Below are 219,812 nucleotides of genomic sequence, written 5' to 3'. Positions count from 1 at the left end.
GCGTTATTGTAATCTGATTACTTTTCCCCGAAAATAGTAATCTAACGCGTTAATCTTTAAAAGCCAGTAATCTGATTGCAGTTACTTGTCCAAGTGGCTGTGCGTTACTATTTCGTTACTATCTCATCATAAATTCATAATGCAGGCGGAATGCAGTATTTTATTTCGTTTTCGACAGTCAAAAATACATTTCAAGTTTCAAGTTTCAAGTTTCTTTAATAGTTGTCATACAGAAGTACAGAATACTTTCATACAAAATGCTTCTTACTGTTACGCTCCAGAGACTGTGCTAGACAAGATAGTATTAAATAACATTTGAGCTGTTTTTCTTATTTGGGAGTGACGTGGTGTGGCAGTGAAAGGGTTAAATACAAGAATGTGTCCCGCGGCGTGACTGGACCCTCTGTCTGTGAGTGACTCTGCTTTGGTCCAATCACATTCCCCATCCACAGTCTGCGAATCAGAGGCAGAGTAGGGCGGGTCTTCACAGCACGTCATGTGACATATGCGCCAATCGTGTGACAGCAGGGCTCTGTCGTCGGAGAATTCCACCCCAAAACGCTTGGCAAAATTAAAAGTGAAACCGCAAGATGACTTTTGCGGTTTCTGTTCAGACTTCCATCCCAAAACGCTCGTCTAAACGTAGCCTCAGTCACTACTTCACGTTTGTGTCAGCTAAGCCGGGTGAAAAAAACATTCATATGCGGAGGAAACAAAATACTGTCTACCGCTAAAAACAGCACATCCAATTGCATTGAAAGCATCTGGAATCACAACACTAGCCGACGCTTCGACTAGGTACAGGAGGGTTGATGGTGGCAGAGCAAAAGCTCTTATTTGCCAGATTTACAGTTAATTTACATGTTAAAGAGAGACTGATTGTATGTTTATAGAGAGACATTTATAAAAACAATTTAATAGTTACAGTTGATATAATTGAATAGTTCAGCCTGCATTTGTTAGATGTGATACACTGGTTTTGTAAAACCACTGGCTGGCTGCTCTAATGCTGTGAGCATCATAGACTGTTGCTTTACCATACTTGATGGTACAGTTAAGCTGAAGCACTAGTTTAACAATTTACGTTATGTGCAGAGAAACAAGTTAAAAACAATTTATGCAGTTTCAATAAAGCGTTTAAAAAAAAACTGTTGGGGGAACGACGACGACTTCGTAACCTAGTTACTTTCAAAGTAACTAAGTTACTCTGATAATCAAGTAATCAGTAAAGTAACTTAGATTACTTTTTAAAGGAGTAATCAGTAATGTGGCATCACTGTCCCTGACTAAGAATTTGGATGGTCGACTATGATTGGCCAAAATTTGCCGTTAGTCGACTATTGGTCGAATTATTATTATTATTTCTTTATATATATATATATTTTTGAACAAATGTTTTTTATTTTCCATTTTTTTACATAAAACTAGACAAACAATACAGTAAGTAACAGTAAAAAATCTATGATAAATCACAGGACAATGACAGATAATAATAACCATAATGACAGTCCAGTAATTAAATCAAAATAAATGTAGATTAAAAGACATAAAAATAATAAATACAATACTATACATATGCTCTTGCTCGCTCTTCTTCACTCTTTCCTTCCCCTTCCCTCCCCCTCCACGCCCCCCCCCCCCCCTCAGGACCCCCTCTTGGACTATACATCCATTATTCCATTTAACATCAGAAATTACAAGTTCATATGCTTCCCTTTATCTTCTCCACCACAGCTAACCATATTGCTTCATTAACACCTAAAATTCGTGCAGTAGATATCTCTAGATAAATCACATCGAGATAGGTAAGAACCCATACCTTCCGGCACATTTTATCCGGTTGAATCCATCGTGACGCTATCAACTTTTTGGCTGCCGTAAGACAACATTTGTCTTTTTACATGTACAGAGGTTGATAACTGAGAAACATCATTCAACAACAATACAGAAGGCAGTATAGGTATGGTCAGAGATAAAAATTCTGATAATTGAGTGGTTACTTTTTCCCAGAATATCTTAACAGGAGGGCATTCCCAAACATACATATTTTTTTAATATTCTTAATATTTTTTTTTTTTACTATTTTATTTTGTATCATTCCATTTGGGCTGTGGGGGGTGCTTAATGTCTGAAGGAGTCGACTGAAGGCTTCTTGTCCTCTGCAAAAGCATGCAATTGGTCCACTGATGGATACATCTTGATATTTGTCTAGTCTAGTGTGTTCATTAGATGGGTGAAATCCTCTTTCTGTGCCTGTTTTCGTAGGCAGTTAGCCTCTGGTATGCGTGCCATTAGCGTTAGCCACGTTTCTAGGCCTCTTTTCTTTTTGAAAGAATGATGATAAAAAAAAAAAAAAAAAAAATCTTTTTATATACATTCGACTATGGCTCCTGACTAATCGACTAATGGGGGTCAGCCCTAGTGGGGGTATATGTGAGCTGTTGCTGAATCTGATAATATGTCCATCTTTGCTCCTCCTCAGTGGCCTGTGGCTGGAGGCCGATATAGCCATGCATGCACATTAGGTCACACAGGTCATCAGGTCAATGTATTTCTGGGCTTGGCGTGGTCACTCGACCTACTACTGGCCACATTCCAGAGACCTATGCACTCATGAGAGGAGCTGGATATAAAATATTAGATCAAATCAAATCAAATTTATTTATAAGGCCCGACAACACACGTTAATGTCCCCATGGGCCGTACAAGTCTTCTTTAAACAAGTCAAGAAGTAAACATAACAATAAGTCAAGAACAGAACAAGAACACCATAAGGACCAACAAATTTAAAATAAATGCAAATAAATGAAAGAATGCAAGCACTCCCAGACATACCCCACGCGAAGGTAAGGAAAAACTCACTAAAACCTAACAATAGGGGAAAATGCTCCACAGGCAGTGTGGAGGAGAGAAACCTTAGAAGGGCCATTCAAGGGGGGATCTCCCTTCTTAGATGTCGGTGATAGTAGTGTTGCAGACTAACAGTTGGTAAGCATGCACTCAAGTGTGTAGTGAAACACAGATGAGTGCATGCAATAGCAACTGAACATTTTGAAAGATTAAAGATGGAGCTGATAGCGATAGCAACTGAACATTTTGAAAGATTAAAGATAGAGCTGATAGCGATAGCAACTGAACATTTTGAAAGATTGAAGATAGAGCTGATAGCGAATCTATTTGAGGCACATTAGACTTTAATGAACTGAATATACCTATCAGACAGGAGCACTTGGATTGGTTCGCGGGGCGCAGCCCCACGCCGACGCCCCTATCTGCACCCAGCTGCCCTTCGGGGTGAAGGACGACGGGATGGGTCAAGCGCAGAGACTCGATTTCATTGCCGACCCAAAGAAAAATGGCATGTGTGTGTTCCTGTGTGTGTGCCACCCATCGCATGTGTGTGTCACTGCATGATGATTAAAGACTTCTTCAAAAGTCCAGTTATTATATTACTACTATGCACTCAAGACTGTAGCACCTAAGTTCAACACGTTTTGATGAACAATGTTACTGACCCTCAGCTAAAAGATTTGTACCCTTCCTGCTGACTTGTTGTACAGAACCTTCCTGCTGACTTGTTGTAATAATAATAATAATAATAATAATTCATTTTATTTATATAGCGCTTCTCAATGACCCGAAGTTGCTGACGGTAGTTATAGGAACATAGTAAAAGCAAAGAAACTAAAAGAAACAAAAAAGGAACATGAGACCATGGGGGAAACAGGGGAAAGCAGCATGAGATAACACAAAAAGACAGAGCGACAGGAACAGACATCAATCGGGTTGGGGGGGGGGTTATGGGTGGGGGGGGGTTGAAGGCTAGGGAGAACAGGTGGAGGTGCACAACAACAAGATCGCTAACGCTGTGGCGTCCTTGACGAAGACGGACAGGAGCACTTGGATTGGTCCCCTGGCGCGGCTCAGGTTGCCCCTGTCTGCTCCCGGCTGCCCTTGGGGGGGAAGGACGACGGGATGGGTTAATCGCAGAGACGAATCGCATACATGCATCGCATGCATGCCGATTAATGACCTCTCTCTCTCTCTGAGGTAAGATTTGAAGGCGGAGAGTGTGGGGGAGTCTCTGATGGACTGAGGGAGGGAGTTCCAGAGTCGGGGTGCAGTGCGTGGCCCGATCACCAAAGTTTTTGAGTTTGGATGTCGGGACAGTGAGGGAGGCAGTGGAGGAGGACCGGAGGGAACGGTGGGGCGGTAAGGAAGAAGGAGATCAGTCAGGTAGGGGGGGGCCAGGCTGTGGAGGGCTTTGAAGGTGAGGAGTAGTGTTTTGAAGTTTATGAGTTGTTTGATCGGGAGCCAGTGGAGAGAGTGGAGGACAGGAGTGATGTGTTCGCGGGACCGGGTGTTAGTGAGGAGGCGGGCGGCTGAGGTTCTGTAAGGTTGTACAGAACCTTCCTGCTGACTTGTTGTCTGACAGAACTTGTAAGTCGCTCTGGATAAAAGCGTTCAGCTACATGACTAAACGTAAATAACGTTGTGGTGACTGACAATATGTTTGTTGTTGTCTTTCTATCTCCAGGTCTGTCTTCCTCCCTCAGCAACCCCTCCCTCCAGGCCTCTCTCAGCAACCCCTCCATCCACTCAGCCCTGCGCCTCTCCTCCCTGTCCAGCGCCCCTCAGGGAGGGCTGAGCTCCTCCCCGCGTCGACGCCCACCTCCCATCAGCCCCCTGACGCTGTCGCCTGGAGCAGAGCCCCGCAGGAGCCCCCTATCGCCCAACCTGTCCCCTATCGCACAGGTACACACTAACCAATACACACCTCCCCTATCACTAGGGCTATCGTAAATACTTCGAAGCTTCGTTTGATGGGCATGGGATTTGAATATGAAAATAAAATTCGATTATTAAAAAAAATATATATATATATATATATGTGATATTTTTTGTGTGTGTGCAAAATCAACTCTGCCTCTCTTTGTTAACTACAACAAGCAATGCTGTTTGTTATTTAAGATGAGGTCGGACTCGGCACTGACAGATTTGTGTTCATTGTGCTGCTTTTATAAAGCCTCAAATGACTGCTTACAATATTTCATGAAAGCAGTGTTTTGTTTGTCTAAGATTTAAAAAGGTTTAAACTTTACAGCACTGACAAAGTTGAACAAAGTGCTGTACAAGTCCCACAACATAAAAAAATTTAATTATCTCGAAGCTTCGAATTAAAATCGAATCTCGGCCCCGAAGCTTCGAATTCCAAAAAAGAATTCGAAGGTCAGCCCTACCTATCACCCAACCTGTCCCCTATCGCACAGGTACACACTAGTGCACTGCAACCTTGCCCAGGCCCGACGGGGCCCGGCCCGGCGGGTTCGGGCTGGGTAGGGCTTTTTTTTTAATAAATAATTCGGGCTCGGCTGGGCCCGGGCACCGCAGTTTTTTTTTTTTTTTTTTTTTTTTTTTTTTTTTTTCATATAACTAGGGTTATATGATAACCTTCGTTTTAAGATTCGCTTTCTCTTTTGCGCCAGAGAAACATTTGGATGTAATTACTGCAGCGCGCAGGGAGAACTCAGGGGACAAGTTCAACTCGATTGGTTGTGTTGGAATATAGCCAGTTGGCGAACGTTTTAATTTGTTCTTGGGATGTATGTAGCCGGTTTTGTTAACGGTGTTCAACGCGTTGCTGACGTCTGGTGAGTGATGTTTACTATTTGCTGGGTCGCGACTCGCTACTTGTTTTGTTGTGATTTTCATTACGTTGCTCTGCTCGAAATCTGATTTCTGTTTTCTGTTTGTTTGTTTGACTGAGTAGGCTATTGTGTGTCGTGCGTGTGTGTGTGTGTGTGTGTGTGTGTGTGTCAAAGAAGATTCTATAGCCTTCAATACGTTTTACGAGGCTGATGTGTGACAGTGTGAGTCAGTCTATATAAGCGAGCACTGGGAGAGACGGCATTGCGAAACAGGCTATGTAAATGCTTCTTAGTTTTGTTTATTTATTACGTTCATATAAAACCGTGTTTCGAATATTTAAAACAAATACAAAAAAAATTATATTTGAATAATAATAATAATAATAATTTTTTTCGGGTTTTCACGCGGGCTAGGGCTTAAAATATTATTTACAGTCGGGCTTATTTTCGGGCAGGGCCTGAAGTTCACGGGCTCGGGCAGAGCTCAGGCTTTATTTCAAGGCCCTTGCAGACCACTAGTACACACTAACCAATACACACCTCCCCTATCACCCAACCTGTCTCATATTACACAAGTGTACACACACACACACACACACACACACACACACACACACACACACACACACACACACACACACACACACACACACACACACACACACTGTGTTCTCCACAGTGAAATGTGTCACTGCTGTGGTCTAAAATCCCAGGACTTTAACACTATGGGTGCCGGCCAGAAATCCGGAAAATGACTGTGGATTGCCAGCGCTATTTGTCTATGGAGAAATTCCCCTTCTTTGCAGGGCTATAACTTTTTAAATTCTATTGCTACATTGCCATTATTAGGGCCCATTCAAAGTCCTATATGTATTGTTCATTGTGTAGCAACGTTAAACTTTTTCATTCACATATTCATAGTAAAGTATGGTCTAATGTATAAGTATGTTTTCATCTCTTTCTGCAGCTTTCTCCAGAACGTGATATATAGCCCCAAATGCATTATATTGATGATGAAATACAGTTTGATGGCAATCGGGGCGATATAAAAAATTTCAATTGGACGTACTTCTAGAATGATCTACGTATGATCTGATGATGACCGGATGGGCGGGGGATCGTTTATAATTCCGTGGGCAGCGTTATATCATTCATCTAGTGTGGGTGATATGTTCATCATAACAGTTTATATGGAATACGATCAAAAATAACGCTGAATCTTACCGTATCCTCCTCGCGCCGTTGGGCGATGAGCGTGGAACAGTCATTTACCTATTATGGTATGTAGAAATATCGGGTCCATTTCCAGCTTGTATAATAGTATATATGTCCAAATCATGTTGTTTATAGAGTTATTGGCAATCGATCGCTATGTATTGTGTCGAGATCGAGTCCCGGTAGCCAAACAGAGTGCCAGGAAGTAATATGGCCGACCAGCACAACCTCCATAGCACTTCCTGTTTGGCGATTGCGCCGATCGGCCACCAGATGGCGCTCCTGAACCGCCAGAGAGCTCAGTGGGTCCTCCTGGTGGATCTCAGGCCAGCGGAGGGGAAATATGAATCCGATCGCAGATTTTTGAAATATTGATATAAGGACGCTGTAAAGCGTCCTCCGGCAACTTGAGCATGGCCGGGAATGACGTGTTAAAGCGTTTTCCGGCAGTCAAAGTGTTAAAGGGATAGTTCAGGTATTTTGACATGTGTTGTGAAATACTTGCCAGTAGTGTGATTGATGCATAGCCATTAGCTGACTTACTGAGACCTGCGGTTTAAGTTCTGGCCATGTTCTGAGCAAGCAAGGCAGCTTTAGACAGACAGCACTGTGGTCTGAATGAACCAGGAAGCTTTAGACAGACAGCACTGTGTTCTGAATGAACCAGGAAGCTTTAGACAGACAGCACTGTGTTCTGAATGAACCAGCTTTAGACAGACAGCACTGTGTTCTGAGTGAACCAGCTTTAGACAGACAGCACTGTGTTCTGAGTGAACCAGCTTTAGACAGACAGCACTGTGTTCTGAATGAACCAGGAAGCTTTAGACAGACAGCACTGTGTTCTGAATGAACCAGGCAGCTTTAGACAGACAGCACTGTGTTCTGAGTGAACCAGCTTTAGACAGACAGCACTGTGTTCTGAGTGAACCAGCTTTAGACAGACAGCACTGTGTTCTGAATGAACCAGCTTTAGACAGACAGCACTGTGTTCTGAATGAACCAGGAAGCTTTAGACAGACAGCACTGTGTTCTAAGTGAACCAGCTTTAGACAGACAGCACTGTGTTCTTAATGAACCAGGAAGCTTTAGACAGACAGCACTGTGTTCTGAGTGAACCAGGCAGCTTTAGACAGACAGCACTGTGTTCTGAGTGAACCAGGCAGCTTTAGACAGACAGCACTGTGTTCTTAATGAACCAGCTTTAGACAGACAGCACTGTGTTCTTAATGAACCAGCTTTAGACAGACAGCACTGTGTTCTAAGTGAACCAGGCAGCTTTAGACAGACAGCACTGTGTTCTTAATGAACCAGGAAGCTTTAGACAGACAGCACTGTGTTCTAAGTGAACCAGCTTTAGACAGACGGCACTGTGTTCTGAGTGAACCAGGCAGCTTTAGACAGACAGCACTGTGTTCTGAATGAACCAGCTTTAGACAGACAGCACTGTGTTCTGAATGAACCAGCTTTAGACAGACAGCACTGTGTTCTTAATGAACCAGGCAGCTTTAGACAGACAGCACTGTGTTCTGAATGAACCAGCTTTAGACAGACAGCACTGTGTTCTGAATGAACCAGGAAGCTTTAGACAGACAGCACTGTGTTCTTAATGAACCAGGAAGCTTTAGACAGACAGCACTGTGGTCTGAATGAACCAGCTTTAGACAGACAGCACTGTGTTCTGAATGAACCAGGCAGCTTTAGACAGACAGCACTGTGTTCTGAATGAACCAGGCAGCTTTAGACAGACAGCACTGTGTTCTGAATGAACCAGGAAGCTTTAGACAGACAGCACTGTGTTCTGAATGAACCAGGAAGCTTTAGACGGACAGCACTGTGTTCTGAATGAACCAGCTTTAGACAGACAGCACTGTGGTCTGAATGAACCAGCTTTAGACAGACAGCACTGTGTTCTGAATGAACCAGGCAGCTTTAGACAGACAGCACTGTGTTCTGAGTGAACCAGCTTTAGACAGACAGCACTGTGTTCTGAATGAACCAGCTTTAGACAGACAGCACTGTGTTCTGAATGAACCAGGAAGCTTTAGACAGACAGCACTGTGTTCTGAGTGAACCAGCTTTAGACAGACAGCACTGTGTTCTGAATGAACCAGCTTTAGACAGACATCACTGTGTTCTGAATGAACCAGGAAGCTTTAAACAGACAGCACTGTGTTCTGAATGAACCAGCTTTAGACAGACAGCACTGTGTTCTGAATGAACCAGCTTTAGACAGACAGCACTGTGTTCTGAATGAACCAGCTTTAGACAGACAGCACTGTGTTCTGAATGAACCAGCTTTAGACAGACAGCACTGTGTTCTGAATGAACCAGCTTTAGACAGACAGCACTGTGTTCTGAGTGAACCAGGCAGCTTTAGACAGACAGCACTGTGTTCTTAATGAACCAGCTTTAGACAGACAGCACTGTGTTCTTAATGAACCAGGCAGCTTTAGACAGACAGCACTGTGTTCTGAATGAACCAGCTTTAGACAGACAGCACTGTGTTCTGAGTGAACCAGCTTTAGACAGACAGCACTGTGTTCTGAGTGAACCTGCTTTAGACAGACAGCACTGTGTTCTGAATGAACCAGCTTTAGACAGACAGCACTGTGTTCTGAGTGAACCAGCTTTAGACAGACAGCACTGTGTTCTTAATGAACCAGGCAGCTTTAGACAGACAGCACTGTGTTCTGAGTGAACCAGCTTTAGACAGACATCACTGTGTTCTTAATGAACCAGGAAGCTTTAGACAGACATCACTGTGTTCTGAATGAACCTGCTTTAGACAGACAGCACTGTGTTCTGAGTGAACCAGCTTTAGACAGACAGCACTGTGTTCTGAATGAACCAGCTTTTGTGTTCTGAATGAACCAGGAAGCTTTAGACAGACAGCACTGTGTTCTGAATTAACCAGGAAGCTTTAGACAGACAGCACTGTGTTCTGAATGAACCAGGCAGCTTTAGACAGACAGCACTGTGTTCTGAATGAACCAGCTTTAGACAGACAGCACTGTGTTCTGAGTGAACCAGCTTTAGACAGACAGCACTGTGTTCTGAATGAACCAGCTTTAGACAGACAGCACTGTGTTCTGAGTGAACCAGCTTTAGACAGACAGCACTGTGTTCTGAATGAACCAGGAAGCTTTAGACAGACAGCACTGTGTTCTGAGTGAACCAGCTTTAGACAGACAGCACTGTGTTCTGAATGAACCAGCTTTAGACAGACAGCACTGTGTTCTGAATGAACCAGGAAGCTTTAAACAGACAGCACTGTGTTCTGAATGAACCAGCTTTAGACAGACAGCACTGTGTTCTGAATGAACCAGCTTTAGACAGACAGCACTGTGTTCTGAATGAACCAGCTTTAGACAGACAGCACTGTGTTCTGAATGAACCAGCTTTAGACAGACAGCACTGTGTTCTGAGTGAACCAGGCAGCTTTAGACAGACAGCACTGTGTTCTTAATGAACCAGCTTTAGACAGACAGCACTGTGTTCTTAATGAACCAGGCAGCTTTAGACAGACAGCACTGTGTTCTGAATGAACCAGCTTTAGACAGACAGCACTGTGTTCTGAGTGAACCAGCTTTAGACAGACAGCACTGTGTTCTGAGTGAACCTGCTTTAGACAGACAGCACTGTGTTCTGAATGAACCAGCTTTAGACAGACAGCACTGTGTTCTGAGTGAACCAGCTTTAGACAGACAGCACTGTGTTCTTAATGAACCAGGCAGCTTTAGACAGACAGCACTGTGTTCTGAGTGAACCAGCTTTAGACAGACATCACTGTGTTCTTAATGAACCAGGAAGCTTTAGACAGACGGCACTGTGTTCTGAATGAACCTGCTTTAGACAGACAGCACTGTGTTCTGAGTGAACCAGCTTTAGACAGACAGCACTGTGTTCTGAATGAACCAGCTTTTGTGTTCTGAATGAACCAGGAAGCTTTAGACAGACAGCACTGTGTTCTGAATGAACCAGGAAGCTTTAGACAGACAGCACTGTGTTCTGAATGAACCAGGCAGCTTTAGACAGACAGCACTGTGTTCTGAATGAACCAGCTTTAGACAGACAGCACTGTGTTCTGAGTGAACCAGCTTTAGACAGACAGCACTGTGTTCTGAATGAACCAGCTTTAGACAGACAGCACTGTGTTCTGAGTGAACCAGCTTTAGACAGACAGCACTGTGTTCTGAATGAACCAGCTTTAGACAGACAGCACTGTGTTCTGAGTGAACCAGCTTTAGACAGACAGCACTGTGGTCTGAATGAACCAGCTTTAGACAGACAGCACTGTGTTCTGAATGAACCAGCTTTAGACAGACAGCACTGTGTTCTGAGTGAACCAGCTTTAGACAGACAGCACTGTGTTCTGAATGAACCAGCTTTAGACAGACAGCACTGTGTTCTGAGTGAACCAGCTTTAGACAGACAGCAATGTGTTCTTAATGAACCAGCTTTAGACAGACAGCACTGTGTTCTGAGTGAACCAGGAAGCTTTAGACAGACAGCACTGTGTTCTGAGTGAACCAGGAAGCTTTAGACAGACAGCACTGTGTTCTGAATGAACCAGCTTTAGACAGACAGCACTGTGGTCTGAATGAACCAGCTTTAGACAGACAGCACTGTGTTCTGAATGAACCAGGCAGCTTTAGACGGACAGCACTGTGTTCTGAGTGAACCAGCTTTAGACAGACAGCACTGTGTTCTAAGTGAACCAGCTTTAGACAGACAGCACTGTGTTCTGAGTGAACCAGCTTTAGACAGACAGCACTGTGTTCTGAATGAACCAGCTTTAGACAGACAGCACTGTGTTCTGAGTGAACCAGCTTTAGACAGACGGCACTGTGTTCTGAATGAACCAGGAAGCTTTAGACAGAAACATGATTCTTCTCTCAGACCGACGCAATGTTTTGGAGTGCATAGTAATACACTGTCTTTTTCAATAAACTAAATAGTTCCAAGACATTGCGTCAGTCTGAAAGAAGAATCAAGCATCTGAAATACATGAGGACAGCAGTATTCTGTTGTGGTGTGGATTGAAACTATTTTGCTTCCGGACCCTGTGTGCTGTCCGCTCGGAACACCTGCTCACCCTAACCTGTAGCTCCTCCTCCTTCAGGGAACACCTGCTCACCCTAACCTGTAGCTCCTCCTCCTTCAGGGAACACCTGCTCACCCTAACCTGTAGCTCCTCCTCCTTCAGGGAACACCTGCTCACCCTAACCTGTAGCTCCTCCTCTTTCAGGGAACACCTGCTCACCCTAACCTGTAGCTCCTCCTCCTTCAGGGAACACCTGCTCACCCTAACCTGTAGCTCCTCCTCCTTCAGGGAACACCTGCTCACCCTAACCTGTAGCTCCTCCTCCTTCAGGGAACACCTGCTCACCCTAACCTGTAGCTCCTCCTCCTTCAGGGAACACCTGCTCACCCTGACCTGTAGCTCCTCCTCCTTCAGGGAACACCTGCTCACCCTAACCTGTAGCTCCTCCTCCTTCAGGGAACACCTGCTCACCCTAACCTGTAGCTCCTCCTCCTTCAGGGAACACCTGCTCACCCTAACCTGTAGCTCCTCCTCCTTCAGGGAACACCTGCTCACCCTAACCTGTAGCTCCTCCTCCTTCAGGGAACACCTGCTCACCCTAACCTGTAGCTCCTCCTCCTTCAGGGAACACCTGCTCACCCTAACCTGTAGCTCCTCCTCCTTCAGGGAACACCTGCTCACCCTAACCTGTAGCTCCTCCTCCTTCAGGGAACACCGGCTCACCCTAACCTGTAGCTCCTCCTCCTTCAGGGAACACCTGCTCACCCTAACCTGTAGCTCCTCCTCCTTCAGGGAACACCTGCTCACCCTAACCTGTAGCTCCTCCTCCTTCAGGGAACACCTGCTCACCCTAACCTGTAGCTCCTCCTCCTTCAGGGAACACCTGCTCACCCTAACCTGTAGCTCCTCCTCCTTCAGGGAACACCTGCTCACCCTAACCTGTAGCTCCTCCTCCTTCAGGGAACACCTGCTCACCCTAACCTGTAGCTCCTCCTCCTTCAGGGAACACCTGCTCACCCTAACCTGTAGCTCCTCCTCCTGCTTCGTGCCGTTGTCGGACTCTACTCAAACCAACTCGATATGGATCTAATCAGCTGGTCACTTTCAGTAGTGGATCGCATATTTTTGTCAAGACCTACGCAGTCGACCCGGGTTCGTCTCCCACGCTCCCGGACGGATTTGCCACATCTTCTCCCGTTCCCCCTCTCCTCTGTCGTCATGTCTGACCAATAAAGCTGTGGAAATGCTCAAAAGAAATCTTTAAAAAGAGAAATTAAAGACGTGGAAGACATCTGGATTATCATCGCATTCATGCTAGTCGGCTTTGGAGCACTTGCGTGTAATGTGGCTGGATATGCTATAAGACGTTTTTTGGATGGCGGCTGGGTGGCGCAGCGGACATTGCGCTCGTCACCAACGCAAGAGACACCGGGTTCGAATCCGGCTGTCGGCGTTGCCTCCGGCTTGGGCCGGCCGTCATACTAACTCAATTAGCAGAGTTAGCGGGTGGGAAGACGATGGGTGGTAGTCTGGTCGTTGTGAACAGCGACTCCTACAGGTCGGTTGGGGATGCCTGCACAGCAGAGACAGGAAAAATGGCGGGGGCAGTGTGAGCCTCCTACACGTTACTGACAGGCTGCCTCCACATGTATCGGAGGGGACATGTGATGCAAGGCTTCTATCCTCCCTACAACCGGCCAGTGGGGGGCATATGCGAGCAACGATCAGGACAGGGGAGGGAGAATTGGCACGAGAGGTCAAATTGGGATGGGGAGAAAAAAATCACAGAAAAAAGGAGGAGAAAAAAGTAGATAAAAAAAATAAGAAGACGTTTTTGGATGGCAATCGGATTTTGGCTCAAAGATTGGCCAAGAATGAGACCTGCCTCAATTAACTGAATAAGACACTTGCTGCGTTCCACGCAGACGACCAACGACTGCACTCAAGTCATTCTGGATGGAGTTGTTCAAATTCACTCTACTCAAAACCGAATTGAAATCGATGGGGCATTTTACTCAGAAGGCACTCTTCTCTTTCTGAGAGTGCCTTCCAGCAAGAGGCGACACAAGGACATAACCCACAGAGCTGATAAGACTTTCCCAGCTGTCGGGAAAGCAGAATGAGGCCCTCCCAATCCCACCCCCTACCCCCCCCCCCCCCCCCCCCCCCCCAGGTGTTCCGTAACGGTAACATGGCAGCGCCGATACACATACTTCGGTCTCAAGACTTAGTCCTGCATGTATCAACAAATGCGCATGTTGGTGTGAATTTATGTGTGCCATTATTACCACCAACTGTAATAATTGTGGATTATTACTATAATGAGCTGTATGTGTATGAACCAAGCATCACACTGTAATGTACCTGTACTTATATACGTGACAATAAACTACTACTACCTGCTCACCCTAACCTGTAGCTCCTCCTCTTAACCTGTAGCTCCTCCTCCTAACCTGTAGCTCCTCCTCCTTCAGGGGATCACCTTGGACACCAGCAACCTGCCGATGGAGCCGCCCCCCCCTTACCCACTCTACCAGCAGTCCCAGCATGCCGTGGGGCGGGGCCAGCAGCAGCCCACCTCTCCTCTCCAGAACCTGGACTTCAACTCCAGCCCTGTAAGACTAAACTAGTTCACTAACCCTTAACTAGTCCTGTAAAGCTAACTTTAACTCACTCTTAACTAGTCCCATAAAACTAAACCCAACCAGTTTAAAAAAAAAAGAACTAGTCCCATAAGATGAACTCTAACCAGTTAGTATTGACTAGTCCCTGAAACCTAACTAGTTAAACTAACCCTTAACACTAACCCTTAACTAGTTAAACTAACCCTAATCATGTCATAGGTTACACTCACTCCACAATAATCTCCTGACCTACAGCTGGCATCTAGTAAATGTGTTTATACACTAAACCAACATGGCTTCTAGCCAGGGCTCGAAATTGCGACCGAATTGGTCACATATGCGACCGAAATTGTATCTGTGCGAGACCTCAAAATATAATTGGGAGCATTCGTGCGAGTGCAAATAATTGTTCTGGTGCGTTAGCTACCTAGCAACTGTAGCAATACGGTCTGTGCTGGCTGGCTACCTTTTAATTCCCAATGGAGTGGAGCTAACTAACTGTACAAATCGATGTGATTGGCTGAGACTGTATTTTGTACGGTTGGCTGCCTGGCTGTTGTGGATTCGGGTAGCCAGCTAGAAAGATCGAGTTCTCTCATAGCCGTGAGTGATCGATCAATCGATTACTCAAGCCCACCCCTATAAGCTATACAAAAAGAAAGTTTAATGTGACTGATCTAGTGAGCTAGAATCGGAATATTCCACCCATAAATAGCTAATGTCAAATGGAAGTATTTTATATTCTGTACTTAGTTTGAAAGTGGTCAGACAGTTCCCTCTGTGTGTAAAACAGACAGTCGTCACACATTCATAAATAGCACTTACAGAAAAGCTTATTGTGCACTGTAATAAAAGACGCTTTGTTCAATGGGGGATTTTGAAACCGTGGTATTTTTGCCCAAGGTTATCGTACCCTCAAAATGTCATACCGGCACAAGCCTAGTCTATAGGCTACACTACTAGGTCTACACACTATACTATAGTTTAGATTAGATTCGATTCTTCAATGACCACCCAGCCAGGCTGGTGGAATTTAAGTTGTTTAAGGCTACTTTTACTGTTTTACTGCATTACAGTACTGTTATATTGTCTTTTTTTATTTTATTTATTTATTTATTTTTATTGGTCATTTCCCCCCTCCTTTTTCCTCAGATTTTTTTTCTCCCATCCCAATGTTAGTCGTATGCCAATTCCCAATCCCTTCCTGGTCGCTGCGCACTTACCCCCCACAGTCAGATCATCTGGGAGAGTGGAGGCTATCATGTGCTTCCTCCGACACACGTCCAGCCAATCAACCGCTTCTTTTCACCTGGCAGCGCGGATCCTCCCCGAGAGGGCGTAGCGTGTGGAAGGATCACACTATCCCACTCAGGTCCTATCCGCGCTTAGCAGGCGCCCCGACCGAACTGTAGGAGTCGCTGTAGTGTTTACAACGACCCGGACCCACCCGCCAGCTTCTCCCACCCTCTAATACAGCCAATTGTATTAGTGTGAACGGTTTTTTTTATCAATAAAAAAAAAATACATATATATTGTTGGTGCTCCTTACATTTTGGTGGGTGCTCCTAAATTTTTGAAGTTGGGAGCACCAGTGCTACCAAGTAACTTTTTTTTTATTTCGAGCCCTGCTTCTAGTAAATGTGTTTATACACTAAACCAACATGGCTTCTAGTAAATTACTTGTATGCCTTTTACGGTGGAAATGGCAGACGTTCAAAGTCATAACATGCGCAGCGTATAATTTAACTAGTGCGCAATGAATCACGTTTGAAATATGAATAACTTATCTTAAACCACTATTGGTGATTCTGCCTAGAGCCAGGACTCGACAGTGCACGTTGACAGTGCACGTTTGATAACTTCTGTGTTTCACTCCAGCTGGAAGGGAGGGGCTGAGCCCGATACCCCCAACTTATTTTATTTATTTATTTATTTTCAGTCCTGCGTTCTACAGCTTGTGATAACTCCTCTTGCGAGTCACTGCTGTTTCTATGTAAACTCTGCGAGCAACAGGTCCAATAAATGCGTCTAACGTTATTTTTCATCCTCACCATTCCTGTATGCCCAAAAAAATAAACGTAACTAGCGTTAGCTGTTAACGCTAACTAAGCTACGCTAACCCTGGAAGCACTCAACACTAGAGCTGCCGCGGTATTGATGTTTTCCTTACCGCACAAATTTGTGAAATATTTCCTACCGCTGCGGTTATTACCGCACACACACAAAAAAAAAAGTTTGAATGCATTTTTTATTTTATTTTTAGTCTACTCTTTATAGCATATAGCCTGCCTCTAGTCTAAATGTGTATCTTTAGAGGATGACTTTGCAGCATGAATATTGTTTGGGATTCGGCAAGCACACATTCGTTATTGAAAGTGAAACACGGATTCGAAGTCTCCCCTCTGGTCGTGCGCCGTTCACTCTGTCGCGGGCAGGGGTGGTAGCGGCGCGCGCCCCTGACCCTTTCTTCTTCTTCTTATTATTATTATAATGTTACTACTAGGGCTGTCAGTTTATCGCGTTAATTAGATTAATTAATTACACAGCAAATTATCGCGTTATGAAAATTAACTCAAAATTAATTACAATTTTTTTTTTTTTTTTTTATAAATATATTTTTTTTTATCTCATTAATTCCATAAGAACGTAGAATACACATTACAGACTTTTTTTTATATGGTCCATTTGCATGTTCTTGGTATCTGATTCTAGGGACATCTATGGATCTCAGGGAATGTATTCCCAGTGTCCGAAATACTGTGTCTGTTACTAGGCTTGAGTAAATTGTAATGAACCAAATGAGAATATCAATAAAAAAATTTTTTATCTTTGACTGTGAATAACACTATGCTCAAATTGACCAGACCTGAAAAATCTAAGCAAATTAATAGATGGAAGATGATTAAACAGAAGGTTTTGTAGATACAGTACTGAATTCTGCCATCCGGACACATGCAATTTGAAATATGATTATAGAATATAGAATATAGAATATCAGACTCCTATAAGGCTGTGCAAAATGGGGCTTATACAAAACTCCAAATGCTCCCAATGTACAAATGGGGACGAAGGAACATTTATGCACATGTATTGGGACTGCCCACCAGTTAAGACATTCTGGGAAGATGTGTCCCAACAATTATCAATACTCGTATTTTGGAATATACCTGTACACCCCGCGGTATTGCTATTGAATGATGTTTTTGAGTTTGCAGTGAACCCACAACTAAAAAGATTGGTTTTATCGGGTATCACAGTAGCTAAAAAACTGATTGCATCACGTTGGTTTCAACCGGAAAAAATTTGCCGGAAAGTGTGGTTTCTTACATATCTTGATGTGATATATCAAGAAATATCAACAGCAAGAATTCTAGGGCTCAATGAATCCAAAATGTTAATGTGGTTAGAAGTGGTGGAGAGAATAAAAGCTAGCCTATAATGGTGATGTCTGGTTAGGAGTGAGGGATAATGGAGGTACTATCCAAGAGGGGGTCCGGGAGGGGGGGATTTGAGCTGGAGCATATGTGTGTAGGGTTTTAGAAAATAGGTATTCGGGGTATATTATATACTAACATTTATATAATTGTAACTTCGCTGGATATACACGGTATACGGTTAAAATGTTATTATTGACTATTTTTGTTTTATCCTGTTTCTGTACTTGCATATATTTTAACCACCTTTACTGAAAGTTTCATTATACATTGTGTGTTGAGTACTGACTTTTAATAAGTTTTGTTTTGCAATAATAAAAAAAATTAAAAAAAAAAAGAATATCAGGCATAAAATGGTTATGCGATTAAAATGCGATTAATTAGATTAATTAATTACAAATCCTGTAATTAATTAGATTAATTTTTTTAATCGCCTGACAGCACTAGTTACTACTTATGATTACAAAGGCATTCGTTTTGTGGCATTAACGTTATATAGTTACACGTTCAATAACATCAGCGTATTTACCGGACCATAGCAAGGCAAGCATTACTCAATTCATATCTCAGTTCCTTTCTTTGCTCAGAGCGTGCCGAGTTGTGCCCATTCTGCGGTCTGTTAATAAAGTTTTCAATCAGACAAGTGTATAGAACGAAGGGCTTTTATTATAACATTTGTTGCAGTAAAATCATTATGCCTCGTTTAGTACTCCTGAGGAGCGACGGTAATCCACTCCGGCGGGAGCTAACGTATTAGCCGTGTTGTGAGCTCTAATCAATGGCTGACATTCAGGAAGTAAAAACCTAATACGCGCTTGCCGATTGGTGGTAACACACTGCAGGAGGCTCCAACGTGTGACGCGTCTCTCTTCTGACCAATCAGTGGTCTGCAGTGTTTCACGTGACTTTTCTGGTACCCAATAGGGTCGCTTGGAACCTCGACAGAGGAGTAGGGTATATCTGCAGAGCCGCAAGCCCAACGAGAGCAGGGTATTTATTATTATTATAAAAAACAGCGGTGATGCGGTATTCAGCCTAACTCTGCGGTGGGCGTGATGTAACAGCGATACCGCTGTAATGCGGTAATCGCGGCAGCTCTACTCAACACTTTGATGAACATTGTTACTCAGCTGATTGATAGAGTTGTGCCCTTCCTGATGACTTGTCGTACAGAACTTGTAAGTCGCTTTGGATAAAAGTGTTCAGCTAAATGACTAAATGTAATGTAAGGAGTTCCAATAATGAGGAGGTAATGATGTAGTTATGTGTTTGGTTTCTTTGGCAGCACAACAGCATGGCGTCGTTCTTCAGTGACCCTTTCATAGAGACACATTACTCCAACCACCAGGCCAAGGATCTGCCCTACCAGGTACATTATAATATACACCTGCCCTACCAGGTACATTATAATATACACCTAACTACAAGGTACATTATAATATACACCTAACTACCAGGTACAGTATAATATACACCTAACTACCAGGTACATTATAATATACACCTAACTACCAGGTACATTATAATATACACCTAACTACCAGGTACATTATAATATACACCTAACTACCAGGTACATTATAATATACACCTAACTACCAGGTACATTATAATATACACCTAACTACCAGGTACAGTATAATATACACCTAACTACCAGGTACATTATAATATACACCTAACTACCAGGTACATTATAATATACACCTAACTACCAGGTACAGTATAATATACACCTAACTACCAGGTACATTACAATATACACCTAACTACCAGGTACATTATAATATACACCTAACTACCAGGTACATTATAATACAATACACCTAACTACAGTATAATACAATACACCTAACTACCAGGTACATTATAATACAATATAATACAATACACCTAACTACCAGGTACAGTATAATACAATACAGCTAACTCTACCAGGTACAATATAATACAGTATAATACAATACACCTAACTACATTATAATACAGTATAATACAATACACCTAACTACCAGGTACAGTATAATACATCTATAATGCAATACACCTAACTACATTACAATACAGTATAATACACCTAACTACCAGGTACAGTATAATACAGTATAATACAATACACCTATACCAGCTACATTATAATACAGTATAATACAATACACCTAACTACCAGCTACATTATAATACAGTATAATACAATACACCTAACTACCAGGTACAGTATAATACAATACACCTAACTACCAGGTACATTATAATACAGTATAATACAATACACCTAACTACCAGGTACATTATAATACATTATTACATGGCGTTTTCACATTCGCCGAAATGCTTGCTTGTGATTGGTCAATAGCGCTCGTCAGAGGTCCGATATTACTCGATAACGGACCTCTGCCGAGCAATAATGACCGCTGTGCGCAGCTGTTCGCAATCAAGGCCACTGACACACTGCATCAGTGCAGCCAATCGGACACACCTGCCGGCTGCACTGACAGCGGAGTGTGTGTGACGATGACAGCGGAGCCAGAACAGAACTGTGTCTGCATTTGATCTCGTCTTGTCGATGTAAAATGAATTAGGTATATTGTTAGTAAGTTAGCCATGTAATAAGCGGGATAATGTATAGCTACAAGGTCATTGTCGCAAAATAATTGACCTTCACTAACGTTTAAAACACCTCGGCGCTGCGCCTCGGTATTTTAAACTCTGTCGGTCAATTATTTTGCGACAATGACCTTGTAGCTATACATTATCCCTTACGTTTAATACAATACACCTAACTACCAGGTACAGTATAATACAGTATAATACAATACACTTAACTACCAGGTACATTATAATACAATATATACAGTATAATACAATATAATACAGTATAATACAATACACCTAACTCTACCAGCTACATTATAATACAATACACCTAACTACCAGGTACAATATAATACAGTATAATACAATACACCTAACTACCAGGTACAATATAATACAGTATAATACAATACACCTAACTACCAGGTACAATATAATACAGTATAATACAATACACCTAACTACCAGGTACAATATAATACAGTATAATACAATACACCTAACTCTACCAGGTACATATTCTCTCTCTCTCTCTCTAGTTGGACCAGTTCAGTCTGTTGGAGAACGCCCTGTACTCCGCGGCAGGGGGCCCATGTTTCGACCCCTCCTCCTCCTCCTCTCTCTACTACCCCTCCCAGCAGGGTATGATGGGCGTGGCCGGTCACCACGGCAACATGCAGGACCCCCACCACACGAGGTCCAACATGTTATTCTCCAGCTGCAGTGGAGTCCCCAACATCATCCTTACAGGTCAGCCTCTTTCCCTTACCTTAACCCTTACCTCAACCATTACCTTAACCCTTACCTCAACCATTACCTTAACCCTTACCTCAACCATTACCTTAACCCTTACCTCAACCATTACCTCACCATAACGACCGACCCTTTGACCCATATCGAACGCTTCTCTCTTCCCCCAGAACAGGCCTGTAACCTCAGATAGTAGATAATGCCTGAGCTGTAACCATGAATCAAATCAAATGTATTTGTAAGGCCCGACAACACGCGTTAATGTCCCCATGGGCCGGACACGTCTTCTTTAAACAAGTCAAGAAGAAACATCACAATAAATCAAGAACAAAACAAAACACCATAAAGTCCAGAAAATGTTAAATAAATGCATGTAAAATAAATAAATGCAACACTCCCAGACATACTCCACGTGAAGGTAAGGAAAAACTCACTAAAACCTAGCAATAGGAAAAAATGCAGGAGAGAAACCTTAGAAGGGACGTTCAAGGGGGGATCTCCATTCTTAGATGTCGGTGATAGTAGTGTTGCAATAAAACAGGCGAACAGTTGGTAAGCATGCACTCATATGTGTGATGAAACACAGATAAGTGCATGCGATAGCAATTGAACATTTTGAAAGATAAAAAATAGAGCTGATGGCAGATCTATTTGAGGCAAGGGGGTGCCGTAGAGAGGGTCGCATCCTCCCGGTCATCATCACGGGACGTCCAACACTCCGATCATCGCTCCGAGACAGGGAGAGACAGGGAGACGGGACAGGCGTTAGACAGTTTGCGTGATTGTGATGGGCGGACATAGCAATAGATACAAGTGGTAAGCATATATGTGAATAGAATAGATATATGTAGTAAGCATATTATGTGAATAGAAGTACTTAACCCAGCAATGAACTCCACGTCTAAACCACGTTGACAGACCACGGACAGAAGACGGTAAGAAGCTGATCCATGGCCTTGGTGGTGCACGTAGAACAGTCACTGCAATCTTGGCCAAGACCCCGAGACATCCACCACCTTGGTCAGCACTACGAGACAACCACTCAGAGAAATGGGGGGGGGGGGGTTAGAGAGTTCCCATGTTTGTAGTGGGCGGAGATGGAGCAATAAATACATGTAATGAGCATATGCATACATGGTGACAGTAGAATCATAGTATATAAGAAAATTGTGAAATTGAGTAATAGATAGAACTACTGCAGGCGTATGGATACAGGATGAGATACAAGACAATAGATCAGGGCCGTATGCCCCAGGGGGCAGGAGAAACCACTCAGAATTGGTCAGGGCGGCGCAGGTAAGGTTCAGCACTGCAGGCCAGACAGAAGGCGGTATGAAGCTGTTCCATGGGACCGGTTGAGACAGAGACAGAGGTTAAAAAGGTTCTCAAATAGACATCCTAACTAAACTAGACAGATTAATCTAAGGGTCAGTCCCTGACCAGGTGAGATCGGGGTAGGTTGAAGGAGAGAGAGAAAAGATGGCTCTTAAGCAGGGATTTAAAAGCTTCGACAGAGCAGGCGCCCCTGACGACGGCAGGTAATTTGTTCCACAGGGTTAGGGAGCGCGGTAGACAAAGGCTCTGTGGCCGACGAATTTCTTTTTTTACCCTAGGAATGGATAGAAGCCCCGCATTTTGTGAGCGCAGAGGGCGGGTATCGAGAGATGATATTTTGAAAATGTTGTAGGTGAGGAGCAGCACTTTAAAGTGTGATCTGGCTTGAATAGGAAGCCAGTGTAAGGCGGACAAAACTGGTGTGATGTGATCAGCTGTTATTTTTTTTACGTTCCAAACAAGATGTTTTATTCTCTCTCTCTCGCTTTCTCTTTCTAGATGACAACAGCGCTATGTCTGCTGCCCAGGAATGCTTTGGCTCAGAAGGCGGCTTCCCATTGGAGGACGAGCTCCGCATCGAGCCACTGACCCTGGACGGTCTGAGCATGCTCAGTGACCCGGACATGGTGCTGCCCGACCCGTCTGTTGAGGACAGCTTTCGTAGCGACAGACTCTAACCCACTGTGCCGTGCGCACGCACGCACGCACACACACACACACACACACACACACACACACACACACACACACACACACACACACACACACATACACACACACACACACAGAGAAAACAGAATGTATAGATGTAAAACATGCTGCCACTGAGAAACCACAAATGTGAAATGAGGGATCAACATGCAAACCGTCTGTATGGAAACACACAGTCAGAGGGATCAACATGCAAACCGTCTGTATGGAAACACACAGTCAGAGTGGAGGTGGGGCTCGGAGGGTTGAGGTGGAGCTTGGAGGGTTGAGATAATAATAATAATAATAATAATAATGGATTGGATTTATATAGCGCTCTTCGTGACACCCCAGTGACCCCAGAGCGCTTACAGAGTCCATTAGTCGTTCATACACAGTCATACCGGTGGTGGTAAGCTACAATTGCAGCCAGAGCTGCCCTGAGGCAGACTCACAGGGTGGATGACGGGCCTCTGGGGTGTATTTGAGGCAGGGGGGGGGACATCCAGAATCCCCTTCAACCCAAATCCCAGGAACCTTCTAACAGATGGATGGACAGAAAGAACACCAGGCCCCTCCGTCAGCCTCAGTGTGAGGGTTAGGGCTCCCCTCCGTCAGCCTCAGTGTGAGGGTTAGGGCTCCCCTCCGTCAGCCTCAGTGTGAGGGTTAGGGCTCCCCTCCGTCAGCCTCAGTGTGAGGGTTAGGGCTCCCCTCCGTCAGCCTCAGTGTGAGGGTTAGGGCTCCCCTCCGTCAGCCTCAGTGTGAGGGTTAGGGCTCCCCTCCGTCAGCCTCAGTGTGAGGGTTAGGGCTCCCCTCCGTCAGCCTCAGTGTGAGGGTTAGGGCTCCCCTCCGTCAGCCTCAGTGTGAGGGTTAGGGCTCCCCTCCGTCAGCCTCAGTGTGAGGGTTAGGGCTCCCCTCCGTCAGCCTCAGTGTGAGGGTTAGGGCTCCCCTCCGTCAGCCTCAGTGTGAGGGTTAGGGCTCCCCTCCGTCAGCCTCAGTGTGAGGGTTAGGGCTCCCCTCCGTCAGCCTCAGTGTGAGGGTTAGGGTTATGAGGACGGGACACTAACCCTAACCTGTATCTTTACATATAAACAGCAGCAGGAGATTCTTATGTAAAAAGTTATATCTTTACATATAAACAGCAGCAGGAGATTCTTATGTAAAAAGTTATATCTTTACATATAAACAGCAGCAGGAGATTCTTAGGTAAAAAGTTATATCTTTACATATAAACAGCAGCAGGAGATTCTTAGGTAAAAAGTTATATCTTTAAATATAAACAGCAGCAGGAGATTCTTAGGTAAAAAGTTATATCTTTACATATAAACAGCAGCAGGAGATTCTTATGTAAAAAGTAGTTTGCCACAGATCTATTTCTATGGAACCTGGTCAGACCAGAGTGTATTTTTTAAAACACCAAACAAAAAGGGCAAAGTGTTTACAAAGAGAAGAGATGTTAATAAGTTATTAACTTAATGATTAACCTTAATGACATTATGATACTTGCTATCATTCTAAGACTGATTCAATATTTGGGATGTTTTTGCTCACAATTTGGATGCAACCCAGAGACCAGTGACCTGTCAGACTAATGTAGACCCACAGCTAACAAGGCTCAGACAACAGTAACCATGATTTAACTAATCTTTAGTTTGAAACCATCGTATGTACGTATATCCATTACATTACAACTACTTTTATTTAACATTTAGCTTGTTCTGACTGAAGAGACTGTACTGCTACTAAACCATCATAAAGTTAAGATACTGAACCTCTGTACTGAAAAGACTGGGGGGCATTTCAGACATGGCACTAGTATATCTGCCTCACACAAGCACATCCTCTGCAGTTAGATGACCATATTTGGTATGGTCCTCTTTCAGTCTTTTGGCCAATCACAGCAGACCTCGTCAATTCTCCTTCAAATCATTCAATTCTAAATGGCACCACCAGGGGGCCACAGCCAACTTCTCCAGCAGCAGGAAGTCCCTGCTCTCCTCTGGCCTTAACATACAACCTCACTTTTATTCCTGTTCCACTCACATATATATTATATACTATTATTTATTTTTTTGGTATTGCAAAATTTTACATTTTCCTAGTATTATTAAAGGCAAAAGATAAAACCAGATTAAAGAAAAGACGACACCAGAATAAAGACGACACCAGATTAAAGACAACACCGTCCTGACACACACTTTCAATATTTTGGGAAATACACTTATTTGCCTTCTTCCCCAGAGTCAGACAAGAAGATTGATATCAGTTTCAGCGACTTCGGGTTATTGAGAAGCGCTATATAAATTAAATTAATTATTATTATTATTATTATTATTATTATTATTATTATTATTATTATTATTATTATTATTATTATTATTATTATTATTAGTTTCAGTGTGTGGCCAGTAGAATTGAAATGTATAATCTTCTCATCTGACTCCCAACGATCGATGGCAAATAAATGTATTTCCCAAAATGTTGAAGTGTTTCTTTACACATCTAGAATCATGACAACATTTTATGGGTTTAATATAAAGCTAGTTACAGGATAATAATGGATCATAATCTGTTGATCAAATGAACAAGTTGTGTCTTTTTTTTCTTTTCTTTTCTCTCACTTTTTCTGTATTTTTGCTCCCATCCCAATTTAGTCGTTATGCCAATTCCCTTCCTGGTCGTTGCGCGCATTGCCCCACTGTCGGCCTAGGGAGGGTGTGGAACTACCACATGCCTCCTCCGATACATGTGGAGTCGCCAGCCGCTTCTTTTCACCTGACAGCGAGGACTCTCACTGGGGGATTGTAACGCGTGCGGAGGATCACACTACCTCCCTCAGATCCCCTCCCTGCTGAACAGGCGCCCCGACCGACCAGTAGGAACGGCAGTTTACAACGACCAGGACACATACCCCGCCGGCTTCCCACCCGCTAACACTGCGGCAGGGTCTTAAGTGACTGCCAATTGTGTTAGTAGGGACGACTGACCAAGCCGGAGGTACCGCTGACAGCTGGATTTGATCCCAGAGTCTCTGCGGTGGTACAGTAGCTACCCAGCCGCCCAGCAAGTCGTGTCTTTGAACATTTTAGGAAGATATAGAGTTTTCTTCAAGCAGTTTCACTGATTCTCCTTTAAAATAATATGAACTGACTTCCTCTCCACTTCATCTGTACTGTCTTTCTTTCATTATCTCTTTTCTTGCTGGCATTACTTGTCCTTTGTTGTTCTGTCATGTTATTCAAGTTGTTTTTGTAATTTGATCAGTTTTAATACAAATGTTGGAGCTCGAATTGTTCATTTTTGTTGAAGGATTTCAGAGTCTTTCCTCCTTTGTTTGGCGTCTTTTCATTGAAACTGTACAGTTATTTTCCTATTTAAATGTTGTCACTTATCCACTAGTTTTACTACTATTGTTTTGTAATTTGTCTTAAAAATCTTTTTTCAGATATTAAATATTACTCATGAGGCTTCTAGTCTGTTTTTTTCTTTTTCATTTAGGGGACATGCATTGCTATTCCTTTCCCTATATGGGAAACGTTACACAATTCCTGAGTCTATGGAACACATCTGTAAACAAAAAAATCTAAAAATGCATTGTTTTATATTTTTAATCAAGTACTCAAAAGCTAAAAATTTCTATTTCAAGCTGTTTGTGCTGGGCTCCGCCTATAAGCGCTTTGAGTGACAGTCACCCACACAGTGCAACTGGCAGACGGAGAGATTGAGGGGGATACTAATTAATTTAGCTGCGGGGGGGCATAATCCCACGGGACAATGCATTGGTAACTTGTTTCAAATGACAATATACCTCTGTGAATATTATTGCACGGATCGGAATACAGGCGTGCGTGTGGGAGTGCGCAAAGATATTTTGACAGTGATATGGAGTGCTCCCGACTGCGGGGAGAAGACCCATCCCCGTGGCGCACACACATTTACACACACTCCTGCGCCGCGGTCCCTCTCTCTCTATCTCTCTCCCTCTATCTCTCGCTCACTCGTTCTCTGCTGTCTGTCGGCACCCTCTGTTTGAGGAAGTAATAGGGAGGTGTAGTCTGACGTCACTGGTTGTTCCACCCGTATAGGGATTTATCATTGGGAAAATGGATTATCGGCTATTGTAACAATTTTGCCGCATGAACATTTGCACAAAATGAGTTCCCTTTTACCTCTAACATTATTGTTTAAGCATTTTTGATTGAAATAAAGGTAGTTATAAGGTTTTTAATTTGTCGTAAAAAAAGAACTACATTTACCAGTAGGCAGCCTGTTTTTCAGTATACGTAGCTGTCGCCTAATCCCCATCACGGCCAGCTGATACCAAGCTAGCTAGCTAACGTTAATGTTACCCCGCTAAACGTACTAGACGTTAGCATTATGTCTACTGTTGTGAACCATTTTAAATCGGGGCATGTAGAGGAGTTTCGGGAACGAGTAAAATGTGCAGGTCCTCTTCTCAGACCTGTGGGGCAAGCACTGCACATGCATCATGCCGGCTAGCAAGCTAGCTAGCTACACGTCACGGCCCGTTGATACCACGATAGCTAACTAACGTTACAAGCTCAAAAACCTTATAACTACTACTACTGTCGTGTCCATAAGTTCTCTGGTAGAATACTTTGTTTGTGAGGACAAAGATATACAAAGAGGAGAGAACCATTTAAATTTTTAATTTTAATATGCAGCGAAATAACGTTATACGATTTAAATTATAAATACAAATATGGTAACATGGTTGTGGCTTTTACAAATGGTTAGCTTTAGAGATGAATGGTTATGATCACCGAGCACTAGTGTTGGGTGAAACAGATACTAGCCACAGATTCAGGGTCAGTTATTTTCCCATTGTACGAATTGTTAAGCTTATGGAATGTAAGGGAAATCTGATCCTAGGTCTGTGACTACAGGCAGGAGGCTACGCTGTGGTGACGTCAGTCAGCAGCGCCAAATAGCAGTGTAGTTTCTAGGGCTGACCCCTATTAATCGATTAGTCGACTATCGGTCGAAAGGGGCCGTAGTCGACTGGCCAACCTCTTAGTCGAATATAATAAAAAAAAAATCAAAAGAAAAGAGGCATAGAAGCGTGGCTAACGCTAATGGCACGCATACCAGAGGCTAACTGCCTAAGAAAACAGGCACAGAGACTGAAAGAGGATTTCACCAATCTAATGAACACACTATACTAGACTAATATCAAGATGTATCCATCAGTGGACCAATTGCATGATTTTGCAGAGGACAAGAAGCCTTCAGTCGACTCCTTCAGACATTAAGCACCCCCCACAGCCCAAATGGAATGATAAAATAAATAAAAAATAAATAAAAATATAATTTTTTTTTTTTTTTTTTTTAGTCGACCAATAGTCGACTAACGGCAAATTTTGGCCAATCCTAGTCGACCATCCAAGTCCTTAGTCGGGGACAGCCCTAGTAGTTTCCCAGCGAACGAAAACATAAACGTTGTTATTTTGATACTTTACGATTAATTGCGAATATTTTCATGTTGAGCTATATATTGTGGATAAATACGCACAGAAAGGTATGCCAACGTTAATGCTTTATTTATCTAAAACGAGCCGATTTAGAAATGGTCAATGGGGAAATACATTAAGTGGAACAGAGGGTGGAACAGGAAAAAACTAAAATGACATAACCACTACACCTCCCTATTCCACTGCTCTGTTGTTGAGCGAATTGTGGGCGGTGACTACAACCAGTGCCTTATTCACGTCAGCAAAACTATGTTAACACTTTGAGTGCCAGCGACGTGTATTGTCGTCTTATCATGCCCCCCGTTGAGTGCAGACAACGCTAATTGTTGTTTGATTTTTTTATTAGCGATCTGAATTCATATTTCATCAACCGAGGGGCGGCTACGTGGTGCAGTGGGCACGGTGCTCACCACGAATACTGGAGACGCTGGGTTCGCCTGTTCGAGCCCAGCGATCCACATTGCTTTCAGTTTAGCTGGTCGTCCGTACTAATACACATTGGCAGTATTAGGGGGTGGGAAACTGATGGGATGGGGATCGGGTCTTGTGGACAGCGACTCCTACAGGTCGGTAGGTGCGCCTGCGCAGTAGAATCAGGAAGCGATGGGGGCGGTGCCCCTCCAAAGCGCAGACCCCTGACGCTGAAAGATCGCGCTGCGCAGGTGAAAAGATGCGACTGCTGTTACCTCGAGTATCGGAGGGGACTCGTGCTATGTATGACTTGGTCCACATTGCAGCAGGCTTGTGGGAGGCAAGAAACAGCGTTCGAGACAGGGGAGGGTTGAATTGGTTATAATAAAAGCTTTTCTATACATTTGTCTAATTGATTGATTGAAAACTTTATTAAAAACGCTTATCAAGCGGGCAGAAAAGTGGCAATTTTTTTACTTGAACTTGAGGACTGCATACTTTTTTTGCAAACCAAAACAACATACTTTATACTTATAGCACATGCATGAGCCTGGTCTCTTTTGAAAGATGACATTCTGAAGTTTCTTATTCCAGAAAAAAATTCACTTTTAGTGATAACATAATGGAGTAACATAGGTCTGAACTTGAGTTGTAGAAAAACTTGTTACTCAAGTATTTCTGTAGTAGTTAGTAGTATTTCCCCAGAAGGTGGTATGGCTTACAAATCCAGACGGAGCCATAGCCTGAAGCCTTATGTAGTACATATCCAAATTTCATAAAGATCCATACAGAAATGAGTGATTAGGAGTGATTTTGGTAAACTGTGTACAAAGAAAAACTCAGTTTTCTCATAGACTTCAATTCATTTGGCTGTTTTTCTCTTCCTGTTAAAGAATTTAGTTTGTCACCTAGATCCCTGATTCATACATCCCCACGTGGTGTTTCATTGGTAAGCCACACTCATTGGCTACAACGATCCACAATCATTTTCGAGATCAGATCTAGATTGACAGAACTACTGCAGCCTGAGTCGGGAGTCGTATTTTGCGCAATACCGTGTACTTTGCACAAGCCTCAAATACCGGCATGTAACTCGAGAACCGCTGAACGGATTTTGTCGGATTTTGTCGCTATCGACAGGCAACAAATAAGCCTTCAATTCGATCTATATATATTGTATTACAAAATATGCACACCCAAGCCACTAGGGGTCGCCAAAGTGCCGGTTGCAAAAAGTCAGAGCCTGTTCCAGGCTAAGAGGTTTTAACAGATTGCAGAATGGGTACAATACAGTACAGCTCAATACAACAACTGCTAAGACTGGAGGATGAAGACCAGAAGAATACTTTCAGCTTGTTTACATAAGGGTCCTCCATTAGCAATTCATCAAAACATTTAGAGACATACAAATATACAGTAAAATAAAAAAAATATAAAAAGATTGTGTTAGTTGAACTATCGGTATCGGCCACACATTTTCATACCGGTGCATCCCTAGTTTCCACCAGACTATGATGTTGGACTAAGCACTACTGGTAAACAACTATAATCAAATCGACCGATGAAGAAACCTATTCGGCTCTGTGATATAGTCTGGCCCGAGCAGATGAAATAGACGGATGAAGGCTATATGTATTGATCCTGTTCTGATTCAAGACACGTTTGGACTCTACATGAGACATGGAGTACATCTAAAACAGTGGTCACCAACCCGTCGATCTTGATCGACTGGTCGATCTTTGAGACCTTCCCTGTAGATCTTTACCTTAAAATTTTTTTTAAAAAAAAATATATTTTTTTTTATCTTTCCCTGAGAGTCCACATTACAGTTCTACTTTTGTTTTGATGTGAAAAGTGATGCTGCATAAGATTACTGCACTTAGCACTGACTGAGAAAGTACATATTACAGTTCTACTTTGACGTTTTAATGTTGGACCAAAGCATTGCATGTAATTAGAATACAGGCAGATAAAAGTAATTTAGTTTAAAGTACAATCTTGGCTGTCTTTTTCTCTCAACGCTTCAATAGGTAGATCTTGCCTTCACCAAAAAAAAAAAAAGTGATCAGTTGGTGACCACTGATCTAAAACAAACTGCTAAGACTGGAGGATGAAGACCAGAAAAATACTTTCAGCTTGTTTACATAAGGGTCCTCCATTTTCAATTCATCAAAACATTTAGAGACATACAGTAATAAAAAAAAGAAATGTACATTATTTAAAAAAAAAAAAATCCCCGGGGGGGGGCAGGTGGCGCACGGAGATTACGTTCGTCACCAACACCGGGAGACACTAGGATTCGCCTGTTCGAATCCAGCTCCCGGCGTTGCTATCAGCTTGGCTGGCCTCTCACACTGATACAATTGGCTGTATCAGGGGGTGGGAAAGCTGAAGGGTGGGTCCTGGGCGTTGTGGACAGCGACCCCTACAGTTCGGTCGGGGCGCCTGCTCAGCGAGGGTTGGAACTGAGGAGAGATAGTGTGGCCTCCCACACGCTACACTCTCCCCGGTGAGAACCTGCGCGGCCAGGTTGGCCTGCCCCAGGCTGCACATGCGTCGGAGGAAAGCATGTGACAGTCTCCGGTCTCCCGGACCAACAGTAGGGGAAAGTACGCAACAACCAGGAAGGGTGGGATGGGAGAAAAATCGGGAAAAGGGAGGGGAAGAAAGATACAAAAAAATAGAAAAATAAAAAATCCCCAGGGCACAAATATTGGTATCGGTATCGGCCGATTGTGTTAGTTGAACTATCCGTATCGGCCGCAAATTTTCATATCGGTGCATCCTTAGTTTCCACCAGACTATGATGTTGGACCAAGCACTACTGGTAAAACAACTATAATCAAATAGACCGATGAAGAAACCTATTCGGCTCTGTGATATAGTCTGGCCCGAGCAGATGAAGTAGACGGATGAAGGCTATATGTATTGATCCTGTTCTGATTCAAGACACGTTTGGACTCGACGTGAGAAATGGAGTACATCTAAAACAAACGCCTTTTTTTTACATGTACTTTACCGAAACTCCATCATACTATCAACTCCATCATGCTATGATCGCTGCTTTGGATAAACGACCCCCCCCCCCCATGTTTACCTTTGACCTGGTAATAATGTGTCTCAGGCAAGCAAAAAACATGATTTTTACGCATACGCGCAGAAAACGTAGAAACAAACCCTTTTTTACATGTTGTACTACAAATAGTTTCTGTCAAATGAGCCATACTATTGTCTCCATAGCTATAATATAGAATATACAATAGCTCCGCAAAGATCATGAAATATCGCGAAAAAAAATTGTCACGAAAAGCTGGCCCATAGACAGCACAGATGGGGGTACTGGTACATGCTGGCGCTGAATCAGTTAAGATAGAAGCTGCTATGGTCGAGAGACCACAATAAATAGAATTTCACTGTTCCAGCTGTAAAGTACTGAAATAAGTGACAATAAAGGAATCTGAATGGCTGCCCTCAGACTGCAGTGTGTGTGTGTGTGTGTGTGGGGGGGGGGGGGTTACAGACTACAGTATCACTGATTTCTGGGTAAAGTAGTCTATTGTGCATAGTTAAGAGAATGGCTCCAGTTCTTTTGAGGCTCTCTGGCTCTGAAATAGGAATTGTGTTAGTGTCATGGTTCATAAGACATAGATTGGAAAGTATCCGCCAGATTTGTGGGGTTTGTAATTTATGGCTTATTTTGAAGGTAATAACCTGTACTTTCATATAATTATTTTGAAGATTGCTCAACAAGACCCTAATCTCTGTGCCTAGTCACATAGGCCTACTGTCCCATCTCTTGAATCTTCGGATTTATTTCTTTGAACACGTTTTTTTTATTGGTGAAACAGCTGTATAAATACAAAATCAGTACCATTCACCATTTTTTCCTTTTTTTTTTATTTCTATTGGTGTGTTGGAATCTATGTTCAGAGCAAGTAGCCATAGCTTCAACTGGTCCGGATCTTTAGTCGCTAGCTACTACACATTGGTTTTATTGTACGGAACTTACCACAGGGCTTTTGAGGTGATGAAATCACCGTGCCCAGGCAGCAGTGGTTCAGCAAAACATAGTTCAGAGTATATCTGTTTAGAAAATGAAAATGTCAAAAAAGAAAAAATCACATGGTAAATACACAGGTCACAACATGTTTACAGGAAAGTTTTGGTGTTGTATTTGGAGTGTATTTTGTGACTGTTGGGAACTAGGCTACACTGGCACACCTACTTCCAGTGAATGACACTAAGCTAGGCAAACGGGGGTCCTACTAATCACCCCAAAGTACCAGAAAATGCCCTAAAGTACCCCAAAATACCCCAACGTACCCCAAAATACCCCAAAGTACCCCAAAATACCCCAAAGTACCCCAAAGTATACCCCAAAATACCCCAAAGTATACCCCAAAATACCCCAAAAGTACCCTAAAATACCCCAAAATACCCCAAAGCACTGGCGGGGCCCCCCCTGGTGCCCCCACGGTCGAAAAACGCGCGCTTAAGTGCCCTTTTGAGTGAAAGAAATTAGAGGATATGCCCTATTGGTGCCCCCACGGTCGAAAAACGCGCGCTTAAGTGCCCTTTTGAGTGAAAGAAATTAGAGGATGTGCCCTATTGGTGCCCCCATGGTTGAAAAACGCACGCTAAAGTGCCCTTTTGAGTGAAAGAAATTAGAGGATGTGCCCTATTGGTGCCCCCACGGTCGAAAAACGCGCATTTAAGTGCCCTTTTGAGTGAAAGAAATTAGAGGATGTGCCCTATTGGTGCCCCCACGGTTGAAAAACGCACGCTAAAGTGCCCTTTTGAGTGAAAGAAATTAGAGGATGTGCCCTATTGGTGCCCCCACGGTTGAAAAACGCACGCTTAAGTGCCCTTTTGAGTGAAAGAAATTAGAGGATGTGCCCTATTGGTGCCCCCACGGTTGAAAAACGCACGCTTAAGTGCCCTTTTGAGTGAAAGAAATTAGAGGATGTGCCCTATTGGTGCCCCCACGGTCGAAAAACGCGCGCTTAAGTGCCCTTTTGAGTGAAAGAAATTAGACGATGTGCCCTATTGGTGCCCCCACGGTTGAAAAATGCGCGCTAAAGTGCCCTTTTGAGTGAAAGAAATTAGACGATGTGCCCTATTGGTGCCCCCACGGTTGAAAAACGCGCACTTAAGTGCCCTTTTGAGTGAAAGAAATTAGAGGATGTGCCCTATTGGTGCCCCCACGGTTGAAAAATGCGCGCTAAAGTGCCCTTTTGAGTGGCGAAAAATTAGAAGGTGTGCCCTATAGGTGCTCTTCTAATGGTCTAAACTTGACCATGTGCCCCACGGTTAAATAATATCACGCAAAAGTGCCCTTTTGAGTGAAAGAAATTAGAGGACGTGCCCTATTGGTGCCCCTCTAATGGTTAAACGTGACCATGTGCCCCCACAGTTGAAAACATCGCGCTAAAATGCCCTTTTTGAGTGTTGAAAATGAGAGGACGTGCCCATTGGTGCCCTTCCAATGGTCTAAACTTGACCATGTGCCCCGACGGTTAAATAATGTCACGCAAAAGTGCCCTTTTGAGTGGAGAAAATTAGAGGACATGCCCTATCGGTGCCCCTCTAATGGTTAAACGTGAACATTTATGCTAAATATGGGGTTTGCTTGGGGATAACTATATATAAAACGTTATACACTGTTATCTTCATTTTAAGGGTAAATTGGTTTTGCGGCTCCAGATGAATTTTAGTTTGTGGGAGGGGGAATGGCTCTTTTGATAGTAAAGGTTGCTGACCCCTGCCCTAGAGCATGGCCCAGGGAGTGCTTAGTGTGGGGGGTTTTGTTTCACTTCAGGTGCATAAACAAATAAACAAACTTGAAACTTGCATCTGCACCTGCATCTGGGTCTCTGGGCAGAATAGTCAGCCAGGCTGGGGTCAAAGCCAGACACACACACGCACGCACGCATGCATTAACCTGTTCATTTCTGCAACTAGGGTGGATGGTACTGTAGGGCTGGGCGATTCTTGCTCAAATGTGAATCACGATTTTTCTCTCTAAGAATTGAGATCACGATTCTCTCACACGATTCTTATTTTTTCAATAAAATAATTGAGTGCACTCTTTCTTAAACAGACAACATAACATATCAAAGTGCTTGACTTAAACTTAAACATAACATATATGAAAGTGCTTGACTTAAACTTAAAAGTCTATTGTAACATACAAAATAACTCAAGTCAGAATCGTCAGAATTTTAAAAAGTTAACTTAACTTTTTTTTAATCTTTTTTAATAAAAAATGTCTTCATAATTTAGAAATTAGATTGCATAGGTCTATGAAACGAGATAGTGGTTTTATTTCGATTAATTGCCCAGCCCTAGTGGATGGCGTGACACTTTTATGCCACACGCTTAATAGTGATTTTTGGAAAAAAAAAAAAAAATTGATTATTGTAACGTGAGTCAAAGATGTGATACTGAGATACTTTCCTGGCATATACATAAAATATAGCCAACGCTATCCACAAACACACATGAAAAAAAGGCTATTTGCAGAGAATTGCGACAAGGGTGACTGGAGGGTTAAGTTTTAGACACACCCCCTCTTGAATGTTCAGATGCCAGATGGCTGTAACCCTGCATCCTACTGCTGTGTGAGGTGGTAGGTAATACAGCAAGCTTTCTTTGAAGTTGCAAAGATTGAGTTTGTTTTACCAATTATGCATTACTAAATACTAATGTATGTAGGCCTACACTGCAAGTGTTTTTATTGATGGCAGTATGTTTTAGCCTAGGCTAGTGTAGGCTAGCTTTATTACTACTGTAGCTAGCTAACTAAACAGGTACCTTGCTTAGCTGATTATATGCTATAATGCTAACCTGTGTTCTCAATTTAGAAATAAAGTGTACACATTACTTTAGGATAGTTTGCACAAAATATACCCATAGCACTTTAAAGTTCAGTGTGGATTGCTTTTTAAAGTTAATTTAAGAGTGGTAGTAAACTTAAAAGTGGGTTTAGCATTGGCCTATATTCTATGATTACAGAATGCCAAGGAGAGAGAGAAATCAGAAGAATGTTAAAAAGCATCTGAGAAATGCTGCGAGAAGAATTGGGTCCAAAGCAATAATAGTATATAATAATAATAATAATAATAATAATAATAATAATAATAATAATAATAATAATAATAATAATAATAATAATAATAATAATAATAAAATAATAATAATAATAATAATAATAATGGAGGAGATAAGGATACAGGTAGCCTATGTATTTGTAAGTCCTCACTACTAGCTACATGTACAAGCTGCTTGTCTCACAGAGGCATAGTTTGGATTATAACTGAGAATCTGGTGCTAACATGGTCAATAATGCTTATTTTGGACAGAAACATTTGTCTTAAACATTTAAATTGACCAACCATAGACCGTTTTTATTCCAATCAAGGCAAGAAGGCTAGTAGTGGTAGTGCTATATGAGATGAGAGAAAGAGAGTAAAGGACAGGAGGAGAGAAGGAGGGGACAGGAGGAGAGAAGGAGTGGACAGGAGGAGAGAAGGAGTGGACAGGAGGAGAGAAGGGGAGTACAGTAGGAGAGAAGGGGAGTATAGGAGGAGAGAAGGGGAGTACAGGAGGAGAGTAGGGGAGTATAGGAGGAGAGAAGGGGAGTACAGGAGGAGAGTAGGGGAGTATAGGAGGAGAGTAGGGGAGTATAGGAGGATATAAGGGGAGGAGAGGACAAGAGGAGAGAAGGAGTGGACAGGAGGAGAGAAGGGGAGTACAGTAGGAGAGAAGGGGAGTATAGGAGGAGAGAAGGGGAGTACAGGAGGAGAGTAGGGGAGTATAGGAGGAGAGAAGGGGAGTACAGTAGGAGAGAAGGGGAGTACAGGAGGAGAGTAGGGGAGTATAGGAGGAGAGTAGGGGAGTATAGGAGGAGAGAAGGGGAGTATAGGAGGAGAGAAGGGGAGTACAGGAGGAGAGTAGGGGAGTATAGGAGGAGAGTAGGGGAGTATAGGAGGATAGAAGGGAAGGAGAGGACAGGAGGAGAGAATGAGAGGAGAGGGGGAGTACAGGAGGAGAGAAAGGGAGGAGAGAGAAAGCAAAAAGCTCAACGGCACTCGAATTAACTTTAACTGTTAAACTGTTTTATGAAATAATTTTTTTAAAGGTGTATTGTTCCCTGTGTGTTTTTATCATAGAGGTGTGGTTATACTATTAATCTGGATTGTCTATGTTACATGACGCATCATAGCTTTTTGCTTACTGATGGGGTCCCATGTTGTGCAGTAGGTGCCCTTTTTTGAATTTTCGCCCCCGCCCTTCAAACAGCCTGAGTCCGCCACTGTACCCCAAATACCCCAAAGTACCAGAAAATACCCCAAAGTACCCCAAAGTATACCCTAAAATATCAAAAGTATCACGAAATACCCCAAAGAACCTTAAAGTCCCCCAAAGTATACCGGCTCAATGTACCACAAAATATTGGCTCAGAGGTAGAGCAGGTCAACTAATGATCATATGGTCAATGGTTTGGTCATTGGTTTGAATCCCAGCTCCTTCTGTTCACAAAGTGTCCTTGGGCAAGACACTGAACCCCAAATTGCTCCCAATGAGTCTGGCTGCCATTGCTCTGTGAGTGCATGTGTGAATTCGTGAAGCACAGGCCATTATAAAGCTCTTTGTGCAGGTAGGAAAGCGCTATATATGTGCAGTCCATTTCCCATTCCCAAAGTACCACATATTTTCAAAACAAATGTTTATTTTAATATATTATAATCTCCAAATGTAATAACATCTGTATTGAACACTGAACAAACAGTATAAAAGAAATGTTGATCAAATCTTTTTATTTTCAATTTTCAACAATAACAACACAACATCAACAACAATAATAACAGAACAGTATAAAAAATTTGAACAAATTCCAGTAATGACGGAAGAAAAGAGACAACATGTTGTACATGACAACATAACAGGACATTCTAACTGTCATTACATTACATTCTGTGTCATCTTAAAAAAAAAAACATATAGAAAAAAATTGAAGAAGACTTTCCAAGGCTTCCAACCAGAAAACGTGCAAACACTGAAGACAACCATGACACAACTAAGACAACAATTAAAGAAAGTCAATGACAAAAGGAAGTGTGACCCTGACCTCCAAGACAACATGGTTAACGTAAACAATTTCAGACAAGATGATGACAACAACTATGATTCACTATTCTCTGGCGACTTTCCCAGGCTTCCAAACAGAAATGATTGTTGAACATTTTAAATAAAAAAGATTTGATCAACATTTCTTTTATACTGTTTGTTCAAGTCAAGTCAAGTCAAGAGTTTTATTTGTCACGGCATACAAGTATACAATGAAATGCGGGTGGTCTTGCCCGCAACGATGTGCAATACAGTAGTAACAACATATAATAAAATCCAATAAAACAACATTGTGCAATAAACAAGTAACATAGTAGGGCATATCGGTATTTGTACATAGTTATTTACATATTTTATACAATCTCAGGTTATGCTATACTATTTTTAAAGTGACCTTTCCTTAGTGGCCATAAGTGTGGGCGTGTGCAGCATGAGTGTGCTTGCTCATGTTAAAGTGGCTGCTAGTGTGTGAGCGTGTACAGTGTGTGTGCTCAGTGTTCAATACAATTCTACTATGAATTGAAAATGGGGGACCCTGATGTAAACAAGACGAAAGTCTTTCTCTGGTCTGCATCCCCTTAACAATTGTATGTATTGAGCTGTACTGTACTGTACCCATTCTGCAATCTGTTAATAAAGTTTTCAATCAATCAATCAAACAGATGTTATTACATTTGGAGATTATATTAAAATAAACATTTGTTTTGAAAATATGTGGTACTTTGGGAATGGGAAATGGACTGCACATATATAGCGCTTTCCTACCTGCACAAAGAGCTTTATAATGGCCTGTGCTTCACGAATTCACACATGCACTCACAGAGCAATGGCAGCCAGACTCATTGGGAGCAATTTGGGGTTCAGTGTCTTGCCCAAGGACACTTGAACAGAGAGAGAGAGATATGCATATGAACAGAAGGAGCTGGGATTCAAACCAATGACCAAAACATTGACCATATGATCATTAGTTGACCTGCTCTACCTCTGAGCCAATATTTTGTGGTACATTGAGGTATACTTTGGGGAACTTTGAGGTTCTTTGGGGTATTTCGTGATACTTTTGGTATTTTAGGGTATACTTTGGGGTATTTTGGGGTACTTTGGGGTATTTTCTGGTACTTTGGGGTATTTTGGAGTCTTTTCTGGTACTTTGGGGTATTTTGGGGTATTTTGGGGTACTTTGGGGTATACTTTGGGGTATTTTGGGGTACTTTGGGGTATTTGGGGGTATTTTTGGGTACTTTGGGGTATTTTCTGGTACTTTGGGGTACTTTGGGGGTATTTTAGGGTATTTTCTGGTACTTTGGGGGGTATACTTTGGGGTATACTTTGGGGTATTTTGTGGTATTTTGGGGTATTTTAGGGTATTTTGGGGTACTTTGGGGTATTTTGGGGTACCTTGGGGTATTTTCTGGTACTTTGGGGTATTTTGGGGTATTTTGGGGCATTTTCTGGTACTTTGGGGTATACTTTGGGGTACTTTGGGTATTTTGGGGTATTTTATGGTACTTTGGGGTATTTTGGGGTACTTTGGGGTATTTTGGGGTATACTTTAGGGTATTTTGGGGTATACTTTGGGGTATTTTGGGGTATACTTTGGGGTATTTTGGGGTATACTTTGGGGTATTTTGGGGTACTTTGGGGTATTTTGGGGTACTTTAAGGTATTTTCTGGTACTTTGGGGTGATTAGTAGGACCCGCAAATTCTACTTTTGAACAGTGTGTAGCACCCTGAATATTCGACTATTATTCAGAAGTGCTGACTTGCCTTTTATCTCCCCTTTGTGCACAAAGACATGTTGACTAGTTTCCATTGATATTCTCCTGAACAATGACGCGAGTTTCTCCTTCTCTCACCGGCTGGAATATGGATTATAAATACTAAACTGAATCATATTCAATTCACCCAGTTCTTCCTGTGGGGCTAGTTGGTGGTACCAGCAGGGGGCGGCGGTGTAGGCGGAGCGCACGAGAGAGGCATAGAGGAGAAGCAAGTCAACTGAAACGGAAGTGGAGAGAACCAGCCTCTTCGACGTTGGACTTGGACCTGAATGGTCGTGTCGTTGGAAGAGCCCGTAGTGGACCACGCGGGTGAACGTATTGAACTTGAGTATATTACGGGTTATACTAGAAATATAAGCGTAGTAGCGTGTTGAATATCCCCACAGAATAACCCTAGTGATACAGCGAGTTATCCTAGAAGAAAGCGGTATAGCCAAGTGGCTTATGTTAACGTTATCCCCTCCAGCAAGGTGCCCGGCAAGTGTTGCCTGAAGAGAACTGGTGGTTAGAGGCACCGTGCGTTGTTGCATGTTTCGTCTAGCAGAGGGCTGTCTAGGACCCACAGAGTAGCTTCAGTTAAGGTAGCCTCCAGCTTATTAAAGCGCGTCAACCCAGCACCGGCAGCCAGCAGCCTGTCAGCGCCGGCAGTCTACATCTTCTCAGCACCGGCGGTCGGCAGCCTAGCACGGGAGTTCGTCCCGTCCAGCAGAGGTCGCCATCACCCAGCACGTGCCTCCAGCCCGCTACTGCCCCTCTGCCTAACACAGCTTGCTAGCTCCTGGGACGAGAACGTTCGATGCCATCTTACCACCTGGACTAGTGGTGGTGCGGCGAGGCCTCCATCTTGGTTGAGTACATTGGCACTTTGGTGACCAAGATCCTATCGCACAGTACACAGTGTGTCGCGGCCTACGGGCGAAGCTAATGGTTGCTAACTACAGTTCATAGGGGTACCCCATAAACATTACATGCCGGCATTAGTGTAGGACTTTTGTTTGGTAAAGTGGGCCCACCTTTTCATTTCCTTTGAGTGTGATAACGTGTATGGTCATGCTTATTGATTTCCCGTCTAGTTAACCCTGTTTCTTCCTGGGGTACATTAATGCTGCCGTAATATGTAAAGCCTTAGAGAAAGGTATTATTGTATACGTGTTATATATATTATTATTATAATTATTAGTAATTAGGAATAATGATATTATATGCCATTTGACTCACTGCCAGTAATACTTGTCACTGCCCAGTATAAGTAACATTAAACGAACTAAGACGGGAATTGTGTGTGTGCGTGTCCATTATTGAGTCTAACCCTAACCCTTTTTGATGCAGGTAATATTATTATTATTTAACCCTTTCCCCTTACAGTCATTAAGGTCTCTAGTGGTCATCAAGGGAGGGTACTGCTTGCGGGAGGAACAAATCTATTTATTCATCTATCAGTCACTAGGTGTGGGAGGGTTAACGGAGGTATTGGGGAAGTGAGAGCGAGTTGGGGAGTACTGCTGACCGCCCGGAAGGGCGAGGAAGACCAGAGTACCAGACCAGGTTGGTAAATCCCGGGCCCCATCCACCCCACTGCCGGCCTCCCAGTTTGACGCTCCAGGCCCAAAGACGAGGGTGCAGTCAGACGGAGCTCTACTGTGTCCCGCTACCCAGTGACTGTGCACACCCGTTCCCACGAAGCAGGGATAATCCACCCTGCTACAAGTGTATTGGATGATCGGCGAAAAATGCTGCCCCGAGCCGGCAGACGAGTGCAAAGTGCTGCGAGTGGCCGTCCGAGAATACAAGACTGGTAACAATAGGTCGTAATAGTAACATCAAATGAGAGAGAGAGAGAGAGAGAGAGAGAGAGAGAGAGAGAGAGAGAGAGAGAGAGAGAGAGAGAGAGAGAGAGAGAGAGAGAGAGAGAGAGAGAGAGAGAGAGAGAGAGTGAGTGTGAGAGAGAGAGTGTGAGAGAATGAAAGAAGAGTGAGAGAGAATGAAAGAAGAGTGAGAGAATGAAAGGAGAGTGGAGAGAGAATGAAAGAGGAGAGAGTGAGGAGAGATAGAGAATGAAAGAGGAGAGAGAGAATAAAAGAGAGAGTGAGAGAATGAAAGGAGAGAGAGAATGAAAGAGTGAGGAGAACTAGAGAATGAATGGTGAGAAAGAGAATGGAAGAGGAGAGAGAGAATAAAAGAGGAGAGTAGGGAGAGAGAGAAAGAGGGGAGAGTGAGAGAGAATGGAAGAGGAGAGATAGAGAATGAACGGTGAGAGAGAGAAAGAGAGAATGGAAGAGGAGAGAGAGAATGAAAGAGGAGAGTGAGGAGAGAGAATAAAAGAGGAGAGTGAGGAGAGAGAATGAAAGAGGAGAGAGAATGAAAGAGGATAGTTTGATTGATTGATTGATTGATTGATTGAACTTTATTAACAGATTGCAGAATGGGTACAATACAGTACAGCTCAATACACACAATTGTTAAGGGGATGCAGACCAGAGAAAGACTTTCATCTTGTTTACATCAGGGTCCCCCATTTTCAATTTTTGAAAGAGAGTGAGAGAGAATGACAGAGAGCAAGAGAGAGAATGACAGAGAGTGAGAGAGAGAATGACAGAGAGTGAGAGAGAGAGAGAATATGACAGAGAGTGAGAGAGAGAGAATGACAGATAGTGAGAGAGAGAGAGAATGTCAGATAGTGTCTATCTGAGTGTTAATCCTAGCTGTCACAGTGCGGTCAGCTGCTCTGGAATAAGCAGCCAAATCTAATTCCTGCTGCACATCAACACAACAAGCTCCATGGCAACAGTTCTGCAGCTCAGCTCAGACCAGAACAGTCACAGCTATGTTTAAAGGGATAATTCACTTTAGTAGAACTAGTCAGAACTCTTATCCCCATATAAAGTCATCTACTAGTGAGCTAGTGACGGCTGTCAACACCACCGCTCCTAGGAGTCAGCCTTCTCATTCACTTCCATTCACTTTGAGGACCATGTCTAAATATCATACTTCTGTAGTTTATGAACAAACTATGAAACATTATCACATGATCACACCTGTTCTTTATTTATCAGGGAAGGTTGTTCTGAATCTATATTCTCCCTGTTCCTTCCTACCTGGAGGTTGTTTACCCAAGGTGTTTCTTCACCCCACCCAGTCTCTCAGTCTCTCTCTCTGTCTCTCTCTCTCTGTCTCTCTCTCTCTCTCTCTCTCTCTCTCTCTCTCTCTCTCTCTCTCTCTCTCTCTCTCTCTCTCTCTCTCTCTCTCTCTCTCTCTCTCTCTCTCTCTCTCTCTCTCTCTCTCTCTCTCTCTCTCCCTATCTCTCTCTCTCTGCTGGCCCTCTGCTCTCCAATATCTTCCTCATTTGACCTTTAACCTTTAAGAAGCCAATCTGATCTGTCTGTCTGGGAGGCTTGGCACCAGTGTTCTGTGTGTGTGTGTCTGTTGTTCTGCGTTCTGCGTTTGTGTCTGTTGTTCTGTGTTCTGTGTGTGTGTCTGTTGTTCTGTGTTCTGTGTTTACACTGTAGGCACCAAGACTAACTATTTTACGAAGTTTAAGAAGTGAAAGTGAAGCAAGTGATTATAAAAATAATTCTCAGCAAACCTTCCCTCAGTAAGACTGACCTGCGGGATCAACACGTCCCGAGACAGATAAGACCCGGTGCAGAGACAGATAAGACTCCTCGGTGCAGAGATAATCTCCTGCTGGCTGTGTTATGGCTGCATGCGCTCAGACGCAGTTCAAGGTCACATACTGAATGTACAGCTGAGTTAAATCTCTGCTTTTGGCCGAATGAAGGCACTGATGTCTCTAACCAGTCTGTCTCTAGGTAGTCTGTCTCTAACCAGTCTGTCTCTAGATAGTCTGTCTCTAGATAGTCTGTTAACCAATCTGTCTCTAGATAGTCTGTCTCTAACCAGTCTGTCTCTTAGTCTGTCTCTAACCAATCTGTCTCTAGATAGTCTGTCTCTAACCAGTCTGTCTCTAGATAGTCTCTCTCTAACCAGTCTGTTAACCAGTCTCTCTCTAGATAGTCTGTCTCTAACCAGTCTCTCTCTCTAGATAGTCTGTCTCTAACCAGTCTGTCTCTAGATAGTCTGTCTCTAACCAGTCTCTCTCTAGATAGTCTGTATCTAACCAGTCTGTCTCTAGATAGTCTGTCTCTAACCAGTCTGTCTCTAGATAGTCTCTCTCTAACCAGTCTGTTAACCAGTCTCTCTCTAGATAGTCTGTCTCTAACCAGTCTCTCTCTCTAGATAGTCTGTCTCTAACCAGTCTCTCTCTAGATAGTCTGTCTCTAACCAGTCTCTCTCTAGATAGTCTGTCTCTAACCAGTCTGTCTCTAGATAGTCTGTCTCTAACCAGTCTCTCTCTAGATAGTCTGTCTCTGACTGAGATAGAGGCGGCTATTAAACCTGTGAAGGAGAAAATGGAAATACTTCGCACGAAATCCTCAAACAACTCCAAGGAGATTATCCTGCTCACGAAGGAAGCTAACCAACAGAGCGAACGTCTGCTGTGTGTGGAGAAGAACTTGGCCGACAGGCAAACAGAGCTAACCAAGATTCAAGCTAGGCTCAGCGAAGTCCAGTCTTGTGAAAGACGTTACAATATAAGAATTGTCGGTATCCCGGAGGACATTGAAGGAACCCGTCCTTCAAGCTTCGTTCCGGAGATGCTACAAGAGATCCTGGGTAAGGATTTGTTGGCTGAATCCCCGGAATGTGACATGGCGCATAGACCTAGTGTAGCTAAGCCTGGGAAGGAGCAGAAACCAAGGGTCATCATTGTTCGGATCCACAGACTGCAGGTAAAGGAGCTGATCATTTGTGAGGCCTGAACCAGAAAATTACTTTAAAAAAATCATCGAATCGCCATATATGAGGACTACTACGCCAGAGGTCTTAGCCCAAAGAGGAGAATTCAGAGAAGCCATGGCTGAACTTTGGAAGATGGGATGCCGACCAATACTGCTTTTCCCAGCCAAACTTTCTATCAAACTGAAAGATGGAGCAAGGAGAAGAATTTGGTCGGTTATTGAGGCAGAGAAATACTTGAAGGAGACACGGTCTGACCTAGAGGCTGTTGAGAATGCTTGCTAACAACGTGGGCATCGAGCGTAGCTACAATCGGACTGAGCTAAGTTAACCAAACTTTGGGACTTTCATTGTGGCGAGCTAAGCTAAGTAATAAGTTCATGATAATGACAACTATATGGCATTGGGCTAGCCCGCATGCTAGGGCCATCATCTGTTCAAACAAGCCAACGGAGCATGTTACATTTATATTACATTTAGTCATTTAGCTGACGCTTTTATCCAAAGCGACTTACAAGTTCTGTACGACAAGTCATCAGGAAGGGCACAACTCTATCAGCTGAGTAACAATGTTCATCAAAGTGTTGAGTGCTACAGTGTAGGTTAGTTTATTAGGACAAGTGTATGACAGTAAGGTTAGTTAGGGTTAGATATTTTTTTTAAATAAAAAAAAAAGATTATTCAGATAATGGTTGAAGAAGTGCGTCTTTAGTCGACGGCGAAAGATTGGACGGGATTTGGCTGTCCTAACTGGGGTGGGTAGTTTATTCCACCATTGTGGGGCAAGGACTGAGAATAGGCGACTTCTCTTTGATGACCCTCCCGGAGCTTGGATAGGAGTAGGTCTGAGGCAGCCAGAAGATGCAGTCAAGTCAAGTCAAGTCAAGAGTTTTATTTGTCACGGCATACAAGTATACAATGAAATGCGGGTGGTCTTGCCCGCGACGATGTGCAATACAGTGGTACAACATATAATAGAATCCAATAAAAAAACAACATTGTGCAATAAACAGGTAACAGGTAACATGGTGTGACATATCGGTATCTGTACATAGTTATTTACAGAGTATATAGGACATGCTAGGTAGCTTTAGTAGTGCAATACACTGTTCCTGTTGTTATACTAGTTTAAAGTGGCCTTTCCTCTTGGCCATAAGTGTGCGTGTGTGCGGCATGAGTGTGTGCCCGCTCTTGTTAAAGTGTTAAAGTGGCTGCTAGTGTGTGAGCGTGCACAGCGTGCGTGTCGTGTGTGTGCTCATGTGTGCTTGTGTGTGGATAGTTCAGTGTTCTGTGTTCAGTAGTTCAGTGTTCTGTGGCACTCAATGTTCATTGTTCAAGGCTCTGATGGCCTGGGGGAAGAAGCTGAGCCTAAGCCTCTCCGTCCTAGTGGCTGGGGTTCGCAGGCGTCTGCCTGACCTCAGCAGCTGGAACAGGCTGTTATTGGGGTGGTGGGGGTCTTTCATTATCCTGCAGGCTCTGGATTTGCACCTCTTGTTGTATAGAGCCTGCAGGGGAGGTAGCGCAATACCCGTGGTACGCTCGGCTGAGCGCACCACTCTCTGTAGGGCCTTCTTGTCCTGTGCCGTGCTGTTTCCATACCAGGCAGTGATGTTTCCGGTCAAGATGCTCTCTACAGCTCCTGAGTAGAAGGACTGGAGTATCTTCCCCGATACTCTGAACTTCCTTAACTGTCTCAGGTGGTAGAGGCGCTGCTTCGCTTTCTTTACTACTGTGTCTATGTGTGTTGACCATGTCAGATCCTCTGAGATGTGGACCCCCAGGTACTTAAAGCTGCTCACCCTGTCCACGGTAGCCCCGTTAATCATCAGCGGTGTGTGTGTCTCCTGCTGTCCTCTCCTATAATCCACGATCAGCTCCTTGGTTTTACCAATGGTCAGGAGCAGGCTGTTGTCCTGGCACCAGCGTTCCAGACACAGAGCGTAGGGGTCTTGAGGGTGTGTAGTTAGTTAGAGACCATTGACCGGAGGTAGGCGGGAGCGGTTCCCTTTGCTGCACGGTATGCTAGGTCGAGGGCCTTGAAGCGGATTCGTGCAGCAATGGGGAGCCAGTGCAGGTCCCTAAGAAGTGGGGTGACATGGGCCGACTTCGGTAGGTTTGAGATCAGGCGGGCCGCTGCGTTCTGAATGAGTTGAAGAGGCTTGGTGGCAGTGGCCGGGAGGCCAGCGAGCAGTGCGTTGCAGTAGTCGAGGCGGGAGATGACTGTTGATTGGACGAGGAGTTGGGTAGCTTCTTTTGTCAGGAAGGAGCGGGTCCTTCTGACGTTGCTCAGGAGGAATCTGCAGGTTCTGGTTGTCGCTGTGATGTGAGCAGAGAAGTTCAACTGGTCGTCGAGGACAACACCAAGGTTCTTGGCGGTCGGGGACGCGGTCACAGCTGCATTCTCGACTGTGATGGAAAGGTCGGTCAGGGGGGAGGATTTGGCCGGCAGGTGGAGCAATTCTGTTTGGCTTAGGTTCAGTTTGAGGTGGTTGGTCGTCATCCAGGCGGAGACGTGGATATCTGAGGGAGGGAAGGAGAGGAAGAGTTGAGTATCGTCGGCATAACAATGATACGAGAAGCCATGAGACGTGATAATGTTACCCAGTGATTTAGTGTAGAGGGAGAAGAGAAGGGGTCCTAGAACCGAGCCCTGGGGGACACCCATCCGCAGGGGGCGGGTGGCCGACAGGGTCCCTCTCCATGACACTTGGTAGGAGCGGTCATTGAGGTATGATGTCAGCCATGTCAGCGCAGAGCCAGCCACTCCCATTCCTGCGAGGGCCACAAGGAGGATCTGATGGTTGACTGTGTCGAAGGCTGCAGATAGATCTAGGAGAATCAGGACAGAGGAGAGGCCTTTCGCTTTTGCTAAGCTTAATATTGCAGGGGATTTTGGCAAATTATTTTGGGCCGCTACCCACACGGTTATTTTGAAGAGTTTACATAGACAGCAGTGGCGGCTGCTGACCAAATACTTTTTTTTAAACATCCCCCACTGTGTGTGTCAGTGGTGGCTGGTGAGTTAAAAAATTGGGGAGGACGGGAGAGATAAAAAAATAAAAATAAAATAAAATAAAACATAATAAATAAGTCAGAAATTCAAGCTTTCTTTAACTAAGACACACATTTTTACAGCTCAGGATATGATTTAAAAGCTTTAGCAAGCAGGCGGCTGGGGAGGCGTAGCAGAGATTGCGCTTGTCACCAATGCAAGAGACTCCGGTATCGAATCCCAGTCTCAGCATTGCCTTCGACTTGGGCGATTTGGCAGAGTCAGCGGGTGGAAAGTCAATGGGTGGGGATTGGACGTTGTGGACAGCGACTCCTACAGGTCGGTTGGGTGACGCCTGCACAGACAGGAAGTATCGGGGGCAGCGTGAGCCTCCCACGCGTTACTCCTCGCCACTGAGAGTCTGCGCTGTCTGGTGAAAAGATGCGACAGGCTGCCTCCTCGTGTACCGGAGGGGACACGTGATGCAAGGCTTCTATCCTCACTACAACCGACCAGTGGGGGGCATAGTCTAGCAACGTTCAAGACAGGGGAGGGGAGAATTGGCAATACGAAATTGGGATGGGAGAAAAATTGAAAATTAGGAGAAAAAGTGGATAAAAAAAAAAAAAGCTTTAGCAAGCATTATCATGCAGGAAATGTACAAATTCAAGAAATTCAAAATACAAGAAAATAAACTATCATTAAATGTGAAAAAACTAAGTTTATGATCTTTCGCAAGAGAAAAAAAGAGGAAAATGTTGTATTGTCAATAGATGGAGTTAATATTGAAAGGGTTACAGAACTGCATTTTTTGGGAGTATTGCTGGACGAAGGTTTGACCTGGAAACCTCATATTGCACACGTAAGGGAAAAAAGATTCTAAGAGTATTTTTATTGTGAATAAAGTTAAATATGTATTAGATAACAAAGCAATGCGAACATTGTACTGTGCACTCATATTGCCTTATCTTAATTACTGTGTGGAAGTATGGGGTAACACCTATAAGAGTAATATAAAACCACTGTAGCTCCTACAAAAGAGAGCTATTAGGATTATTTGTAAAGCAGACTATCGAGAACACACCAACATATTATTTATTAATTCTGGATTATTGAAATTGCAAGAGCTAGTTAAGCTACATTGTTTGCACAAGGCCAAAAGTAAAGCATTACCAGCCAATCTACAAAACAGGTTTGTCCTCATATCACAGAATGGAGAGCATAGAAAAACTGGGACATATGTATAAAATGTTAAATGGATCTGCCCCCAGATATTTATGCTCTCGCATTGTCCTGCGTGGCCAGGTCAATGCGACAGTTACGGTCTGGACAGCTCTCAGTTTATGAGCCTAGAAAGGGTTCCTATTCACAGAATGGCTTTCTGTCTACAGCCTGCCGGCTGTGGAACTCTCTGCCCAGGGCCATCCAAAACTCCCCCACTATTGCTGTCTTCAAGAGGGATGTGAAGCGACATCTGCAACAATAGGTTGCAGAGGGTGCTTGGCCACCACTCTTGAAGAACAGGAACATGACATGCTGTAATGAGGCTCTTTCAGAAAATTGTGTTGTCTATTTTACCTACTTGTTGTATCTATCTTATCTTCTTAACTCTTTCTTTGTGATTTATTGTATTCTTCTTGGGACCATGTTGGAAACAAGTCGACAGACTTTCACATGTTATCCTTGTACCCCTTGTTTTTATACTTTTGTATAAATTGTATGTACTAAATAAAAATCAAATCAATCAATCAATCAAGGTCATTTTAAACATCAGTGTGCACGGACAACCCTGAAACAGATGTGTATATCAGTGGTGGGAGTCAAACTCTGGAATTCTCTTTATAATGAGTTGAAGCACTGTACAAATATTTTCCAACGAAAAAATACCTTTAAAGACAGAACAATGAGAACATATGAACAGCAGGTATACATTTCTCTGTATCTGATTTTTTTTTTTTTTTTTTTTTTTCATGCATCTGATGCTCGTGACTCAGGTTGTTTTTTTGTTTGTTTATTGGTATCTAGCAATATTATTATTACCGTTATTATTGTTATTATTATTCATGGTCATATTATCATTATTATTGTTATCATAGTTATGGTAATGATTATTATAATATTATTATTATATGGTATGAAGCTGTAAGGTGCACTTGAGCTGACCATTATGTTAAAATAAATATGAAGTTTGGAAGGGGGCAGGAAACATACGTTTTCTTCATCCTGCTCCTTTTCGGCCATGGGTATCATGTTAAAAAATAAAAATATGTTGGTGATATTGTGCAAAGATGAACTGTACCCCCATGTACGAAACAAAATAAAATGAATGAATTTATTCATCATATATATATATTTTTTTTTTATAATATCAAACAGAAGACTGAGTCTGTGCTAACCGAATACAGAAGCCATGTTCGCTGTATTTTGGGGGGAAACGATATCTTTGACTTGTATTGGTCCCCTTGATACCACATTGTTGGGTATGGCCTATGACACTTGGCCATAGTGCAGGGTCTTGTGAGGTCAAACCTGTGGTGATACTGCTGCTTGTAGAGGTGGGTGACACGTCATCTTCATGATGGGCAGGGCAGGTGTTATCATGGTCTCACTGAAGGTGGATGTTGACGGACAGGGTTCCTGCAAGTATCCTCTTGCACATTATAGGCAGGAAGTGGGGTGCCAAAATACTTCAATAATGACCTTGGGAGAGATAAGAAGAATTTATAATTATAGTAAAAAGCATTGCATTCATCATACCTTAAAATGACAAGAACAGCTACAGTAGCTAAGTTAACAATATGCTCAAGTCACCAACAGTGTTTATGAGCTTTTGAAAAGCAAATATATTACAAAGTGCATTTTTCACAAAATGAAACAATGAGACACTAGACGATTGCATGTTAGTGTGAAAAACTTGATAATTAAGTGTTCCTGTCCTTTACAGTTAGCTAGCTAGGATAACTAACAAAATAATGTGAGACCTAGCTACAGCAGCGGTGGCCTAATGGTTAGAGAAGCGGGTGTGTGACCGGAAGGTCGATCCCCGGGACCGGCAGGAAAAATCTGGGCTGGGGAAGTGAATTCATAACTCTCTCCCATCCCCCTAACACCAACCGCTAAAGTGCCCTTGAGCAAGGCACTTAACCCCCAACTGCTCCAGTGGAGTTGCTCAGTGGCCAATGGTGTCAGACTGTGGTTGTACTGGGCAGCTCCCAGGTATGAATGGAACTGTGTGAATGTGAAGCAGGGCGTTCAGGTCAGTGAACCTACCCTGGGTAAATAAACAAACAAACAAATTACTAACGTTAGCTGGAGAGTTTTAAAGTAATTACTAAACACTGTACAGTTAGCTTGGCGTATTGAATCCACTATCTCTCATTTAGCTCTCACTAGCTCTACTTACCAGTGTCACTGTAACACCACTGACCCACTTCCGGATTCAAGATGAGCAGTCGCATTTCTCTCGGCTCCCAGCAGCGGCAACGCAAAAGAACCATAACATTATAAAAAACAATAACAAAATGTCAACTAATGTAATCAAAAAAGTCAACCAACTAAATAGATTCTTGTACCGGATCTCCTCTCTGGTAAACAAGAATACCCTGAAGACTCTGGCAGGAGCACTCATTCAAGGGTACTACGACTATGCGTGCACCTCATGGTACCAAAGCACCTCAAAGACACTATAAACAAGATTACAAACATCACAAAACAAACTGGTCAGACTACTACTTGACCTTACTCCTAGAACCCACCTCACCCCTGCCCACTTTGACAACCTAGGATGGCTTAGAGTAGACAACAGAGTACAGCAACTTGCAATGGGCCTGGTCTACAAGATACGCTACACCACTAAGGTACCCATGTACATGTCGAAATACTTCCCAAAGGTCAGTGAATACCACGGCCACAACACCAGAGGGAGCTCCACAAATCATGTTCAACCCAGATTTGGCTCAAACAAGGGACTACACACGTTTCGCAATTATGCCACATCAATGTGGAACGCCCTACCCACAGCCGTAAAATAATGTGAATCCCTACCCACCTTCGAAAGCGCTCTCAAAGAGCACCTACAGGAGGCCGCAATTCGAAACTGGCCCCGGTAAATGTCCAAACCCCACCCAACCCCCCCAATGTACAGTTTCCTCCCCCTCAAATGTATATATTCTCTTTTAGAAACTCTGTCTTTAAATAAACAGTACTGTATTTGTATATCTTGTATGTCATAAATGTCTGGATGTAACAATACTGTATATCTGTATGTCGTGTATGTCATAAATGTTATGATGAATTGAAAATGGGGGACCCTGATGTAAACAAGACGAAAGCCTTTCTCTGGTCTGCATCCCCTTAACAATTGTGTGTATTGAGCCGTACTGTATATTGTACCCATTCTGCAATCTGTTAATAACATTATCAATCAATCAACAAGGTTTTCTGCACATTTTCTACTCTCCCTCCTGTGGATTACGGATTCGTACCTTAATTCACCACTGAAGCTACACCGGACAGAAGTGGAGATATGGGCATGAACCCATTAACAACCCTCGGTGGGAAAGGAAAGGAGTACACACTCTGGGGGATGTTTATGATAAGGCCGGTCTTTGTGCGTTTCAAGATCTAAGAGATTTTTACGACCTTCCCGGCGTATCTTTTTACTTCTACTTACAGTTAAGGGCGGCCCTCAGGGCACATGGGGTTCCGTGGGCTCAAACATCTACACCCCTTTTTTTTTTTTTAAGCTGGGTGTGTTATACCAGGGCAGTTATCACACCAGGGGACCGCGGCACCACTTTGAAAGCCCTGCTCAAGGGCACGTTGCCTGGCGGATGTCTGTGTTCTACGGAGTGCACTTCCTAATTGATTCTTAAACAGAGCAACATGGATCCCTTCCTCCTTTAAAGCAACATTGTTTTAAAGTGTGTAGCACAAGATTTTAATATAGAATCAATTTGATTTCTAGTTGGATTCTAGCTGAAATGCCTCTTTAAAGAGATGAACATTATCTCTCCTTGTACGTGTCTGGACCTGCCTTCATTCCTACTGCCCTCTCTCACAAAACATCTGCTATCTCATCTGACACATCTCTTCTGTGACTGATCCTGTGCTCTAGTAGTCTGATGTGACTGCTATGTCTCTGGCCTTAGTACTTATTCATTGTAGGATCCTTTTATTCTCTGTCATTAGTACCTTTAGGATACTTGTATTCTGTTCTTAGTACCTTTAGGATACTTGTATTCTGTTCTTAGTACCTTTAGGATACTTGTATTCTGTTCTTAGTACTTATAGGATACTTGTATTCTGTTCTTAGTACTTATAGGATATTTGTATTCTGGCTTGTTTTTTTTTTACCTTTATTTAGCCAGATAAAACATCATACAAAAAAATCATACACATAAACAATAAACACATGCACAGCCTACAGGTATGTACAAAGATATAAACAGGGGAGGAGTGGGGGGGTGTGTGAAAGTATGCGTGTGTGTGTGTGTGTGTGTGTGTGTGTGTGCGTGTGCGCATGAGTATGCAAACAGATGCGTGTGTCTAGGTGCGAGTATGAATGAGTGCTTGTATGTCGAGAACCTCATCCTTCACTCTGTCATCTTTCTCTCCCATTACAGAAGCCGAGACCCTGACACTGGTAACGTCGAACCGTCCGACTACATGCCAGCTGGACCAGCTACCCTCCCCACTCCTTCAGACCATAGCACCGGACATCCTCCCATTCCTAACTGCAACCATCAACTCCTCACTCAACTCGGGGGTGGTCCCCACCTCCCTAAAACAAGCCAGAGTCACGCCCCTCATAAAAAAACCAACCCTGAACCCCACCGTCATAGGCAACTATTGTCCTGTCTTTCTTCTCTCCTTCCTTTCTAAAACACTTGAACGTGCTGTATCCAACCAACTTACTGCTTATCTCTTACAGAATGACCTCCTAGACCCCAATCAGTCTGGCTTCCGGACTGGCCACTCCCCAGAAACGGCCCTCATTGCGGTCACAGAGGCACTTCACTTAGCAAAAGCGAAAGGCCTCTCCTCTGTCCTGATTCTCCTAGATCTATCTGCAGCCTTCGACACAGTCAACCATCAGATCCTCCTCGCGGCCCTCGCAGGAATGGGAGTGGCTGGATCTGCGCTGACATGGCTGACATCATACCTCAACGACCGCTCCTACCAAGTGTCATGGAGAGGGACTCTGTCGGCCACCCGCCCCCTGCGGACGGGTGTCCCCCAGGGCTCAGTCCTAGGACCCCTTCTCTTCTCCATCTACACTAAATCACTGGGTAATATTATCACGTCTCATGGCTTCTCATATCATTGTTATGCCGATGATACTCAACTCTTCCTCTCCTTCCCTCCCTCAGATATCCACGTCTCTGAGCGGATCTCGGCCTGTCTGTCTGACATCTCCGCCTGGATGACGACCAACCACCTCAAACTGAACCTAAGCAAAACAGAATTGCTCCACCTGCCGGCCAAATCCTCCCCCCTGACCGACCTCTCCATCACAGTCGAGAATGCAGCTGTGACCGCGTCCCCGACCGCCAATAACCTTGGTGTTGTCCTCGACGACCAGTTGAACTTCTCTGCTCACATCGCAGCGACAACCAGAACCTGCAGATTCCTCCTGAGCAATGTCAGAAGGATCCGCCTGACAAAAGAAGCCACCCAACTCCTCGTCCAATCAACAGTCATCTCCAGCCTCGACTACTGCAACGCACTGCTAGCTGGCCTCCCGGCCACTGCCACCAAGCCTCTTCAACTCATTCAAAACGCAGCGGCCCGCCTGATCTCAAACCTACCGAAGTCGGCCCATGTCACCCCACTTCTTAGGGACCTGCACTGGCTCCCCATTGCTGCACGTATCCGTTTCAAGGCCCTCGACCTAGCATACCGTGCGGCAAAGGGAACCGCTCCCGCCTACCTCCGGTCAATGGTCTCTAACTACACACCCTCAAGACCCCTACGCTCTACATCTTCTGGCCGCCTCAGACCCACTCCTATCCAAGCTCCGGGAGGGTCATCAAAGAGAAGCCGCCTATTCTCAGTCCTTGCCCCACAATGGTGGAATGAACTACCCACCCCAGTTAGGACAGCCGAATCCTGTCCAATCTTTCGCCATCGACTAAAGACGCACTTCTTCAACCATTATCTCAAATAATAATTTAAATTTTTATTTTATTTTTTATCTAACCCTAACTAACCTTACTGTCATGCACTTGTCCTAATAAACTAACCTACACTGTAGCACGCAACACTTTGATGAATATTGTTACTCAGCTGATAGAGTTGTGCCCTTCCTGATGACCTGTCGTACAGAACTTGTAAGTCGCTTTGGATAAAAGCGTCAGCTAAATGACTAAATGTAAATGTAAATGTAAATGTGTGTGTGACGGTGTGTGCAAGTGTGAAACTGTGGTATCAGCAAGAGCAGGAGAGATCTACTAAGAGCGTGTTGAGTATTTTCTTGAAGGCAGTCGGTGAAGTAAGAGCTGCTAGTTTAAGGGTGTCTTGAAAGGCGTTCCAGTCATAAGCTGCTGCAAAGTGAAAGGAGTTTCGGCCAAAGGTGGTCTTGGATCTTGATATGTTTAATTTGATGAGCTCGCTTGATCTTGTGCCAATGTTGGAGTCGGCGGGTGTGGAGGGAGGGCCAGTCCACCAGTTTATAAAGGTCACAGTGATGTGTATTAAAAGGGTGCATTGGTGGCAAAGCGGATGGCAGAATGTTGAAGAGTGTCCAGCTTGTGTAGAGCCGTCATTAAAGCCATTTTATAGATGACATCACCCTAGTCCAGGATGGGCAAGACAGTCATCTTTACAAGGGTGAGTTTTGCGGAGCGTGTGAAGGATGCTTTGTTACGGAAGAGAAATGCCAGTCTGGCCTTCACTTTAGACTGAAGACTGTTAATGTGAACGGAGAAAGAAAGGATGTTTTAGTATAGACCTATAATCACACAACCTAGTTCTGGTAGAAGTCAAAGTCAACTTTATTGTCAGTTTTCCATTTGTACAAGACACACAGAAATTTTTTATTTCGTTCCCCCCTTCCCACGGTGTGTATAAAAAGATCTAGACAATACAAAACACAAAGTAACATATAGGACACAATATACAATACACAATATACAGGACTGTGTACAATATAGACAGTAGCTCAAATGAAATGAATGAATGAATGAAATAAAAAGAGCTAAAAGGAACTTAGTGCAAATATTTCCCAGCAGCAGTAGTACATAAAAGAAAAAGTGACAGTGAGTTAAGTAGAGTAAAGTGTGTGTGTGTGTGTGTGTGTGTGTGTGTGTGTGTGTGTGTGTGTGTGTGTGTGTGTGTGTGTGTGTGTGTGTGTGTGTGTGTGTGTGTGTGTGTGTGTGTGTGTGTGTGTGTGTGTGTGTGTGTGTGTGTGTGTGTGTGTGTGTCAGTGTCAGTCTGTGGGGGCAGAGCAAGAGGGGGGGGGGGTGGAGCTGGGAGAGAGTTCAGCTTCCTGACAGCCTGATGGAATAAGTTGTCTCTCGGTCTCTCAGCCTCTATCTCTCCTGTCTCTCAGTCTCTCAGCCTCTATCTCTCCTGTCTCTCAGTCTCTCAGCCTCTATCTCTCCTGTCTCTCAGTCTCTCAGCCTCTATCTCTCCTGTCTCTCGGTCTGCCAGCCTCTATCTCTCCTGTCTCTCAGTCTCTCAGCCTCTATCTCTCCTGTCTCTCAGCCTCTATCTCTCCTGTCTCTCAGTCTCTCAGCCTCTATCTCTCCTGTCTCTCAGCCTCTATCTCTCCTGTCTCTCGGCCTCTCAGCCTCTATCTCTCCTGTCTCTCAGCCTCTATCTCTCCTGTCTGTCTCTCAGTCTCTCAGCCTCTATCTCTCCTGTCTCTCAGCCTCTATCTCTCCTGTCTCTCAGCCTCTCAGCCTCTATCTCTCCTGTCTCTCGGCCTCTCAGCCTCTATCTCTCCTGTCTCTCTGTCTCTCAGCCTCTATCTCTCCTGTCTCTCAGTCTCTCAGCCTCTATCTCTCCTGTCTGTCTCTCAGTCTCTCAGCCTCTATCTCTCCTGTCTCTCAGTCTCTCAGCCTCTATCTCTCCTGTCTCTCAGCCTCTCAGCCTCTATCTCTCCTGTCTCTCGGCCTCTCAGCCTCTATCTCTCCTGTCTCTCAGTCTCTCAGCCTCTATCTCTCCTGTCTCTCAGTCTCTCAGCCTCTATCTCTCCTGTCTCTCAGTCTCTCAGCCTCTATCTCTCCTGTCTCTCAGTCTCTCAGCCTCTATCTCTCCTGTCTCTCGGTCTCTCAGCCTCTATCTCTCCTGTCTCTCGGTCTCTCAGCCTCTATCTCTCCTGTCTCTCGGTCTCTCAGCCTCTATCTCTCCTGTCTCTCAGCCTCTATCTCTCCTGTCTCTCGGTCTCTCAGCCTCTATCTCTCCTGTCTCTCAGTCTCTCAGCCTCTATCTCTCCTGTCTCTCAGCCTCTATCTCTCCTGTCTCTCGGTCTCTCAGCCTCTATCTCTCCTGTCTCTCAGTCTCTCAGCCTCTATCTCTCCTGTCTCTCAGTCTTTATCTCTCCTGTCTCTCAGTCTCTCAGCCTCTATCTCTCCTGTCTCTCAGCCTCTCAGCCTCTATCTCTCCTGTCTCTCTGCCTCTCAGCCTCTATCTCTCCTGTCTCTCAGTCTCTCAGCCTCTATCTCTCCTGTCTCTCAGTCTCTCAGCCTCTATCTCTCCTGTCTCTCAGTCTCTCAGCCTCTATCTCTCCTGTCTCTCGGTCTCTCAGCCTCTATCTCTCCTGTCTCTCAGTCTGCTAGCCTCTATCTCTCCTGTCTCTCGGTCTGCTAGCCTCTATCTCTCCTGTCTCTCGGTCTGCTAGCCTCTATCTCTCCTGTCTCTCAGTCTCTCAGCCTCTATCTCTCCTGTCTCTCAGTCTCTCAGCCTCCATCTCTCCTGTCACTCTGGTGCCGGGATAACAGCCTACTCCTGAACATTGGTAAAACCAAGGAGCTGATCGTGGATTTTAGGAGAATACAGCAGGGGACACACATGCCACTGTGGATAAATGGGGCTATCGTGGACAGGGTGAGCAGTTTCAAGTACCTGGGAGTCCACATCACAGAGGACCTGACATGGACAACACACACAGACACTACAGGCAGAGCAGCGCCTCTACCACCTGAGACAATTAAGGAAGCACAGAGTATCGGGGAAGATACTACAGTCCTTCTATTCCGGGGCTGTGGAGAGCATCCTGACTGGGAACATCACTGCCTGGTTTGGCAACTGCACGGCCCAGGACAGGAAGGCCCTACAGAGAGTGGTGCGCTCAGCCGAGCGTACTACAGGTATTGCACTACCACCCCTGCAGGAGTTATATAACAGGAGGTGCAAATCCAGAGCCTGCGGAATAATGAAGGACCCTCACCACCCCAACAACAGCCTGTTCAAACTGCTGCGGTCAGGCAAGCGCCTCCGTATACACGCAGCAAGAACAGAGAGACTCAGACTCAGCTTCTTCCCCCAGGCCATCAGAACACTGAACACTGATCCCTCCACACACAGGCACACATGAACACACACACACACACACACACACCACACATCCTGCACTCTCTCACACACAAACACACTACAGGTCACTTTAAACACAAAAGAAAAGGTCACTTTAAAGGGGAAACAACATAACTGTATGTTTTTGTATAGTATAGTTTGTATAGCTAGGATAGTTTACTATACATAGTATAACTGTATATTTTATAGGATATTGTATAGTAGTGTATATAGGACCTGTAACTGAGGGGTACAATTCCCTGACTGTATTGTTAGATATGATATTTAATACCACTACCTCATGTACTTCTGGCCATCCAGTACAAGATATAAGTATTATGAACACTTTCCCACCTGATGAAACGAATCCACACAAATGTACCAAATCGAAGGTTTAATACAGCAAAAGGTGTATACAACGATCACTTAATTACATTTATGATTTGAAATATGAAATATGCACTTTTATGGCAAATGAGTATTCGTAGGTAAATCAACATTGAATGTCCAATCTCTGGTTACGCAGGGAGTAAGTATACAACCTGGAATATTTAGGAAACGATAGCGATGGTACTTAGATGATTATAGCTGGATACACTAAGGGGGGGGGGGTCCCGCTGGTTGTAAGACAGTAGGAGGGGGGGGTTAGAGAAGCCGCTGGCGGTATCCCATCTGGCCGACGGTGTCTTGGGAGAATCCAAAGTCTTGGACACGGTGCCCACAGAACCTCGGGCCGCAGACGAATACAGCTGGACCCTCTGTGGACGGTAGCTGCCGGTCCACAACGGAGAGACGTGAGGCGACCTCACTGGTGTAGAGCGCCGTCTCACCTGGAGTCCTCTCCGGGGGGTAGTTCCAACACTCCGCAGTGTTGGCCTTTATCCATGGAATAATCAAAGCACCCAAAGCATAATCCAAGCCGTGGAAGGCTCGCCGTCGTCCGGGTAGAGTAATCCAATATACAGGTCCAGTCGCTCTTGGCCCGGAGCTCCTCGGATGCAAGCACCACTAGGGGTCTGCCCAGCCTGGTTAAGCGTCCAGATAACGTCAGGAACGATGGGGGTACTGATAACTTTAGAACTCTAACCGAACGATGCACCATACATAAATAGACTATTATTAGCTTAATAGAATACGTCCAACTCGACGGTATAGTGCCAAACTATGACTATTCAACTATTAATCTACACGATATCTCAATGCCTATTCTGGGCCAAGTAGGCCTTACTACACCACACGTGCGTCGTGGGGAGGCTTTGCGTCTGTCACTCTGTTGGAGGGTAAAGAACTGGACTAAAAGGAAGTTCTACTTTACTTGCGCCATATATATATGCGCTATGAACAAATAGTACCATTCGTATTTCGCCCGACATATTCCTGCGCGGAACCGGGGCTTGCCACGACATGTTAGGCGGCACGATTGAACTTGGACCTAGGGGTATGGCAACCTGGCGCCAGGTTCTCGTCCAATGGTAGAATGAAACTATTATGGGCTGTTTAGTAGACTAAAGGGATATTCAATGCATATTGTACAAGGAATATACAGGGGATATCAAACGATATACAAATACAATTAAATATATATATATAAATAAATATACATATTCGGTTTAATCTGATCCTTTACAACAGCCGCCCCCTAATTAGTCCCACCTAATTAGCTAAGCAGAGACAGATTAACCGCACTGTCTACCACTCAAGGTCCGCTGTAAGGGTCAGTCAACTCACAAAGTCATGGGGTCATGGTCATCATCGATAGTATCTGGGAGTCGGGGCAGTTCTATGAGCCTCGCCACGGGACGTGTGTAGGTGCGCCCTTGGACGAGTACTTCAGCTGCTCGGACCTTGCCATCGGCACCGGTGATCACTTTGCTTACGTGGCCAGCCGGCCACATAGCTCTGGGTAGTGACTGGTCAATAATCATGACGACTGTTCCTTCTGTCAAATTGTCTCTCTCTTTTACCCACTTCTGGCGGGTCTGTAGAGACGGTAGGTAGTGAAGTAGGAAGCTGCTCCAAAACTTGTCAGCTAGTACTTGGCTGTACCTCCACATTCTTCGGCCGTTCGCTTCTTCGGGCCTGTACATTGTCTGGGGTAGCGCGGGGTCCAGCCGCCCCATTAGGAGTGTGTTGGGGGTGACTGGGTCGACATCTGCTACATCACTGGAGACGTAACCGAGGGGCTTTGAGTTCAATACTCCCTCGATCTCCGTGAGGACTGTCATTAGGACTTCCTCCGCCACAGTCTGGGCTCCGAGTACGGCGTACAGGGCTGTCTTTATAGAACGTACTTCTCGTTCCCAGGTTCCACCGAAGTGGGGTGCGTTCGGGGGATTAAACTGGAAGTCAATCTGGGCTGGAGCGAGGTGGGTCTTAAGTTCTGGGCCCATAGCTTGGAAGCTCTCTCTCAGCTCTCTTTCTCCGCCTTTGAAGTTGGTCCCGTGATCAGACAACAATGTAGACGGTTTTCCTTTCCGTGATGTGAATCTCCGGAAGGCCATAAGGAATGAGTCTGTGCTCATGGTCGGAAGGAGCTCGATATGTATCGCTCTGGTGGTTATGCATTTGAATACAATACCCCACCGCTTCTCGGTGCCTCTTCCTCTCTTTATATACAACGGGCCAAAGCAGTCCATGCCTGTGGAGTGGAATGGCTTGTCGCCGATTCGGAGGCGACAGGGGGGTAAGTCAGCCATCCGTGGTATGCTGGGCTGCGCGCGCCACTTACGGCAGTCTAGACAGGTTCGCTGGAAGCGCCGTACTGCTTCTCTCCCTTGCAATATCCAATAACGACGTCTGATCTCCGCGAAGACTCTCTCTGCTCCTGCGTGGTGTACATCCTCGTCGTATTTCTTTATGATCAGCTCTGTGACCTTGTGTCGGCTGTTCAAGACGATCGGGTACTTAATGTCATCTGGTAGATCGGGGGCTCTCCGCAGGCGACCACCCACTCTGATGAGATTATGGGCGTCACTCTCTGGTGCCAGGTGAATCAGTCTGCTGTCTGATGGGACGGGGTTTCCTCCCTGTAGACAGTCTAGCTCATCGGGGAACGAGTCTCTCTGGGCTCGTTGTAGTAGAAGAAGTTCTGCTTCTTCGTAGTCAGCTGCTGACATGTCAGTGGTGGACTGAATCTCTGGGTGGTGCCGCAGGAATGTTCTTTGCTGCGCACTCTCTAGGGTAATGCAGTCATCTATGTTGGGGTCTGTGGAGGCGACAGTGCTCAGTCCACAGAACATAGGTTTCTTGTTCTCAGCCTCCTCGTTACTTGCTTCCCTCGGGGTGGGCGTAGGCCAATCTCCTTCCGGGAGCTTGAGGAATGCTGGTCCGTCACTGTAGATGTTGCGACGGGTTAGGTCATCCAGAGACATTCCCCGGGTGATGACGTCAGCTGGGTTGTGTTTGGTGTCCACATACCGCCAGCTTGCTTCTTCTGTTAACTCTTGAATCTCGGTGACTCTGACTCCCACGAAGACTTTGTATCTGCATGAATCAGACTTGATCCATGTGAGTACTGTCGTGGAATCTGACCACAAGATTGTTCTATGCACCGGAATGGTGAGTTCACGTTGGATTAACGTGGCTAGATGCGCTCCTGCGAGGGCTGCGCAGAGCTCTAGACGTGGGATAGATTGTTGCTTACGTGGGGCTATTCTTGAGCGGGCCAGGATGAAAGCAGTGTGTATCTTTCCTCCCCTCTCTTGGGCACGCAGGTAGGCCACCGATCCGTAGGCTACTTCGGAGGCGTCGCTGAAGACGTGTAGATCAATCTCGCATGTCTCTGGCCTCACTGTGGATGGGAAGTAGCTGCGGCGTATATTGACACCTGGGAGTGAGCGGAGTTCCGTCTCCCACTCTCTCCATGTTGAGGCAAGGTGTGCGGGTATTGGGTCGTCCCAGCCCTGGTCCTTGTCCCATAGTGCTCGTACAATCATCTTTGCCCTGGTGGTGTAAGGTAGAATACATCCCAACGGGTCATATTGTCTGGCGAGTGTTCTGTACACACTCCGTCTGGTGGTCGGTATCGCCGCCGACCTTCCCTGCTCTGGAGCCAAGGGTTTGTGTCTATAGTGGAGCGAGTCTGTTTTGAAGCGCCAGACTAGTCCTAGTGTCATTTCTTGGGCTTCTCCTGGGATTGTCGCCATCCAGGTCTCGCTGCTGGCAGCCTTGTCCGCGGAGGAGAGGCTGCGCAATACGTGCGGGTCACTGCTGGCCCACTGCCTGAGATCAAAGCCGCCTTTGATCAGGGAGGCGCGTAACTTGATTAGGAGAGCCTCGGCTTCTTCTTGAGTCGAAACGCTTTGTAAACAGTTGTCCACGTAGAAACTGTTCTTCACACTGTGTTGGACCTCTTCATCTGCTGCTGGGTCCTCTGTGACGTGTTTCTGTAGTGCAAATGTAGCACAGCACGGGCTGCATGTGGTTCCGAAGGGGAGTACTTCCCACTGGTGGATGGATGGGTTCTCATCTCCGATCTTCTCTCTCCATAGGAACCGTAGCAGAGGCTTGTCCTCCTCTACTAGTCTCACCTGCAAGAACATCCCTTTGATATCCCCGCTGATAGCCACCTTGTCCTGGCAGAAGCGCAGTAACACGCCTAGTAGGGAGGGGCCGAGTGTGGGGCCGGGCAAGAGCTCTTTATTCAGATTTTGGGATCCGATCTGGTAGCTGCAGTTAAACACAATGCGATCCTTGCCGTTGTGATGGACCTTGTGATGCGGCACGTACCATGATTCGGTCGTCTGATTGGCCTCTTTAATGTCAATCTTTGTTACGTGTCCCGCTGTGATTAGCTTCTCAATCTCAGCTCGGTACACACTCTCTTGAGCGGGGTCTTTGGCTAGGCGCCGCTCTGTGTTCAGTAGATAGCGCTCCGTGGCGTCTTTCTTTGCGTGAAAGGTGGGCATTCCCTCTCGCCTCAGGAGTGGAGTTGCGTATCTCATCACTCCGCCGACTGTGACTCTCTTTGTCCCCTGCTCGAGTAGGTTGATGGCGTAAATGTCTTCTTTAGAGCGAATGTCTTTCTTTTCGTTCTTAAAGGGCACTGTCTCTAGGGTCCATAGCCTCTCGACATGCTGCAGGAGAGTGGTGTCTTCTTCTGTCGTTCTGGAGTGGAAGCAGCTAGTGGCTGCTGTTCGGTTGAGAGATTTAGCGAGGGGGCCTTGTAGGGTCCACCCTAGGCGGGTCTCGACTGCTGCAGGACAGCCTCGGGGGCCTGTATGGACCCGGTCAATCGGGACTATGAGTTCTGCATGGTCGGAGCCTATCAGCAGGGTCGGGGTAGCGCCGTCTATGAGCGGGATAGGTAATTGGCGCAGGTGCACATATTTATCCATCAACTTGGTGACAGGGTAGGTGTACTGCGATAGTCCTATTTCTTGGCTGGTGAAAGCATTTGTGATCTTGTACCGTCGCTCTGGCTGCCCGTTGGCTGCGATGGTGAAGGAGACATTCTCGCCCTTTATCGTCTTTAAATCTCTTCTTATTGTCCGAATCGTCATTTCGTTCTTGCTCCCTCGCAGTCCCAACTGGGTCGCAGCGGAGGCGAGCAGAAGGGTCTTCTCTGACCCGTCATCAAGGACGGCGTAAGTGTCCATGACTTTATCTTGGTAGCTCAATGTCACACGGACTACCTTTAAGAGCACTTGGGCTCCGCTGCTGCTGGCGGGGTCAATGTACATGACACTTGCCTTCGTGCCGCTCCGTGGTGCAGGTATAGGCCGTCTTCCGTTACTTTCGTGTAGTATATCTAGATGGGCTCCATCGCACCGGCTGCACCTTTTCTTTAGGCGGCATTCGGCTGCCATGTGGGGCCGCGCACATCGATAACAGCGCCGGTTGGACTTTATCCATTGACTCACTTCTTCTGCATTCATCTTTGTGAATAGGTCACATTGTGACAGCCAGTGTTCTTTCTCACAGTAGGGACACGCTATCTTCCACTTCTCTTTTCTCGAGGGGGTGCTGTGACTCTTACTGCTCGGTACTGACTCTGATTGGTGCATGACCGTCACCGATCTTCTTCCATCATTTATTCTCCTGGGTCCCTCTCTGGAGCTTGGCGTGCTCCGCCCGAAGGTATCCAGTCGTAAGCTGCTGACTTCTCTCGCCAGGAAGTCGGCTAGATCAAGGAGGGATGGCTCGGGGCCGTTGGGATCCCGGTAATCCCTCTGCCGCCTACAGCGCTCCTGTCTTGCGGGTGGCAGCTTCTCCAAAATCCTCTCGACGTTAGAGTTGGCGTATAGCTCATGCATGCCCTTCTCCCGTTGCGCTCCCAGCATCCCTACCAGGGACTGCACTTTGATTGACAGGTCGTCTAGTGAGCGATTGTCTGTGGCTGGGGGTAGGCGATCAATATGCCTTATCTCTTGGATTACGTAATCCCATATACGTCCATATCTCTGATCCAGCGCTGCAAGGGCCGCTGTGTATGGAGTCGAAGAGGTAGCATAGGCTAGCGCTATATTGTGCGCTCGCGGTACTTTCAGGTGCTTCAGTAATATTGCATACTTGTGGCGTTCATCAGCGACATCCACCATCATTGTCTCTAAGCACATCCGGAGCTCCGTGTACTGTGCTCGACTCTCATAGGCGAAGTCTGGGAATGACGGCGTGGCATTGTATGACGCCGTGGATGGCTGATACATCGGCGAGCGTTGGGGGAGAGACCTCCTGGGCGAGTCCCCTCTTGCGCCTCGCTGTGGGCTGGTACTGACAGGGTACCATGGCCCGCTGGTCCAGGTGCTGTTCCTCGGGGCTGGTCGTGCGTCGTGCTCACCCGTGAATAGAGTCGGGGGTCTGTAGCGCAGCGCCGCGGGGGTATAGCCTGGACTGTATGGGACCTCCTGGTCCGGTGGAGTACTGTGCTGTCGTTGGGCTTGGTTCTCCTCCTCTCCCTCTTCTTCCTCTATCAGATCCTCCAGATCCTGTAATCGTTTATTTAGCTTCTCCGCAGTGTATGCCGCTCCTTCCTTGTAGCTGGGTCTCGCTTGGACCGGTCTGTGAAGGGGGTCTGCGGGGGGTATAGGCTCGGTCTGTTGGTCAAGTTCAGGGTCGCTTGCTCGTTGAGGAGACGCTGCCCTTGACTGTTGTCTCGACGAGTTCCTTGAACCCCTGGCGGAGGGAGAGGGTGTTGTCCTTTTGATCAGCTGCTCTATTAGTTGCGCTTGTAGTCTGTCGCGCTCTGCGTCTCTTTGGGCACCGGCAGCGGCGCGCTGGGCGTCGGCCCGGTCTCTTGCCATATTCTCTTCTGTCTGGAGGCGTCTCATCTCCAGGCGTGTGCGCTCTTCTTCGCTCCGTTGCTGCGCTTGGAGGCGTTCTCTTTCAATAGTAAAATGTTTGCGCTCGCTAAGCGCCTGCGCTTGGAGTCGATCGCGTTCGGTAGAGGCTGTCAGGCTGACGAGGAACGCCTGTTGTAGTATCCTCTCCGCTTCGCTGGGGGAAGGCGGTTGTGGAGGTGAGCCGCTCCTGCGTGAGCCGCTCCTGGGGCTACTCGTTGGGGAGTCCTGGAGCTCTAGTTCCTCTGCGCTCTCCTCCTCTTCTTCCGTGCAGAGTTCTCTCTCTGTAGGGTTGTCTTCCTCCCGGGGCTGGTCGGGGACTACTTCTTGGGTAGTGGCGGGGGGTAAAGGCATGTCAATTCCCTCCTGGTCCCCACCGTGAGCTTGGTCAGTTACATTAGGACCTACTAGGGCCTCTGTGGTCGGGGAAACCTGGTCGTTAAGGTCAGACATAATTTTACTTTCTACTTCTACCGCGTTTACCGTTTGTCGAAGGCTAGGTAGTTGACTGACAGTGTAAGCCTCTAAGTACTGAGGTGTCTGTCGTCTGCGCCGCGGGCGTTCTAGGTTAGGAGGATCGTTTCGTGGAGTGTTCATCATAGGCCATTTCGATATTAATAACACTATATTAATATTACACTAGTTACCCTCCGGCTCGAAGGACCAATTGTAACTGAGGGGTACAATTCCCTGACTGTATTGTTAGATATGATATTTAATACCACTATCTCATGTACTTTAACTTCTGGCCATCCAGTACAAGATATAAGTATGATGAACACTTTCCCACCTGATGAAACGAATCCACACAAATGTACCAAATCGAAGGTTTAATACAGCAAAAGGTGTATACAACGATCACTTAATTACATTTATGATTTGAAATATGAAATATGCACTTTTATGGCAAATGAGTATTCGTAGGTAAATCAACATTGAATGTCCAATCTCTGGTTACGCAGGGAGTAAGTATACAACCTGGAATATTTAGGAAACGATAGCGATGGTACTTAGATGATTATAGCTGGATACACTAAGGGGGGGGGGGGGTCCCGCTGGTTGTAAGACAGTAGGAGGGGGGGGGTTAGAGAAGCCGCTGGCGGTATCCCATCTGGCCGACGGTGTCTTGGGAGAATCCAAAGTCTTGGACACGGTGCCCACAGAACCTCGGGCCGCAGACGAATACAGCTGGACCCTCTGTGGACGGTAGCTGCCGGTCCACAACGGAGAGACGTGAGGCGACCTCACTGGTGTAGAGCGCCGTCTCACCTGGAGTCCTCTCCGGGGGGTAGTTCCAACACTCCGCAGTGTTGGCCTTTATCCATGGAATAATCAAAGCACCCAAAGCATAATCCAAGCCGTGGAAGGCTCGCCGTCGTCCGGGTAGAGTAATCCAATATACAGGTCCAGTCGCTCTTGGCCCGGAGCTCCTCGGATGCAAGCACCACTAGGGGTCTGCCCAGCCTGGTTAAGCGTCCAGATAACGTCAGGAACGATGGGGGTACTGATAACTTTAGAACTCTAACCGAACGATGCACCATACATAAATAGACTATTATTAGCTTAATAGAATATGTCCAACTCGACGGTATAGTGCCAAACTATGACTATTCAACTATTAATCTACACGATATCTCAATGCCTATTCTGGGCCAAGTAGGCCTTACTACACCACACGTGCGTCGTGGGGAGGCTTTGCGTCTGTCACTCTGTTGGAGGGTAAAGAACTGGACTAAAAGGAAGTTCTACTTTACTTGCGCCATATATATATGCGCTATGAACAAATAGTACCATTCGTATTTCGCCCGACATATTCCTGCGCGGAACCGGGGCTTGCCACGACATGTTAGGCGGCACGATTGAACTTGGACCTAGGGGTATGGCAACCTGGCGCCAGGTTCTCGTCCAATGGTAGAATGAAACTATTATGGGCTGTTTAGTAGACTAAAGGGATATTCAATGCATATTGTACAAGGAATATACAGGGGATATCAAACGATATACAAATACAATTAAATATATATATATAAATAAATATACATATTCGGTTTAATCTGATCCTTCACAACAGGACCCATTACCTTTTAATTCGTAAGCTTGAGCATTGTATTGTATTTTATCTTAGTACTTTTTTATCATGTCTATTTTATTATCTATTCTATTTTATTCTGTTATTTGTTTTGTTTTTTGCACAATCAAGGCGGGCATGGCCACCTTCATTTCACTATATGTCTTGTGTATGTATGTGTGACGAATAAACCTCTTGAAATATTTTATAAATAAAAACCAAAAATGAATTAGAGTTAAATGATACAATTTCACAGTGTCTATGCAGCCTTGTTTATTCACTGTGTCCATGGAAACGACGATGAACGCAGCCACAAAGGTCTGGTTTCCTCACGCAGAGAAGACATAGAACTACAGTCTGTTTTTCTGATAACTACATCACTGCATAACTCATAAATGTCCAGACAGGCTTAATTCTTGGTCATTAGTGATACTCAATCCAACCCAATTCAAAGTTATAGCCACATTTTCTTTCAAACTAATTTGGTCATGGATGTCCCGATTTGGTACAAATCTTTGCCCTCTTGGGAAGAGGTGTTTAGCAGTCTGTGACGTACAGGCGTAGAGACAGAGGTGTTTAGCAGGCTGTGACGTACAGGTGTAGAGACAGAGGTGTTTAGCAGGCTGTGACGTACAGGTGTAGAGACAGAGGTGTTTAGCAGGCTGTGACGTACAGGTATAGAGACAGAGGTGTTTAACAGCCTATGACATACAGGTGTAGAGACAGAGGTGTTTAGCAGGCTGTGACGTACAGGCGTAGAGACAGGTGTTTAGCGGGCTGTGACGTACTGTACAGGTGTAGAGACAGAGGTGTTTAGCAGGCTGTGACGTACAGGCGTAGAGACAGAGGTGTTTAACAGCCTATGACATACAGGCGTAGAGACAGGTGTTTAGCGGGCTGTGACGTACAGGTGTAGAGACAGAGGTGTTTAGCAGTCTGTGACATACAGGTGTAGAGACAGATGTGTTTATAGCAGGCTGTGATGTACAGGCGTAGAGACAGAGGTGTTTAGCAGGCTGTGACGTACAGGCGTAGAGACAGAGGTGTTTAGCAGGCTGTGACGTACAGGCGTAGAGACAGAGGTGTTTATAGCAGGCTGTGACGTACAGGCGTAGAGACAGAGGTGTTTATAGCAGGCTGTGACGTACAGGCGTAGAGACAGAGGTGTTTAGCAGGCTGTGACGTACAGGCGTAGAGACAGAGGTGTTTAGCAGGCTGTTTTTATTTAGCCTTTATTTAACCAGGTTTGTCCTGCATGGGTTAGGGTTAGTAAGGGAGACCTGGTCAAGAATAGCAGCAACACAGAGTTACAGAATAAACACATAGACATTACAGATAAAAGTAAGATCACAAAATGATCAAATATAGCCTGATTACAATAGGCTTCACCCTCAGCTTAAATACATTCAGGGTTTTAACCCTTTCACTGCCGCACTACCAAAACGGTTAACCCTTTCACTGCGACAATTCACAGAAGGTTAACCCTTTCACTGCCACACAACAGCCGGTTAACCCTTTCACTGCCACGCGACAGAAGGTTAACCCTTTACTATCACACAACCGACGGCGACTGACGATTGTTCCAAACAGTAGCTGAAGATTTTCTCATTCATGTTTGGAAACAACAAAGAGCAGATAGATAGTGGAACAGAGATTATAATTTACATTGACTCGTGCAAGCGTGTGGTTCCACTGGGAACCTGTCGGCAAACCCAACATTTTCCCATCTCATAATAGAATATAATACAAATTCCACTTAACACAGAAGGTTCATAAATCGTTTATTTACATTCTGTATGTCAATATGGCTGTCTCGGTGCATACAATATAGGAATAGCCTAACAATAAAATGTTACTTCACTGGTTTAGTGTCAAGACTATTTGATAAAACATATTTGAAAGCGACCCAGCAGCCTTGGTCTCATTATGGCTTAATTAATCATTTAAAGCAGACATTTAGCAAAGTTGTACTTTCTGGGTTTGTAGGTGCTGTTTGGGGTCAGCAGGAACGCTTTGGTCCCAAGTTGTTTAGCATTCCATAGAACATGTTAGATAACGGCATCCTACTTATACACCCACATATTACCCATAACTCTGTATGATAGCATTGTACAATAATGCTACCGTATTATATATATATATTGTATACCCAGTTTAATCACCTGTACATTGCATATCACTGTTGCACTTTACTGTTACATTTGCACTCTGGTTGGATGCCAAACTTCTTTTCGTTGTACTACTTGTGCTGTATGACAATACATTTGAATCTAATCTAATCCAATCCACAAATGTAACAGTACTATATACCTGTTGTACGAACGTGTATGTCCCTATGCCATAAATGTCACTATGAATTGAAAATGGGGGACCCTGATGTGAACAAGACAAACGTCTTTCTCTGGTCTGCATGCATCCCCTAACAATTGTGTGTATTGAGCCGTACTGTATTGTACCCATTCTGCAATCTGTTAAATAAAGTTTTCATCCATCCATCCATCCATCCATCCATCCATCCATCCATCCATCCATCCATCCATCCATTAATTCATTCATTCATTCATTCATTCATCCATTCATTCATTCATTCATTCATTCATTCATTCATTCATTCATTCATTCATTCATTCATTCATTCATTCATTCATTCATTCATTCATCCAATACACAATACAATACAATACAATACAACACAACATAACATAACATAATATAGTCTAACGTTATACATAATCTACTACAAAACAACTATAAAACGACTTAATCTACAACTCGATTATGTTCCCAGCGTGTCCCTGCTCCATGACAGAGAGTAGAGTGTTATGAATTATAATAACCTCCGCCCCCCCCCCCCCCCCGCTCCTCCGCCCACTCGAACACTAGAGACACTTCAGAAGAAGCAGAATAATATCTCGGGACACCGAGGACGGACGGAGGAGGCTTGAAGAAGAGAAGAGAGGGAGTCAGGGAGGGAGAGAGAGAGAGTTCAGGAAGAAGCAGAGAGACCTGGCTTGTTGTCAAATGAGGAAGTTCACCGACACAGAGTCCAACAGAAACAGCCTGGACTTAATAATCTGGACTCGAGTCACTCGACCCAGAAGACAAGACGAGGAGCGACCCGGAGGAGACGTCCTGTTTACTATATAGGAGCTCCAAACATCTCCTCGCGGACCTGCACCCCGGTGGAAGCTCCTGTATATAGACCTGCGCCCCGATGGAAGCGCTCCGGTATATAGACCTGCGCCCCGGTGGAAGCTCCTGTATATAGACCTGCGCCCCGGTGGAAGCGCTCCGGTATATAGACCTGCGCCCCGGTGGAAGCTCGAGTCCTGTATATAGACCTGCGCCCCGGTGGAAGCGCTCCGGTATATAGACCTGCGCCCCGGTGGAAGCGCTCCGGTATAGAGACCTGCGCCCCGGTGGAAGAGCTCCGGTATAGAGACCTGCGCCCCGGTGGAAGAGCTCCGGTATAGAGACCTGCGCCCCGGTGGAAGCGCTCCGGTATATAGACCTGCGCCCCGGTGGAAGCGCTCCGGTATAGAGACCTGCGCCCCGGTGGAAGAGCTCCGGTATATAGACCTGCGCCCCGGTGGAAGCTCCGGTATAGAGACCTGCGCCCCGGTGGAAGCTCCGGTATAGAGACCTGCGCCCCGGTGGAAGCGCTCCGGTATATAGATCTGCGCCTCGGTGGAAGAGCTCCGGTATAGAGACCTGCGCCCCGGTGGAAGAGCTCCGGTATATAGACCTGCGCCCCGGTGGAAGAGCTCCGGTATATAGACCTGCGCACCGGTGGAAGCTCCGGTATAGAGACCTGCGCCCCGGTGGAAGAGCTCCGGTATATAGACCTGCGCACCGGTGGAAGCTCCGGTATAGAGACCTGCGCCCCGGTGGAAGCGCTCCGGTATATAGATCTGCGCCCCGGTGGAAGCGCTCCGGTATAGAGTCAGAGACCTGCGCCCCGTGGAAGCTCCGGTATAGATCTGTATAATAATCAATAACGCTTCACCGTTCACCTTGTTGTCTCCGGAACCACACCAGTCCACTAGCTGGGACGTGTTTGAGATGAAGATGTTTTTTTGTACATGACAGAGCCGCACCTCCAGGAATACACAGAGAATACACAGAGGATACATGGATTCAATTAATACATAGTAGTAGAGAATACATAACGACTACTACTACACAGAGGAATACAGTCAGAGACGTGTCGTTTGCAGCTGTTCTTGGGAAAAGGATGCGTTTTCCATTTGAGGGTGAACTTGTAAAAAGTGAGAAGAGAAGAAGATCTGCATCCAGACGATGGGAGCTGTTCGTGGTCTCCTCCTCTCCGAGCGGCCGCTCCTTGGAGTCCAGCTGGAACATCCCGCGTCGTGACGCATGAGGGAATTAAAACGCACCTGGCTGACTATATAATATAATACGACATATTATATTTCCAATCCCGATTCAACCGACATCTACTATGATGACATCATTATTTATTATCAGGTAAGTAGAAGACCCGTGTGTTTGTTATTTTTCCATTGCAGGTCCAGGTCACATTATACTAGATTGATTGATTGATTGAAAACTTTATTAACAGATTGCAGAATGGGTACAGTACAGTACAGCTCAATACATACAATTGTTAAGGGGATGCAGACCAGAGAAAGACTTTCGTCTTGTTTACATCAGGGTCCCCCATTTTCAATTCATCGTAACATATATGACATACATGACATACAGATAGACAGTACTGCTACATCTATACATTTATGCAGGGGTGTAAAGTACTTGAGTAATTGTACTTCGTTACAATACTTAAGTACTGTTTTGGGGGATTTGTACTTTACTCGAGTATTATTAGGTTTGTATACTTTGTACTTTTACTCCATTACATTTCAGAGAAGAAAAACATACTTTTTACTCCTTTAAAATGCAGACCTACAAAGTACAAAGTACAAATCTCACAGGTCCAACCATTTTAATTAGTATATTTTAATTGTTATCTGGCCGAACTAACGTTAATGTTATTAATCCTGCGACCGCAGGTAAACAGCCAATCAAATCCCCATCAATGGAAAATGAACCCGCCCATACCCATGCTGATTGGTCCTTGTGCAACACTAGAAAGCGGGGATCTTTGATTAAATACCTGCTATCAGAAGAATAGACAGTCAGATCTGCATTATTAATATTGTGATATTATTCAGGGTACTCCAGTATTCTGTCTTTAATATTGTGATATTATTCAGGGTACTCCAGTATTCTGCTTTTACTATTGTGATATTATTCAGGATAATCCAGTATGCTGTGGTTAATATTGTGATATTATTCAGGATACACCATTCTGTTTTTAATATTGTCATATTATTCAGGATACTACAGTATATCAAGTCTTTAATATTGTGATATTATTCATGCTGTGATGTGAATGCCGTCCATGTTAGTTTACCTTCAATGGAGAAGTGCATTAAATAATTGTAATGCAAAAAGGGTGTCCTCCGTTCTTTAATTTTAGCATTGTCTATCGCAGAACACATTCCATTGTGGGCAGAGTGTATGCTAGGTTTCATTCCAGCCTTGCCTAAACACCAGCTGATGATTTCACTAATTGGCTCACCTCTTCAACTAACTCACCTGGTGCAATGTATAGTTAAAATGAAAACTTGGCCCAGGATGGAATGAGTTTGAGACCCCTGGTCTATCCCTTTCAAAAAAATATTTACTCTTACTTTTTAGTACTTAAGTACATTTAAAAGTAGGACTTTTTGACTTTTACTCAAGTGTGTTTTTAGCCAGATACTTTGACTTTTACTTGAGTCAGATTTTGAGACAGTACCCATACTTTCACTTAAGTATAATTTCTGGGTACTTTTTACACCCCTGCATTTATGACATACCAGATTTGCAAATACAGTACTGTTTGTGATACAAAAAGAGTCCAGAAAAAAGAGTATATACATTTGACGTAGAAACTGTACATTGGATTGGGTAGGTGGGGGGGGGGTGGGGGGGACTGTACATTGGAGGTGGTTGGGTGGGTGGGGGGGGGTTGGGTAGGAGTGGGGGGGGGAGGTTGGGTAGGAGGGGTGGGGGGGGGACACTGTACAACTGTACAAACAAAACTGTACATTGGAATATTGACAAGACCATACTTGGTAATTTACTGTACATTGGAGGGGGTTGTGTTAGGACATTTACAGGGGCCAGTTTCGAGTTGCAGTCTCCCTTAGGTGTTTTTTGAGAGTGTTTTTGAAAGTGGGTAGTGATTCACATTCCTTTACAGCTTTGGGTAGGGCGTTCCACATTGATGTGGCATAATTGCGAAACGTGTTTAGTCCCTTGTTTGAGCCGAATCTGGGTTTAACATGATTTGTGGAGCTCCCTCTGGTGTTGTGATCGTGGTATTCACTGACCTTTGGGAAGTATTTTGACATGTACATGGGTACCTTGGTCGTGTAGTGTATCTTGTAGACCAGGCCCATTGCAAGTTGCTGTACTCTGTCGTCTACTCTAAGCCATCCTTCGGTTGTCAAAGTGGGCAGGGGTGAGGTGGGTTCTAGGAGTAAGGTCAAGCAGTAGTCTGACCAGTTTGTTTTGAGATGTTTGTAATTTTGTTTTTAGCGCCTTTTTTGAGGTGCTTTGGTAGGTGCAAGCATAGTCGTAGTACCCTTGAATGAGTGCTCCTGCCAGAGTCTTCAGGGTATTCTTGTTTACCAGAGAGGAGATCCGGTACAAGAATCGAGTTCGTTGGTTGACTTTTTTTATTACATTGGATGCCATTTTGTCACAGGAAAGATTTGCCTCTAGGATGGAACCCAGGTAGGTAATTTCGTCTTTCCTTGTGACAATATTGTCACCCACTGTAACCGAGAAGCCGTCGGTCTTGCTGAGTTTGTTATTTGAACCGAAGAGAATGGACTCTGTTTTGCCCATGTGTAATGATAGTTTGTTATCAGCGAGCCATATGCAGATTTTGCCTAGTTCTGAGCTGAGGGTTTTTTCAACCTGTAACTTGTTCTTGTCAGAGACCAGCAGGGCTGAGTCGTCCGCAAACAGGAACAAGAAGAAGACTTCACTATTTTAAACAATAACTTGTATTGCCAACCCATTTCCTTTCACCAAAGTACAAACAGAGAATCAAAAGCACTCCTGTAGTCTCGCGAGAGGTGCAGAAATGGGATTTGACGTCAGAGGAGACGCTCCAGGCTGCGTTTGACTGCACAGACTGGAACGTGTTCCGCGACACAGATAACATTAATGTCTACACGGAGACAGTGCTGGACTATGTTTGTACTTTGGTGGAAGAAACAATCCCCACTACCAAAATGAGAGTTTACCCAAATCAAAAACCCTGGGTAGACAAATCCGTCCGTGAAGCCCTGAGAGAGCGCACCAAAGCATACAACGACGGCCTAGTGGCAGGCAACATGAATGACCACAAGGTGGCGCGATACAACGTAAGGAGGACAGTGACAGAGGCCAAATGGCGCTACAGGGATAAAATTGAACTCCAGTTTGAACAAGCTGACTCTGAGCTATGTGGCAGGGGCTCAAAACGATGACAGACTACAAAGGCGCCTCCCTCAAACTGAACAGTGACATCTCCTTAGCAAATGACCTCAATACCTTCTATGCGAGGTTTGATTCTGGTAATAACAACACCAGCCCACAAGCCACGGCAATGGGGGGGGGGGGGTCTGCTGCTGATGGAGACTCAGTGTTCAGGGTAACAGAGCATGAGGTGAGGCGGACCTTTAAAAAAGTGAATATCAGGAAGGCAGCAGGTCCGGACGGCATCCCCGGCCGCGTCCTAAAAGTCTGTGCCGACCAACTAGCCCCGGTATTCACTGACATATTTAACCTGTCCTTAGAACAGGCTGTCATCCCCACCTGCCTGAAGAAGTCCACTATTATCCCTGTACCCAAAAAATCCAAGCCTGCTTGCCTCAACGACTACCGCCCTGTAGCTCTCACCTCCATAGCCATGAAGTGCTTTGAGAAGCTAGTAAAGGGCTACATCTGCTCCTCCCTCCCCATCAACATGGACCCCCTGCAATTTGCATACCGCCCCAACAGGTCCACGGAGGACGCCATAGCCCATGTGCTGCACACAGCAGCATCACACCTGGACAAGAGGCAGGGGAACTATGTGAGAATGCTATTCATCGACTACAGCTCGGCATTCAATACCATAGTCCCCTCCATACTCATAGCCAAGCTCAGGGACCTGGGCTTGAACTATGACCTCTGCCAGTGGGTCTTGGACTTCCTGACTGGCAGACCCCAGGTGGTGAGAGCAGGCAACTGCACCTCCTCATCCATCACCCTCAACATAGGGGCCCCCCAGGGCTGTGTTCTGAGTCCCCTCCTCTACTCCCTGTACACACACGACTGTGTGGCTCAGCGGAGTAGCAATACAATCATCAAATTTGCTGACGACACAGTGGTGGTGGGCCTGATCTCTGCCAACGACGAGAGGGCCTACCTGGAAGAGGTCAAGGTCCTGGCGGGATGGTGCCAGGAAAACAGCCTCTCCCTGAACGTCAGCAAAACAAAGGAGATGATTGTGGACTTCAGGAGGTCGGGGGTCAAGGACTACAGCCCCCTCAGCATCGACGGGGCACCGGTTGAGAGAGTCAACAGCTTTAAGTACCTTGGAGCCTACATATCCGAGGACTTGACATAGGGCTGGGCGATAAAACGATAACGATAACTATCGCAATAAATTATTTCCTCGAAATAAACATGAAACGTGGTCGCAAAGTTTCGATATATCGATTTTCCAAGCTTGGATATGAGCACGCACTAACAACCAATCGGTGAAGGAGATGGCCGAGAGCGAAGGAGACCAGGAAGGAGACCCAGCGCTGCACCTCTGGGTAGAGACGTAGGACTCACTCAACAACAAGGCTTGCTAGGCTAACTAGCTTGCACGGCGACGTTTTATATATTTACGTGCAGAGTATGTGTGCGCTGTGAATTCTGAGGCCACGTTCATAGTAGTGTGGGGTATACAGTGGACGTGGTTTCAATATATTGTGGCGGAAGAGAGTATTTTAGTGTCATATTTATTACATTGCCATGAGATATTCCGCTTGTCGGCTAACTTCTAACGTGCGCGGACTGATGACGACATCAACTCGACTCGAGACATTCGCAGCAGCATAATAAGACAACAGGCTGGCTAGGCTAACTAGCTTGCACGGCGACGTTTTATATATTTACGTGCAGAGTATGTGTGCGCTGTGAATTCTGAGGCCACGTTCATAGTAGTGTGGGGTATACAGTGGACGTCGTTTCAATATATTGTGGCGGAAGAGAGTATTTTAGTGTCATATTTATTACATTGCCATGAGATATTCCGCTTGTCGGCTAACTTCTAACGTGCGCGGACTGATGACGACATCAACTCGACTCGAGACATTCGCAGCAGCATAATAAGTTAATTAAACTTGACATACATTATATCGACGATAATTATCGATATTGAATTATATGAAAATAATTTTATAATTTTATCGCGATAACGTTTTTGGTCATATCGCCCAGCCCTAACTTGACATGGACCACACACATTGACAGTGTTGTGAAGAAGGCACGATAACGCCTCTACTTCCTCAGGCGCCTAAGGAAGTTCCAAGTCAGTCAGAAGATCCTTAAGAACTTCTACTCATGTACAATAGAGAGCATCTTGACTGGCAACATCACCTCCTGGTTTGGGAATAGCACTGCACAAGACCGAAGCAGACTACAAAGAGTGACACGTTCAGCCGAACGCACAATTGGAGGGGGGCTCCCCACCCTCCAGAACATTTACAACACGCGTTGCAAGGGCAAGGCTAAGAGAATCATTAAAGACTCCAGTCACCCGAACAACTGCCTCTTTGAACTGCTGCGGTCAGGCAAGCGATACCGGAGTCTCAAGGCGAGCACAGAAAGACTCAGAAGAAGCTTCTATCCCCAGGCCATCAGGCTGCTAAACGAACAATGAACACTACACAACAACAACCACCAAACGCACATAGCACACACATCCACACGCACACACTCACTTTAAACAAACACACTGTAGCACCCACTCCACACACTTTATAGCACACACCCACTTTAAACAAACACACTGTAGCACCCACTCCCCACACTTTATATTTATTGATGAAGGATTGCACTACAACTCGTACACCTTACTGTAAATTGTACCTAAATTGTACCTCATCCCATTTCTGCTTTGCACTATATAGTACTGTACATTAGTACACTGCATAGTATTGTATATTATATGGTAACTCAGAACATTGTACATATGTCTATACCGAACACTGTGACCTCATTTTCTTCTTCTAAATTACATGCTATACTATGTTATTTGATACTATCTTGTCTAGCACAGTCTCTGGAGCGTAACAGTAAGAAGCATTTTGTATGAAAGTATTCTGTACTTCTGTATGACAACTATTAAAGAAACTTGAAACTTGAAACTTGAAACTTGAAACCATGCAGTGTGCGAGTCACCATCCATCAGTATATAGTCGACGTCGTGCAGCTGTAAGGAAGGTGTTTATATACAACATGGTGTGTGTATTATTCTATAGCACTTCTCCACCATGTTAAAACGTATACCGGCTATATTGACTTGTAGTGCCTTGTAATGCGGCATGAATTACACGTCCATCGACTCGCTGCAGTCTTTGATTCAGGAGATAGTTATTTGGTTGAGATGCTTTGTTTTGGTTTAACCCCCCCCTACACACACACACACACACACACACACACACACACACACACACACACATACACACACACACACACACACACACACACACACACACACACACATACACACACACACTCACACACACACACACACACAAAACACCATAACAAAACAAACTATTCGCTCTGATAACGATTTAATAAAAAGTTGGAAAGTACATGTTTGCTATAGTTGTCCTCGCTGCCGCTGCATGCTCTGACTGGGCTGTTCGATGTGGGGCATATCTGAGATTATGTCCACGATAAATTAGTTTTGACTTCCAGTTGACTGTCCCTTTAAGGTGATTTAGTAGCAGGTTGAGTCGTTGTTATTCAGCCTTCAACCCACTGCTGAGCCAAAGCCGTGGAGATAGCAGTGGCCATAAATACCGGAGGCAGGTGGAGTTATGTCTGGAGCTATATATCACACTCTCGCTGTTTATATTAACTACCGCACGGCTTCCTGTACAGCAAGCTGCTCAACATGGGGTCCTCCAGGGCCTTCCAGGGGCCCTTAGAGAGTTCAAGTTAAAGTTTCTTTATTAGTTAGGGCGGCTGGGTGGCACAGCGGATATTGCGCTCGTCACCAATGCAAGAGACTCCGGTCTCGAATCCGAGTGTCAGCGTTGCCTCCGGCTTGGGCCGGCCGTCATATACTGGCTCAATTGGCAGAGTCAGTGGGTGGAAGTCGATGGGTGGTAATCTGGACGTTGTGGACAGCGACTCCTACAGGTCGGTCAGGGCGCCTGCACAGCAGAGACAGGAAATGGCGGGGGTAGTGTGAGCCTCCCACACGTTACACCTCGCCAATGAGAGTCCGCGCTGGCAGGTGAAAAGATGTGACAGGCTGCCTCCTCGTGTACCGGAGGGGACACGTGATGCAAGGCTTCTATCCTCCCTACAACCGACCAGTGGGGGGCATATCAATGCGAGCAACGTTCAAGACAGGGGGAGGGGAGAATTGGAAACACGAAATTGGGACGGGAGAAAAATAGAAAACAAGGAGAAAAAGTGGATAAAAAAAAAGTTTCTTTATTAGTTGTCATACAAAAATACAGAATACTTTTATATGAAATGCTTTTTTCTGTTTTGCTCCTGAGAGTGTGCTAGATAAAAATAGATAAGTATAAAATAGAAAGTCAAAAGTACGTAAACAAGTGTAAACAAAAGTGTTCAATATACATATATACAATATATAATACAGAGTAAACATTTTTTTTTAACTGAGTTACAATACAATATAGGCTACAGTACAATGCAGAAATGGGATGAGGTACAACTTAGGGTAAGGTGCAAATCTCTTTACCAATAAATATAAAGTGTGTTAAAGTGTCTAAAGTGGGTGCTACAGTGAGTTGTTTATTTAAAGTGAGTGTGTACGACGTGTGGATGTGTGTGCTGTGAGTGTAGATGATGGGTTGTTACATAGTGTCATTGTCGTTGAGCATCCTGATGGCCTCGGGATAGAATCTCCTTCTGAGTCTCTGTGCTTGCCATGAGACTCCGGTATCGCTTGCCTGACCGCAGCAGTTCAAAGAGGCAGTTGTTTGGGTGACTAGAGTCTTTGATTATTCTCTTAGCCTTACCCCTGCAACGCTTGTTGTAAATGTCCTGGAGAGTGGCAAGCCCACCTCCAATTGTGCGTTCGGCTGAACGGGCCACTCTCTGTAGTCTGCAGGGATCCACAGAACAATGTATAATAATGTATTCTGATTATAGGTTTCACTCTCTCCTCCCATCTACAGTATAATAATGTATTCTGATTATAGGTTTCACTCTCTCCTCCCATCTACAGTATAATAATGTTTTCTGATTATAGGTTTCACTCTCTCCTCCCATCTACAGTATAATAATGTATTCTGATTATAGGTTTCACTCTCTCCTCCCATCTACAGTATAATAATGTATTATTCTGATTATAGGTTTCACTCTCTCCTCCCCATCTACAGTTTGGACAGTTTGTGAATTCTGGACTGAATCGTATCTACATTACATTTACATGCTTTTATCCAAAGCAACTTTCAAATTGTGTTCAACAAGTCATCAGTTTGAGGTGGTTGGTCGTCATCAGTTTGAGGTGGTTGGTCATCAGTTTGAGGTGGTTGGTCGTCGTCAGTTTGAGGTGGTTGGTCGTCGTCAGTTTGAGGTGGTTGGTCGTCATCAGTTTGAGGTGGTTGGTCATCAGTTTGAGGTGGTTGGTCGTCGTCAGTTTGAGGTGGTTGGTCGTCATCAGTTTGAGGTGGTTGGTCGTCGTCAGTTTGAGGTGGTTGGTCATCAGTTTGAGGTGGTTGGTCGTCATCAGTTTGAGGTGGTTGGTCGTCGTCAGTTTGAGGTGGTTGGTCATCAGTTTGAGGTGGTTGGTCGTCGTCAGTTTGAGGTGGTTGTTCATCAGTTTGAGGTGGTTGGTCATCAGTTTGAGGTGGTTGGTCATCAGTTTGAGGTGGTTGGTCATCAGTTTGAGGTGGTTGGTCATCAGTTTGAGGTGGTTGGTCATCATCCAGGCAGACATGCAGGTTGAGATCCCTTCAGAAATGTGGGTAACTGAGGGATGGAAGGAGAGGAAGAGTTGAGTGTCATCGGTATAAGAAGGCATGATAAGTGATAATGTTACCCAGAGATTTATATCTGGTATAAAACACCTTCTCAGACTAAATCTCATCAAACGAGAGTCCATGGCTCGTTACATATCAGGGCTCCTTGACACGAAGGAGGTCCACAGCAGAGAGAACATGTGATGATAAAATAACATCATACGTACACAGAACAGCACCTTACAGAAACCCCCAACCCTGGCAGTTTTGGTGCCTTGCTCTACCCACTGAGCTACACAGGAAATGGAACCCCTAACCCTGGCAGTGTTGGAGCCTTGCTCTACCCACTGAGCTACACAGGGAATGGAACCCCCTAACCCTGGCAGTGCTACACACTGAGTCATAATCATAGTGTGTGTTGTAGTATATCATATTATATAATAATTTGTCATAGTATCAGTTTGTCATAGTATATCATAGTGTGTTATAGTATATCATATTATATAATAATTAAGGCAGTCAAAGTTAGCGCGTCATTACATATTTTTTTTTACTAGACTTCACTCAGGTGTATTATTGATACTCTCATTGATACTATGTTTGTTTCTGACACAAAGTGTGTGTGTGTGTGTGTGTGTGTGTGTGTGTGTGTGTGTGTGTGTGTGTGTGTGTGTGTGTGTGTGTGTGTGTGTGTGTGTGTGTGTGTGTGTGTGTGTGTGTGTGTGTGTGTGTGTGTGTGTGTGTGTGTGAGAGAGATAGAGAGAGAGGGGGGGGGGGGTGAGAGAGATAAAGAGAGCTGGGAGAGTGTGTGTGAGAGAGAGGGTGGGGTGGGCGGGGGTGAGTCCTCAGCCCTTGTGTGGGTGAATGTAACAACTTCCTAACGTTTTCTTTCCCCTATTATTTCATGCACACTTTATTCATTGTTTAACATTATTATTTTCTTTTAAGTTATAACTTATTTTGTACATCACTCTGTTTTGAATTTGATACAAATTTGCAATGGATGAGGGTCATCTTTTTGTGTTAAATGGCTGCATAAAGCAAGCATGTGTTGACTCTCATGTTGATAAGAGTATTAAACCTTGAAAAAGATCTGTTTAAGGTAGATTTAGAAAAGAGAAAAAAAGCGATTAATTTGCGATTAACGAGTTAACTATGGACAATCATGAGATTAATCAGATTAAATATTTTAATCGATTGAGAGCACTAATAATAATTTGTCATAGTATATCAGTTTGTCATTTACATTTAGTCATTTAGCTGATGCTTTTATCCAAAGCGACTTACAAGTTCTGTACGACAAGCCATCAGGAAGTTGTTCAAGTTCAAGTTCTTTAATAGTTGTCATACAGAAGTACAGAATACTTTCATACAAAATGCTTCTTACTGTTACGCTCCAGAGACTGTGCTAGACAAGATAGTATCAAATAACATAATAACATAATATAGCATGAATTTAGAAGAAGAGAATGAGGTCACAGTGTTCGGTATAGACATATGTACAATGTTCTGAGTTACCATATAATATACAATACACAATACTATGCAGTGTACTAATGTACAGTACTATCTAGTGCAAAGCAGAAATGGGATGAGGTACAATTTTAGGTACAATTTACAGTAAGGTGTACGAGTTGTAGTGCAATCCTTCATCCATAAATATAAAGTGTGGGGAGTGGGTGCTACAGTGTGTTTGTTTAAAGTGGGTGTGTGCTATAAAGTGTGTGGAGTGGGTGCTACAGTGTGTTTGTTTAAAGTGAGTGTGTGCGTGTGGATGTGTGTGCTATGTGCGTTTGGTGGTTGTTGTTGTGTAGTGTTCATTCATTGTTCGTTTAGCAGCCTGATGGCCTGGGGATAGAAGCTACTTCTGAGTCTTTCTGTGCTCGCCTTGAGACTCCGGTATCGCTTGCCTGACCGCAGCAGTTCAAAGAGGCAGTTGTTCGGGTGACTGGAGTCTTTAATGATTCTCTTAGCCTTGCCCTTGCAACGCTTGTAGTAAATGTTCTGGAGGGTGGGGAGCCCCCCTCCAATTGTGCGTTCGGCTGCACGTGTCACTCTTTGTAGTCTGCTTCGGTCTTTTGCAGTGCTATTCCCAAACCAGGAGGTGATGTTGCCGGTCAAGATGCTCTCTATTGTACATGAGTAGAAGTTCTTAAGGATCTTCTGGCTGACTTGGAACTTCCTTAGGCGCCTGAGGAAGTAGAGGCGTTGTCGTGCCTTCTTCACCACACTGTTAATGTGTGTGGTCCATGTCAAGTCCTCGGATATGTAGGCTCCGAGGTACTTGAAGCTGTTGACTCTCTCAACCGGTGCCCCGTCGATGCTGAGGGGGCTGTAGTCCTTGACCCCCGACCTCCTGAAGTCCACAATCATCTCCTTTGTTTTGCTGACGTTCAGGGAGAGGCTGTTTTCCTGGCACCATCCCGCCAGGACCTTGACCTCTTCCAGGTAGGCCCTCTCGTCGTTGGCAGAGATCAGGCCCACCACCACTGTGTCGTCAGCAAATTTGACGATTGTATTGCTACTCCGCTGAGCCACACGGTCGTGTGTGTACAGGGAGTAGAGGAGGGGACTCAGAACACAGCCCTGGGGGGCCCCTATGTTGAGGGTGATGGATGAGGAGGTGCAGTTGCCTGCTCTCACCACCTGGGGTCTGCCAGTCAGGAAGTCCAAGACCCACTGGCAGAGGTCATAGCCCAAGCCCAGGTCCCTGAGCTTGGCTATGAGTATGGAGGGGACTATGGTATTGAATGCCGAGCTGTAGTCGATGAATAGCATTCTCACATAGTTCCCCTGCCTCTTGTCCAGGTGTGATGCTGCTGTGTGCAGCACATGGGATATGGCGTCCTCCGTGGACCTGTTGGGGCGGTATGCAAATTGCAGGGGGTCCATGTTGATGGGGAGGGAGGAGCAGATGTAGCCCTTTACTAGCTTCTCGAAGCACTTCATGGCTATGGAGGTGAGAGCTACAGGGCGGTAGTCGTTGAGGCAAGCAGGCTTGGATTTTTTGGGTACAGGGATAATAGTGGACTTCTTCAGGCAGGTGGGGATGACAGCCTGTTCTAAGGACAGGTTAAATATGTCAGTGAATACTGGGGCCAGTTGGTCGGCACAGACTTTTAGGACGCGGCCGGGGATGCCGTCTGGACCTGCTGCCTTCCTGATATTCACTTTTTTAAAGGTCCGCCTCACCTCATGCTCTGTTACCCTGAACACTGCGCCTCCATCAGCAGCCGACCCCCCCCCCCCCCATTGCCGAGGCTTGTGAGCTGGTGTTGTTATTACCAGCATCAAACCTCGCATAGAAGGTATTGAGGTCATTTGCTAAGGAGATGTCACTGTTCAGTTTGAGGGAGGCGCCTTTGTAGTCTGTCATCGTTTTGAGCCCCTGCCACATAGCTCTAGAGTCAGCTTGTTCAAACTGGAGTTCAATTTTATCCCTGTAGCGTCGTTTGGCCTCTGACACAGTCCTCCTTACGTTGTATCGCGCCACCAAGGGTACAACTCTATCAGCTGAGTAACAATGTTCATCAAAGTGTTGAGTGCTACAGTGTAGGTTAGTTTATTAGGACAAGTGCATGACAGTAAGGTTAGTTAGGGTTAGATTACATTTTTATTTTATATATATTTCTTCAGATAATGGTTGAAGAAGTGCGTCTTTAGTCGACGGCGAAAGATATATATATACACACACACACACATGCCTCCTGGTCCCAGTGTATTAGAAACAGGGCTGCTCTGTTGGCAGGAGGAGGTCATTCCTGCTCTTCTACCTTTTATCTGTGAAGGTCACAGCTAGAAATAGCCCCAGTCTGCAGCATGCTGGTCTCACTGCTGATGGTCTCACTGCTGCTTGTCTCACTGCTGCTGGTCTCACTGCTGATGGTCTCACTGCTGCTGGTCTCACTGCTGATGGTCTCACTGCTGCTGGTCTCACTGCTGATGGTCTCACTGCTGATGGTCTCACTGCTGCTGGTCTCACTGCTGCTGGTCTCACTGCTGCTTGTCTCACTGCTGGTCTCACTGCTGGTCTCACTGCTGCTTGTCTCACTGCTGATGGTCTCACTGCTGCTGGTCTCACTGCTGGTCTCAATGTGTGAAAACATAGTACTGTGCAAACGTCTGTATGACTGTGTGACTGGTAGTATTTACCACCAGTTAAATACTAGTAAATGACCACTAGCTAAATACAAACCTATATTCAACCAGTGTATAAAAAAAATACTAAGATACAAGGTATACCACAAGGTATAATACAAAGAGCCAGGGGCATCGTTTTGGTATGGACTGTCATTGGAGGTGGTTGGGTGGGTGGGGTGGGGGGGGGGGGGGGGTTGGGTAGGAGGGGTGGGTGGGGGACACTGTACAACTGTACAAGCAAAACTATACATTGGAATATTGACAAAACCATACTTGGTCATTTAGGGGGGTTGGGTTAGGACATTTACAGGGGCCAGTTTCGTATTGCAGTCTCCCGTAGGTGTTTTTTGAGAGTGGTTTTGAAAGTGGGTAGTGATTCACATTCCTTTACAGCTTTGGGTAGGGCGTTCCACATTGATGTGGCATAATTGCGAAACGTGTTTAGTCCCTTGTTTGAGCCGAATCTGGGTTTAACATGATTTGTGGAGCTCCCTCTGGTGTTGTGATCGTGTGACGAGTTTATCGTGTACTTTTATTTTGATATTCCTTATTTCCACGTTGAAATTACGTGAAACATTAAGTGTGGGGTCGCCAAAGAAAATCCTAAATCAAATGGGGTCGTGGTATAAAACAGTTTGAGAACCCCTGGCTTAGTGATTATAACAGTGCAGTTCAGCATTCAGTAACCCATACTTTTTGTGAACGTGTTTTTGATACTACATTCTGTTGAACACACCTCAAAACTGTACCTAAGGAAAATTGTGAAAAGACAGTTATGATATTACATTCTGCTCAGCATAATTTGTATGCAAAATATTGTGGTTCCCTGCTTTAGTCTGTTGACACATGCTTTTGTAGTCCTGTGTCATACCTAAATGTCATATAAGTGAATTGTATAGAAACAACTCACCAAAAGTGACTATTGCACAACTGATTTGACCAAAAAAATCCACCAAGGGGGGGAAACACCCCCTTCACCCCCCCACCCTCCCTCCTTGCCATACCTTGGCTTTTACTGAAACGACGCCACTGTAAAGCACCAAATACTAAGAAATGAAACTGGCTGGTGAAACTCTGAATGTACAAGCCACTGTCCATGTTTGATGATGTCATTAGATTCATGTACGAGCCACTGTCCATGGTTGATGATGTCATTAGATTCATGTCATGTTGACGATATGTATATTTAGTTATATAACACATCACTGTGCCTCACTGCATCAGTGCATCACTGAGCACAGAGTGACAGTAGAACTCTGGCAAATCTTCCTGGGCCCTCATTCATCAACGTGTTCTACGCACAGATCTGTGCTTACCCTGTGCGTACGATCATTTCTAAGCAAAGAGTGGGATTCATCAATTTCGATTTGAACTTGACTCCGTGCTTACATCTACGCACAGGTCAGACCACACTTACCTGACGCCCAGTGGTAGAATATATTATTACAACAAGGAAATGAGCTTCTGTGCATAATAACACTGGCATGTTCTGTACGAACCGTAGTTCATTATAGTTCATTGTAAAATAGCAACAGTAGTGTAATTATGGTCAAAACCCTATAAATAGCATTTGGAATAATAGATCTTTCTCTCAGAATGAATGCAGCATGGTTTATATAGCGTTATCGGAATATACGGGGTGTAGGCTACTGACTGACTGCGCTCCGCGTAGCTTGATTGATTGATTGATTGAAAAGTTTATTAACAGATTGCAGAATGGGTACAGTACAGTACAGCTGACTAACCTTACTGTCATGCACTTGTCCTAATAAACTAACCTACACTGTAACACGCAACACTTGATGAACATTGTTACTCAGCTGATAGAGTTGTACCCTTCTTGCTGTCTTGTCGTACAGAACTTGTAAGTCGCTTTGGATAAAAGCGTCAGCTAAATGACTAAATGTAAATGTAAATGTACATACAATTGTTAATTGGGGATGCAGACCAACTTTCGTCTTGTTTACATCAGGGTCCCCCATTTTCAATTCATCATAAATCATAAAGCTCAACTCGTTATTATTTTGCGCACAGACCGCCGAAACACGGGAACGTTTTGATTATATTTAAAAGGCTTTACGTTAAACGAAACAAGTGGAATTTCGAAGCTGTAAGCAGAATAAGTCATATGAATATAGTGTTCTTCCCCCTTTTTACTGTATAAGAAAGAATAGAAAACGCATTGCAATGACACCATGCAGATAGTGGACAGACTATGTATATGATGGGATTCAAGTTTGCGTTTTTGTTGCTCATAGGCATGCTGTCAGAGTATGATATCTTAATCAAACATTCTAGAACATTTGTCGTCACAGATCATGTCCTAATAGAACATAGGCTATGGCATGGATCGTGATATTGTGTGGACTGTAATTATTACTGTACCGGTACCACCCATTGTGACAACAGCCTTGTGAGTCCCGCACACAAACATGATGGAATTCAAGTTCATGTATTGAAAGGCATGCCTACATCATACATGCAGTGAGATTCATTGTTCTTGTATATGCTCTCTATTATTGTTTATATAGGCTACCCAATACTGACATCAAAATAGATTGTAGTATGCCTCTAGAAATCATATGCAGCAGGTAGAAAATTGACGGGAGATCCATCGCGATTTGGAATAGAATTGAGGAGAACTTTAATCCCTGGGTATCAATCAAACAACACGGGAAAAGGCAGTCATATTCCAGCACGGTCTTTATTAGCCGACAACAAAATAGATGCCTCTAAAAATCATATAGCCAATCGAACACAACTAATAAAGGCATTCATATTACAGCACGGTTATAATGACACACAACCAACGCCAAACAGTGGTCAACGAACGGTCTTTATTAGTATTCTGAGCTGTCCAGGCAGAATTGCAGCAATGGTCTTAGGGAGCCGTTGATATCTGACATCACCGTTTACAAGTCCGCCTTTTATTATTTATCCCATAATACGCGATAGTGTCTTCTTGGTTCGACAGCAGTGAACAATCTTCGTGGAGTTTCTCAGGGTTCCGCTCGGGTCAGTCCATTATTTCACATCCCATGGGGGGTGTTTCCTCATTTTCATGACCATATATGGATAATCATGCACGAGCATTGACGGTAGAACAAAGTGGTATTCATCAACACGGAGGGGCATAGAGCCTGCGTACGCACCGTGTGATGAATCCCGACTTCCCTGTGCGTACACTAGTTCTACATTCCGTGCTTACGTGTGGAAATAGAAATGTTCTACGCACACTATTGATGAATGAGGGCCCTGGACTTTTACTTTTTAAATCGACATTTTACAATTCTTTCACTTATTACTGTACATTTACTGTATATTACTGTATATCTTTGGCTGTATATTTTAGAATGTATATACATATCTCAGAATGTATATCCCTGATTGTATTTTATTCTTATTCGTGATTTTAGGTTTTTGACTACCTAAATGTTTACTGTGAGCGATCTGTAGTGCTGAATTTCCCTCAGGATCAAAAAAGTACTTCTATTCTATTCTATTCTATTCTATTCTATTCTATTCTATTCTATTCTATTCTATGATGTCAAGTTGTCCATGTTTTATGATGTCATGTTGTCCATGGTTGATGATGTCATGTTGTCCATGGTTGATGATAACAGGTTTTGGTCCTCAGGCCACTTAACATCAGGCTCTACCCAGTACCCATCCATCAACCCCTAACCAGGCCTTCCCCAAATACTGGCTGGGTCATTGCTAAATGTCTCAGGGTCAAAGGTTAACACTAGTTCCTGGCTAGAAGGCATATTCTTTTCCATCCTCACTGGGTGGCGACACAGCTGACAGAAACAGGACAGGAGTGATGCTGCATACTTTCACTGTTAAGACCAACAACTGTTAAGACCAAGTTAACAACAGTTAAGACCATGTTCAAAATTTTTTTTGTAGAACTTTTATTTATAGCATTTTCAGCTTTTTAATTTTTTGTATTTTTGGTCACGCATGACCGATAGAGGGAGAGAGGGAGAACGGGAGGAGAGGTAGGGAAGACATGTGGCAAATGGTCGCCGGGACTGGGAAACGAACCCGGGACGACCGCTTCGCGACCACTGGAGCGCCAGTTAAGACCATGTTAACAACTGTTAAGACCAACAACTGTTAAATGTCTGGAAGAGCTCAAAAATGTAAATGTCAAATGATATTTCCGTTGCCTTTTTTTAGTTGATCTAAATGTTACTGATTGTGTTAAATGGGCATATAATATCGTCTCATATCGATCGCAGGCACCTGAATCAAATCGTATCGTATCGTGGCAGACTTTGCGATATGGGCAAATATCGTATCGCTGTCCAAAGAATCAATATCGTGTACTGCAATAGTGTGTGTACTGGATATATCTAACAGGTGTGGCAGGTTAAATTAGATTAGATTCACTTTATTGTCTTTATTATATACTGTGAGCTAGGCACTCACTCAGTACCACATGGGGAGGGGGGCGGGGGATTTTGGAATCTATTCTATCCATCAAAATAGCACACCTCTATAATGCAATTCATAAAATGAAATCAGTCAATTCTAAATGCTACCAAATAAAGAATTGCAATTGTCTAATAAATGTATTTGTTTGATACAGGATTTGTCCAATGTAGTGTTAATTATGCGATAGTTTAAGGGTGAAACTTGTTGGTGGGAGGTGGGAGGGGGGGGGGGGGGGCGTAGGGGGGGGGGGGGGGGGGGGTTCACCCAGGGTAGCGTATAAGCTAGGAACGCCCCTGTTGTGGGGGGGGTTCACCCAGGTCAGCGTATAAGCTAGGAACGCCCCTGTAGGGGGGGGGGGGGGGGGGGGGGGGGGGGGGGGTTCACCCAGGGCAGCGTATAAGCTAGGAACGCCCCTGTTGTCAGCATGAAGGGCAGCATGTTGTCAGTGATCATGATATTTATGAGGAGCGACTTTAACAGACGTCAGACAGAAGATGTGACCTGAAGCTTCCATAGTCTGCCGCAGCTCAGAGGACCAGCGGTTAGAGGGTTAACCCTAACCCTAACCCTAACCGTCAGACTGCAATATACAGCTCAGAGGACCAGCGGTTAGAGGGTTAACCCTAACCCTAACCGTCAGACTGCAATATCGCCAGTTCAACAATGTCAGACTGTGGTTGTACTGGGCAGCTCCTAGTGGTCAACAGTGTCAGACTGTGGTTGTACTGGGCAGCTCCTAGTGGTCAACAGTGACAGACTGTGATTGTACTGGGCAGCTCCTAGTGGTCAACAGTGTCAGACTGTGGTTGTACTGGGCAGCTCCTAGTGGTCAACAGTGACAGACTGTGATTGTACTGGGCAGCTCCTAGTGGTCAACAGTGTCAGACTGTGGTTGTACTGGGAAGCTCCTAGTGGTCAACAGTGTCAGACTGTGGTTGTACTGGGCAGCTCCTAGTGGTCAACAGTGTCAGACTGTGGTTGTACTGGGCAGCTCTTACTGGTCAACAGTGTCAGACTGGTTGTACTGGGCAGCTCTTACTGGTCAACAGTGTCAGACTGGTTGTACTGGGCAGCTCCCAGGTCTTTCCTGGAGAGATAAAGATAATAAAAAAAAGCTCCACATAGTCAGGTGACTTCTCCCCGAGGTCAAAGGTCACATTCTCACCTGCAAAGCACTTGAACCTGCACTCCACTAGCAGCGTTGTAGCCAGATAACAGCCTGAACGGCAGTGTGTTTGAGCAGGGAGGGGAAGAGAGAGAGAGAGAGAGAGAGAGAGAGAGAGAGAGAGAGAGAGAGCTAGCTGGCTGTTTGCTGTGAAGAGGTGTGTGTCATATTACACCTGGAGAGAGTCTTGTCTTTGTCCCCTTTAGGTCCAATCTCAATGTCCACACGGTCCCACGTCTGTCCTGCTGTCTCAATGTCCACACGGTGTCTGTCCTGCTGTCTCAATGTCCACAGCGGAGCTAATGATGCTAATGATGGAGCATCGCCGTCGGTTGTGTGATAGTAAAGGGCTAACCTTCTGTATTGTCACAGTGAAAGGGTTAAATAGAGCCTTTTGTTGATTTTTTTCTAGTTTTAGCTCCACACATTTTTATGTATGCAAAAAACGAACGAAAAAAAACGAACGCAAAAAAATTAACGAACTAAAAAAAAAAACGCAAAAAATAAAATAAAAAAAAAAACGCAAAAAAATTAATGAACTAAAACGAAAACGCTAAAAAAGAACGCAAAAAAACTAACTCAATGTCCACAAAGTGTATGTCCTGCTGTCTCAATGTCCACACAGTGTCTGTCCTGCTGTCTCAATGTCCACACGGTCCAGTCTGTCCTGCTGTCTCAATGTCCACACAGTGTCTGTCCTGCTGTCTCAATGTCCACACAGTGTCTGTCCTGCTGTCTCAATGTCCACACAGTCCAGTCTGTCCTGCTGTCTCAATGTCCACACAGTGTCTGTCCTGCTGTCTCAATGTCCACACAGTGTTTGTCCTGCTGTCTCAATGTCCACACGGTCCAGTCTGTCCTGCTGTCTCAATGTCCACACGGTCCAGTCTGTCCTGCTGTCTCAATGTCCACACAGTGTCTGTCCTGCTGTCTCAATGTCCACACAGTCCAGTCTGTCCTGCTGTCTCAATGTCCACACAGTCCAGTCTGTCCTGCTGTCTCAATGTCCACACAGTGTCTGTCCTGCTGTCTCAATGTCCACACAGTGTCTGTCCTGCTGTCTCAATGTCCACACAGTCCAGTCTGTCCTGCTGTCTCAATGTCCACACAGTGTCTGTCCTGCTGTCTCAATGTCCACACAGTGTCTGTCCTGCTGTCTCAATGTCCACACAGTGTCTGTCCTGCTGTCTCAATGTCCACACGGTCCAGTCTGTCCTACTGTCTCAATGTCCACACAGTGTCTGTCCTGCTGTCTCAATGTCCACACAGCGTCTGTCCTGCTGTCTCAATGTCCACACGGTCCAGTCTGTCCTGCTGTCTCAATGTCCACACGGTCCAGTCTGTCCTGCTGTCTCAATGTCCACACAGTGTCTGTCCTGCTGTCTCAATGTCCACACGGTCCAGTCTGTCCTGCTGTCTCAATGTCCACACAGTGTCTGTCCTGCTGTCTCAATGTCCACACGGTCCAGTCTGTCCTGCTGTCTCAATGTCCACACGGTCCAGTCTGTCCTGCTGTCTCAATGTCCACACGGTCCCACGTCTGTCCTGCTGTCTCAATGTCCACACGGTCCCACGTCTGTCCTGCTGTCTTCACAGGCTTTTTGACTTCATGCACACTTTCCATAAAGTCCTCAATTCTGCAGACTTACACACACTTCTCTTTCGATATATGGGGAGTATATAATTAGGGCTGGGCAATTAATTTAAATCTCAACCTCTCTTGAAACTACTCTTTGGGGCTTGGTTGGAGGGGCGGAGCGCACCCACTGTGAAGGAAGGGGGCGCTGCATTCACAACACAAGATAAAGTGAGAACAACACGGCATGTAGCACAATAATTGTATTATCTTGATTATCTTGTTTTCATGATCGTGGGAATCATAATTCGAAATGTTCCCAGCCCTAACATATATACGCCACATATTGACATGTTATACTGTATGCCAGGGCTTGACATTAACTTTTTACTTTACTTTACAGATATTTTACTTGTCTGAAAGCTAAACTTACTTGTCCGAAACGTACTTGTGAAAATAAAGGCCTATTAAAAAATAAATAAAACCGACGAGAGATTTGGACAATTATTATGATTTAATAACTTAAACACAGTGTGTGTGTGGGGTATATACTGTATGATCAGTCCTCCAGCTCATCTTCACTCCCCATCAGCACCAGCTCATCTTCCTCACCTCCCCTCTCTCTTGACGACCAAAGGGTTAAACCCTGGTCTACGCCTGTAGTTGTATAGTTGTTATTACGGTATAGTTGTTATTGCCATAAAAAAACACCATTAAAATAAATAATTGTATTTTATTTGAAATAATTTATTTTAACAATAGGCACATTAACTCATTGGGCGCCAGCCATTAGCCTTATCCTTATAGCTAAAGCGCCAGGTTTCCATAGCCTACTTTCACTGTGCGTCACTATGTTTGGAGAGCTATATCTATATTCTATATTATAGCTATGGAGACAATACTATGGTCATTTGACAGTGACTTTCTTCCATCGAACATGCAAAAAAAAAAAAAAAGTGTAATATTGATATTAAAATTGGAAAAAAAAGGAAAAACAATCCAAAAACGTATTATTACGTGTTTGGCGCCAAACGGTTGTCGAGCAAACACGTAATAATACGTGGTTGGTGCAGAATGAGTTAAATCAACAGGTAACAACAAAACAACCAAAACAACCTGGGTGTTGTTTTCGACCAGGCCATGAACCTAGACAAACATGTCAAAACACTCACACGCACCTGCCTTTTTCACGTTAGAAATATTGCAAAACTCCGCTCCATCATATCTCATTCTGAATTAGAACTGTCCGTGCATGCTTTTATTTCCTCTAGGCTTGACTACTGCAACTCACTTTTCACCTGTCTCACCAAATCATCCACAGACAAACTGCAAATGGTCCAAAATGCTGCAGCCAGGCTACTCACAAGGTCAGAAAAATCATGTCACATCACTCCCATTCTGGCATCCCTGCACTGGCTCCCGGTACACTATAGAATTCACTTCAAAGTCCTCACTTTTACTTTCAGAGCACTTCACGGTCAGGCCCCTATCTACATCACTGAACTCATCCATCCCTACACCAACACCCGCTCACTCAGATCTGCCGATCAGAACCTCCTGGTGGTCCCCAGGTCCAGGCTCAAAACAAGGGGTGATCGAGCCTTCGAGGTGACGGCACCAAGGCTCTGGAATGCCCTTCCCCTGGACCTGCGAACTGCCCCCTCAGAAAACTCTTTTAAAAAACAGCTAAAAACACATATGTTCAGACAGGCTTTTGGTCATAATATAGGCACTCTTTTTGTCCTCACTGTTCCTATAGGTTTTAATTATTGACTGATGATTTTATTTAAATGATTTGTATTCTATTATTTTATCTGGTTTCACAGTTTTTTAACTGCTGTCTGTTGTTGTTGTTGTTGTTGTTGTTGTTGTTGTTGTTGTTGTTGTTGTTGTTGTTGTTGTTGTTGTCATTTATTTCTGATTTTTGTTTTTATATGCTAGCTGTAGTGTAAAGCACCCTGTGCATTCGTGCTGTGAAGGGTGCTATATAAATAAAGGTCATTCATTCATTCATTCATTCATTCATTCATTCATTCAATAACAATTGAAACACCTTTCTTATATTATTGACAGAGTAATACTGTGTGTGTGTGTGTGTGTGTGTGAGAGAGAGAGAGTGATGAATGAGAGAGAGAGAGAGAGAGAGAGAGAGAGAGAGAGAGAGAGAGAGAGAGAGAGCATCAAATCTCAGTCTCAGTTGCCTCAGTCTTTGTTTCTGTAGAGAAAGAGAAGACAAATTGATTTAGTCAAAAGGCTCCCAGGTGGAAAGATTTTACAATCATTATGATATACAAACAAAGAAATATATATATTGTTAGTGTTAATGATGTCTTGTAGATTATTATGGATATTTGCAACTCTATTATTTTAACGACTGATGGGATAGTTTATGAAGTAATAAAACATATTATGTAGTGAAAAGTACAGAAATCCAAACTGGCATTTTCGGTGGCAGCGTAGTCGTTATTAACAGACACTGAGATGCATTGGGTTCACGTTTGAGCCTTTTGGATGCTGTAGTTGAGTGATCATCACAAACGCCCCCCCCCTTTGATGCCTTCATGATGAAACATAATACCTATTATATACCTTTTTTATTTGGAAATAGTATCGTGTCCAGGCGAGCAACTCGAACAACTTTCGCAAAATGCACACAGCGCTCCATAACTCAGCTTCCAGGAATTAGCCCGGATCACTCTGAAACTATACAATATTCACCACGGGATAACACGCAAACGTATACATGAAACAATTTACTCTTTACATGTTGGACGAGATATAGTGATTGTCAAATGAGCCATAGTATTGTCTCCATAGCTATAATAATATAGAATATAGATATGGCTCTGCAAACATCGTGACGCACCGGCACCGTGAAAATGACCATCTTTTAAAGCGGGGCGCTTCAACAGCAAGGATGGGGATACACTGCTGGCGCTGAATGAGTTAATGTCAAGCCCTGTGCAATGCAATTGACTATTTTGCACTTTGCACTTTGCAATGACAATATATTTAATGTAATTCTAGAGAGAAGCTTTGTCGAGAGGTTCTGTAGAGAGGTTCTGTAGAGGTTCTGTAGAGAGAGAGAGAGGTTCTGTAGAGAGAGAGAGGTTCTGTAGAGAGAGAGAGAGGTTCTGTAGAGAGAGAGAGGTTCTGTAGAGAGAGATGTTCTGTAGAGAGAGAGAGGTTCTGTAGAGAGAGAGAGGTTCTGTAGAGAGAGAGAGGTTCTGTAGAGAGAGAGAGGTTCTGTAGAGAGAGAGAGGTTCTGTAGAGCGCTGAATGAGTTAATGTCAAGCCCTGTGCAATGCAATTGACTATTTTGCACTTTGCACTTTGCAATGACAATATATTTAATGTAATTCTAGAGAGAAGCTTTGTCGAGAGGTTCTGTAGAGAGGTTCTGTAGAGGTTCTGTAGAGAGAGAGAGGTTCTGTAGAGAGAGAGAGGTTCTGTAGAGAGAGAGAGAGGTTCTGTAGAGAGAGAGAGGTTCTGTAGAGAGAGATGTTCTGTAGAGAGAGAGAGAGGTTCTGTAGAGAGAGAGAGAGAGGTTCTGTAGAGAGAGAGAGGTTCTGTAGAGAGAGAGGTTCTGTAGAGAGAGAGAGGTTCTGTAGAGAGGGAGAGATTCTGTAGAGAGAGAGGGAGGTTCTGTAGAGAGAGAGAGAGGTTCTGTAGAGAGAGAGAGAGGTTCTGTAGAGAGAGAGAGAGAGGTTCTGTAGAGAGAGAGAGGTTCTGTAGAGAGAGAGGGGTTCTGTAGAGAGAGATAGGTTCTGTAGAGAGAGAGAGGTTCTGTAGAGAGAGAGAGGTTCTGTAGAGAGAGATGTTCTGTAGAGAGAGAGATAGGTTCTGTAGAGAGAGAGAGGTTCTGTAGAGAGAGAGAGAGAGGTTCTGTAGAGAGAGAGAGAGAGGTTCTGTAGAGAGGGAGAGAGAGGTTCTGTAGAGAGAGAGAGAGAGGTTCTGTAGAGAGAGAGAGATAGGTTCTGTAGAGAGAGAGAGGTTCTGTAGAGAGAGAGAGAGAGGTTCTGTGGAGAGAGAGGTTCTGTAGAGAGAGAGAGAGAGGTTCTGTAGAGAGAGAGAGGTTCTGTAGAGAGAGAGAGGTTCTGTAGAGAGAGAGAGGTTCTGTAGAGAGAGAGGTTCTGTAGAGAGAGAGAGGTTCTGTAGAGAGAGAGAGAGGTTCTGTAGAGAGAGAGATGTTCTGTAGAGAGAGAGAGGTTCTGTAGAGAGAGAGAGGTTCTGTAGAGAGAGAGAGAGGTTCTGTAGAGAGAGAGGTTCTGTAGAGAGAGAGAGAGGTTCTGTAGAGAGAGAGATGTTCTGTAGAGAGGGAGAGGTTCTGTAGAGAGAGAGATGTTCTGTAGAGAGAGAGAGAGGTTCTGTAGAGAGAGAGGTTATGTAGAGAGAGAGAGAGAGGTTCTGTAGAGAGAGAGAGGTTCTGTAGAGAGAGAGAGGTTCTGTAGAGAGATAGAGAGGTTCTGTAGAGAGAGAGAGGTTCTGTAGAGAGAGAGAGGTTCTGTAGAGAGAGAGGGAGGTTCTGTAGAGAGAGAGAGGTTCTGTAGAGAGAGAGAGAGGTTCTGTAGAGAGAGAGGTTCTGTAGAGAGAGATAGGTTCTGTAGAGAGAGAGAGGTTCTGTAGAGAGAGAGAGAGGTTCTGTAGAGAGAGAGAGGTTCTGTAGAGAGAGAGAGAGGTTCTGTAGAGAGAGAGAGGTTCTGTAGAGAGAGAGAGGGGTTCTGTAGAGAGAGAGGTTCTGTAGAGAGAGAGAGGTTCTGTAGAGAGAGAGAGGTTCTGTAGAGAGAGAGAGGTTCTGTAGAGAGAGAAAGGTTCTGTAGAGAGAGAGAGGTTCTGTAGAGAGAGAGGTTCTGTAGAGAGAGAGAGAGAGAGAGGTTCTGTAGAGAGAGAGAGGTTCTGTAGAGAGAGAGAGAGGTTCTGTAGAGAGAGAGAGAGAGAGGTTCTGTAGAGAGAGAGCGGTTCTGTAGAGAGAGAGAGGTTCTGTAGAGAGAGAGAGGTTCTGTAGAGAGAGAGGTTCTGTAGAGAGAGAGAGGTTCTGTAGAAAGAGTGAGGTTTTGTAGAGAGAGAGAGGTTCTGTAGAGAGAGAGAGGTTCTGTAGAGAGAGAGAGAGAGGTTCTGTAGAGAGAGAGAGGTTCTGTAAAGAGAGAGAGAGGTTCTGTAGAGAGAGAGAGGTTCTGTAGAGAGAGAGAGGTTCTGTAGAGAGAGAGAGAGGTTCTGTAGAGAGAGAGAGGTTCTGTAGAGAGAGAGAGAGGTTCTGTAGAGAGAGAGAGAGGTTCTGTAGAGAGAGAGGTTCTGTAGAGAGAGAGGTTCTGTAGAGAGAGAGAGAGGTTCTGTAGAGAGAGAGAGAGCGGTTCTGTAGAGAGAGAGAGAGGTTCTGTAGAGAGAGAGAGGTTCTGTAGAGAGAGAGAGGTTCTGTAGAGAGAGAGAGGGGTTCTGTAGAGAGAGAGAGAGAGGTTCTGTAGAGAGGTTCTGTAGAGAGAGAGGTTCTGTAGAGAGAGAGAGGGGTTCTGTAGAGAGAGAGGTTCTGTAGAGAGAGAGAGGTTCTGTAGAGAGAGAGAGGTTCTGTAGAGAGAGAGAGGTTCTGTAGAGAGAGAAAGGTTCTGTAGAGAGAGAGAGGTTCTGTAGAGAGAGAGGTTCTGTAGAGAGAGAGAGAGAGAGAGGTTCTGTAGAGAGAGAGAGGTTCTGTAGAGAGAGAGAGAGGTTCTGTAGAGAGAGAGAGAGAGAGGTTCTGTAGAGAGAGAGCGGTTCTGTAGAGAGAGAGAGGTTCTGTAGAGAGAGAGAGGTTCTGTAGAGAGAGAGGTTCTGTAGAGAGAGAGAGGTTCTGTAGAAAGAGAGAGGTTTTGTAGAGAGAGAGAGGTTCTGTAGAGAGAGAGAGGTTCTGTAGAGAGAGAGAGAGGTTCTGTAGAGAGAGAGAGGTTCTGTAAAGAGAGAGAGAGGTTCTGTAGAGAGAGAGAGGTTCTGTAGAGAGAGAGAGAGGTTCTGTAGAGAGAGAGAGAGGTTCTGTAGAGAGAGAGAGAGGTTCTGTAGAGAGAGAGAGAGGTTCTGTAGAGAGAGAGGTTCTGTAGAGAGAGAGGTTCTGTAGAGAGAGAGAGAGGTTCTGTAGAGAGAGAGAGAGCGGTTCTGTAGAGAGAGAGAGAGGTTCTGTAGAGAGAGAGAGAGGTTCTGTAGAGAGAGAGAGGTTCTGTAGAGAGAGAGAGGGGTTCTGTAGAGAGAGAGAGAGAGGTTCTGTAGAGAGGTTCTGTAGAGAGAGAGAGGTTCTGTAGAGAGAGAGAGAGGTTCTGTAGAGAGAGAGAGGTTCTGTAGAGAGAGAGAGGTTCTGTAGAGAGAGAGAGAGGTTCTGTAGAGAGAGAGAGATATTCTGTAGAGAGAGAGAGAGGTTCTGTAGAGAGAGAGAGGTTCTGTAGAGAGAGAGAGAGGTTCTGTAGAGAGAGAGAGGTTCTGTAGAGAGAGAGAGAGGTTCTGTAGAGAGAGAGGTTCTGTAGAGAGAGAGAGAGGTTCTGTAGAGAGAAAGAGAGGTTCTGTAGAGAGAGAGAGAGAGGTTCTGTAGAGAGAGATGTTCTGTAGAGAGAGAGAGAGAGGTTCTGTAGAGAGAGAGAGAGGTTCTGTAGAGAGAGACAGGTTCTGTAGAGAGAGAGAGGTTCTGTAGAGAGAGAGAGAGGTTCTGTAGAGAGAGAGAGAGAGGTTCTGTAGAGAGAGAGAGGTTCTGTAGAGAGAGAGGTTCTGTAGAGAGAGAGAGAGGTTCTGTAGAGAGAGAGAGGTTCTGTAGAGAGAGAGGTTCTGTAGAGAGAGAGAGGTTCTGTAGAGAGAGAGAGAGGTTCTGTAGAGAGAGAGAGGTTCTGTAGAGAGAGAGGTTCTGTAGAGAGAGAGGGGTTCTGTAGAGAGAGAGAGAGAGAGGTTCTGTAGAGATAGAGAGAGGTTCTGTAGAGAGAGAGAGGTTCTGTAGAGAGAGAGGTTCTGTAGAGAGAGAGAGGGGTTCTGTAGAGAGAGAGAGAGAGAGAGGTTCTGTAGAGAGAGAGAGAGAGGTTCTGTAGAGAGAGAGAGGTTCTGTAGAGAGAGAGAGGTTCTGTAGAGAGAGAGAGAGGTTCTGTAGAGAGAGAGAGAGAGGGGTTCTGTAGAGAGAGAGAGAGAGGTTCTGTAGAGAGAGAGAGGTTCTGTAGAGAGAGAGAGGTTTTGTAGAGAGAGAGAGGTTCTGTAGAGAGAGAGAGGTTCTGTAGAGAGAGAGAGAGAGGTTCTGTAGAGAGAGAGAGGTTCTGTAGAGAGAGAGAGGTTCTGTAGAGAGAGGGAGAGGTTCTGTAGAGAGAGAGAGAGGTTATGTAGAGAGAGAGAGGTTCTGTAGAGAGAGAGAGAGATGTTCTGTAGAGAGAGAGAGAGGTTCTGTAGAGAGAGAGAGGTTCTGTAGAGAGAGTGGTCATGTGGTTTTTTTTTTTTTTTTTTTTTTAACTTTGACCAGTCAGCTGGTTCTTTTTAGCGTTTATCGCTTTTTCTGGTCAAGCATGACCGACAGAAACAGGTTGAATAGGATATAATACGGCGAGTCCGGGAGTCGAACTCGTGTACCCCAGATCCGTGACGCGCACGGTTGTCCCCGACGCCGAAATAGCGCAGAGATACGCGGTGAAATAGCGCAGAGATACGCGGTGAGCTACTGGAGCTCGGTCATGTGGTTTTAAGGGGATAGGGTGTTTGAGAGAGAGGTTCTGTAGAGAGAGAGGTTCTGTAGAGAGAGAGAGGTTCTGTAGAGAGAGAGAGAGGTTCTGTAGAGAGAGAGAGGTTCTGTAGAGAGAGAGGTTCTGTAGAGAGAGAGGGGTTCTGTAGAGAGAGAGAGAGAGAGGTTCTGTAGAGAGAGAGAGAGGTTCTGTAGAGAGAGAGAGGTTCTGTAGAGAGAGAGGTTCTGTAGAGAGAGAGAGGGGTTCTGTAGAGAGAGAGAGAGGTTCTGTAGAGAGAGAGAGAGGTTCTGTAGAGAGAGAGAGGTTCTGTAGAGAGAGAGAGGTTCTGTAGAGAGAGAGAGAGATGTTCTGTAGAGAGAGAGAGAGAGGGGTTCTGTAGAGAGAGAGAGAGGTTCTGTAGAGAGAGAGAGGTTCTGTAGAGAGAGAGAGAGGTTCTGTAGAGAGAGAGAGGTTCTGTAGAGAGAGAGAGGTTCTGTAGAGAGAGAGAGAGGTTCTGTAGAGAGAGAGAGGTTCTGTAGAGAGAGAGAGGTTCTGTAGAGAGAGAGGTTCTGTAGAGAGAGGGAGAGGTTCTGTAGAGAGAGAGAGAGGTTCTGTAGAGAGAGAGAGGTTCTGTAGAGAGAGAGAGAGGTTCTGTAGAGAGAGAGAGAGGTTCTGTAGAGAGAGAGAGGTTCTGTAGAGAGAGTGGTCATGTGGTTTTTTTTTTTTTTTTTTTTTTTTTTTTTTACTTTGACCAGTCAGCTGGTTCTTTTTAGCGTTTATCGCTTTTTCTGGTCAAGCATGACCGACAGAAACAGGTTGAATAGGATATAATACGGCGAGTCCGGGAGTCGAACTCGTGTACCCCAGATCCGTGACGCGCACGGTTGTCCCCGACGCCGAAATAGCGCAGAGATACGCGGTGAGCTACTGGAGCTCGGTCATGTGGTTTTAAGGGGATAGGGTGTTTGTTTCGCAGCGAGAGACGTGGTGGTTTCGGTGGGGGGCGGGCGGGCCCAGGGCGGGTGCTGGTCTGATTAGCGCTAATGTCAGTCAAAACAAACATGTCGTCTCATGTCGATTAGAGTGGTCTCCCCCTCCCTGCCTGGGGGCCGCTGCTAATGGGGTCCTGCAGCCTTAATGAGAGGGGGAGGGGCAGCGGCTGACCCTCGCAGGCCTCCAGATGGACCCCTGGGGTTGGTTGGATTATAAAGTCAGAGCCCGCTTCGTCTCTACTGGGGCTATTTTCCTGTGAGAAAGTGGAACTTAACGACTTCCAAAATGATTCATTTAAAGGATTAGGCCGGTGTCAACATAGTCTGGGTAGTTTGGTCCGTCCAGTAGATCGTAGTTTGGTCCGTTCAGCAGATCATAGTTTGGTCCGTTCAGGAGATCGTAGTTTGGTCCGTCCAGTAGATCATAGTTTGGTCCGTTCAGCAGATCATAGTTTGGTCCGTTCAGGAGATCGTAGTTTGGTCCGTTCAGTAGATCATAGTTTGGTCCGTCCAGTAGATCATAGTTTGGTCCGTTCAGGAGATCGTAGTTTGGTCCGATCAGTAGATCATAGTTTGGTCCGTTCAGTAGATCGTAGTTTGGTCCGTCCAGTAGATCATAGTTTGGTCCGTTCAGGAGATCGTAGTTTGGTCCGATCAGTAGATCATAGTTTGGTCCGTTCAGTAGATCATAGTTTGGTCCGTTCAGTAGATCGTAGTTTGGTCCGTTCAGTAGATCGTAGTTTGGTCCGTCCAGTAGATCATAGTTTGGTCCGTTCAGTAGATCGTAGTTTGGTCCGTCCAGTAGATCGTAGTTTGGTCCGTTCAGTAGATCGTAGTTTGGTCCGTTCAGTAGATCGTAGTTTGGTCCGTCCAGTAGATCATAGTTTGGTCCGTCCAGTAGATCATAGTTTGGTCCACCCCCTTCACTGGCTAATGTGAAACACTGTGATTTACCTCACCTTGCTACCTCTCTATCTTTTTTATGCCCGCTTATGTCTGTATTTTTACAGTTGTGAAGCACTTTGAACTACAATTTCTGTATGAAAAGTGCTATACAAATAAAGTTATTATTATTATTATTATTATTATTATTATTATTACTGGCTGCCAATAAACCTGCGTCCAGGTTACTCAGGTCTGGCAGCCAAAACCTCCTCGCCATCCCACGCACCAGGCTGTCGACCAGGGGGCACCGTGCCCGCCTGTGGAATCAGCTGCCGGGGTCCATCAAGGCCTCAGACTCCCTGGCTGCCTTCAAGGCCTTAAAACCCATTCATTTGACTCTGCCTTCCACTAGGGCCTGTTTTTACTGCAGTTTTTATGTTTTATGTTTTATGTTTTAATTTCATTCATTTTAATGTTTTTATGTTTTAAACGTTTTTTCTTTTTTTTGTGCTGTGAAGCACCTTGAGATCTCACTGAGTTTAAAGTGTGCTATATAAATTAAATGTATTATTATTATTTCTTGTGCTGTTCTTGACATGACACTGTTCTCTCATCTGTGTTTCAACAAGGCATCGTTTTCTTACTGCATCAGTCATAGGCCTTGATATCATCCTCAAATCACAACATAGTTTAGTTTACTCAGTTTATTTGATCAGGGACAGTGCATATCAATCAACAGTTTATACATTTATAAATGAATACAAAACTGTAAATATGCCAACATTAGCAGGGTTGCTAGTTTTCAGTTGTAGTCCCCTGGGCTAGATGTTTAAGCCAGAAAAGAAACAGAAAAATAGAAGGATATTAAAGCTAATAGTTAAAACATATTCTGTACATTCACTCTCTAGGCATTCGTGCATCTCTATACAATAAAAAAAAAACAGTGTACAGGTACAAATCAAGGCTATACATGTATAAGCACCGTATAGGCAGGCGCACATATGGCAGGCATATATACATAATCATAAATCACATAACCACATAATCACAATAAGGACAGTCAGGCTAGTAGGCAAGCATACGGGGGCTGGGCAGCTGGACTGCGACGTGACTTGCTAATGGTCATGGTCACAGACCTGATTTTGTAACAGCCATGCTTTGAGTGTGTGTGTGTGAAGGACCTGAGTGTATCAGTACTGCAGATGTGTGATGGGATGGTGTTCCAGAACTCTGCAGCTCTGATCGAGAAGAAGGCTGATTTGCTAAATGCGTTTTTTCTCCCTGGGATGATGACATTTCCCTCTAGCACTGTTCTGGTGAACCTGCTGCTTTCTGTTAAGAACTGTGAGAGAGGTGGTGGGGCAAGACCGTGTTGGATTTTATATATCAGGCTGGCATCTTTGAGTTTCAGCATGTTTTCCCAGCTTAGCAGCGCATGTTTTTGGAGGATGGTACACTGGTGGTGGCGAAAGAAGGGTTTCTTGTCCAACACCTTCAGGGCCTGTTTATGAACTGAATTAATTGGTGTCAATGTGGTTTTGCAGGTCTGAGACCAGCTGGTTATGCAGTATGTCAGATGGGACATAATTACTGAGTTGGAGTAGAGTTTGGCTGTTTCCATGTTGAGGCAGTCTCGGATGTATTTAAAGTTGGCTATGTTAAATGTTACGACCTGTGTGACTTTTTTTTACCTGTTTTTTGAAGGTGAGGTTTGAGGCGAGGTTTTGAGGCTTCTTGTGCTGTTCTTGGTATATTACTTCCACATAGGAGAGCTTCTTGTGCTGTTCTTGGTATATTACTTCCACATAGGAGAGCTTCTTGTGCTGTTCTTGACATGACACTGTTCTCTCATCTGTGTTTCAACAAGGCATCGTTTTCTTACTGATGATTTGATATCATCCTCAAATCACAACATACACAGGCTTATAATTATTAGTAATAATTACAAGTATGGGTATGAGTAATAGTACTAATGTACAGATGTACAGAGTTGTAGTATTACTATGTACACTGATACAGGCATAAAGACACTATGATCTGTATGTTACTGTATATGTGGATATACTATACTCTTGTACTGATTCATATAAATTGGTCCACATTTTATTGACTAGTGATGTCATTGCTCATTTAACCATTACATTGGAGGGGGTTGGGTTTAGACATTTACAGGGGCCAGTTTCGAATTGCAGTCTCCCGTAGGTGCTCTTTGAGAGTGGTTTTGAAAGTGGGTAGTGATTCACATTCCTTTACAGCTGTGGGTAGGGCGTTCCACATTGATGTGGCATAATTGCGAAACGTGTTTAGTCCCTTGTTTGAGCCGAATCTGGGTTTGACATGTTTTGTCGAGCTCCCTCTGCCCATTGCAAGTTGCTGTACTCTGTAGTCTACTCTAAGCCCTCTAAGTACCCTTGAATGAGTGCTCCTGCTCCTGTCTTCAGGGTATTCTTGTTTACCCATTCAGGACAGCCTGCACAGGCTGCCCAATGAATTATCAATGGAGATAGCGAATAAAAGAAATAACGATCCAGAAACGTGAATGGCACTCAACGGTCGGGCCTCACAAACGTGTTAACACGTTAACGGCACGCAAAGTGTTAAGGTGCTCTACCAGCAGGGAACGCTAACCCCAAACCAAAACACAAAATAATTAATTGAACCAGCAGTCTCTGCAGTCGGAGGCAAGCGCATTCAGTAGAAAGCTATCCGGCTGCAAGCTAGCCCAGCCTAATGCAAATGAATGGAAGTGCATATGGATGAGCTAGCCTAGGTGTTGGCCGAAAACACCTCTCCCAGAGTTTTAAGCTAGGCTAGCAGATTCATATATGTATATGCCAGTGGCGGCTGCTGACCAAATTTCTTGGTGAAGCACAAAATTATTATATTATATTATATATTAAATTATATTTTTTAAACATCCCCAACGCTGCAACACCCCCATTCCTCCCAGGTGTCAGGCTCCTCATTCGTTTCCATTCACTATTTTTTTTTCATTTACTATCACGATAGTATTGCGATACTAAATATATTGCGATATGCTGAGTATTGCGATATTAATATTGCGATATATTACGATTTATTATACCTTTTTTCAACTGCAAAGTAAAACTTTGTCAACATGTTTTATCTAATAAAATAAAGTTCAGTCTGTTCATCTCACTTCAATAATTTTTATTGCAGAACATGGTATTTTCTCAAGCAGACAGATGTCAACACTGTAATCTGTGTTGCATGTACCTGACAAACTGAACTGTTTGTATTACAGTCATATTCCAACTTAACTGAATGCACACATGTGCGTGTGGACTTCTGTACTATTACAGGTATTGAAATGAACAATGCAACTTCCTTATAAAAAAAAAGAAAATACAAAAAAATATATATATTTTGATACTTGGCGTCCCTGTATCGATACAGTATCGCCACGCAAAGTATCGCGATACTACTACGTATCGATATTTCCCCCCACCCCTAATACAGCTACTTTGCTCTTTTAATCCTGATACGTTGGATAAACTCAGCCTTCTCCAGGAGTGTCTGCTCAGCATTGAGAGTTGGATGGGGAGTAACTTCCTCCAGTTAAATGCTGCAAAAACGGAGGTGCTGATCGTAGCAGCTGAGAAGACTGCAGCTAGAGTGGCCACCCACTTGGGGTCCCTCAAAGACAACATACGCCCCCATCTGAGAAACCTGGGTGTTGTTTTCGACCAGGCCATGAACCTAGACAAACATGTCAAAACACTCACACGCACCTGCTTTTTTCACCTCCGAAATATTGCAAAACTCCGCTCCATCATATCTCATATCTCACTCTGAATTAGAACTGTCCGTGCATGCTTTTATTTCCTCTAGGCTTGACTACTGCAACTCACTTTTCACCTGTTTCACTAAATCATCCACAGACAAACTGCAAATGGTCCAAAATGCTGCAGCCAGGCTACTCACAAAAAAATCATGTCACATCACTCCCATTCGCGTCTATGCTTTTACCAAACGGTTCGTGTTTCCGCGTTCCCGTTTTGCGCTCTGATTGGCCTCGCACGTTTCTGGTCATGTGACATGTGCGCCCAATCGCATGACGAGCAGTGTCTTAGCCCATTTCCGCGTCGAACAGCCTGCAAACGACCGAACGCCTAGTTTATCACTGGTTAAGCTTAGGAGACTCTTTCGCAGTTGGTTAAGGTTAGAGTTTGGAATCAGGGCTGGCGTTCTATCGCCATGCTCTAAGACAAACTCTAACCTTAACCAACTTCGAAAGAACGCCTAAGCTTAACCGTCCAAAGAACTTGCCGTCACACGATTGGGCGCACATGTCACATGACCAGAAACGTCAGTGGCCAATCAGAGCGCAAAACGGGAACGCGGAAACACGAACCGTTTGGTAAAAGCAATCAGGCCTCCCATTCTGGCATCCCTGCACTGGCTCCCGGTACACTATAGAATTCACTTCAAAGTCCTCACTTTCACTTTCAGAGCACTCCACGGTCAGGCCCCTATCTACATCACTGAACTCATCCATCCCTACACCAACACCCGCTCACTCAGGTCTGCCGATCAGCACCTCCTGGTGGTCCCCAGGTCCAGGCTCAAAACAAGGCCTTCGAGGTGACGGCACCAAGGCTCTGGAACGCTCTCCCCCTGGACCTGCGAACTGCCCCCTCAGAAAACAGCTAAAAACACATATGTTCAGACAGGCTTTTGGTCATATATAGGCACCCTTTGTCCTCACTGTTCCTATAGTTTTTAATTATTGACTGATGATTTTATTTAAATTATTTTTATTCTATTATTTTATCTGGTCACTGTTTTTAACACATCCACCGCCGTTCACGTTGTACAGCGTTATTGCCCGCCATGCGTTGTCTGCCAAACCACGCTGTACAGCGATATTGAGATCATATTTCATTTTTTCGCCATGGCATTCATAATTCAGCCACCCAGCCGCTGGTGATACAGTGGGACTCTGCACAATATTGCAATGCCTCAATACCGCCGCCTGGTGGATGATCGGGCGAGTTACAACCGGAAGTGGAAATCGGTGCATCTGGGAAATCCGTCCGGCAGTCACATATTGTTGCGAGACTCCAGACATACACTGGCGTGCATATGGATCGCTGCCATAACTCAATAATCGATATGATTTGGGCGTTTATTGCGCCATACAAACCGGAAATGGATCTAGGAGATCGACGTCAAATAAGTGGGATCTTTTTCCTCCAGTCTCATCGGCGAACGGTAAGAGGACGCTGACGTCATTTTCAGCCCAATTGTCTATTCATTTCACCGCAAACCGATCTGATCAATATATCACCCATACTACATAAAGCATTTACTGACGATCACGGAATTATAAACGACCCCCCCCCCCCCTTTCATCCGTGCATGATGACGCATAACGTATACGATCATGTACAGTTGATTTTTTTATATAGCGTGTCTAGGGAATAGACGGCAATCGATAATCTATATATGCGTTTAGGCCTATAGCTCACGTTCTAGGAATTACTGCAGAAAACGATAAAAATATTCTAGAAGGTATTTTTGTATGAATATATGAATGAAAAAGTATAACGTTCCTACATCCTGAACGATAGATAATCGATGTTGAATGGGCCATAGTAATGTCAATTTAGCAATACAATTTAAAAAGTTATAGCCCTGCAAAGAAGGTGAACATCTCCATAGGCTTAGAGTGGTGGCAGACTGGGTATATAAGTCATGGCAGGGAATGTGTTAACTGCTGTCTGTTGTTGTTGTTGTCATTTATTTCAGATTTTTGTTTTTGTTTTTATATGCTAGCTGTAGTGTAAAGCACCCTGTGCATTCGTGCTGTGAAGGGTGCTATATAAATAAAGGTCATTCATTCATTCATTCATATCCACTTCCATTATTTGTGCTAAGCTAGGCTAGCTTGCTGCCCGGATATCTTACTACTGATCGCACAATGATGAAATTGGGTATTGATTTCCTTGACTCTGGAGAAGACGGTAAGCGCATTTCCCATAATGGTGGCGTGCTCCTTTAACCCTAACCCCGTCTCCAGTGTCTAACCCAACCTGCCAGCCTGGCATGCAGATGTGTTAGAGAACACAGTAACTTCTAGACGCAGACAGAAATCCAGCACAACCGGTTTCAGGAGTAACGACCCAGAAATAAACACACATGGAACCCATTCACGAGACACAAGCAAAGACAAGATGAAAATATTTAGCAGTGACTTTGTATAGAAAAACATTTTTTTTAGACCGCCGGGAGCAAGTGCCTGGGGGGGCCGTTAAGACTTTAATGTGCAGGGAAACAGCAGCGGAACAAGCCTCGTCCTGCTCACAGCTGCTCCTCTGCCCACTTACTAATGTATGGCAGCAGCTCTCCTGCTGTCAGCAACACCACCATGTAGCCATCAGCACACAGGGACCTTCCAGGAAACAAGCGGCGGGCATTTCTGAGAAACACGCCACTGTTATTACTATGAGTCAGAGAGAAAACACGCAACTCTAACGTGAGTCAGAGAGAAGAGAAAACACTCAACTCCAACATGAGTCAGAGAGAAAACACTCAACTCTAACATGAGTCAGAGAGAAAAGAAAACACTCAACTCTAACATGAGTCAGAGAGAAGAGAAAACACTCAACTCTAACGTGAGTCAGAGAGAAAAGAAAACACTCAACTCCAACATGAGTCAGAGAGAAGAGAAAACACTCAACTCAAACATGAGTCAGAGAGAAAAGAAAACACTCAACTCCAACATGAGTCAGAGAGAAGAGAAAACACTCAACTCTAACGTGAGTCAGAGAGAAGAGAAAACACTCAACTCCAACACGAGTCAGAGAGAAAACACTCAACTCTAACGTGAGTCAGAGAGAAGAGAAAACACTCAACTCCAACATGAGTCAGAGAGAAGAGAAAACACTCAACTCTAACGTGAGTCAGAGAGAAGAGAAAACACTCAACTCCAACACGAGTCAGAGAGAAAACACTCAACTCTAACGTGAGTCAGAGAGAAGAGAAAACACTCAACTCCAACATGAGTCAGAGAGAAGAGAAAACACTCAACTCCAACATGAGTCAGAGAGAAGAGAAAACACTCAACTCTAACATGAGTCAGAGAGAAAACACTCAACTCTAACGTGAGTCAGAGAGAAAACACTCAACTCCAACATTAGTCAGAGAGAAAACACTCAACTCCAACATGAGTCAGAGAGAAAACACTCAACTCCAACATGAGTCAGAGAGAAAACACTCAACTCTAACGTGAGTCAGAGAGAAAACACTCAACTCCAACATGAGTCAGAGAGAAAACACTCAACTCCAACATGAGTCAGAGAGAAAACACTCAACCCCAACATGAGTCAGAGAGAAAACACTCAATTCCAACATGAGTCAGAGAGAAGAGAAAACACTCAACTCCAACATGAGTCAGAGAGAAAACACTCAACTCTAACATGAGTCAGAGAGAAGAGAAAACACTCAACTCCAACATGAGTCAGAGAGAAAACACTCAACTCCAACATGAGTCAGAGAGAAGAGAAAACACTCAACTCCAACATGAGTCAGAGAGAAGAGAAAACACTCAACTCTAACGTGAGGCAGAGAGAAAACACTCAACTCTAACGTGAGTCAGAGAGAAAACACTCAACTCCAACATGAGTCAGAGAGAAAACACTCGACTCCAACGTGAGTCAGAGAGAAAACACTCAACTCCAACACGAGTCAGAGAGAAAACACTCAACTCCAACATGAGTCAGAGAGACGGTCGTATGAAAATCCTGGACCCTTACTTTTGAAACAGCACTGTGCAATATTACACCCACTGTAGACTTCAGTATATTTTTACTGTATTTATTTACTGTATTTTATTCAATTTTTATTAAATTTTTATTCTATTCTTATTCTTAGGCAATTTGATTTGTTTTGTTATTCTTATTCGTGACCTGTTCTGTCTAAATGTTTAATGTTGAGCGATCTGCAGTGTAAAATTTCCCTTGGGATAATAAAAGTATTTCTATTCTATCCTATTCTATTCACGAGGGACCATCCTGGCTCTAACACGGGTCAGAGAGAAGGTCGTATGAGGGACCATCCTGGCTCTAACACGGGTCAGAGAGAAGGTCGTATGAGGGACCATCCTGGCTCTAACACGGGTCAGAGAGAAGGTCGTATGAGGGACCATCCTGGCTCTAACACGGGTCAGAGAGAAGGTCGTATGAGGGACCATCCTGGCTCTAACACGGGTCAGAGAGAAGGTCGTATGAGGGACCATCCTGGCTCTAACACGGGTCAGAGAGAAGGTCGTATGAGGGACCATCCTGGCTCTAACACGGGTCAGAGAGAAGGTCGTATGAGGGACCATCCTGGCTCTAACACGGTCAGAGAGAACGTCGTATGAGGGACCATCCTGGCTTCGGCCCCACGGCTCCAGTAGCTGAGCAGCTTATTTGTTGATATTTTCAGTGACCTCCGACCCCGGGGGGGGGGGGGGGGGGCGCCCCCTTCCTCAGTGTGTCTCTTCTCCCCATTGGTCCCCAGGGTGAGGTATCATGGTTAGTGGGCTGCCTTGCTCAAGAGGACAAGGGGTTGGATTCATTTATTCTTTTCTGAGTTTTAGATCCCAGTGTAATTATGAATGTATTTCTCTCATCTCCCATTGAGACACACATACAGTACATGTAGACCTTTCACCAGAGGAGAAGCTGAGGCCGTCTGGTTACAATGTGGTTTTTAACCACTAGGACATCCAGCCACATGAGCACGTTCAAGACAACACAACAAACACACAACACAAAACTGACTGTTCCATGATAGATGAGGAGGAGTTAAATAGCAGACAGAATACTTACCGACCAGAATTATATACTGTACCATAGACATGAGAAGAAGAAGCCTTATCTATTTTATTAATTGTATTCATTGTAAATATATATAAATTTTTTCCCTTCTAGCTGATTATTATTTAGAGGATTTATGGCTAAAGGGGAAGAGTTTTTGCTTCAAGGAATGCATTCTGTCAACAGTTTACTATTATTATCATTAACTCAATCAGCGCCAGAGGGCGCTGTGTACTGTGTTGGTTAAAAGGCCAATGCTTTAAAGTATAGGAATACGTGGCAGTGTTTGCAGGGCTAAAACTATATTATATATTATAGCTATGGATATAATACTATTGCCCATTTGACATCGCGTATCTATCTTTCAATTTGTGAAAAAGAAAAAAAATGTCATCCATACATTCCCGTTTTTATACCGTGGTGAATATAAGTATAGTTTTAGAGTGGTCTAGGTAGGGTAATTCCCAAAAGGCTGCGTAATAGCCATATCATGTGTGTATTCTACTAAAAGCATTGTCGTTTCTTGCCTGGACTAGCTACTATTCTCACATCTAGATGATAGGTATTATGTTTCATCATGAATGCATGAAAGGGGGGGGGGGGGGAATTATTTTTTTGGCTTTGATCGTCACCAACGGAATACGTTACACAGTACATTACACACATACGCTCCGATCGCAATGAAGGAATTATTGGATCAACGCAAGATTGATACCATATAGCCCTTACAGTACCTTGACTAGGATGTACCGCCCAAAAAGAATATTCCAATCATCTGATCGCCATTCCAAGTATTGATGTCGATCGTGTCGCCGACATAATCCACCAAAGAACATGAATCGGGAGTGTTTGATTTTTATATAAATAACGATGGAAACCCGACTTTTCTCTGGGTTTTGGCGCCCCCAAGCGGCGGCGAGTTAACCCGACTTTATTCGGGTCTGGCCGCGTACATTGAGTTAACATGAACTATTATTATTATTATTATGATGAAGATGATTATTGACTAACAGTGTCTCTGTGTCTCCGTGTACAGGAGGTTGGCTGTCTGATGAAGATGAAGATGAGGCTGGTTGTCTACCAAGCGCTGGGCATCATGCTGCTCTCGCCTCTCTGCCTGGCCTCTGCTCACAGTGTAGGACCATCCTGTCTTACCTTATTGTACCTCACCTTATCTTTTGTTATCTTATCTCGTGTTATCTTACCTTATGTTATCTTATCTCACTTTATCTCATCTCACTTTATCTCATCTTACTTTATCTCATCTTACTTTATCTCATCTTACTTTATCTCATCTTACTTTATCTTATCTTATTTTATCTCATTTTACTTTATCTTATCTTACTTTATCTCATCTTACTTTATCTCATTTTACTTTATCTCATCTTACTTTATCTCATCTTACTTTATCTCATTTTACTTTATCTCATCTTACTTTATCTCATCTTACTTTATCTCATTTTACTTTATCTCATCTTACTTTATCTCATCTTACTTTATCTCATCTTACTTTATCTTATCTCACTTTATCTCATCTTACTTTATCTCATCTTACTTTATCTCATCTTACTTTATCTCATCTTACTTTATCTTATCTTACTTGATCTCATCTTACTTTATCTCATCTTACTTTATCTCATCTTACTTTATCTCATCTTACTTTATCTCATCTCACTTTATCTCATCTTACTTTATCTTATCTCACTTTATCTCATCTTACTTTATCTCATCTTACTTTATCTCATCTTACTTTATCTTATCTTACTTTATCTTATCTTACTTGATCTCATCTTACTTTATCTCATCTTACTTTATCTCATCTTACTTTATCTCATCTTACTTTATCTCATCTCACTTTATCTCATCTTACTTTATCTTATCTCACTTTATCTCATCTTACTTTATCTCATCTTACTTTATCTCATCTTACTTTATCTTATCTTACTTTATCTCATCTTACTTTATCTCATTTTACTTTATCTCATCTTACTTATATATGGATGAAAAGGCATGTGTCTGATAGGGATATATTATTAAAATATTGTATAATTGGCTGATATGAACATAGATAATGTATGTAAAAGCTAAATAGTATATTATGCTGTATTGTATTATGAATTAATTATGAGTAGGTATTATTGTATTGTATTATGAATTAATTCATAAGGAGTATATATTTTTATATTGTATTATTAATTTGATTAGGGTTTTTATTGTTGTTTTAATTGTCTGTATGACATGTAAATGTTGTGAGTGTATAAGGGTTTTTATTGTTGTTTTAATTGTCTGTATGACATGTAAATGTTATGAGTGTATAAGGGTTTTTATTGTTGTTTTAATTGTCTGTATGACATGTAAATGTTGTGAGTGTATAAGTCTGTAACTGTATTTTATGTGTTATGGACCCCAGGAAGAATAGCCCCAGCACTGCTGTGGCTAATGGGGATCCAAATAAACTTAAACTTAAACTTTATCTCATCTTACTTTATCTCATCTTACTTTATCTTATCTCACTTTACTTTATCTCATCTTACTTTATCTCATCTTACTTTATCTCATCTTACTTTATCTCATCTTACTTTATCTCATCTTACTTTATCTTATCTTACTTTATCTCATCTTACTTTATCTTATCTTACTTTATCTCATTTTACTTTATCTTATCTTACTTTATCTCATTTTACTTTATCTTATCTTACTTTATCTTATCTTACTTTATCTCATCTTACTTTATCTTATCTTACTTTATCTCATCTTACTTTATCTTATCTTACTTTATCTTATCTCACTTTATCTCATCTTACTTTATCTCATCTTACTTTATCTCATTTTACTTTATCTCATTTTACTTTATCTCATCTTACTTTATCTTATCTTACTTGATCTCATCTTACTTTATCTTATCTTATGTTATCTCATCTTACTTTATCTTATCTCACTTTATCTTATCTCACTTTATCTCATCTTACTTTATCTCATTTTACTTTATCTTATCTTACTTGATCTCATCTTACTTTATCTCATCTTACTTTATCTCATCTTACTTGATCTCATCTTACTTTATCTTATCTTACTTTATCTTATCGTATCATAGTGTATCTTATCTTATCATCCTATCTTATCTTATCATATTATCATATCTTATATCCTTGTATCGTATCTCATCTTATGTGATCTGATCTCTCTCTCTCTCTTGTTTCCACAGACCTCCGGGTTGTCTGCATGGGGTCCTTCAGGGGGGGTGGTTTCAGGGCGTCCGCTGCGTGCCCGACGGCAGCTGCACTTCAGGAACGAGTGGGCATCCTGGAGTCCCTGGTCGGCCTGCTCACGCACCTGTGGGGGCGGAGCCTCAGTACGATCACGCACCTGCCTCACCAGGTACCAGGCATCTGTTCTGTTTCACCATGTCTGTTATGTTTAGTAGAAAGGTTTCTATATACAGTATATCATGGGATGGTATTCTGTAGCATAGCATAGTGTAATATTATACTAATATTATATTATATTATAGCAGAGCATAGTATAATATAGTATACTATGGTATGGTATATTATATTTAGGGATGTCAATTGATTAATCACTTGATTGTCTATAGTTAATCATGATTAATCACCTGATTGTCTATAGTTAATCATGATTAATCCCTAATTAACCCTAACAAAAGATATAATTTTATAAACATACCGTGATGCAGAGCTCTATTGCTGCTAGGCAGGTCAACTCTGGTCTTGTTATACTGTATAATATTATATTATATATCTTCCTACACTATCAGTGCTATACTATGTTGGCTACACTATTATTCAGTGATATACTATGTTGGCTACACTATCAGTGCTATACTATGTTGGCTACACTATTATTCAGTGCTATACAGGCCATGTGAGCGTGAAATCCGCTCTTCGCTCTAGACGGCTTGTTCCGCTCCGCTAATCGCTCTTGTTGACCGCGCCCCCAAGTCGCTCTCCGCTCGCTCACCGCTCACCTTGAATCGAGCGCTCCCCGCTCCACATCGCTCGGCAGATTATTATAATTTTTTTTTGAGCATGGTGTAAATTAGCTCAAACTACAACAGTCTACACCCCCTGGGCCCCTTAACAATTGTTTGTATTGAGCCGTATTGTAATTGTACCCATTCTGCAATGTTAAATAACGTTGTTTATCCATTCACTAGCTCTACTAAGCTATGATAGCTAGCCTAGCCACAATGCTATGGTCGCGGCCATTCACGTTAGCATGTAATCTAACAACAACAACAATGGCGGCATATACTTTTGTCTAACAGGATGTGAGTGACGGTTCACTCTTCTCATTGGTTGAAAATGGCCTTCATGTTTGTACATCGCCATCTGTTGCTTTGGCATTGTACTACATGTATATTACACCAGTGTTAAACCACTGTGAGCGGCCCGGAGCAGATTGGAGCGTAGGAGAACTCTCGCTCCGGACGTCGTGCCGACCCATTTTAAAACCCACTCCGCCGCTCACGTCAAAACCACCTGCTCCACTCCCCGCACCGCTCACATGCACTGGTGCTATACTATGTTGGCTACACTATTATTCAATGCTATACTATGTTGGCTACACTATTATTCAGTGCTATTCTATGTTGGCTACACTATTATTCAGTGCTATACTATGTTGGCTACACTATTATTCAGTGCTATACTATGTTGGCTACACTATTATTCAGTGCTATACTATGTTGGCTACACTATTATTCAGTGCTATACTATGTTGGCTACACTATTATTCAGTGCTATACTATGTTGGCTACACTATTATTCAGTGCTATACTATGTTGGCTACACTATTATTCAGTGCTATACTATGTTGGCTACACTATTATTCAGTGCTATACTATGTTGGCTACACTATTATTCAGTGCTATACTATGTTGGCTATACCACCCTTAGCTATGATAATAACTATATGCCACAGCCTGAAGTGAGCTATTGCTTTTATAAAACAGGTACCAAGTAGGCTATGACAATATGAAAGTAGGACACACTTCAATTGAAATGTTTATGTTTTTATTAGTACATTTTGATTAGTAAATACTAATGTTCAAAATAAAATAGTCCATCCTGGCTGCCTGCACTGCAAGGTGGTTGCTATGCAACATACACTAACAACTAGCTGGCATTCTTTTTTTTCATAGTCGGGCAGATATGCTATTTACCGAACGCTGTTTTAAAGGGGCTATGCATTATAAATGTCATTTTTCAGTCTCTAGCATTGTATTATAGTAATAGGAGTTCGTATCAATGTGTTTTAGGGTCTAAATACCATATTGGCGGATTGCTCCGATTCAGCCCAGCCCCTCTCGTCCTCTAGTAAATCGGGTCATTTTGATTTGAAGGCCTGAGTCACGTCATTCGGCGCACAGTGGTTGGAGCTAATGCCCGCCCCCATTCTACCTAGACTAGACAGCGAGTGGAGCTGCGGGGCCGTGCGCTTTGGAGGGAGAGAAAGGAAGAGAGAGCCGAGAGGGAGAGAAAGGAGAGAAAGGAAGAGAGAGGGAGGGAGGGAGAGAGAGGGGGTACCTGCCGGCCGCGCGCCACACGGGAGATTGAAAGAAAGAAAAGAAAAAAAAACACAAGCTGCCCCGTCTCATCAGCGAGAGCCGAGTGGGAGAGAAAGGAGAGAAAGGAAGAGAGAAGGAGGGAGGGAGAGAGAGGGGGCACTTGGGGGGGGGGGGGGGGGGGGGGGTACCTGCCGGCCGCGCGCCACACGGGAGATTGAAAGAAAGAAAAGAAAAAAAACACACAAGCTGCCCCGTCTCATCAGCGAGAGCCGAGTGGGAGAGAAAGGAGAGAAAGGAAGAGAGAAGGAGGGAGGGAGAGAGAGGGGGCACTTGGGGGGGGGGGGGGGGGGGTACCTGCCGGCCACGCGCCACACGGGAGATTGAAAGAAAGAAAAGAAAAAAAAACACACAAGGGAGGGAGAGAAAGGAAGAGAGAGCCGAGAGGGAGAGAGGGGGCATTGCCTCTCTCTCTCTCTCTCTCTCTCTCTCTCTCTCTCTCTCTCTCTCTCTCTCTCTCTCTCTCTCTCTCTTCCCCCCCCTCCCTCTACCAGTGCAGACTGTGGTCTGACTGTCACTCAAAGTGCTTATGGGCGGAGCCAGGCCATAACAGCCTGATTTCTTGAGGCTGAAAAATGATGGTTTTGAGTACTTGATTAGAAATATAAAACAATGAATTATTTTGAAAAAAACCTTACAAATGTCTTCAATAGACTAACAGGAATTGTGTAAAGTTGCCCAAATAGTGCTAGGAATAGCAGTGCATAGCCCCTTTAATGTACAACCTATGACCACTATTATACAGTTCTAATCTTTTTTCAGATGACAATGTACCCATTTCGATTCCAAATATGTAGTCAGTTTATCCATTTGTTTGAAAATTTGTTACAACGTTTACAACTATCATAACCGGTCGTCCTGCTATATTCCTTTATCTGTCATTTATCAGTCTCCCCAGATAGTAGCTAGATTAATACATTTTGGAAGTGTCAATAATCAAATAATCTGGATGAGCCCATCACTGTATCCGTCTGATTCAGATGACGCTAACAGACATTATGAACCTCTCTTGGTCCATATATGGGCATGCGTGTGTTGCCATGACACCAGGGATGCCCTGATCTGCATGAGTCAGCCCGTCTCCTCCGTAGAACAGTCATTTAACAACGGTTTTCTCCTCAGACGCGGAGTGATACTGACTTACTGAAAAGGAATGAGAATCCTAACTCATTATACCATGGCTATTGATTGATTGATTGTTTTTATTTATGGATCCAAAGACACAACAAATACAAGGGATGACATCCAAAAGTGACGACACTTATTTCCAGCATGGTCCCTGATGTTCTGACCAAAGGACAAATAGTGCTGTCAATCGATACAAATATTTAATCTGATTAATCGCATGATTGTCCATAGTTAAAGGAAAACTCCAACATTTTGGGAAATTAGCTTATTTAACATCTTCCCTGGAGTTAGACAAGAAGATACATACCTTTTTTGTCTCTGTGCATGCATTAGGCTTAGGGAACAGTCGCTCCGTTAGCATAGCTTAGCTTCATCACTGGAAGTGAGTAGGGGCCGGAGCCTGGCGTTCCCACACAGTGTATAGTTTGATTGATTGATTGAAAAGTTTATTAACAGATTGCAGAATACACTCCAAATACAACTCCAAAACGTTCATGTAAACATGTTGTGACCTGTGTATTCACCACGTGGAGAAATAAAAAATTATTGAATTAGACAATTACGTTTTATAAGCAAATATACTTGCCCAACCACTACTGTATGAGCGCAGCCAGTGATTTCAACGTGACGGCGTGTTTGTTTACATTCTCATTCATTCAAAAGATCCGAACCGATTGAAGTTTATAGATACCATGACTTGAAATCCTCTTACCTTGACGATTAAAAGCCTCCCCAATTTAGAAAACAGTAATCCAATGGTTGGTATTGATAATATACTACTAACGCTCGGAGCTAACCAGCAACCGGACAGTCAAGCAGATAACGAGAGCAATGACTTCCTTTCTGGGGGGTTTCAAAATAAAATAGCGACGTCTATAGCAGCGGAAAACGTTTATTTTGTACATTATCTAACGTTAACACGAACCTAAACTAACGTTACAACTAACCTAACGTTAGTTTAGGTTCGTGTTAACGTTAGATAATGTACAAAATAAATGTTTTCCGCTGCTATAGACGTCGCTCTTTTATTTTGAAACCCCCCAGAAAGGAAGTCATTGCTCTCGTTATCTGCTTGACTGTCCGGTTGCTGGTTAGCTCCGAGCGTTAGTAGTATATTATCAATACCAACCATTGGATTACTGTTTTATAAATTGGGGAGGCTTTTAATCGTCAAGGTAAGAGGATTTCAAGTCATGGTATCTATAAACTTCAATCGGTTCGGATCTTTTGAAGGAATGAGAATGTAAACAAACACGCCGTCACGTTGAAATCACTGGCTGCGCTCATACAGTAGTGGTTGGGCAAGTATATTTGCTTATAAAACGTAATTGTCTAATTCAATAATTTTTTATTTCTCCACGTGGTGAATACACAGGTCACAACATGTTTACATGAAAGTTTTGGAGTTGTATTTGGAGTGTATTCTGCAATCTGTTAATAAACTTTTCAATCAATCAATCAAACTATACACTGTGTGGGAACGCCAGGCTCCGGCCCCTACTCACTTCCAGTGATGAAGCTAAGCTATGCTAACGGAGCGACTGTTCCCTAAGCCTAATGCATGCACAGAGACAAAAAAGGTATGTATCTTCTTGTCTAACTCCAGGGAAGATGTTAAATAAGCTAATTTCCCAAAATGTTGGAGTTTTCCTTTAACTCGCGATTAATCGCAAATTAATCACTTTTTTTTTTTTTCATGTTATCTACCTTAAACAGATATTTTTCAAGTTCCTAGTTTTAATACTCTTATCAACATGAGAGTCAACAAATGCTTGCTTTATGCAGCCATTTAACATAAAAGGATGACCCTCATGCATTGCACATTTGCATCAAATTCAAAACAGAGTGATGGACAAAATAACTTAAAAGAAAATAATAATTTAAAACAATGAATAAAGTGTGCATGAAATAATAGGGGAAAGAAAACGTTAGGAACATACACACACACACACAATCGTGAGGGTTAGAAAATAGTGGCGTTAATAGAATCGGGCGTTAACGCCCCTGCCCACTTTGCCAACCTAGGATGGCTTAGAGTAGACGACAGAGTACAGCAACTTGCAATGGGCCTGGTCTACAAGATACACTATACGACCGGGGTGCCCATGTACATGTCAAAATACTTCCCAAAGGTCAGTGAATACCACAACCACTACACCAGAGGAAGCTCAACAAATCATGTTAAACACAGATTCGGCTCAAACAAGGGACTAAACACGTTTCGCAATTATGCCACAACAATGTGGAACGCCCTACCCAAAGCTGTAAAGGAATGTGAATCCCTGCCCACATTCAAAACCGCCCTTAAAGAGCACCTACGGGAGGCTGCAATTCGAAACTGGCCACCGTAAATGCCCAAAACCCCCACCACCTCCTAATAGACAGTCTCCTCCCCACCGCATGTATATATTCCCTCCCCGCCGTATGTATATTTCCCTCCCACACACCCACCCCCTCCTAATGTACAGTCCCCTCCCCACCATATGTATATACTCTGTCAGGATCTAGGGGTAACAGTACTGTATATTTGAATACCGCCTATGTCACAAATGTATCAGTACTAAATACCTATATGTCCCTATGCCATAAATGTCATGTATGTTGTGTATGTCATAAATGTCTATATGAATTGAAAATGGGGGACCCTGATGGAAACAAGACAAACGTCTTTCTCAGGTCTGCATCCCCTTAACAATTGTATGTATTGAGCCGTACTGTATTGTACCCATTCTGCAATCTGTTAAATAAAGTTTTCATTCATTCATTCATTCAACGCGCTAATACCGCGTTAACTTTGACAGCCTTAAAAACAACACATAAAGCAAAAGTCCAATACAACAAATCCATATTCTACATATCTAAAAACAAGCCAATAACATCCTGACCAAATACCATAAAATTGCGCATTTCTTATACCATCATTAAAACAACAATCCAAGTAGGACCTGACAGCTATCTGGCCACTTTACCCCAGAGATATGAGCGAACCTGACCTTTAAATATTCCTCTAGATCCTGACAGTTTTATACTAAGTGGAAGGCTGTTCCACATTGAGATCCCGGTGTAGAAAAATGAGCTCTGAGCCATAGACTTGACCCGTGGCACCTTACAGGAGCGAACACAGGCCCTGGTATTGTGTCCATGCTGCGTATGGACCATATCGATCTGATACTTCAGATAGCTTGGGGCTGTACCATTTACTATGTTGAACATGTGGTTCTGTTTCATCTGTTCAACCCTGAGGTGCACTCGGCACTTCCTACATGCAGGAGGCATCACCTGAAGTTTATTTTTTAGATTTAGTCGACAGACCACTGAACCATGCTGCGCTCACATACTCAAAATGACATTGAAGCAAGGAGGACACTAACAGCTTTTTAACAGCAAGTTCAAAAAGCCTGGTATTCCGATACAGGAACTCGAGTTTGCCTGCACACTTGGATAAAATGTTGGCAGCACTAGTCTCACATGAGAGAGACTGCTCTAGTGTAAGTCCTAGGTACTTGACACTAGTTTTCCCTGTGACTACTGCTCCGTTACAGGAGACCTCCATGCGATCGACTTTGCCTAATCTCCTTGTTGTGCCAAAAAGGATCGACTCAGTCTTGCCTAGGTGAATGGACAGCTTGTTATCTATGAGCCACTCTCTGGCACTTTCTAGCTCAGAACTCAGAGCTCTCTCAATCTCCCTGACATCCCTATGATCTAATCAGATTGCTTGATTTGAGCTACCCATTTTATAATACGTAATATTGTCGTCCGTCTCCTAGGAACCCAGCGGGGGGGCCCTGTGCAGGAGAACCCAGACAGTACAAGATCTGCAACGCAAAGGTAACCTCCACACAATACACAGAGAGGCAGGCAGGCAGGCAGGCAGGCAGACAGACAGACAGACAGACAGACAGACAGACAGACAGACAGACAGACAGACAGACAGACAGACAGACACACAGACAGACAGACAGACAGACAGACAGACAGACAGACAGACAGACAGACAGACAGACAGACAGACAGACAGACAGACAGACAGGTCTAGGGTTTCTCCCTAGAAGGGTCACGAGGGACACAGGCCTAACTCTAACTAACCTTACTGTAACTACTGTCAAAAGAATTACAACATATACCAGATTGTTAGAATGGGCACGTTTAGACAGCATGGTGGGGTTATAGGATGTAGAACCCAAACGCAGATGAGCAGAGGATAGACAGGAGGCAGGTGTAGCTTCTCAAACAAAAGAAGGTTTATTGGTCAGGAGCAATAGGGCGTTCACGCCGACAAGGATGACTAGCAAATAAAAGGCGAGACAAGTCAGTCTCCGCAAAACATTACACGCAAACAAAACACTTAAACAGGGAAAACAAAAGAGAGAAGCCAGTCTCCAAAAACGGGATAAGTTACAATAACACAGCACTTGGATCTTGCAGACGGCAAGAGTACTCACGTAACAATACAAGAGCAACAGTGAAACAGGAAACAGGAGTAATGACCCAGCAAGGAAGGCAGGGCAGACAACACTTATATACAGAGACAAATTGACACATGGGGGTGATTGGGGACGAGACACAGCTGGGTGGAACAGAGTGAACAGAATACATAACTGCGTCGACAGCAGATTAGTGATAATAACAGAGAACAAATTAATAACAAGACAACAGAGATGCACCACCTGAATTAGGCCACAAGATGGCAGTAGCGTATTGTTCAAGAGTTGAGTAAGTCCATGGAGAGGTGGAGGGAGTCCATGGACTCGTGGGGCAGGACCGGGGGGAACGTTACAATACCATGTTACAGTACCATCTGACCACCTGGGTGTTACTGGAACCGCTCTCACCTGGTTCGAGTCCTACCTCACTGACGGAAAACAGTTCATCTCCATCTGCAACTCCACCTCCACCCCTGCCCCAGTCAACCAAGGTGTGTCGCAGGGCTCTGTTCTTGGTCCACTCCTCTTCACAATCTACATGCTCCCCCTTGGTCACATCATCCGGAAACATGGTCTCAATTTCCACTCTTACGCTGATGACACTCAGCTCTACATCAGCACCTCACCCTCCACTCCTCTCCCCCCACAGCACCTCGCCAACTGTCTCCTTGACATCAAGGCCTGGATGTCATCCAATTTCCTGATGCTAAATAGCAAGAAGACTGAGCTCATGGTTGTGGCCAAGCAGTCACTGCTCCGGAAGGTTGGAGATCTCCTCCTTGAAGTGGATGGCTGCCTAATCCACCCTTCCCCAGAAGTTCGCAACCTGGGCGTCATACTGGACTCCACTCTCTCCTTTCATTCCCACATAAAAACAATAACCAAATCAGCTTTTTTCCATCTCAGGAACATTTCCCGACTCCGGCCATCTTTCCCCGACTCCGTAACAGAGACTCTCATCCACGCTTTCGTCACCTCCCGTCTTGACTACGCAAACTCTGTCCTCATAGGGCTACCCAGTAATGCCCTGAACAGGCTACAATATGTGCAAAATTATGCTGCCAGGGTTCTCACCCGCACCAAGTCCTGGCACCACATCACGCCCACCCTCATCCACCTCCACTGGCTTCCAGTCAAGTCCTGCATCAATTTCAAGATCCTCCTCATCACCTACAAAGCCCTTCACTCCCTTGCCCCCCGGTACATAGCGGACCTCCTCCATCCCTACATCCCGCCCCGGAGGCTGCGGTCCTCTGACTCCGGTCTCCTCTCCATCCCCACCACCAACATGTGGACTGTTGGTCCCAGAGCCTTCTCTGTGGCCGCACCCACCCTCTGGAACTCACTCCCTCCAAACATCCGTAGTGCCAAATCCCTGCACTCCTTCAAATCCCAACTCAAAACCCACCTTTTCACCAAATTTGTAAATGACTCTGCCTGATTTCCCCTTTTTTTCTTTCGTTTTCTTTCTTTCTTTCCTTTTGATTATTATTTTGTTGTTACGTTGTTCCCACTCCCCCTCCCTTAGCTGTTAAGCGCCTTGGGTCTCCTGAAAGGCGCTATATACATTTAAGATATTATTATTATTATTATTATTATTATTATTATTATTATTATTATTATTATTATTATTATTATTATTATTATTATTATTATTATTATTATTATTATTATTATTATTATTATTATTATTATTATTATGTTCAGTATTTATTCCATGTTCAGTATTTATACCATGTTCAGTATTTATACCATGTTCATTATTTATACCATATTCATTATTTATACCATGTTCAGTATTTATACCATATTCAGTATTTATACCATGTTCAGTATTTATACCAGACCATATTCAGTATTTATATCAGACCATATTCAGTATTTATACCATGTTCAGTATTTATACCAGACCATATTTAGTATTTATACCATGTTCAGTATTTATACCAGACCATATTCAGTATTTATACCAGACTATGTTCAGTATTTATACCAGACCATATTCAGTATTTATATCAGACCATATTCAGTATTTATACCATGTTCAGTATTTATACCAGACCATATTTAGTATTTATACCATGTTCAGTATTTATACCAGACCATATTCAGTATTTATACCAGACTATGTTCAGTATTTATACCAGACCATATTCAGTATTTATACCAGACTATGTTCAGTATTTATACCAGACCATATTCAGTATTTATATCAGACCATATTCAGTATTTATACCAGACTATGTTCAGTATTTATATCAGACCATGTTCAGTATTTATACCATGTTCTGACAACAGGAAGTATAAAATGACAACAGGAAGGAGAAACAAAGCAGTAGTTTGATTGATTGATTGATTGATTGATTGATTGATTGATTGATTGATTGATTGATTGTGTGTTCAGGAGTGCGCTGCAGGCTCAGAGGACTTCAGGGACATGCAATGTGCTGCTTTTAACGGCCGGCCGCTGATGGCTGGAATCTCGTACACATGGACGACTTTCCATGGAGGTTAGTGTTTGTTATTTAGACAGACAGATCTCTGATGGAGGTTAGTGTTTGTTATTTAGACAGACAGATCTCTGATGAAGGTTAGTGTATCTGTGTATTGATCTTCCAAACGTCATAAACCGAGATCAGATCGGGGTAAAACCTTTCAGACGCACTTTCCAGCAAACAATCCAGTTGAGTCGTAGATAAAAATCAAATGTTGTTTATTGTGATCCCACCGATCTCCAAGTATTACGATTCACAATTCCAAACGAAAAACGAATGAACAAATCTACAAAACAATCTGCGAGTATTAACACTATGATCGCCGATGACGAGTTAAGACGTCATTCCTAGCCATGCTCATTCTGCCGAAGACGCCGTAACTCGTCTTTGATATCAATATTTCAAAAATCTGTGATCGAAATCATATTTCCCCTCCGGAGCCCTGAGATACACTGAAAAGCTCCACTCAACTCTCTAGCGGTTCAAGAGCGCCATCTGGTGGCCGATCGGCAGATCGCCAACCGGAAATGATACTTTGAACCGGACGTGCTCATCCATATGTTGTCCGGGCACTCGCTATCGTTAGAGAGACTCCGTCTTGACATAGTGAACATCGATCGGTGCAAATAACTCGAAAAAACAACATGATTTGGATGTATATACTATTATACAACCTGGAAATGGATCGGGCATTTCTCCATCCCATAATAGAAACAATTCTGTTCCACGCTCATCTGCCAGCGGCGCGAGGAAGCTACGGTAAGATTCAGCGTTATATTCTAACGTGTTCCATATAAACTGCTATGATGAACATATGACCCACCCTGGATGAATCAATCATCTAACGCTGCCCACGGAATTATAAAAGACCCCCCGCCCATCCGGTCATCATCAGATGATACGTAGTAACTCCTAGAAGTACATCCAGTTGACATTTTTTATCTCGCACAGATTCCTACCAAACTGTATTTGATCATCAATATAATGCATTTGGGGCTATAAATCACGCTCTGAAGAAAGCTGCAGAAAACGATAAAAACATACTTATACTTTAGACCGTATTTTAGTATGAATATGTGAATGAAAAAGTATAACATTGATACACCCTGAACAATACATATAGGACCTTGAATGGGCCATGATAATGTCAATTTAGCAATAAAATTAAAAAAGGTATAGCCCTGCAAAGAAGGGGAACTTCTCCATAGACAAATAGAGCTGGCGAGGGATGGTAAATTATGAATTTTAACCATGGCGATCAAAGTGTTAAGTGTGTGTGCTGTGTGTGTGGTTGAAAACTGTATGCTTGCCCCGTCTTTTCCAAATCAAAAACCGTCCTTGTTCCCGGTAGACACCCATTTTAACACCTGATAATGATTATCAATCAGCGAACCATTAGGCCTTCGATTACCATACCAATAGGGGGAGCAATCATTCCAAATGACTAAAATGAATAATTTCTGCTTCATGATAAATATATACACAATATAGAATATAGAATAAGTTTAAATCTAAATATCAAATACATGATTGTCAAAAAGAAAACATTCTACATAATAAGCAATATGGCTCCAACAGTTAGTGTTTGTTATTTAGACAGACAGACAGACAGATCTCTGATGAAGGTTAGTGTTTGTTATTTACACAGACAGACAGATCTCTGATGAAGGTGAGTGTTTGTTATTTACACAGACAGACATCCTCTGATGAAGGTGAGTGTTTGTTATGTACACAGACAGATCACTGATGAAGGTGAGTGTTTGTTATTTACACAGACAGACATCCTCTGATGAAGGTGAGTGTTTGTTATGTACACAGACAGATCTCTGATGAAGGTGAGTGTTTGTTATTTACACAGACAGACATCCTCTGATGAAGGTGAGTGTTTGTTATGTACACAGACAGATCACTGATGAAGGTGAGTGTTTGTTATTTAGACAGACAGATCTCTGATGAAGGTGAGTGTTTGTTATTTAGACAGACAGATCTCTGATGAAGGTGAGTGTTTGTTATTTAGACAGACAGATCTCTGATGAAGGTGAGTGTTTGTTATTTACACAGACATCCTTTGATGAAGGTGAGTGTTTGTTATGTACACAGACACATCTCTGATGAAGGTGAGTGTTTGTTATTTAGACAGACAGATCTCTGATGAAGGTGAGTGTTTGTTATTTACACAGACATCCTTTGATGAAGGTGAGTGTTTGTTATGTACACAGACAGATCTCTGATGAAGGTGAGTGTTTGTTATTTACACAGACAGACATCCTCTGATGAAGGTGAGTGTTTGTTATGTACACAGACAGATCACTGATGAAGGTGAGTGTTTGTTATTTAGACAGACAGATCTCTGATGAAGGTGAGTGTTTGTTATTTAGACAGACAGATCTCTGATGAAGGTGAGTGTTTGTTATTTACACAGACATCCTTTGATGAAGGTGAGTGTTTGTTATGTACACAGACAGATCTCTGATGAAGGTGAGTGTTTGTTATGTACACAGACAGATCTCTGATGAAGGTTATTGTGGTGCTATTTACACAGACAGACATATGATGAAGGTGAGTGTTTGTTATGTACACAGACAGATCTCTGATGAAGGTGAGTGTTTGTTATGTACACAGACAGATCTCTGATGAAGGTGATTGTTTGTTATGTACACAGACAGATCTCTGATGAAGGTTATTGTGGTGCTATTTACACAGACAGACATCTGATGAAGGTGAGTGTTTGTTATGTACACAGACAGATCTCTGATGAAGGTGAGTGTGGTGTTATTTACACAGACAGACATCTGATGAAGGTGAGTGTTTGTTATGTACACAGACAGATCTCTGATGAAGGTGAGTGTGGTGTTATTTACACAGACAGACATCTGATGAAGGTGAGTGTTTGTTATTTACACAGACAGACATATCTCTGATGAAGGTTAGTGTTTGTTATTTACACAGACAGACAGATCTCTGATGAATGCTAACCGTTTCATGTACTGTATGTGAATGGAACATGTTAAAAAGATTAGCACCATACTCCGGGACATCTAGTTATATTAAAACACAGATTTGGGTGCCTAACCTAGTTTGCTCGTTAGTCAATTAGTCGTAGTTATGGTCCATTTGATAGATGTGGTCGTTTATAGCAAAACATTTTAGTGATTGAATGGAAAAATAAAATGGCACTGAGGTGAAATGGAACTGTCAATCAAGTGTGATCTGACCACGCCCCCACAAGAGACCGAGCTCTAACCTGGAGTTCCTTCTGGAACATAGTGAACAGGAGAACAAAACACTAATGTTAGCTGCTAGACATCTGATATTGATATCTGATACATATAAAAATGGCAACAACAATCTGGTTGTCTGTGCAATCAGTTTAAACTGTATTTAGAAACACAAATGGACTATCTTGATAGAATAGAATAGAATAGAAATACTTTTATTATCCTGAGGGAAATTTGACACTGCAAATCGCTCACATTAAACATTTAGACAGAACAAGTCACGAATAAGAATAACAAAACAAATGGCCTAAGAATAAGAATAGAATAAAATATACAGTAAATAAATACAGTAAAAATAGACTGAAGTCTCGGGGCGCCCCAGTGGCGAACCACATAGCGTGCTCAGCCGCGACACGGCCGACCCGGGTTCGATTCCCGAACCCGTCGTTATTTGCCGAATGTCTTCCCCCCACTCTGTCTCCCATTCCTCCTCTGTCTCTCTACTGGACTGCCCAGTAGAAATAAAACGCAAAAAAAAAAATCGTAAAAAAAAAAAAAAATAGACTGAAGTCTACAGTAGGTGTAATAGTGTTGTTTCAAAAGTAAGAGTCCAGGAAGATGGTAACTGTCACTCTGTGCTCAGTGATGCAGTGAGGCACAGTGATGCATTGTATAGTCTGATGGCTGTCGGAATGAAGGACTTCCTGTGCCGTTCAGTGCTGCATTTAGGTAGTGTGAGCCTAGCACTGAACATGCTCCTCCTGTCAGCCAAGTCTGTGTATAGTGGGTGGGAGGGGTTTTCCCTGATGGCCTGGAGCTTAGCAAGGCTCCTCCACCCCAACCACGCTACTGGCCTTCCTGACCAGCTTATCCAGCCTGTTTGTGTCCCCTGCTCTCAGTCCGCTGCCCCAGCAGGTCACAGCGTACAAGAAGGCGCCCGCCACCACCGACTCATAGAACATCCTCAACATCCTTGTACAGACATTGAAGGATCTCAGCCTTCTGAGGAAGTAGAGTCGGCTCTGGCCCTTCTTGTACAGTGCCTCTGCATGTTTTGACCCGTTCAGTTTGTTGTCGATGTGCACACCGAGATATTTGTACTCCTCAACCATGTCCACATCGACTTCCCTGATGGAAACAGGGGTCACAGGTGCACTCCTCCTCCTCCCCAACTCCACCACCAGTTCCCTGGTCTTCGCCACATTTAGCTGCAGGTGGTTTTTATCGCACCATGTGACGAAGTCCACTACCAGTTCCCGGTATTCCCTCTCATCACCGTCCTTTATACATCGCAGTAACACTATCGCAGAGTCATCAGAAAACTTCTGAAGGTGGCAGGACTCTGACCGATAGTGGAAGTCGTTGGTGTAGAGTAGACGGTGAAGAGGAAGGGAGAGAGGACTGTCCCCTGCGGGGCCCCGGTGTTGCTGACCAGTCTGTCTGACACACAGCTCCGTAGGCGCACGTACTGTGGTCTGCCCGTCAGATAGTCAACAACCCAGGACACCAGGGCCCCGTTCCCCGTACCTGGTTCAACTAAGTCGATCAAGATGTCATTATCCAGATTCAGTTAACCCGATGTTTGAAGCCGGGATTTTCCTGTTCCTCGAAGGTGGATTCAGTCTCGTTAACTCAAGCCAGACTTGAGACCCAGGATAAATGCGCGTGCCCGCCTCAGCCGAGAAGGCAGCAAGTGTCGAGAGCAGAGATCCTGATTCTCTAGCGGCATTGATTGATTAATTGATTTAAAACTTTAGTAACATATTGCAGTACGGCTCAATCGCCTCGCCGACAAGTTAAATGCGTTATCTATAGGCTAATTTTAAGTCCCTCATTACCTCAATCAATCAGATTATATTTCTTTAAACTTGCCTGCTGGATTGAATAATCAAATGAGATCTTGCTAGCGAAAATAATTAGTAAAACTGTTATACAGAATAACGATACGGCTCCCTTACCCATTGATTGATGTATGGTCGATCTTTTACTTATCTTCTCTGTGGTGTAACGGGTTCTTCTTTTGACTTTCACGCAGACGACCGGGGTTCGAAACCCAGTCGTCTCCTTCTTTTTGCAATATAGGAATAATTCAATTTGGTGCACGTTGAGAGCTATATAAAGAATGACATCCTCAATGCATGTAGATTTATAATATTTTAACTTAAAACCAGGCTACCTTTGCGTATAATAATTAATATTATATTCAAAAAAATTATATTGGAAACACAGGGTTTCGAACACCGGTCGCTGGGTTGCCAGGATTGAGCACTACCGCTGAGCCACTGTGCCAGATGGGATAAATTCATTGTTTATACATTAATGAACGAGAGACCCGTGTTTAGAATATTCTTTATTTTGTTGTTGTTGCACCGAGCGAGCGCCACGGTATATAACGTGCATTATTTAGGACAAAGTGAATTTAGTATCAGCATTTTGGGTCTATTTTACATTTCAAAAGACCCCTCTGGAAGAATGGAGCACAAAAACGTAATTCAGAATGGTATAACGCAGATCCTAGACTGTGGGAATAATTTCAGGAAACGCGCTGTCACTCCTTTGCGGGGGCGTGGCGATGGTTGATCCGGCTAACTTGAACTTAAACCCTGCTTTCGACCAGGCTCAAACTTTTGGATCTGTTGTCATGGTGATTTGGAAAATCCAGGTACGGGGAGCCGGAAAGTCCGGCTTAAGTCAGACTTAACCGAAAGTTATCCGGCTAACTCAGTTATCCAGGTACGGGGAACGGGGCCCAGGGGGGCCTCTACCTGCATCGCTTCCAACTTCTCACCAGGGGTGCGTTGCTGATTTCAAAGCTGGTTGCACAGTGTTTTAATGACGCCACATGCACGCACGCTCCCGGGCATAAATGTTCCCTTGCATACGCACAGACTAAAGACAATGCCTAATTGCCTCTACGAATGGAATGTAACACATTTCATTCACAAGTTTTGTGTGAATGTATCTGAGAACGTATTTGAACACACCTGACAACCTGCGCTATTGTTATGCAAAGTAGCCAGGTGGGTACTTAGCGAGTTGGTGCATCAGTCGAGTGCAGCGCATTCCTGTGTGCACGCGCGCGCACATCCGTGCATGTGCGTGCGCGTGCTTCTGCTCACATAGCCGGTGCAACCCCGTTCCATGAGCAATGCACCCCTGCTTCTCACCCAGCAGCCCAGGCCTTATGGTATCAAAAGCACTGGAGAAGTCAAAAAACATGACTCTCACAGTGCTCCCCGGCTTGTCTAGGTGAGTGTAGGCTCGGTTCAGCAGGTAGATGACAGCATCCTCTACCCCCAGTCGGGGCTGGTAGGCGAACTGGAGTGGGTCTAGGTGGGGTTTGATCACCGGGCGGAGTTGCTCCAGGACTAACCTCTCCATGGTCTTCATTATATGAGAGGTTAGAGCCACCGGCCTATAGTCCTTGGAAGAGAGAGAGGCTAAGCTAATTAGCAAACCGTTAGCTAGCAATGGTTGGCCATCTTGGCTTGCTGAGCAGGTTGGCAACCATTGGTCGCTTCCACCGTCAGTGTGTGAATGTGTGAGTGAATTAGTGAATGTGAGGCATATGTTGTTCTCTGTATAGATGCGCTGGTGTGACTGTAAATCTAGTAGTAGTAGTAGTAGTAGTAGTTTATTCAGTCATCATCTCACACGATACAATATGCACAATCATTTAACAATATTTGATTTTACATGACTGAAAAGGTACAGACTGAAGCATAATGCGTATACATGCCTGTCCTATATTCTTAACAACATTTTGACTCAAACAGTATTCTAAAAGAAAATAGCAAAAAACAGTATTATTCACCTTTGTAGTTTTCAAAAATAGCTTTACAAACCATTTTCTTAAAAACCAAAAGCGAATTACTCATTCTTAACTGTATATCAGCATTGTTCCACAAGTTAACCCCAACAATACACCTCCTTTTAATCCCTTTCTTAGCTTTTTCAACAGCAAAATTTACAAATATCTCTCAAATCATATTTTCTTTCATGTATTGAAAAAAATACCTTTGCACCCCGTCCGGGAGTAAAAATCCACAAATTGGTTAAAACTCTTCCCACATTGGTCACAGTGATAGGGTTTCTCTCCTGTATGGATGCACTGGTGTGTCTTAAAAGATATAGAGTGACTGAAGCTTTTTCCACACTGGTCACAGTTATACGGTTTCTCTCCTGTATGAACATGATGGTGTCGCTTTAAATTAGCTGTGCTAAATGACCACCCATGGTGATCTTGGCCTCCGAGGAGCAAGGGGTATCCTTTATTTTTCAGCATGGAAGGTGGCTAGCCTTGTGTGTGGGCTGACGCTGTTGAACTGATCCGCACACCAAATACCACAAACACATCTTAACCTCTTCCACCCATGCAGTACCGGACCGCAAATTGATTGATTGATTGATTGATTGAAAACTTTATTAACAGATTGCAGAATGGGTACAGTACAGTACAGCTCAATACATACAATTGTTAAGGGGATGCAGACCAGAGAAAGACTTTCGTCTTGTTTACATCAGGGTCCCCCATTTTCAATACATCATAACATATATGACATACACGACATATAGATAGACAGTACTGCTACATCTATACATTTATGACATACCAGATTTGCAAATACAGTACTGTTTGTGATACAAAAAGAGTCCAGAAAAGAGAGTATATACATTTGACGTAGAAACTGTACATTGGAGGAGGTTGGGTGAGGTGGGGTGGGGTTGGGGGGGTGGGGGGGACTGTACATTGGAGGTGGTTGGGTGGGTGAGGTGGGGGGGGGGTTGGGTAGGAGGGGTGGGTGGGTGGGGGACACTGTGCAACTGTACAAATTACACCACGTCATAACCACGTCATCTCTAGTCTAGACTGTATGTCATAATGTTCGTTTTCCCCCCCAAATGTATCCAACAGTAAACATCCTAACCATGTCACAACAGCAGTCATAGTGTATAAGCAATATGTTTGTTTACCAATAGGTTAAAGTGTTATTAATGAAATATGAGTTTAGGAATTGTATTAAAAAGATTGCGAATTTTGACCGGAAATAAATCCGAGCGGCCATTTTGCTGTAGTCATTATGATGAAGGAAACACAGGGCTTTCAATGAGCATTGAGATTTCGAAAAACTACATCTCCTACGGTACTCCAGCTTTCTGGAATCAAATGACTTCCTGATTATTATTTCTCAGGATTATATACCACAAAACTGAACGTTATTGGCATAGTTTGGAGCGCAGTTAGTGTGTCTCCCTTCTGTGAACATTTAGCAACAATCGGCGTTGCAAACGGATTCAAGATGGCGGACCTGTCGCAAAAATAAAAAGCGGACTGTATTTACAGTAGATTTAATTCTCGGTTCTTTATGCACGCCTGGTGATACTGTGTTACTGATACTGAGGGCCCTCCCCCCTCCTCTCAATGCCCCCTTCTCTCTCTCAGTGGGATCATGGCCCTCCCCCCTCCTCTCAATGTCCCCTTCTCTCTCTCAGTGGGATCATGGCCCTCCCCCCTCCTCTCAATGTCCCCTTCTCTCTCTCAGTGGGATCATGGCCCTCCCCCCCTCTCAATGTCCCCTTCTCTCTCTCAGGCAGAGGTTACACCTTTCGTATCATCTTCGTATTGTTTTCTTATGCGTATCGCCGCGACGTCGTGCGCCTGAGTCACACTTTCGTTTTTTTTTCGTTTTTGTCAGCCAAGCACACTGATGTAGTACACTGCCAAAGCAGTAGGTGGCAGTAGGTGGCAAACATGAAGGCAATTTCAACCAATCAGAACGAATGTGCCAATACACTTCCTGGTGGAAGCTCCAGCAAAGAAATGTCAATAAGGCAGGCGCCTATGCCGCGCCACCATCTTGCTTGCTCACTCAATGCAGCAATTCTTTTTTCAGCAAAGCCTAATAAAAGTGCAATAAACAAAACGGATACATTCACTGTGTGTTCTGCCTGTCATTTGTTGATGAAACAAAACTAACATCAACACAAGTGACCACCAAGAGCAGATAGTTTAGTCTAAAAACGATCGGTAGCATTGTTAGCTGCATGCTAACGTCAATGGAGTATGCCATTATAACTATAGCATTGTGGCTAGAAGCTAACGTTAGCTCACGCTACTTAGCCAGCACGAAACTGATGATATCGCGAGCTATCAGTAGTTAGATAACATTAGAGACAACGCTGTGTGTATTAAACAAAGGTGAATAGATGACTGGGCCATTTTGTTTAATGCTTGTTAAGTTGAAAGAGGAACTCTGAGCTAACAGGGTCTGAATCCTGATAGCTCACGTTAGCCAGCTCATGCAATCGGTAATGCTAGCAGAATGAATGGATGTAAACTTTATTTAACATATTGCATATGGGTACAATACAATACGGCTCAATACAAACAATTGTTAAGGGAATGCAGACTGTTGTAGCTTGGACTGGGGTCCTTATAACAATAACTTGACAACACATGGTAGCTGAAGCTATTTGGGACACACACACTGTACACAGGAAGGGCACGCAGATGGTATCTACTGCGCATGGGCGTTTTCGCAACAACTGCTCCGTGCTGACTACACGCTGTATTCCTGGCGTTTTTTTTGCGTATCTCCAAACGCAAACACAATTTTGCGTTTCAGCCGTATCCACAAAAAAACGCCAAAAAACGCGTTTCTGTGTAGATAGGACATGATACGTCGTCAAAAACGTATAAAAAAACGCCAGGAATACACTAGTCTAACCTCAGCCTCAGTGGGATCATGGCCCTCCCCCCTCCTCTCAATGTCCCCTTCTCTCTCTCAGTGGGATCATGGCCCTCCCCCTCCTCTCAATGTCCCCTTCTCTCTCTCAGTGGGATCATGGCCCTCCCCCCTCCTCTCAATGTCCCCTTCTCTCTCTCAGGCTATGGTTAGACTAGTGTATTCCTGGCGTTTTTTTATACGTTTTTGACGACGTTTGATGTCCTATCTACACAGAAATGCGTTTTTTGGCGTTTTTTTGTGGATACGGCTGAAACGCAAAATTGTGTTTGCGTTTGGAGATACGCAAAAAAAACGCTTCGACAACAGCGTGTAGTCAGCACGGAGCAGTTGTTGCGAAAACGCCCATGCGCAGTAGATACCATCTGCGTGCCCTTCCGGTGACAACAGTGTGTGTGTTTGGGACAGAGGCAGAGCTCCGTGTCCCAAATAGCTTCAGCTACCATGTGTTGTCAAGTTATTGTTATAAGGACCCCAGTCCAAGCTACAACAGTCTGCATTCCCTTAACAATTGTTTGTATTGAGCCGTATTGTATTGTACCCATATGCAATATGTTAAATAAAGTTTACATCCATTCATTCTGCTAGCATTACCGATTGCATGAGCAGCTGGCTAACGTGAGCTATCAGGATTCAGACCCTGTTAGCTCAGAGTTCCTCTTTCAACTTAACAAGCATTAAACAAAATGGCCCAGTCATCTATTCACCTTTGTTTAATACACACAGCGTTGTCTCTAATGTTATCTAACTACTGATAGCTCGCGATATCATCAGTTTCGTGCTGGCTAAGTAGCGTGAGCTAACGTTAGCTTCTAGCCACAATGCTATATTGTTATAATGGCATACTCCATTGACGTTAGCATGCAGCTAACAATGCTACCGATCGTTTTTTAGACTAAACTCCGCTCTTGGTGGTCACTTGTGTTGATGTTAGTTTTGTTTCATCAACAAATGACAGGCAGAACACACAGTGAATGTATCCGTTTTGTTTATTGCACTTTTATTAGGTTTTGCTGAAAAAAGAATTGCTGCATTGAGTGAGCAAGCAAGATGGTGGCGCGGCATAGGCGCCTGCCTTATTGACATTTTCTTTGCTGGAGCTTCCACCAGGAAGTGTATTGGCACATTCGTTCTGATTGGTTGAAATTGCCTTCATGTTTGCCACCTACTGCCACCTACTGCTTTGGCAGTGTACTACATCAGTGTGCTCGGCTGACAAAAACGAAAAAAAAAACGAAAGTGTGACTCAGGCGCACGACGTCGCGGCGATACGCGGCGATACGCATAAGAAAACAATACGAAGATGATACGAAAGGTGTAACCTCTGCCTCAGTGGGATCATGGCCCTCCCCCCTCCTCTCAATGTCCCCTTCTCTCTCTCAGTGGGATCATGGCCCTCCCCCCCGCCTCTCAATGTCCCCTTCTCTCTCTCAGTGGGATCATGGCCCTCCCCCCCCTCTCAATGTCCCCTTCTCTCTCTCAGTGGGATCATGGCCCTCCCCCCTCCTCTCAATGTCCCCTTCTCTCTCTCAGTGGGATCATGGCCCTCCCCCTGCCTCTCAATGTCCCCTTCTCTCTCTCAGTGGGATCATGGCCCTCCCCCCTCCTCTCAATGTCCCCTTCTCTCTCTCCATTCAACAGATTTACATGTAAACATTATAACAAACACGTGACCGTTCAACAGATTTACATGTAAAACATTATAACAAACACGTGACCGTTCAACAGATTTACATGTAAACATTACAACAAACGCGTGACCGTTCAACAGATTTACATTTAAACATTATAACACCTCCAACTTGCCATCAGACTGTTGATGTTAATAGAGTCTGAGTGAGTCAGCAGGTCCTCCTGCTATAGGGGCTACATCCTGTGGTTTCACTTTTCACCTTTCACCTCTCACCTCTCCCACCCACCCAACCCCACTCCACCTACCCAACCTCCTCCAATGTACAGTTTCTATGTCAAATGTATATACACTCTTTTCTGGACACTTTTTGTATCACAAACAGTACTGTATTTGCAAATCTGGAATGTCATAAATGTATAGATGTAGCAGTACTGTCTATCTGTATGTCGTGTGTGTCATATATGTCCTGATGAATTGAAAATGGGGGACCCTGATGTAAACAAGACGAAAGTCTTTCTCTGGTCTGCATCCCCCTTAACAATTGTGTGTATTGAGCTGTACTGTACTGTACCCATTCTGCAATCTGTTAATAAAGTTTTCAATCAATCAATCCCTCCTAGCCTTTAGCCTCTGTGGCCTGCTCCCCTCCTCATGAAACCCCCCATGTCCCATTTCCCAGCACCACGACACAATCTTCCATTTTTAAAGAGTTATTAACACACAATGACGGCACATAATGTGATAAAATAAACACATTTTGGGAAACACCAGTCATCATTGGATTGCTCGGCAAAACGTCCTCGTCTTTCAACGTTGTGTTCTAATTTGATACATTGTGTCCGTGTCTTCCTAAAGGTCAAAAGCTCCAGCAGTCTATGGTTTCTATGGTTACAGAGTGGTCAATCAAATCATCTACCTCCCGCCCCCAAAGGGCTGTTGTGTTCAGAAATACGTAACATCACAAGAAGCTGGCAATGCCATGAATGCGGTTTCTGTGGATCTTTCAAAACTGATATTAACAAAATGATCAAATAAAGAGTTATGTAAAGATGTTTTAACAGAAACCTGAACACTGAAATGAAATGAAAGTAATTGTGCATTTCCAACCCATTTTGGGGTGGGAAATCCTTGATCCAGGATTTTAAATGTTTAACTGTAGTCCAGACTTCTTTTCCTTAGTAACCCCCCTGACTGAAGCCCCTCCCCTTGTCTGATACCAGTTCTCCACCATGTTAATTTTTATTATTATATGTTCGTCATATTATAAGAAGTATTATTATTCTCGTCCGTAGGTTCTAATCCCTGTGAGCTGAGCTGCTTGGCGCTGGGTCATAACTTCTACTACAACTTTGGTCGTGTTCTGGATGGTACTGCCTGCAAGCCCGGAGCCCTGTGTGTCAATGGACACTGCCTGGTGAGATGCAACAGAACCCCTTATCAACCAGAGCCCCTTATCAACCAGAACCCCTTATCAACCAGAACCCCTTATCAGCCAGAACCCCTTATCAACCAGAACCCCTTATCAGCCAGAACCCCTTATCAACCAGAACCCCTTATCAACCAGAACCCCTTATCAACCAGAACCCCTTATCAGCCAGAACCCCTTATCAACCAGAACCCCATATCAGCCAGAACCCCTTATCAACCAGAACCCCTTATCAACCAGAACCCCTTATCAACCAGAACCCCTTATCAGCCAGAACCCTGTATCAACCAGAACCCCTTATCAACCAGAACCCCTTATCAGCCAGAACCCCTTATCAACCAGAACCCCTTATCAGCCAGAACCCCTTATCAATCAGAACCCCTTATCAACCAGAACAGTGTATCAACCAGAACCCCTTATATGATGGTGGTGGTATAGATCAGTGGTTCCCAAAGTGGGGGTCGCGACCCCTCCGCCGTGCGGGGGTCGCCAGGTGATTAAAAAAATATATATATTTTCTTTTTTTGCAGTCAGGCCACTGAACTTAGAAGCAGGCCAGGCCAGTGTTTCTAGTTGCAGCAATAGTTAGATAACCTAGGTGGGGAACAACCAGGAGATCACTGCAACTTACACAAGTTGGAGAACTATCTCTCTCTCTCTCTCTTGCTCACACACACACACACACACACACACACACACAGAGGGAGCCGCATGTGATTGGTGGAGGCGGGACCCTTACAAAAAACTAAAAATCCATTCACCCATTAAAAAAAAAGCAAAAAATAAATAAATAAAAAATGAGATGTTTGAGATGTTATATATATGTCTCCTTATTTGCAAAACTTAATACGACTTGTACGTTACTTGTTATTAGATTGTAAGGCTGTTTTTCCCTGCAATAGTATGAGATAACTACAATGTCGAGGGGAGGGGCTGTGTTGGAGCCATATTGACAAAATTTGGGTTTGATGGGAAACCTGTAACAAAAATATATATTTTGATTTTCTGGATTATATTATTAATTGATATGAAATTGTACTTACCTGTATGATTTAAATTAATCTTGATATGTGTTGGATACATCGGTAATCAGCCAATCTCATCTCGTCACCGTGACTCTCCGTGACTCTCCCCTCCACGTTGTGTTTGTTTTCAATACTTCACATTGGCTGTCACACACTGTATCAACCCCTGTTAGTACATCCATAGTCATAAGAAACGACACTGCAACGTGATCTCTTTCCTTAGATCCTCATGTTTATTTTCATGAACATAGCCTCTGTACCAGATGTAACCCATTCTGTATTGTCCTTGAACAGTCTTAATTCATTCTTCTCCACCATCTCTTCTCTCATTAGTCCAATGGTTCTGGGCCTCGTCGTAGCCAACCACCATTCCCTGTTAGCCTAAGCTAGCGATGATGTGTCACTTACCCTCCCCCACCCAGCGAGGTCTCTCAAAGTCTCTGATCAACGCGTCTGCTCGTCTGTGCTTCGTGTCTCAATCTAACTTATCCCGGAAGAAACTCACATCATAACGTCTTCCCCCTAGCAACAGGGCCCCGTCCCCTTTTCTCGTTACTACGTGACACGCTACCATGGCAATAGCTGGTCTTTGACACACTAAACGATGTCTCTACACCACCATGCAGGAGCCCAGCGCCGGCTGCATACAATGACCTTGGCTCGCTCGAGAGCTCAGCTGATAACAAGCCCTTGTCTGCAGCCCCACTGGAGCCAGACATAGTGACTGCTACTGTCCTCTTACAACTGATATCTAATAGCAGATGCTGTCACCCACCGATATATACATTATATACACATTGAAAAACATAGATTCCTTCATATGGATAGTTACCTGGACACTTATCTGTTGATGACTGTGGGGGCGTGGCATAGATACTCCCCCCCTGGAATGAAATCATCATATCAAGCTGCAAGCAGAATTATTGTTAAATCTATGTCACAACGAGAAAAAGCAACCAAGTCCTCACTCAGTGGCATGGGTTTTGGCTAAACACAAGAAGCCATTCTCTGATGCATACATAATAAAATAATGTATGACTGAAGTGATGGAGACCATGTTTGAAGGCAAACAAAAGCAAATCCCCCTCAGATAGCACAGCAACCAGAATAACTGAAATACTGGCTGGTGATTTGATTAAACAGCTTTGTGATAGAATAAAAAAATGCACAGTTCATTTCCATAGCTGTGGATGAGTCCACTGACACCACTGAGAAGCCTATGTTCTGAAGAACCGTTCATGTTCTGAAGAACTGTTCATGTTCTGAAATGTTATTGCTAAAGATTGAGAAGATTGGATCAGTTTTTTTTGGAATACTTGAAACCCCTTTTTTGTGGAATATTTGATGCGGCCCAGCCTCACCCAGACTCTACCTCCAGCGGCCCCCAGGTAAATTGAGTTTGAGACCCCTGACCTACAGTATACTATTTTGTATCATGTGTAGTAAGTCGTAAATTCACAAGCCAGCTGTACTCACTCGTCTCTCTATCTTCTCTTTCTTGCCTGAGATGAAAAGTGTGCACCCAACATGGGGCTCGAACCCACGACCCTGAGATTAAAGGGGAGATGAAGCATTGAACAAACCTAGTTTGTTTGTTGTGTACCTTGTGTAAGACAGGGTCCTATAATCAAATGTGAAATCCTGCTTATTTGTCTGAAAAACCAAATATAATTTCCCTGTTTTCCCCATGGGCGCCGCCATTTTGTTGCTGACGTCACGGTGTTGGTGTGGTCTGGCTCCTGCTGGGTAGCTGCCTAGTAAACATGGAGTGTCAGTAAATGCAACGTTGCCTACCAAACAACGGGACCGCGGTGGTTCTTTTTGTATTGCTCCTGGCTGTTCAAACTAATTTTACCGTGTCAAAGAGAGGAAAGTTGGTTCATTTCCACAAACTACCAGTGAAAAAAACAGTGTTGTTCAACCACCGTCGCGGGGCATTTAGCTACCTGGCTACCTAGCTCCAGTTCAACCACCGTCGTGGGGCATTTAGCTACCTGGCTACCTAGCTCCAGTTCAACCACCGTCGCGGGGCATTTAGCTACCTGGCTACCTAGCCGCAGCCGGGATTCAAAGCCAACTAGCCGGCTAACCCAGCTCGCTAAATGCTGCATGTAGCTAGTTAGCTGAACTGGAGCTAGGTAGCCAGGTAGCTAAATGCCCCGCGACGGTGGTTGAACTGGAGCTAGGTAGCCAGGTAGCTAAATGCCCCGCGACGGTGGTTGAACTGGAGCTAGGTAGCCAGGTAGCTAAATGCCCCGCGACGGTGGTTGAACTGGAGCTAGGTAGCCAGGTAGCTAAATGCTGCGGTGGTTGAACAACACTGTTTTTTTCACTGGTAGTTTGTGGAAATTAACCAACTTTCCTCTCTTTCACACGGTAAAATTTGTTTGAACAGCCAGGAGCAATACAAAAAGAACCACCGCGGTCCCGTTGTTTGGTAGGCAACGTTGCATTTACTGACACTCCATGTTTACTAGGCAGCTACCCAGCAGGAGCCAGACCAAACCAACACTGTGACGTCACCAAACAAAATGGCGGCGCCCATGTTGATAAATGCTTCAAAAAAGGACTTAACAAATAGTTTTTTCTTAGAAACTGCTTATTTTTATAATGTGATTTTTTCTGTGGCTTATCTAAATACTAATTTGATTCTATGACTATGTTTATATCGCTATGCTTCATCTCCCCTTTAACACTTTGAATGCCCAGCAGGGGGCGCTCATTTAGTGCTTGAATGCCCAGCACCACTTCAATGTTAACGTTAATATCGCCTAATCTATGTTTTAAATTATGTGTCTAATCTGCCCGTCGCATTATCAATGACCCATTTCCAGTCAACATTGTCGAAGCGGATTGTTTTTTTATCGGTTAATTTCCGTTTTATATCATTTTGAAAAGCCCTCGTTTTCAAGAAGGAAAAAAAAGAATCCCTGCTAAACGCTGATGTACTGTAATATTCTAGAATGTTGTCATTGTTCTGCCTATTTATGAATAGTTTTCAAATAAACGCTAGATTATCGATAGTATATGTGTACATATGCACGCTGGTGCCGCAAGCTGTAAATCGATTATTTTATTTCCTGATCACTCACACAGTCAAAACAGCCATATCACATATAGGGGGAAAGCTTATATCTCCGTGAAAAAAGGTCTGATTATCCTAATACTGGTAAAATAGATTCCTTACCTGAGATCAGATGGTATCCAAATGGATTATTCCAATTCCTGATCGACCATTCCAAAAATCGATCCTTTTATTGATCCACTGCGTATACAGTAAAACACATAATCCCCACTGCTCTGATGGTCCAGCAAGAAGCTGATCGGCCCCGGTTGCTTGCGTGAGAAGTAAAATGTGGAGTCCGGGTCTTTTTTTCCCATGCATTTTCATTGAATCCAATCCAAAAGGGTGAATTACCATCTGGGAGACGATAGGGGGCGCTTTTTTCACATCTGAGCGCCTGGCGGGGCAGGATTACCAACGGTAGACTCGGTTGATGAAATATGAATTAAGATCGCTAATATAAAAAAAAAACGAGAACAAACGAATATTCTCGTTATGGGCATTCAACCCGAGAAAACTCGGTTTGGGCATTCAAAGTGTTAAGAGTCTCATGCTCTACCGACTGAGCTAGCCGGGCTGCTCAACCATAACACACTCAAAGAAAAACTCCACCCTAAAACTGAATTTACATTGTGCTACTCTAGTGATCTATTAATTAAAAATAGAATTTCAAGTCACATTCACCTTAAAATGCAGTAAATTATACTTTTCCACAACATAAAATCACATCGCAATTCCTCTGAATATGAGTGCGTTTGTTTTGAAAGGGGGGGTCAATTCACTTATGTAGGCTATTGCAATTATCTTATTTTTTTCATGACATAGTGTGTGTCGCGACTGCCGTATAGCTATGACGTGCATTATTTAGGACAAAGTAAATCCATATGTAGCAGGGTGGATTATCCCTGCTTCGTGGGAACGGTTGCTGGTAGTCACGAGGTAGCTGGACACAGTAGAGCTCAGTCTGACTGCACCCTCGTCTTTGGGCCTGTGGCGTAGACTGGAGGCTGGTAGTGTGAATGGATGGGGCCCGGGGTTTACCAACCTGGTCTGGTACTCTGGTCTTCCTCCCCTACAGCAGGGCGGTCAGCAGTACTCCCCAACACGTTCCCCACTTCCCCCAGTTGCTCCTTGAACCCTCCCACACCTAGTGACTGAATTGTAAATAAATACCCTGAGTTCCCCCCGCAAGCAGTACCCTCCCTCAATGACCCTAGAAACCTTACAATGAAAAGGGAAAGGTGGAATAGGAAGGGGTTAATTAGGTTAACGTTACCCACACCAAAAGGATTGTCAAACGGCTCATGGATAGACACACACACCAATCTCCCATCTACTTCTTTAATGTTACTTAGTCTGGTTCACTACAATGATTTAATATAAGTGACCAATTGGACTGAAGTCCCACTGTAGTGCTGCTTGTAACTCCATATCTCATGAACATGTATATTATACACCCACACAGGCACGCGGGAACTATAAAACGGCAGGGGGTGCTGGGGGGTCGCCAGATTGAAAAAAAATTTAAATAAATAAAACGTTTTTTTTTTTTTTTTTTTTTTTGCGGTCAGGCCACTGAACTTAGAAGCAGGCCAGGCCAGTGTTTCTATTTGCACCAGCGCAATAGTTAGATAACCTAGGTGGGGAACAACCAGGAGATCACTGCAACTCACACAAGTTGGAGAACTATCTCTCTCTCTCTCTCTCTTGCTCTCACACACACACAAAGGGAGCCGCATGTGATTGGTGGAGGCGGGATCCTTACGAAAAACTGCTAATCATTGACACATGCTAGCCTGTAATAATCCCCCCCAGAAAAATGTACTTTGCATTTGATATATTGCAAATATATGCCATCACACACACTGGCATTTAAAGGGTTAGAATTATAAAATGAATATGTGGTGTTATGATCAGGGCTGAAGTTGAATAAAATATTGTATTTATCAATAACAAAAAACTGAAAATCCATAAAAATCTGTGTTGTTGCTAATCATACATTAGCCTGTTTTTTAACAATAAGTTGTGATGCCATCACAAACAATGGCATTTAAAGGGTACAAATAAAAAAAAAAATGCCTGCACCAGAATGCAGGAAATTAAGTCTTTGTAACAAAAAAATTCCTGGTGGGGGACCCCCAGACCCCCTGCTTAAAAAGTGGCCTGACTGGGGCTATATTTCCTGGCCTGAATGATTTCCCCAGTCCGGCCCTGGTTAAAAGCCTCCAATGCTTATTAGTGTGTGTGCGTTTGAACGTTTGCATGTTTCAACCATACATTTCCATTTAAAATTTTATTTTTTACCTCCTATAAAAAGTTTGGGAACCCCTGGTCTAGCCTGTACCCCCCAGACATGTTGCTGGCCCCGTCAAAACAGTATCCTATCAGCCTCTCCATGGGCAGGTCGAGGCGTAAAAGTATTTTATACACAAAAACAGCGTCTCGGCTGTTGTGTCTGGGCCGGGCATTGTAAAAACCCCAAAAGAAGTTCTGAGCTTCCAAGTTGTCATCGGCTAACTGTATATTACACGAGAATTGTTCTTTTCCAGTGAGTGACATCAGTGGTTCCGTCAGCGCTCAAGCCAAAGATTGGGCTTTTGGATGCTTTGCCTCTAATTTGTCGCTGAATATCATGGGCAAGCAGCTGTAAGATTTTGTTTTGGATGTTGTTGGACATCCAGTTGTCTCTCTTTTGGAGCCAATTCTTCAACTCGGGATCAGACTCGGTGCGCACTCTTTCCATCATGAGCTGCCATAACACCCCATCCCTATTTGCATCACCCCTCAGTGGAAGCCCCTGGCGCCCGAGGGGGGGTATAGGGGAACAGACTCAGTTAACTCTTCAATACCTGATGCTGAGGCTGAACCTGTCGTCTCTGTCTCTCTCTGACGTTTATCAGATTTAGTGGGACTGTCACTGGGACCGGCGGGACGTTTAGAAAATAAATCTGATATTTTCCTTTTCTGCAAGTGAGACATTCTGTGCTAGCAAAGTTTGACTACTAGCTCAAATCGACTGACTGCGCAAGCACTGTATCACAGTAGCTCAGTGGTTCGTGGCGCGTGGGAAGGGCGGGAGACGGGAGGTGAATACAATTAGTTGTTTCACCTGTCATTCAATCAGTCTGTGACAGTCTGTCATCACTCGAAAATCTACCCGGTTTTACACGTATGATTGTGTACATACAGTAGTGTAATGAATGAATGAAAACTTTATTTAACAGATTGGAGAATAGCTACAATACAGTACGGCTCAATACACACAATATTAAAATGGTGACGTGCTTTGAGCAGGATAAACTTATAATATACAGTGTTACAGTTATACAGTTACAGTATATACAAATATATAAATACTGTCATAAATTTTTTTTTTTTTTTTTTTTTTTTTGCAATAATTGAGAGGGGGTGCTGCAGCACCCCCCGCACCCCCCTTCCCGCGTCCCTGCACCCACACCTGGGTTACTGTCAGGGCTAATATACTTCAATGCGTTTGACTCATCGCCCACGTCTGGGTCTTCACTCTGTATAATACACGCATGCACGCACGCACACACACACACACACACACACACACACACACACACACACACACACACACACACACACACACACACACACACACACCTATATCAGATTACTCAGCAACCTGGGCGTGACATGAAGTTAGCTTTATGTTGTCGTGGCTGAGCGGTTAAGGCGATAGACTAGAAATCTATTGGGGTCTCCCCGCGCAGGGTCGAATCCTGCCGACAACGGGAAAGCTTTTAGGCTGGTAAATATTGGTATTAAATCAATGTAGTATCTATGAAATATAAAGTAATATAATATGAATCCATGCATAAAGGTTCTGTTGCAAACCAGGTTTGTTCATAACAAATCTTGATGGCTGTCTCGTGTTTTCATCTAAACTTAAGGTACATTTAATGGTACTTCATTGTGTGTGTGGTATAAAAAGGTTTCATGAGCTTAGAGGATAATCTATAGAAATCCATTGTAGTTGAAAAATGCATTGGTGTAATTTCAAAAGAGTGTTATTTTTCTTATTTCCTGGAAAGCTTATTTTTGGGAGAAATTAGATTTGAACTCCAAGCAGTTTCAATGTTGCATATATATTGGATGATTAGTTCTATGCAGTATGCAAGTACCTACAGCAGGGGTCTCAAACTGGATGATATTTTGCGGCCCCCTACTTGACATCAAAGTTTAGTGTTAGTGCGGCCCGCGCAACTTTTTGCCAAGTCGTTGTGCGAGTTGGAAGTTTTCTTTTATTTTATCACTTGTAGGCTACCATAGCACAGGCTCATGACAGCAACGTTACGTTAGTGACTTGGTTGAAACGTGATTCCGGAGTGATACCAAGTAAAGTGGAAGGCAAATATATCCTGTCACCCAGTGCGTATGGCAGGCATCCTCAAAATTCTCCGCTATCTCCTCTGCAAGCACTGCTCCACTGTCTGTGTCTGTCTACTCTGGTCCAATCACATTCAGCGTCCCGTCAGCGTTCCCCCCCCCCCCCCACCCACAGTCTGCGAATCAGAGGCAGAGTAGGGCGGGTCTTTACGGAATGCGTGTCGTCTCTTTCAACAGTCCGAGTCAGAGCGAGAGTTGACAGCACATCTACAGGTAGTCTAATCTGCAGGTACTGTAGCTAGTAACCTCGTTCCCAGTTTTATCTCTGTGAGATAAATGTAGCTAGTAGCCTAGTTTCGCCAGCACGCAGGCTAGTAGAAAAATGTGGCATGTTCAAAGATGGCCAGTAAAAGAAAAGTCAACACTGAAAATCGCTGCAATTCAAAGGTGAATGGACTGAAAAATATGCGTGCATCCTCCCAGCACCAAACCAATGTGCCTAATATGCCAAGAAACTGTAGCTCTTGTGAAGAGTGGCAATTTGAAACGCCACTCCGAAACAAAAGTTATTTTGATGCAACCTTTCCTCAAGATTCAGTGCTAAGAACCACAAAAATAAATGGAATGAATGGGATGTCCGATATTATCGGCCGACCGATATTATCGGCCGATATCGGCAGTAAAATGTGATATCGGAAAATATCGGTATCGGTAATTTTTTTTTTTTTTTTTTTTTTTTTTTAACCTTTATTTACCCAGGCAAGCAAGTAAGAACCAATTCTTATTTTATTTATTGTCAAAAGTATGCATTTTGGTTTAATTCAACAACAAGAGATATGTAATGTTAATTTTTACTTTTTTAATTATCATATTTTGCACAGATAATGCTTACATTTAGAAAGCCTTTTGAATGCATCCAGTGAAATTATTAGTTACCTGAAATTATTCAGTTTTTTTGGGGGGAAACCCTGCATATATCGGTATCGGTTGATATCGGTATCGGTATCGGTATCGAAATTAAGAGTTGGACAATATCGGAATATCGGTATCGGTAAAAAAGCCAATATCGAGCATCCCTAGAATGAAATCATCATATCAAGCTGCAAGCAGAATTATTGTTAAATCTATGTCACAACGAGAAAAAGCTACCAAGTCCTCACTCAGTGGCATGGGTTTTGGCTTAACACAAGAAGCCATTCTCTGATGCAGACACCTGAATATGTCTAACAATAATTCAATGTGTCTAACGTTAATTACTTGCATTCTCTGTGTTCGCGATGACGTTGTGTAACTTGCTGACCTCTCTTGATCCTCCCTATCCGGGTCCTACTAATCACCCCAAAGTACCAGAAAATACCAGAAAATACCAGAAACTACCCCAAAATACCCCAAAGTATACCCCAAAATACCAGAAACTACCCCAAAATACCAGAAAATACCAGAAACTACCCCAAAATACCCCAAAATACCAGAAAATACCAGAAAATACCAGAAACTACCCCAAAATACCCCAAAGTATACCCCAAAATACCAGAAACTACCCCAAAATACCCCAAAATATACCCCAAAATACCAGAAACTACCCCAAAATACCCCAAAATACCAGAAAATACCAGAAACTACCCCAAAATACCCCAAAGTATACCCCAAAGTACCAGAAAATACCCCAAAGTACCCCAAATAGTGTGTAATAGTGTAATAGTGTAATAGTAGTAATAGTGTGTAATAGTGTAATAGTGTGTAATAGTGTAATAGTGTGATAGTGTGTAATAGTGATAGTGTAATAGTGTGTAATAGTGTAATAGTGTGTAATAGTGTAATAGTGTGCAATAGTGTAATAGTGTAATAGTGTGTACTATTGTAATAGTGTGTAATAGTGTGTAAAAGTGTAATAGTGTGCTAGTGTAATAGTGTAATAGTGTGTAATAGTGTAATAGTGTGTAATAGTGTGTAATAGTGTGTAAAAGTGTAATAGTGTGCTAGTGTAATAGTGTAATAGTGTGTAATAATAATAGTGTGTAATAGTGTAATAGTGTGTAATAGTGTAATAGTGTAATTTTGTGTAATAGTGTGTAATAGTGTAATAGTGTGTAATAGTGTAATAGTGTAATAGTGTGTAATAGTGTAATAGTGTAATAGTGTAAAAGTGTGCTAGTGTAATAGTGTAATAGTGTAATAGTGTGTAATAGTGTAATAGTGTGATAGTGTAATAGTGTGTAATAGTGTAATAGTGTGTAATAGTGTAATAGTGTGTAATAGTGTGTGTGTGTGCGTGTGCGTGTGTGTGTGTGTGTGTGCGCGTGTGCGTGTGCGTGTGTGTGTGTCTCCACATTATGGCTGTAGTGACTGAGGCGCGTCTCTACATTTCGTAGCCGCATTTCTGCAGACCCCTCTCTGATTGGTTGAACTCCATTTCTGCAGACCCCTCTCTGATTGGTTGAGCGAAGCCCCTCTATGATTGGTTGAGCGTCATGTGAGCGAAGCCCCTCTCTGATTGGTTTAGCTCGTCACGCGGTAAAAGGCGGATGTAATGTTATCATATCAAGAAGATAAGCAGAAATGTACTACCAGATTCGCGTATAACGTTATTTATTTCCTGTGACTTCGCGGTTTATTCATAACGTTATGCACATTTCACAACACAGCCAGCTGTTTGAAACTGTACATTGTAACATTATATAACATAACGTTATGTTATTTCGCGGTTATTTCGCCAGTTTATTCACATAACGTTATATTGTTTACATTGTCTTTCTTCTATTATAACCCTCCCAAATCATATTCAGAAAGTATCACAGAGACTTCTATTGACCAAGGAATTAGTTATTATTTCGCGGTTTATTCACATAACGTTATATTGTTTACACTGTCTTTCTTCTATTATAACCCTCCCAAATCATATTCAGAAAGTATATCACAGAGACTTCTATTGACCAAGGAATTAGTTATTATTTTGCGGTTTATTCACATAATGTTATATTGTTTACACTGTCTTTCTTCTATTATAACCCTTCCAAATCATATTCAGAAAGGCACACACAACATATTCCAGTTAACGGTATATTTTTTTAATGATTCGTTATGGCGTAATCAATACTTCCATGCGTATAAATTGCGTTCGCGACCTCCATGTTTTGGGAGTAGTCATCAGAAACCTCGGATCCGGGATTCGCTCCCATCCGTCGGGCAAGAACTGTGGGTTTTCAGCCTCTCTCTCTGGAGCTTAACGGAGTTTCCTCCGGAGTTTCTGGAGGAGCTTGTCGCGGCTCATGCGCATGCGCACGCTCAACCAATCAGAGAGGGGTCTGCAGAAATGGAGTTCAACCAATCAGAGAGGGGTCTGCAGAAATGCGGCTACGAAATGTAGAGACGCGACTGAGGCACTCTGTACTCTGGCTGCATCCAGGAAGGGATTAACGCAGTAAAGGTTTAGTGAGACAAAGAATGAGACATAAAAAACGTAGAGGGCTCAGGAGGTAGAGCCGAGCGCTAGTCTGGTTAATCAGAAGATTCCCGGTTCGATTCCGGCTCCTCCCGGCGGCGTGTCCGAGTGTCCTTGAGCAAGACACTTAAGCCCTGCTCCTCCCGGTGAGCAGATTGGCACTTGGCATGGTCGCCTCCGCCTTCGGTGTGTGAGTGAATGTGAGGCATACATTGTAAAGCGCTTTGGATAAAAGAGCTATATAAATAGCTCCTTCTCCCCCTCTCTCTCTCTCTATCCATCTTTCTCTCTCCCTCCCTCCCTCTCTCTCCCTTCTTCTCTCTCTTCCTCTCTCTCCCCCTTCTCTCTCTCCATCTCCCTCTATCCCCCTTCTCTCTCTCCATCTCCCTCTCTCCCCCTTCTCTCTCTCTCCATCTCCCCCCTCTCTCTCTCTCTCTCTATCCATCTTTCTCTCTCCCTCCCTCCCTCCCTCTCCCTTCTTCTCTCTCTCTCTCCCCATTCTCTCTCTCCCCCTTCTCTCTCTCCATCTCCCTCTATCCCCCTTCTCTCTCTCCATCTCCCTCTATCCCCCTTCTCTCTCTCCATCTCCCTCTATCCCCCTTCTCTCTCTCTCCATCTCCCCCCCTCTCTCTCTCTCTCTCCATCTCCCTCTATCCCCCTTCTCTCTCCCCCTCTCTCTCCCCCCCTGGTTGGTTTCCCTTGTTCCACAGCTCCTCCATCAAGATGCCATACAAGTTGGAATCCATCTTGAGTGCTAGAGACCCAGACACACACACACACACGTACACACACACACACGCACACTATTACACACTATTACACTATTACACTATTACACACTATTACACTATTACACTATTACACACTATTACACTATTACACACTATTACACTATTACACACTATTACACACTATTACACTATTACACTAGCACACTATTACACTTTTACACACTATTACACACTATTACACTATTACACACTATTACACTATTACACACTATTACACACTATTACACTATTACACTAGCACACTATTACACTTTTACACACTATTACACACTATTACACTATTACACACTATTACACTATTACACACTATTACACTATTACACACTATTACACACTATTACACTATTACACACTATTACACTATTACACTATTACACACTATTACACTATTACACACTATTTGGGGTACTTTGGGGTATTTTGGGGTATTTTCTGGTACTTTGGGGTATACTTTGGGGTATTTTAGGGTATTTTGGGGTAGTTTCTGGTATTTTGGGGTATACTTTGGGGTATTTTGGGGTAGTTTCTGGTATTTTCTGGTATTTTGGGGTAGTTTCTGGTATTTTGGGGTATACTTTGGGGTATTTTGGGGTAGTTTCTGGTATTTTCTGGTATTTTGGGGTAGTTTCTGGTATTTTGGGGTATACTTTGGGGTATTTTGGGGTAGTTTCTGGTAGTTCCTGGTATTTTCTGGTATTTTGGGGTAGTTTCTGGTATTTTGGGGTAGTTTCTGGTATTTTGGGGTATACTTTGGGGTATTTTGGGGTAGTTTCTGGTATTTTGGGGTAGTTTCTGGTATTTTGGGGTATACTTTGGGGTATTTTGGGGTAGTTTCTGGTATTTTCTGGTATTTTGGGGTAGTTTCTGGTATTTTGGGGTATACTTTGGGGTATTTTGGGGTAGTTTCTGGTATTTAGGGGTATTTTGGGGTAGTTTCTGGTATTTTGGGGTATACGGTATACTTTGGGGTATTTTGGGGTAGTTTCTGGTATTTTGGGGTATACTTTGGGGTAGTTTCTGGTATTTTCTGGTATTTTGGGGTAGTTTCTGGTATTTTGGGGTATATTTTGGGGTATTTTGGGGTAGTTTCTGGTAGTTTCTGGTATTTTCTGGTATTTTGGGGTAGTTTCTGGTATTTTGGGGTATACTTTGGGGTATTTTGGGGTAGTTTCTGGTATTTTCTGGTATTTTGGGGTATTTTGGGGGTATTTTCTGGTATTTTGGGGTAGTTTCTGGTATTTTGGGGTATACTTTGGGGTATTTTGGGGTAGTTTCTGGTATTTTCTGGTATTTTGGGGTATTTTGGGGTAGTTTCTGGTATTTTGGGGTATACTTTGGGGTATTTTGGGGTAGTTTCTGGTATTTTGGGGTATACTTTGGGGTATTTTGGGGTAGTTTCTGGTATTTTCTGGTATTTTCTGGTACTTTGGGGTGATTAGTAGGACCCCCCTATCCTAACATTGACACTTAATAGTGGGACAACAGGTACCGCCAGGGGGAGCTGGTGGCGACGTTGGGCAGGGGGACACAGGTGAAGAAGGATGGGCTCAGGGCGCGGCGCCGGCGGCGGAACTTCCTCTTCATCGTTTTCCAGAGAAGGAAGAGGTCGCTTGGAGCTGGAGCTCCGGACATCAAGCATGCGAGATATAAACCCAGTTATGAGGCCGTTAGTAATGGAATATGCCATAGCTTAGCTTTCAGTTAATGCTAAAGAGACATTGTGAACGAAGAAGCAGACGAGCTACTGCCGAAGAGTGTGGTAGATATTGCACACGTTGCGTTTTAGCTAAAGTATAGGTAGGCCTGCCACGATAACACATTTTGCTGGGCGATTAATTGCCCCCGAAAATATCGCGATAAGCGATATTATTGCGACCGGTTAGAGAATTTTTTTTTAGAAATTTATTTCCCAAAACTTTTATTTTGAAGCCCACCGCTCCGTATTTTCCGGTTTTAGACTTTTATTTTGAAGCCCACCGACCGGACCGGAAGTATTGTTGTGATTATCCTAAGTAGAACATATGAGCCGACAACTTGTCTCGTCCGGTTGTTTTTGAGCTAATAACAAATGTTGAGATTGTTGGTGAACAACTAACTTTAGGTAGTTTTAACGTTAGCTACTAACGTTAGATGCAGCTACTACAGGCAATCAACGATGAGGAGGAAGCGTCAAAGCAGTATATAATAGAATAGCTGTGGTGCGTAAGCACTGCAGCACGACTCGAAACTACCGGAGTGTTATAATAAATTAATTCATGTTTAACTTGTCCCCGTGTCCAGTCCTTTGACTAGCCCCACCCGTTCATTGTAAACAATGATGCATGTAATTGTATTAACGTTATTCTGTGTTGTACTTGTAGCTATGCTATACGTTGTATTTCGTTTGTTAGGTATTTAGCTAATGTTGTTAGCATGGAATGAGAATCAAAGCTCTATCTTTCATCTTTATTTAGCAGTCCAGTTTCTCCGGGCAGTAGCGAGTAACTACTTGGGTCTAAAAATAGCTAACGTTACACTACAAATAATGCTACTTGGTTAAAAGGAGCAACACTATTGAGAAATGTAGTTAAGCTGTGGCGTTGCCCCACGGAGCTCCCGTGCTGTACTCTAGTAACGTCAGCGGCCCGCCTCCCAACACGGACAGTGACTGACAAGCGGCACTGGTTCCGCCTCATTAAAACAAACGCGCAAATAGCAATTAATCGCGCCCGTCAAAATCATTGCATTCATTTTAATTATCGCAGCAATTAATCGATTTATTGCTTATCGCGGCAGGCCTAAGTATAGGCGTCATGACAGGGGGTCGTCCCGACCCACAGCTTAGCTTCAGTTAGGCTAGCACCACAGTTTAGCCCGCGTGTCGCCCCACCCCTTCAGCCCAGCAGCGGACGTCACTGCACTGCACGCACCTCCAGCCCCTCCGAGCCGTTACCCCAGCAGTCACCTGCCTAACGTCTACCCAGCCCCGCCGCCTGCTATCACGGGACCTCTCGACAGCCCGCCCTTGGTTAAGTACACTCAAGCCAGTTACAGTGAGCGCTCCGAGTGCTGGAACTTTATCGGTAGACATTCTCTTTGTGCGGCGCGGGCCCTTTGTTGGCGAAGAGAAGCAGTACTTTGAACTGACACTGGTAACAGTGTTTAGGGGCGCCCCGACATTTATTATTTTGGGGAAGCCGGCTATAGATAGGACTTTTGTTTTCAACGTGGGCCCACTGTCTTTTGGTTGAATGTGGTGTGATAACGTCAGGGGTGTAAAAAGTACCCAGAAATTATACTTAAGTGAAAGTATGGGTACCGTCTCAAAATCTGACTCAAGTAAAAGTCAAAGTATCTGGCTAAAAACACACTTGAGTAAAAGTCAAAAAGTCCTACTTTTATATGTACTTAAGTACTAAAAAGTAAAAGTAAAAACATTTTTGAAAGGGATAGACCAGGGGTCTCAAATTCATTCCATCGTGGGCCAAGTTTTCATTTTAACTACACATTGCACCAGGTGAGTTAGTTGAAGAGGTGAGCCAATTAGTGAAATCATCAGCTGGTGTTTAGGCAAGGCTGGAATGAAACCAAGCATACACTCGGCCCACAATGGAATGTGTTCTGCGATAGACAATGCTGAAGACAGACAGAAGACAGAATACTGGAGTACCCTGAATAATATCACAATATTAACCACAGCATAATGCGGATCTGACTGTCTATTCTTCTGATAGCAGGTGTTTAATCAAAGATCCCTGCTTTCTAGTGTTGCACAAGGACCAATCAGCATGGGTATGGGCGGGTTCATTTTCCATTGATGGGGATTTGATTGGCTGTTTACCTGCGGTCGCAGGATTAATAACGTTAACGTTAGTTCGGCCAGATAAACAATTAAAATATACTAATTAAATGGTTGGACCTGTGAGATTTGTACTTTGTACTTTGTAGGTCTGCATTTTAAATGTAAGGAGTAAAAAGTATGTATTTTTTCTCTGAAATGTAATGGAGTAAAAGTACAAAGTATACAAACCTAATAATACTCGAGTAAAGTACAAATCCCCCAAAACAGTACTTAAGTATTGTAACGAAGTACAATTACTCAAGTACTTTACACCCCTGGATAACGTGTGTTCTTTTATAAAATTCCCATTGAATAGCTCCTGTATCCCTCTCCCTCTTCCTCCCCTCTCTCCCCACCTACAGGGAAACAAACAAGTATCCATTCTAAACCCTTAAAGGGACGGGTTTTATTACTGTGTCCTGCCCAGTGTGGGAAGAACTTTAGTCATTACCGTAGAGCGAGAGCACTAGGTGCCCAGTGTGGAAAGAGCTTTGATTCTTGTGTAAATACATGTCAAAAGAATAAGACTTTCAGTAAAAGAGAGCTAAATGGGAACACTGTCTGTTAATGTGCATTCTGTCTAACCCTTTCCTTTCCGGGTAATGCTCATTATTGTTTAACCCTTTCCCCACCCCCTGCCTATGCCTCATTGGGACAGGTATCTACTCGCCAATCAGGAAGGGTACTGCTTTGGGGAGAAAGTATATCATCCATCATTACTGCCATCGGGTGTGGGAGGGCACAGGAAGTATTGGGGGAAGTGTAGGTGTGGGGAGCTACTGCTAATCGCCCTGGAGGGCAAGAAGGACCAGCGCACCACCCCTAGGTTAGTGAATCCTAGGCCCCATCCACTCCCTCTGCTAAACCTCCACTCCAATACTCCTGGCCTACAGTCGGGGACTCAGCCGGACCCAGCTCTGCTGCGTTCCCACTACCAGGTGGCAGTGTACATCCACTCCCTGCTACACATACATAATAAAATTATGTATGACTGAAGTTATGGAGACCATGTTTGAAGGCAAACCAAAGCAAATCCCCCTCAGATAGCACAGCAACCAGAATAACTGAAATACTGGCTTGTGATTTGATTAAACAGCTTTGTGATAGAATAAAAAAATGCACAATGCATTTCCATAGCTGTGGATGAGTCCACTGAGAAGCCTATGTTCTGAAGAACCGTTCATGTTGTGAAGAACTGTTCATGTTCTGAAATGTTATTGCTAAAGATTGAGAAGATTGGATCAGTTGTACTTTTTTTTTTAATACTTGAAACCCCTTTTTTGTGGAATATTTGATGCGGCCCAGCCTCACCCAGACTCTACCTCCAGCGGCCCCCAGGTAAATTGAGTTTAAGACCCCTGATCTAGAGCCCTTAACGCCAAACCACCTGCTACAGTTAAAAACCAAACCCCTCTTGCCACCTGGACTCTTTTGTAAAGATGAACTCTATGCCAGAAGGAGATGGAAACAGGTGCAATACCTTGCAGACCTATTCTGGAGAAGGTGGACCAAAGAATATTTATCACTCATGCAACAAAGACAAAAGTGGTTCAAGACAAGAAAGAACTTCAATGTCAATGATGTAGTCGTCATAGTAGACAAAACTGCACCAAGGAATTCATGGCCCCTAGCCCGTGTGGTCAAGACCTTGCCGGACTCTAAAGGGCATGTTCGGAGTGTGTTAGTTCAAACCAAGACAAACTCCAAAGGCCCATCGATAAGCTCTGCTTGCTGCTGGAAGACTGTTACGACCCTGGCTCATGGGCACGCAACCTATGTGCAAACCAACACCAAAACCCCGTGCTCTAACTCAAATTGCTACTATATCAAGGAACTATTAATGTAAATGTAAACTAATGTACTAATGTAAACCCAACGGACAAGGACTGGAAGAACCTGACAGCTCTTCCTCTAAGCACAGACACTGCATGTGTGTTACTAGGGCTGGCTTTAAAGCTCCCAGCAGGTAACCAATCAGCACTAATTGGCTAATTGGCAGCCCTCACCTGCATGCCCTGTGACACAGGAGTGATCAGGCCTGCCTGCACAGTGACACAGGAGTGATCAGGCTCCTGGTACATAACACCTCCCCCACCAAACTGGTTGCCCCAGAGGCAACCACCACACAACAACCCATAAACAAAACAAAAAAAACAACTGTGACCCATTAGTTGTCAGGGCCACCACCACACAGTGATAGCAGGTCGGCCCCTGTCGAACACGACCACCAACCGTGTTGTATGCTCCCTTTCAACAGGCCCCTCCACCGATACCGACCTGTCAAAAATAGACTGCAAACCAAAATCAACCTGAGAACTGCGCTCAACAGAACAGAACACAGCAAAACAAAAACCATAGATCACTGATACCACCACCGCGCCCATATCCATCCCACCTGGCACTGGCAGTCCAGGATACTGCAAACCGTGAACATCCAGAGTAGGATGTACCGCCTCAGGTACAGCCCCACCGTACCTGGAACATGGCAGTACGACAGTCACAAAAACGTCTGGAACACCATCTAAAATGGCGTCACCCAAAATAACATTGTCCTGATCAAAATCAAAATCGCTGCCACTCAACAGACCAGGTCGCGAAGGCGGCTCCTGCTCCACAGGACACAGGTAACTAGGTTGACCATCACACCTAGTGCATGGCAGAGAATCAGTGTGGACATGTGGATCAATGTCAGAATCATCAACTGACATACTGGGACCATCCCTGCCCACAAGTGAAACATTAGGGACAATAGAGCTACTGTGGGAAGGCTGGCAGCCTAAGTCAGGCTTAGTAGCCTCTCCAACTAGAACGGTGTCACATGAAACAACAGCACCTCTCATAGCATCCTTCCCACACTCCTCCTCCAATTCGTTCGTGGCCTCAGCCACCATACAGGCTGGGAAGACCCTGAGACACTGCGCTGCCATACCATCTCCTGCCACATGCTTCTCCGGCACGCATGTCAACTCTGGTTTCACCACCGGGCCTAACACAAAGCCACAATCAAGAGAATCATTATGCAGAGGTAGATCCACAGTGTGCTTTCCAAAATTCTCAACAGGTACACATTTTAATTCAACAAAGAATGTGTCACTAAGTGTAATGTCCCAAGTCGAAGTATCAACAACATCACTTTTGTCCTTTGACATTTCCCGAGCCACAGCACACACAGGAAACACTCCTGGATGTTTCTGTGCCAGCTCATTAGGGACCTCAGAAACCACAGGAATGGGAGTTACAACCGGAGTAGCCAACACTTTGTCACCAGCCAAATCATTCCCTAGAATGAAGGACACCCCCTTTATGGGAATGTGAGAACATACCCCCACAACAACATTGCCTGATACTAAGGGAGAATTGAGCGTGACCTCATGCAAAGGTGCATCCACAAATCCACCCCCAAAGCCCCGAACAACGACACCGGAATGCAAAGAAGAGTTTTCTGAAAACGGCAAAACCCCCTCCAGAATGAGGGACTGAAAAGCACCGGTATCTCTCCAAATTGTTATAGCCTGTTTGGACTCTAGTGCATTAGTCAGGGAAACAAATCCATTCATCATAAACCTTGAGGAACCCTCAAGCTCTTTGTCCACACGTTTGATACTTCCCCCATCCCCATCTAATGTTGGCATAGGCGTTCTGCATATGGTTTCTACCAGAGCCACGGTTCTGACATTTTTCTGCTCAAGCACCGGGCACCCAGCAACGATATGACCAGGTTCTTTACAGTAGAAACAGATAATCCCTTCTGGGAATGCACCAGCAGAACCACCCCGCCTAGGAGGTGAAGTTAACTGACCAGCAGACACAGGTTTTGGGAAACGGCCCCCCTGAACAGGACACCTATCCCCGGACTCAACACGGTAGTCCTCCAAAAACACGGACTTGTGTGTCAACACAAACCCATCAGCGAAGACAGCGGCGTCGCCTATCTTCGATACCTTACGCTCATTTAGATGTGTGGAAACGGTATCAGGAACACATCTTTTAAATTCCTCTAGGAGAATCAACTGCCTAAGCTGCTCTCTTGACTCTGCCTTCTGAGAAGTGCACCACCTGTCAAACAGGTTCTCCTTCTCCCTTTCAAATTCAACATAAGACTGCCCCTCTGACCTGCGATAACCTCTAAAACGCTGACGATAGGCCTCGGGGACCAACTCATAAGCCCTCAAAATGGAAGCTTTAACCAGCTCATAATCAGCGCTTTGTTCAAGGGACAGAGCAGTGTAGGCTTCTTGTGCCCTACCAACTAAAACACATTGCAGCAGCAGTGTCCAGGCGGTATCAGGCCACTTCAATGTGGTTGCCACCCGTTCAAAAAGGGGAAAATATCTTTCCACGTCTTTCTCAAAAAATGGTGGCACCATCCTAATATTCCTGCCTACATCAAACCCGGAACGTGACTCTGGATGCAGAGCACCCGCCTGCAAGGCAGCATGCTTATATTCAAGCTCCTTCTGTGCACGCTCGTGCTCCAGCAACATTTGTTTCTCCTTAAACTCACGCTCCTCACGCTTAAACTCATGCTCACGCTCCTCTTTCCTCTCTCTCTCCTTAAGCTCACGCTCCTCTCTCCTCTCCTCACGCTCTCGCTCTAGCTGCCTTTCCTTAAACTCCAACTCCCTAATCCTCCACTCACCCTCTACACCAGGTAATAGCGGAGACGCGCCAGACGAAGGAGGCTCCTCCACCCTCTCCTCAAGCACCTGCTCCCTAATGAGTAACACCCTTAAAGCACTCAAGGCAGTCGGCTTCAAACGTTTCTCACCTGCAGAAAGCTCTACCCTGTAGTGTACAGCAAGTTCTAGAAGTTGTTCTTTGGAAAACTTCTCCAACATGTCATGAGACGGGCGATCAACAAAGTCCTTGATGGAAGCCATCGTCACTGTACCAGCCATCACAAGCTACACACTTTACCTCACAGTCACGAAGAACCACTAACGAACCACGAAGACCCCCCTAACGAACCACTGAAGAACCACGAAGAACCACTGAAGAACCATGAAGAACCACTGAAGAACCACTGAAGAATGCTAAATGCCAATAATAACAACCAGAAGGGAACGCTGTGGAAATGTGAGCTCTACGGAGCGCACCTTTCTAGGTTGCAAAATAAAAATAAAAATAAAACACACCCACCCTAAATAGACGAGTCATACACGCAGGGTGTTAGGTGCTACCAGGTATGCTCACCAAACACTCAAACAAACAAAATAAATCCAACAAACAATTCCAAACAGGTGCGCCTTCTAACCTGATATGACTACATATGCTTCTACGTCTAAACTGCAGTCAAAACCGGCCCACCACATGTCTACCCTAAGAAACACTAAATCAAGCCCTACCACACTACCTGTGTTTTCTGGCCGCCCTAATCTACCTACCCTTAAACTAATGCCCTGTAGACCTAACCATCTTCAACCACACCTGCTACCAGTCAAAGATCATACTTGACCATCCACCCGTCCAGTACATGATACGGTACCAGACAAGCAGATGGTGCTAATCCCTTCCCTGACTGCCCCAGGAGTACGTGGTGCACAGGACGCTAACCAACAACCAGAAAATAATGTCCCTATCTACATGTGGTGCCCACTAAACTATATATTTTAACAGCATAAGTAGTCACATCAAATTACAAACAAATACGGCATACTCACCTGTTTGATGAAATGGCTCAAGCCCCCACGTTACACCATATGTAACGAACACCACCCAAACCATAATACCATGACACCCCGTGTAACACAAAAAAAAAACACCAAACAAATTTCTAGGGGTAAAATATCCCGGACGAGCGCCCAACTGTTACGACCCTGGCTCATGGGCACGCAACCTATGTGCAAACCAACACCAAAACCCCATGCTCTAACTCAAATTGCTACTATATCAAGGAACTATTAATGTAAATGTAAACTAATGTACTAATGTAAACCCAACGGACAAGGACTGGAAGAACCTGACAGCTCTTCCTCTAAGCACAGACACTGCATGTGTGTTACTAGGGCTGGCTTTAAAGCTCCCAGCAGGTAACCAATCAGCACTAATTGGCTAATTGGCAGCCCTCACCTGCATGCCCCGTGACACAGGAGTGATCAGGCCTGCCTGCACAGTGACACAGGAGTGATCAGGCTCCTGGTACATAACAAAGCCGAAGATTGAGCTGCAAATGTTAAATTTCCCCTGCCCCCTGCCCACTTCGCCCATGCCACTGCACACACACCACCCTCTCGCACATCTTTACACAAATTAACTGTTCTATCTCACACCACATCTACTTCCATGGGACTTTGTCCTATCCAATGGCTGGCGTATCGTGGTTGTCATACCATCAAGAACACTTAGGCCACTTGGACTTTGGGGGTGTGGGGTGGTGGTTAAGTTGGGGCATGATGAAGGTGGACTGGTATGAATTTGGGGACTGGGGCGGATCAATTCGGGACATTATGAAATTATAAAAGATAATGAATGTATTGAACATTACTGAATGTGATGAATTGCTTTCTGATATTTCATGTTTATATTTTTACGTGTGCATTCTGGCTCCATTTAATGTTATTGATAACTGTAATTGTTTTTGCTATAGCGTCTCCAATTAGGGGACGGTATGTTGGAGCCATATTGACCAAATTTGAGTTTGATGGGAAACCTGTAACAAAAAATATATATTTTGATTTATGGATTATATTAATAATTGATATGAAATTGTACTTACCTGTATGATTTAAATTAATCTTGATATGGATAGTTACCTGGACACTTATCTGTGGATGACTGTGGGGGCGTGGCATAGATTCACTCCCCCCCTCTGGAGTCTTCAAATTAGTGAATGAAATGTCTGACAGCTGAGTTAGACAGCAGCGTTTGGTGTGCAATAGTTTTCCGACCGCATCACGCATCACGTTATACCAATTATATAATTTACTTTGTCGAGATCCTGTTCGATATTATTTGATTTAGTATAGAAAAGTCAACCGGAGTTTATGTTTAATAAATATACATCTTCTACTTACATCCTCTCCGTGCATGCTTTATCATGAATGCGCGTTGGCCAATTCTGCAACTAACTCCAGTGGCTAAATGGAATTTTATGAAGGATTAGCCATTTCAGGCTGATTTAAGTGTCGGGGGGGGGGGGGGGGGGGGGGGGGGGGGGGGGGCGCAGTTTCACTGACGGTGATCTCCATAAGTAAACACTGTGACTGAGCTCTGAGCAGAAAAGCTATGGACAGCACAGCATTAGCGTTGGCAGCAGCTATCAATCGTATTGGAGAATTCTGTGTTCACGCCAAAATATGTTGGCAGAACTTTTTTTTTATGCGCTTTTCAAGAATAAACAAAAATTAGACTTAATGGGAAGGGTGTGCTTGTACATTTGAACATAGTTCCATGATACGTGGCTGCGTTGTGCTGAGAAAGAGGCGTAGATCCGCTTCTACTCTGAGGTGCGATCTGTATTTATTATTTAAAGACAAGATAAAAACAGATTTCATAGGGCCCTAGTTATGAGTTAATAAATTCACTCTGAAAATCTGCTCCGCTCTGATAAACTGACTCTTCGGTCAGAGCGTCCAGTGTGCAACTTGAGTGCTGCAACTTGAGACACTGGTTGTAAATAGTTATGAGTGTTGTATGTGCCTCCCTGTATTGTAGATAGTTCATATGTGTGTTGTCACTACTGTATGTATAATTGTAAATAAGTAAATGTATGTGTTGTAAATCAATACTGTTAATATTTATTTACCAAATGTATGTGCAATCGTTTAATTTCAGCTCAGTGTAGAGAAGTGCACCGATACTAACAACTGCCTGACTGCGCGCGTCTATGACGACACTGTTGACAGGCACGCCCCGCGACAACACTAGTCGTTTTGGGGGGCCTACCACCATCCGAGGGGAAACACTGATAATGATGGTGGTATTGATGAAGGCGGGGGTATTGATGATGATGATGATTATGATGCTGGTATTGATGATGATGATTATGATGCTGGTATTTATGATGATGATGATGATGATGATGATGATGATGATGATGATGATGATGATGATGATGATGATGATGATGATGATGATGATGATGATGATGATGATAATGATGGTGGTATTGATGAAGGCGGGGGTATTAATGATGATGATTATGATGCTGGTATTGATGATGATGATTATGATGCTGGTAATGATGATGATGATGATGATGATGATGATGATAATGATGGTGGTATTGATGAAGGCGGGGGTATTGATGATGATGATGATGATGATGATGATGATGATGATGATGATAATGATGGTGGTATTGATGAAGGCGGGGTATTGATGATGATGATTATGATGCTGGTATTGATGATGATGATTATGATTATGATGCTGGTATTGATGATGATGATGATGATGATAATGATGGTGGTATTGATGATGATGATAATGATGGTGGTATTGATGATGATGATAATGATGGTGGTATTGATGATGATAATGATGGTGGTATTGATAATGATGATGAGGATGTTGGTGGCTTTGCTGATGATGATGATGATAGTATTAATGATAATAATGATGATATTGATGATGATGATGGTGGTGGTATTGATGATGGTGGTGGTATTGATGATGGTGGTGGTATTGATGATGATGATGATGATGATGGTGGTATTGATGATGATGATGATAATGATAGTGGTATTGATGATGATGATGATGATGATGATGATGATGATGATGATGATGGTGTTCCTACAGAGGCCTGGCTGTGATCTGGTCTTGGGTTCTGAGGAGGAGGAAGATGCCTGCAGGGTGTGTGGAGGTCAGAACACCACCTGCCTCCATCACTACAGTGTCTACAACACAGGTACACACACACACACACACACGCACGCACGCACACACACACACACACACACACACACACACACACACACACACACACACACACACACACACACACACACACACACGCACACACACACACTCAGTTTTCATCCCTTCTCTCCTAATAGTGTACTTGGAGCATTGCTACCATTGATACCAGTAGTTTGGCTGGAGAGGATCAATTGGATTTTTCACTGAGCAATTAACACATAATATTTCATCTGTCCATCTCAACAGAAATCACAGTACCAGTATCTGTGCTACACAACAATAACCACTTTGTCCAACCGACTGCTGCTATCTTTCTCGGTCGGTTGTAGCCAGCATCCTCTTTTTTTGCTGTGGTGTGCTGGGGGGGGGCAACATCAACTCGAGGGACTCCAGCAAGCTGGTGAAGAAGGCTATATAGCTCAGTAGTGGGTGGTGAGCTGGATAATCTAGAGGTGGTGGCTGAGAGGAGGATGAGGAAAAAGCTAGAAGCCATCCTGGAGAACCCCTCTCACCCCCTCTACGAGGAGCTAGCCAGAATGAAGAGCACGTTCAGCCTAAGACTTGTTCCACAAGGAAGCATACTAGGACCGCTACTCTTCCTAATTTATGCAAATGACATTGTCGTCAGCCTGTGACTGCAACTTGTTCCTGTTTGCGGACGACTCAGCCCTGCTGGTCTCTGACAAGAACAAATTGCAGGTTGAAAAAACCCTCAGCACGGAACTAGGCAAAATCTGCATATGGCTCGCTGATAACAAACTATCATTACACATGGGCAAAACAGAGTCCATTCTCTTCGGTTCAAATAACAAACTCAGCAAGACCGACGGATTCTCAGTTACAGTGGGTGACAATATTATCACAAGGAAAGACGAAATTACCTACCTGGGTTCCATCCTAGAGGCAAATCTTTCCTGTGACAAAATGGCATCCAATGTAATAAAAAAAGTCAACCAACGAACTAGATTCTTGTACCGGATCTCCTCTCTGGTAAACAAGAATACCCTGAAGACTCTGGCAGGAGCACTCATTCAAGGGTACTATGACTATGCGTGCACCTCATGGTACCAAAGCACCTCAAAGGTGCTTAAAACAAAATTACAAACATCACAAAACAAACTGGTCAGACTACTACTTGACCTGAACCCCAGAACCCACCTCACCCCTGCCCACTTTGCCAACCTAGGATGGCTTAGAGTAGACGACAGAGTACAGCAACTTGCAATGGGCCTGGTCTACAAGATACACTATACGACCGGGGTGCCCATGTACATGTCAAAATACTTTCCAAAGGTCAGTGAATACCACAACCACTACACCAGAGGAAGCTCAACAAATCATGTTAAACCCAGATTCGGCTCAAACAAGGGACTAAACACGTTTCGCAATTATGCCACAACAATGTGGAACGCCCTACCCAAAGCTGTAAAGGAATGTGAATCCCTGCCCACATTCAAAACCGCTCTTAAAGAGCACCTACGGGAGGCTGCAATTCGAAACTGGCCACCGTAAATGCCCAAAACCCCCACCACCTCCTAATAGACAGTCTCCTCCCCACCGCATGTATATATTCCCTCCCCGCTGTATGTATATTTCCCTCCCACCCACCCACCCCCTCCTAATGTACAGTCCCATCCCCATCATATGTATATACTCTGTCAGGATCTAAGGGTAACAGTACTGTATATTTGAATACCGCTTATGTCACAAATGTATCAGTACTAAATACCTATATGTCCCTATGCCATAAATGTCATGTATGTTGTGTATGTCATAAATGTCTATATGAATTGAAAATGGGGGACCCTGATGGAAACAAGACAAACGTCTTTCTCAGGTCTGCATCCCCTTAACAATTGTATGTATTGAGCCGTACTGTATTGTACCCATTCTGCAATCTGTTAAATAAAGTTTTCATTCATTCATTCATTCACCCCCCCCCCCCCGACACACCACAAACCGCCTGGGCCGGTCCTTTATACCGGCAGCCATCAGGCTCTACAATAAAGGGTTCGGGCGGCCGGCTCTGCTGCCAGAACTATCACTGTCACAACTCGGGACTTGAGAACTAGAGACTCACATCACCGTACTGACTATCTTTATTTTTTTTGCATTTTTTTCCCCATACATAATTTAAGACAGAAAGACAGGACAAAAAATACCTTCAATCCCCTCCATTCCCTAATTATAATTTAAATTGACATTCACATAAACCTTAAAAAAAAGATAATAATAATAATAATAAAAAAAAATGTGTGTGTCTGTCTGTGTATATGTGTGTGTCCGTGTGTTGTGTGTTGTGTGTGTGTCCGTGTGTTGTGTGTGTGTGTCTGTGTGTTGTGTGTTGTGTGTGTGTGTGTTGTGTGTCCGTGTTGTGTGGTTGTGTGTTGTCTAGGAGGTAATTTAGGGTACAACCAGGTGGCCATGATCCCAGCAGGAGCGACAAACATCAAGGTGACAGACAACAGCGGCAACTACCTGGGTAACACACACACACACACAAATACACACACACACACACACACACACACACACACAAATACACGCATACACACACACACACACACAAATACACGCACACACACACACACATACACACACACACACACACACACACATATACACTTCTACACACACATACATACACACACACACACACACATTCACACACACACACACATACGCACACACATACACACACACATACGCACACGCATACACACACGCATACACACACACATGGGGCGACAGTAGCTCAGGAGGTAGAGCAGTCGTCTGGTAATCCGGAGGTTCCCGGTTCGATTCCCGCTCCTCCCGGCCAGCGTGTCGAAGTGTCCTTGAGCAAGACACTTAACCCCTAATTTCTCCCGATGAGCAGTTTAGCACCTTGCATGGTCGCCTCCGCCGTCGGTGTGAGTGAATGGGTCAAATGTGAGGAACAAATTGTAAAGCGCTTTGGATAAAAGTGCTATATAAATGCAGCCATTTACCATTTACATACACACATGGTGGGATAAGTGACAACTTGTGACATCATCAGAGTGAGTCATGTTGTGTGTTTTGTATTGGAGCCTCAGAGAGCCCTGCTGACCCCTGCTGGCCACTGCTGGCCACCACATCCTATATTCATACTGACTATGGAATACAGGGCCTAAATCACTACGGAATGGTGTTATGAATATGAATCACTATGAAGTGGTGTTATGAATATGAATCACTATGAAATGGAGTTATGAATATGAATCACTATGAAATGGTGTTATGAATATGAATCACTATGAAATGGTGTTATGAATATGAATCACTATGAAATGGTCTTATGAATATGAATCACTATGAAATGGTGTTATGAATATGAATCACTATGAAATGGTGTTATGAATATGAATCACTATGAAATGGTGTTATGAATATGAATCACTATGAAATGGGCTTATGAATATGAATCCCTATGAAATGGTCTTATGAATATGAATCACTATGAAATGGTGTTATGAATATGAATCACTATGAAATGGTGTTATGAATCACTATGAAATGGTGTTATGAATTACTATGAAATAGTGTTATGAATTACTATGAAATGGTGTTATGAATATGAATTACTATGAAATGGTGAGCAACAGAGAAGAAAATGAATGCTCTTCCCTTTGTTTACTTTGGCCCAAAAGCTTTCTCCTCAACCAAATCCACTGACTTTCTTGTGCTATAAACCCTCGGCATCCTACTTCAACCACTAGTTTCCATATCAATATATCAGTAAACCATTAGTTTGCATATCAATATATCAGTCAACCATTAGTTTGCATATCAATACATCAGTCAACCATTAGTTTGAATATCAATATATCAGTCAACCACTAGTTTGAATATCAATATATCAGTCAACCACTAGTTTGCATATCAATATATCAGTCAACCATTAGTTTGCATATCAATATATCAGTCAACCATTAGTTTGCATATCAATATATCAGTCAACCATTACAGTAGTTTGAATATCAATATATCAGTCAACCATTAGTTTGAATATCAATATATCAGTCAACCATTAGTTTGAATATCAATATATCAGTCAACCATTAGTTTGAATATATTATCAATATATCAGTCAACCATTAGTTTGAATATCAATATATCAGTCAACCATTAGTTTGAATATCAATATATCAGTCAACCATTAGTTTGAATATCAATATATCAGTCAACCATTAGTTTGAATATCAATATATCAGTCAACCATTAGTTTGAATATCAATATATCAGTCAACCACTAGTTTGAATATCAATATATCAGTCAACCATTAGTTTGCATATCAATATATCAGTCAACCATTAGTTTGAATATCAATATATCAGTCAACCATTAGTTTGAATATATTATCAATATATCAGTCAACCATTAGTTTGAATATCAATATATCAGTCAACCATTAGTTTGAATATCAATATATCAGTCAACCACTAGTTTGCATATCAATATATCAGTCAACCATTAGTTTGAATATCAATATATCAGTCAACCATTAGTTTGCATATCAATATATCAGTCAACCATTAGTTTGAATATCAATATATCAGTCGACCATTAGTTTGAATATCAATATATCAGTCAACAACCATTAGTTTGCATATCAATATATCAGTCAACCATTAGTTTGAATATCAATATATCAGTCAACCATTAGTTTGAATATCAATATATCAGTCAACCATTAGTTTGAATATCAATATATCAGTCAACCATTAGTTTGAATATCAATATATCAGTCAACCACTAGTTTGAATATCAATATATCAGTCAACCATTAGTTTGCATATCAATATATCAGTCAACCATTAGTTTGAATATCAATATATCAGTCAAACATTAGTTTGAATATATTATCAATATATCAGTCAACCATTAGTTTGAATATCAATATATCAGTCAACCATTAGTTTGAATATCAATATATCAGTCAACCACTAGTTTGCATATCAATATATCAGTCAACCATTAGTTTGAATATCAATATATCAGTCAACCATTAGTTTGCATATCAATATATCAGTCAACCATTAGTTTGAATATCAATATATCAGTCGACCATTAGTTTGAATATCAATATATCAGTCAACCATTAGTTTGCATATCAATATATCAGTCAACCATTCGTTTGAATATCAATATATCAGTCAACCATTAGTTTGTCAAATAAAAATATTACAAAGTCCTCTATGTGCTTTATGTCCGCAAAAAGTTATAGGAACATACATACATATGATGTGGGAATGTCCGGGAGTGCTCGCTTTTTGGGCCAAGGTTGCATTATTTCTCACTAATATAACGGAGATAAACATACCTTGTTTGCCACACATTTTATTATTAAATGATGATTCATCTCTAAAATTAACACCTCACAAAAAGAGAGTGTTTTTGGCCGGTTTAACGGCAGCAAAGAAAATGCTCGTAATGAGATGGAAACCACCCCATAGTCTCAATATTTACCGTTGGAAATTGTCCTTCTACGAAGTATTGAGATTAGAGGCATCCAGTGCTAGAGCACAGGGAGCAAGGACAGAATCGATCCAAATATTACTTACTGCGGCCCAGAAGGTAAAATCAGTACTCCACTAGGTTGAACACTTGTACCTTGACACCAGAGAATGAACAAAACTCATGTTGCTGTTGTTTCCATTTATCTTTTCCATTTATCTTTTCCTTTTCTGTTTACTGCTATAATTTGTTGTGGTTGTTTCTAAATTGTATTGTATTTTTCCCTATTACTTGGTTATCTAACAAACATAATTATGATTTCTTTTCTAATTAAGAGTATCCTATACATGTATGCATCAAGGTTTCCCCCTCTCCTAAAATGTCTATGCAAACCCGGGGGGCTGGGAGTGGGGTTAAGAAGCGACCTGGGCTGTCTCGCAGCCACAGGACCGCCAGAACGGAGGAAAAGACTGTCACAACTGCAACAGGCAGGCTACACAGTATATGAATATACTGACGGACAATCTATACTGAAAAGACACTTTTTATGCCACTGTGTGAATTAATATGAAATGCTGATGTGAATGTCCTTCCTCTGAACTTGTTTTTAAAAAAAAAGACAAAATAAAAAGTTGGTCACAAAAAAAATATATCAGTCAACCATTAGTTTGAATATCAATATATCAGTCAACCACTAGTTTGAATATCAATATATCAGTCAACCATTAGTTTGAATATCAATACATCAGTCAACCACTAGTTTGAATATCAATATATCAGTCAACCATTAGTTTGAATATCAATATATCAGTCAACCATTAGTTTGCATATCAATATATCAGTCAACCATTAGTTTGAATATCAATATATCAGTCAACCATTCGTTTGCATATCAATATATCAGTCAACCATTAGTTTGAATATCAATATATCAGTCAACCATTCGTTTGAATATCAATATATCAGTCAACCATTAGTTTGAATATCAATATATCAGTCAACCATTCGTTTGAATATCAATATATCAGTCAACCATTAGTTTGCATATCAATATATCAGTCAACCACTAGTTTGCATATCAATATATCAGTCAACCACTAGTTTGCTAGTTTAAATGAAACTCTTCTGTCTTCAGCGCTGCAGAATGAACGCTCCCAGTTTGTGATCAACGGTGACTGGAAGATAAGCGACCCGGGGGAATACAGTGTAGCGGGAGCCAAGCTGCTGTACCGACGTTCTGCCGACGCCTGGGAGAGCTTGGAGGTCCAGGGACCCACGCTGGAGGACCTCCACGTCATGGTCAGAGCAATACTTCATCTTCTAAACATATTACACAACAGAAAGACCTCCACGTCATGGTCAGAGCAACACTTCATCTTCTAAACATATTACACAACAGAAAGACCTCCACGTCATGGTCAGAGCAACACTTCATCTTCTAAACATATTACACAACAGAAAGACCTCCACGTCATGGTCAGAGCAACACTTCATCTTCTAAACATATTACACAACAGAAAGACCTCCACGTCATGGTCAGAGCAATACTTCATTTTATTTTTATTTTTTTTATTATTGCAAAACAAAATTATTAAAAGTCAGTACTCAACACACAATGCATAATGAAACTAACAATTAAGGTGGCTAAAATGACATGCAAGTACAGAAACAGAAAACTAAAAAAAAGTATATAATAATATTTTACCGTATACAGTGTATATCCAACGAAATTACCAATTATACCAATGTCTTATACAGGATATACTCCTAATACCTATTATCTAAAACCCTACACACATATGCTCCAGCTCGAACCCCCCCCTCCCGGACCCCTCCTTGGATAGCAATACTTCATCTTCTAAACATATTACACAACAGAAAGACCTCCACGTCATGGTCAGAGCAATACTTCATCTTCTAAACATATTACACAACAGAAAGACCTCCACGTCATGGTCAGGGCAGCTTTGTCCGGCAGCGTGGCTATGTGAGTAGAGCTCCGGACTCATGATCAGAAGATCACCGGCTCGAGCCCCGGTCAAGGTCGTTGTCGGAAAGTGGTGGTGTTGTTGTCCAGCAGGGGCCACTCTGTCCTCTGGACTGGTCAGTAACAATGCCCCTGTTACGGTGATAGGGACACCGTACAGCTGCGAGTACCGTCCTTCGGATGAGACGCTAAAAACCGAGGTCCTGACTGAATTCGGTCGTTAAAGAACCCAGGACGCCTATCGTAAAGAGTATTCATTTTAATCTAAGGAAATTAATAAAGGGAAGATGATTAAAGAGAATGTTTTGTAGATACAGTACTGAATTCTGCCATCAGGACCCATGCAATTTGAAATATTATTATAGAATATAGAATATGAGGCCTATAAATGACTTTATTATAGCCAACTTGCACACTATGGATCGGGCCCAATCTCCTCTTTCAAATGGCAGAGTTCAATTTGTATTTAGTATCTCCAGGCGTCCATGAAGAACCGTGAATGAAATAACATGCTGAATATATTCACCCAGTATCCCAACTGGACATCAACACCAATCAACAACAGTATATTGGGCCATAGTGTTTAACCCTTTCACTGCCACACTACCAAATGGTTAACCCTTTCACTGTGACAATACAGAAGGTTAACCCTTTCACTGCCACACCACAAAGGGTTAGCCCTTTCACTACCACACTACAGAAGGTTAATCCTTTACTATCACACTACAGACGGTAGGTTATGCTTCAGTGACACTAAAATGGGAGGGTTAGGGTTAGAGCCCACTAGAGCCCAGAGGAGAGAGTACAGGAGAGCAGAGCGTACGTGGAAAAATGATAGACTCCATGTTTCTCTCGAGATGCTTAGAGACACTCGCATCAGATACCAGCTAGCAGTTAAAGCAGCGAGAGCCGCACCCCAGGACCCTCTTTGCCACCATTAACTCTTTCATCAGCCCCCCCCCACCCCCTAGAACTAGCCTGGATGTGTCTCCAACTAAATGTGAGGCATTTTTTTTTTTAATTCATCACAAACAAAGTTGAGGTAATCAGAAATAACATCACACCACCACCTACATGACGTAGCTTGGATGTCTCGCCGCCCTGTTCATCCACCCTGGCCTGTTTTCAACCCATCACCCTCTCTACTCTCACAGATATAGTCTCAGCCATGAAACCGACCGCCTCCCCCCTTGACATAGTTCCCTCTGTTCTTCTCAAAGAAGTATTTCACACAACTGGCCCCAGCATCTTCTCTATCATAAACACCTCCCTAGCCACTGGTACCGTTCCAACCTGCTTCAAACATAGCAGACCTCCGCACCCCCTATACCAACGTCAGGGCCCTCAGATCGGCTGACAAGGGTCTCCTAACTACTCGTAGGTCCAATTTAAAGTCTAGGGGGGGGGGGGGGGGGGGGGGGGGGGGGCTTTTGCTGTCGCAGCCCCGGACCTCTGGAACAGCATCCCCATGTCCATCAAATCTGCCCCTCTCCATAGCGTCTTTTAAATATAAACTCAAAACCCACCTATACTATAACTCAAAGTTGAGGTCATCAGAAATAACATCACACCACCACCTAGCTTGGATGTCTCGCCGCCCTGTTCATCCACCCTGGCCTGTTTTCAACCCATCACCCTCTCTACTCTCACAGATATACCGGTAGTCTCAGCCATGAAACCGACCGCCTCCCCCCTTGACATAGTTCCCTGGCCTTCCCCGACTCACTCTGACTCTCGCCTTGCTTGTTGACGTGTCGTTTTGTTTCTTTGTCTGTCGTTCGTTGGTTGTTTATATTTTCTGTTTATTCTATACTTTAGCACTTTCCTTTGTTTTTAGCTATGCGACTTGCTGTGAGGCACTTTGGTTGACAAGTGTCATGTCTAAGTGTGCTATACAAATACATTTGATTGATTGATTGATTGATTGATTGATTGATTGATGGATTGATTGATTGATTGAGGGTCACCAACCTCTCAAATCTTCTACTTATCGCTGTGCCGGTCAGTCAGTAAGTGACATTGGGTCTGGCCAAACATACTTGGCATGTGATTGGTCTACTCTAAACCACACCCGTAGCTGCCAGATGTCCCTCAAAGGATGCTGATTGGTCTGAACCACACCCGTAGCTGCCAGATGTCCCTCAAAGGATGCTGATTGGTCTGAACCACACCCGTAGCTGCCAGATGTCCCTCAAAGGATGCTGATTGGTCTGAACCACACCCGTAGCTGCCAGATGTCCCTCAAAGGATGCTGATTGGTCTGAACCACACCCGTAGCTGCCAGATGTCCCTCAAAGGATGCTGATTGGTCTGAACCACACCCGTAGCTGCCAGATGTCCCTCAAAGGATGCTGATTGGTCTGAACCACCATGGTTTGGTCACAAGCGCATCATTTGAAGCTTGACTAAATGGATTCTCACGTGATCTCACAAAGCCTGCTGTCGTGCAAGGTTGCCAGTTTGATTCCCGCTCCTCCCAGGCAGCGTGTTGAAGTGTGAAGTGTCCTTGAGCAAGACACTTAACCCCTAAGTTGCTCTCGGTGTGCTGGTTGGCACCTTGCATGGTTGCCTCCGCCGTCGGTGTGTGAATGGGTGAAATGTGAGGAACAAAATTGTAAAGCACTTGGGATAAAAGCACTATAACAATGCACCATTTGCCATTTACACTCCCTGTGTGTGTGTGTGTGTGTGTGTGTGTGTGTGTGTGTGTGTGTGTGTGTGTGTGTGTGTGTGTGTGTGTGTGTGTGTGTGTGTGTGTGTGTGTGTGCGTGTGTGCGTGTGTGTGCGCGTGTGCGTGTGTGTGTTCAGGTGTTGGCGACAGACAGAAATCCAGGAATAGAGTATGAGTACTGGTTGCCACCAGACCGCTATGCTCTTTACCACGGCCTCAGGAGTCCCCTGCGCCAGCCACACCACACTGCCAGCTACCCGCCCTGGCCCCGCCCAACCACCACCACCACCACCACCACCACCAAGCCTGTCACCACCTGGCCATACTGGGGTAAGACTGGCTTCTTATACCACCACCACCACTACCAACCCTAACCCTGTCACCACCTGGCCATACTGGGGTAAGACTGGCTTCTTATACCACCACCACCACTACCAACCCTAACCCTGTCACCACCTGGCCATACTGGGGTAAGACTGGCTTCTTATACCACCACCACCACTACCAAGCCTAACCCTGTCACCACCTGGCCATACTGGGGTAAGACTGGCTTCTTATACCACCACCACCACCACCACCAAGCCTAACCCTGTCACCACCTGGCCATACTGGGGTAAGACTGGCTTCTTATACCACCACCACCACCACCAAGCCTAACCCTGTCACCACCTGGCCATACTGGGGTAAGACTGGCTTCTTATACCACCACCACCACCAAGCCTAACCCTGTCACCACCTGGCCATACTGGGGTAAGACTGGCTTCTTATACCACCACCACCACCACCAAGCCTGTCACCACCTGGCCATACTGGGGTAAGACTGGCTTCTTATACCACCACCACCACCACCACCAAGCCTGTCACCACCTGGCCATACTGGGGTAAGACTGGCTTCTTATACCACCACCACCACTACCAACCCTAACCCTGTCACCACCTGGCCATACTGGGGTAATACTGGCTTCTTATACCACCACCACCACTACCAACCCTAACCCTGTCACCACCTGGCCATACTGGGGTAAGACTGGCTTCTTATACCACCACCACCACCACCACCAAGCCTGTCACCACCTGGCCATACTGGGGTAAGACTGGCTTCTTATACCACCACCACCACCAAGCCTAACCCTGTCACCACCTGGCCATACTGGGGTAAGACTGGCTTCTTATACCACCACCACCACTACCAACCCTAACCCTGTCACCACCTGGCCATACTGGGGTAAGACTGGCTTCTTATACCACCACCACCACTACCAAGCCTAACCCTGTCACCACCTGGCCATACTGGGGTAAGACGGTTGCCAGAGAGATTCACTGCCCTAACCACCCTAACCCTCACCTGGCCACGTTTCCTCCCTGGGGCAGAGAGGTGACTGGTTGCTGGTTCAACCTCCCTGAGGCAGAGAGACCCTGGCCCATCTATGCTCTTGAGCATGTGTGTGTGTGTGTGTGTGTGTGTGTGTGTGTGTGTGTGTGTGTGTGTGTGTGTGTGTGTGTGTGTGTGTGTGTGTGTGTGTGTGTGTGTGTGTGTGTGTGTGTGTGTGTGTGTGTGTGTGTGTGTGTGTGTGTGTGTGTGTGTGTGTGTGTGTGTGTGTGTGTGTGTGTGCGTGTGTGTGTGTGCGTGCGTGCGTGCGTGTACGTGTGTCTGTCTGTGTATTAGCCAATTAAGTCTTTCTTTTCTTCTTCTAGTGTTCCCAGGTGGCTGGCCTGTCAAGCCCCGCCCTCCTCACTCGCCCAGCCTCCCCCGTCTGGAGAGAGAGGACAGGAACCTGCTGCCTCCAGGCTCAGCTGGGCGTAGGTTCAAATCCGCACTGATATGTGAAAATTATCCAAGCCAACATTTTTATTTTATTAAGTAAAAGTACAACTAACCCAAAATTATACTTTAACTCTGTAAATATAAGTCAGGTTCGGGATGTCTCCATAGCATTAGCTCACTGCTGCTTCCCCCTGCAGGTCACTGTGGGAAATGCAGGCGTGTGCGCGGCCGAGGAGAACGTCAGAAACAGTACTGCCAGAAGGACTTTGGTGAGTGTGAACTAGAATCTACCAGAAGGACTTTGGTGAGTGTGAACTAGAATCTGCCAGAAGGACTTTGGTGAGTGTGAACTAGAATCTACCAGAAGGACTTTGGTGAGTGTGAACTAGAATCTGCCAGAAGGACTTTGGTGAGTGTGAACTAGAATCTGCCAGAAGGACTTTGGTGAGTGTGAACTAGAATCTACCAGAAGGACTTTGGTGAGTGTGAACTAGAATCTGCCAGAAGGACTTTGGTGAGTGTGAACTAGAATCTACCAGAAGGACTTTGGTGAGTGTGAACTAGAATCTGCCAGAAGGACTTTGGTGAGTGTGAACTAGAATCTGCCAGAAGGACTTTGGTGAGTGTGAACTAGAATCTACCAGAAGGACTTTGGTGAGTGTGAACTAGAATCTACCAGAAGGACTTTGGTGAGTGTGAACTAGAATCTGCCAGAAGGACTTTGGTGAGTGTGAACTAGAATCTGCCAGAAGGACTTTGGTGAGTGTGAACTAGAATCTGCCAGAAGGACTTTGGTGAGTGTGAACTAGAATCTGCCAGAAGGACTTTGGTGAGTGTGAACTAGAATCTGCCAGAAGGACTTTGGTGAGTGTGAACTAGAATCTACCAGAAAGACTTTGGTGAGTGTGAACTAGAATCTACCAGAAGGACTTTGGTGAGTGTGAACTAGAATCTACCAGAAGGACTTTGGTGAGTGTGAACTAGAATCTACCAGAAGGACTTTGGTGAGTGTGAGTTAAACGTTGGACCGTGACGTCAGTAGAGTCACTCCAAGCAGTGCTGGGAAGCACAGAATGGAGTGTACTCCGTGATAACACAGCCAATATTAACGAATACACCGAAACGGTGATTGACTATGTCTGTACTCAGGTAGAAGTAATAATCCCCACCACCAAAATTAATATCTACCCAAACCAAAAGCCCTGGGTAGACAAATCCGTCCGTGAGGCTCTGAAAGTGCGCACATCAGCATACAACACCGGGCTGGTGACAGGCAACATGGAAGAACACAAGATGGCAAGATACAACGTCAGGAGAGCAGTAATAGAGGCAAAACGGCGTTACAGGGATAAAGTTGAACTTCAGTTTGAACAGGCTGACTCTAGAGGCATGTGGCAGGGCCTCAGAACAATGACAGACTACAAAGGAACCCCCCTCAAACTGAACAGTGACATCTCCTTAGCAAATGATCTCAACTCCTTCTATGCGAGGTTTGAGGCTGTGAATAACAACACCAGCCTACAAACCACGGCAATGGGGGGGGGGGGGTCTGCTGATGGAGACTCAGTGTTCAGGGTAACAGAGCATGAGGTGAGACGGATCTTTAAAAAAGTGGATATCAGGAAGGCAGCAGGACCGGACGGCATCCCCGGCCGCGTCCTAAAAGTCTGTGCCGACCAACTGGCCCCGGTATTCACTGACATCTTCAACCTGTCCTTGGAACAGGCCGTCATCCCCACCTGTCTGAAGAAGTCCACCATCATCCCTGTACCCAAAAAATCTACGCCCGCTTGCCTCAACGACTACCGCCCTGTAGCCCTCACCTCCATAGCCATGAAGTGCTTTGAGAAGCTAGTGAAGGGCTACATCTGTTCCTCCCTCCCCATCAACCTGGACCCTCTGCAATTTGCATATCGCCCCAACAGGTCCACGGAGGACGCCATAGCCCATGTGCTGCACACAGCAGCATCACATCTGGACAAGAGGAAGGGGAACTATGTGAGAATGCTGTTCATCGACTACAGCTCAGCATTCAATACCATAGTCCCCTCCAAACTCATAGCCAAGCTCAGGGACCTGGGCTTGAACTATGACCTGTGCCAGTGGGTCCTGGACTTCCTGACGGGCAGACCCCAGGTGGTAAGAGCCGGCAACTGCACCTCCTCATCCATCACGCTCAACATAGGGGCCCCCCAGGGCTGTGTTCTGAGCCCCCTCCTCTACTCCCTGTACACACATGACTGCGTAGCACAGCGGAACAACAACACCATCATCAAATTTGCTGATGACACAGTAGTGGTGGGCCTGATCTCTGCCAACGACGAAAGGGCCTACCTGGAAGAGGTAGAGAACCTGTCACAGTGGTGTCAGGAGAACTGCCTCTCCCTGAACGTCAGCAAAACAAAAGAGATGATTGTGGACTTCAGGAGGTCGGGGGTCAAGGACTACAGCCCCCTCAGCATCGACGGGGCACCAGTTGAGAGAGTGAACAGTTTCAAGTACCTCGGAGCCCACATATCCGAGGACTTGACATGGACCACACACATTGACAGTGTTGTGAAGAAGGCACGACAACGCCTCTACTTCCTCAGGCGCCTAAGGAAGTTCCAAGTCAGTCAGAAGATCCTTAGGAACTTCTACTCATGTACAATAGAGAGCATCCTGACCGGCAACATCACCTCCTGGTTTGGGAATAGCACTGCACAAGACCGTAGCAGACTACAAAGAGTGACACGTTCAGCCGAACGCACAATTAGAGGGGGGCTTCCCACCCTCCAGAACATTTACAACAAGCGGTGCAAGGGGAAGGCTAAGAGAATTATTAAGGACTCGAGCCACCCGAACAACTGCCTCTTTGAACTGCTGCCGTCAGGCAAGCGATACCGGAGTCTTATGGCGAGCACAGAAAGACTCAGAAGGAGCTTCTATCCCCAGGCCATCAGGCTGCTAAACGAACAATAATCGCTAAACGAACAATAATCACTATGCAACAACCATCAAATGCACACAGCACACACACCCACACGCACACACACACTCACTCAAACAAACAACACACTGCAGCACCCACTCTCCACACTTTAGATCACACAAACACACTTACACTTTATATTTATTGATAAAGGATTTGCACTACAACTCGTACACCTACTGTGAATTGTACCTAAACTGCACCTTGTCCATTTATGCCTTGCACTATATAGTATTGTATATTAGTACACTGCACAGTATTGTATATTGTATGGTAACTACGTCTACGAACATTGTACATATGTCTAAACTGAACACTGTGACCTCTTTTTTTTCTTCTAATTTTTACTATGTTTTTATTTCATACTTATCTTGTCATGCACAGTCTCTGGAGCGCAACAGTAAGAAGCATTTTGTACAAAAGTATTCTGTACTTCTGTATGACAACTATTAAAGAAACTTGAAACTTGAAACTTGTGAACTAGAATCTACCAGAAGGACTTTGGTGAGTGTGAACTAGAATCTACCAGAAGGACTTTGGTGAGTGTGAACTAGAATCTGCCAGAAGGACTTTGGTGAGTGTGAACTAGAGCCAACAAGACAGGAAGTTGTCTCTGATCCAGATATTAAAGGGGAACTATCTTATAAATGGCCTTTTTGAGTGTTTAGCATTGTTTCCTAGCTATGTGAACTTATATTAATATGATCTATGTCTCAAAATTCTCATATTGGCGCATTCTTCCAATTCTCCTCTCACAATATTCACCCTCACTGAACTGAGTCATTTGAAAATGTGCGCGATATGTGATGTCATAAAGACACCGCTGCATGTTAATGTTCAGGCGGCGGGGCCGAGCCGCGCCGGTTTAGGAGCCCAGGCTCAAAACGGCTCGAGATCTTGAGGTAGAAAAATGCTGTTTTTGAGGACTTGATTAGAAATACAAAACAATGAATAAAAAAAATATATATATTACAGAGGTGTTCCATAGACTCACAGGAATTGTGTAAAAGTGCCCAAATAGTGAAAGAAATAGTAAAATAGTTCCCCTTTAAACTATATTCCAGACGCTATTCTGAGAACCCAAGTCAATGATTTGAAGATATTTTCTTTTAAGTTTAACTTAAGTTTGGTAAACATCTCTGTTTTTACACTTACAGCATATTAATGACAACTCTTAATATTAAGGAGATAGTTGACACAACTCTAATATTAAGGAGATAGTTGACACAACTCTAATATTAAGGAGATAGTTGACACAACTCTTAATATCAACGTTAAAGAGATAGATAGATGTTTTTAAGTGTGTCTGAAGCAAACTGTTCTCTCTGCTAGTGTTCCGCGCCCAGGTGGTAGGGAAGGTGTACCGCGGGGAGGAGACCCGTTACGACGTCCACATCATCCACACCTACAGGAACCGCTTCCGCCTGGAGCACCGCGAGTTCCTCTGGGCCCCCAACATCTGTGACTGCCCCCTGCTGGAGGAGGGAAGGCAGTACATCATCATGGTGCGACGCCACATCAACTATGAACACACTCTGAACAGAATCCTGCTGGAGGAAGGGAGCTACGTCGTCCCGTACAAACCCAGAGAGGACTCCTTGTTGAGGCCCCTGGAGAGCCTCTGTAGCAACAGAGGGCCCCGGAGACCCAGGAGCTGAGAGCACATAAACACTACGACTCTGGGGCCAGTGCACTTAATAATAATAATAATAATAATAATAATAATAATAATAATAATAATAATAATAATAATAATAATAATAATAATAATAATAATAATAATAATAATAATAATTACTTGCATTTATATAGCGCTTTTCTAGACACTCAAAGCCCTTTACAATGTAGGGTGGAAATTGCCTCCTTCACCACCACTGGTAGCACCCAACCTTGGGCTACGCAGGCTCAATGGCTACCATACACTGGCACCCGGCACACATCACACTACACAATGGCTACCATACACTGGCACCAGGCACACACCACACTACACAATGGCTGAGCGGCTCAGGAGACAGGGATTTATATCAGCCAATTAAGGGGAAGGGATGATTAGGTGGCCTTGATGTCAGAGACCTGATTGGGAATTTGGCCAGGAATGTTCTTTAACGACCAAATTCAGTCAGGACCTCGGTTTAGCGTCTCATCCGAAGGACGGAGGACTTCCCTTATGCCTCTTTTCCACTCGACTCTACTCTGCCTTTTCTGTTTTCCATTGCCAAAATTTTCCGGATAGTACCTGGTACCGGATACTTTTTTTAGTACCTGCTTTTTCGAGGTTCCAAGCGGGTAGAAAAGTGATACCAAAAAAGTGACGTGAAATCTGTTCTTGGTGTTGATGTTGGTTTTGTTTCATCAATAAATGACGCAGAATACACTGTGAAGGTATCTTCATAGCTTTATAGCTAGCTTCGATACGTGTGTGTGTGTGTGTGTCGCGTTGAAGTTGACATCACGCGCCCTCGCTATGACGACCAGCTACACTGACGGCGGGTACTACCTGCAGTGGAAAAACGAACGAAGTACCAGGTACCAAAAGCGAGTAGAGTCGAGTAGGTACCATGCAGTGGAAAAGAGACATTATTAATGTGTTTGAGACCGTAGGGAGGCTGACGGCGAGTCGTTATATATTATATTCTGTAATATTATATTGTATTTTATGAGAGACAAAGGAGAGAATGTTCTACTGGGATCTGACAGGGGATCTGATCCCAGGCCAGCAGGGGGCAACACATGGTTCTAGAAGCCCAAGACAGGAGATCTGGGCCCTGTTTCTTGTACGTGGTTCAACTAAGTCGATCAAGATGTCATTATCCAGCTTCAGTTAACCCGATGTTTGAAGCCGGGATTTTCCTGTTCCAAGAAGGTGGATTCAGTCTCGTTAACTCAAGCCAGACTTGCGACTCAGGCTAAATGCGCGCGGCCGTTTTAGGTGAAAAGCCAGCACGTATCGATGGCAGAGATCCTGATTCTCAACGGCATTGATTGATTAATTGATTTAAGACTTTATTGACAGATTGCAATACGGCTCAATCGCCTCGCCGACAAGTTAAATGCGTTATCTATAGGCTAATTCTAAGTCCCTCATTACCTCAATCAATCAGATTATATTTCTTTAAACTTGCCTGCTGGATTGAATAATCAAATGAGATCTTGCTAGCGAAAATAATTAGTTAACTGTTATACAGAATTACGATACGGCTCTCTTACCCATTGATTGATGTATAGTCAATCTTTAACTTATCTCCAATGTGGTCTAACGGGTTGTTCTTTTGACTTTCACACGGACGACCGGGGTTCGATACCCTAGTCGTCTCCTTCTTTTTGCAATATAGGAATAATTCAATTTGGTGCACGTTGAGAGCTATATAAAGAATGACATCCTCAATGCATGTAGATTTATAATATTTTAACTTAAAACCAGGCTACTTTGGCGTATAATCATTAATATTATATTCAAAAAAATCATATTGGAAACACTGGGATTTGAACCCCGGTCGCTGGGTTGGCAGGCTTGAGCACTACCGCTGGGCCACTGTGCCAGATGGGATAAATTCATTGTTTATACATTAATGAACGAGAGACCCGTGTTTAGAATATCCTTTGTTTTGAATGAAGTTTATCTCTTTATCCTCATTCATTAATGTGACGTCAACGGCTCATTCAATTTCTCAAATCCGTCAAACAGCGCATCTCATCAGACATCTTAATCCCAGTTACAATTAAAATAACCACATAATGTGTACATCGCACGAGCGAGCGCCACCGTCGCCACGGTATATATAACGTGCATTATTTAGGACAAAGTGAATTTAGTATCAGCATTTTGGGTCTATTTTACATTTCAAAAGCCCCCTCTGGAAGAATGGAGCACAAAAACGTAATTCAGAATGGTATAATGCAGATCGTAGACTGTGGGAATAGTTTCAGGAAACGAGCTGTCACTTTCTTTGCGGGGGCGTGGCTCTGCGTGATCCGGCTAACTTGAACTTGAACTCTGCTTTCGAGCAGGCTCAAACTTTTGGATCTGTTGTCATGGTGATTTGGAAAATCCACGTACATGAAACCGGAAAGTCCGGCTAACTCAGTTATCCAGCTAAAGTTATCCGGCTAACTCAGTTATCCAGGTACAAGAAACAGGGCCCTGATCCCAGGCCAGCAGATCCCAGGGTGGGGCCATTTGGAAGACCTGGTCATTCACAGCACAGCTAGACATCCAGACCATTGACACATCATCCAGTATTAACATAAGGCTCAGTGGTCAGAGAGACCTTCCACAAGGTCACAGGTCATCCCTGCCTGCTACAGGACCCTGACCTCTGGTGATATGTCTACATGTATGTGTGTCTCAGAGATATTAATGTCTACATGTATGTGTGTCTCAGAGAGATATAGGAATGTCCACATGTATGTGTGTCTCAGAGATATTAATGTCTACATGTATGTGTGTCTCAGAGATATTAATGTCTACATGTATGTGTGTCTCAGAGATATTAATATCTACATCACATGTATGTGTGTCTCAGAGATATTAATGTCTACATGTATGTGTGTCTCAGAGAGATATAGGAATGTCCACATGTATGTGTGTCTCAGAGATATTAATGTCTACATGTATGTGTCTCAGAGATATTAATGTCTACATGTATGTGTGTCTCAGAGATATTAATGTCTACATGTATGTGTGTCTCAGAGATATTAATATCTACATGTATGTGTGTCTCAGAGATATTAATGTCTACATGTATGTGTGTCTCAGAGATATTAATGTCTACATGTATGTGTGTCTCAGAGATATTAATGTCTACATGTATGTGTGTCTCAGAGATATTAATGTCCACATGTATGTGTGTCTCAGAGATATTAATGTCTACATGTATGTGTGTCTCAGAGCGAGAGGCCAAACGTACATTCCTCATTCCACCGGCTGGAAGATGGAGACTGTGTCTGTTTTCAGTGATTGGCCATTTCAATCCTACCATTTATTTTATGTGAGTCTGGCAAAGAGTTCCATATCAGATCCAATAAGCAGTGTCGAGGAGGTGGGTTCTAGTCCCTGATCCAATAAGCAGTGTGGAGGAGGGGGGTTCTAGTCCCTAGTCCCTGATCCAATAAGCAGTGTGGAGGAGGTGGGTTCTAGTCCCTGATCCAATAAGCAGTGTGGAGGAGGTGGGTTCTAGTCCCTGATCCAATAAGCAGTGTGGAGGAGGTGGGTTCTAGTCCCTGATCCAATAAGCAGTGTGGAGGGGGGGGGGGGGGGGTTCTAGTCCCTGATCCAATAAGCAGTGTGGAGGAGGGGGGTTCTAGTCCCTGATCCAATAAGCAGTGTGGAGGAGGGTTCTAGTCCCTGATCCAATAAGCAGTGTGGAGGAGGGGGGTTCTAGTCCCTGATCCAATAAGCAGTGTGGAGGAGGGGGGTTCTAGTCCCTGATCCAATAAGCAGTGTGGAGGAGGGGGGTTCTAGTCCCTGATCCAATAAGCAGTGTGGAGGAGGGGGGTTCTAGTCCCTGATCCAATAAGCAGTGTGGAGGAGGGGGGTTCTAGTCCCTGATCCAATAAGCAGTGTGGAGGAGGGGGGTTCTAGTCCCTGATCCAATAAGCAGTGTGGAGGAGGGGGGTTCTAGTCCCTGATCCAATAAGCAGTGTGGAGGAGGGGGGTTCTAGTCCCTGATACAATAAGCAGTGTCGAGGAGGGGGGTTCTAGTCCCTGATCCAATAAGCAGTGTCGAGGAGGGGGGTTCTAGTCCCTGATCCAATAAGCAGTGTCGAGGAGGGGGGTTCTAGTCCCTGATCCAATAAGCAGTGTGGAGGAGGTGGGTTCTAGTCCCTGATCCAATAAGCAGTGTGGAGGAGGTGGGTTCTAGTCCCTGATCCAATAAGCAGTGTGGAGGAGGGGGGTTCTAGCCCCTGAATCCCACCGTTTGGACAAACTGCCCATAAGCAGCATGTAGACTGGATGGTAGATCCCCCACTACCGCTACTAGTACCACTACTACCACTACTACCACTACTACTACCACTACTACCACTACTACTACCACTACTACCACTACTACTACCACTACTACTACCACTACTACCACTACTACCACTACTACCACTACTACTACCACTACCACTACTACCACTACCACTACTACCACTACCACTACCACTACTACTACCACTACTACCACTACCACTACCACTACCACTACTACCACTACCACTACTACCACTACTACTACCACTACTACTACCACTACTACCACTACTACCACTACTACTACTACTACCACCACTACTACCACTACTACCACTACCACTACTACTACTACTACTACTACTACTACTACTACTACTACTACTACTACTACTACTACTACTACTACTAGGACTACCACTATTACTACCATCACTAGTACAACTGCTACCACTATCACTACTAGTACTACTTGCATAGTCATACCTCTCTCCACGCTACGTTACACTATGTTAGAATTCCGACTGAAATAGTTGGTCAATAGTTACTTATAGCCACAGTCTCAGTCCTATGATCCAGACTACTATCACTACCACCACCACCACCGTTTCTACCACCACTACCACCAGTACTACCACTACTACTACTGATACCACTACTACTATTGTGACCACTCGGTGTACCATGTAGTCAGAAGAAAACAGTTCTGACAATAAGGAGAAGGCTTGGGTAGTCCCTCTGAAACTTCTAGATACATTTTGAAGAGGTTTAAATGATGACAGTTTACCACGTCTAGCACTTTAGGTGGATTCCGTTTCCCACCTTTAAACTCAAACCAAAGAGAAGCAACCAGCCTTTGTGTTTTTAAACCAGAACCACTCGATTTAGTTATTTAGTTAATTGAATTGATGCCTTCTTCGACGTGTTCTCTATTTGTTTTCATATAAAAGATATAGCAGCATATATTGTTTCATATACATACGGCTTCACAATGTATTTATATATAAACCCCATAGCCTTAACGTAGTACTTGTGCTTAGCGTGTATTTTTCATTATTTAGTCGGTTGCTACTAGTCTACCGTCCAATCTTCTGTTCCATAAAGGATTTATTTTTTGTGATTTCTGCTATCAGAAATTCTTGATTTTGCAGTGGCTTTTCTCAAAACAATGCGATGCAATTTGCAGAGTTTTATGTGATTTATTTGTGGTAAACTTGCAGTAATTGGCAGAAATTGCTAAAAGTGCAGGAGTTGGCCAACTTAGTAGCCTAACCACATTTCCCATAAACCCTGTCACTCCCATGTTTTGGCATTCGTTTTTGATGAGAGTTTAGTCTCTTGCTTAATTCTGTATGACGAGTTATTTTAATACGTTTCCAAATGAGTCTTTGTGTTACCACGTTGTTTAACCCTTTCACTACCGCACTACCAAAATGGTTAACCCTTTCACTACCACACTACAGAAGGTTAACCCTTTACTATCACACTACAGACAGTTAACCGTCTGTAGTGTGATAGTAAAGGGTTAACCTTCTGTAGTGTGGCAGTGAAAGGGATACAGTGACGAGCAAACCTGTTAGACTTGTAACAGTAACGTTAACACAGTCAGTTCCAGCTACTCTATAATATGCTTGCTAACGTTAAATAGCAGTGTTGCTAACAGACTACCATCAGAGAACACATTTATTCACTAAATGGATCACCGTTCAACGTTATATTGAAGACTGCTATGATTACCTTCCCTAACCATTTTGTGACCTCAGCATTTGCTATGTTATGTGCGTTATGTTATGCATTATATATACTTTATACCGCCACAAATATTGGGACTGTGTATATCTAATGTATAATGTATCGATCTCTCTTTTCCATTAGGAGAACAGTTCTTTTTGTGGCATTAAAGCTGTAATAATTGTTTTCTGACCACTTAAGGGTATCATGGAGCCACTCTTAACAAACCCAGCATGTCTTCCAAAATGAAAGCCATGTCTTGTTTCGCCCAAAGTGATCATTTTAAATACACAATCTTGCAACTAAGAGATTTGCTGGGGGGGAAATGAATCGTTTTTTGATCCATGGATTAATTTCAACTACAATAAATACAACTTTCTCTTGGGAATGTCCTGGTTGTTAAACAAGGTAGGCAAATATTTCACTTACAAACATAAATACTGTTCTGAAAGCACAATATTGATGTAATTAAGACATTTGCTGTAAAAATAAAATAAATATGGAATGATGGAATAACAACAGTCTGGCTGCTGGTGGCTCAGGGTTGATTGAGTAGGACACCATGACTCAATGAGACCTTCTGATAGCAGGGTTGATTGATTAGGACACCATGACTCAACGAGACCTTCTGATAGCAGGGTTGATTGATTAGGACACCATGACTCAATGAGACCTTCTGATAGCAGGGTTGATCAGTAGGACACTGTGAGGGAATCGAACCCGATCAATGAGTCAGATAGTCGAAGGCAGACTGGTAAACAAAGGTTTATTCAGAGTCTGGATAATGACCCAAACTGGGACACCAGCTGGTGTGTCCCAGGTGAGCTCTCGAGTCCACTGAGGCGTGTCTCTTTATAGGGGAGAGAGAGGGTAGGCTTGGCCCAGGTCGGCATTGGAGGGTGGTTCGGGGGCAGGGGTGTAAAAAGTACCCAGAAATGATACTTAAGTGAAAGTATGGTTACCATCTCAAATTCTTACTCAAGTAAAAGTCAGAGTATCTGGCTAAAAACACACTTGAGTAAAAGTCAAAAAGTTTCTACTTTTAAATGTACTTAAGTACTAAAAAGTAAAAGTAAAAACTTTTTTCTGACTCTATTCTTCTGGTAGCAGGTGTTTAACACTTTGAATGCCACCCACAAGTTTTCTCGTGTTATTACCCCCCGGGTTGAATGCCCACTCACGAGAATATTCGTTTTATTCGTTTTTTTTAAATTTATTAGCGATCTGAAATCATATTGCATCAAGCGAGCCTACCGTTGGAGATCCAGTCACCCCAGGCGCTCAGATGTGAAAAAAGCGCCCCCTATCGTCTCCCAGATGGTAAATCACCCTTTTGGATTGGACTCAATGAAAGTGAATGGGAGAAAGGATTTCTGACTCCACATTTTACGTCTCACTCACGCAGCCGGCATCGACCGGCATCACTCCGGAGCCTGAAGAGCAGCGGGGATTATGTGTTCTACTGTATACACGTTGGATCAATACAATGATCGATTTTTTCGAATGGCGATCAGGAATTGGAATAATCCATTTGGATACCATCTGATCTCAGGTAAGGAATCTATGTTATCAGTATTAGGATAATCAGACCCGTTTTCACGGATATTATAAGCTTTTATGTGATTATGGTGATAGGCTGTTTGACTCTGCTCGCGGTCAGGAAATAGGAGAATCGATTTTCAACTGGCAGCACGAGCGTGCATGCATACACATCGATCATCTAGCGTTTATTTGAAAACGATTCATAAATAGGCCAAAAAATGACAACGTTCTAGAATATTCCAGTAAAAGGCGATTATCATAGAATGTGTTGTTTTTTCCGCGAAAACGAATTATTTTCAAAATGCTATCAAACGGAAATGAAGCGATAAAAAAACAATCTGCTTTGACAATGTTGACTGGAAAATGAGTCGTTGATAAGCGACGGGCAGATTAGACACATAGCCATAATTTAAAACATAGATTAGGCGATATTAACGTTAACATTGGAGTGGCCTTGGGCATTCAAGGGGGTAAAAAGGAAAACACGGACTGGCTCTCAAAGTGTTAATCAAAGATCCCCGCTTTCTAGTCTTGCACAAGGACCAATCAGCATGGGTATGGGCGGGTTCATTTTCCATCTATGGGGATTTGATTGGCTGTTTTTAAATAAAGTGCGGCCGCAGGATTAATAACATTAACGTTAGTTTGGCCAGAGAAACAAATATACTAATTAAAATGGTTGTACCTGTGAGATTTGTACTTTGTACATTGTAGGTCTGCATTTTAAATGTAAGGAGTAAAAAGTATGTTTTCTTCCCTCTGAAATGTAATTGAGTAAAAGTACAAGTATACAAACCTAATAATACTCGAGTAAAGTACAAATCCCCCAAAACAGTACTTAAGTATTGTAATGAAGTACAATTACTCAAGTACTTTACACCCCTGTTCGGGGGGAGGGGTTGTATTTATGTAGCACTTGTGTCACTAACGTTAGGTTATGACTATAACCAAGTTCTGTTAACACTAGTGGACGCTCTGCGTCTCATTGCATATATCTCGCTTCAGCATATATACACTGAATAAATTTCAAAATGTACCTTTAAATGCCAGCATTCATCTGGCCACACCCCCTTCCGCTTACCTATATAAGCAGGGGTGGTGCCACACACTCATCTCCTTCCCAACAAATTTCACCACAATGAAAAATCAAGGGCCGCAGCGGCGTCTAGACGCAGAGCGTCCACTAGTGTTAACAGAACTTGGTTATAGTCATAACCTAACGTTCTGTATCACACTAGCTCCCGCTCTGCGTCTCATTGCATAATAGGAGCTGAGCGGGATCTAGAAGCTCGACAAATACACCCCGCTGAGGCCCCCCACAGCCATCAGATCAGGGAGGACCGAGCCCCCCCGACCCCCCCTAATGGAGGGCACCCCCCCTATTAGAGGTTTCCCGGGAGGGCGACGGACCCGACCGTGCGAAGAGGCACTCAAGCAACTCAACGCACAGGGTGAGCAGACCGTGGCTTGACCCCACGACTACACACACGCACAACCCGCATGCCACCCGGGAACGAACGGAGGAAACAACCTCGTTACTGCCCCCAGAATCACGGGGTCAAGGGCAAACCCAACCCCGTGGCAAGGCCGTAGCAGCGGAGCGCGAAGGAAGACCCAGACCCACCAAAGGGACTGGACCCCCTGGAACGGGGGCCCGGAGAAGTCCATGATGCCAGCATCAAGACCCCACCAGGTGGGCACTTAGTGACCCCGCCCCCCACATCGCCAGCGTATTCGGACAAAGGCCCCTCAGCCGAGCGGGCCCTGTCCCCCCAATAGTACACCGCCTGGCACACTGACCCTGCAGAACAGGCAGTCAGCATGGCCGTAAGCACACAAAAAAGGTTAACCAACGGAAGCAGGCAGCGCACCGGGGAAAAAACCAGGCAACAGGCTGTTAACCCTAGCCTGGAGACTGCGGACGAGACAGGCGCCAGAGGAGACAGCTGAACACAGCCGCCCCGGCGGAAGGGGCGTAAGCTGGCGGTGTTGCATGACCAAACCTCCATTAAAAAAAACCCACCCAGGGGGGCGGAGCTGAGCGATCATGGAGTAGACGTGTTTCACATGAGCTCCCATCTACCGTGCTGAATATACGTTTCTCCCCATTAGTCTTTATTTTATTTTTATTTGTTTTTTATCTGTTTGCTAGGTCGTCGTGTTTAGTATACTGTCGTCGACTTTTTTCGACTTTCTGCGATGTCGGTGGTGGAAACCAGATCCATGAGCGCCCCAACCAGCAAACCACCGCCGGGCCTGGCCGCATCGTCGCCCGGTGTCTGTGAGATTAACGAGGCTGTGCTCTTGGTCATGACCAAGCTACATGCAGACTCTGAGACACGCTTCGCTGAAGCACAGAAGAAAGTGTTGGCGGATTTTTGTGTCAACCTCCATCGTGAGATATCAGAAGAAATACGGCTGGCGGTAGTCCCGCTGATAGACAAGATGGAGTCGATGCACGCTGTCTCATCGGCTAATGCTAACGAACTAGCCATGCTAACGACGGAGGTATCATTACAGGGCGAGAAGATGGTGGGTCTCGAGTCCGCCCTGCTGGCTAGGCAAGCTGAAGTCAACAAACTACAGTCGGCAATGGAGGAGATGCAGTCCCGGGATAGACGCCACAACGTCAGGATTGTTGGAGTACCGGAGGCCAGCGGTGAAGGCCGTCTCTCTGAGACCATGCCCGAATTGCTGCAAAAAATACTAGGAACTGACGTCCTCCCCTCGCCTCCTGTCTGTGAGTCAGCCTACAGGGCGGGCAGGTTTTCTCCCGGCGTGAACAAAGAGCCGAGGCCCATCATAGTCAAGCTGAACAGGCTTCAGCAGAGAGAACTCATCATGCGGTCGGCTCGTACCAGAAGGGGTAATCTGAGGCTTGGCGATCACAAAGTGGCCATTTTCGAAGACTTTACGCCGGAGGTTCAAGCACAGAGAGGCGAATACAAGGTGGTCCTGCCCAGGCTATGGAAACTAGGCCTGAGGCCCACGCTATTCGCTCCCGCGAAATTATCTGTGTTGGAGAAGGTCGATGGTCTGCGTTCATTTTGGTCATTGGCTAAAGCGAAGGAATATCTCGAGGGGATACCCGAGACTGTTGCTTGATATCTATGTCGGGTGAGTGACTTGGCGGTGTGGGCCTATATACATTGATAGGGCCGACTATTCACAAATACTTGCTGTCATGCCCAGACACTCTAACTGTCCACTGCCCATCCAACTAGCGGGACTTCCCAATGACTTCTGTTACTTGCTAATGCTGACCTCATGGTCGTACTTGTGTATCACCTCTTTGGAAGCTAGCGAGCTAGCTGAACAATGTACATAACAGACTCTAACGTGCTATCCGGATTCATCACTAGCTCACGCGCTAGCCTCGGGCTAGCTAGCGGGCTGCGTCTATCGCCTGCGTGGAGTCGTTCGAGACCCGTTAATAGTGACGCACTTTGGTTGTTGTTGCTGTATAAGTGTGATCGGCTCGCACAATCCAACGGTGATCGGGTCCTTAACTAAATTCTTGTATGCTGTTATTTTTATATCCATGCTTTTTTGAGCTTTGGGCTCCGGTAGGAGAAGATCGGTTGAATATGTATATAAACAAGATATGATAACAGGTTTTGTCAGATATTGCCTATTATCATCCCCGGGTTAATGAATGTGTTTAATTGTGCCTGATCAGAGGGACTGTTACAGATGTGCACTTTGACCATAACCCCTTTTTCCCCTTCTTATTATTGTCGTGTTAAATGGCATTTGTTTGCACAATTTACCTGGAACCCGATCCTACCTTAGACTACCGGCTGGTATACTCTAATTTAATTTTGTTTTGGATTTTTCCTTTGTTCATTTGTGCTATAACATTGCGTCGTTGATGCGCAGACTCCGAAATAGATGGTTGCAGGGTTGATGTTGAGTTGTTATATAATAATGACTATATTTAATTTTTTTTCCATTATAAGTTATCTCATGTTAAGGCCTAGGCTCACGGTGGTTTTCGACCGATATCTTTATTGAAACAATAGATGATAGCGGGTTGTGTCAGATATTGCCTGTTACCATCCCCGGATTAATTAATGTGTTTAATTCTTTTCTTACATAGGTTATGTCGTTTCAGCCGTTGTGGCTGATCAGAGGGACTGCTACAGGGGTGCACTTTGACCATACCCCCTTTTTTCCCTTTCTTATTATTGTCATTGTTTAATTGACATCTGTTCACACAATTTTGCACAATTGACCTGTGACCCGATCCTGCCTTAGACTATCGGCTGTGATGCTTTAATTTAATTTTGTTTTGAATTTTCCTGTACCCATTTGGACTATAACATTGCGACGTTGAAGCGCAGATTCGGAAATAGATGGTTGCAGGTTGATGTGGAGTTATTATTTAATAATGGCTATTTTTACCATTATGGTTGTCTCATGTTGGGGCCAAGGCTCAGGTGGTTTTCGACCGATATCTTTATTGAATTTTATTTTTATTATTATTTGTGTTTATTGGACTAGTGGGGGTTTACTCAGGGGTTTATCTAGAGGGGGGTTGGATTGGGGAGCGTCTTATTGGATCCATGTCTCTAGTGGGAAGTGATAGGAAGATGACCATCCTCAGTGGATGGGGCATAGGGTGGGGACTGGAGAGTGGGTATAGGAGGGCTTATTATAGGACGGGTGGGTTAGGGTTTAGAGTAGAAGGTGGGGGGGTTGTAACTGGGGTGGTATTTTTATGTGTTTTATGTGCTGTTGTCTTATATGTGTGTAATTGTTCCTCCTCTGTACTCCTGGGATTGACCGTCTGGGCCCGCCTGGATCAGCGCCTCGAGCAGTCTAGCTACACTGGTATGTTCTCTACGCATTTAGACAAGCTCGACCATGGCTAAATTGAATATTTTAATTTGGAACGCAGGAGGGCTTAACACCCCACACAAGCGTGCCAGTGTCCTTTGGCTATTGAAGAGGAGAAATATTGACCTTGCTCTCCTTAGTGAGACGCATTTATTGGTAGGTGATGTGTCAAGACTGGCAAATCGGCAATATCACGTTATCTCCTCATCCTCAGCCGATGATAAGACGAAAGGAGTCGTCATAGTTACAAGACGTAACCTTGATATCAAAGTCCTGGACGTATGGTCGGACACGGAGGGAAGGATTACTATAGCAAAAGTTGAGTTCTCGCATAGGAAGATGGCTATAATAGCATTGTATGCTCCTAACACATTTGATTCAGCGTTCTATAATACAATCACGAAGAATATGTTGGAACTTAATGGATACGCTCTCATTGTGGGTGGCGATTTTAATGCGTGCTGGGATGCGGAGATGGATAGGTCCGGGCCCTCTGAAACGAGCGACCAAAAACGGGCCTCTAAGGCCCTCAGGATGTGGGCCCAGGACACAGGGCTCACAGACCTTTGGCGCTTATCCAACCCCACCCTCAAAGATTACTCTCACCTGTCAGCCAGACACAAAACCTTCTCTCGAATTGACTATGCATTCGCGTCCCCTAATATGTTTGATAGTTTCGATGTCTCATTGGTTCCCTTGGCTCTCTCAGACCACAAGGGGATTTTCCTTACGGCAACCTTTGGCAGGCTCTCCGCAAGAGCTCCCAGATGGCGTTTTAATTCAACCTTGCTAAAGAACGATGACTTCTGCTCTGAGTTCAGGAGTAAACTAGCTGAATTTTTGCAGATCAACGTTGGCACAGTAGAAGACCCTAGGGTCCTGTGGAACGCATTGAAAGGATTTATCAGGGGTCATGTCACACTATTTGCCTCCAATTTGCGAAAATCCCGGTCAAAAAAGCTAGAAGGACTGGAAACATTATATGCAGACCTATACGCATCCTTGCAAACTAACTATAGTGAACGACTAAACACACAACGTAAGATAGTCAAAAAAGAAATAAACTCCATACTTAAACAACAGTCTGAGTTCTTGATACATAGGACAAGACAAAATTACTACTTTCACGGCTCCAGACCTAGCCATCTATTGGCAATGAAAATACGCTCAAATGATCATTTCTCGGATATCCCCTCGATCAGGACGAGCCAGGGTGCAGTCACTACTGATTCGAAAAAGATCAATGACACTTTTAAAGAGTTTTACTCACAGTTATATAGCTCAGAGGGTAATCTTGATGACTCTAAATTTGAATCGTTCATTGGCGGGCTTGAGATACCCCACATTTCTGAGGAAGAGGCCAAGGAACTGGGGAGACCGATTACTCTCGTGGAATTGAGGGAGACGATTGTTGAAATGCAGAGGGGTAAGGCACCAGGCTGGGATGGTATTCCACCCGAAGTGTATTTAGCTTTCTGGGACCAACTGGGTCCATTGATGCTCGATATGATCAATTACGCTATCGAACAAGGGGAGTTCTCAAGAGATGTCAATATGGCGTTGATTTCTTTACTTCTCAAGAAGGACAAAGATCCCAATGATTGTGGTAGCTATAGACCCTTGAGTCTTCTCGGGGCCGATTTAAAAGTGTTTGCCAAGGTGCTGGCCCGTCGCCTGCAGAGATTTATGTCTGTATTGGTGCACTGCGATCAAACTGGTTTTATCCCGGGGCGTCTGGCTGCAGATAATCTTAGGAGGCTGTTGCATGTAATCGATAACAGTAAAGACAATACAACTCCATCCACAGTTCTGTCTTTGGATGCCATGAAGGCGTTTGACAGACTTGAGTGGTCATACCTGTGGAAGGTACTTGAGGTCATGGGTCTTGGGAAGAGTTTTATTCATATGATTAAAGTCCTGTATGCCTCGCCGTCTGCGATGATACTGACAGGCAAAAACTGTTCCACACTCTTTCCAGTCTCCAGATCTTCTAGACAGGGTTGTCCTCTGAGCCCAGGACTGTTCGCGCTTTCCCTCGAACCTTTGGCCCAATTCATTAGGCAATCGGAGGACATCGTCCCCATAATGGTCAATAATACTACACACAAAATTGCTCTCTATGTGGATGACCTGCTGATTTTCATGGACGACCCCTCCCGGTCGGCCACAAAATTATTGAGGATAATCGACGACTTTGGTAAATTGTCAGGCTTTAAGATTAACTGGAACAAATCAGCCTGCCTACCTCTTAATGAGCTGGCCGCGGTACGACTACCAGCTGATATCCCCATAGTAGAACATTTTACTATAAATACTTGGGCATAGAGATATTCCCCACGCTGAACCAAACTACTAAGTACAACTTCACGGGTACTTATGATAAAATACGCCAGGATCTAGACAGGTGGTTGTCCCTTCCTAACTCCTTACAAGCCCGGGCTTCCATAATCAAAATGAACATCCTGCCTAGGATAAATTTTATTAGCTCAATGCTCCCCCTGCCCCCTCCAATAGACCACTGGCGCAAGGTACAATCGATGGTATCTAAGTTTATCTGGAATAACAAACGCCTGAGAATCAAAAGGGCTACTACTCAACGTAGAAAACAAGATGGGGGCCTCGCAATCCCTGATTTTAAACTTTATTTCTGGTCCTTTTCACTGAGACCTCTGATGTGCTGGCTAGACCCTGTAGAGGCTGTATCGTGGCGCTCCTTAGAAGCGGCGGCGGTCTCACCGCTAAGATTGCAGGATGTAGTGTACTCCACTGTCTCTATTTCGAAATGCCGGCTGAGGTATGGACCGATCATAACTCACGTGATCCAAACGTGGCGTAATGTACAGAGGTCGTGTGGGGTTAAATGCCCATGGCACCTGGACTCTCCAATTTTTAATAACCAGCAATTACTTGTTGGGCACAAGCCGGTTAATATTCCTCAATGGCAAAGGAGGGGAGTGCATACTCTGGAGGATATTTATGATAAGAACGGCCTCCGTGCGTTTCAGGACTTAAGAGAATTTTATGATCTTCCCGGCGAGTCCTTCTTTCTTTACCTTCAACTAAGGTCAGCACTGAGGGCGCATGGCGTGCCGTGGGCTCAAGCTCTGCACCCACACCCCTTCCTCAGGCTCATAGTGGACAGGACGACCTCCAGAGGGTTTGTCTCAGACTTTTATACGCTCTTAATTCAATCCACGTATAGAAATCTATCATTGGATACAATCTGGCGTGTGGATATCCCGGAGTTGGACCCCGAGTTTGACTGGGATGATGTTTGGGCAAATGTGGCATTATCTTCCCGCAACCCCAATCACCAGCAAATACATTTTAATTATATTCATAGGACCTATCTTACACCTAGGAAGCTATTTGCTATGGGACTGATAACCGACTCTCGGTGCACTTTGTGCTCTCAAAAGGCCACTGGCACTTATATGCATATGTATTGGGATTGCCCACCAGTGGCCCGCTTCTGGAGGTCAATAACGGACAAACTTTAAGATCTGTGTGGCTTAACTATCCCATTCACAGCTGTTACGCTACTCCTGAACGATATAACGACACTACCCGCGTCCGTACAACTGAAAAGGGTTGTCCTAGCGGGCGTCACAGCAGCGAAGAAGCTAATAGCAATGAGATGGAAGGAGCCTGAGAAGCTTACAATGATTAACTGGTCCCTAACTCTATTGGATGTGATTTATCTTGAGATATCCACGGCGCGGGTGATTGGGGTAGGGCAGGCTGGCATTGACCTGTGGTTCGCAGCAGCTGAGAAGGTAAAGACCGCCGTGTGCGGCTGAGCGGGGTTGGGGTGCTTGATCGGGGGGGTCTGGCGGTCTCTGGGGAGGGGGAGGAGGAAATGTTTTGTCTGTCTTGGTTTTTGTCTTGTCCTTCTTAACTTTGACTGGGGGGATTTTAGGGGGGGTTGATATTTAGCTATTCTGCGCTATATGTCAATTCACATGCCATCTCCCCAAGGGACTAATATTGGCAGACTGATTGACCTGTCAACCAACTTGGAGGAAGATTTTCTTTCTTCTTACACTTTACCTTCTGCGAGTTTGGCAGTCTTGAACATGTGTAAGGGACCTAGGCTATCTACAGTAAATCTGCGGCAACACTCTCGTAAACAATCTTTTAAGTCACTCCACTTTGTAAAGGTGGGGAAAGGTTGGCATGTTTGAAGACTTTTTTGTTATTGAAGTAGCCATCTATATTTGATAGGTTGGACGCTGTTTCTTTTTCTTTTTTGTCTTTATAATTTATTATTCTGTATTATTATTGTTTGTTATTCTCCTGTGGAGTTATGTTTTTTTTGTTACTGTGGTTATTGTGTTGTCTTGTTTCATGTAATTAATAATAAAAAAATTTGATCAAAAAAAAAAAAAAAAAAAACCACCCAGAGGGGTTGAGGCAGAGAAGGCTGACACGATTGGCAGACGTCATGAACGTGCAGGGGCACCCTCAAACGGTGAACCCGGGAGTTGACACTGCTCCAACACACCAGGGAATCAACCACCTTGGTGTTACTCAATGCGGTGGTTGTTCCTATAACCCCTCAAGAAAAAACTCCAAAACACACCTGCGGGTATACACCGGCTATACCGCAGTACAAGTGTTTTAGTTTTCCAAAAAAGGGTTAACCCAGGCCTACGGGTAGACAAAACATTACTTCGGACCGGGCCCGGCGATACGGGAAGCACAGGGTCACCAGAGGAGGTCAAAGACCATCCCAACAGGCCCCTCTTCGCCATGCGTGAGAGAGGAGCAAAAAAGAATGGAGAACCAGCCCCAAGCACACCATACTTGGTATTCCCAGGCGGTCTCCCAACCAAGTACTAACCAGGACCAACCTGTGTAGCGGCCGAGATCTGACGAGATCGAGCGTGTACAGGTTGGCATGGCCGTAAGCCATTACGACAGTGCTGAGTAAAAAAACGTACCCAACCAGGGTTTCCATAGTGCTTAACCCTGTGACACCCGGACCAACCTGGCATTTTTTCCCCTGAAAAAAGCCCAAGTCCCTCAGGGTACCAGAACAGCAGATCTGCATCCCCGGCGGACAACGGGTTCAACTGATCCGGACCAGCGTGACCAGAACCAGTCCCGTGCCCTAACCACGCCGACATGCCTACTCCAGGAGAAGGGGCAGATATGCGTGTTGATCTTAAACATGAAAAGAAGGCGCCACCCAGACGTTCGGGCGAACCGCGCCCGGTGGCCCACCCCCAGGGCGTGAGACCCCTCTACATATGTTCAGATCCATTCCGTCATCATCCCCCAGACATGAACGAGAATCCGTCGATGACAAAAACCAGGTTATGGATTTGGTCGTCGGAAGAGGAAAAACCTCCATCCCAGTTGCTTTATAAAAACGCCGTTTTAACCTCAAGCAACCAAGGCGTGCCAGTCAGTTGCCTGTTTACAGAACACCCCGAGCTAGCACTATACGTGCGTCGGGACACACCCACATCAATGAACAGGCTATTTAGACCTGTCATTGAATCCCCAAGGCGCCATGGGGAACGACAAGAGGGGTGTGACACTTCCTAACTCCAACTCTTTTTAGTAGAAAAGAAGGAAGCACCAACAGTATGTATCCCAGTCTACACAGCCGGGGGTAAACATTTTCACATTTTTACATCCCACCACCCTCCCATAGGAAGGAGACAGGAATCCCCAGAGAGACTTCCCACGCGAGCTGTACAGATTGAAAAGAATATATTGCACCTTGAGCCATGTAAAAAATTGGATTTAGGGCTCTCCGGGGAGGAGGCACTGAACCCATACACACTCAATAATCGAATTGAATCGAATACATACACAATAGAGTAGGACTCCTTCTAGAGGGTCCACTCACCTTGACAATCTGAGGAGGAGGCACTGTACTCTGAAGGAGGCTACCTCACATGGAAGGAGGAGTCCCAACTCACAGAAGGCCCGAATAGGAGCTTGGTGAGGAGGAGCCCTGACCACCCCCCGAAACAGATCCATCACATGGACCTGAACAGCACACGGAAGTCCTACCAACAGAGACGCGCAGGGTGACATACTCTATGGCGGGGGAATTTCTGCAGTGCACACGCCCAATATTCCAGGCCGTGGGACCATGAAACTCCCCCCCCCCCCCCCCCCCCCCCTGTAACGTGCGGGACCGCAACGTGACAGGAACCTTGAAGGACAGGGGGTGTACCCCTGACCAACAGAAAAAAGGGGAAGAGGAAAGGTTACCAGTTCACCCCTTTACGACCCCACACCCATGATACGATGTAATGACAAAAAGAGAGTATGACACAGTCATAGTCAGCTCTATGAAGCGTCTGACAGCTTCACACAGCGCATGAGCTAACCTGCTATCTGATTTTTACTAAGGAAAAAAACACAGAATAGAGAGGGCTCTTCAAGAGCCCCGGTACCAAACTTACACATGTGCTTCTGTGGCCAGTCCAACCCAGTTGTAGGTCACATGACACACACAACCCATCATCACCTAAAAAAAAATGGCAAAAACACTCTACAGAGGAATGCCGTTTTTCATAATGAGAGAATACATAATTCTCGATTAGTATCGGCCACAGGCCTTGCTAAGCACACACGAAAGCGACCAAACAATCTTTTCTTTTAGGAAAATAAAGTTTCTCCAGCAGTCTTAGCACAACCTCAGCAATCAAGCTAAGGGTTACATCGCATCCCTACCACACAAAGACACAATGTAGTGCAACAACATGTCTGATAGGAGGATGAAGAAGTCCCCAGGGAACCGGGGGGAAACACAATCCTCCTACTTTACCCTTAATACGGCCAGTTAAAACAGGAAAACCTGTTAATATGTGAACACACTGTTCATTGTCATTACAGGCTGAGAAAAGAATATTCTTTACTCATTTGTCACTAAGCATAGTGTAGTAGAATTCCATTCAAACTGTGTTTATTGTACTGTATACCATGGAGCGCAGAATGGCACAACACCGACAGGTAAAATGCATTCACAAATTCTCCTGGCTTCTCTGCCGCTATCCATTTTCATTCAACAAAACAAACAAGACGTATCTGTGGTTTGAAACAGCTGCGTGGACTCAAGGCTCTGAACCAGAGTGATTGAGACAGGCAGCTGTTGATCAAATGAAGAGATAGTCTCGTTAGGACTTCCTGGGAGTAATAAACTGGGTGATTTTACACCCTAAGTGTTCTAGGCAAAAGGTCCAATACAAAGGAACTGCCTTGAGAGAACGCCAGACAGTCTCTTCTATACAAAGGAGCAGTTGATCAAAGGTTTTGGACTTAGAATCCACATCGTGACGTAATTCGATGTAAAACGTCACGATAAGGAGTTAGCCAATGAGAGTTGAGAGTAAGTGTCCTCCAATAGGAACACTCGAGGAGAGTTTGGAAAACGCCCGCTTGCCGTAAAACTAGAGGCGGAGCCTAAATTGGATATTAGTAAAGACTCCGTGCCCGGAGAGTCAGAACACACCCGAACAGAACCCAGGAAGCAACAAGAAACACACACCCTTTTTCTCCACAACAGACCCAGCAAGAAATCGACGCAGCAGAATCGAAGACGAGACGAGACGTGTTTTTAGACAGAGCTTGTTATTGAGAATTTAGACTGAATTCTACTGACCTTCGGCATAGCGAATGCTTCCGGTAGAATTCATTGCACCATTCTTTCAAAGATTTCTTTTGTAACATCTAATTGAAATCCTTTTTCATTAAAAACGGGTTCTTTTTTCAAAACTGCTCAGATCTCGCTTCATTTCAACGGCCGCGCCGTATTTTCAATCTGGGTAAATAGAAGGCAGTAACCAAGTTAAAACACTGGTTATCTGCATTTAGCACAGAGTGGATCCCAAGAGCTTGTAAAAAGGTTTAAATCACAACGCAGAAAGAAGTAATAAATAGGGAATTTAAGCTGGGAATCCACTTCAATTGTGGTGCCGTGACAAGAATCGACGCGCTCGTTTTTTTTTTCTTCACAACAAAGAAAAGTTTTTTTTTTTTTTTTTCGCCTCTCTTCGCTTTCTTCACGAACGGTCAAACGAGGAATCAACTGATCAATCGATCCGTCTTCAAGTGACTGGAAGTCGCTAAGAGGTGAGTGTGATGATGAAAATGGGGGCTCTATTCGAACCAACGGGGGGTTGCTAAAAGTATGACTGTAATTAGATATTAAATGGAATGTTCTGACCAAAGGGTGGCGACTCGAGGCTGTGTGTGTGTTTATAGGTCCTGTAAGCAGGATTTTTAACCACACTGTGCTATCGTATACCTTACAGTAATGGTGTTAAGCACAATATTGCGTTGTACGTTCTATAGTAGAATTTTAGCACAATGAACGGGACGCTGCCCGAGGTCGGAACATTAAAAAAAGGTATGGAAGTATTTAGAGACAATGTCTAGGTTTGTGCTCAGGGTTAAGCAAGGGGAACATGTGCGTTGTACGCCTTACAGTATTGGCTTTAGCACATTTGCATAGTATTTTCTACAGTAGAGATGGAGCATAAATAGAGTCTAGTTTAACCTTGGGCACCGCCGGACGTGTTAAATTTAAACGGCGATAGGCTGTAACATAGGACTCGTATGTTGCAACGATAGGCTGTAACATTAGAATAGTACTTGAGGTAGACTCGTATGTTGCAAGCTATGCTGTAACATAGGACTCGTATGTTGCAAGCTATGCTGTAACATAGGACTCGTATGTTGCAACGATAGGCTGTAACATTAGAATAGTACTTAAAGTGGACTCGTATGTTGCAAGCTATGGTTAAACAATTGTTAGTGTATGATGTTTGTGTATGAGTGAAAGGACTTATGGTTAGGTTTAACATGTGTGAAGTATATAGATTAAATCTGTAAATTGGCACTTATAATATGACTGAGAACGGTTTTTAATATTGAATCGGGTACACACGCGACGTCCAAAGCGCACACACGCAACGGCAAATGCGCCACCCAACTATTCGTGGAGGGGGGCGCGTGCATGCTTGTGCTGGACAGAGCGCGTTCTCGTTGGAACTCGTGCGTGTCGTAGCGCGCAACATGCTACAAACGATAGCTCGTTGTGGCTCGCCTGGGACGGTTTAATACTGTATGTTGTGAATGGGGCGATAGGGGTTAATACTGTATGTTGTGATTGAGGCGATATTGCAGTATAACTGAATGGTCGTTTGTGATGAATGAGCTGGGTGAGTTGCAGTGTGGGCTACTGTTTGCAGAGTATTGGCTGAAAGTTTGAAAGTATGCAGGATGCATGGTGAATGAGTGGGCCGCTTCAGAGTGCGCGCATGCGCGCTTGTGAGAAGGGACATTGTGTGTGTGAAGCGGGGTGAGACTGAAATTAATTATGATGTGGGTAAGAGACCACTAGATGGCGTCAGAGTCAACCTTGTGCACTGGGGGGCGGTAGAGGCATTGGAACTCCCGTCCTAACCAGCGTGTCATGTGTGGCTATAAAGCGATCAGATGTGTGTAGTTTCTCTCTCTCTCTCTTTCTCTCTCTCTCTTTCTCTCTCTCTCTCTCTCTCTCTCTCTTCCTCTCTCTCTCTCACTCTCTCTCTTTCTCTCTCTCTCTCTTTCTCACACACGTACCATTCTCTCTCTCTCTTTCTTCCCCCCTTCCCTCCCCCCCCCCTCCCCTTCCCCCTCCTCTTCCTCCCCCCCCCCTCCCCTTCCCCCTCCTCTTCCTCTTCCTCCCTCTTCTCTCTAGCCCCTCCTCTCTCTAGCCCCTCCCCTTCCTCCTCCTCCCCTTCCTCCTCTCTCAAGCCCCTCCCTTTCCTCCTCTCTACCCCCCTCCCCTCCCTCCTCCTCCCTTTCCTCCTCCTCTCTTTAGCCCCTCCTTTTCCTCCTCTCTACCCCCCTCCCCTTCCTCCTCCTCCCCCCTCCGCTCTTTAGCTCCTCCTTTTCCTCCTCTCTACCCCCCTCCCCTTCCTCCTCCTCCCCTTCCTCCTCCTCCCTTTAGCCCCTCCTTTTCCTCCTCTCTACCCCCCTCCCCTTCCTCCTCCTCCCCTTCCTCCTCCGCTCTTTAGCTCCTCCTTTTCCTCCTCTCTACCCCCCTCCCCTTCCTCCTCCTCCCCTTCCTCCTCCGCTCTTTAGCTCCTCCTTTTCCTCCTCTCTACCCCCCTCCCCTTCCTCCTCCTCCCCTTCCTCCTCCTCCCTTTAGCCCCTCCTTTTCCTCCTCTCTACCCCCCTCCCCTTCCTCCTCCTCCCCTTCCTCCTCCGCTCTTTAGCTCCTCCTTTTCCTCCTCTCTACCCCCCTCCCCTTCCTCCTCCTCCCCTTCCTCCTCCTCCCTTTAGCCCCTCCTTTTCCTCTTCTCTCTACCCCCCTCCCCTTCCTCCTCCTCCCCTTCCTCCTCTCTCTCCTCTCTATGGCCCCTCCTCTTCCTCCTCTCTCTCCTCTCTCTAGCCCCTCCTGTTCCTCCTCTCTCTCCTCTTTCTAGCTCCTCCTCTCTCTCCTCTCTCCTCTCTCCTCTCCTTCCTCTCCTCCTCTCTCCTCTCCTTCCTCTCCTCTCTCCTCGTCTTCCTCTCTCTCTCCCTCTTTTCTCTTTTTCTAGCTATCTTGCTGTTCTCTCTCTCTCCCTTCTTCTCCATAGGAGACATGGGGGCAGTGCAGGGTATGATAAATGTGTTTTATGGTTTGGAACAGGTCTGTTCGGGACTGCGAAACCCAAACCCCCCCCCCCCCCCCCCTCCCCCGCTTCCCTGCTGTTCCTTTGAAACCCCCCTTCTCTTGATTTTCCTTTGAAACCCCCCCCCCCCCCCCACTTCCCTGCTGTTCCTTTGAACCCCCCCCCCCCCCCACTTCCCTGCTGTTCCTTTGAAACCCCCCTTCTCTTGATTTTCCTTTGAAACCCCCCCCCCCCCCACTTCCCTGGTGTTCCTTTGAACCCCCCCCCCACTTCCCTGCTGTTCCTTTGAACCCCCCCCCCCCCCCACTTCCCTGCTGTTCATTTGAACCACCCCCCCCCCCCCCCACTTCCCTGGTGTTCCTTTGAACCCCCCCCCCCCCCCCCACTTCCCTGCTGTTCCTTTTGAACCCCCCCCCCCCCCCCCCCCCACTTCCCTGCTGTTCATTTGAACCACCCCCCCCCCCCCCCCCCCCCCCACTTCCCTGCTGTTCCTTTGAACCCCCCCCCCCCCCCACTTTCCTGATGATCCTTCAAACCCCCCCTCCTTTTCTCTTGCCCCCCCCCCCCCCCCCCCGCTCCATCCTGTGCCCCACTTGCTGTGCCTCTCTCCACCCTCCCCCTCTTCCGTCTGTAGACCGACATGGAGTTACATGTGTTCCCTCTGGCCTGGTTCTCTCTTGGCCGGTGGGCGGCTACGTTGCAGCCTTTTCTACATGTCCTGGTGTTGTGTTTAGGTTGGGGTCTTCATGTCAGTAGACTGAGGGTATGTTCGGTTATAAAGTTGTGTTGTTGTTTGTGGGGATTGCAGGACATATTAGGATACGCGCCGGTGACGGAGGGAGGAAGAGGAGGACGGAACAGACAAACATGGTTCCTGGTTTGAGAGACAGTAGTAGACGGGTGCTTCGGGGGTGTGCCGTGGCAATGATTTGGTTATGTGTGTTGATCGGTACTATAATGTATGATCCATATCTGCGACCTGAACAACCAGAGGTGGTGGTAGTGGGTAGGAGGTCGCAGCCAGACCATCACGGTAATCTGTTTTTGGGGATGGCGAGGACTGTGGCTAAGGTAGCCAATAGGTCGGATTGTTATGTGTGTGGCTTAGCCCCGCTAGCAGGCGACGCAGGTCTTCCCTTGATTGCACACCCCTTAACGAAGTGTCATGCCAATGTGTTGAGGGACGAGCCTCTGCTCGGCCTATGCGACGGGGTGGGTCATGATAGGATGTTGAGGTATTTGGGCCGGGAACAGGGGTCGAATAAGGCAGTGGGTTATGGGGGTCTTAAGGACACTAGCCCCATTCCAGTGGCGTTTAGGGCGGCTGGGTTTGAGATGTGCGTAGAGGGGAAGTCAGGTGGTAGGGACGTGGGATATTTGGACGGCTGCAAGGGTGAGAGTGGAATATGGGGTAAGAATTCGGAGGCGCCGGCCCCTAGGGGGGCGTTTTGGATTTGTGGTGAGTATGCTTACGCAGCGTTGCCTATTAAGTGGAGGGGTAGGTGTGCGTTGGGGTATTTGGTGCCAGCTATGAGGGTGTCAGATGTTTTGCCGACGATTCCCAAGTCAAGGAGGAGGAGGTTTATAGATGCGGACCACTTTTTCAGGGTGGCGTTTCCCTGGTGGGGGACGTATGCAAACATGGGTGAACTAGACCATCTAGCTCGCGTGTTTGAGGATATGACGGCTACGACCGCCAGAGGTATGGCCCTGGAGGCTCAAGAGTTACGGTCCTTAAGGCTGATGGAGCTGCAGTCAAGGACGGGTTTGGACTTCCTGTTGGCGAGTTCAGGGGGCACGTGTGCATTGATTGGTCAGGAATGCTGCACATTTATCCCCGAAAATGACATAGGCGGCATACAGGAAGTTATAGAGCATTTGAAGAATATTACTAGGGAGATGCAGCCCACGCAGGAGGACTCGTGGGAGGGCTGGGGCCAAAGTTGGTTAGGTTACATAGGATGGACAATTGCTAAGTATTTGCTGTGTGCTGTGGTGATGTTTGCGGTTATAGTAGTTTGTGTGAATGTTATCAGGGTGTGTGTGACGTACGTGTTCAAGACTCTCGGCGCGGCTGGTTCTGCGTCTGGGGACCCACACCGCTCGGTTGCGCCTGCGTATGCAATGATGGTGATGAAGGTTGGCGCGGAGGGTGGCAGGGTAGGTGTGGGCGTTCCGATAAAGCCGTGGTGCCCGGCGTCCGCGCTGGCGACTATTCTCTGATCTGGGTGGTGGACATTCAGGGTTGGGGAGTGGGAGGGCCGGGGCGTGCGTGTGGGTGTGAGGCGGGGGACGTTCCTGGACGACCGTGCGTTGCAATTGACGGGATAGGATTGTGTGTACAATTGTGGTTTTTTTTCCCCATAGTAGGTACGTTTGGAGGGCTGTGTGATGTGGGGCGGTGTGCCCGGGGTTCGGTGTTGGGTCTGGTCGGCTATGTGTGGCCGTCCGGCAGGGCACTGGACTCTGGGGATACTGGCCTGGAGCACGGGAGAGGTTGCCGGGATGCTGTCTGCTGTGTACCTGTGGTGAGGTGGGTTTAGGCCGCTGTGGAGGGGCTGTCAAGGTCTCTTCAGTAAAACAGGGTCGACACCTCACGGCGTGCGTGGCGCGGCGTCTGTGGCATTCTTTAGATTACCTCTGGGGGACACGTGTCTGGGTGACAGGTGTCCCCTGGGGGGTGTGGTACTGAATAATGAAAAAGAATGTGAAAAAATTAATGCAACTATATTAATCATGATGTTTTTGCTTTCCGAGGGGTATCAGAATTGGAGCAGAACCAAGCGGAAGTAAAGGAGAGCGGAAATTCGAAACATAGGAACCCAGTGTGTTGACAGAGATCGAACGAGAAGAAAAACAGGGAGTAGAAACGGGTGGTATCACACACATGTATCAATTACAATTGTCTCATGTTTAAGAGTGTATGAGGAAAGTAAAAAAGATACTCGTACAGTGAATGAAAGGAACCTCTCAGGAATTTGATTAAAAAGACAGAGTAAAGTACAAGTCCGGTTGATAAATTAACAAGAACTGTTGTCATTGTGTGCTCTGATCTACAGCAGTTCGATTGGACACGCGGAACACCACAAATCAGGTAAGAATAGTAATTTCAAGGAGGACAGGAGAGAATAGGAAGGGCCCACAGTGCCACTATTGGCTGTCCGAGTAGGAGATAGTCACAAAAGCCTAGACACCTACACTTAGATAGGGATTACACAAGCTATTGTTCTGCCTGTTGCCATTGTTACGAGATAAAAGAGACAAGAGAAAAATGGGGCGGAAACGAGACAATCTAAACGCATATAAAAAGATAAAAGACAGAACCGACGCAGGTAAGTCGACCGTAATTGGGTGGATGGAAGAAAGTCCGGTACAAATTATTGCAAATGAACACGACACGACAAAAGATAACGAATATTATTTGGACAAAGCAATTTATATATCAAAAAGATGGAATAAAAGATGGGAGCTTTGGCCAGTCGATGGTTCTTTTGATTTGGAGTTAATAGCTAAAATAGGAACACTAATTGAGGCCTACACATATCAGGGGAAAGAGAAGGGAAGAGCAAAGAAAAGGTTGCAAGAAAATAGCTTTTTAAAAGCTTATAGACGGGAAGGTGAGAAAAGGGAAAATGAAAGGAAGGCCATTGCAAATGGCAATGATGCAGACAAGCCAGTAGAGGGGGTAGTCCAGGTCACCAGAACTCCCCAGGCCCCTGAGATGACACCTGTCACCGCCCAAAGTGCGGTGCAGTTAGCCTCACCCAACCCAGCCTCCTATCTTATGGTCCAACAGGATAGAATTGAGGAAGCTTTAGCACCCCCGCCATATGCCAGTGAGAAGGGGGAGCCGATATATCCCATCCTACCTTTGTTAGAGATGATAAGCCCTTACCAGTTGACAGATGATCTGGGGAACCTAGAGAGGGGACAAGCAAAGACATCTATTCAGCTGACAGCTAGGCAACCAGATAGGTCAGACTGGAATAGGTCAGACAGAGGGGGTGTGGACGCCTCATGGCAACCAGATAGGTCAAGGTCAGACAGAGAGGGTGTGGACGCCTCACGGCGACCAGAAAGGTCAGCCCAGACTGGGTCAGGCAGAGAATATGTAACCACCCAACGACCAAGGGATAGGATAGAAGAGCAGACGGAGCGAACAAGAGTGATACAAGCAGCTGAGAGAAAGGGTAAGGAAGGCTATGAGGCAATGTTAAGAGAGAAAGAGTGGGAAAGGGTGAAGAAGGCCCATGGTCAGCCTCAGAGAGAGTGTAACCCCCAGAGAGACTACCAGAGAGAGCCTGTCCACCAGCTGGAGCACCCCCAAAGCTCCCCAGCTCATATGCCCCGTACTATATATCGAGAGCTCATTCCCCCCCAGCATTATACCTCCCCCCAACCCCAGGGCCACAAGGGGGTAGCACCTGACAGTCACAAGATTGATCTCACAATACCACCACATGTGACTATGGTTGGAGTAGGTGAGGATCTGGAGACTCTCGACATCGTACTTGGGGTACAGATGGGACGGATAAAAGATGATCTGACGGAGATAGAGCGGGGGCTCATGGACTTGGACCAAGATCAAACGGTCCTAGCAGGACAAAGACCCGGCCCTGAGGCCATGCAAGAGGAGGGGGAGGAATATCAGACGTTCATGAGGACGCGGGCTGGCATTGAGGGGAAGCAAAAGGACCTGGAAGACAAAAAAGGAGAGAAGCAAGAGGCCCTTATGCGGATACAAGAGCGTGTACAAGAGCGTGTACAAGAGCGTGTACAGACAAGAGCCCAGACGAGAAACATGCAAGCCCCTATCCGCATGGCTCCTATAATAATAAGAGGACAGGACCTGGAATATCACCCCCTGAAGGTGTCGGACATGACACAGGTGACTGAGAAATTGCCACCCCTCGAGAATGGGGCCAATCCTTGGATTGCCAGACTGGAGGAGGTAATGGTTGGCACGGAAATGGCAATGGGGGATGTCAAGAAGATATTGACAACCGTGATGGGAAAAGACTCCATGGAAAAGATACTGGAGGCGGCTCGCCTGCAAGGCCATGTGGGGACTGGAGCGCATGATGCGGACCTGTTCCTAGCGTACAGGGGAGTAACGTGGGCGGCCCTACGAGAAGCCTATCCAATGAGACTGCACGCAGACCAAATTCCGATTGGTACTTTGGAGACATCAGGGCACCCCAGGCAATACGTACAAAAAGCCTACTCCACGTGGAAGAACACAACTGGTCGGGAGGCGGGACTTGACCCTATGCATGAAGCCCAGTTGAGAACCAAGATTGAGAGCGGTCTCCCCATAGAGGTAAGGCAGAAATTGGACGAGGTGGTGTCATTGTCAAAGATGGCCGTGGAATTATATATAGATCAAATAGAGCATTACGTTGAACTGTATCGGAAGAAAGAGCAAAGAGCAAAGGAGAAGGATGCAGAGCAACAACGTAAGATCATGTACCAACAGCCAACCGAGGCAGTAAAGGTAGTGGAATACCTTCAAGCCTTAGTCCAGGCGGCCCCACGACCAAGAAATGGGACAGGATATGAAGGGGAACCACAGGGACAGAGACGGGCTCAAGTGGGAACACAAGAGGGTTATGCGCCGGACCAACAACAGAGGCCGAGAGAGTGGCAACCACGGCCGAAAGGAGGAGGCAGACCCCGGAATCCGGGAGGATTCCGGCCACGGGTGGTGGTGTGTTGGACATGTGGCGTGACTGGTCATATCGCACGGGACTGTAGACAGGCTTGTCAACCCGGAGAGGGAGACCAGGAAAGAACTTGGCAAGGCCAAGGTCAACCCCGAGTCCAAGACCGAAATGAGAACAATGGCCCGGTAAATCCAGCAAGAGGGCCAAATGAATCATCACTATGAAGAGGCCCAGAGAGTCCAATGGGGAGGTGTCAGCTGTCAGTGTCGTCTTTAAGGGAGGAGCCTATTGTGTGCGTAACGGTGAATGATAAATCTGTCGAGATGATGGCAGACACCGGCGCGGCTTACACGGTAGTACAACCCCAAGACGCGACGCACCTAACCTTGTCCGGTCGATATGTACGGACAATTGGATTTGAGGGAATAAACCAGCTGACGGCTGTTACCGAACCTGTGACTCTGAGATATCAAGGCAGGGAAGCGACTCTCCCTGTGCTGGTCTCGGAGAGCACACCTATTAACTTGCTCGGCCGAGATGGGCTGGGGTTACTGGGGATGGACATTAAATGTACTGCGGAGGGTTGCGTGATAGCCGAACGAGAAGACCAGTACTATCAGATGGTACAACGAATTGACAGTGAACCACCAGAGATCTATTGTCTAGGGGGATTGGACCAAGAGCTACTTGGCCCCGCCTTACAATGGGAGAAATTTATCACTGCCAATATGCCTGAAGCAAGGGATCCAAAGACCCCCTATCACTGCACTCTGCAGTATCATAGAGATGCAGACTCGTCACAGACTAAGGAGTGGCTGAGGGTGCAACCTGACAAAGTACAGCTGAATGCTACCAATATCATATTGGGGCCACAGGGAGCAGCGTTACGTATTGCACGGAGTGACTATCTGAGTAAAGAGCACGGCATAATGGATAGTGTTCCCCATGTGACTTTGAAGGTAATCAGCTCATGTGATCAACAACACATAGGCGAAATGATGAAAAAAGCTGAAGGGATAGAATTTGAACAGATGAAAGAAAACAAACGGATCTGGATAAGCCCTGATAGAAGGTTTATTAAGATCATGGTTCAAGGCACAGGGATGGGTCATCCCCAAACTGTGCAATTATCCCAAGAGACACTGGGAGAACTCCCTAATGCATCAAGCCTCCAAGAGGACATGATGGAGGCGGTGCCTGAGACGCTGTGGGCAAAGAACAGCACTGACATTGGACTAATCAAGTCCGCTCAACCTGTGAAGGTGGAGCTTAGACCTGGGGCCACCCTGCCTTGGAAGAAACAGTATCCATTGAAGGAGAAAGCAGTGGCTGGAATCGAGCCACAAATTAAAGGACTTTTAGCTGCGGGAGTCTTACGGAAAACAACTGATCCCCGGAGCAACACGCCGTTGCTACCCGTGGAGAAGCCGGATACCTCTTACCGGCTGGTGCACGATCTGAGAGCGATCAACGAGGTGTTACTTGACTATCCGTCCGATGTCCCCGACCCCCATGTGCTATTGACATTTATCCCGTCGAAAGCCGAGTACTATACAGTTATAGATTTGTGTAGTGCATATTTTAGTGTGCCCTTGAGCGAGGAGTGCCAGCATTTTTTTGGGTTTACTTATAAGGATGAACATTATGAGTATACTAGGATCCCGCAGGGACTAAAACATTCGCCACACATATTCAACAAAATCCTAAGGGAGGATTTAGAGGGGTTGGATAAAGTCATGACCTCTAGGGTCATTCAGTACATGGATGATCTGATACTGTGCGCGGACGATCAGGAAACATGTCATCGCGATTCCGTGGTACTGTTGCAACTGTTGGCGAAAAACGGCCATAAAGTGTCGTTGAAAAAGTTGCAATATTGTAAACCTAAAGTGGTCTATTTAGGACAAACAATTTCACAGGGCCATCGGGCTATTTCAGAAGAACATTTGGTGGCCATAAGGACGGCACCCAAGCCTGTGACGGTACGACAGCTAATGGGATTTCTGGGTATAATGGGGTACAGCTCTCCGTGGGTCGAGAACTATACGGAAATAGTGAAACCATTGAGAGAGATGCTGAAAGAAACGGGCGTTGATAAACTGAGCAGTAAAGTGGTATGGACCGAAGAGGGCTCACGGGCATTCGAAACAATCAAGTCCCGACTGTTAGAGGCGCCGGCCTTGGCGTTGCCTAACTATACCAAGAAATTCATACTATACGTCTCTTCTTCACCAGATCAGAAGCAGGCGTGTGCGGTGTTGGCTCAGGACACAGGGGTGGGGGCGCGGCCACAGCCGATGGCGTACTACTCAATTGCCTACTCGGAAGTAGAGATGGGGATGGCTCCATGCTACCGAGAAATGGCTGGAGTATATACGATGTACGAAAAAGCCGCAAGTATTACGATGGGATATCCAGTGGATATCATGGTGAGGCATGACTTGAAGAGTCTGTTGGAGTCCGGTAAATATGCACTGACGATGCCTCGCATTAAACACTACTACAGACTTTTGGAACAGGAAGATGTGACGCTGGTCAGGTGTTCCGTAACGAACCCGGCAGCTGACATCCCTACGCCTGAAGATGGAGAGCCCCACGACTGTTTAGTCGAAGTCGAGAGGTACTCTAAACTCAGAGCAGACTTGCAGGCATTTCCATTTGACAGTCCAGATCTGGAATTATGGACTGACGGCTCTTGTTATCGTGTTGGCGAGGGACTAAAAGCAGGTTACTCCGTGGTAAGGTCACAGGGCGAAGGATTTGTGGTGGAAAAAGCCGAAGCATTATCACAACCTTGTTCAGCCCAGTTAGCAGAATTGGTCGCACTGACGGAAGCATGTAACATGGCAGAGGGCAGAACTGTAAATATTGTAACAGACTCCGCCTATGCACATGGTACCGCCTTCTTGTTTGGCACAGTGTGGAAAGGGAGAGGATTCAAGAAAGCCGATGGAAGCGCCATAAAACATTGTAGTCAGATTAAACGTTTGTTAGAAGCAATTATGAAACCAAAGCAGGTTGCGATAATCAAGTGTGCTGCTCATCAGTCAGACGAGTCCAAGATGTCTCGAGGGAACAGAAGAGCGGACGAAGCTGCCAAGGAAGTGACAGGGGCTGACAGAACAGGCAAGGTATTGGTTATCACACACGGAGTTGAGTTGGAGGACAAGATAACCTACAAAGAGATTTTGACTTTCCAGGAGGAGGCTAGTCAGGTGGAACGGAACCTCTGGATAACCAGGGGAGCTAGTCAGGATGATTCAGGTTTGTGGCGCGACGCCGGTGGATTTGTGGTGGCTCCTGCTGGCCTGGTCGGACTGCTGATCCACACGGCGCACGACTTTTGCCATGCGCATAAAGGAGAGGTAAGGAGAAAAATCAGAGAATATGGCTTTTGGGCGCCAGATTTGGGCAGTCAAATTGATCATGTGTTACAGCGGTGTGTAATATGTTTGAAAAACAATATACGTAAGGGGATTAGTGTGTCACCAGGACATATCCCCACGCCCAATGGCCCAATGCGAGACCTTGTAATTGATTACATTGACATGATTAAGCCCATTAATCAGAAGAGATATATTCTTGTCGTTGTCTGTCGTTTTTCAAGGTGGGTGGAGGCGTGCGCCACCCGGCACAAGGATGCAGCATCTGTGGCTAAGTTCCTGTGCCAAGAGGTAATTCCCCGTTTTGGTTTACCAGACAGAATCTCGTCGGACAATGGAAAAGAGTTCGTTGACAAAACTGTACGTTTGATACTCCAACACTTAGGCATAAAACAGCGATTGGGGGCCGTTTATCATCCGCAGAGCCAGGGGTTGGTGGAACGCATGAACGGGACACTAAAAAACAAATTGGTAAAGATCTGTCAACACACAGGCTTGAATTGGCTAAACGCTCTTCCTTTAGCTTTGATGGCTTGTCGTTCGTGCGAACTTCACGGTCTGCGTTTGACACCGCACGAAATGATGCTAGGTCGCTGCATGGTAGTACCAGGTTTGCGCGCGACAGGCAAAGGTCCGAGTTTGGACATCCTGGACAACGACATGCGTGAGTACGTAAAATACATGTCAGAGATACACAAAAGTATTCTGGTTCATGTCTCCAGTAGACAGGAGCATGAAACCGGGGAGGAGGTGAATAGGCAGACTACACCTCAAATCATACCAGGCGACTACGTTTATGTCAAAGTATTTAGACGCAAGTGGTTTGGCGCGAGACGGGAAGGGCCATACAAAGTCGTTCGAGCCACCGAGAGGGCTTTACAAGTTGAAGGATCGCCTATGTGGTTTCACGTTACTCATTGTGTAAAAGCAACCAATACGGACCAAGAATGGGAACCTGAACCACAAGACCTTGACGGTAAAACCGGGGCGTCGCAACCGTTACACGAAGGCGAAGTGAAGGCGGCGCTAACCCCAAACGATGGGGAAGACCCGGATGATTATGGCGAGCCAGACCGAGGGGGCCACGATTGGCCACCAGTAGAAGATGAAGGTTTTTTACAGGAACCAGACAGAGGAGAGGATTATGAATTGGAACATAATAACTTCTCCTCTGTGGACATGGAGAAGGTACCAGAAGAGCCAGAGGAACCAGTGCTTAGCACAAGCCTGGAACAAGATACTCGACCACAACGAGTCATCAAGAAGCCTAAACGATATACATAGGCAAAGGAAGGGATAGTGTAACTGATAGGCCTTGGAGAGGGCGTGTACATATTAATTTTTGATTTTTCATTAGCTAAGCTCTCTCCTTTTTTAGAAATGTTTAGATAGTAAATGCAATGTAAGGTCTTTTCTTTCAGAGTGAATTGCACAAAACAGACACATTTGGATAAAAAACACATAAAGTATAGTCTAAACCTGGTAATTGGTACGATCATCTTTTTGTATAAAGGGACGGACCTAGACGGAAGTGAAATTGATATAACTGATAACATTGTATATAACCTGCAAAATGAGTGGAAATTGTTAAACGGTGTGAGTGAATAGAGAACTGTGTAAATAAAAGATGGGTCCATAGTCGGTCAGTAGGGGAGGGAGTAATGTGGGTGTTGAAAGTAAATGATACTAACAAATACGGAAAATGAGTCAGAAGGATTCTGGAAAGGTTTGGCTCTGAGGTAATTAGGTTAAACAGTAAGGTTAAGGTAATTGTAAACAGTTTGTTTGAGGAATTACTAACATGTATCTTGGGGATCATCAATCCCCAAACCGGGGAAACTGTAGTAGAATTCCATTCAAACTGTGTTTATTGTACTGTATACCATGGAGCGCAGAATGGCACAACACCGACAGGTAAAATGCATTCACAAATTCTCCTGGCTTCTCTGCCGCTATCCATTTTCATTCAACAAAACAAACAAGACGTATCTGTGGTTTGAAACAGCTGCGTGGACTCAAGGCTCTGAACCAGAGTGATTGAGACAGGCAGCTGTTGATCAAATGAAGAGATAGTCTCGTTAGGACTTCCTGGGAGTAATAAACTGGGTGATTTTACACCCTAAGTGTTCTAGGCAAAAGGTCCAATACAAAGGAACTGCCTTGAGAGAACGCCAGACAGTCTCTTCTATACAAAGGAGCAGTTGATCAAAGGTTTTGGACTTAGAATCCACATCGTGACGTAATTCGATGTAAAACGTCACGATAAGGAGTTAGCCAATGAGAGTTGAGAGTAAGTGTCCTCCAATAGGAACACTCGAGGAGAGTTTGGAAAACGCCCGCTTGCCGTAAAACTAGAGGCGGAGCCTAAATTGGATATTAGTAAAGACTCCGTGCCCGGAGAGTCAGAACACACCCGAACAGAACCCAGGAAGCAACAAGAAACACACACCCTTTTTCTCCACAACAGACCCAGCAAGAAATCGACGCAGCAGAATCGAAGACGAGACGAGACGTGTTTTTAGACAGAGCTTGTTATTGAGAATTTAGACTGAATTCTACTGACCTTCGGCATAGCGAATGCTTCCGGTAGAATTCATTGCACCATTCTTTCAAAGATTTCTTTTGTAACATCTAATTGAAATCCTTTTTCATTAAAAACGGGTTCTTTTTTCAAAACTGCTCAGATCTCGCTTCATTTCAACGGCCGCGCCGTATTTTCAATCTGGGTAAATAGAAGGCAGTAACCAAGTTAAAACACTGGTTATCTGCATTTAGCACAGAGTGGATCCCAAGAGCTTGTAAAAAGGTTTAAATCACAACGCAGAAAGAAGTAATAAATAGGGAATTTAAGCTGGGAATCCACTTCAATAGCTTTATAGGTTAGTTAACCCCCTTAGTTGTGAGTACACGGTACATATAAACACACATGATGTTTCTCAACACAACAAACCAGATCATTTTCACATCTGAAACAACAACCCGATTTGCACGGAGAAGCTAAATACCTAGTGACAAGACAATTCACACACAACTCGCGTCGTATCCTAAATGTAGTGCAGTAACACTCGTTTTGGAAAACATCGTTATTTACAAAACATTTAGAAGGGAAAGCCAGAAGAAGTGTACAAGGTCTGGTCAGACCTGGCCTACCCGGAGCGTAGATCAACGAAGTGCAGTCTCAAGACACCGTAGAAAACACAGCCGTACTGTGTTGTTCGATCTGGGCAGCGTCGCCGCTCCAACCCGTCGCTACGGTCCCCTTTGTTGACGCAGGCTTTGCCGTCCTGGCCCAGGGCAGGTTCGACGAACATCCTCTGTCAAAGATGACGTCGTAGTCAAGAGTGTTTAAAACATGTTATAATCAAAGTACGTTCAACAGAGTAGCATTAAGCTAACGGCTGCTCCAACCGTCGGTCGCTACTGCCCCTGCCCGCGAGACGCAGAGCGAACGGCGCACGCGACCAGAGGGGAGCTTGCGGCGGCGCGCGAGGAGCCGGAGCTACCCCGCGCTGGGCCTTGGCCGATAGCAGCAAGCTAACGTTTCCTAGTGATCACAGCAGGCTAGCGCCGCAGCTAACAGCTGACTGGCTAACAGTAGGCCCAACCTATGTAGGCCACGCAGTGATCACAGCAGGCTAATGCCGCAGCTAACAGCTGACTGGCTAACCGTAAGCTAAGCAGCTATCACCTGAACTTGTACACAATGATATAACACTCACCCAGACAGGCTGCCGTTCTGAAACCCTCCTCACTTTTTAAGAGAAAAGAGAAACAAGATGTTAACACAGTTTTACAACGGTGATTTTACCAACACCCGACGGAGCCAGCACAATACCCAACTGGCCTGTGTAGCTGACTTTGAACACAGATCTTCCGCTAAAGAACATCTATGCCCATATCTCCTCGTGAGGGAATACTCTCATTTGGTTATGAAAGATGGGGCCTTAACACGGTGACAGAGAGATATCCACTCGTCCAGAAAACACAGGGATCACCAGTGTTAATGGTCGTGGCCCACTAGTCAAACTATAATGGGCTTCAGATCAAGGTCTTCCGCTGCTGCCCAAGACGCTGAACCAAAACACCTTAAACTGGGGCCGGTGTTCGTAAACATTGTCAGTTAGCCCCCATAGCACTAACAGACAAGTGGAGCCGCAAGCAAACAGTACTCACCCAACCTGAAACCCACCACTTCTCACAACAGCGGCGCGTCCTACAGTTCAGCTGTGCCCTGAAAGGTTTCACCCTAACCAACACAGCAAGGAACTGCAGTTGAGAGGCATGCAGTGGCGTGCTCCCAATACGAAAACCGGTGGAGGATTTTAGAATGATCATCATCTTCCAGACACTCCAGTACGAAGACAATATCGCCGTATTTTCTCGAAAATAGTGAGAGAGAAAATAAAGATATGATGTCAACGTATCTCCTTGTTCTTCCTTTCCTCAGAGTAAATATTTTTCTCCACGTCAAGTGGGCATATAGCAACACGTTGCTTGTGATGAAATTTGAGAAGGAGATGAGTGTGTGGCACCACCCCTGCTTATATAGGTAAGCGGATGGGGGTGTGGCCAGATGAATGCTGGCATTTAAAGGTACATTTTGAAATTTATTCAGTGTTTGCTGAAGCGAGATATATGCAATGAGACGCAGAGCGGGAGCTAGTGTGATACAGAACAGTAACAGCTGTTCGCCACGGGCACAGTTCTAGATTCGAATGAGGAGAGGAGTAATATACACAATTAAGGGAATAGCAGACCAGAGACAAAGTTATAACAGTGACCGGTATTTTATTCTCAAGTGCGCTAGCTAGACAGTTACAATACATACAATGAGGTAAAGTGAAGTATCCTTTTTTAGGTTCTTTCATTAACCACTCCTTCTTTCGGGAGGGTTAGTTCGATATCAAGTCCTAGGTTGATTGGATCAACACATTAGGTTTGGTTCAGACGACTCTGAGGTTATCTCTAGCTAAAAGCTAGGTTCAAGGTTGGATATTGGATGTATCCTTTTATCATCAGTAAACTCCATATCAGTTTATCATTAGTAAACACTATATCAGTTTATCATTTCAATAGGTAAACGTTTAAACATATTAATTTAAACATTTAAGTGTGCAGGGAATGCAAATACCTTATTAGGTGAAATGCTCCTTTAAACTCTTCCTTTGAAGGTGTAACACAAACAAAGTACCAATAGAAATATTCCAGGTTATAGGAATGCAAATACCTTATCAGGTGAATTTACCCTTTAAACCATCTTTCTTTACAGGAGAACCATCAGTGATTCAACTATAATCAATATGTCATCAATGGGATTCAAGTATCTTACTGGGCGCATTTACCCTTTAATTCTCCCTTCTTATAGGAGAAATATCAATGGTTCAAGTATCTTACTGGGTGTATTTACCCTTTAATTATCCCTTCTTATAGGAGAAATATCAATGGTTCAAGTATCTTACTGGGTGTATTTACCCTTTAATTCTCCCTTCTTATAGGAGAATATCAGTACCCATATATCAAATTAAATCAAATCAAATACAAAATACAATATCAAAATAACAAAAGGTGAATGGGGTCGAAGCCCTTGGAAGTCCTTGTATTCTCGTTCAATCAGTTTGTGTATCAGAAAAGGCTATAGGGTGTTATGGTAATGCCTAAATATTTAATACCAGTGCTTGGCCATTTAAAAGGGAAGAGGGATCTGGCCTGTTGAGAAATGTTCCCCCCAATAGCCAGTGCCTCTGTTTTGTCTATGTTAATTTTGTATCCAGAGTAATAACCAAATGTTTTAATTTTACTCATAAGGCATGGAATCGACCTCACTGGGTCGGATAGGTAGAGGAGGACATCGTCCGCATACAATGAAATCTTATGTTCTTCCCCTCCCACGTTCACTCCCCTGATATTCACCTCTTCCCTTATCAATTGGGCCAGCACTTCTATTGAAATATCGTACAGTAGAGGAGAAAGACTGCAACCCTGCCTAACTCCCCGTTGTAGGCTGAAGGGAGTAGAAATGTTGCCATTCACACGCACAGAGGACTTCAAATACGACTTTAGTCACCTTAGAACAATGTAACTCTGTTGTGTTATAATAATAACAATCACACTAGCCAGACTCACCTTATATAGCTGAACTGGTGTGGATTAGCTATAAGGCTATTAGGCCTACAGCCTTTCATTACACATATAACAACGTTTTCAAAAGAAACAGAGACAAACATCTCCATACCTGTGTTGACACACATCAGATGCAGCATCATTGGGTTTGGTGTGAAGTAGCTTGGTTTCACCTGATAAACAGAACTTAATTAACAAATTAATAAATATTGGGCCAAAACCAAATTTTTCTAAAGTTTGAAATAAAAATTCCCATGAAACCCGGTCAAAAGCCTTTTCGGCATCCAGCCCTAAGACCATTGCTTCGTCCTGACCCTTCTGGGAAAACGCCATCACATTCAAGAGCCTTCGTATATTATTACCAGAATATCTGCCTGTGATGAATCCTGTTTGATCAGGGTGTATAATTTCTTTTATAACTGAGTTCATCCTCCGGGCTAAAATAGTGGTGAGCACCTTTAAATCACAGTTGAGCAAACTTATTGGACGGTAGGACCCACATAGTGTTGCGTCTTTCCCTTCTTTGTGTATTACTGTGATAATAGCATCCCCCCACGTCTCAGGGAGTGCTTTTGTCTGGAATGAGTGGTCGTATGCCTTCAGTAACAAGGGGGCTAAAATGTCCACAAATGTCTTATAGAAATCCTTAGAAAAACCATCCGGACCTGGACTTTTATTATTTTTGAGATTTCTAATTACTTCTCTGATTTCAAAATCTGTAATAGGTGCATCCATTTCGTCTCTTGCCGATTCTGACAGATTTGGGAGATTAATATTTTGCAAAAAGGTTTTTATCTCATTCACTTCATTACAGGTACCGGTGTTCTTATAAAGCATTTTATAAAACTCTGCGAAGGCTGAGGATATTTCCTCTGGTTTTGCTAGGTACGAGGTGTTCCCTTCTTTGGTTGACTTAATTTTGGCTACAGTAGACAGGGCTTGTTGTTTCCTTATGTGGTATGCCAGCAGGCGGCTAGCTCTGTCCCCACTTTCATAAGACGTCTGCTTCATAAACCTTAAATCACGCTCTACCTTTTCAGATGTTAGTTTATTGAGTGCTTGACGCGCCTCTTTAAGTTCCTTCAGTACCTCCGGGAGCTGCTGCATTTTGTGCTGGTATTCCAGCCTTTTAATTACATTTTCTAAACTAACTCTGTATGTATCATTTATTTTCTTTTTAGCAGATGCGAAAGCTATTATGCGACCCCTCAAATAAGCTTTGGCACACTCCCACAGTGTCACAGGAGAAATTTCAGGTGTCATGTTGAATTCAAGGTATTGTTGCATTTCCTCTTCAACAAATTGGACAAAATTCTTGTCATTTAGCAGCCCTGTGTCGAAGCGCCATCTCCTGGATGAGCGACAGTCTCCTATGTACCATAACACCCACATTTGACCAATTGTATAAAGCCAACTACACAAGGCTTATCAATAAGATCAGAGAGGACGTGGATAGATGGACTGTTCTGCCTCTTTCCTTGATAGGGAGGGTGGAAATAATCAGAATGAACATACTCCCTAGACATATCCATTTCAAATGCTGCCCATCCCAATTGATAACCCCACTTTTAACTTACTAAATCGATTACTCTCACGTTTAATATGGCAGGGGAAATTATAGAGTGCGTTTCAAAACATTACAGCTGGCCAAAACTGCTGGCGGTTTGGCCCTCCCTAACCTCAAATATTATTTTTGGGCTGCTCAACTTAGACCCTTGCACACCTGGATTACAGATGATTTGTCATCAAGATGGTTAAAAATGGAAAAAGACTTATCTACACAGAAACAACTTACTACCTTATTATTCTCTGGACATAAGATAAGGGAGGACTCAATAGGTGTGTGGTCCAGATTTACGATAAAAATATGGAGAGAGGTCCAGAAAGAGTTCAGGTTGCCTTCAACATCGGGCCTGACCTCAATCGGTTTCATTGGGGACTTTACTCCATCAACTTTGGATGCAGGATTCAGTGGATGGAGGACAAAGGGTCTGAAATTTGTTCACCAACTTATTCACTCCGGCCAGCTTAAATCTTTCGAACAACTCAGAGTGGAGTTTAGCCTTCCTAGTACTGACTTTTTCAGATGTCTCCAATTAAGAAATTTTTTAGAAAACCAGGAAGATTGGGACAACATTCGACACCCTTCTGCTATAGAACGCTTTATAGCTAATATCCAAATTAGAATAGAATAGAATAGAAATACTTTTATTATCCCGTGGGAAATTTGACACTGCAAATCGCTCAACATTTAAACATTTAGACAGGACAGGTCACAAATTAGAATAATAACACTAAACAAATCATGTTGCCTAGGATAAG

General features: G+C 44.4%; 2 protein-coding genes across 4 annotated transcripts in view; both read left to right on the top strand.

Annotated features, from left to right (window-relative positions):
* crtc3 (CREB regulated transcription coactivator 3) overlaps positions 1–24,215 on the top strand; it is a 65,944-nt gene extending 41,729 nt beyond the window's left edge. For both annotated transcript variants that reach the window (XM_084308986.1, XM_084308985.1), the window contains exons 11-15: positions 4,538–4,755; positions 14,382–14,522; positions 19,251–19,334; positions 21,100–21,310; positions 23,144–24,215. In XM_084308986.1, coding sequence (XP_084165112.1) covers positions 4,538–4,755; positions 14,382–14,522; positions 19,251–19,334; positions 21,100–21,310; positions 23,144–23,322 — 833 coding nt within the window. In that variant the 3' untranslated portion in view covers positions 23,323–24,215. The remainder of the gene's footprint in view (positions 1–4,537; positions 4,756–14,381; positions 14,523–19,250; positions 19,335–21,099; positions 21,311–23,143) is intronic.
* Positions 24,216–71,348: 47,133 nt separating this feature from the next.
* Positions 71,349–182,857, top strand: adamtsl5 (ADAMTS like 5). 2 transcript variants are annotated; one of them, XM_084309099.1, is made up of 14 exons: positions 71,349–72,289; positions 111,775–111,873; positions 113,944–114,116; positions 121,221–121,281; positions 124,282–124,387; positions 137,262–137,383; positions 162,633–162,741; positions 165,148–165,234; positions 169,367–169,530; positions 173,027–173,192; positions 173,948–173,977; positions 174,585–174,689; positions 174,852–174,923; positions 178,958–182,857. In XM_084309099.1, exons 2-14 carry the CDS (start codon positions 111,790–111,792, stop codon positions 179,281–179,283), a joined length of 1,605 nt encoding a protein of 534 aa, XP_084165225.1. In that variant the 5' UTR covers positions 71,349–72,289; positions 111,775–111,789; the 3' UTR covers positions 179,284–182,857. The 2 variants fall into 2 exon arrangements, with proteins under 2 accessions (XP_084165225.1, XP_084165226.1); XM_084309100.1 differs by lacking the exon at positions 173,948–173,977 and having other exon boundaries at positions 71,361–72,289; positions 173,027–173,219.
* The last annotated feature ends 36,955 nt before the right edge of the window (positions 182,858–219,812 follow it).

The sequence above is a fragment of the Notolepis coatsorum genome, assembly GCF_963971535.1.
Source record: "Notolepis coatsorum genome assembly, chromosome: 2".
NCBI classification, from domain to species: Eukaryota; Metazoa; Chordata; class Actinopteri; order Aulopiformes; family Paralepididae; genus Notolepis; species Notolepis coatsorum.
The sequence above is the reverse complement of the archived record's forward strand: the minus strand, read 5'-3'. Positions and strand labels throughout refer to the sequence as shown.

Bases quoted from the DNA above. Each gene is read 5' to 3' on its own strand.
- adamtsl5 (XM_084309099.1), top strand. From the start codon at position 111,790: ATGAAGATGAAGATGAGGCTGGTTGTCTACCAAGCGCTGGGCATCATG. The intron at 169,531-173,026 runs GTCAGAGCAATA...GTGTGTGTTCAG, and splicing joins TGGAGGACCTCCACGTCATG to GTGTTGGCGACAGACAGAAA. The intron at 173,978-174,584 runs GTAAGACTGGCT...TTCTTCTTCTAG, and splicing joins CACCACCTGGCCATACTGGG to TGTTCCCAGGTGGCTGGCCT.